Source organism: Ammodytes marinus (genome assembly GCF_949987685.1).
Source record: "Ammodytes marinus genome assembly, chromosome: 17".
Classification (NCBI taxonomy): domain Eukaryota; kingdom Metazoa; phylum Chordata; class Actinopteri; order Uranoscopiformes; family Ammodytidae; genus Ammodytes; species Ammodytes marinus.
In genome coordinates this window covers 21,212,702-21,501,059 of record NC_137221.1, presented here as the reverse complement: position 1 = coordinate 21,501,059, position 288,358 = coordinate 21,212,702, and the positions used below count along the sequence as shown (strand labels likewise).

General features: G+C 42.6%; 15 protein-coding genes and 1 pseudogene across 23 annotated transcripts; 7 read left to right on the top strand and 9 right to left on the bottom strand.

The window, feature by feature from the left end:
• Nucleotides 1–16,091: 16,091 nt before the first annotated feature.
• Nucleotides 16,092–19,757, bottom strand: LOC307264166 (ADP-ribosylation factor-like protein 4A). Its single transcript, XM_080045457.1, has 2 exons — nt 19,694–19,757; nt 16,092–18,468 (listed from the first exon to the last, which is right to left on the bottom strand). The coding sequence occupies exon 2, from the start codon at nt 18,396–18,398 to the stop codon at nt 17,781–17,783; it is 618 nt and encodes a 205-aa protein (XP_079901583.1). The 5' UTR covers nt 18,399–18,468; nt 19,694–19,757; the 3' UTR covers nt 16,092–17,780.
• A 30,499-nt stretch (nt 19,758–50,256) lies between these two features.
• Nucleotides 50,257–53,790, bottom strand: LOC307264271 (glutathione S-transferase A-like). Its single transcript, XM_080045637.1, has 6 exons — nt 53,556–53,790; nt 53,001–53,066; nt 52,685–52,790; nt 51,658–51,776; nt 50,702–50,787; nt 50,257–50,593 (listed from the first exon to the last, which is right to left on the bottom strand). Exons 1-6 carry the CDS (start codon nt 53,721–53,723, stop codon nt 50,461–50,463), a joined length of 678 nt encoding a protein of 225 aa, XP_079901763.1. The 5' UTR covers nt 53,724–53,790; the 3' UTR covers nt 50,257–50,460.
• A 2,297-nt stretch (nt 53,791–56,087) lies between these two features.
• Nucleotides 56,088–72,297, bottom strand: LOC307264270 (glutathione S-transferase A-like). Of its 2 annotated transcripts, XR_013845309.1 has the most exons (7): nt 72,094–72,297; nt 71,455–71,520; nt 71,219–71,324; nt 70,513–70,631; nt 70,340–70,428; nt 69,766–70,222; nt 56,088–56,195 (listed from the first exon to the last, which is right to left on the bottom strand). XR_013845309.1 is itself a non-coding variant. In XM_080045636.1 (6 exons), the coding sequence occupies exons 1-6, from the start codon at nt 72,259–72,261 to the stop codon at nt 70,090–70,092; spliced, it is 681 nt and encodes a 226-aa protein (XP_079901762.1). In that variant the 5' UTR covers nt 72,262–72,297; the 3' UTR covers nt 69,224–70,089. The 2 variants fall into 2 exon arrangements, 1 of the variants encoding a protein (XP_079901762.1); XM_080045636.1 differs by lacking the exon at nt 56,088–56,195 and having other exon boundaries at nt 69,224–70,222.
• Nucleotides 61,918–67,731, bottom strand: LOC307264272 (glutathione S-transferase A-like). Its single transcript, XM_080045638.1, has 6 exons — nt 67,510–67,731; nt 66,967–67,032; nt 65,460–65,565; nt 62,589–62,704; nt 62,176–62,261; nt 61,918–62,066 (listed from the first exon to the last, which is right to left on the bottom strand). The coding sequence occupies exons 1-6, from the start codon at nt 67,675–67,677 to the stop codon at nt 61,934–61,936; spliced, it is 675 nt and encodes a 224-aa protein (XP_079901764.1). The 5' UTR covers nt 67,678–67,731; the 3' UTR covers nt 61,918–61,933.
• Nucleotides 72,298–73,597: 1,300 nt separating the features above from the next.
• On the bottom strand, nt 73,598–130,303 carry fhod3a (formin homology 2 domain containing 3a). Its single transcript, XM_080046016.1, has 27 exons — nt 129,812–130,303; nt 124,164–124,273; nt 120,263–120,330; nt 103,063–103,130; nt 102,024–102,129; nt 98,632–98,726; nt 97,991–98,102; nt 97,728–97,822; nt 97,451–97,594; nt 97,000–97,223; nt 94,008–94,460; nt 92,701–92,760; nt 91,727–91,861; nt 90,926–90,976; nt 87,842–88,059; nt 85,988–86,356; nt 84,300–85,000; nt 83,210–83,350; nt 80,406–80,564; nt 80,100–80,282; nt 78,695–78,814; nt 78,210–78,371; nt 77,375–77,565; nt 76,720–76,924; nt 75,770–76,019; nt 75,088–75,249; nt 73,598–74,649 (listed from the first exon to the last, which is right to left on the bottom strand). The coding sequence occupies exons 1-27, from the start codon at nt 129,974–129,976 to the stop codon at nt 74,567–74,569; spliced, it is 4,830 nt and encodes a 1,609-aa protein (XP_079902142.1). The 5' UTR covers nt 129,977–130,303; the 3' UTR covers nt 73,598–74,566.
• Nucleotides 130,304–134,641: 4,338 nt separating this feature from the next.
• Nucleotides 134,642–140,381, top strand: LOC307264480 (sodium-dependent neutral amino acid transporter B(0)AT1-like; the record flags this gene model as incomplete). Its single annotated transcript, XM_080045892.1, has 12 exons — nt 134,642–134,840; nt 137,205–137,345; nt 137,461–137,592; nt 137,705–137,886; nt 138,041–138,155; nt 138,243–138,351; nt 138,645–138,773; nt 138,893–139,055; nt 139,148–139,349; nt 139,444–139,603; nt 139,921–140,083; nt 140,184–140,381. The coding sequence occupies 12 exons, from the start codon at nt 134,642–134,644 to the stop codon at nt 140,379–140,381; spliced, it is 1,893 nt and encodes a 630-aa protein (XP_079902018.1).
• Nucleotides 140,382–142,368: 1,987 nt separating this feature from the next.
• Nucleotides 142,369–147,238, top strand: LOC307264330 (sodium-dependent neutral amino acid transporter B(0)AT1-like; the record flags this gene model as incomplete). The annotated part of the gene is made up of 12 exons (XM_080045714.1): nt 142,369–142,567; nt 143,154–143,294; nt 143,903–144,040; nt 144,169–144,350; nt 144,462–144,572; nt 144,927–145,039; nt 145,125–145,253; nt 145,340–145,496; nt 145,603–145,807; nt 145,921–146,080; nt 146,740–146,902; nt 147,032–147,238. 12 exons carry the CDS (start codon nt 142,369–142,371, stop codon nt 147,236–147,238), a joined length of 1,905 nt encoding a protein of 634 aa, XP_079901840.1.
• A 1,893-nt stretch (nt 147,239–149,131) lies between these two features.
• On the top strand, nt 149,132–153,924 carry LOC307264479 (sodium-dependent neutral amino acid transporter B(0)AT1-like; the record flags this gene model as incomplete). The annotated part of the gene is made up of 12 exons (XM_080045891.1): nt 149,132–149,330; nt 150,397–150,537; nt 150,631–150,768; nt 150,868–151,049; nt 151,267–151,377; nt 151,461–151,573; nt 151,702–151,830; nt 152,367–152,523; nt 152,606–152,810; nt 152,932–153,091; nt 153,230–153,392; nt 153,775–153,924. 12 exons carry the CDS (start codon nt 149,132–149,134, stop codon nt 153,922–153,924), a joined length of 1,848 nt encoding a protein of 615 aa, XP_079902017.1.
• Nucleotides 153,925–157,552: 3,628 nt separating this feature from the next.
• On the top strand, nt 157,553–164,073 carry LOC307264478 (sodium-dependent neutral amino acid transporter B(0)AT1-like; annotated as a pseudogene). The gene is made up of 13 exons: nt 157,553–157,751; nt 158,962–159,102; nt 159,214–159,351; nt 159,430–159,634; nt 159,719–159,829; nt 159,921–160,033; nt 160,168–160,296; nt 160,487–160,643; nt 160,726–160,930; nt 161,045–161,204; nt 162,375–162,537; nt 162,727–162,821; nt 164,016–164,073. The product of its transcript is annotated as a sodium-dependent neutral amino acid transporter B(0)AT1-like (transcript).
• A 2,413-nt stretch (nt 164,074–166,486) lies between these two features.
• slc6a18 (solute carrier family 6 member 18) lies at nt 166,487–172,641 on the top strand (the record flags this gene model as incomplete). Its single annotated transcript, XM_080045715.1, has 12 exons — nt 166,487–166,628; nt 167,387–167,527; nt 167,609–167,746; nt 169,234–169,415; nt 169,562–169,672; nt 169,782–169,894; nt 170,297–170,425; nt 170,524–170,680; nt 171,446–171,650; nt 171,746–171,905; nt 172,015–172,177; nt 172,423–172,641. 12 exons carry the CDS (start codon nt 166,487–166,489, stop codon nt 172,639–172,641), a joined length of 1,860 nt encoding a protein of 619 aa, XP_079901841.1.
• Nucleotides 172,642–174,634: 1,993 nt separating this feature from the next.
• Nucleotides 174,635–186,241, bottom strand: tert (telomerase reverse transcriptase; the record flags this gene model as incomplete). Its single annotated transcript, XM_080045678.1, has 16 exons — nt 174,635–174,738; nt 176,332–176,469; nt 176,561–176,685; nt 177,074–177,135; nt 177,853–177,979; nt 178,569–178,757; nt 180,001–180,072; nt 180,476–180,592; nt 180,696–180,781; nt 180,877–180,978; nt 181,094–181,255; nt 181,746–181,913; nt 182,006–182,159; nt 182,330–182,519; nt 183,070–184,384; nt 186,026–186,241. The coding sequence occupies 16 exons, from the start codon at nt 186,239–186,241 to the stop codon at nt 174,635–174,637; spliced, it is 3,327 nt and encodes a 1,108-aa protein (XP_079901804.1).
• A 631-nt stretch (nt 186,242–186,872) lies between these two features.
• rbbp4 (retinoblastoma binding protein 4) lies at nt 186,873–193,905 on the top strand. Its single transcript, XM_080044864.1, has 12 exons — nt 186,873–187,009; nt 187,668–187,818; nt 187,929–188,074; nt 189,431–189,604; nt 189,787–189,902; nt 190,099–190,259; nt 190,378–190,504; nt 190,686–190,763; nt 191,065–191,141; nt 191,806–191,863; nt 191,965–192,075; nt 193,014–193,905. Exons 1-12 carry the CDS (start codon nt 186,994–186,996, stop codon nt 193,074–193,076), a joined length of 1,278 nt encoding a protein of 425 aa, XP_079900990.1. The 5' UTR covers nt 186,873–186,993; the 3' UTR covers nt 193,077–193,905.
• Nucleotides 193,906–208,901: 14,996 nt separating this feature from the next.
• Nucleotides 208,902–245,211, top strand: nhsl3 (NHS like 3). Of its 6 annotated transcripts, none has more exons than XM_080046086.1 (10): nt 208,902–208,995; nt 209,757–210,173; nt 237,844–238,002; nt 238,509–238,552; nt 238,649–238,787; nt 239,364–239,471; nt 239,557–239,723; nt 239,824–240,021; nt 240,120–243,483; nt 243,981–245,211. In XM_080046086.1, exons 2-10 carry the CDS (start codon nt 209,942–209,944, stop codon nt 244,019–244,021), a joined length of 4,452 nt encoding a protein of 1,483 aa, XP_079902212.1. In that variant the 5' UTR covers nt 208,902–208,995; nt 209,757–209,941; the 3' UTR covers nt 244,022–245,211. The 6 variants fall into 6 exon arrangements, with proteins under 6 accessions (XP_079902212.1, XP_079902210.1, XP_079902211.1 ...); XM_080046084.1 differs by having other exon boundaries at nt 239,821–240,021; XM_080046085.1 differs by lacking the exon at nt 208,902–208,995 and adding an exon at nt 209,372–209,462 and having other exon boundaries at nt 239,821–240,021.
• An 84-nt stretch (nt 245,212–245,295) lies between these two features.
• Nucleotides 245,296–250,682, bottom strand: yars1 (tyrosyl-tRNA synthetase 1). 2 transcript variants are annotated; one of them, XM_080046091.1, is made up of 13 exons: nt 250,572–250,682; nt 249,463–249,532; nt 249,170–249,316; nt 248,454–248,759; nt 248,091–248,171; nt 247,768–247,860; nt 247,555–247,690; nt 247,362–247,447; nt 247,124–247,259; nt 246,831–246,958; nt 246,500–246,693; nt 246,261–246,402; nt 245,296–246,055 (listed from the first exon to the last, which is right to left on the bottom strand). In XM_080046091.1, exons 2-13 carry the CDS (start codon nt 249,517–249,519, stop codon nt 245,945–245,947), a joined length of 1,617 nt encoding a protein of 538 aa, XP_079902217.1. In that variant the 5' UTR covers nt 249,520–249,532; nt 250,572–250,682; the 3' UTR covers nt 245,296–245,944. The 2 variants fall into 2 exon arrangements, with proteins under 2 accessions (XP_079902217.1, XP_079902218.1); XM_080046092.1 differs by having other exon boundaries at nt 250,592–250,616.
• A 680-nt stretch (nt 250,683–251,362) lies between these two features.
• Nucleotides 251,363–251,972, bottom strand: LOC307264207 (SOSS complex subunit C-like). The gene has a single exon (XM_080045515.1). It carries the CDS (start codon nt 251,841–251,843, stop codon nt 251,511–251,513), a length of 333 nt encoding a protein of 110 aa, XP_079901641.1. The 5' UTR covers nt 251,844–251,972; the 3' UTR covers nt 251,363–251,510.
• A 759-nt stretch (nt 251,973–252,731) lies between these two features.
• On the bottom strand, nt 252,732–268,390 carry mfsd2ab (MFSD2 lysolipid transporter A, lysophospholipid b). The gene is made up of 14 exons (XM_080046149.1): nt 268,174–268,390; nt 264,860–264,982; nt 263,574–263,698; nt 259,290–259,413; nt 259,045–259,123; nt 258,745–258,917; nt 258,554–258,644; nt 257,942–258,060; nt 257,621–257,704; nt 255,847–255,930; nt 255,569–255,681; nt 255,327–255,470; nt 254,704–254,880; nt 252,732–254,609 (listed from the first exon to the last, which is right to left on the bottom strand). The coding sequence occupies exons 1-14, from the start codon at nt 268,261–268,263 to the stop codon at nt 254,555–254,557; spliced, it is 1,581 nt and encodes a 526-aa protein (XP_079902275.1). The 5' UTR covers nt 268,264–268,390; the 3' UTR covers nt 252,732–254,554.
• Between the last annotated feature and the right edge of the window lie 19,968 nt (nt 268,391–288,358).

The following is a 288,358-nucleotide window of genomic DNA, read 5'->3' as shown; positions in this document are numbered from 1 at the left end:
GTCTGTACTGTGCGCTGCCCGGGCATCTCATCTCCACCTGTCCGTCACTGCCAAAAGACAGGGCTCGGCAGTGAGGCTCGGGGCCCTGCTGAGCCACGCCCCCTCCGTCCCCGATTCTCACTGTTCTCGCTCACTGCTGGATGCCACTCTCCTGTCCCTCGGGCATTCCTTTCCTGTGTCAGCCCTGGTGGATTCTGGAGCGGATGAGAACTTCATTGATGCGGGCTTCGCGTCTCAGGTTGGCATTAAATTGGAACAATTACCCTCTCCCTTAAATGCTAACGCCTTAGACGGCCGTCACCTGGCCCTTATTACCCACCGTACTAAGCCCCTTGAATTAATTGTTTCTGGCAATCACCACGAGATACTTCAGTTTCATGTCATCCTGTCTCCCCTCACTCCCCTGGTGCTGGGGTACCCCTGGCTCAAGCTTCACAATCCCCAATTTGACTGGTCTTCTGGCAAGGTGGTGAGTTGGAGCACGTTTTGTCATTCCACCTGCTTACAGTCTGCCCTGTCTCCGGCAGTGGGAGATGTTCTCTTGCCCAAGGAACCTCCCGACCTCTCCTTGGTTCCCCAAATTTATCATGACCTGGGAGAGGTATTTAGTAAGTGTCGTGCGCTCACCCTGCCTCCTCATCGCCCCTATGACTGTGCCATTGATCTCCTCCCCGGCGCCCCTTTGCCCAGTAGTCGCCTTTATAACTTGTCCCGTCCTGAGAGGGAGGCCATGGAGAAGTACATTAAGGATTCTCTTTCGGCTGGCCTCATGAGACCCTCCTCTTCTCCTGTTGGTGCAGGTTTCTTTTTTGTGGCCAAAAAGGACAAGTCACTTCGCCCATGCATTGATTTCAGGGGTCTCAATAACATTACTGTGAAGAACAAGTATGCGTTGCCCCTCATCAGTTCCGCATTCGAGCCACTGCAGGGCGCCACAGTCTTCTCCAAATTGGACCCACGTAATGCCTATCATCTGGTGCGCATCCGTGAAGGCGATGAGTGGAAGACGGCCTTTAACACCCCCCTCGGCCATTTTGAGTATCTCGTCATGCCTTTCGGCCTAACTAATGCCCCTGCTGTGTTCCAGAACCTGGTTAACGACGTCCTCCGGGACTTTCTCAACCGCTCAGTTTTTGTCTATTTAGACGACATCCTGATTTTTTCCCGCAATCAGAAGGAACACGTCCAGCATGTCCGGCAAGTTCTTCAACGGCTGTTGGAGAACAAGCTATATGTGAAGGCCGAGAAGTGTGAGTTCAGTGTCACCTCTGTATCCTTCCTGGGGTTCATCATTGAGAGCGGGCAAGTGAGGACCTGCCCCGAGAAGGTCATTGCAGTGACTGACTGGCCCATCCCCGATTCCCGCAAGAAACTGCAGCAGTTTCTGGGGTTTGCCAATTTTTACCGGAGGTTCATCCGTGACTACAGCAGGGTGGCAGCCCCTCTCACTCATCTCACCTCCCCTGCCCGCCCTTTTGCCTGGACGCCTGAAGCGGAGGCTGCCTTCTCTAGGCTTAAGGAGCTTTTTTCGTCTGCCCCCATTCTCATCCAACCGGATCCCTCCAGGCAGTTCATTGTGGAGGTTGATGCATCTGACACTGGGGTGGGGGCGGTCCTGTCCCAGCGCTCGGCCTCTGATGAGAAAATTCACCCCTGCGCTTTTTTCTCTCGCCGGCTGGTTCCTGCTGAGCGGAATTATGATGTGGGTAACAGAGAGCTGCTGGCTGTGAAACTGGCGTTGGAGGAATGGCGGCACTGGCTTGAGGGGTCAGAACAGCCGTTCGTGGTATGGACTGACCACAAGAATTTGTCTTACATCCAGACAGCCAAGCGATTGAATTCCCGCCAAGCCCGGTGGTCCCTGTTTTTTGGGCGTTTCAATTTCTCCCTCACCTACCGGCCCGGTTCCCGTAACGTCAAACCAGACGCCCTCTCCCGCCAGTTTGGCACTGTGGACACACCGGGTCCCCCTGACACCATCCTCTCTCCTTCCTGTCTCAGGGTGGCTGCGGTTACCTGGGAGATAGAGTCCCTCATCCGGGAGGCCCAAATCACTGAACCAGACCCGGGCAACGGCCCTCCTAACCGCCTTTTTGTCCCCAGTTCGGTGCGCTCCCAGGTTCTGGTGTGGGGTCACACATCGCGTTTTGCCTGTCACCCTGGCGTGGGTCGCACCCTGTCACTCCTTAAGAGGTACTTTTGGTGGCCAGCGATGGACGCTGACACCCGGGCTTTCGTGCTGGCCTGCACGGTTTGTGCTCGGGCCAAGTCCTCCCATCAACCCCCTGCTGGCCTGCTTCGCCCGCTTCCTGTTCCTGGTCGGCCCTGGTCTCACATTGGCCTGGATTTCGTCACTGGTCTTCCCCCCTCTAATGGCCATACAGTCATCCTCACAGTTGTGGATAGGTTCTCTAAGGCTGTTCATTTCATTGCCCTCCCAAAGCTCCCCTCTGCCACCGAGACTGCCCAGCTGCTCGTGCAGCATGTGTTCCGCCTCCACGGGATTCCCACGGACCTCGTCTCCGACCGCGGCCCGCAATTCATCTCCCAGGTGTGGAAAGCCTTCTGCCGTGCGCTGGGGGCCTCTGTCAGCCTGTCATCAGGGTACCAGCCGCAGACTAATGGGCAGGCGGAGAGAGCGAATCAGGATCTTGGAACCGCGCTGCGTTGTGTGGCTGCCCGCAACCCCTCTGCCTGGAGCGACCATCTCTCTTGGATCGAGTATGCCCACAACTCCATGTCCTGTGCAGCCACCGGCATGTCCCCGTTTGAATGTTCCCTGGGGTACCAACCGCCCTTGTTTCCGGCTCAGGAGGACGACATCTCCGTTCCCTCAGTACAGCACCATCTCCGCCGCTGCCGCAGGGTGTGGAAGGGCGCGCGCACCGCTCTGCTGCGCTCCGCTGAGCAGAACCGGCGCACGGCTGATCGCCACCGGGCTCCCGCTCCTGCCTATCGGGTGGGTCAGCAGGTGTGGTTGTCCTCCAAGGACCTTCCCTTACAGACTGGCTCTAAGAAGTTAACCCCTCGTTTTGTGGGGCCCTTCCCTATTGTCTCCGTCATCAACCCCTCTGCGGTCACACTCAAGCTGCCCCCAGCCATGCACGTCCACCCAACCTTCCATGTCTCTCGTCTAAAGCCAGTCTCCACCAGCCCTCTCTCCCCCCCGGCCGTTGCCCCCCCTCCTCCCCGGGTGATTGACAACCACCCAGCATACACCGTCCGGCGGTTGCTGGACATTCGGCGTCGGGGCAGAGGGCATCAGTACCTCGTGGATTGGGAGGGTTACGGTCCTGAGGAAAGGAGCTGGGTTTCGCGGGGTCTCATTCTCGACCCCTCCCTCATCCGGGATTTCCATCTGGCTCATCCAGAGAAGCTTAGGCCGCCTGGAGGCGTCCATTGAGGGGAGGGTACTGTTGTGGTCACAGCAGCCCGCTGTGTGTTCCTCGTCTGTATCTGCCACTCCCCCTGTCTGTCTCACTTCACACCTGGTCCTCATCTGCAATCACGCTCACCTGGTCTTCACCTCCAATCAACTCCCCTTCATAACCCGTGGATTCCTTGCTGTTGGCGCCGGATCGTCCTATGCGCTACCGTGGTAACTATAACGTACCTGGCTCCAGTTTACTGTCCCTCGCTCTCGCTTACTCGTCTCTCGTTTCTTGTTGCCTGTAGCTGTTGACCACAACCTAACTTTTGTTTTTCCTCTGCCTGCAGTATCCGGACCACTCTCTCCAGCTTCCCGGCTTTGGTCTCCCCCTGGCTCCCTCACCCACTACCTGCTTCCCCTCACCATATATATAATAAACCTTTTTTTATATAAATCCTACTTCGTCTCTGTCTGCTCTTGGGTCCAGCATCGTAACCATAACAAATACAAAACATAAAATATTCTACATCAATGTCAAAGTACTGGACACATTAAGATTTTGATCTGATGACATGTCAGGGTATCACCAAACTCATTGGGATTTATCTTGTAGAGTCTAGGGGCCACACATGTCTATCAAATATGTTGATGGCAATCCAGTCCTCTCATTCTTTATTTTACTTAACTGTGGGTTCGTACTAGACGACCAACATCACCACTCAATGCTGGTATGGCTGGAGTTCAGTAGCATCATGACAGAATGCTGTGCCCCATGACAAAAATAAAATGTGTGTTATGGAGCACCCTTATTAAACTGGCATAGATGATAGAGATCTGCACGGGGAGATCATTGTTTTCCAGACCACATTTTTATTACCATTTGACCTTAAAAAAGCTTCTAAATATTGATTTTGAATGAGTTATGCAGTACATTTTAGAGTTGTAAGGGTCCACGTGGACTATGGAAAGTATTAGCAAATGTCAATTTAAGCATGAAGCTAATTAGGGCTGGATGTGTCTTAGGGAGATGCAACTGAGATCAGATACTAGCCAAAAGACCTGATGAGATGTCTGTCACAGGCCAGAGGATTCAACTGCCATGCTGATGGCTCTCATTTCAGTCGCTATTAGACACTCACACGCATACTTTACACTCAGCACTAAGTGCAGAGGGCCAGGGAGTAAAAATAGCTCTGTTTTTGCACCTGGGAACATGTATTGGGACAATGTTTTCAGCTGATTATTTGAGAGCTTTTCTGTGCATTCTTAGAGTAACTTGTAAGAGGATGTACCACCCTGAAGCCGGGCTCTTGGTGCTGTATTGCCCAAGCAAGCACAGCTATGTGTGTGTAAAACAGTCTGTAATCTTCTGTACAGAGGCTTTTTCATCAAGACATCACTTCACTAACTATCAGCCAGTCAGGTAATACATGTTATCAAAAACACAAATCAAGAAAAAACAGCAGGTTTTATAGCAGAGGCTAGACATGGCAATTATGTCATTATCCAGTTTGTGTGGTAAGAGGTGTAGTTGTTTTAACACCCAAAGGTGATTCCAGTCAAGGATTAGAACACTTATGTGTAAAACTCTCCAATCCAGATTAACCCATAACTAAAACAACCAACTCAAGTCAACATGAGCTCCAGGCTGCTGAGTGCCTAAAAGTGACTTTGACTGGGCTTGTTGGAAATACACAGTTTTTATACATAGCAAGTAAAGGGTCAAAGCTTCATAAACATTGACTGAACTCGACTTCTGTGTTTTTCTCAAAGTAAACCAATATAAGGGACACAAATGTAAGCACTGTACAACACACTTATTCAACCAGTGAACTAGTTCTGATGTGGCCCAATCCAATTGAATTGGTTTCCCCTTGATGACTGCAGGCTTTAGTAGGGTCCACCTCTATGTTCCCACCGCCCGGTGGTCCCACAGCCCCATGTTCCAGAAATTGGCAATTTAACTGAATTGGTTCAGGCATCACAGCTGGGTGGTTAGGGTAAGGGTACATGGAGAGGTTAGGATAGGAGTGACACACACCCAATCACATACAGAGATACATATAGCTATTATAAAGTTAAATTACTTAGAAATGTGGGGACATAGACACTTGCTCCCCTTCAGTATAACCCAACTAAAATAACACAGAGAGCTAAAGGAGACATAGCTTCTCCTAAACTTATTTGAAAGGCATTTATCCAAATTAGTAGTAATATCTAAAGATATTGCAAGTAAGTGTACTGTATATCTGGCTGATTTCACATAATAACTTTGAATAGTAATCTTTGTGCAGCACAACCTACATGTATCAAATACATGTTTGACAATTGTCTAGTCCAATGGGAATAGTCTGGATATCCACTGTTGGCCTTCAAACATTCACATCAGTACATTTGCTACCTTTGATGTTGTCTCTTCTCTGATCCGTCTTGTTTACTGATAAAACTGTGCCGTGTGAGGAACACTGCTGTTCTTCTCTTCTGCACTTTAGGAATTCCTCCAGTAATTGTGATAATTAAAGCCCATGTTTTTCTATTTGAACATGAGAGCCGAGTTACATAACTCTGCACTTGATTAGACACTTCATATCATATACAGTCCCATCTCAATCTTCAAACTGAATGTGACAGGGGTTTGTATCAGTACAAGTTATTACACAATTTCATCTTTCAGGTATGTATAAGACATTTTTTCTCTCTCCATCGTCGTGAGAATTTGTGAAGTCCCCTGGTGGAAAAGATCTCAAACCACAGACATGGTGCAGACATGGGCACATAATGGAAGCAATATATAGATGAAAATTAGACACACACAAATGCTTTCGATATCTGGACACTTTCACCACACTTCTCTCTCTGCCACACTGACAACTTTTTTAACAATTTCTCAACTGCCTCACCGCAGAAAATTAAAACACTGAATCGAGTGAGGGATGCATACAGTAGCTCAAGTAAATAAATAATGGAGTAAAATACACTGATACACACCAATATTGTATCATTATTATATCATATTAATCAGCATATCATACACTACACATACGTATACCGTATAACTTTTCTTATCTGTCAGCTTTCAACAGAGGGGGAAATGTAAGTTGAAATGCCAATTCATATGGCTAAAATGGGCAGAAGAAAGACATTTTTTGGTCAAAGTTGTGTTGTTGTTTGAGTTAAACGCTAACCTCCTTATGTCCTCCTCCCTCTTCCCAAAAGGAAAACCCATCCCTGCCAGCCATTGTTCTCCTCACCCTGAGGTTATTAACATTAGCATAGTGCTCCTGCCAAGGGGGGAAAAGGGGGCTTCCTATGAAAGGCTGGGTACACAGTGTCTTAAGGGGGTTAGCATAATTCAGTCTGTCAACAACTTCACAGTATGGGGTTAATGGATTTCTTGACAAAAAACAATATTTGTGAATCGGAGGAAATGTTTTTCTATGGAAATTACTTTAAAACTTTTAGACCCCCATGGTACATACTGTAACTAAGATAAAACTATTACCACTGCTTGTTTCAAAGTCAGGTCAGCATTGATGAATTCATTTCCAAATACAACGAATATTTGTCCTCTGAACAAGTTATAATCAATACATTGATCAAAGTTAGTGTTTAATTAGTTAGTAGTTTCTGATTATATTTATTGAAAGCAGAGCTGATTTTGGAAAACAGCCTAATTATAAATTATATGTACGCCATGTATGTATGCTCATATATGATCTAATTGACGCTATACTGGCACCTAAAATTAGAAATAGCATAAAATGCCAAAGCTGCCGGTAGCCCAACACAAAGACAAGGAAGGGCTAAAGGAAAGCTCATTCCCAGTGTGTCCTTTCGAACTTGTAAAGCAAGCGTTTGGACAGTTCATTTTCATTTGTGGTTTTTATTCTTTGTAAATATTACTTTATCAACTGTCCACTTGTTTCATCACTTTATTTAGTAGATTTAGTTTTGTATTTGTTTTATTTCCTTTTTTTTCTGTATTTGTTCAAAATAAACACATTTTCAATTCAAATTTGAGTATGAGTGAGGAGGCTGCAGTGCCCACACCTACAGTGTGTGGTGTAAAAATGGTTGAAGGAGCTCCAAACAGGAGGCAGCTGTGCACCAGTCAGATAGGCCTGTGACTTGATCCAATGTGTTCTTGGCACCGATGGACCAGAACACACATCCTGGAGGATAAGAAGTTCTGGAAGCAATAATATTTTTTAGCTGGATGAGTAGGACGCTGTGTCTGAAGAAAAGGTGTTTCTGCCGGCAGCTGCAACAACACACCGCCCTTTAACTTCAAATGTATTACCTTATACATCCAGCTCTTATCGACATGTGAACAAATCAAATCAAACAATATACTGTTTATTATTGCACAGTCAAAACCAAGGAACTTTAAAACCAAAAGGTCTGAGCTTTCAAAGCTGATAATGAGGATAAGACTGAAATATGGTGTTTAAATACAAAGATATCAGCAGCCTGCATTACATGGTGAATCTAGTTTACAGTTGTGAAGCTGCACGTTGCTCGAGATTCAAGCAACTTGTTACCTTATCTACAGACTTTCCCACCGGTATTTCTGTTCATCTGGTCCTGACCAAAGCAAGAAAAAACATCTACTGTTGCATTTGTACGCCGCACTTCATGGACAGATAGAGAAATCAAAGTCTGTACTCAGTGAGAAATAATGGATATCATTTGCCCAGACTGCTAATTCTTATGTCTTGTGATGAACAGGTAAAGACAGGACAAAAGGGTTCTTACACCAAAGAAGAGTGTGATAGCTGCAGTATATCGATCTATCAATCAACATTTATTTGTTTAGCTTTTACAGCAACTAGCAGGTTTCCAAAGTAGGCTACTTAATGTAGACGGCGACATTCAGAAGTCGCACACACGCTCAACACAATGTTTTAAATTCGTTTTTGTACTTTCTCATTAATAAGGAAGGAACTCCTACTGATGTGGTTATCATGGACACCCGATGAGCTTTCTAAACATGACTTATTGGACATTTCAAGTGATCAGCAGATAGATTTAAAAGTGCTTCAGTTATCTCTGGAATTAGTGTTAAAGTCAGGTATCTACAATCACCACATCTTGTCGTTACTTTTCTTTGCTTTTAAACCACAAAATAACCAAAGATAGGTCTCAATCTGGTTTGGTTTGGTTTGGTTTGGTTTGACAGCTTTCACATCAGCTCTAACGAACCGCACCAAACAGACAAACACAGCAGAGTTGTTTAAGTCCAAACGGGTCAGGTTTAAAAGCAACATAGCATCTAGGCCTATGTGAGGCAAGGAAGAAAGGTTCTCTGACAAGTTGTAAGAGAAACTGAAATATGTTTTAGAAACAAATACGTCGGTAAGCTAATGGAAGCCGTGAACAGTTACAGGATGTAACTTCAGGGGGAGCTGAAGTCTGATTAATGTGATCAAGTGATGTCCTTTGAGTCAGTGTGGTTTAAGGGTTAAAGAGAAGTGAGTTTAGCAGGCTAACTCTAGACTGAATTGTGAATTGATCTATTTTTTCTGTCTTCTTTTTTTGAGTCAGACAATGTATAGGTGGGCTACTACTCCTGCGGCAGATAGGCAGATAAAAACGACACTTAGGCACTCGGAACAACATTTTTGTTTGGAGTGCCATGTGTTGTGTGCCAAATATTTATTCAAACCAGTGTATTTAAGCCTTACGTTTTTTTTCTAGCATACAGGCTACCTAGCAGCACATGAGCCCATCACTTGTGTGTGTGCTTGTGTGTCACCTCATTATAAACTAATACTGATCCCAATATATGGGGGTCGTCAGCACACACACAGGGCTCCCGACTCCAGTTGGGCCCCATGTTTGTTCATGTAGGAGGTGCCTTTTTTGTTGCATTTTTCACCCCTGCCCCTTAGAGATTCTGTGCATGCCACTAGTGTAGAATACTAAATAACTAGAGCAGTCTTTTTGATATGTCATACTCTTAGTAGCTTAACGAAACTGTCTGAGAGAAAGGTTTGCTTCTGCCTATAAACACACACAACATGCCTCGTTGACAGGTCCCGAGTGAGGCCACAAGTCACCGCCAATCACATCAAACAAACATTAACCAGGTGTCTAAGCTTCTCCAGTGGTGTTCTATTTGTCGAATCCTTTAAAGGAGGCCTGGGGGGGGGGGGGGACACATCACTCTGTTCAAACAGTGTTAAGCCACATCAAGGTGATTTTAGGTGCCTGCCCTCTCAGAATGTCAGACAGAGGTGCAAGTGGTAACACCCTGTTAGCCACTCCACCCCACCCCATCCATCCTGCTGTAGTCAACCAGGCTGTGCCAACAACAGCAGCAGTGTACAGCCATTCATCCTTAATACAGTTTATGAATCATATATCCACTCTGCTGCCTCCCGGGCTCCAGTGTGACAGGCAGTGAACTGTGTCGGACCCAGAGTGAACTAAAAAGCTTAACATCTACCTCCGATTACCAAGCTTCACTGTTGCCGAGCAGAGTACAGTCGGTGGTAGGCTACATGAGATGAGCTATTGGGATGAGGAAAAATTAAAACAGCACTTTATTAACTTTGAATAACCACTGCAAATATTTTATTTCACAATCATTACTGTCTGTGATTATCGCTACTGCTACTTTGATTTAATTTGACTAATTTTTCTTTTATTTGTATGCGTCTGTTGTCTCTTGTGGTTTCATGAATGTATTGTATCACTGTGTGCACCTTGTATTGTATCACGTTAAACCAAAACAAACAAAAAAGAACAGCACATGAAGCAGAGGGCCTTCTTCAACCTGTCCTTTTCTGCTGAAATATTCAGGCAGAGAGGAACGGGGCAGCCATTATGAAAGATTATGTAAGGTTTTGGTGTTAACACAGGAGGAGGATCTGTGTAGGACAAAGACAGGGACCAGATCCAGAACAACGGGCTGAGTTATGTAAGACTTGGAAAGCAATACAGATGCAAATGACAGCTGGAATGTTATTTGTGCTGCTTCTAAATACACTCTGTCACAGTAACAAGCAGAGCAAGGGAGAGGGTTGGGGGGGAACCAACCTGCACTGAGCATACAGTCCAAAGGAAAAAAAAAGTTGCACACTGTGTTTTTTCACCATGCATTTCTGAACTATCGGCTTGTGAATTGATTCATTGAGACTGTTTAGCCTGGACTGCAGTAGAGGAACCATGGATTTATCCAACCAAAAACAATTATTTAAAAGCAGTTATATTTTCCCTCTTGCTCTTTAAAAAGTAAATATATCTCAGACAGCATGTGCATGGTACGTTCTGCCGTTTCTGCCAGCTGTATCTCTTGTGTTTTCCTCACTGAAACATTTTTTTTCAAGCGGGCTAATTATATGGGTTTCAATACAGTGCCCCTTATGTATTTGTGCCTAAAAACATTATTTATAATTACTAATATTTCAGTATCTTAATGTTTCTTACATTTCTGTGACTAAAACTTAAATGTATAAAGATAAATACACCTGTCAATCAGACCACAGCAGAGTGGCACAATGCAAATTAAAATTATTCTTAGGTTAAAGACTGAATTGGGCCCATCAATGAAAGTTTGGTTTTGGTTTACTAGTCAAACAGTTGGTGTTCTGTTATGTCCCGCCTCTGCCCGTGCAGATAGCTAATGGGGGGGGGGGGGGGGGGCTTCCTCCACATGTATTACATCATACATTTGCCAAGTCCTTTTATTACAAACAAAGCTGATATGTAAGGATGCTATCTTTCCACAAAGGAAGACTTTAATGATGTCACATACCTTTCCAAATGAATTCATACAAAGACACACATATTATTATTCTTTGATTACATAAACATTTCCTGTGAGAGTGCCGGCAAGTTTGCAAGATAATGTACTTGTCAAATGAGAACAGACACTGTACAAGGATCAAACTGTACAAGGCATGCTGTATGTTAAACTCAGTTTGTACACAAAGATACTGCCCTCACATACACATTTTCATCATCAGCAAATGTTATGGATATCAAATCCTGACGTCATGTCATGACACCACCATGACTAAGAGAGATTTGCCCTACTTAGACTTTTCTCCCAGCAGCTTCTCTTATCTTAGTGATGGCACATCAAACACACCTTAACAATGTTTAATAATTGATTGAATATATTTGAAGGGTGAGCTTCACTGAGAAATACCAACTTCAATTCAGTAAATTTGATTTAGTGCGATTGCTAACAAATAGATCAAATGTGGTCTTTGTATTAAAGCACGGAACAAGGTGTTGTACTGACTGCAGCCACTGTCACACTTTTTCTCCCATGGCTGTCAATATTATGAACATTATCGAGACACCCTACTTCCTACAACACACAGCCAACAGACTGAAACAGGTACAATAAACAAGCAGGTCAGTTAGAGTTTTATAGAAGACTTCAAAGTCCCTTTGATTGCCTTTAAATAGAGTTGATGGCTGCTGCTTGTTTAAACAGAGAGATACGAGAGTGCTGGAGGAGGGGTTAACAGTGGGGTTAGGATTACGCAACCAGTTCCAGTACACTGCTCTGCTCTCTGCTGTTTGGAGCATTCCACATCACTTAATGACACAGCTGGTCAGCATATGAAGCTGTAAACATATTGGAATGAGTCATGCTCAAATTATGGTTGCAAACACCAATGACTCAGACCAGAAATGCAACATAGTAAAGTTGTAAAGAGATGCATTCAATAAGAAAAAAACACATTACGTATACATGTTTGTACAGTTGAGATTGAATGTAAAATGATAATGAGACTGAATTCACTTTTTATGCCTCCTCTCTAGCGATTATGTTTTTCGAGTTGTCTGTCCTTCAGTATCTACACCCGGGCCATTCTTGTGAGCACAATATCTCATGAACTCTTTGAGGTATTTCCTTCAAACTTTGCACAAATGTCCACTCTAATTCAAGGATGAACTGAAAATATTTTGGACGTCAAGGTCACTGTGATCTCATGAACACAATAGCTCAAGAACAATTTTTGGTCATTTTCGTCAAATTTGGCAAATCAAATCAACTCAGTTTTATTTGTATAGACCGATATCACAAGTAGATGACACCCTCTGCCCTTAGTACTGAGTAAAAAAGTAAAGGAGTCCCGTCTCCACTCTGTGCGTATAAGGGTGGGGTCAGGTCAGTGCTGGGGGTTGTGACGTTTCAGTGGCAGACAGCCAGGCTCTTCTCAGGAAACCCAGGCTAGGCCGGCAGGGAGTGGTCCCTCTTCTCCCCTTATCACTGCATCCTGTCCTCTCGCTGTGACGACCACACAGTTCACACCCTGCACTGCTCCCACTGAACAGGACATCAGATTAGCAAATTCACCCAGCCATCAATCAGCTCAAACAGTGGGCCCTCCTGCTGAATACACAGGACTTCAAGATGGATGCTTTCAGCTTTCAAAGTCCATTTCCTCACGTGTAAGAAAAGCCAGGGATCAAAGTGTGGTCAACCGAATGGGGAGTGAAATACACAAGCACACTGCTGGTACACATAGTAGTGAGTGAGAGAAGACACCTTATCTTGAAGCCAATATTGTAGCCATATTACCTTAAATTATTTTCTTATACAGACTAGTTTTAACTTTTTACTACCTTGACATGTTCTGTCTGTCTGCAAAAACATTTAAATGAATGCATCATGTATGACAAAATAACCTTTTTGGATTATTGTGGCTATATTGTGTAAAGAGTCAAAATCTTCTCCACATTAATTTATTGGAGTATTTTATGATTTTGATTTACAGTGGACAGGGGGGATGTTACAAGCACAGAAAGTTTTATTTTAAACACACTCTATAAAGCCTTCACTGGAAGGTTTTGTAATCTATCATAAAGGAACATTATTTCAATCATGTTATTTTCCTAAAAGAATTGTCTGTATTCTAGACAAAGACAAATGTATTAAGGCATTGTACTCTGCCCCCAGAACTGAATTTACTGATTACTTCAATCCTATAACTAGAAATACTGCTTGGATGTTATATTCCTCTGCAAAGCATACAGTAGCAGAACGGTGAAAGTACAGTGGTGGTAGGCAATGTTTTTAAGAAGATAGATCTCCTAAGAAGCTACAATATGGTACAAGTTCACTGAGACCTGACAATATGTAAGGTCGCAGTAACCGTTGAGTTCCCAAATCTATTCAGTTTATCCTCCGATGAAATTGTAAGTTTGTGCTAAATTTGATGAAAATCCCTCAAAGATTTTGTGAGATATTGCATTTGTGAGGCATGAGGATATTGCGCTTACAAAAATGTAGGACTCTTTTCTTTCATACAATAATACATTTCAATCACACCACTGGAGATCATATTCCTATAAAGAATTCATCTATTGCCAGATGAGAAGAAAGTGGTCACATTTTAGCCATGGCAAAAAAAGAATTCATTCCAAGTCCACCTCTTTTTAAATCAGTCAGTAACAGGGTCAACTTTGCCTTCAGGATTAGAAGGAGACGAGAGACAGAGTGTGATCATTCAAAGTGATTCTGTAGACAGGGCTGGACAAATGTAAATGTAAATTTGAATTGGCACACTTTTTAACCTTCCTTCATTTTGTGTCGAAATCTGATAAATGAAAGAACAAAGTTAAGAGCCTCCCATCTGTCTCACACATTAGAGGTGGGCAGTGTCTGTATACATTTGTCAAAATGTAAAGTTATAAATGAAAATGCATGTGTGTCCTTATGTGCAAGTTTAAGTTGAATATAGGGTCTGAATGAAAGTTTCGATTGCCCAGCCCTTAGATGTTTTGTGTTCAGTTCCTGCCCGGTGCCCCTATGCTCTCAAACTCAATCTGCTTGTAAATTACACTCCAGGATCAAAGTAGAAAAAGTCCTTACCCAGGACTAGTGTGCACTTCCAGGAAGTCAGGTGGTCTGATATGGATGTTTGGGAACAAGTGACCCCAGGAACCCCCTCTGCCACTGGGCTAAAGCTGATCGGTCATCCCCCGGCCAAGGGCCACGGGAAGAGGGAAGTAGGCTTAACCTGGCATGTGTGAGCTCTGTCTGTGCAATGGAAAATACACAGGGGCCAATGGGCAGGCAGCCATCTTTTTATGTGGAGGAAGGATGCTGCAGTCAACCCCTAATCCTTTCATTTTCCATCCAGCATTTCCACTGTCCCACAGGTATATTCAAAAAGCACCGTTATGAAAACATATATGAACGCAATAATATATTAATGCAAAAGATTTAATTTTTTTTCTCTTAAAGCAGTTTAGGCAGACCTTTTGCAAATGTTTCAAACATATTAAACTTGGTATAAATAACTTTCCATTTGAAACATTTGTTGAAGGTTGTTCTTGGAATCTGAGCTGAGCATGCTGGGAAGCCAGTCTGCCCACACAGTTTCTTATCTACATGAAAACAATTACAATATGTGCCAGTTTCGTTTCCATTATCCCTGACTGTTTGACCAGGAGGCAGTGTGTGTATCCAAGTGTGTGTGTGTGTGTGTGTGTGTGTGTGTGTATCCAAGTGTGTGTGTGTGTGTGTGTGTGTGTGTGTGTGTGTGTGTGTGTGTGTGTGTGTGTGTGTGTGTGTGTGTGTGTGTGTGTACTGTGTGTATCCAAGTGTGTGTGTGTGCCACATGATTCCAACTCCAGACCCACCAGAAAGCCAAACAGGATGTTAAGAACACACTGGACACACACACACACACACACACACACACACACACACACCAAAACTATCAGTCTACCAACGCAGTAACAGATAGGTTTTGTTCTGTCATTGAGAGAATCTTGAAATAATTCAAATCAAACTCTATATTAAATTCTCAGCAGTTTCAAATGGCCTTACTTTATGCTCAGCTTGGAAACTACACTCACGTCAGTTTGTCAATTTATTTTAAATACACACATATGTGTTTTATTCTTTGATAAGTCAGTTTCATATGTTTTCATTATGAATTAATAATACACTGGCTGCCTGTTGACTGTGTCACATTGGCTGTGTTGTTCCTCACTTTTCAATGTTAACATGTCATATGAAAATACATTACATTGTATAGATAATCAGAAAATAATTTAATTTTAGTTATGGTTTGGTTCATTTATTTATGTTTTTTTTTAATCCCTGTTCTACAAAATAGTTTGTCGTGAGGAGTGATAACTAGTCTCTGTAGACATTGCTGTAATATGGTCAAATAAGTGACATGTCAATGGTGTCTAAATGGTGTCTAGTGTCTAAATGTGACAAATAAATGAATAAAAGCATTACTTATCTTCTTGGGCATAATTGTGTTGATGTTTGCAATGCTATCTATACATATATAACAATAATGAGCATAACTAAAATGATTTCCCAGAAAGATGAGTGACTTCAACACAGAACACTCTAATAAACACAAACTAGACAAGATAAAAGGCTTGAATTGGAATTTGACACTTTCATTTATTTTAAAATGTTAACCCCAATACTAAGCAGGACTTGGACGGCCGGCCATTACAGCTAAAAAAAAGTGTACAGCCGTTATTTATAAGAGTATTTGTTGATACCACAGTCAGTGTATTGGTCCATTGTGATTGTAGTTTGACAGAAAGCGGCCCTGACTCAGCCTTTTATCACCTTCTGCTGTGAACACTTTGTCAACTTTCACATGAACCAACCAGCAGCTCCACTGATAAGATGAGAAAGACACAGGCGATGTCACTTGTCTTTTTTGTTGCTTTATTCCAAGTAAACAAAATGGATCAAACACATAAATATGATCACCCTTGACGAACATATTTTTATATTTACTTAAAACGCTTCTTTTTGAAGCAATATTTCACTTCCTTTTTAGTGTCACAATCATACAAAAAAAAATACTATCTGTGTCCTTTTTGGAAGTCAGGACCACTAAAGTGCATTCAGACGTCATTGTCAGAGTGTGGTCAGATGTAGGTGAACAGGCTGCTGCCCCCCCTCCCCGGGAATATTCTCACATGCTGATCAACTGGGCCTGTCAATCAACACACCATTACACAACACACATGGAGAGCAGCCAAAATAGTCTCACATTTTACAGCCACGGACAGATAACTGATAGCTCAAGGGCTCATTCACCAGTTTAAGTGATGTCACCATACTATTTTGGTGTATCCACTGCTCCTCCTCTACGCTAGCTGCAAGTATAGCCAGCTATGGAACCTTTTACCACAGTTTATAGTGCATTACATGTAAGACACTTTATGTACACAAGTCACTGAATAGTAACTAAGTAACAACTGAAGACAAATGTAAAAAACCCAATGTGTGTTTGAGGGATAAAATGCCACTGACACAGCTTTAACAGCTAAAACACAACTCGTAATGTAGACACACTGTGATTGAACTGACACAATAGCTGTGACTTGAAATTAATTCCAGTAACAACATGAGGTGATCCTCACCAAACAAACAAACCTCATATGATCGTTCTAAAAAGGAGCTGAATAATATCTTTGGTCATTTCTGTTTCTGACGTGGCTTGTTGCTTCAAAATACACTGACACTCATTTGGCTGTAATTAGCTAATAATGGGCCAGACAGATTCATTGGTCTAGCCCCCCCCCCCCCCCCCCAAAAAAAATAATAGTCTAAAAAATCCAATTCAATTTTACTGTCACCTTTAGAGTTGTTGGCAGTTTTGTAATGTTTACATGAAGAATGACAGTGTGTAGTAGAGCTAATGCATTACGTCAACAAAAGGTCCCAATGTGAAGGAGGAACAACCAGCCATTCCCTGTACTCAACAGTATTGCAATGCATTCTGGTCTTTTGAGGATACTGTAAGTTACCCCCATTCTGCTAGTGTCTGTCTGACTGACTTCCTGTCGGTATCAGGCGATCGCTCTAGAAAGAAGCCCTAAGCCTTTTTCCATTGGAACAGTGTTTACATGCGTTAGGGCCATTGTGCATCCTGCTCTTAGCGAATCATTACTCATCATGTAAACTTTGGGACCAAACTCTTGTTGTGCAAACGGGGTTTACAAAATACATGTCACTCTAATACTGACAACTCTTATCAGTTTGCTCTAATACGGTCTCGTCTGCAATCTCATCACAAGCTTTGGTAGCATAAAAATAGAAAGACTTGACTTTTTTTTTGGAACACATTAAAAAAGCAGCACATATTTCAACAAGTAACATAGAATAGACAAGTCCGAGCTCATTGTCCACCCTGAAGAGTTCGGTGTAAACTTCATAACAATAATTTGTTCACTGCTGACATGATTGTTGACATCCAAAGTCCACGGGGTACAAAATCAATCCCCACTGTCCACTCTGTGCTGTAGCCAAACTCTGGCTGACCTGAACAAACAGTTCCACTGGAGTAAGCCCAACTCCCACATCACAGGGGCCAGTGGAATGACAGTGGAGCAGCAGACTGTCTCCAGCTCCTCACAGCAGTATAGCTTTTAGATCCAGCTCACATATAGAGTCCAATCATCTCTTCTTCTTCTGTTGCCGTAGCGTCTTCCTCCTCTTGGCGATCATGGCGTGCAGCTTGTCCAGCCCTTCGTGCAGTCCCTCGCCGATGATGGCGCAGGCGGGCTGGAGGTGCCAGGGTGTAGCCGCGGGTAGCTCGGCCAGCGCTAGCATGCTCTCCATCTGGGCCAGGCTCAGCGAGTTCCTCAGGTCCTGCTTGTTGGCCACCACCAGCACCGGCACGCCCTGGTTCTCCGCCAGCCGCGTGATCTTGTGCAGCTCCGTCTTGGCCTCCTCCATGCGCTCCGAGTCCACAGAGTCCACCACGAAGACCAGGCCATCGGCGCAGCGCGTGTACGAGCGCCACAGCGGACGCAGCTTCTCCTGACCCCCGACGTCCCAGAAGTGGAAGGAGGCCGACCGCCGGCTCCCTCTCCCTCCTCCCAGGGGCACTTTGATCTTCTCTGTGTTGAAACCCCTGGTGGGCACGGTGTTCACAAACTCATTGAAACGCAGGCGGTACAGCACGGTGGTCTTGCCCGCACAGTCCAGCCCCAGAATGACAATGTGGAGCGCCTGGAAGGACGGCAGGCACGGGAACAGGGACTGGTGATGGTCTGATAATCCGTTCCCCATCTTGCCAGGGAAGACAGTCCTCCTCAACCAAAGACTGAGCTTCTTTTCCACAGGGCCTGCAGCAGTGAGCCTGGAGGGAAGGGGGCAACACAGTGGCACAATGAGTCAAAGCACACACACACACCATTGCTTTACAAAAGACCAAACAGCCAACAAGTGAATCTACTGTAGTGCATCCCCCTGTGCCTTTGGACTCCACATCCTCACATACATTATGCTGCTGGCACTGAAGCATGAATGAGAAATGAAACAGCAGGGTGGATAGCAGCCCATTTGCACATGTAGGCGGCCCTACTGTAGCCCCGCAGCGGCCAACAGGGGTTTCATACGCTAATTTCTATTCAGCGCTCGGATCAGTAAACAACGCAATGAAGCCTTTTAGATTTTCACCCAAATTCCATATTGAGGCCATCACCCAGTGTTCACATCAGAGGATGGATGATGTCTAAAAACCCACTGCATATTGACAACGGACATACAATTTCTTAAGAGGTGTTGCTTGGCAACATAGACATGACTTCTCTCTATGGCGAAAGGATAAGACGAATGTCAGTTTTAGAAATCTGCACTTTAACTAAGTTTTACTCATAGGCAAACACACGAAAGTCGATATGTATAAGTCAACCTATATAAACAATCAAAAATATGTTCTGTCTAATTCGGCATACACACGGTCCACATTGAGCCATCGAATAGCAATAATATCGCGACTTTTATCATTAGTTTGCAGCGACCGCTCCCGCCTTGCCCACTGTACTGGTGGAGAGACCGAGGAGACCGTTAACAGGTGAATTGTCACGAAAAGTGGACCCTTAATTGAAATTCACTACTCTTATGTGTTAGATTTGACCCGCAATAAATAGCGATGAATACAGAAATGTCTCTTCTAATATGAAATACGACAGGCAAAGCTGGCTTAATAGGTTACCTGAAGAGAGTCTAGTTGCGTTAATTAGCCAGATTTTCAACGGAGCCTGGCGTGTAGTTCTTTCCCGGTTCTATTCTAGTCCAGAGCAGGCTACTGTCGAAGCTATGATGCCAACAACAAGTGTTGAAAAACCATATCAATCCAACTAGTTGTTATTTCCAACCAGGCTTTTCCATTTCATATAACGGCAATGAAACTTAACGTTAGCCTACATGACAACACAGGCGAATGGCTTACAGTAGAGTTGTATAAAGATAGTCTACATTTTAGCTGGCTACAACTCTAAATGTTATTTTGACAGAAGTTAGAAGTGTGGTCTACGGGGAAAAGCACCATTCATAGTAGGCTACCGTAATAAACAACTTACCTTCGCAAAAATGTTAGTCCATTACAGATTGACAGTGTGGTCCATACGAGCTGTGCTCTGGTCGTCTCCTCAGACTCATTGAGGCTCCAGCTGGAAGGTCTCTCTGCTTTATGAGCGGCGTCAAGAGACACGCACTAAACAAGACCACATCCGCTTCATTTTTCAAAATAAACCACCTGCTGCGCCTCTAAACTAATTTTCAAATTTATTTCTTTAAATAAGCCTATTATTTTTTCATCAGTTTCAAAACCTCAGAAAGCGATGTAGCCATCCTTTGATCAACGGATAAAGATTGTAAACCATGTTTAACGCAGAGTGAGTAAATTCCATTCCTGAGGAAACTCGTGGAAAAGTTCAGAAAGTGCTCCTGAGTTCATCTAGCCTACAGCATGAAGTTTAATCCTCCGTTCATACCCTATCAAAATACATTGTTTAATCCAAATGTAAAAACAAACAAAAACTAAAAACACAATAAATGAATAAACAATTACTTAAAATTAAATAGAATAAAATATCAAAACACCATTTCAAAAAGACCATATTGGGTGTATCATAAAATGAAGCCTTATGAAAATACCAAACCTTTCAAATGAATAGGGAGTTTTCCTTAAATTAGGCCAATACCTAACTTCTCCATATGTCTCAATGAGGCATATGGAGAAGTTAGGTAAACACTTGTAAAACACTTGTAAAACCTCAATGGGGTAACACCTACAACTGTATGAAAACAGTAAGACAAATGTCTTCATTTGACCTCCTTCCAAAGCATCGATGTTAGACAGAGGGGCCTACTGTCCCCCTCACTAGTTTCTTTTTAGCTTTATCATCATCACCTGGCTGCCCCATCAAAAAGCCTTACAGTGGTGGGGCACACAATTTATTGACACTGCTTTCTTGCCAACAGATAGGCTTCACCCTTATTTTCTCTACTTAGCCTACTTATTGCTGTTTTAGAAAGTCTTTCAAAAGTTTTGATATTGTTGGTAAACCCTTTATGTTTAAAGACTTCCCCAACATTGTAACCAAGGTTCTTTATAGGCCTATAGGCTTAGATTTTCTGCTATTTTTGTCAGTTACAATATTTTTTCTGAAGAAGATTAAATTGCTGCACATTAAAAAGGTTATAGCCTACATGTAATTTCCCACTTTGCCTCACACCTGGACATGTTGGATATTCTAGGTGGAATCTAAAACTTTTATTGCGAAGTAGAAGTGATAATGATGTTTCCGGTATCATTATGCCTGACATTGGCTGACTTGACACAGCCACAAATAACGGTCTGTTTAGATGTGATACGCCTGCCTGCTGCGGTCACGCGCACACATGAAACGCTCACTAACACACGCTCACGCACGTCACCTGTTTCTGACAGTCAAACAGGGCCATCCTCCACATATGGTACTGGGTCAACTTTGTTAGATAGAATCTAGGCTACAGAGCAGTCACTTAAGAATCATTTGATAAAACACTAACTCAAAGGTCTTTAAACTTGCTTGCTCACAACCCCTTTTCACTCAAACGCAGCATTGTCGGTTGGTTGCCAAGCCAAACCTGTGTCATTTCTGAAAATATATGTGCGATGTAAATTGCCTACTGCTCAAACATGCCCCAATGTCTAAAATAACTGTGACATTTGATGGAATGAACACACATGACAATTGTATTGGAACTTCATATGATTGCAGAAACACACCCCCTCAGGGCAAGATGGCAGCTGGAAAGTTTGGTGTGCTTGTGGTGTTTTTAGCATCAAACCTTTTTAGACACTGGACCTAAAATCGGGGTGGAAGGGCATTTATAAAGCTTTTGTGCCCACCCAAACAAACTTTCACATATAAAACAGTTTGGTTATGGCAAGAAAATCCTCATGGACACTTTCCTCTACCCATGCTGGTATTCAACCAGCCGAAATAACAAACCTGGCAAGCGGCATGTTAATGGCGGACAATTCATCATTTGCATCTACCTGTTACTATCTGGGGATATACATCAATGCCCGGGTCCGATGCCGGAGTTTGGACGGAGAGATACGATCGCAAAAAGTCCCACGACAGGTGCAATGGTTTGCACTAGTCATCCAAACAATGGGAACCAACTTCTGTTTTCGCTGAATGAAGTGGGAGTGCATGTGGAGACGCCGGAAAACGCAGCAGAGATCCGACACTTGGAGATGCGATCCTCGGGCAGAGTGACACTCGGCACGCCAGATTGGATCTTCGGGCCCCCCTTGGGCAGTCACTCGTGGAGGAAATGGAGAGCGTCGGCAAAGAGAGGCCGAGTGTGGATTCTTCCCTGTCTGCGAGAGGACTACACCTGCTTCATCTCAACGTAAGAAGCCTTCAAATCACAGAGATCTGACAGCAAAAGTAGAAAGGTGGGAATCTTTTGTGTGACTGAAACATGGCTGGACGACTCCGTTGAGGATGCAGCAGTTGAATTAGAGAAATATTTGATAATTAGGAGAGATCGCAACCGCAAGGGCGGTGGGGTGTGCATTTATGTGAGAGCGTATTGGTTTTAATCACAGAACGGACTTGTATTGCGATCAGATTGAAGCGGTTTGGTTAGATATTTTGCTACCTAAGAGTAAGCCTATACTTATCGGTGCATGTTATAGACCGCCTGATCAAACCCATTTGTATGACCCCTTTGCTCAAAGAGTATTTATTTTGTTAAATCTGAAGTTATCATGATGGGAGATTTTAACACTGATATTCAGAAACGGGATGTTTCCGGGTATAAAGCATTGATGAACTTTTGTCGTTCTTTTTGTTTACATCAGCTGATTAATGAAGCACCACGTGTGTTCCATTACCCAAACCACGATTGACCTCGTTCTAGTTTCAGATAAGTCTAGAATAGTAGAGAGTGGGGTTATAAATTATGGACTGAGCGACCATTCTATTATTTTCTGTACTAGAAAGAACAAGAAAGCAGGCCTTATACGGTTGACCATTGCGTTTTATTGTATAAATTGAAAGCCATGGGTTTTAGTGACTTAGCACTGAAATGGGAGGGCTCCTATCTGGAGAATAGAACGCAAGTGGTGGACATTGGGGGTACAATGTCTCAACCACTAAGCATGGTCTGTGGGGTTCCTCAAGGGAGTGTTTTGGGGCCACTTGTCTTTCTTTTCTATATAAATGACCTAAAATCTGCTTGTTCTTGTATTCTTTTTTATATGCAGATGACTCTGCGCTGGTAGTTTCTCACAAAGATAAACATTTTATTGAAAGAACACTTTCTGCAGAACTTGTAACTGTTAGCAGGTGGATGTCTGACAACAAGTTATCACTTCACATGGGGAAAACTGAGTCCATATTGTTTGGATCAAAAATTTAACTGAAAAAAGCCTCGGATTTCAAGGTTTTAGCTGGAGATTCTGAAATTACATCCAAGGAATCAGTCAGTTACCTTGGCTGTGTTTTAGATTGTAACTGATCTGGTGTAGCTCAGGCTCATAAGGCAATCACCAAAATAAATCATAGAATCCGTTTTTTGGACAGAATTTCAAAGTTTCTGGATTAAAGAACAATTTTAATTTTAGCAGGAGCTTTAATTCAGCCTTATTATGATTATGCGTGTGGCTCATGGTACAATGGCGTCACAATGCATTTGAAACATAGGATTCAGACCTCGCAAAATAAGTTGGTTAGGCTTATTTTTGACCTCCCCATGAGAACTCATCTTGAATCTTCCCACTTTGAGAGGTTGGTTTGGTTAAAAGTAGATGATCGTGTATCTCAGATACAACTGTGTATGGTACATAGGATTGTAAATGGGGATGTTCCCAAATATTTTAGAAATGATTTTAATCGAGTAAGTGAAGTTCACAGGCATTCCACTAGGGGTAGCTCTACTGATTTTGTACCCCCCAGAGTCAGGTGACATGGTGTCAAATCTGGCAACACTGTTTGGCAGTCCTTTCCAGCCACAAATAGTGCAATACTTTTTCAGTCCATCTCAATATGATAAATGAGCCTATTTGCTTTTTTTTCTGTATGTTGTGAGAATATGGATATGTTTTCCATGTCTGCGTAATGAATCAGAAGTCTCCAGTCAGAGTCTGTTTCCAGTTTTAATGCTAAGGCTAACTAAGTCCCGACTCTAGCCCCACTTTACACACAGACATATATCACACAGATCTATATCTTTCTTTTAATCTCAAACTATAGTCGTGAGCCCACTGTGGTATGAACACTTTGGTGTAGTTTAAAACTACTCCTTTAATAATCAGATCAAACAAGTTCTAACCCGTGTACACTGAATTTAACTAGCCAATAAGGTATACACGTGTTTCACATATGTCTGTCACTCTATTACTTCTGAGGCGTAGTGTGCCAATACAAGAAACCATCTCTCCTCCATCACTCCCCAGTGTAGTGGCAATGCTCCACCAGCTCAGCAGGCTTGACCCATCTTCTCTAGTCATGCAGTAATTACCTTCATTACTAATGAAGCTGATTGTGTCCACTAGATGCAACTGTACCATGTAAGTATGTTTAAAAAGGTCTTTATTTATTTTTGGATACACATCACCAACCAATAAAGAATGTCACAATTTATATCAAAAGGAGCTGCATTTTTTAAAGCAAATCCAAAACCAGTAATTCCCAAACGTTTTCTGTCATTTCCCCATTCAGACAGCATACTTTTGCAGTTTGGGAATGACTGTGAAACACATACATGGGTAGATACAGTATTTCAGAATCAGAACTAAAAGAGAATTGAGCAAGGTTGTACCATGTCAACTTAAAGCTCCCATATTGTGCAAATGCAATTTTCCGATGTTTTTGAACATAATTATGGGTCTACGGTGTGCCTACAGACTGCCAAAGTATCAAAAAAAAGAAAGCTCTCTCCTTTTCTCACTCTCACCTTTTCTGAAACCCTCCACCTATCCCCCCAATATACTCCAGTCAGAATTCTACCCGTTTCTGACGTCAAAAACTGGAAAGCCAGAAGCTTCCACTGTGCAGTCCACCCCCCTATTTCTTATTGGTCCACGGCCCCGAGATCCTCTCGAAAAATATTACTTCACCCCCATGTTGTTTGCTTGTTGCTAAGCGACAAGATGCCTGTAGTACAGAAAAGCATGGTGAATGTTGCATAATCCACTCATTTATCTTAACCACAGCAGTCTATGCCTCGTTTTTAATAACACAACGGATAGGAAGCTACTTGTGCTTTTTTTCAAACAGTGAAACTGAAAGAAACGTTTTTATTGGTATTTTTGCCTGACTGGTGTATAGCTATTAGCTTTGGGACAAGCATTCTTTTTATGAGCTTTTGCTCATAAAAACATATTTCTATTCCCCACACCAGTCTGGAAATGCCTCGTTTTAACAGGACAAAGGAGTGGAAGTTAATAGTGTAGAAGTCAACTTTGAAGATCATTTTTTCACTGATTTTAGTGGTATTTTTAGCCGCTAGCTCCCGAGCTAGCTTCGCAGTAGCCACCATCTTTTGCAGCATTTTTATTGTGAACATGCCGTTTCCATTAGCTTGTGGCTGTCAGTGCATCTGTATGAACATAGTCTTTCATGTAGACAAGGATCGGTCAAGTCAAACTGTTCAAAGTGCGTTACTAGCACTAGACTTGGTTCTTCTCATGGGTAGGCTAACTGTGCTAACAGGCTCAGCAAATACGTCATCATTGTTTACAAACAGACAGAGGGCGAGGCGTATCTGGCTTCGCTTCTGGACAGGAGGCGGGGGGAGCTCAAAGATTGTATATTCACGAGGGGAGTTGCAGCTCCTTTTCAAAAATAGGCCATCGTGAGATTAGCTGAACATCAGCATAGTACAATAAATTATCTGAAAGTTTTTTTCAGCAAACAATTAAAGAAAAACGTATTAGGGACCACTAAGACCTTATAATATGGTGTATAATAGAACCGAAAAGTATATAATATGGGAGCTTTAAGGTTGTTCTTACATGTGATTTGGGCGCCACCGTGTGGGGAAAGACAAGCACAGGTCCAATTTCCAATATTAAATGCTACAGGAAACTTATTTATAAGGGACACCAAAATGCTTGGGTGTCCTGTCTTTGTATTTGTGCATATATGTCTTCCTCCATCTGGCCAGTTTATGAAGTATTTTTTTGGTTCTATCTTGGGGCTTTGCTTATGTAGCTTGCTCTGTATCCATCATTTAATTATAATAAGTACTTATAGTATTTAGTAAAGTATGTGGCCAATTATGTTATGACATACTTCAATTCATTATTACTACAGATAGTTACGAATTATGTGAAGGAGTTTACTGTCTTTTTAATACAACTTGATCTCTGTGGAAGAATACTTTGGAGTACAGATATGTTTCATTACCATTGTTCAACCCAGACATACTGTTTCTCTCTCTCAAAACCATTACTTGTACGAGTGGTGTTAAAAAAAATGTGAATACTGAAGTTGAACAAAGACTGATGTGAGATTGTTTCATTGCTTTTGTTTATGGACAAAAATAATCGTCTGCAGCTTCAATAGTGATCACCATATGTCAGGAACAACCACAAAGAACAAATTATATTTGTATGTGGGTTTTTCCTTCACTCTACACACATGCCCTCAAGGGGAATCCAGAAACGACATTGGCCAATTTGGTAACTTTAGGAGGAGCAGGCAGAGTGACGTCACGCTTGAGATAGCAGCGGCGCCTAGAACACAAAAAAACGGTATCTTCGATTAATAACCATGAATACGTAAGTGTCTGATTGATGACCAGTTTAAATGTAACTTGATTTAATGGCATTGCCTGAATTGCTGGAAAACATTTTAATTTAAATTTCACAGCATTTGCGTTCATGCCGGTTTGCATGTATACATAAAGAATACCGTACCGGAAGCTTCCTTCATTGACGTAGGTGTAGAACTGGCAGACGGGATCCTCAGTACAGGTCCTTTGACATGTGATTGCATCATCAAGCAGCACAAAGCGTATGTCAGAACCCCTGAAATCTACTCCTTCAAGAGCCTGCTCAACCCATTCTGTTGGAAGAGAGGGACAGGGTCAGAGTGCTACTGCTGCTGGCTAAACAACACCATTCAGACAATAAACCGTTGTTATTTTGTCATTGTTCCTCAAATGATTGAATGATAGTGTCATGCAGTCTAGCTACCTTTTAATATGTACAAAGAAGAAACACTTAATTTATTTTGATCAGTGTTACATACGGCTATCCGGCCCACAGAAGTGCGCTGGTATCCCAGATGTGACTCCCACTTTAGGTCTGGTCACCATTTCATCTACATTGTTCTTTAGGTGACATTTGAAGTCATTGCTGCGAAAGAAAGAAAGAAAGAAAGAAAGAAAGAAAGAAAGAAAGAAAGAAAGAAAGAAAGAAAGAAAGAAAGAAAGAAAGAAAGAAAGAAACAAAGAAAGAAACAAAGAAAGAAAGAAAGATGACAGGACCAAGGCAGTTAAGATAGTGTCAGGTAAGTTGCAGGAACAACAAAAAGGCCAATATAATGCAACACCTTCTAATTATCCATTGTATTGTTTGACAAACCGTGCATCGTCACACATACCTGTCAAAAGAGAAGTAGGTGCATCTTGGATGAGCACTGCACAGTGCAAGACAATGTTCAGGAGCGGCAGCAGTCAGTGTCTCAAAGTCTTTTCCTGGGATGTCAGTGTTTGGAAGGAGCTTGTTCTGACAAGCTGTACAACACACAAGTAATACAGAATTATTTATTATTTTGTAGTAAGATTTTGTTTTGCAAATATTCCGACATTTGCTGCGTCCATTTGTGTATGCCCACCTGTTTCAAAGAACGGACTCATACGTATTGTGTGGGAGAATCCAGATACTACACCAGCCACTCTTATCACTATAGGAGTCCTTGGTATGGTCCAGCTGAACTTGAGGTGGCACTTGTACCTGAAACAGAACAAGAAATAGCATACGGTAATGTAGATTGTATGCTCTATTGCTAGCTGGTGCCAGAGCAATATCTTCCTTCTCATTGGTTGAATGAATCAATAGATAATATCTAGTTAGAAGAAAACAAAAATTGTACGCCATTTATACACACAGACTTTATTTTTGTAAATGCAATCTTTATACCATTAGTGCCTCCTCATTTTGCCTTTGCGCTAGGACACCTCCACAGTGGTTCACCTCAACTGATGACATTACCTCTGCCTCAAATGCAACGTCACATTACGTGATTCAGTTTTACCTGATGTTCTCCTGTGCGAAGAGCGCATTGACAAAAGTGAAGAACTGACAGCCAGGGTCCCGTGTGCAGGCTCTCTGACACGCCTCATAGTCGGCAGTGAACAAGGTTTGGTAGTCTGCACCTGGGAAGTCAATGTTCTGGTACACCTGAGTCAGACAGGGCACTGGCAGACAGACAGAGAGATCAAAGGTGAGTGTGACCACGCATCATTGATTTATCTATTTGTTTTTAAATGGCTGTGTATGTACAATGTACCTGTGGCGGGGATGCAGGGTTTGAGAGAAAAGCCAGAGGTGACGCCTGGCACTGGAGTCCGAGTTGTGGGCTGTCCAGTGGGGGTGGACTTGATGTAGCAGTGGAAGTTCCTGCAGAGAGGGGCAGTGTCTTTCATTTGTTTAATGTCTGTATAGTTATCTATGTGTGTGTGCTAAAAATAACTGAAGAGAAAAATGGGACATTGCATTTGCAGCAATAACAAAAATGGTCGTAATGTAAATATGCATCCATGAAAATGATATAGCAATCAACGACAGCTTTTTAAAAAACTGATACGTTCATAATGCACGGCTGTGAAAGAATAAAACAAACTGTTTAAAGTGTTTGAGAAAAGTGAACAGCATACTTTTTATTTTATTTTTATTTCTTGTTTTCTGGTAAGGTGTAGCTCTGAATAACAATACTTTGAGTCGATGCATTTTCTGTGACAGTAGGTTGTAACTTGACTTTTGGTGCAGATTTCACTTTACATGGTTCCACATGTATTTACCCTTGTCTTGTTTTTTTTCTCAAGGAACATGTCACAATAAACGATTTCAATTTGTCTCCTGTTCATTTGGTACCTGTTATCTCTGGTCCAGTCAGCCGGAATAAAGGTGAAGAACGTGCAGGTGGGGTGATCCGTGCAAAGCTCTTGACAGTGTTGAGCATCGGGAGAGTAGAGAAATGTTATCTCTGTTCCTGGGAAATCCACATTCTCTACAAGCGCTTCATTACATTCTGAAGAAATGGAAATGGAAACACATTTAGGCAAGACGTAGTCATGGCCAGATCGCAGGCCATAACAAATGAAGAAGAATCTTGGTTTGTCAGCAAGAAATGAAATATCAAATTTAAAGCTGGTCACTTTATTGACTGCTCTGCCATAATAAATAATGTATTATGTAAAAATAATGTTTAAAAACAATTACAATCTTACATAGTACAGTTTTAACTAAAGCGACTAAAATGGCAACAAATTAAAGTGCATGTATTACCTTGACTGATGCAGAGGCTGCAGATAGAGAGCAGAACCAAAAAAATCAAGTTTGTTCCCATGTTGTCCATTTTCATGGATGGCAAAAATCTCTGGAAGCTTTTGACTGCAGTGAGACAGGAGGTTGTGTAGCAGCAGACTGGCCAACTGTTGGTTTTTACAAGCCCCAAAATCTGAACATCTGACCCATTTGTACAGCTGGTTGATGACAGAATCAATGACTGATTGCAACAACTACTGTGCACAAATCAAATACTCACAGTTCAGATTAACAACTACTGTGCAGAAGTCAAACATTCACAGACCAGATTAACATCAACATTTAGATGGACCCGTGTCACACCTCAAATGCATAGGCCTGCTGTTGTTTAGTGGCAAACTGGCAACTCTGTCACGGCTTCACTTTTTGTTTTGCTTGAGCGGCATGGTTTCACAAATTTCCTTTAGCCATTGTGTTGTACTGTGAGTGGGGATTAAAGGTGAAGTAAGCGATTTATTTATGTTAATATAAGTGTTAAATCGCTCTTTATTCATACAGTGATCATATACATAGTGTGCACGTTTCATAAAGCCGATCTCTCAGTCACCCGCTCTGCATGTAATTGGCAAATAAACTTTTCGGGGATCCCGAAACTGATATCCAATCAGAAGCGATAACGTTACAAACCGGCACCCGTCTCACTGCCGGTGCACGTGCAGAGCGACAGATGGGTGAATGTTTATGCGCCTACAATGACGGAGCAGGTAAAAATCCTTCCTTCCCAATGTCTTTTTTGAGGGTTTTTATCATGTTTTATCACAATTACTCATCTGAGATGATGCTAAATAACTCACTGCTTGAAGACTGCAGTGCATTAATGTGGTGACGAGGGAGGGGACTGCTAACTGCAGTCAGTGACAGGAAGTTAGCTAAACTGACCATTCCGCTACTGAACCTTTAAGGTGGAGTCAGCTTTTCTGGAGAATGTTTGTTGTTAAACTCACATTGTCAAAATCTAGAATCACTAACTGGAGTCAGGGTGGAATACCAGGTTCAAGAGTTGTGTTATCCCCATGTCCAGTTAATTCAAATGCCATGGCACAATTTTATCCGATCAACCACTAAAACCTGGAGGACATTTTACAACACCTGAAATCCTCCTTCTGTTGCCTTGATATTCTGCCCACAGGCTTCTTTAGAACCGTTTTTGACTGCATGGCCTCAGATGTCCTACAAATTGTCAACATGTTCCTTCGCTCAGGTGTATAACCACAGGCCCTGAAAACAGCAGTCATCAAGCCACTCCTAAAAAAGAACAATCTCGATCCGTCACTCATGAACAATTATAGGCCCATATCAAACCTTCCATTTCTAAGTAAAATCATTGAAAAGACTGTTTTTCAACAACTACATAACTACTTAGCATTAAACAACTGTTTCGACGTCTTCAAATCAAGATTCCGACAACACCACAGCGCTGAGACCGCTCTGGTTAAGGTCCTCAATGACATTCCACTTAAACACAGACAGTGGCAAAAGTTCTGTCTTAGAGTGAATCTCAATTCAGGGGTCGCAGCCTAGGAAGGCTGCATTTGAAGACCGATTGCGTCATAGCGGCGCGCAAAGGCTTGTTCCATTTGGAAGGCTCCTTCATATGCGGCCGATAAATGCAGCCTTCGTTTCACGGTTTTGAAGGGTCCAACAGATGTATCCTTCGCGGCCCAAGATTCATTGCGTTTTTTTCAGAGCTGGCATACAATGAAATAAAAAATAACAAAACAGCAACGTGTCTTCCTTTCTTTCTTTTTTTCTTGTCTTTTCTTTTATTTCTTCTTGTACTTTTTTTTGTTTTCGTCGCGTAAAGGACGCGGTCTCTGGAATGGGATATAGCTTTAGTTTTACTGGATCCCAGTGCTGCGTTCGACACAGTTGACCACAACTTATTACTAGACCTGTTACAGGTTGCGGGTGGCAGGCAGGCAGGTAGGACCCAATTGCAGACAGCTCAAGTAAACGACAATTTATTTAAGCTCCAAAATGATAAAAATACAAAATGGCAGGGAACACATAACTCACCACACTAAAAACCACAATGATACGACGAGGAACAAGGAAACACAAGGACTTAAGTACAAAAGACAGGGGAGACAACGAGGCACAGCTGAAACACATTAGGGAGGGAGCAGTAACTTGACCGGACATGGGGAAAAAACAAGACAGCGATACCAAAGTAAAACAGGAAACACAGGGAAACACACCAAAACAAGACAAGGAACAGACAGACCATGACAAGACCGACTTGCATACTGGGTGGGACTTTGCGGCATTGTACTAAACTGGTTTGAATCCTACTTAAAGGACAGAGACTACTATGTGTCTATAGGCAAATTCTCATCTGAGCAAACAAATATTATATGCGGGGTTCCCCAAGGTTCCATTTTGGGGCCACTTCTGTTTAACATGCTCCCGCTATCCCAAATTATGAAAACACATCTTATTCAGAACGCTGCTAGGAAAAACAATTGGATCACATCACCCCAGTTCTGAGGTCTTTACACTGGCTTCCTGTCACTCATAGAATTGATTTCAAAATATTAATGTTGATTTACAAGGCACTAAATGGTTCTCCAGTTGGAGTCTGTTTCCAGTTTTAATGCTTAGGCTAACTAAGTCCTGACTCTAGCTCTACTTTACACACAGACATATATCACACAGATCTATATCTTTCTTTTAATCTCAAACTATAGTCATGAGCCCACTGTGGTATGAACACTTTGGTGTAGTTTAAAACTACTCCTTTAGTAATCAGATCAAACAAGTTCTAACCCGTGTATTCTGAATTTAACTAGCCAATAAGGTATACACGTGTTTCACATATCTCTGTCACTCCATTACTTTTTAGTGTTGAAATCAGCATGCTATTTGGGCAATTCTGACCCATAATCCAGTGCGCAGCAGAATTGATATTGCATCGACGGAACCTAACTTTGAAAACAACCAGGGTTGCGACGGATATACAGTATAAGAAAGAGGCAAGAGAAATTTTATAATGAAATAAATAAGTAAAAATGTCCCAATTGTAGCATACTACTGTAGCGTACATGCTAACTAGATTATTATTATGATCAACTGTAGTATGTATGGATTAGAAGAAAAAAAGTATACGATTTGGAATGCAGCCTATAGAGTTGGACCAGAATAGCTTGCTCACAGCTATATCTACACTTTTTGACGTCTTTCAAAACTTTATGTGGATTGAATCCAACAAATAGAGCCTCTGACCTGCAAGTGTGCTGTTAAAATACACAGGCTCCTGATTGAAACATGTGGGATGTTAACCTTGTTGTGTAATGTGAATCATACAAGCAACCAGTGCGTTCTGCAGCAACTCCTGACTTAAATTGTGGCAATAAGCCACAACCACACAACTGGAAATCAAAGAGAGTTATGAGATGTGTAGTTATTAGGGCTGTCAAGCGATTAAAAAAATGTATCTAATTAATTACAGGCTCTGTGATTAATTAATCTAAATTAATCGCATACTTGTATGACACTTTTATGCCTGTTTATAAACAGCTGTATAGCCTACTACAGTTTGTTTCTCTCTCTCTCTCTCGCTCTCCGTCTCTCGTAACTTCTCTCTCCTCCCCTCAGCCAGGTTTCTACATGAAATAAAATTAGGAACTAGCGCCAAATTTTCTAAAAAAAAAAAACAAGCAGACTAAATGACGACTTTCCATCTCTCACAACAGACAGCGCTGCACTGCAGGTGCGAATAGCCTATGCCGATTAATTCACCATCGCCATACTCATAGGCAAACATATTGATACACACACACACACACACGGGGCGGGTGTTCGTTTATGCGAGAGCTATAGCAAACAAAATTGAGACACACGGAGGAAGATTGAGAGATACTGTTTTGAACCTACATTGTTGCACCCACTAAATCAATGATGCACAGACACTGCGGAGAATAAAGTAAGATGTCTTCCTACCTTCATGCTTATTTGCCCGAAGCTTCCCATAAACCGTCCATAGAGCATCTCGGCCCCTTTCCCCTGCTTCTCTCTTTACTTTTCTCCCTTTTACCCGTGCGGGCCGTGTCTGCAAGCTACAGGTGAAGCTGCGCAACACTTTTGCACCGGGTCAAAGGGCATTATAGAAATGCGATTAATCTGCGTCAGTTTTTTTAATCGCGTTAATTTTTCTGTGATTAATTAATCAAAATTAACGCGTTAATTTGACAGCCCTAGTAGTTATTTCACTTGCCCTGAAGATCCTCTAGTGGATGTAACCGGTACTGCAAGTGGATGTCTCATTCTTATCCTTATCCTACAATCCAGTGAATCAACCCCAGTGCCAAAGGTTGTTTGATATAAATATCTAACTGCTGACGTCTAATTCTAAAACTCTACAGGCTTAAGTAAGGTAGAACACCATGTATAGAACAGGGTCCATCTTTTCTTTATACATTGACTTTTTGGCTGGTTGCATCAAAAGTTGTGAAACTTCAAGTGGAGAAGAACTATGTAATTGTGTGCTATTTCCTGTTGTGTGGCAGCTCTGCTCAACTGCGAGTGACATCAGGCACAGACATTTGTGTCATTTAGTTATTTACTAACCTGCAATATTTTCTCATTCCCAGAAGATGTCCGTCCTTAAGCAATCCCCATACTACATTGTGTGGTTTAGTTTGACATTATCCCCAGAATTGTGGATCTGTATGTGATTATGACGCTGTTTAGAGGCTCCATTTTGAAAAAACATCAAGTCACTGTTCACTGTATGTAATAGATGCATTTAGTCATGCAGTAATTACCTTCATTACTAATGAAGCTGATTGTGTCCACTAGATGCAACTGTACCATGTACGTATGTTTTAAAAAAGTATTTATTTATGGATACAAATCACCAACCGATAAAAGTCCCATAACTTATATAAAAACAGCTGCATTCTTTTTTTTTATAAAGCAAATCCAAAACCAGTAATTCCCAAACGTTTTCTGTCATTTCCCCATTCAGACAGCATACTTTTACAGTTTGGGAATGACTGTGAAACACATACATGGGTAGATAGAGTATTTCAGAATCAGAACTAAAAGAGAATTGAGCAAGGTTGTACCATGTCAACTTAAGGTTGTGCTAACATGTGATTTGGGCCCCACCGTGTGGGGAAAGACAAGCACAGGTCCAATTTCCAATATTAATGCTACAGGAAACTTATTTATAAAGGGACACTTAAATGCTTGGGTGTCCTGTCTTTGTATTTGTGCATCTATGTTCTCCTCCATCTGGCCAGTTTATGAAGTTTTTTTTGGTTCTATCTTGCTTATGTAGCTTGCTCTGTATCCATCATTTAATTATGTGATTATAAGAAGTACTTACAGCATTTAGTAATGTGTGTGGCCAATTATGTTATGACATTTTGTATTACTAATTGTGTGAAGGAGTTTACTATATTTGGGATACAGATATATTTCATTACCATTGTTCAACCCATAAATACTGTTACCCTCTCAAAACCATTACTGCAATGAAAAGATGGGATTACTGAATTTTGAATCAATAGAACAGGTTGAACGCAAACTGATGTGAGACTGTTTTATTGCTTTTGTTTATGGACAAAAATAATCGTCTGCGGCTTCAATAGTGATCACCATATGTCAGGAACAACCGCCAGAACAGATTATAATGGTGTGGTTATTTTTGCATCACACCTCACACATGCCCTCAAGGGGAATCCAGAAACGACATTGGCCAATTTGGTAACTTTAGGAGGAGCAGGCAGAGTGACGACACGCTTGAGATTGCAGCGGCGCCTAGAACACAAAACAAAATGTAACTTGATTTAATGGCATTGGCTGAATTGCTGGAAAACATTTTAATTTATAATTCACAGTATTTGTGCTCATGCCGGTTTGCATGTATACATAAAGAATACCGTACCAGAAGCTTCTGTCAGAGAAGCTTTTATTGACGTAGGTGTAGAACTGACAGGCGGGATCCTCAGTACAGGTCCTTTGACATGTGATTGCATCATCAAGCAGCACAAAGCGTATGTCAGAACCCCTGAATTCTACTCCTTCAAGAGCCCGCGTAACCCATTCTGTTGGAAGAGAGGGACAGGGTCAGAGTGCTACTGCTGCTGGCTAAACTACACCATTCAGACAATAAACTGTTATTTTTGTCATTGTTCCTCAAATGATTGAATGATGGTGTCATGCAGTCTAGCTACCTTTTAATATGTACAAAGAAGAAACACAACAACCCCAGGATTGGTACAACATCGTCATTAAACAGGTTTATCTTAATCTTAATTTCAATTAATTAATGTTCTAGCACATTGCTGTAGTTGTTATATTGCGAAGTAATTGAGAATGAATAGCATTATAATGCAAGACAAAATTTGGAGTCTACTGCCACACTAAGTGAGCTACTAAAAGCACGCATCATGCATGAGGGGAATATGAATGTATGTTCTAAATTTCAATCCATTCCAAAGTTATTGATGCTTTTTCCTCAGCTCAAAAAGTCAGTGGATCGCTAAAGTCATGAGGGTAAGATACATTTTTGGGGACCCATAAATGTCTGTAGAAAAATAAAAATAAATTGGTGCCAATTCATCAAGTAGATCTTGAGGTATTTCACTGAACACCTGAACTAGTCACTGACTAAAGAAGAACTACAACTAAAATAGCTCAGATGGTCTGTGGTGCTCTAATGAAAGCATTTCATTTATTTTGATCAGTGTTACATACGGCTATCCGGCCCACAGAAGTGCGCTGGTATCCCAGATGTGACTCCCACTTTAGGTCTGGTCACCATTTCATTTGCATTGTTCTTTAGGTAACATTTGAAGTCATTGCTGCGAAAGAAAGAAAGAAAGAAAAAGAAAGAAAGAAAGAAAGAAAGAAAGAAAGAAAGAAAGAAAGAAAGAAAGAAAGAAAGAAAGAAAGAAAGAAAGAAAGAAAGAAAGAAAGAAAGTTGACATGACCAGGGCAGTTAAGATAGTGTCAGGTAAGTTGCAGGAACAACAAAAAGGCCAATATAATGCAACACCTTCTAATTATCCATTGTATGGTTTGACAAACCAAGCATCGTCATACATACCTGTCAAAAGAGAAGTAGGTGCATCTTGGATGAGCACTGCACAGTGCAAGACAATGTTCAGGAGCTGCAGCAGTCAGTGTCTCAAAGTCTTTTCCTGGGATGTCAGTGTTTGGAAGGAGCTTGTTCTGACAAGCTGTACAACACACGAGTAACACAGAATTATTTATTATTTTGTAGTAAGATTTTGTTTTGCAAATATTCCGACATTTGCTGCGTCCATTTGTGTATGCCCACCTGTTTCAAAGAACGGACTCATACGTATTGTGTGGGAGAATCCAGATACTACACCAGCCTTTCTTTCCACTATAGGAGTCCTTGGTATGGCCCAGCTGAATTTGAGGTGGCACTTGTACCTGAAACAGAACAAGAAATAGCATACGGTAATGTAGATTGTATGCTCTATTGCTAGCTGGTGCCAGAGCAATATCTTCCTTCTCATTGGTTGAATGAATTTTTTAAATGTGTGTAATAACCACTGGCAGAATAAAGCAAATGCAGTGTGGTGGCAGGGGGTCTAGATGGTTGCCAGTTCAGACTGACTGAACACATCAATATAGAATATCTAGTTAGAAGAAAGCTAAAATTGTACGCCATTCATACACAGACTTTATTTTTGCAAATGCAATCTTTATACCATTAGTGCCTCCTCATTTTGCCTTTGCGCTAGGACACCTCCACAGTGGTTCACCTCAACTGATGACATTACCTCTGCCTCAAATGCAACGTCACATTACGTGATCCAGTTTTACCTGATGTTCTCCCGTGCGAAGACCGCATTGGCAAAAGTAAAGAACTGACAGCCAGGGTCCCGTGTGCAGGCTCTCTGACACGCCTCATAGTCGGCAGTGAAAAAGGTTTGGTAGTCTGCACCTGGGAAGTCAATGTTCTGGTACACCTGAGTCAGACAGGGCACTGGCAGACAGACAGAGAGATCAAAGGTGAGTGTGACCACGCATCATTGATTTATCTATTTGTTTTTAAATGGCTGTGTATGTACAACGTACCTGTGGCGGGGATGCAGGATTTGAGAGAAAAGCCAGAAGTGACACCTGGCAGTGGAGTCCGAGTTTTGGGCTGGCCAGTGGGGGTGGACTTGATGTAGCAGTAGAAGTTCCTGCAGAGAGAGGCAGTGTCTTTCATTTGTTTAATGTTTGATTGTTTAGTTATCTACATGTGTGTGCAGTAGCAGCCTTAGCTATGTTTCAACCCATTCAATTGAATGGGGCCCCGCCCTCTGGGGGGCCCTAAGCGAGAGATACTGATAGTAACTTTGCATGTCGCAATGTCAAAGAACTCAGTCACTCATGTCAATAACAGGGTCCAAAAAGGAATAAGCCTTAGGCTGTGGTCGGAAAGCCATACTAACGTCCTACTGATACTAATTTTGACTTCAATTTGAGTATGTGACGGTTGGGTATGCGAGTTTGGGTATGCGAGAAATTCCCGGATGAGTACTAACTTCCGGTAAGATTTTGGGTATGGATCGATTGGATACTTTTCCTACTCAACCGCCCCACAATGCATCGCGTCTTTTCAAACGACAAGGAAGGTTTTTTTTTTAATTCTTTATTTACAATTCTGCATTTCCTGCACAACACAGGACTGTATGTAAAAATCTAGTTCTATATCTAACCTGCGGAGGGCGGCAATGCGCTAAACAGCGTCTAAACGGCTGGAATATTATAATAAGAAGAAATTCTTTATTGCTTGAGTGTGAATGTTTCGACGCACCTTGCATACACAATCGATCTTAGACAGTATGTAGTCTATAGATGTTGAGTATGTAGGACGCTAGTATGGCTTTCCGAACACAGCCTTAATATAAGGAAAGAAATCATCATGGGCTCCTCAACTAGTAGGGGAGAAATACAAAAGCATAAGAAAACAGCATTAGTAGCTCTGTCTAAAGGGCTTCATGATGAGCCTTTAGGGCCCCCACACACATACAGGAATAAGATTTATATGTGTAAATTCTATACTGTTCATAAAAAGTAGCTATCCACCCTGTATCTGTTGAAATTAGTCTCTCCATCATAGATCATGAGTCTGCAGACCAATCTACTGTTTTTACAGTTGCAGAGTAAAGAGTGCTGCCTGCTTAGGAAAAATCTAAAAAATAATGTCCCTTCTGCATCTCAGGATTTGATATAGCCTCTACATTTTCCCCTCAAAGCGCACCAGATTGATGCATTTTAATTCAAAAGGCACACATTTTCTTCCGGGGGGGGGGGGGAATCCCCCCGGACCCTCCAACAAGGATCAGGGTCCCTCCCACAGTATCCCTAAATCCTTTGAGAAACACTGACTTCCTTAATATGTTTTTACCATTAATTGTATATGTGCAGAAAAGTCAGTGTACCTGACTGGATAGGTAGGAGTGGGGGGGCCCTTTAAGAGTCTGCACCCAGTGGCCCATCATCTCATAAACCATCTAGGAACCAACTGGATTCTACAATCTGTTTTCTTTTTGCGGGCAGCATGCACAGCATTCACAAGAAATATGTAAAAAAGAAGAAAGAAACAAAGTGGGGGGCCCCACACTAGGTCTTGAAAGGGGCCCCCAGATTGTTAAGGCCACCCCTGTGTGTGTGCTAAAAAAACTGAAGAGAAAAATGCGACATTGCATTTGCAGCAATAACAAAAATGGTCGTAATGTAAATATGCACCCGTGAAAATGATATGACAATCAAATACAGCTTTTTTTTTTTTAAACTGATACGTTCATAATGCACGGCTGTGAAAGAATGTAGAAAACAAACTGTTTAAAGTGTTTGAGAAAGGGAACAGCATGCTTTTTTATTTCTGGTAAGGTGTAGCTCTGAATAACAATACTTTGATTCAATGTATTTTCTGAGACAGTAGGTTGTAACTTGACTTTTGGTGCAGATTTCACTTTACAGAGTTCCACATGTATTTACCCTGGTGTTTTCTTGTGACAAGAAACATGTCACAACAAACAATTTAAATGCATCTCCTGTTCATTTGGTAGCCTACCTGTTATCTCTGGTCCAGTCAGCCCGAATAAAGGTAAAGAACTTGCAGGTGGGGTGATCCGTGCAAAGCTGTTGACAGTGTTTCGCATCGGGAGAGTAGAGAAATTTTATGTCTGTTCCTGGGAAATCCACATTCTGTAGAAGCGCTTCATTACGTTCTGAAGAAATGGAACACATTTAGGCAAGATGTAGTCATGGCCATATCGCAGGCCATAACAAATGAAGAAGAATCTTCGTTTGTCAGCAAGAAATAAAATATCAAATTTAAAGCTGGTCTCTTTATTGACTGCTCTGCCATAATAAATAATGTATTATGTAAAAATAATGTTTAAAAAACAATTAAAATCTTACATAGTACAGTTTTAACTAAAGCGACTAAAATGGCAACAAATTAAAGTGCATGTATTACCTTGACTGATGCAGAGGCTACAGATAGAGAGCAGAACCAAAAAAATCAAGTTTGTTCCCATGTTGTAAATTTTCATGGATGGCAAAAATCTCTGGAAGCTTTTGACTGCAGTGAGACAGGAGGTTGTGCAGCAGCAGACTGGCCAGTTGTTGGTTTTTACAAGCCCCAAAATCTGAACATCTGACCCATTTGTACATCTGGTTGTTGACTGATTGCAACAACTACTGTACAGAAGTCAAATATTCACAGACCAGATTAACATCAACTTCTCGATGGACCTGTAATGCACCTCAAATGCATAGGCCTGCTGTTGTTTAGTGGCAAACTGGAAACCCTGTCACTGCTTCACATTTTGTTTTGCTTGAGCGGCATGGTTTCACAAATATCCTATAGCCATTGCATTGTACTGTGAGTGGGGATTAAGGTGGAGTCAGCTTTTCTGGAGAATGTTTGCTGTTAAACTCACATTTTGTCAAAATCTAGAATCACTAACGCAGAGTTACGTATGTAACTCCGGTTCTATGAATCCTGGATGACCGCCAGAGGCGGTGCATTAAGCACTGGATATATCCATCTTTAGGCCTTTCACACCGCCGCAAAATTGGCGCTAGTTCTGGGCTTGTCCGGAGTTAGAGCCAGTGTTTTGGTTTCACACCGCCAGAGAGCCTGCTCCGGGCCGTACAAACCGGGGGAACTCATACCCCAGGATTGAGCAGGGTTTGATAAGAACTGCTTGCGCGAACGGTTGGGGGAGGGATTATCCTGACCAACCAGAGCAACTCAAACCTCATGCCCGCCATATTTAAAAACACCGCTACTACGAGACGTAAACATAACATAATTACCGAACGTAGCGATCAAATTGACCGGCGAGAATACGCTGTATGGGTCCTGTTTGCTTAAGAAAGCAAAGCGAGAGCCAACAAGTGTAAAAATAAGACTTATTCGCCGCTGTTGTTGTGCTTAAAGCTAGCGGTAGCTTTAGCGTTAGCCACAAGAGCAGCGGCGTCGGGTGACGTTTACTGTGACGTCATGACGTTGCTCTCTTGCCGGCTCCATGGCTGTCTCCGGTCGATGTGAAACCAACCGGTTCATAACTGGGATAAGGCTGTAACCAGTTTTGAACTGACCCCAACACCAGCCTGGAACTGACTCTTGGTTCATTTTGGTGTGAAAGGCCTACTAGCGCATGCGCAGTTCGAGTACCAAGACCAAAAAAGTCACCTGTGACCCTCGTGACACTGGAAGGGCTATATAGCCCGGTGTCTACAGAGGATCTGTTCCCAGAATCTTCTCGCGAACCACGAGACTTCTGAGTGACCTGTTACTCTGGCGGTCATCCAGGATTCATAGAACCGGAGTAACATACGTAACGAAGAATCCAAACAATCAGCTCACTGGTTGGAGACAGCAGAGCTTGGCATAGGACCACCCCCATTGGATGGGGAATGGCGACGTTGAAAACCTGGAAAATGTGCTAGGCGATGCCTTGGCACAGATGGTCCTCAGGGGCAGCCCTCTCAGGGCAGCCCATGATGCTGAGACACTCCTAGTTGAATGGATGGCGGGGGGCGTCCACTGGTCCCATGGAGATGTGCAATGGTATGAACAATCCAGTGGGACAGCCCCTGCTTTGTTTAGAGCCTGACCCTTGTTAGGGCCACAATAGCAAACAAAGAGCTGCTCCAACTGACAAATACAGGTGGTAGCAGAAATATAAGCCCAAAGAGCCCGCATCGGGCACAGTAGCTCAGACCTGCCGTCCTCAGCTGGGGGGGGGGGGGGGGGGGGCAAGCGTGCCAGCTGGATGTGCTGGCTAAGGTGGCTGCGTGGAAGTGACTTGGCGGGAACGCAGCCTTCGGCCACAGGATGATACATGAGCCAGAGTTACACCTCTGGCATGTATCGTTCCCAGATAGGGCATGCAACTCCCCGACCCGCTTTGCAGGGGTTATGGTGAGTGAAATTGCATCCCTCATGGACAGCCACCTCGACTTCCTCTAGACCGAAGGTTTAGAGGGAGGTAACAAGGCCTCCAGGACCAGTGGGAGGTCCCGTGCCAGAGCCCTCTGGGCCCTAGGGGGACGCAGCCACTAAGCCCCTTAATGAAAGAGGGACCCTAACCTGTGGCATCCTACCATGGCACCATCAACCCCCTTGTGTAGGGGAGCAGATAACAGCCACTTCAACTCTCAAGGTGGAGTGAGAGCAGCTACTATCCAGGAGGGGCTGCAGAACTCCAGAACAGGGGACACAGCGCAGTGCACTGGGTCCACAGCTCTAGCTGCACACCAATTGGAGAACAGTTTCCACCTGTTCCCAAACTGCCTCCTGGTTGATGCTGCCCTGGCATTCAGGACAGTAACTCTGAGGGTGAAATTACTCAGCAGTGAGTCGGGCCCTGTAGTGGCCAAGCCCAGAGCTGAAGGCGACGTGGTTCAGGATGCCAGATCTAAGGCTGGGCGCCAGACCCCCTGGCGCCTGAAATGCCGACTGTAGCGCCGTAGCTGTTACGGTGCTGGTCAAAATGCGCTGAGAAGCGCTGGCCCATTGCTTGTCCACCTGAACGTGGCTGTACCGGTGAGGTTCTGAGACCCGAGGCTGCCCGGACGACAGGCGGGCGGGGGCAGGAAAGTTATCAGTAGGCTGCTGGGCGGGCCGCCGAGGAGTCCCTAGGCCTGCCAGGAGTGGACACACTCTTGCGAAGACCCGAAAGCTGCTGGCTGGTATGCCAAGCTTGGGCAGCCCGCTCCGGCGTCTCCAAGGCAGCTGATCTAAACAGCTCCCCCGGCGTCACAGGCCCAGCGGAGGGCCCTCCTGCACGTCTCCGTCAGAGGCGACTTAGCCAGCCAAACCTGGCGGCGAGTCTGGACAAGGGTGAACATAACGTGCCCTAAGTCCCTGGACATGAGGGCAAAGGCCTGCAGTGACGCATCGCTACGCCTCTGCAGAGATGGTTCAACTGCAGCTTGTTGCAGAGAGGTTAAGAGCGCCAGCATTAGGTGGGTGAGGGAGTCGCCTACCCAACCCATACGTGCCGCTGTATCGTAGGCCTTTAAAAGCAGGTCGTCCGTGACCCTGCACTGGGGCCGGGGACACCTGGCATCCAGCTTCATCGGGACCCAAAGGCAGGCTCAACGGGTGGCATGCCGCCTAGCCCAAACTGTGCTACATTCTGCATAGCAGCCAAGGTTCAGGCATCGGAAATAGAATGGGAGCTAGCCCTGGTGTCCCTCCAGCATGCATATAGCTCCCTCTCGTACTCCCCTAAGGGAGGAACAGAGAAAGGTGTCGGGCAGGGCTGTGCCTGAAGAAGGCACTAAGCTGAGCCAAGTCTGCCTGCGGAGCATCGAGCTACAGGCGAGGCAGGGCCAAACTTTATGTGAGTCATACACGCCAAGTGAAGTTCAAGCTGTGTCCCGGTGTCTAGGGCGGCCGGGCTGAGCTGGAGGAAGTGGTGCTATTAAGGGGAGATCGTCAGCAGTCAGACGCTCCATCTTTGCAAGCCTAGCCACCCTCTCCAAGAGGCCCTCCCTCCAATGCTCGAAGCCAAGGCCAGAGGCCCTCAAATGCTCTAAGCCGAGGCAAGAGGGGCAGCGGTCATGGCCATTGTCAGGAACATGGGAGACCACACAGGCGCTACACACGAGCCCTCAGCAGAAAACTGTGAGAGGGAGCGATAGCATTGCCTTCTCCAGTAAGCTACTAAAGCAAATAACACATGGCAGTGTTACCAGGAGAGGACGCGAAAGCGCTGTCTTCATCAGTAAGCTACTAACGCAACAAACACACAGCGGTGTTACCGGGAGAGGACACGAGAGCGCTGTCTTCACCAGTAAGTGACTGAACGGAAACATACAGCAGTGTTACCAGGAGAGGACACGAGAGTGCGGTCTTCACCAGTAAGCGACTGAACAAATTACTTTATTAGTCAATGGTTACATTGAAATTTGTCTCTCCGCATGTCCCCTCTCAAGTTACCACACTTCGAAGGGGGTCCGTGCAGGGTCAACCATAGTACAGCTCCCCTGGAGCAGTTTCGGGTTAAGTGTCTTGCTCAAGGACACAATGGTGGGCATCATAGATGTAATACCAGCCACTACTAGTGTTGAGTCAATAGTCAACTAAGCTAAAGTCAAAAGAAATCATGACACCCGGAGGACAAGTGGGGTAGTGTATTGACTCCCTAGTAAGGAGAGGAAAATCCCCAAAACCAACTCCAGCTGATTAGCTGACTGAGATCACCTGCCTGCAGCTTTTTCAGCAGGATCACTCACTCTGCACTCAGTGGGGATTCAGACAACAGAGGAGAAAGAACTATCCAGCTTGGGTCAAACCATGAAAGGCTACTGGTATGGATGAACCAAAATTATATTGTGTTGAAATGTTAAACTGGATAAATTGGAGGTACATGGTAATCATATATTGTAAAGATTTAAACACTTAAGTTAAAGTTAATAACAATTATGAATTGAATAATAGATTATGTTAAAATATGACTAAACCATTTAAGAGATTTGTTTGTTGAACGTAATGATGGTTGTGCATTTCTGTTTATGTTTGAAGGTTTTCAACCTAATAATTCCTGCCACAAGAAAATAAAAGTGAGAAAAGGAAAAGAGTTGTCCCATTGCTTTCTTTATGGTTAGCCAGGCCATTTGTCAAGTTTGGGCAGAAGCTGGACAAAGTAAACCCCATAATAACTTGACAACTAGATTAACTAAGCCATTCGCAGCTTCACTGCACCAGCTGTGTGTACTTAGACTTGCATGGCTTAATCTTTGAGACAACCATATGCTACTGGCAGGATCAACCAGTTCAAATTACCGGGAGAGGACGCGAGAGCGCTGCCTCCACCAGTAAGTGACTGAACAGAACACAGCAGTGTCCTGTTAACAAGTGTTAACCCTTAAGTTAAGTATTTCATAACTGTACACTTAAAGTTATAATATAATCAATACAAGGGGTGGGTTCTGAAAAACCACTCTGCAGTACTACCAGGAGAGGACGCGAGAGCACTGCCTTCACTGGAAAGTGACTGAAAAGAGATACACAGCAGTGTTACCAGGAGTGGACGCGAGAGCACAGCCTTCACCAGTAAGTGACTGAGCTCAAATATACAGCAGTGTTACCAGGAGAGGACGCGAGAGCGCAGTCTTCACCGGTAAGTGACTGAAAAGAGATACACAGCAGTGTTACCAGGAGCGGACGCGAGAACGCAGCCTTCACCAGTAAGTGACTGAAAAGAGATACAAAGCAGTGTTACCAGGAGTGAACGCGAGAGCGCTGCCTTGACTGGAAAGTGACTGAAAAGAGATACACGGCAGTGTTACCAGGAGCGGACGCGAGAGCGCAGTCTTCACCAGTAAGTGACTGAAAAGATTTTTAATTTTTTTTTCAAAACGAAAAAGTTTACCAGACAAAATTTGGCAATTCAGAAAACAGCCGAGCTGTCTCCATCAAGAAAATCAAAAGGGAAGACATATTTTAGCGGCTACACAGAAAGCCAATACGCTTGGGAAAGCCAATTAAGCTGACCCACCATCAAAGTAGCGGCGATAGCTCCTTCCACGCTTCACAGCTAAACAGCCCCTGGAGGACGAGCTCACCCGTTACTCCGACCTCTTTGGTCGCGAGGCTGCACATCGTCAGCACGATCCTTCCAAAAACACGAATAATTGTCTGCACGCAGTACTCTACTGCATCGCGAGAAGATGAAAGGAACAGATCCTCTGTAGACACCGGGCTATATAGCCCTTCCGGTGTCACGAGCGTCACAGGTGACTTTTTTGGTATAGGTACTCGAACTGCGCATGCGCTAGATGGATATATCCAGTGCTTAATGCACCGCCTCTGGCGGTCAGTAAGGATGAAATAGAACTGGAGTCGGGGTTGAATACCGGGTTCAAGAGTTGTTATCCCCATGTCCTCTTAAAGTTAATTCAAATGCCATGACACAATTTTATCCGATCAACCACTAAAACCTGGAGGACATTTTACGTCACCTGAACTCCTCCTTCTGTTGCCTTGACATTCTGCCCACAGGCTTCTTCAGAACCGTTTTTGACTACATGGCCTTACAGGGCTGTACAGTGCGACAGTTTTGATCGCATTTGCTACTGAAATTGATCACGTGCGATGATGAATAAAAATCCATTCGCACTCCTGCGACAGGTTGATAATGAGGAGAGGCTGTCTTTGAAACACAGAGGAGCGCTGCACAACACTGCTTAGAGGGCTCTACATTAACACTGCGGGTAAATGAGTCTTAGGCAAGTAAGTTATTGAGTCCACCCTTCACTTTGGCTGGTGAAAGATATGTGCTCTCGGGATCTGTGCTCGTGCAGCGATTCTAGGTAGGCTATAAAAACTTCACCAACGGCAATTACCGGAAGGAGACGGCACATTACCGCAGTTAAGTTAGCGCGTGTACAAACAGAACATTTCCTGTGCGCCTTCACATTAAAAGCCTGTTACTGGCCAAACGTGAGTTGACTTTTATTTTGAAGCCGGTAAGAGCAGGAAGTTAGCGCTTTTTTCTAGCTTGAAAGGCAACTCATTCAGCTGCAGCGAGCAGTCAACAGTAGCCTAGTCTATTTACAAAGTTTTAAATAACCCACTGAAAAGCTACTCCCAACACATTCACAACAACCTATTTAATTTATCCTAAATTGTACCAATATGTATACTTATTTATTTAATAGGCTATGTTTAATGTTTTAAAGTTTGGTTTTAATTAACAGAAGCAATTGGCAGGTTAGATTCTTTTTTCTAAATTGCAATCAGTGCACCCCTATTCATTTTTCCATAATTATTACTACACACACTAGGATATAATATGAGTTGAGAATCTCAAATGAGACCAAGATGACATGCTCAAAGGTAATTAGAGCGAAATGCAAGGGTTAAGGTTATGCAAGTTTTCGATCATACTTTGTGTGCTACCAAATTTATTTTTGTGCTACTGAATTTTTTTGCTTGCTAGCACCAGTGCTACCACCTAAAAAAATAAGCGTACAGCCCTGCCTTAGATGTTCTACAAATTGTCAGTATGTTCCTTCGCTCAGGTGTATAACCACAGGCCCTGAAAACAGCAGTCATCAAGCCACTCCTAAAAAAGAACTATCTAGATACGTCACTCATGAACAATTATAGGCCCATATCAAACCTTCCATTTCTAAGTAAAGTCATTGAAAAAAACAGTTTAAGAACTAAATAACTACTAAGCATTAAACAACTGTTTTCACGTCTTCAAATCAACTTGCATACTGTGTGGGACTTTGCGGCATTGTACTAAACTGGTTTGAATCCTACTTAAAAGGACAGAGACTACTGTTATAAACCTTGCCTCTGGGTTAGAGGAGATAGAGAGTACCTTAACAATTGTGTAAGGAAACAAAACGAGGAAGACTCTGCAGAATCACAATGAATTATCTTTATTTGACAACATTAGTTGGGAGACACCGGGACGGGAACACAGGTGAATGAATCTTTCGGTTAGACCCTCTTTTAGTGACACTTCTTCTCGGGCATTAAGGGCATCAATTAGCCAACCACACAACCCCCAGCAAAAGGGCACGGCACACAAATGCTGCTCTGCAGCCACACCAAACCCCTTAGGGCACTGTACATCAAACTTGCACTGCAACCAACTACACAGCAACCCGTGGCGTCAGAGCCCCCCTGTAGCGCACTGGACGAGCAGTCTTACCCCTACTACTTTCCCCACTCGGTCCCCTGTACTGCCGTGTCTAATTAAAATACAGTTCATAAAAAGCGCTGAGCTACAAACACACGATACAAAAATATATCTATCTAAAACTACTTAACTCTCCCAGGAGTTGAGACCCCCCCCTGAGCTTTGGCGCTGGTCCGGATTGGCTGACGTGCACGGCTCCGGTCCAACGCAGCGAGGCAGCTCCACAAACTGCAGGAGAGCCTCTTCACAGATTGGAGAGCGGCTTGAGCACTCCTAAATGATCCCCCTATCAGTAACTCACCCTCAATACTGGAACCTTTCCCTATTCTATTGCTATCTTCACCGCCGGCAACCCTAGCAGCATGCTAACGGCCCCACCCCCCAGGCCCGAGTGCATTTGGCTTTAGAATTGGTCTTAGTTGGGCCCAAGCCCTGTAACATTCAGTCCGCTCCCCAACAACCCTGATTGTCATCTGTCTGCCCTTTTTCTAACCTCCTTCTTCCCAAACCCACTCCCTTCAGCTGCATCGCATCATCCTAATTACCTAATTAACAACCACTCTGTGGCTCACTCTCTGATCACAGCCCATGGTTCACTACACTACTATGTGTCTATAGGCAATTTCTCATCTGAGCAAACAAATATTATATGCAGGGTTCCCCAAGGTTCCATGTTAGGGCCTCTTCTGTTTAACATCTACATGCTCCTGCTATCTCAGATTTTGAAAAAACAGCTTATTCAGAACGCTGCTGCTATGACAAAATTGGATCACATCACCCCAGTTCTGAGGTCTTTACACTGGCTTCCTGTCACTCATAGAATTGATCTCAAAATATTAATGTTGATTTACAAGGCACTAAATGGTTTGGGGCCAAAATATATTTATGATCTGCTGATACCGTATGAACCGGCCAGAGCTCTCAGCTCGTCTGGGACAGGTCTACTCTCGGTCCCCAGAGTTAGGACTAAAGGAGAAGCAGCTTTTAGTTTTTATGCACCAAATATCTGGAATAAACTCCCAGAGCCTTGAGGTCTACTCCAATCCTCAGCTCTTTTGAATCAAATCTGAAGACTTTTCTTTTGCCCTTTTAACAAAAAAGTGATTTCTAATGTCTTATCTTGATATATTGTTTTTCTGCCACTGTAAAGCACTTTGAATGAAACTTGCCTTGGGCTGGTAAGTCACCAGCAGTGATAATTGTTATCAAACAGCCCACATGGCTCTCTGTTGTCACAGGATAAAAAAAAGTTTTGAAACCCCAAAGTTCATGTTTTGTTTGCACAGTGTCCTGCAACCCATTGAGCAAACAGGGAATAACAGGTCCAAAGAGCAGAATGAGAACAGACCAAATCAAAGGGCGGTGGTTGGTTTATTTAAGTTTAGCAGCCTCTGCTGTGGAAACTGTAAGGTTCAGAAAGGACGTGCGAAGATGTGTTCTCAAACTGTTTTATAAAAACAAAAGCATCCAACCTTCAAAACTTGCTGCTCTAAAGAGCTTATTTGTTAAATAACCAGGGGCCTCATTTATAAAGCTTTCTACGCACAAAAACCTTGCGTTGACGGCAGAAATGTGCGGTGGCAAAACGGTGGTATTTATAAAAGAATTCTTTGCGGAGAAGTGTGCGTATTCCCACGCAAACTTTTGACCATGCGTAGAGCTCACGCAAGGTTTTGCTGACTCGGGGAATCAGCGACACTCAATGGCAACACCACGAAATAAAGCTCTGTCATCGGAAAAACACACACATCCTTGTGAAATGCATGGCACCCAATATATTTAATCAATTATATGTGCGTACCATATTGTTGCGAATATAGGCTACTGTTGTCTATGGCATGCAGTAATGACGTAGGTTGATTTACTTATCAAGTAGGTCTATACATGTTTTGGTTATATTTTTAAATTGAATCTTATAGTTCTACTCTATAATAATATCATATACGTCGGGAGGTGTGTCCGTGAGTGGCCAGCGGGAGAGCAAATAGTCTTTATTTTAGGCTGTGTGTAAAAAGTAGTTTTGTACAAAGTTAAGGGAGGCCAAACATATCAATTAAAACTATATGTTTCGTTAGATAAAATCATGTTATTAATTTAGCAAATTATTTTATGCATCTCTTTCCCATAACAATTCACCCTGGAAGTTTAAACTATAATCTGACGTTGTTGGAAATGTGTTGATCTCACGGAAGGGAAACGATGCTTTGGAATAGACTATTATTTCACTTCTCACAACACATTTTATATAGGCCTACATATAGTCCTACAGGTTAGCTAATACGTGATATTTCATACAGTACAAAGTTGGGCAAAACATCTTAACAAAGACTATAATGACTGTGCCAATCATGATATGTGAACAGCGCGCGTGTGTGTTTGTGTGGCAGTTACAGCCATAGACATAATAAAGGTCTATGTCTATGTCTATGGTTACAGCAACGCATGGCACGGGCTTTCTTCCTTCCCAGTCGCTTTCTTTGCGGCAGGTTGCCTCCCTTTTTTCCTCATGTCAGTCAAAGGTCCGTGCTTATTAAGAGCGTCATCATATTCTGGAGCTATTTAGCATTCGCCATGTATGGTAGATTGTGGGATGAAACTGGGAGGTGAAGTGGGAGGACACGGGGTGGAGATCGTCTGCGCACATTTCACCGCAGGTGGGTAATTATAAAGGGAAGATTGCGTGCAACTGTGCGCCACACAGTTTTATAAATCTCAACTTTTTTTTTGCGCAGCATATTCTTGGCTTTGTGCGAACGCAATGTTTTGGGAAGGTTTCTACGCACACCTTTATAAATGAGGCCCCTGGTGTAGAAACCTAGAGGTATATTTCAATGGAATTTTCACAAACCTCTGTGAAACATATTCCTACTTAAATGGGCTAAAAGAGCGCTATGTGAATACTGTGTGAAAGTTATAAACACAAAAAGCATGAAAGTAAATTTTTATTGCGTTTGTTTACAGGACAATAAGTATTTCTGTTGTTTAAGTCAACATTTTTATTTGTTATGCTGGAAAAGATCAATAACAGAAACAGTAATTGCGCAATTATGAAAAACGCTTCCAGCTACAATAGTGCAAAGTAATGGAGTGGTTACATAAGACCAAACTGGAACAGTTCCGGTGTGTCAACGTCTCAGAGGTCTTTCAGTGTGGCTTCTCCCTGTGGGGTCTCCAGCCAGGTAGGAGGCCAGGTCTTTTTGATGCTGGGTCTTTCCCTTAGACTGTTATAGTAAACTGCCAGTTTAGGCCAACGCTCCTCACATAACCTATCCAATGGAGAAAAGTTCGCATGAATCTCAAATTACAAACGTATCACATCTTGGTATACCATGAATTCATTCTGTCATGTGTTTTTAGCAATTCAAGCCACGTACCCAAAACGGAAGACGTAAGAGAGGCTTGGGAAAACAATCACATCGGCCAGTGAATAGCTCTTTCCTGCCAGGAAACCGCCTGATGTCTAGAAAAAAAGAACAGAAGAGTTAATGGCCTTACTCGTGTGCTGGTGGGAACATCTGACAACCAAGATACTCCCCATCTGCCGAACATAGCTGCATTTGTCATTTGCTTATACCGCTATTAACAAGTACAATTCACATATATGTTAGCTGATATGGACCGTCCGTTACACAGTAGCTAGGCTAACCAATATAATAACTAAGCTAAAAAATATTTTCTAGTTGCATGAGCCTTTGAAGAAACAGGCTTATCCGCTTTCTTGTACAGAGATAGAGGATGAGGGTGCTATCTCATAAAATGAAAATAAAGTCAGCAGCAAGGTAGCTTAGCTTTACAAAAAGACTACAAAACAGGGGAGAAACAGCTAGATGGGTCCGTCCAAAGCATGCCGAGTTCTGTTGGTAGCTTCGTATTTATGTTGTATACATGTTCACACTTAATTATCAGAGTTAGTCAGACAAACCCTGAGCAATTCAGTTAAAAGGTTGATTCTGGAGAGTGCTTGTTGTCCAAAATATTTTTTTGTCTCCTCATAATCTGTTTACTATATGTAATGTGTGATTACATTTCCATGGTTAATACACAACCTAGTCTCTGTAGACGGGCATGTTGCTAACTATGTAGCGCCCCCTTTCTTCACATATAGGTTTACAGAACCTACGCTGTATATATAAACACTGGCATTGATTTTCCATCGCACATACAGTACAGACAGGAAGCAAATATTCACTGATTCGAAAAAAAAAATTATTTTGACAACACGTAGTCTCCAGAATTACTGACTCCACCTTTAAAAGCCTTTCTCTGCAGCTCTGTATCTGTTGTCTTGATTTCCTTTGGGGGGGACAGTGTTTCACTCTTCATGGCTTACCTTCTGCAGGTATCCCTCCCACAGCTTGAGCTCTTCCTTCAGGGCCTCTCTGTTTCTCTTCACAGCCGAGTCGTGCCTCTCGCCCTCTGGGACCTTATAGTTGTAGTAGATGACTTCCGCTGAAAAATGTCAACACAGGAATTCAGTCGTGACGACTGCTCACGGACGGTTTGAGAGATATCATGCAAATCTAAACCCACATTCTGCATCACGCACTCCCACATTGCCCTTGGAGTGATTGCTTTCATTTCCCTTGCAGCTGAGGGTTGGGTTAGTCGGGACATTACACAACATCAGTATAAAACTGTAGGCAGAAGAAGTGGCTCAAATAGCTTAACAAATACTACACTCACATTCAGACCTTTGTTTCTGACAGAATGCAGCTCCATTCTTTACCACCCCTCCTATACACCGTCTCATGAGTGCTTGCGAGCTACTCAGATCATGTGACGCTTTGTGTGATTAACACATGACCCTTCAGCATCACCGCCTGTTTTAAGGGGTGCAGCGCAGAGACTTAATGCCCCAGTGCCAAGGCTTTAAGGTGGAGTCAGTGATTCTGGAGAACGCTTGTTGTCAAAAGCAACATGCCATTTACCCTTTGTTACGGACCAGTTTACAGAGCCTAGTCTGTGTATTAATACTTGATTTCTTTTTCAGCACACACACAATACGGACTGATTTTGACAAAGTTATTTAGACAACCAGCAATCTCCTGAATCTCTGACTCCACCTTTAATTATGTGAATGCAAAGCTCATTAGTGAATGGCGTGTGTTTTGAACAGGGCATGTCTCGTGGGGAAGTGCGGGCGGTTGATGTCTAGTTCCCTCTGAGGTTTAAAAGGTGCTGCCAAGAGCAACACAGTCCCAAAAGACCCACCGCCAAATGGCAACAACATCAACTGAGTCATCAAGTACTTTGTGAGAAACAGCTTTAAGAAGTAGATTTTAATAAATAAATTACTTTTTATCATTAATATGAAGGCTTAAATACTTCAAAGCCTTGCATGTTGGGGGTGAACATACCCATTTTCTGGTTGAGGGTGTTTCCCTCCATCATGCGCTGGTACATCAGGGCCTGCTCGGCGGGGCAGTCGGGGATCAGCTTGGTTCCCTGGGACTTGTACTGGTTCTGTTTGTCAGACACAGAATGTAAAGAACAACATAACACTGATCAACAGCTGCATGGATCTCCGGTTTCAGTGTAGGGTGTCTGTTAGTCTTGTGGGCATTGTTAAAACACACACTGCACTATGGAGATCTAATTATTAACTCCTCGTTGGTATACGGCGGCATACAATATTAACCAGGGCCGAGTTCATCAGCTGTGCCAAGTTCTTACCTCCAGGTACATGCAGGCAGCGTAGGACTCATTCAGGACACTGTTTCCAACTTTGAAGGCAGGCAGCTTTAAGAAAGGTAGAGTGGAATGAAAATGTATTCATTTGTATAACTTAAGGTTACTTCTGGGTGTGTCAGAGACGTGAAATTTCTCTCATGTTTATTCTTATATCAGGAAAAATTAAAAAACTTCTAACAGGAAAATAATTTTTCTGGAACGCTGTTTGAAGCTATCCGAAAAGTCAATGTTTCACTGTTGTTGTTCACAGCAGCAGGGTCCACAGTTTTGTTTAAGAACATATTCTAGTCTTACGTTTACTTCCGGATGCCTCAAAAGGATTTTGTTTTGATTTATGATGATAGAATTATTCAATACTAAAGGATTGCATCAAGAAAAGATATGTTATGTAAACTAACTGCAGGCTCTGCGAATGTTAACAACTGCATAGTGCACCTTTAAACAAACAATTTAAATATGTGCAAGAGAGGAAAAAGCAGGGGATTTGTATTCTCTCTAGGTAATGCATTCTTTAAAAAAAAGAAGGAGAAAACGTACCTGTCCCCTGGGATTCATGTCCATGACTTCCTTGGACTTGTGCTCCCCTTTCTCGAAGGCGAGCAGTTTTTGGTTGTAGCCTTGCAGGTTCTTCTCCTCCAGAGTGATCTGCACCCTCCAGCAGGGAGGAGAGCCGGAGCCCCACAGCAGAGTCATGTCCTTGGCCATGGTTTCAGAGTGAAAATACTACAACTGACTGCAGCTGAAGTTTGGTGGAATGCTTGGAAGAAGAAGGGAGGAGTGGAGCTGCAGATCCTCAGTTTCCTGATTATATAACAAAGTGCAGGCCCTTCAGGATTGGCTGAGCTAAGTCACAGCCCATTTTTGAGTTAACATACCAAGGATCTGCGACTGGAGGCAGTTGAGATAGATCACACCCTAATCTAGCATGTGACCCCCACTCCCCCTCTCTTCCTTTTGTTAACTGGAGGCAACATGGTGTCATATGAGAGTCTGCATATTTTAGTGACTGCATTTAACACTTTGTATGTGCTACAAGGCACTCGTGCAAAGTCAGATGTGCAAGGAAGGACTTCTCCTGCTTTGCATCAATACTCTTTGATCCAAGACAGAAAATTGTCAGAAGGGACATATGAATGCAACACTAAATTTACACTTCAATTGTGAGCACAGTTGGAAACCTACACTAATACCTATATATATATTTTTTTTTTTTACTTCTAGATGCTGAAATTGTAACTGATTATCCACCTATTCCCTGAAGTTAGACCCATTTATTAAATGGCAGTTTTATGGTGAAACATATAATAACCAAAGGACAATCACTCCTTAGGAAAAGAGTGGCCGATTCCTGTTGTTCCAGCAGTGACTATACGTGCATATTAGTGTATAGGGATCGTGTTGCTGCTTTAATTATTCATGTGTACTTTTATTGCCATAGCAATTCCAACAAACATTACAACTTATTACAATGAACTTACTATTTATTTGTGGAAATCTACTGGTTGTCAACATTATCATGGTCCATTGTTTAGCATCATAAACTGCTCCTGCAGTGATTTACGGTTTGTGACATTACAACACCCTTGCAGTTGAAAAGTCACAGTGACTCAGCACTTTTCTTGAACCCTGCACACAAAGAGGAAACAAGTTCCGGCACTATCATTCAAGTGATACAATCAAATATGCATTGAAGGAACTAGATGTAGAATGTGTCTTTCATCCCTACATTTGGGATTGACATTTTAAATGGCACTGAATAGAAAATAAATTCCAGCCACTATTTACATTGTTCACATGCAATATGCAGTTTATTTTGGCCTCTAAGTCTCAGTCTTTGAACTCCAGTGTTGTACATGCGAGTAGTTGCGTGCAGTGTGCAGTGTGCAGTAGTCTGTTTATCTGCTTCATTTTGCTGGGATAACATGTTGACAAAGCATATTGAGATGGATGAATTGCAATGGTATTTACAGTAGAACTGGTTTTTCTACAGAATCTTCTCATGGTGGCGCCTACACAGGTTCTGCCATGTGTGCATGACTTGCATGTTAACAAACATTTCACATTTCACATTCATACTATTGTTAATACATTCTCACTATATCTCAGTAACCTTCATTTGCCACTTTTTTAAGTCTTGCTTGTCTAATCTTTGAGTTTATTTGCCAAACAATTATCTTATATAATGGCATATTTTTTATTTCAAGTGATAAGAGAAACTAACCCCAGGTCGAAAAGAAGTACACTTAATTGCATAAAAAATGTACTGGAAACATTCCAGTACATTGGTATTTCTAAAGTACTTACTTGAAGTGCATTAAAGATACCCTTTCTTGCACTTTAACATACTAGTCAAAAGTATACTATGATTACCAGTGTATTACATATATGCTTAATTATGCTTCTATAAAATATACTAGAATGCAAGCATATTATTTTCAACATTTTAGTGTACTAACCCAAAATATATTTATTTCATGCTTACTTATAGTGCTATTTTATAGTGCTTTGTTTAAGTACATTTACAAATAATTCCACTTTAAGTGCAATGATGCACTGTGCCCAAGACAAATTTCCCCACGGGGACAATAAAGTTTAACCTAACCTAATCTAACTTATACCATGTTTTCTTTAATTGGTACCAAATTATATTTTAACTTATTATGTAATGACCATGTGTTTCAGTCTTCTTATCAGAAGTAGGATTTTGAAGCATATTTTCTTACATATTTTAAGTAACTCAAAATGCCATAAGTATGTCTGGGAAAAGATCAACTTAAGTATACTTCTTTTCGACCTGGGACAGAACACTCCAGCTGCTGTGAAAGTCTAAAAGAAGCCTTGCATTCTACATAAAAATGCAAAATCATGCTCATGTGCGATACAGGATATCTACTTAATGCAAAGTCATGATTAGACAGGGCCTTTCCCTTACCTTTGTGAAGAGCAAACCAGTTTTTGGCATGAACATTCAAAACAATTAAACCGCCGCCAGGTCACGTCCGTAAAGAAGCCTCGCCTCCCACCACTTATAATGAGACCACAGACTTTGTTTGACGACTTCAGCAGTGACATCGTTGTTTTAGTCGGCCTAACCAGGTTACATTGCAGTGTGTGTGGAGAGCCTACAGTCATGTTTGTGGCACTGATGGTAATTCAGTACAACAAATAGCTTGAAACCTACGAAACAAACAAAAAATCAGCTTGCATAACAAAACTCGAAAAATGCTGTTAAGTTATGCATCTACTAGTCATCGGAGATGGTTTGTTGGATATACATGTCACGTATCTGGGCAGTAAAACCTGTTGTGTCAATAGAACAAGGTGAAATGTTGCCTGCAAACATCACATGCTGCAACATAGCCTGTTTATATAGCCTTGTTTATTCATAGCATCAGCCTGTATTGATCAACTATTTATTTTGTCATATATTTGAAAGAAACAACACTTTCTTTCCTTTCAAATATCCGGAAACTATATTAAACAAGGACAAAACATGACATTGCAACTCAGATGTCTTTGAGTGTGTCTTGTCCCTTGGTGTTCTCCAGCCAGTGAGGAGGGTCAGGGTATGTACGCTACCTTCTGCAGGTTACCCTCCCAGAGCTGTAGTTCAGTGGTCAGAGTTTCCCTGTTTCTCTTCAAGGTGCGGACCAAGGGGTGTCTGAAAGTTATCCCCGTAGGGATAACCACTCAATCGCACAGGCGACTACAGGGGAGGGGGAGAAAACAAAAAGCACAAAGCTGTGAAGGGCCACACAGGCTACCTTTTAATAATACAAACTAAAGCACGAACAAAACCACCGCTACCAAGCAGCCAATCAGTGCACACACACCTGATTGCAGTGAGTGAATCAGTCACCCTTCTCACGGAGGCGACAGATTTCGTGCCCTCGCAGGGCTGAAATCTTCTGTGTCCTCACAAGATGATATAGGGTCTGGCCACGATCAATAGATCTTCCCAACTCAAGGGGAGGCACCTATCGTGCACGCAATTGGATAGCACTATAACCAAACAGAGCAATGAACAAGGTGACGTATTAAGCCCTGTTCGTTTAGCGAACAGCGGGTTTAACTGGTAAATTAAACTTTTGCCGTTGTTGGTCGGCAAAACAGAACATTCCTCTTTTTTGCTAATGAAAGATTTGAGTGCCGTCTTCAAAATCGTTAAGTGTTGAGTCCAAAGCTGTCTCAAACTCAAACAACATATCCGCAGCCACCACACTATCACAGCCTTGATGGCGCATGCACGGAGCACCATACATAGGGCTCTGGCCCGGCCATATCAGATAGAATGATCTGATTGGTAGCTCACAATATTCTGACATATTTAATGAGCTTCAATGGATCATGCCCAGACCAACAGGCGAAGCAAATCTAATTTGCCAGCGGCAGGTCTGGATTTCCAGGCAAACAGCTGGGCACTTTATAGTCAAAACAGGAGTATACACTGGCTGACTATTTTCAGCCGTGGAATAACACATTTGTTGGAGTGAGTATTTTCAGCAAAGGTACTGTGGGGGGAATCGAAATAATCCATGTCCCCATATTCTTTGTAACAAGGGAACATGTCCTGGTATTATTGGTGTAGGTCTTTTAGTGGGAATTTATAACAGTAAAACAATGCAGAATTTCACCAACCTTACCCTCTAAATCTATGTCTTTTATTTTTTACAGCTTGGAGGGCCTTTACATGAGGTCAAAGGGTGACCTGCATGCTTAAAAGACTTTAATTTGATCGTCTTACTGAGTTTTCGTAGAAGGTGAGACCCTCAAACATGCGTTGGTACATCAGCGCTTGTTCTGCAGGGTTGTCTGGGATCAGCTTAGTTTTTTTTTTTTTTTTTTAAGATATTTTTTTGGCATTTTTATGCTTTATTTTTTGATAGCGTAGAGACAGAGGTGAAATGGGGCAGAGAGGGGAGTGACATGCAGATAATGACCGCGGGCTGGAATCGAACCCGGGTCCGCTGCTGGCTGAGGCCCATGGGGGGGACGCCCTACCAACTGAGCTAAGGGCGCCCCCTGGGATCAACTTAGTTCCCTGGGACTTAAACTGGCTCTACCATAGGAAAATGAAACAAAACACGTTAAAAACAAGTCAAGTCACATTTTATAATGTTGTGTTTGATGTTGCGGTGTCTATGCAACTTGTGGGAGTGCAGAACCCAGCATAACACCTGTTCACTCACCTCCAGGTAAAAACAGGCTGCATAGGATTCATTCACTGCGACATCTCCATGTTTTAGGGTGGGAAGCTTAAAGAAGTTTTAATAACAACGATAATAATAATAATCAAAACACAATTTTGGCCCCATATGCCACACAAATTGTTTTTAGCAGGGGTCAAACCATTTTTGGTTCCAAATACCAGCGTATTCATCTCATTCAGGGCCCGGTTGCCAATTATAATCCTGAATTTTAATATGCAGCGGAGCATTTTGTACACATTTTCAAATTTATATTATGCAGTACATGTCAACAAAGGCAAACATATTTTACACTTTACTTGATTGCATTCAGCAACATAGAAAATATGGATAATTCCCAAACCAAAGGGGTGCCTCAGCACGCCTAAATTGTATCCTGGCATCCCTAAAAAAGAATTGTAAAAAGATGTTGACGAATGGATGAGGAACACTATTTTCTAAAAATGGTCTAGGTGTCTTGATTATAGGTCTAGAGCAGGGGTGTCAAACTCATTTTCACAAAGGGCCGAATTACGACATGATAATCACACGAAGGGCCAGACATGTCGCTTACTGACATGCCTTCTTTTTAATCCTAAAATCAAACAACATATCTAGGTATATAACCTGCGTACATACGAGGCATAGGCTAGATTTTGTTTACATATTTTGGGGGACAAATTATATGTGGGGGTTATGGGGGTGCTCCCCCAGAAATTTTTGTGCGACAAACACTTAATTTCCTGTATTCTGGTGGATTTTTCTGTTTTGGTTTTCTGTGCCTTTTCTGCATCAATTTATTGTGGAAATGTCTTTATTTTTGTAAAGGAAAAGACAACATTCAGGTTCCTGGTGAAACAATTATAAAGGACTATAATGCAGTAAGGCTCTCAGGCATCCTGGATTGAGCCACAATATGTTTTCTCTTGGATTTTTCAAAACTTTCTGCACATTCAAAACATATCACGTTTTTTTATTTTATTTTTTTATAGGAATCATGACCCAGCACCAGTGTTAACTATTTATGTCACTTTACATTGGTAATGAAATGCAAAGCCACCATTGGAAACAAAAGGGGTGGGCTATCAGCGGGTATCTAACGTTAGTTAGTGAGCTATATTGTAACTTCAGGCTAAAGTTAGAAACCAGATAATGTTAGCATTCATCCTTAGACAGTTGACACAATCAATCATCATATTAGCATGCTATTTAGCCCCATAGATTGGCCTATTTACAGCCATTAGAAAACTGACATCTTTTCTTCAATGCAAGTTCATCAATTCATGGCTTAAAATCCTGAGCTGTGGAACTTTCAGCAGACATTCCTAGTGGTAAGCTGTGCGAGTGTCCTAACGGTTGGGAGCGTGTGCGACGTGCCAATATGGCACAGGCTCCGCATGAGAAAAAAAAAAAAAAAAAAAAAAAATCATGATGATTTTTTTTTTTTTTTTTTTTTTTTGCGGGCCAAATTGAATGGAATTGCCGAATTGGTTCGCGGGCCAGATTAAATATTGAAACGGGCCAGATTTGGCCCGCGGGCCAGAGTTTGACACCCCTGGTCTAGAGTTTCATAAGGCTGTGACTGATAGTATGTCTCCTCAGCTCACAACAGATTAGCCCATAAGCTATAAATGGGGTGGTAGGATGGCCTAGACTAGAGGAAAGGGGACCGACCAGTAACCATGAGGTCGCTGGTTCGATCCCCGGCACCGGACAGGAGGGTGTTACGGTGTGGTTCAGAAACACTGCCTGAGAGGAAATCACTTCAACGGATCATAAAGACTGCAGAGAGAATCACTGGCTCCAACCTCCCCTCCATGGACACACTGTACACACAGCGCTGCAGGGGGAAACAGAGCATCCTCAAGACAGACAGCACCCAGCTCATGCCCTGTTCATGTAGAAGAACTTGGGCTATAAACTGCAAGATCACAGGCCAGGGAGCATCTCCACCCACAAGGCCCGCTACCACAACAGCTTTTACCCTGCTGCTGTGAGACTGGTAGCACAGGACATTAAGATGGGAAGGAACTACTTCACCCCACACCTCACAGACTAAATGGACAGTTGGTGACCTCACAGTGCAATACAAGTGTGCAATATTAATCAAAAGTATTGTGGATCTGTATGTGATCATGATGCTGTTTAGAGGCTCCATTTCGAAAAAACAAGCCACTGATCACTGTATGTAATAGATGCATTTAGTCATTTAGTAGTTACCTTCATTACTAATGAAGCTGATTGTGTCCACTAGATGCAACTGTACCATGTAAGTATGTTTAAAAAAAGTATTTATTCCAAATCCAAAACCAGTAATTCCCAAACTTTTTCTGTCATTTCCCCATTCAGACAGCAGGCTTTTACAGTTTGGGTATGACTGTGAAACACATACATGGGTAGATACAGTTTTTCAGAATCAGAACTAAAAGAGAATTAAGCAAGGTTGTACCATGCCAACTTAAGTTTGTGCTTACATGTGATTTGGGCCCCACCGTGTGGGGAAAGACAAGCATAGGTCCGATTTCCAATATTAATGCTACAGGAAACTTATTTATAAAAGGACACTAAAAGGCTCGGGACTCCTGTCTTTGCGTTTATGCATCTATGTCTTCCTCCATCTGGCCAGTTTAGAGAGCCAATAGAAGAACATGAACTTGTCTTTTTGGGTTTCTTAAGGCTAGGATGAACCAATTTCTAAAATGTTTGCACTTTTATACTACATAGGGTCTCAGAGTTCAATACTCCTTCATATTTCCACTGGTGAAGTAGTTAATTAAACTTAATAAATGGTTAACACTATGATAATGTATTCAGGTATTTTCTTCAATGTTAACAAAGTGTTTTAGCTATGATTGTATAACATTTTAATGCTTAAACATTCAGCTCACCTCACTGTGAACACTTCCGACTGTGAAGTCATCATGAGATATCAATTTGAGAGCATGTAGGATGACGCCATGGTGTGCAACATTGGAAAAGTCCTTTACTAAACAAGAAAATGTCCTATCAGGAACACTGTGGGCTTTGTCAGTGTGAACTTTTGACCCAACATCGGAGGTCAAGCAACTGTACTCACGAGAACGTATATGATCAATTAAGGAGGATAGGAAGGGGGGCTCTAGAGTTTAGCCTTTGCCTATTGTTATTACATCCTGTGAGATCATGTCATGGGTTTTTTTTTTTTTTTACACACCCAATAATGTTTACGCACACACATCTTGCTCCTATAAAGTTTCTGATATTCTGTTCATTCTGTGTGTCAACCATGCATCTCAACTGGAGATCTCAACCATGTAACACTTGTGATGCATGTTTGACCCCTTGCTCTGCTGTCGCAAGTAAAAATCTACCAGACTGTGAAGATGCCTGACTCGGATGTCTTTATTGAAACACTTGGGTTTTAATAACTATTGAATTGGGACAATCCTTACAACATTGTTAGAAAATTCCACTGTCATTCAACACCCCCCCCCCCCTGCCCCTGTATCTCAGTTAATGAGCTTGTATATAACTTCAACACCAAACTTTTAAACGTTATTGATGCTATTGCACCCACTAAGGTGAAGATAGTCTCTGGCAAGAACAAATCTTCATGGAGAAATGCCCCGCAAGTCAGAACAGAATAAAGAGAGTTCCGTAAAGCAGGACGCAGGTGGCGAAAATCAAATCTCCAGGTGTATTATGACATTGAGAAAGAGAGACTTTGCACAGTTCCGGTGTGTCAACGTCTCAGAGATCTTTCAGTGTGTCTGGTCCCTGTGGGGTCTCCAGCCAGGTAGGAGGCCAGGTCTTTTTGATGCTGGGTCTTTCCCTTAGACTGTTATAGTAAGCTGCCAGTTTAGGCCAACGCTCCTCACATAACCTATCCAATGGAGAAAAAGTTGACGTGAATCTCAAATTACAAACGTATCACATCTTGGTATACCATGAATTCATTCTGTCATGGGTTTTTAGCAATTCAAGCCACGTACCCAAAACGGAAGACGTAAGCGATGCTTGGGAAAACAGCCACATCGGCCAGTGAATAGCTCTTTCCTGCCAGGAAACCGCCTGATGTCTAGAAAAAAAAAAGAACAGAAGAGTTAATGGCCTTACTGATGTGCTGGAGGGAACATCTGACAACCAATGCTGACTTCTGTTGGTAGCTTCGTATTTATTGTCAGTGTGTGCTATCAATCTTCTTGTCTAACTCTGCTGCTAAGGTCTTCCAGAGGATTGTACATGTTCACAATTAATTATCAGTGTTAGTCAAACAAACCCTGAGCAATTCAGTTAAAGGTTGATTCACTTTAAAAAGCGTTTATCTGCAGCTCTGTATCTGTTGCCTTGATTTCCTTTGGGGGGGGGGAAACAGTGTTTCATAATCCTACTCTTCATGGTTTACCTTCTGCAGGTATCCCTCCCACAGCTTGAGCTCTTCTTTCAGGACTTCTCTGTTTCTCTTCACAACAGAGTCGTCCGTCTCGCGCTCCGGGTACCTAAAGTTGTAGTAGATCTCTTCTGTTGAAACACAGTCAACACAGGAATTCAGTCGTGACGACTGCTCACGAACGGTATGAGAGATATCATGCAAATCTATACCCACACTTTGCATCATGCACTAGGAGTAATTGCTTTCATTTCCCTTGCAGCTGAGAGTTGGGTTAGTCGGGACATCACACAACATCAGTATAAAACTGTAGGCTCAAATAGACGCTTAAAGAAATACTAGATTCACATTCATACCTTTGTTTCTGACTGAATGCAGCTCTATTCTAGCCTGGCACCGCCCGCCTACCTACTTCCGCTAAATTTTAATTTCCCTTGAGTAGTCAGCAGTGTTGGGAATAACACTGTTTAAAATAACGGCGTTAGGTAACGCCTACAGCTGTTTAGCGTGTCATCACGAGCCGAATATTGCTACTGTTATTTTCCTGGGATCTGTATGCTGCTGTGCATGTGAAAGAAGGAAATATACATAGGATAAATCCTTACTCCTCCTCTCATCGTCGACACCCCTGAAGTGAATCCAGTGATATTAGCAGATCAGCAGTTTCCTCTACTACTTTTGTTGAGAACAAAATACTAGGCTACTGGAAGTGCAGGATAAAAAAAATACTTGAAGTGCAGGATAAACCTCTTGCTGTCTGTTGATGTGCAATACATATTGAAGGTTATGTAGCCTACCCATTTCAACTGACTTGTGAAAACTGCTCCAAAAAATCAAATTTTTTGGACATATAGCAACAATTTTTTTACAGTAGGCTAACGCAAATAGTTACTTTCCCTGGTAACGAGTTACTTCTATTATAAAGTAATTCAGGTACTAACTCAGTTAGCCTACTTTTTGGAACAAGTAGTGAGTAACTATAACTAATTACTTTTTTAAAGTAACGTTCCCAACACTGGTAGTCAGTCTGGGTCCGCGGTATATTTGCGGGTGTTCTCCTTGGCAGATTTTTGGCTGTCCAAACAGCAAAGAGAGGGAGTGGCTGAGAACAATGATGTTGAGGTTGTGTGCCAGTTTCAGTTGAAGTCAGAACCCGGCGCATGTCATAGGTCACGACTAAACATTATGCGATTGGTTGGCAGATCCAGAGTGGCACTGGGCAGATCCAATAGTTTAAACGTCAACAGACACCCGCCTTCAAGTGAGTTTGCGTTTGTCAATTGAGCGATTCCAGACCTTCTGTACAAATGAAATGAAGTACGATGGTCTGGTAGGACCAGGCTAGCTCTATTCTTTACCACCCCTCCTATACACCATCTCATGAGTGCTTGCGAGCTACTCTGAGCATGTGATGCTTTGTGTGATTAAAGGCCAGGACACACCAGTCCGACTACCCGAAAATGGTGATTGCCGATTCAGGGAGCTCCAGTCTTCCCGTCGCGGCCGAAAAAGTGCAAAGAACACACCAAACCGACTGTTGCCTTTCCATACGCTCTGCGCTTGCGCGGGACGTAATGTCTCCATAACAGCAGGCGGCGCTAATCTGTATTGTGGCCCGAAAAAATACGGAAATTATGGGACGGCTCTCTAGACCATAAACATAGATAGAAATACGTATTTATATTTATGGACCATAAAGAGCACCATTTTTAGCAAAGAGTGTCGAGCATGGTGTCGAGCAGTCAACAAGTGTTGATGCATGCGAGTACTCGCTGAACGAAACAAACAAACACATGAAAACGATGGATAACTGTTGTTAGCTGTTTGTGCTACCCGCCTCACTTCCGGGCTTCACTGATTCGCTAGCCCTCCACAAATCAAATTGCTCAAACTGAAAGACTGTCCGCCAAAAGAAGCCCGACGACATCAACTACGACCTATTTCACGGCACACACCGAACAGATTCGTGTCTCCGTCCCCTCGAAACTCTACGACGGCGATTATCGGGCCGGTGTGTCCTGGCCTTAACACACATGACCCTTCAGCATCACCGCCTGTTTTAAGGGGTGCAGCGCATGGACTTAATGCCCCAGTGCCATGGCTTTAAAGGTGGAGTCAGTGATTCTGGAGAACGCTTGTTGTCAAGATACCTTTGTCAATAACTTTGTCAAAATCAGTTGATATCTCTTGACGATCGACTATCCGTCTGTACAGTGTATGAGCTAGGATCCTAGGCTGTAAACTGGCATGTTGTTAGCTTCAGTGGGCCCCTTTGTTTACATACCAGGTTACAGAGCCTAGGTTGTGTATTAATACTCGATTTATTTTCAGCATGCACACAATACGGACATGAAGAAGATCGAAAGAGATACCGACTGATTTTGACAACAAGCAATCTCCAGAATCTCTGACTCCACCTTTAAATTATGTGAATGCACAGCTCTTTAGTGAATGGCGTGTGTTTTGAACGAGTCATGTCTCGTGGGGAACTGCGGGCGGTTGATGTCTAGTTCCCTGTGAGGTTTAAAGGTGCTGCCAAGAGCAACACAGTCCCAAAAGACCCACCGCCAAATGGCAACAACATCAACTGAGTCATCAAGTTTGGCGAGCTCTGGGAGCCATGCATGACTTTTATGACGGATGAGAACATGGGATACATTTGCTTTTTTTGACATTTTTTATTCATTTCTGGTTTGTTTTCGTTTGATGCTTTGTATGTTGTGATGGTGCAGGTGTTCGTTCGTTTGTGTGTTGTGAAAAAAAATCAAGTGCTTTGTGAGAAACAGCTTTCAGAAGTAGATTTAAATAATTAAATCCATGTGACTGTGAATTATTAATATGAAGGCTTAAATACTTCAAAGCCTTCCACGTTGGGGGTGAACATACCTATTTTGTTGTTGAGGGTGAGACCCTCAAACATGCGCTGGTACATCAGGGCCTGCTCGGCGGGGCAGTCGGGGATCAGCTTGGTTCCCTGGGACTTGTACTGGTTCTGTTTGTCAAACACAGAATGTAAAGGACAACATAATACTGATCAACCGCTGCATGGATCTCTGCTTTCAGTGTCTGTTAGAGTTGTGGGCACTGACACACACACACACACTGTACATAACTTAACTTGTACTTAACTTGTTCTTTGCCCTTTGTACTGCGTTATTTTACCGTTTGTGTTCTGTGTTGTGTCTCCTGTATGTTTAGTTAGTCTGTAACTTTGTGTTGCTGCTGATGCCTACCTGAACAGGTCTCTCTTGTAAATGAGACCCTGGGTCTCAATGAGATTTTACCTGTATAAATAAAGGTTAATACAAAAATAAAATAAAAATGGATATATGTTATTTGTTTATTTTTATTTGTGAAATCATTTGAACATATTTTTTATTGTATTTTCATGCTTTTAAATTTTTTTACTTTTTTTGATATGCCTGAAATAAAATTGAATCAATCAATCTTATAACAGTTTTCCACAATTGCTTAAACACATTTCCCGATAGACTACCTCACTTTCACAAAACCCTAAACACAAATCTCACACACAAAATCCTACACTACCCTCAAAACAGTGTTAACTCATCACTAAATGGTATTTTCTTTTCAAATGATAAACACCATACGAGTAGACATTTCTAAGCACCCATTGAACACTGGTGTGCAGAATGGAAAACACTTGAGTATGAATGGAAAACACTATATTAATGCTTTATCAGTAGAATTATGCCTTTTCCATGTTCAGTGTTGCACTGTTTTTGCCGAATGCTTACACACATGTTGCAGAATTTGGCTCACTGTGTCAAAATAGGTAGGATTGCAGTTCAAGCAAATCAATGTGTCACTATAATCTCGGAAACAATTACAGTAAAATTAGGGAACAATGGTAAAAAATAAAAAATGGTTGCAAAAGTTAAAGGTTGTGATGCTTTGGTCTTAGCAATCACTTTTAGTGTTTACGCATTCGGCAAAAACTGTATTTGTACCCATAATGTGTAGTCTACTTTAAATCACAGCAAACAGGAGCTCATCTGTGACCCTTCTATAGCAAATTGCTGAATGCTAATTGCACGAAAGCCTTTGGGGTTTAGAAATGTGATTGGCAGTGTGTTCTGTGTGAGAGAGAATTCAGGAAGAGTGTGCAAGATATAGAGAATTGTGTGTAGTGGTGTGAAAAATGTTTGGTTTGGAATGGGAATATGAGTCTAAAGCAGAACATGTGCTTGGAGTTCAGCAGAATTGGTGTGGCAGTTGGTACATGCGTTTCAAGTTGTGCACATTGTGTCTGATGTTCCAGTGAATGTGTTTAAACAATTGTGAAAAACTATATTAACTCCTAGCTGGCATATGGCGGCATACAATATTAACCAGGACCAGGTTAGGTTCATCAGCTGTGCCAAGTTCTTACCTCCAGGTATATGCAGGCAGCGCAGGACTCATTCAGGACACTGTTTCCAACTTTGAAGGCAGGCAGCTGTAAGAGTGGAATGAAAATGTTGTCATTTTTATTACTTACGGTGTACAATGTTACTTTGGGTGTCAGAGACGTGAACATTTTCTCATTTTTATTCTAATATCAGGAAAAGATCACTTTTTCTGGAATTCTGTCTGAAGTTAGAAAGCTTCCAGAAAAGTGAATGTTTCACTGTTGTTCACAGCAGCAGCAGGGTCCACAGTTTTGTTTAAGAACATATTATAGTCTTACGTTTCCTTCCGGATGCCTCAAAATGATTTAGTTTTGGTTTATGATGATAGAATCATTCAATACTAAAGGATTGCATCAAGAAAAAATATGTTATGTAAACTAACTGCAGGCTCTGGTGAACAAATCCCCCTCCCCCTGAAACTGCACATTTAAAGAAACAATTACAATGTGTGCAAGACAGGAAAAAGCAGGGGCTATGTTCTCTCTCTAGGTAATGCATTCTTAAGAAAAACGGTAAAAACGTACCTGTCCCCTGGGATTCATGTCCATGACTTCCTTGGACTTGTGCTCCCCTTTATCGAAGTCAAACAGTTTTTGGTTGTAGCCTTGCAGGTTCTTCTCCTCCAGAATGATCTGCACCCTCCAGCAGGGAGGAGAGCCGGAGCCCCACAGCAGAGTCATGTCCTTGGCCATGGTTTCAGAGTGAAAATGCTACAACTGACTGCTGCTGAAGTTTGGTGGAATGCTTGGAAGAAGAAGGGAGGAGTATATATCGCGTATGATTATATATATAACGTATAGGCTATATAACAAAGTTCAGGCTCTTCAGGATTGGCTGAGTTAAGTCACAGCCCAATTTGTGATTTCACACTACCAGGGATCTGCGACTGGAGGCAGTTGAGATAGTTCACACTTGGGGTGTGCACGTATAGCCAGTTAGATAATCATGACCGTTTAGGAAAGATCAATCAAATAAAACCTATATATATTTTTTTATTTTATTAAAGTTTTGAAAGGGATTTCAATATGTTCTGGAGACACGCATTCGTTCATTTCATATCACAAATAACAGAAACTATTTGGGGATTATAAACTAGTCTTCAGAATCTGTGTGTGTGTGTGTGTGTTTGTTTGTGTCAGCAAGCACTGCTGTCACGCCACACGCGCGCACAAACAAACACACACACACACACACACGGGGAGATGCTGTCGGGTTCAAGTCACAGCCACGGAAGAAAGTAGCCTAGGTGCAGTTAAACTTTCATAAGTAAAAAGCCCAAATTTTACACCTGTTCAACCTGCATACACGTGGACGTGTAGAAAGCGACCGGCTATATTAATCAGGAAATTAAAGAAGACGATACTGATGGCGAACAAATGACGGGCGAACGAACGCTTGTGTGTGTACAGGCTAATGAACGCACGCGCGCACGCACGTAAATACCGGGGGCGAAATTCGGGGATCTTACAAAAGCATTTTTTGGCGTGTAACCAGGTTGTCCTGACTGCAGCTCCCAGATCGAGGAGGGGCTAAATGTGGTTTGGGCTAAACGTTTAACTCCGCGGGCGCCATCTGGTGGCGGAGATCCGGCAGAACATTTACAGTTTTGTAAATGTTCCCACCCCTAAGCATGTGAACTCGGTGACCTCCACCTCTCTACCTTCCTTTTTTAACCGGAGGCCACATATGAGAGATTGGCATATTTTAGTGATTGCCTTTAACACTTAGTACGTGCTACACAGGCACTCGTACAATGTTAGATGTGTAGGGCATGACTTCTCCTGCTTTGCATCAATCATTTTTGATCAAGTAAGACATTAATCTTGTGGAAAAGATGAAAACCTATAGGCCGCCTACTAATATACTGTATATTTTACATCTAGATGCTGCACTCGCAACTAATAATCCACCTATTCCCTTAAATTAGACCTATGTATTAAATGGCAGTAGCCTACAGGACAGGACAATCAATCATTATGAAAAGAGTGGCCGATTCCTGTTGTTCCAGCAGTGACTATACGTGCATATCAGTGTATAGGGATCGTGTTGCTGCTTTAATTATTCATGTGCACTTTTATTGCCAACAAAAGTTACAATTTATTATAATGAACTTACTACCTCTGTTTATCAATTTGTTTGATTAAATAAAACATTGAAATGGTAGTATGTCCGTGACTTTCATTTTGCCATACTTGTAACCGTTTTATAAAAGCAATAGCTCACTTCAGTCTGTGATCTAATAGATGTAGAAGGTGTCATTCATCCCTACATTTGGGATTGACATTTTAAATGGCACTGAATAGAATAAATGTACCAACCACTATTTACATTGTTCATATGCAATATGCAGTTTATTTTGGCCTCTAAACTCAGTCTTTGAACTCCAGGCGTTGTACATGAGAGTAGTTGCGTGCAGTGCGCGGTAGTATGTTTATCTGCTTCATTTTGCTGGGATAGCATGACAAACACATTCTCTCTGTTGACAAAGCATATTGAGATGGATGAATCGCAATGGTATTTACAGTAGAACTGTTGGCGCGTACACAGATTCATGCAAAGTCATGATTAGACAGGGCCTTTCCCTTACCTTTGTGAAGAGCAAACCAGTTTTTGGCATGAACATTCAAAACAATTAAACCGAGACCACAGACTTTGTTTGACTCTTCAGCAGTGACATCGTTGTTTTAGTCGGCCTAACCAGGTTACAATGCAGTGTGTGGAGAGCCTACAGTCATGTTTGCGGCACTGATGATAATTCAGTACAACAAATAGCTTGAAACCTACAAAACTAAAAATAATAATCAGCTTGCATAAGAAAAATGCTGTTAAGTTATGCATCTACTACTAGTCATCGGCGGTGGGTTGATATACATACCAAGTATCCGGGCAGTAAAACCAGCTTTGTCAATAATAATGTGACATTTTGCCTACAACCCTGCAAACATCACATGCTGCAACATAGCCTGTTTATAGCCTTGTTAATAGCATTAGCCTGTATTGAGCAACTATTTATTTTGTCATAGATTTGACAGAAACAACACTTTTTCTTTCCTTCCAAATATCCGGAAACTATATTAGACAAGGTACAAACATTACATCGCAACTCAGACGTCTTTGAGTGTGTCTTGTCCCTTGGTGTTCTCCAGCCAGTGAGGAGGCCAGCTGGCTTTGATGCTGGGCCGCTCCCTCAACAGAGCGTAGTACTCTCCCAGTTTAGGGTAGCGCTCAGCAGACAACCTGCACAGCAGAAAGGTGATAGACAATTTAAACTGCAGTGGTCAGCCATACACGTAGGGGGGGATCATCACTTGGATTTTCAGTGCGACTTCCAGAGCAAGCTTTTCTCCAACTTACCCAAATCTGAAGAGGGTAGCAACAGTCGGAAACACCATAACGTCTGCCAGGGAGAAGGACGCTCCTGCCATGTGAGAGTTTGAGCCCAACTTAAAAGAAAAGAGGTAGACATTACGACATGTCCCAACTTCCAATGCTGGGTGCTGTTGTTTTTTTAACTGTACAAATGCTACCTTCTGCAGGTAACCCTCCCAGAGCTGGAGTTCAGTGGTCAGAGTTTCCTTGTTTCTCTTCAGAGCAGAGTCATGCCTCTCTGCTTCAGGGACGAACCATTCATAGTAGATGACTGCATCTAAAAAAAAAAAAGTACTATGTGAAAGTAACGTAGAAATACATGGACATATTCACCTTCAGGCGTCTTATTTCCTTATCTCCTTCTTTGTTTCTTCACCCTGATGTGTTCCCAGAGATGTTTTTGTCCTTAGGGTCATGAATGCAGTGAAAGTTAAGGACACACAAGGGTTAAGGATAAAGCGATTCTGCATTTTTGATATTGTATAGACATCCTATGAAGCAACAATGAAGTTTGAAATGTAGTTCACATTTTTGAACATTTGGGCATTTTATGGTGAAAACGTTACTCAAACAGGAGTATACATTGGGGGACTATTTTCAGCCGTGGAGTAACACATTTGTTGGAGTGAGTATTTTCAGCAAAGGTACTGTGGGGGGTATCAAAATAATCCATGTCCCCATATTCTCTGTAACAAGGGAAGGGTTTAGGTCTTTTAGTGGGATTTTATAACAATAAAACAATGCAGAATTTCACCAACCTTACCCTCTAAATCTATGTATTTTATTTTTAACAGCTTGGAGGGCCTATACATGAGGTCAAAGGGTGACCTGCATGCTTAATAGACTTTAATTTGATCGTCTTACTGAGTTTTTCGTAGAAGGTGAGACCCTCAAACATGCGTTGGTACATCAGTGCTTGTTCTGCAGGGTTGTCTGGGATCAGCTTGGTTCCCTGGGACTTAAACTGGCTCTGCCATAAGAACATGAAACAAACCACGTTAAAAACAAGTCAAGTCACATTTTATAATGTTGTGTTAGATGTTGCGGTGTCTGTACAACTTGTGGGAGTGCAGAACCCAGCATAACACCTGTTCACTCACCTCCAGGTAAAAACAGGCTGCATAGGATTCATTCACTGCGACATCTCCATGTTTGAAGGTGGGAAGCTTAAAACATGTAAAAGAAGTTTGAATAACGTTAATAATAATAATAAAAACCCAATTTTGTCACCTTATGCCACACAAATGGTTTATAACAAGGGTTCCGACCCCTTTTTGTTCGAAGTCCGGCGTATTCATTAAAAGAAATACCCCTTCAGAGCGGCCCTGCCCATTTTTTGGGCTACATTGCTTTTTTGTGGAGCGCCCATGTAAAAGGAACCTCGAGTGAGCATTTCATATTTAAATTTGTTTTCCATTTGAAAAAGTGCTACTTGGTGGACGCAATATAAGCCGATTTGTAATGCACATAAATATGATTAGTTTTAAGTCTTGAATTATGTTTCAGCATATTTATTTTTTTGCCAGTAAGCTGGAAAACATGCATGGATAACGTTCTGAATGGAGTTTGGCGTGTATCAGGGGTAACATGGCGGGGTTTCACATTGCGTATGCAGTTAACACAAGCTGTTGCGGTTCTCCTGCACGTATCGTAGTTAGGGGAAGGGAAAGGAAAGGAAGGGTAGGGGGTTAGGGTTATATTTAGCAAGTCTACATAGTGGATTTAACATACTCCCATACCTGTCCTCTGGGGTTTATATCTAACACTTCTTGAGACTTGTGCTCCCCTTTCTCGAAGGAGAGCAGTTTTTGCTTGTAGCCCTGCAGCTTCTTCTCCTCCAGAGCGATCTGCACCCTCCAGCAGGGAGGAGAGCCGGAGCCCCACAGCAGAGTCATGTCCTGGGCCATGGTTTCAGAGTGAGCAGCCTGCACCTCCAAGTGTCACCGATGAGATAAGAGAATGGATTTATGTAACTCTCAGTTCATGGGGATCACAAGCTAGCGCATATTGCCACCTGGTGGCTAGGAGGAGGGAATACTATCAAATCATTTTATCCTAATGATAGCTTTACCTTTGTCACACTTTGATAACAGAGAAAGTGCATTAAAGCCACTGACACCAGTGCAGAGTCAGCCAGTTCTGTCAACATAGTGTGTTCACACGACTTTATGTTTGTGTGTGTGTGTAGGCCTATTAGTATGCTATGTACTGTATCTCCTGCATGTCACCCTCCCTGAGTTCAGAGCATTCAGAAGGCCAGGCAATCCCTGCTTCTCACTAGACTATATGAAAATATATGATGTAACAGTGTCTGATTATGTTCAGATTCCATTTTCTCCACCGGGCTCCGTCTTGGTTTTTGTCTGTATCTTATTTAGTTTGTGAGTGAGACTCTGCAGGAATCAACTTGTTGCCTCAAGACCTCAGCTATGATACAAGCAAATAAATACAAATCCTAAAGATCATGCTAATACCTCCTTATCAAAATACATCAAGGGAAATTCCATTTTTCATACACCTGCACAATGAAAGAATGTAATGTAAATCTTGTGTTTCTATGTTTGTGTAGTGCGGGCTTGGTTTTTAAATATGGTATAGTGATCTTCCTGCTTCATGCTGCAGTTCACCTACCTGCTTTCTCTGGGTAGTCCAGTCCCATTCATCTAAAGGTTGGTCAGCAGGGGCACATCCACCTGTTGTAGTATGTACTCAAAGGGGCTCAGAAGTGAAGGTATAGAAGAACCACATTCACACCCTTTATTTTTTCACTCATTTTATTTTTTGTTTTGTTTTATTGCAGGATGCGTATACACAGCATTTCAAGTGAGAGTGTATGTAGACAACGTGAATTCATGTTCAGCTCACTACACCTGGCATTTGTGCAATAATATTTCCCATTTTTTGTTGTTTGCGCTGTGAGAGGAGCAGATGGTTGAGCTGGGATTTACATTATCCACCACTGGTTCAAGTTCATACAAAGTACAATGTGACCACAGAGTTCAAAGCAAAAAAGTCCAAAGTACCGCTCCTTTGTCCGAAACACGGAGGAAGCACATCTTCCATTTTTCTTATTACAATTCACAGAATAGCCCTCTTTTTTTACCCTTTCTCTCTCTGACTATAATACAAGTTTCTACAGAAATTACAAAAATAATACACATCACATGGACCGCACTACACATGCACACTGTACTGTTAGTACGTCTCCTCCCCCCCGCCCCCCCCCCCCCTGTACCTGGCAGCTGAAAAGGGCATTTACACATTTCACGCAGAATGCTCTGCATGTCCGTCAAAATAGATTATTAAAATTTAAAAAAGAAGAAATGTCTTTATCTTTTTGTCTTTTTACACTTTACAAAAAGTTCCTCTGAGATTTAAACATCCGTTTGTCTGCGTTTTCAATCAGTCGTTCATCTCAGCGTGAGAAGCTGTTAATGTTGAAGTAAGGTGCGACGTGTCTGAGCTCTGCAAATAAATACCAAGAACAGATTTGCCAAAATACTCAAAGTGAATGCTAATCGACACTCGTTCTCGATTTAGCTAGGCCTGTGAATGTGACATGCAGGAGGTGTGTGAAAGAAGAGGGTCTGATGGCGTAAAGGTTCAGCGCTGTCCCTTTTTAAATGAAAGGCACACGGATGTAAACACCTTTCCCGTTCTTACTAAACACAACTAAACTCCTCCTCATCAAATGTGCAGCTGTAGAGGCAAACATTTGGCAAAGGATTCATTCTTAGAGAGCATCGTTGATTGTGGCGATCCCTGGGGATCGTTCCAAACCGGTTAAGAGAACAAATGAAACTTCCTCTTAAGCCTGTTAATCTTTACAACTGAAATTCACAGCTTAAATAAATGAAACATGGTGAAGTCACAGAAACTCACAAGCCCCCACCCCCCCAAAAAAAATCATCCCTTCTTACTAATGCAACATTTCAAACATATGCTTTTCTCCTGCCGAGTTCAACACACCAGTTCAACACATTCTGTTTCTCCACTTTGACTTTTTCCTTGTGTTGAAAAACACTATCAGGGCTGCAGCTTTGTCACTCAGACACCTCAGACAATATTAGCAGCTGGCTAAAGAAGCTAAAAGGGCTTGTGACTGGTTGTAAAAAACAACAACTCTGTAAAGTGTGGCGAAGGCAGGCGGCTGACAGGGGTTGATTGTGGCTGTGTGTCCACGGCAACGAGGACAGGCGGGAGGTGGGATTATCACATTTCGGGCTCCGGTGAATCGGTTAGTCCTAAAGCAAGAGCCTCTTCCAGGGTCAGACCGTTCTTTAGAGTCCGCCTCACTAAGAGAGAGAGGAGAGAAAAACAAGAGGAATTAATCAACATACATTTATTTTAATTTGAACAGGGAGTGATATATTGAATAATTGTGATGGGGGGTTTCAAAGGTCACCTATTATGCAAAATGCACTTTTTCATGTTTTTTTATCAACAATTACATGGGTCCCCATTGTGACTAGAGACTCAGAGCCAATCAGCGCAGACTGGGCTTTTTTGGAAGGCGGGTCTTAAAGAGACCGGCTCTAAAACGGATCATTTCAGACAGAGCTGAAAAGAGGAGATTCAGCAATGGCGCTGTGAGATATATAAAAGTTTTTTGAAGACACTACACCATGAAAACCATCTCTAGTACAAACCCTAATTACATATTTGAACCTGAAAATGCGCACAATATGTGACCTTTAAAGAACAATGGTAAGAGTGAAGCCTTCAGGTCCTACATGACTTGCGGTTGGCCCTGGACCTCCTCCTCTCTCTGGGCTGGGCTCTGGTTCCTGGACCCTGTGTGGCCGACCTCACTATACGCTCCATGATCTCGTCTGCGTCGTCGTCTCCACAGGTCTGAGTGGCTTCTACGGGAGGCGTGCACGCCTGCATGCGACCTGAACAAACCCAACACAATGACAAAGGCTATTGAAAAGCCTTGTAATGTAAACCCCCTGTAAACCAAAATCCACAACATATTTCTAACTATGTCATTTCATTTGGGGAGTCAGTTGTATGAAAGCATCTGAAAAGGCTTAGACATGTTTATCAATCCAATATTAAAGATATTGTCACATAAGTTTGATCAACTTTGCAGTAATTCTGTTTAGAGGAGGCAGGCGGGCTATGCACTGGTTCTTATGACGCGGTAAGTATAGTCAACCGTTCTACAAAAACAATGGCTGTTGCCGTGGAGACCTTTTGATACGGCCGAGCCCAAACAGTCCTGTCAAACGGTCCAGAAAGTTAAAAATAAAAAACATAATTATAAATTAAGTTTTATAATAATTATGAACAGGTTTTTGTAAAAGCTTATTAAGACGCCCAACTTTGATATCACATATCCATGTTTACTATCTTAGAGCAGGTTTCCAGAGGTCGAGTCATTTTGTGGAAGGAGCTTCCTGCAACGCTCACCTCCCCGTCCGGGCCGGGACCTTGTCCGTGTCCGGAGCCCTGGTACTCCGGTGATGACCTCTTTTTCAACGCTGTCTCCGCCTCTGTCCCCCCGGCTGCCTCGGCCACAGCCACCCAGGCTGGTTCTTAGCACTGCTTTCATGAACTCGTGCTCCGCAGCATCCTCAGCGTGGCCCAGACCCTGAGGCTGCTCGCTCTCCTGGCTGCCACTAGGGCCGCTGCTGTTGCTGCCGGAGCCGTACCGAGCACACTGAAAGGAGAGACACACACACAAATGAAAGAGAATGAGAATTTGACAAGTTTGCAATATTAAGTCATTTTGAGCTCTGACTCAAACATGCCAAATCTGAATCAATCATGGGAAACTGCAACCTGTAGAGATAACGGTGCCTAATCTACTTTGTTATACTTTATTGATGGTTTGCACTCAGATGTTAAAATCAGTGAAAAGAAAAACTTTGATGTAGAATGGTGAAGGCAAGGTGAGTGATTTCATGCACACAGAAACACACACAAAGACAGACACACACATGCAGAAAGCCAGCACACAAGTTGATACCTCACTCTCCTCTTCATCATCAGACTACAGGGGGAAGAAAGGGTGAAAGTCAAGGAATAGCTCAAAGAAAATGAAGAAAAAAAGCAATAGATATGGAAAGAGATGAACAGGAAAACCGTGGAAAGTCAGACCGTTTCTTAGTGTTATTGACCTCGAAGTAACCAGGTGGAGAACTGTTCATCTTAACACCAGTTTTGTAAAGTATAAAGTCTTGAGAGACAAATCTTTATTTAAATGTTTTATCTCCGTACACATGTTAACCCAAAGGCATATACAGTACATACAGTATGGACATGATGACTCATGTACTTACTGTATATATAGCATCAACAACGCGTGACTTTGTGTGTGTGTGTGTGTGTCTGTCTGTGTGTGTGTGTGTGATGCTCACAGGAGCGTTGACGTCCATGATCATCTTCCCTCGGGTCTTGTTGCGTTCGCGGTGGTCAGCTCTCTTCTGTTTCTGCTGCAGCACGCGGTCGCGCGTGGTCCGGTACTCCAGGGCAAACTCACTGAGGATCTTGCTGAACCTGTGGACGCTGACCTCTCTCACACTGTACGCCGGATGGCCCAGAAACAGCAGGAACGAATGGAACCTGGGAGAAGAATGAGAATACAGAATGGTCCCGTTGGTGCAGTGTGAGTGGGAGGTAAGCTGGCCCAGAGAATGTCAGTACCAAGATGTTCAGGTGTGTGTCTTGTGTGTGGAATGTGGAATGTGGACGAGGAGATATACCAGGGTGGTAGCGGACCAGTAACCATGAGGTTGCTGGTTCGATCCCCGGCACCGGACAGGAGGGAGTTAGTTGTAAAACTAGTAGTGGCTGGTATTACGTCTACGGTGCCCTACCATCTCTACCATTGTGTCCTTGAGCAAGACACTTAACCCCAAAACTGCTCCAGGGGTGCTGTACTATGGCTGACCCTGCGCTCTGACCCCCTCCAAACTGTGGTAACTTGAGAGGGGATATGCGGAATGACCAATTTCATTGTAACATTGACTAATAAAGTAACTTAACTTAATATCGTTGTGAGGAGGGAACTACCTGTTGATGATCCTGCGGTGAACAATCTTGAGGATGATGATCCTCTCGGCGCAGTCTTTGAGGAAGTCAGACATCTTCTGCTTGAGCTGGGGCTTCATCTCGTGCTTGGCGATCACCTTCAGGTGGTCCCATGATGCTTTGCAGCGCCGCTCCATCTGACACAGGTTCTCCTGCAGCTGGTCGAAATCCACCTGACGGAAGACATGTGTTGAGACGGATGAGGGAATGCATCTTTTAAAAAATTGCAGCTAAAGCATGATGAACAAAGACCTCTTAGTAACTATTGCATCTCTCTTTTACAATATTGGATCATTTAAGCTACACTGTAAAACAACACATGACTTAGGTGGAATCACCTTATCTTAATGTAAATTAGGTTATTAAATAATAAAATTCCAAGTTAATTCAACCATACATTTCTAGTTAAGGTCAGTTTTATTTTCAGACAATTCAGGAGCTGTTAACATGAAGATCGGAAGAAATATAGTTGCTGTGTTTCTTAAAAAAAAAATATATATATAAGGTTGTTTTCATCTATTAGTAAGGCAATGCTTATCACAATATAGGTAATTATCCACTAGAGTCCCTCCAGTAAACTTTGGATTTTGGAACAAATGAGCAATACACTCTTCAAACTGTCAAAATGTAAATCTAACCGAGCAGCAGTTGACTCAAAGAAATATCCCAACCTTAGTATCTGTAACACACCTTTTGAGGCGGCATTGACTAGTCTTTAGGTTGAACCAGCTTATAAATGTTTTACAGTGTAGGTATGAAAAGAAAAAACAATGAGTGTATGAGCTCTGTCTATTGGGAGCATGGGCCTACTGTATACCTTTGCAGACCGCGTGATGGCTCCGATCTCGGAGTAGAGGTCGGTGCCCTGGGGGAAGTTCTCCACCACCACGGAGCAGGCGTGATGCAGCAGGGACTGCTTATGAACTGTGTCCTTCACCTCCGGAACCTTCTCCAGATACGTCATCTCAAACCCTTTGGCCTGGATACCAGATCGAAACACACATTGGAATTACAGGAACACTTTATCACTTGTTTTTGGTGTTTCCTTTCATGCAAAAAAAATTAATAAAAAAAAATTAATAATTAACATCTGTTTGCGATCGATTTTTAGTTGCTAATGTGTGATGTCATTTTTTTGAATCTACAAATTACAGGGTTACGGAAAAATCTTCACTCCGCTCAAATCAGTGTCTGTGCTCTGTACCACTTACAACAAACTGCCGCCACACACAAAAGAGAAGCTTGTCATTATGTGCCAGTGTACGGTGGTGTGTGAGTCTGTGTGACAGAGTCGTGACTCACGTTGGTGCCGTTGAGGAAGTTCCCGATGGAGAGCAGCGTGGCCAGGATGTAGCGCAGGGTTTTATTCTTCTCCAGCTGTTCCATTCCCTCCTTCAGATCCTGCAGCGGCTCGGCTACTTCCTGGGAGGAGGACAACACACACACACGCACACACACACACACACACACACACACACACACAAATCATTAGTTGAGTCAACTAAGCCTCCCATAAACATTTGTTCCATGAGTCTACAGTTATGTAAGTGGAGAGAGAACAGGTGCACCTCTCTCGTCCCACCGCAAAGCATCTGCACTCCATTGAGGTCATGAGAGGTTGTATAAACTGCTAAACGTGCTTCTCATTACAAAAAGCTGTTGTTTGTGTGTGTGTGTGTGTGTGTGTGTGTGTGTGTGTGTGTGTGTGTGTGTGTGTGTGTGCCCCGCGTGGTATGTTGCCCTCCATTAAGCCTCCCACTACCAAACCGTCCCAATGCAGTTGAGACGGGGGGAACACCGCTCCACTGAAGACGTGCGGCTTAGGAATCAATGCCTTTCATGGTGAGATTAAAGACGAATGCATCATCCTGCGGAAAGCCGTAAAATAAGTTTACAAGAGCGAAACACAGGGGGGTGAGGGGGGGGGGGGGGCGGCATGTTTTTCATTCTTTCGTTCTTCAAAAGGCTTTGTCCTGGATGCATTCTTCACTTGGGTATAACATGGTGTACCAGGAGGACAGGACGAGGTGCAGCTAATAAGCGTGCATACTTTGTTATGACGTAGCTGTGTTTGCGGATGTCCTTTGTAGTGAAAGGGATGTTGATTCCGTGCATAGGAGAGACACACACATACACACACACACACATATGCTGTGCACATTTTACTCAAACCTTTATGTTGCAGAGCTCAGTTGGCTTTGTATGAGTATGGTCCGTTCCTTGCTTTTACTAAAACCACATATATGCCCCCCCCCCCACACCATCAGTCTAAGTTCTTGTGAAAAGTATCAACCTTTTTCCTTTTCATGCCCCCGCACCGGCGAACGCCAGAGGCATTATGTTTTCGGGTCCGTCCGTCCGGGGCCATTCTTGTGAAGGAGATATCTCATAAAGGTTTGGAGGGATTTTCTTCAAACTTCGCACAAATGTCCACTCGGACTATTTACAAGGGCATAGGTCAACGGTCGAGGTCACTGTGACCTTACATCTTGTGAGCACAAGATTTAAAGAATGCACAAAGTGACTTTGGAGGTCAAAGGTCAAATCTAACATTATGACATTGTACCATACTGTAGCTTCTTAGGAGCTTATCCTTCTTGAAATCATTGCCTTCCACCCTTGTACTTTCACCGTTTGGCAATTGTATGCCCTTTGCGGAGGCATAGTATAATAATATAGCTCTAGTTTGTCTCGTGGGTGTACAGACCTTCTCGGTTGCCTCGTAGTCCATCTTGAAGGCCCAGAGTTGCAGTCTGGCGGAGAGCTCGCTGATGGAGGACAGAGTGAGGAGGAACTGCTCTGCTGAGCCCAGGGGCACGTCGGGGTTAGCCAGCTGGGCCTCCTGGATCTTCTGCTTCTCCTCCTCCGTGGGGATCATCGTCAGGATTTTCTTAAAGGGGCGAGGACAGAGTGGGATAAGCAGCCGCGACAGACATAGTCATAAACGTTATGTGTAGATGAAGGACTCGAAGGGGGACGAGGTTGTGATTGTTTTTGGGCCCATATCTCTCACCTCTATGCCCTCCTTGTTGAGCGCGTACTCGTCCAGGTTCAGGATGGCCGTCTTGATGGTGCGGGGAGGAGGCAGCACCGTCAGGCCGATGTTGATGGCGTTGCTCCTCTTGGAATCCAAAACAATGATCTCCTGGCGCTTGCCGTCTGCCGCCGTTTTCTGGAACACACACACACACACACGAAAAAAATGGTTACAGGGTCAGTGCTGATTCTCCATCTTTCTCCGTTTGCCCCTTTCTCTGTCTGTCTCTCTCTCTCTCCCTTTCTCTCTCTCTCTCTCTCTCTCCCTTTTGTCTGTGTGGTCTGCTTTATAGGGCTTGTGAGGATTAGAGGGATCTTCACTCAGGTTACATTGAGCGCAGCTGTGGAAGCTATATGGTTAGAAAAAGAAGCAGGAAATGCCATTGCAAGTTAAGTGTATACAGTAAGTGTGTGTGTGTGTGTGTGTGTGTGTGTGTGTGTGTGTGTGTGTGTGTGTGTGTGTGTGTGTGTGTGTGTGTGTGTGTGTACATGGTTGCAAATAGAATAGAACAGAATGCCTTTATTGTCATTGTATCGTTAAAACATACAATGCAATTCTGTATGGTTCTCCTCTAAGGTGCCACTAGTCACAAACACATTCTACATATATTGATTAACACATTCATACTTTCCACATGATTAATAATAAACAATAAAAAATGCAGTATTTGTTTGGGAAAATTGCATGTTAAGAATATTGCACATTGAGGGTAATCGTTATCACCATATAGGAAACATTAGATATTTTTTTATATTTGAGATATATTGTTAATATATGTGAAAGTATGACCTTACAGCACTTTAAGCCATTATACACTATTAATGGACGGAGGTGGTAATATGCCACCACATAAAAGTGTAATAGAGTAGGTGCTAAAACCTGGTTACTCCTACCGGGGAAAGTGTAGCCTCCCAGCCCGATATGGAGCCGAGAACACTTATACTACAGTACAGCTCTGCAGCTATTGAGTTGTTACATGTTACGGTTTACGCTGTTGCATGCAAGACTAGACTAATAAAATATTTAAATGTAACTGCTATAGTAAGAATTTATATTCAAGTATCTCATGGAAGTACATCGGCATACATGTTTTAAGCTTGAGGCAAAAATGTAAGATTTAGTTGAAAAAATCCGTCTGGTTTTGTTTCTCTTTTGAACTATTGACTTAATAACGTCAGTCAGGGGGAACACTGGCGAGAGATGAAAAGGAATGCAGTTTAAAACGATCCTTTGTTGCCAAATTAAATCAACAACGTACAGTATATTGGTAGCTGAAAACATTTGTGAAACTGGTTTGAATCTAGCAATGTATAATCTTTAATATCTAAAACGACTATTTTCTAGTTAAGAAAAACCACATAACCCCGAGAAGGGAACAAAGGCGAGTCTGCCAAAACAACAACAAAGCCATGTGAGTAAAGTTTGCTGTGACCTCCGATGGCTTCAGTATTCTGGTGGTCCTCCTAATCTTGGATTCTCTCCCTAACTGGAGGCTTTGCTTGGGCTGTTTGGACTGCAGACCACCGGCACACTGTCACTGTTAATGTGTGGAATGCAGAAGCCTGAGCTCAGGTACAGTAAGTTAGCGGCTGGTTGGGCTCCAACAGACCTTCTGGTTTTTAAAGCAAGTGGCTCAGGAGTTCAAAGTGTGAGAGCGGCCCACCTTCTTAGCAGACCATACTCTTCCCATCTAGAGGCTTTGCGAGAATTATGAAGGATTCAAAACTCCCCCGTTTGATCGCTGTAGCAACACACGTGGCCTCGCGTAACCCTTAAAACATCAACTTCCAAGTGCTGGGGATAAGGGACACCAAACCCCGTAGGCTGGCAATGGAGAGATGTCTGTGATAAAGCAGCAGCCGCAGAAGTACATCAAATGTCACTAGTCCAGCCAAACGTCTGTAGTTTACACAAGGAGCGGAGACTTCTCCCCATATGTTACAAACATAACGTGCAGGATTAAGAATTTCCTTCACCGCATTCTCATTCAACCTGGTATCACGCCGAGGCGTGAGATACACACGCATGGACCGGCGTGTAACTCACGCGCCCTGCCTGACCAGGGCGTGTGAGTTACACGCGCACCTCCCGCCGTCAAAATGAATGGAGGAATAGTCTAAATGAACGGAGGAATAGCACCAACAGGGGCCGACATGTTGTCCCAGGAATAGCACCACATGTTCCCCCAGCATTTCAATACTATCTAGCTGCAGCCCCCTCGGTGGTTAGGGTTAGGGCAAGGGGACAGGGAGAGGTTATAATATAGACAAAAACAACCGCGGCCGCCATTTTGACTACGGGCGGCCGCGACAGCGGCCGCCATTTTGACTACGGAGGTGCGCGTGTAACTCACACGCCCTGGTCAGGCAGGGCGCGTGAGTTACACGCCGGTCCATGCGTGTGTATCTCACGCCTCGGCGTGAGATCGGGTTGTCTCATTAGCTGGTTACCAGAAACCATTGCGGTTCCATAATCGGTAGCAAGGCTTCCGATTTTTTATTTTGTAACGGTGGCATTATATTTGAGCCCCACCGACTCACAGACAAATCTAGAATGTAACGTCTAAGGTTTTTGTCAAAGCCCCAATTACTGGTCAGACCATCAGGTGTGGCGCAAAACAACAAACAAATAAATAGATGAACTAACTTACTTAACTTCCCTTAGACATTCTTGTGATGAATAGTTGGGTAAGTCAGAGCACACATTAAGTATCATACAGGTTGATTATAAAACGGTTTACCAAACCTGTCTAGGCCATGTTGGGTCGTTGGTTCGTTTACCTTTGTAACGGGCATTTCCTTTGACTTGGTCTCAAACAGGTGTTCCAGTTTGGCCGTGTCCAACTTGACTGGTTCCAGTTTGGACCAGAACGAGTCGCTGCTCCGCTTGTAGTCCCTGTACTGAGAGTCTGTGGGTCGCACCTGACCACAGGCAGAACAACAAAGCGATGCATTAGGTAGAGACATGTGTTAGGAAACAGTAGAGATACATGAGAGACCACAGGCGGGCCCGCACACAAAAATGGCTGGGCCCCTGAAAACCTCCAGTCGATGGGTGTGCGTGCGCTCATCCCTAAATAAACACATACGTACATGTATTTGTAGAGAGACTAACTATCTTATCAACCAGGGACGTGCAGCGAAAGTTAAGGGAGCAGGGGCTCCAGTGAGAAAAAGGGCACTCTCATTATCATTATTATTTATTTTTTTAAATAGTAACTCATTTCTGACTTAACAATTTATTGCCATAACCTTACACTCACGCAATTGTTTAATATAGTCACCCTTACACTCACGCAATTGTTAAATACTCAACAGTCTACAAAATAACATTGGTCTTCTGTAGAATTCACAAGGTTTATTACAGGAGCAGGCAACGAACAAAGGAAACTGTCACAGACATCGCCTATGCCACGGGCCGCCACTGAGGTGCAGTGAAAAGTGGTCAGACCCACTGATGGAGTGACACCTGGTTCTGATCTATACAGTGTGTTCAGCATGTGACATTCAGCTCATGGAACATGTATCATACTGTACCTGTCAACCTGAAGACATACAGTAACTTTTGACCTTATTGTCCACCGAAAGGAAGTTCTTTATTACAAAAGTGTACGTTATGGAAAGAGAGAATTTAATTTAAAATGTAAACCAGACTCAGGAAGGTGACAGAGTAATTAGCCTGTCCTCTTTATAAGAATGTAACATAACTACAACAGGTACCAACCTGTTTTCATTTTTACCTGAGGATAATTCATATATAATCCAGACAAAACGGTACAACAGTATATCAAAGAGCCAGATGTGTCACCATATGGCTCACAAACGGTTCAATTGTTGTGATGATGTTTCAATGCGCGTTATCTTGACTCACCTCGCTCCAGAAGAGCCTGATGGTTTTCTTCTTCTTGTTGAAGAGCGGCGGCTCCGGGGGAGGAAGCGCTGGGAGCGGGGGTCCCATCATGCCGCTGAGTGGAGGGGGCGGGGGGCAGCTGCCCAGCAGGGGCGGGGGGGGAGGGAAGCGGAAGGGGCAGGGCGGAGGAGGGGGCGGCGGGGGGAGGTCTCCACATCCTCCCATCAACACGGCGTCCAGAATGTCTTTGTCGTCGTCGTCCGTCAGGTCGGTGAAGTTGATGTCCCCGATGCGCAGCTCTCGCGGGCTGGCCAGCAGCTGGTCCCAGATGGTGTCAGACTCCTTCTTTGGCGGAGGGGGAGGGGGCGGAGGGGGCTCGTTGGCCGGCGGGGCCACGTCCTGGTGAGCCTGGGGCAAAACCAGATCCTTGATCAAGTTTCCGAACCGCTCGGCGAACGGTCGGATGGTCCCGCCTTTCTCTGATTTGTCTGTCCTGTTGTTGTCGCTCTCCTGGTCGCTGCCAGCTTGTCCCGCAGCTTCCTCCTGGACTTCTTTGTCCTCCACGTCTCCTTTCTCTTTCTCCTTCTCCTTCTCAGCATCCTCCTCTTCCTCCTCCTCCTCATCACTGGGCTTCTTGTTCTGGGAGTACAGCATGTCCAGCATGAAGAGCTTGCTGTTGAGGAGTTTGCTGGACGGCTCGGTCACCTCTGTCTCTTTAAAGCCTAGGCAGGATGTTGTTAAGAGGAGAGAGGGATATACAGTAAGATAGAGAGCACACTGCATGCTATTACCATTGTCAAGGACACTATAAATCCAAGTGCATTATGGTTTTAAGGATTAGACTTTATCTCAAAGCCACTACTGAGTTGTTCAAATCAACTAGACTTTGAAATGAACTTAAAGGAATACTTCACCCATACGGAACCGGCATTCTATTATTATAAAATCTATTATAATATAATGAATGAGGTTTTTCTTCCCCTCAGTCTTCCCTCAGTCTTCCCTCGGCCCAGCTGTCCTGTTAATCCTAACCCTACATTTTCACTAGTGGGATGTGTGGAAGAAGTTTTTTTATTGAAGAAAACTTCACTATAGTCTATATAGTTTAAAAAAGACAATACAGATGATTATGGTCAGCATTCATGCATGGAGAGAAGACCAGAGCATCCTACTCAGAGCAATGCCAGGGTCTTGTCTGAGTTGTATACACAAAATGAGCTGCTTTATACAGAATGGTTGACATGGTCAGATAGGTAGAATAACAATGGAACAATCAAGTTTGGTTCTTGATGACATCAATGCTAACCTGAATCTGGGAGCTTTCAGGATGGCCCACACCTCCTAGGGTGTCAGCCCAATCAGACTGATTTAATTACAATAGAAACTCAAGACAAGATACATCAGTAGTCAAGATGAGAGGAAAGACACTTCAAACAATGATCAAATAATGAATGTAGAGACAAGAGTAGAATTAAACTAATCAATATAAAATTGGCTTCCACAGATGTCACACTAGTAAAATGTAGGGTTTAGACAGTGAGACCATAAAACACTCTTTCTGCCTTTTCTCAGGCTAGGATGAACCGATTTCGAAAAAATGTTTGCTCATGTATACTACTACATAGGATCTCAGAGTTCAATACACCTTCATATTCCCACCGGTGAAGTAGGTCTTTAAGAACGCAAGCAAAGCAAAAGAGTCTACCCACCATTCTCGTTGGTGGCCCGCTCCTCTCTCTCCAGAGTGCTGCTGGCCGAGGAGATGCTGGAGGCCGAGCAGTTGTCCTTCTCGTTCACTTCTTCATTCTGTCGCTCCTTGTCGCTCAGGATGCCGCTGTCCTCCTCCTCTGCCTCCTCCTCTTCCTTCTCCTTCTCCGCTTCCTGCTCGCACTCCTCCACTCCCTCTTCCTCCTCCTTTTCCGCTGCTGCTTCCTCCCTCACTTTCTCCACCTCTTCTTCTTCTTCTTCTTCTTCTTCTTCTTTCTGTTCTTCCTCCTCCTCTTCAGCAGCAGCAGCAGCAGCGGCTTCCTCCTCCTTCTCCTCTGCCTCTACGCTGGCACTGGAGTCATCTGCATCTCCTGTCACCAATAGGATGGGTGATACTTTAATGTTTGCGATTCAGTATATTCACACATCCCTCAACAACATACTGTCAAGTGAACACTGTGAGATACATGTGACATGGCTGTCTATATGTATAAAGGTGACTCTGTTTGGCACACACACACACACACACCAACAAGAAAAACAAAAATAACGCACACCCACATGCTAGTGTAAACAATACGGGCAGGTACATAAAGCCGAGTTGTTGCAGGGATCAGGATATGAACAGGAAATGAAGAATTAAGTTCCTGTTGATGTCAAAACACACGCGGTGCAAACACTTTACTCAACAGCACAGTCCATGCAGTGATGCGGGGCGGGGTTAGAATAACACACGCAGAGCGCCGTGGGGCCACATACACACGCGCCTGTTTGAGCTCACGGCTGCACGTGCACTCAGCTTTCAAAACAAGAACGTTTTCTTACACGAGATGTTTTGGAAAATAGCACTTTTCAAAAAGGTCTTTCAAAAACACCCTTTGCGACCCTTTCACCTACGCATATCCTCTCTCTCTCTTTCTGTTATTTTTTTCTTTCTGCCCCCCAATGGTGTCCCCTCCTCTCCCTCAATATTTTCCACAATCCATCTCGCCCTCTATCGCTCACGCCTACGTGATCATTTAAATGGCACGCGGCAAACTGAAGCAATTTAAGGTTAAGAATGATTGCTGTGGGTTGCACTGTTGGGAATCGAACTGGCGACCCGCTGGTTTGAATTATAAGTCCCTAAAGTATTAGCCAGCGGAATACAAGGTCGTACAAGTGCTCTAAACTAAGAGACCTTCAGCAGTGAACCTTTAAGTTACATTCAGGAAGTCAAACTACCAATTTATGTCGGCATTATTCAGCCATTTTATATATTCAGTCATTTCCTTTCTACATAGAGAGCTGCGCTGGGTTCAGACTGCCTTCACACGCATGAGGGATGCACAGGAAACTATACATTGCTGTTTGAAATATAATGTCATGGATATTATCGCCAGATTGTTCACCAAAAACACTACTCTTTCATCTAAAAATTCATGGTCCTTTACTGCATTTGTTTTAGTAACGGAAGTAAAGGAACAAGAAGCTGTAGTCACAGAAAAGGCTGCCTCCAACTGTTGAGCAATATAACTAATTCTGTTTACCTTGCCTTAGTACTGTTGTGTAGTGTGTACTAAGGGCTACTGTCCACTACTGATCTTTGTTAATACATCAAGAGTAGGTTGGACTGCAATGTGAACAGACACAACGGTTCTGTTGTATTTTCAAACAAAGTAGCTACACAAGGAGTGTTATTTAGTGCTATCTTATAGAACGGACATTTCTGTTACCAATTTAACCAGGGAGGTTTCTCAACTCAGACCCCCCCCCCCCCCACACACAAACACTGTGCCATTAGTCAATTCTGGAAGCAGCAGTGGCTTGGCTTTATGTAACAGCCCCTCCATCAAACAGTATGGTGTTAGTCCTACCGGTGTCAGAGGGCGTGCAGGGGGTGTTGGGCGTGGCGGCTTCGAGGTCGGTCTCTGTGTCCTCGGCCGAGGCGTAGGAGGACGGGGTGCTGCTACGTGACGCCGAGGGCCAGGCCTCCGCGGGCTCAAAGCTCAGGTCCAGGTCCGGCCGAGTCCTCGACACCCGCACGTGGTCTCGCTCAAACTCCTCCGCCGCCACGCGCTCCACGTTCTTATACCTGGAAGTAAAAGAGTGGAGTTGAGATACTGTCATGGAACTGAAATATCAGCTAGTCTAGTTAAGGGTGAGAAGTTGGCAATTAAATACCAGATGACACAATGTTTAAGTACAAATAGACAGATGTTTAATGTTTGATGTGCCTTCTGTTATGCCTTAACTCTGAGGTACTGCTTTCAATGTTCTTCGTTGCTTTGATGTTACCAAAAATGGCTGATTTACTTTAAAGCTCTAGTGCGTAACTTTCTATCATATAAATGAATGCCGTTTTCAAGCCATCGCCAAACAAGTTTAAACAAAGTTGATGAAGAAGTCTGAACAACTCTGTCTGTATTTCTCAGTCCTACTGTTGCAAGAGCTCAGACAAATACCAAGAAGCGCCCAAGAAATGTTTCAACTGTTGATAAGAAAAAACCTGGATGCACATCAGAAGGAATAAAATCCATGTGCGAACACCGAAGGCTTAGCTGATGTAGATGCGCAGACAGTGCTGTTATTATTACTCAGAATTCCTCATGGGGGTGACAGAAGTTACACACTATAGCTTTAATTCATCACAAACTTACAACCTACTGAGTTTAACCTTTAAAGCCCCTCCGTTTCCTCTTTTACAGCTACCATACCACCTCTTCACATTATAAGCCCATCTACCTCACCCCATTAATCGTCCGTAAAGCGTTCAATGTATGTATCATTCAAATCCTGAAGTCAAGAGTTTCGCCTGCTGTCTATAGCCCAAAAAGCTCAGATATCACCAGCGGTCCAAATATCCTATTTAAAGAAGTTAAGAGAAGAAGAGAGTGCTTTAGGGAGGAGGGTGCACAGGAAAGGAAAACGACAGGAGAAAAGGATGGGGGAAATTAGAGAAAGTTTGGCGGCTGAAAGGCCAACCATCAGAAGTGAATCAGAACAAACCTGTTCAAGATGTGCCTCGATCGGTTCTCCTCTCTTGTCCTTTGCCTTTCCTCTCTCTTCCTACCCCCCTACCAAACTTGGCCACTTCAACCTGCCTTGCCAGAACACAGATTTAGGGCACTGAATCAACCCTCTCTCTCTCTCTCTCTCCCTCTCTCTCTTTCTTTCCTCTAACCCCTCCTCTTTCCCACCGTACCGTGGATGTGTGGAGCTTCTGTTCAAAGTTCATTAGCATCAGGCCACTTCAGAGGTCTGAAGAAACTGGATACCAATACAACCTGGTGTGTGTTTGTGTGCGTGTGTGTGAGCATGTGCATGGGAGCCAACCGCGCATTGTGTGCTTCAACTTTGACCGACACCGTCAATATGCTGTAGGCCTATGTCCTTTTCCCACCTGGACAAAAATGTGTTAACTGAAACCCTCTTATATACCACACTGCAAATATAAAAATCTTTCTCTGATAAGCTGTTTACTGTGCGCTTTACTCAACCGATACATTTGACTCAACATTGTAATGTTGGGAACACCCAGTCAGGAGTGATGTGAATAATACCATGCATTATATTGAAATAAGATGGTTGTGATGATTTATTTTCATCATTGGAAACAAGATCAGAAGTCTACAGCCATGCTAGCTGCTCTGTAATTATCTGTACGTAGGCCAATTTAGCTGTGAGCTAAATGCTAATAGCAAAAACATCCCCACGGGAACATGCTCACAAGGTGACCTCTGACCTGTATAGCAAGTAGTGTTACATTTGACCTGCTATTTGCTAACTAGCTTTTAACAACAAGCAGCTGAGCATTTAGCCACACGTGGTACAAATGAGAATGAAGCGAATGTCATCAGTTTTACAGCCATTTTACCATTAACCACAGTTCCAGGGGAGTCTTGGACTGAGTTGTCTCTCATTTTAACGTGATCATATTTCATTGAAATAGTTTTGTCCATGTGTTACAGTGCTTCCATCTTGTCAGACAAACAGGGAGGTGAGCCAGGTGTACAAACAGACCACCACACTAAATGCATCAACCTCTTCTGTGGATACATCTCCCACGTGCACACTCAAAATCTCCTCTTCCTCTCTAGCTCTCTGACCACCTCTGTCTGTCTCTTGCTTGTTTCCTCCATCTGTTCTCTCTCTCTCTCTCTCTCTCTCCCTCTACTTCTTTCACTTCTTTTTACACACTCTCTGTGACAGTGTGTAATTGTATCAATGCTGCTTTAAAGTGTGGGTGAAAGAGGTTTGAGCCTGTATACAGGAACGGCGACACCACTTGGCACAGTGCATAGTGACGATCAGCATGGATTTGGCTTTTATAGTACAGCTGTCATCATCAGTTCTAACTCAAATATGGCTGGATCACGCACGATAAGTCCTGAACTCATATTTTGACCTCACATGCCTTCTATAGTAAATATCTTGCTACCTGTGATTCTCATTTGCACACAAACATTCAATGTATTTGCCTCGTGGAAATTCTACTTGTGTGTGCGTGTGTGTTTTAAACCTAAACGTGCTTGAGTGAATAGTGTGTCTGCGTAGGGTTACGACGCGCACGTGCACTCAGTGTGAAGAAGCTCGACGAATCCTGGGATCTGATTTTCTCACAGCGCGCAGCCAAAAACGATCAAGGCCCTTTGGCAGAGCGCGGCGTTTAAAATGCAGCTCCTTAAGAAAAGGAGAAAACAGGCAGATGGAGCAAAGAAAATCGGTTAAGTATCCCCCCTACTCCCCCCCCCCCTTTCCCCTTTTGAGCAGCCTGTAGCAGCAAGGGGCATGTCTTTTTAACCTGAAAGCAATTACACTATTACCCAGCTTCCCAAACCACAGGCTGAAACACACTCCCCCTCCCCTCTCCCCCCCCCCCCCCCCCCCCCCGCGGGTTCAGCCGCTCTGTGTGAGTGTGTGCGTTGTTTTGATTTGATTTAGTGCACACACACACTTACCTCTCCTCCCGCGCATGCCTGGCCTCTTCCATTTTATCCACATAGTCGCGGCTGTGAGGAACACACAAACAGATCATTTTAAAAACTTAAATAATCATACGCTCCACTTGACTAGTCTTCTGTAGATCTGCAAGTGTGAATATGACACGTTTGCACATAATCGTGCACACAAGCTGTTAAGGTATCGCTTCTTGCAACCCATATGTTGTCCATTTCTTTATCATATGTTTCTCATATCTTTTATAGAGTAAAAATAAATGTTACAGTACATCTGAAATATTTCAAATCCAGATGGCTGGCAGATTTGTATTTATTCCAGCACACTCATTATTCTTTATTTGTTTATACATTCATTTGCACAGTCAGGCTTATTCTTTCCTTGTTATGTATAGTTGTTTGTCTTCTATTTAAAGGTGGAGTCAGAGATTCTTGAGAGCACTTGTTGTCAAAATCGCTTTTCTGGCAAAATCAGTGATTATCTCCTCATGATATGCTACCTGTCCGTACTTTGTATTTGCTCATGGTCACACACACACACACACACACACACACACACACACACACACACACACACACACACACACACACACACACACACACACACACACACACACACACACACACACACACACACACACACACACACACACACACACACACACACACACACACACACACACACACACAAACACACACGCACACACACACACACACACACACACACACACACACACACACACACACACACACACACACACACACACACACACACATTTAAAAATTAAAATTTGTGTGGCTCACCTGTGCTTGTTCCTCTCCTCTCTCTCGATCCTCTGCAGCCTCTCCTCTCTCTCCACACGGCGGCGCTCTCGCTCGGCCGCCAGAGACTCCTGGTGCTGTCTGTAGGACGAGGACAGGAGACCGCCCAGAGCAGGCCTAGAGGACAGAGAGACAGAGAGAGACAGAGAGAGAGAGAGAGAGATGGAGAGAGAGTGTGTGAGAGAGAGAGAGATGGAGAGAGAGAGTGTGTGTGTGTGTGAGAGAGAGAGAGAGAGAAGAAAAGAAAAGAAGAAACAAGTTTAATTACAGGGTCAGTGATGCTCCGATCCTCATCGAGTACCATTTGGGTTTGTCTGACACTCTATTACATCAGCAGAGTGCAATTACAGTAAACATGTCTTCCAGTTTATTTTTCTTTCTTTAAGTGTTTATCGATCATCTTGCCATGGACAAAAGGATTTAGTTGGTGTTCCATAATGGCTGCATCATTGTTTTCTTTTTTTTATCTGCTAGTTTCTGCTGCACTGTTTTGAACCTGCTGCACCACAGTGATGCAATGCGACAATATCAACAGCTTGATCTGTCCACCAACCCCTCGTGTATAAAGAGCTTCTAAGTATTTATGTAACACGCTATAAATGATGTTTTAATGACTTGTCTCCTCCATGGAGCCAGCGTGGTAACTAGGGAACCAGAGAGCCCAGATCACATTCACCTCAATATGTCATCAACATCAATGCACCTTGGGGGCTGCACACAGTCCATACCTTTGACACATGTGAGTGTGTGTGTGTGTGTGTGTGTGTGTGTGTGTGTGTGTGTGTGTGTGTGTGTGTGTGTGTGTGTGTGTGTGTGTGTGTGTGTGTGTGTGTGTGTGTGTCTGTGTGCTTGAACATGTGCTCATATGTTTACAGTACACCGAGTGAGTGTTTTTTCAGGGTGCCTTGGTGTACGTGTGCAGGCAGCATGTGGGCACCGACTCCCCCCCTCCTCACCTGGAGCTGCTGGGTGTGCCGGGGCTGCTGGGAGAAGAGTAGGACGAGACACCTCCGTTCCTGGGTGAGAGAAGGGGGGGTGAAAAAACGGGTGACTGAGGGACCTTCCCCCCCCCTGGGCCACCCAGTTACCAAACACCCATACGGACTTTAAACTCGTCAGCGCGAAACCGGAGGCAAGGGAACGCATGCGACACCTTGTTACATAAGAAGGAACGCTGCTGCCAGTGTGACACTACAGTGACCCTAAGAAGTAACTGCTGCAGCGTTTAATCCCTTGACTGCTCACTGTGAATCTAAAGTGGAAACATTTAGCCGGTGTTAACGGGCAAAAACTATCTTGTCTTCAAAGTCAAAGTGAAGGGCCAGTCATTTAAGCCTATGTGCATCTGATTCCTGTTAATTAAAGGTGACCACATTGGACTCAATTTGTGCTTGACTATGCACAAGAATTTGCTAACAAGGCTGTTCACTGTGGCATCTGAATAAAGGATTATCATAACAAATGTCGGTTCCCTAGTTACGAAGCTGGCTCCATGGAGGAGACAAGTCGTTAAAACATAATTTAAAGCGTGTTACATAAATACTTAAAAGCCCTTTATGTCGTGTGAATGTCGATAGTTTGCCTGCTATCGGTGTATGAATGTGTGTGTGAATGGTAACGTGTAAATGGGAACCGGTCTCCCTTGAAAAAGAGTCTCCGGTCTCAATGGGATTTACCTGTATAAATAAAGGTTAAAAAAAAACAAGCTATGCATAGGAGAGATTAAATATAGTCATGTCGAGCAATAGAAACATCAGCAATCAGCAAAAACAACAATAATATATCAAAGTGGGACAGTGAGATGAAAACGGAAGGCTGAGAAAAATGCAAAGATCAAGCTAACAAGCAAGAAGTGACATAAGAGAGATATAGAGGTGAAGAGTTGAAAAAAAGTGAAAATACCGGTGTGCTCAAGCTGTTCTTGACAAGAAGGGAGAAGGTGGGACGTGGCAGTGGAGGGGGGGAAGTGAGAGAAGTTCAAAGTGAAGTGTTGACAGAAGTGAGAAAAAGAAACGTGAAGGAACAATGGGTGACATCAGAGCATTGACAGACTGGAGGTGTGAAGCCGTGAAGTCAAAGAAAGTGAGAAGAGCCTGTGTGAAGAGGGAGGTGACGGACAGCATACAGCAAGTGATGCAAAAAGAGAGATCCGAGCAGGTGTCGGGATGAATGCCACAAGCAGGAGTTGTGAACAGAAAAGTGCAACGTCGAAGAGATAAAAGGAAACAACTTCTTTGAACTCATGGCAGATTAGAGCTTGTACCGTCTGTCTGACCCGGGCGACGTGGTCTTGGGCGACTCCTCACTGGGTATGGGTATGGACGTGGGCATGGGCGTGGCCGTAGCCGGGGGCGACGGCTCTTCGTCCAGGTCGTAGGAGAAGAGGTGGAAGGGCGAGTGGGGCAGGTAGGGCATGCGGTCGGAGGAGGCCCGAGAGCTGCCACGCATCGGAGGGCTTACGTCTTTGGAGGCGGGCACAGTGACCACGGACCTTTTCCTGGCCAATAGAGAGGCCAGGATGGAGGGCTGTGCTGGGGGGCTGAGAGGGGAGGAGATGGGAGGAGAGATGGGGGAAGAGGGGGAGTGGAGGGCGGTCGCTGGAGGTGGTTGGGTCCGACTCCTCTGCTCCTCCGCTTTGACTTTCTCCTTTCTGGAAGTGATGGTGATGGACTGGAGGGTCGTTCGGTGAACTATGGGTGGAGCATGTCTAGCCGTGCTAGGAACAGAGGAACGGATTGAGAGGGATAAATGGGTGGAATCATACCTAGGCAAAAGAGATGTAGTACCGTGTGTACCCCCCATTGTAGCCCTTTAATCAGGGTTAGTATTGCATGGATACTGCACTGTAACAATGAAAGAGTTAGTGAAGCTCATCATTTTTATGCAACTGATTTTTGAGTCTTGAGGCCAACTGAAACTAAAAGTTATTTAGGAAAACTGAATTGAGCCAATTCATTATCTTATGTTGGGATTACATATCATTCATATGTAATGAAAATGTATCTTCAAATTTTGAGTTCTACATACTAACAATATCAAACAATAACAGTTGTGCCAACTAGTTCTCTGTCATAAAGATAACAAACAAAACCAAGTCGGTCAAAACAAAAAATAATAAGTTGGCACAACTTTAACATTTGGGAAGTCTTATTATGTATAACTAAATAGTAAAGTTAAATTACATATAAATGATTAGTTATCTCAACAAAATATAACTAGTTGGCTCAAATGAAGGCAGTTTCAGTTGCCTTGAAAATGTGAGTTTCCCTAACTTTTTTCCTTCTTACAGTGTAACAACTACCAAGGCCCCAGGAGATCACCAAACCAAAAATACATCAGAAAACAGTGACAAAAAAGTAATGGCATTGTGTCTTTATATACAAACCCTTTTAATATATGAGGAGACCACATGAAATTATTTAGTTTCCATGTTACCACCATGTCCTAAAATACCTGGGGGTGGTCTGTTTAGACAATGTGTCAGCCCCCTCCTGCTCATCCGATTCAGACTCAGTCACTGGAGTCTCCTCTTCCTCTTTCTCTATTACATCCTCAAATTCCTCCTCTCTGTAGAGGCAGGGGTTTGGGAAGGGAGGGGGGGGGGGGAGAATGGATGGATGGAACATTGAAGGGAAGGATGGAGGGAGAGATGATGCGATAAATAAGAAAGGCATGCAGATAGAAGTCCAGAAGAAATAGAGAGATGGAACAGAGAGGGAGAGATGGAGGGGTTAGATGAGATGAATGTGTGGAGAAAATGTTTACAGCTGCACCACCGAACAACACAAACCCAAACAAGGACATGACATTTATCAGATAGAGATAAAGCCGTAGAAAAACAAAAAAGGATTGAGACAAGAAGAAACACAGAAACAAAGTAGGAAAAAAAGGGGGGGGGGGGGGGGCGGGGTTTGTATTCGAACACAATGAACAAACTCCATGACTCCAGTAAGGTAAGTTAGTTTTATATGCATGAGAAGACAACATAAGATGACAAGGAAGAGGGAAAAGGAATGCCAAGGGGGAGAACATGCCAACTGACTTGAGATCAGTGTCACCGAGCTGTTTTGTCTAGTGAAACCAGATGAGCCTTGTTGCAGTCGTGCCAGGTGTTGTTCCACAACAACCAGAGCCATGTGTTTGTGTGTTTGTGTGTGTGTGTGTGTGTGTGTGTCGAATGGGACGACCCATAAAAGCTGTGTTTGTTTTTCTGTTCTGTGCTTGCATAAATACGGAGGCAGTACGCAAATGGCTGTCTCACACAATTGTGCACATTTTTTTAAAGATGAAAGGGGGTTCCCAGGTGCGCACAATCTCACACCTCAACCACCGCGTCAACACCAGATTAAGTATTGGTCACTTTACACACTGACAGGGTGAAGAGTTGAGGCGTGGAGGCACCTAAAGATAGTGAAATTAACAACAATGGATGAAGGGACACAGAGTGGACAGATTTACCTAAAGTAAACAGATACAGCCGGCTCCAAACTCCCCTGTTTGTGCATGTGCACACACCACTGAAATCAGCCTGTGCTGGTTTACTATTGTGTAAGCCTGTATTAGAAGAGCTATAGGCACAACTTGAAGACTTGAGTGACTGCAGGGAACTTGTTTTTGTGTTTAAAGGTGCACTATGCAGTTTTAGGAGATGGGTAACTTGTTTACATTTGCAGAGCCTGAGGTTAGTTTACAAAACCTATTTTCTGTACATGTTATTCTTAGTATTGTATAAATCTATCATCATAAACCAAACATAAGACTAGAATATATTGGGGCCTGATGCTGAATCAATAACAGTGAAACAGTAACTTTTAAGGTAACTTTTTAACTTCAGACAGTGTTCCAGTGATCCAAATTTCCAGTGGGGAAAGTTTTTTTATTCAGTTATGAGGATATACCTTAGAAAATGTTCACTTCTGTGAATCAACCAAAGTTACAGAGTGCACCTTTAAGTGGAGCACAAGTGTGCACCAGTGCTTAGAACCCACTCTGTGCTTTATGTGACGTGAGACACACAGGTAAACTTAGGCATAGGGGAAAACATAGCCGGAGGGCCACATAGGTCAGCGTCAGACCTTGTTTGGAGTGACCTTTGAACTTACATGGATGGAAGGAAACCTGACAGTGTTCTGGGGCACAAAGCGTGGGTACAAGACAGTCAGAACTTTCCTCCTGAGCTAAGGGAACCAACCCCTTTCACCTCCACAGCTCTGCTCTGACGTATCTGTTATGCTTAGTGACAGTCTCTCCCTCACCTTTCACTCTGGTCTTCAGCTCTGTGTCCAGTGAAAGGCTTGAGGCCGGCTCTCTGTGGTGAGGCAGGGCTGCAGCCTGACCGGCCCAGTGAGGCCCTGCGGCTGCGCCTCCTGACCAGGCCCGGCCTCTTGTCCCCGGCCCCCAGGCTGGTGCGACGCCGCTCCCTACGGCCTGTTGGTGGAGGCTGGCTGTCATCGTCCCCGTCTTCATGCCGTAGGGTCGTCTAGGAGGGGGGAAGGAGGGAGAGTTTATTGGGTGTGAAGTGGGCAGTGGTAACAGGTGCTTCACACTGAGGATTTTTGGATTAAGCAAATGTGCTATAAATACTGTCCGGAGTCGTGTTCATTGGACGTGAGAAGCACTTACTAGTTGAAATCTGAGCCCCTAATACAATAAATATCAGCTTGAATTACTAGTCCTGGTGATCTAATGACTTTATGTGTGTAATACCTCATAGAGGTTGAGCTGCTCCACCAAATCCAGATCAGTGCCTTTCCTCCCCAGGTGTCTCTGGGACACGGTCTCCATGCCTTGTTCCTCCAGACCATCCACCATGTCATAGAAGGAATCCTGGTCAGGGAGGGCTGCAAGTGTCTGCAGAAAATAAATATTGCAAAGTGAGTGATTTCATTTTAGTTGGAAATTCCCTGGAAATTAAAATTGTATTCTTATTATTTATTTGACTACTACTGAATGTTCAGTATATTGACACTACAGACATGGTTACCTTATTGATGAGGGTCATGGCATAGACCAGCAGCTCCGTGTCCACTCCATCCTTCTCGTGCAAGATCTCCATAGTATGGGACCATGGCTTGGAGCCTGCAAATCAGTCCGTAACAACATTAAACCATGAATCACTTTGTCATTCTCTGACCCAAGCACCCCGTCCCTACACATCAAGCTAGGAGAGACACCATACAGTTACAAGCAATTGCATAAACTAACAGAAGAATGAATGAGAACCACGTTGGGGAAAGTTATTTCTACCTGTCTTTGTGTCAACAGAGGTGATGGCTTCTATCAGCAGCGGGGTGTTGGACGCAGAATACTCCACAAACACCAGCAACAGCTTCAGAGCTGTTTTCACCACCAGTCGGAACTACAGAACGAGAGGTACAAGGTTACTGACTCATACAAGAAACCATACAGACAATAGATACACTATCTTGTGTTGTACTATGGTGTTCGGTGTGCTTTTGCTTAAATGTCTAGAGGTCTAAATAGTAAGGGAGAGGGTGAAGTGTTTTTGTTTTGTTAGTGGTATGACCAGTCCTTAATGAAAAAAATTCAAATTGAAGACATTTTTAGAGGAAAACATAACCAATGCAATGTTTTTCTTTACGCACTGGAATTAAGATTCTTTCATTGAACAGACGAAGTGTACCTTTTAAAACAAATGAAAATACCACACAAACCAGCAAAAAAAGACCCACCAACCCCTCAAGGTCTGGACACAGAATGAGCAGCAGATGTGTTTGTTTCTGTGTTTGAGTCTTCTGGGTATTAAAATCTAAAAATAACGCTCATCAAACTACAAATGTCTGGCTATAGCTCAGAACCTGCCTGCAGTCAGTGTGTGTATGTTGAGGAGGTGGGTTGGTTTTTGTACGTATGCTTAGGCTTTTTACCTTTGAGCCTACGAGGGTATACAGCCACCGGATAGTGTCGGCGTGCCCAATGACCCCGTTCATGCCGTCTACATACAGCATGATCTGTCCCAGAGCTGGAGATTAAAAAAAAGAGAGAGAGAGAGAGAGAGATTGTGGAATGGATGAAAAAAAATAAACGTTAGAGAGATAAATATAGAGCGATGATTGGACAGTTACTGTAAACACACCCAGCACACACCAAATGACAACTGTGCCAGCTCAAGAGTTCATCTACAGTGGCTATAAATAACAGGGAAAAAGCCAAAGGAGATGAATGGTTTCCTTCTCTATACCTTGGGAACATGGAGATTATTTAAAACCTGAGTGGTATCACCCCGATTTATGTTTAAGTAAACTATAGACAGTTTTATGTTATCTGTAATAGAAAATTATATACAATTTTGTATAACTTTATTTAACAATTCCATCTTATGCTGTACTTTAAAAGTCTACTTAGCTACACAAGTTGTTCCACCTCAACCTTCTGATATGTGAATATACGACATACAAGTAATAATAAACGTATCATATTATAAAAGTACTTCTGTACTTTTTACTCGAACACAAAAAAATTAAAACCTTGCACTTGCATTTTCACAGTGTGATATTGTTACTTTAACTTAAGTAAAGGATCTGAATATTGCCATCAGTAGGTTTCTGATAGTAGGGAAGCACTCGGTGCCAAAGAGCTTGTTACTTGCACGTTGCTTTACATGCTCCCCTTTCCAAGTTATATTTAAACCACAGTCAGTAAAGCAACACAGCAGTCCCTGTTGTAGCGGTCATCTGTCGCTGCACGTCAAAGCAAAGTGCAGATAGCATTACACCAAAACTAAGAGTCAATGTGAAAGTCGAGTTAAGTTTCTGTGACAGAACACACACATGCAGGCACGTACGCACGCACGCACGCACACAAGCACGCACACAAACACACACACACACACACGCACACACACACACACACACACACACACACACACACACACACACACACACACACACACACACACACACACACACACACACACACACACACACACACACACACACAATATGAGCAAGAGAAGCAGAGAATACCTTTTCCTCCTATCCTGTTCAATTATGCATTTGGAATCAAATTTGAACATTGAAGCTGTAGTAAAAGAGCAGATAGACTTTCCATTGAGGAATTTCACCACAACATATTGTCGCATAACAAAGGGTTATGTGAATGACGGGCTAATTGGGGTTTAACATGATAGAATCCCAATTTCCAATCCTGCCTGATGAAACAGGACCACCCCACCCTGTATTGACATGTCTGTTTGATGTGAGTCTGCTTGTGTGGTGGAAGACGGTATTGCACTTCTGCTGAAAATAAATGACCCTACAAACCGCTTGATAAGTGGTATTGTATTCTACTGTATATTTTCTTTCTTCACAGAAAGAGGCAGGCTATTAGTTTCATAAATCTGAACACCACTTATTCCGTTTGAACAAGTTTCCTGTCATTTACAATTAAACAGAATACAAATGAATCCACATGGTCCAAAGTGAAAGTGAAAGTGAAAGTGGAGCATCTTGTCACATGTTCACTGAGGTGTTTTAGAAAAGAGTTGACTTGGTGCGAAGGCAGAGACAAAGAAGTCAACTCCTCCGCCATTAATGATGGATCTCCACTCAAATTTTAGTGGACAAACGGTACAACTTTATGACCACGGGAAACGATGGTATAAGAATGTCATGAAGGAATTTTTCATTCGCGAGAGGGACTTTTTCCACCCAAAGTACAACTGCGACTTCACTCATTTCTCCCAATCCACCGAGTGCATGAGAGGTGACCGGCTTTATGAGCGCCCCAAAGGTTGGTACCGCATGGCCCTAAGGGTCAAGGGTAAGTACCCGGACGGAGACACCTGGTTGGGCACCGATGGCTGGAGGAGTCACTCTGTACCTGGAGAATGGGCCGTATCCTACCACGGCACGAGCCTAAAGGGAGCCAGAGGCATCATCAGGAGTCACTACAAAGCAGGGAACGGAGATCTACTGGGAAGAGGTATCTACTCGACACCAGACATACGCGTGGCCGAGAGAGACGACTACGCCAAGCCCTTCGTATCCAAGACGACGGGGAAGAGTTACAAAGTGATCCTGCAAAACCGGATCAATCTGGAAAGCGACGCTCACGAAAAAAAATGGGAGCGATCACGCTACTGGATTGTGCCCATCGACAGGAGAGCGAGCGCAAAGAAGGAGAAACGCGTGTCGGAGGCCTCCATTCGACCGTACGCCATTCTGATTAAGGAGTTATAAAAAACAATGATCAAGCTAAAGACCTGACTAAAGAAGTTATCTGTTCTCCAGAGACCTGGTTGTTCAAGTAAGTATCTCTGTTAGGGCTTTCTTAAAACTTTTACTTTGTCCAGGTTTTTTTTTTTTTTTTTAAATCGTTGCTGGGTGTTTCATCTCTGTGCCGTTCCAATTTCAGTTACATCCAGGTTTGTGGAATACCAGCTGCTGCCTAGTGCACACACATTTTTTTTTAATTTTTTTAAGATATTTTTTGGGGGCATTTTTACTTTATTAGACATACTTGTAATGGGGCAAAGAGGGGAAGACATACAGAGAACTGACCCGGGCGGGATTGGAACCCGGGTCTGCTGCAGGGCCTGGGCCCGGGGGGTGAGGGGGCTCTTACCCACTGCGCCACGACCCACGAGCGCCCCCCACACACAAACATTTTAACAAGTTCATGCATATTTGATTGCGTCATGCCCCGCTTTTTGACGCTTGTTACACCCGACAAACAAGATAGTGAAATGTTCAGCCGTGTTATTGTTACATAAATAAAGAGCTGTAAATGCCCTGCGCTACAGTGTTGTCACAAGGGGTGTAGCAAAGCAAGTTTTGTTCTTGGATGATAGATTCTTTGACAGCTGCTGCCCTCTGTAAGATGTATCGCGTGGCTGCAAATAGCTGAGGCAATTAATAGAAACAAAAACACCCCATAATTAGCCTAGCAGTGAAACGATTATCCATGACACATGTTTGGTGTGGGGATTTTTTTGTTTGTTGAAAAAGCCTGGAAAGAAATGGCCCTGTGTGCATGTTTGAGTGTGAACAAGAGACATCAAGGACCTCTCTCAGGACCCACGTCTGCTCAAGTGTGTTTTCATGTTCATAATACGTCATTGGTTCAGCTTTTATTTTGTAAAAAATGTATAATAAAATAATAATAAGAAAAAATGATATCAGCTTTACTTGGAGAAGTAAGTGTTAATATCGTGCTAGGGTAAACTATGTAATAATGTAACAATATCCTATACCTATATTTCATATTATTGTCAGTATTCTACCTGGTTATTGTCCGGAGTGAAGGAGAGAAACTATACCTCTTAATATGTAGTTCTGGTAGTTCTGGTCTGCCTCTGCTCCCACCTTGATGAGACATGTCAGACCCTCGGCTATCACAAACTCGTGGACCAGGTCTTTGTCATCCTAAAGTAAATCAAAGAGAAAGCATTTAAAACGGTAATACTAATATACTGTACAGTGGCTTTGCATTCAGCTTGCATTGTCCTTTGTTACCACATGGTGTCAGTAATGTGCCAGATTAGGGCTTAAAGATGACAGCACATAAACCTTCACCTCCAGCACTATTTCAGGCCAGCTGATACTCACACTCCACATGTCAACAACCAGGTGTGTTTTTCGCAATGTGTTGCAGTTTTGACACATCAACTCGTATTGCACGTACACAACCAAAAGGATGATGACACACTTGATGATGGACACAATGTCATCTTGACATTTACAATATAAAACATTGGCAGTCATTTCACGATCAAAAATGGATGTTTTGTTGGCTAAACTATGTGTCACGGTTTTGTAGTATTCTTGTGTGGTTGTGTGTGTGCACGTGCCTCTGTGTGTGTGTGTGTGTGTGTGTGTGTGTGTGTGTGTGTGTGTGTGTGTGTGTGTGTGTGTGTGTGTGAGTGTGTGTAAGAGAGAGAAAAAAATATATATATAGAGAGAGAGAGAGAGAGAGAGAGAGAGAAAGTGTGGGTTAGTGTGTGTGTGTGTATGTGTGTGTTTTTGTGTGTGCGCGGGTCTGCCTGTGTGTGTGTGTGTGCCCCTGAAAAAGCCCTTGGTATTTTCGGTCGATGACTCCTCTCAACTCAAAATAAACACATAAACACAAATGAAAACACTCCCACACACACATACACACACAAACACACACACATACACACACACACACACACACAAAGACACACACACACAGATACACACACATACACACGGGGAAAGAAGTGCCACGTTGATGGGGATCCCTGTCATCATGGAAGCGCACAGTGGCCACAATAACCGACTGCACACAACAACAAACTAACAATACAGTAATTGCAATATCAAATGTGTGATTGTTACCTGGAAGATTTGCTTAAGAGAGAACAGTGCCCTTCTCAAGTCACGTCCATTGCAGTTATACAGTCTTTCTGGAGAGAGAGACACAGAGAGGGAGAGAGAGAGAGAAAGGGGGGAGACAAGAGAGACAAAAAATAGGTTATTTTGTCTAAATGTTTATGTCTATGATTGGACAAAGAGTAACAGGACTAAGCGGGGTGACCCATTTCAAAGTGGGCTAGGGTTAGGCGTTAGGGTTGCTACACAAAAAATGTTCCCCCATGACTTGACGCAAGCTCCTTTGTGTGTGTGTGTGTGTGTGTGTGTGTGTGTGTGTGTGTGTGTGTCTGTGTGTCTGTGTGTCTGTGTGTGTGTGTGTTGTTTATTCCCATGTGCACCTTTAATGTTTCACCATTTTAATGACTAGATCAATAAAAACCTGCGAGTAACAAATGGGTCTCAGATGGTGCAGACTGAGGGTTGCACCAATGTGTGAGATTGGAATGGGAGAGGAACTCTGGGAGACAGACAGACGAATGAACCAATCGCTCCACCGGACTCTGATCACCTGAGGCGGGCACTTCATCACACACTTTGGCCACGGAGCAACACGTGCATGATATTTCTCTCTCTTCAGACACACACACACACACACACACACACACACACACACACACACGCACACACACACACACGCACACACACACGCACACACACACACACACACACAAGCTAGAGTGCTGATTAGAGCTGTATCGGAATGTTAATGAGCTGCTGGCCAGGTTTCAATAGTGAGGTATTCAGGTCACGACACGGAAAGCACTCAGAATGAGGGGCTACAAGCGGCCGTACCATCACATTAATATTTAGCACCTTTATTTCCTATTATCCTCGAACGCAACAAGATCCTTCCTGTACTTCAATGGTATGACACGTCCTTCAAACGCTTGTTGTTGTGAGCCAGTGAACTAAACTTAGTATTCCTTATCTCCTACAGTAACATTTCAATAATTCCTCCTTGAAGCTGCAGTCTATTATGTTTTTCAGGGCACTCAGTGACCCTTAGCACTATTCCAATCATTATAGTTCTAGTATATTCACCTAGTTATGGTTATATATTAATATTGATGTTTTATCTGAAATGTGAATTCTGTAAAAAAATTTAAAAAATGTATTCATTAACAATTTTTGGCAAGACAAAGGATAAAGTTGTTAACTCTATAAAATAAAAATGTATCATACTTTCCATCATTCCTCAAAATGTTCCACTCCTGTATAGTCAAGTATATGTACATACTATACACTACAGTACTTGCATTTGCACGTACATACCACTATAACAATCAGACAACACTAAGCTCAAATTCTGCTTAGCTTAGTGTCCGTATTGTCATGTGTGCATATGAGCATTCAACAGTGTTTCAGCGGGGGGTTTGGGAACCTGCTTGTGTGAATCCTTAGTTTGCTGGTTGATGACAAATCTTTCAGTCCATCAGGAGGAGGGGGGCTGGCGGTGGGTGGGAGGGGGCTTTGCTTGGCTGGTTGAAAGCATACAGAGGTGAAGGCCTGACGTCTGGAGCTCAGTGTTAACCGTGGCAAAGCTATAGACGAAGCTAACCCAAGGCCAGGGTCAAAATCATTATCATTCCGCACACAGACAAAGAATTACAGGCCTGTCTGTCTGTCTGTCTGTCTGTCTGTCTGTCTGTCTGTCTGTCTGTCTGTCTGTCTGTCTGTCTGTCTGTCTCTCCATCTCTCTGTGAGATCAGCTGGGGCGGCATTCATGGAATACATTTGTGATAGTCCACACTACATCAGAGATAATCAAATCATCCGAATCATTAGTGCCAAGAGGCAACTGGCACTGTGTGAGTGTGTGGGAAAAAATGAATCCGAACTCATAAAAAAGAACAGATGAATATGGTAGGAGGAGAAGAGAGAAAAAGAACACAACACATAGAGGAAAGGAAAGGAAAAGAGAGTGAAGGAAAGGAAGAGAGAGGAAGTGGGGTGACCACTGACTACAGGCTTGCGTCTGATTTGAGGAAAGAAGGCCAATTGCTTCTGGGTAATCAAGGCCAATGGGAGACCAATGGGAGAGCTGAAGACCTGGAATTCCCCTTCCAAAAATACACAAACGGCACACACGTCTCTGCCATGTCATTTGAGTAAAAAGGTTGAGGTTTGTGACCTTTTCTGAGCCGACTCATCTGATCGAAAAAGATGTTTGGAAAAAAACTGGTACGTAAACAAAGGGTGTGGAAACAGAGGGGGCCCACCATAGTTAGCAAGCATAGTTTACAGAGCCTAGGCTGAGTATTAACACTGGATTTACGTATTTGCAGCGCGCACACGCAGTACGGACAGGTATAGCGGGATCTAGAAGGAGATATTCACCGTTTTTTTTTTGGACAAAACACCTACGTCTCATCCGACCAAATCACAGCAGACTCCAAACTGTGGCCCAGCTATATTTCCCATGAGCCTCTTTGGTCTGATTTCCTTTGTTTTCGTTTTTTCGAGGTTTTCCCTGGAAGTCAAGTGGCCTCCTATAATGATGCGGGGAACACTCTGTCTGGCCCCCTCGATGTGTCTGTAACGTTCACGTTCCATATCAGAGTGTTTGCTGTCACTGTAACCTTTACCACAAGGTCTGCTGTCCATCAGGAGCATGTCAGCAGCAGTGATAAGACTCGACCTTGGCTCCATTCATTCTGCTGGACCGTTGGTGATGCGGTCAGGTGTGAAAAAGGTGGGGCACAGTGTGTTTTAATTATAGCTACTAGTTTAGTAGCACAAGGAGAACAACCAGAGATGTGAATCAAAGAACACTGAAATAAATGTTCCAAAAATACATATTTGAAATTTTGCATTTCTACCGTTTTTTGGGCTTAATTTATGCATTTGATATTCAAATTGTTCTACTTTTTTTCTTACACATCTCTGCAACATACTCTTTATACGTTCAATCTTGTAACACTCTCCAGACATCTTCTGATCTACATTTTTTTTAAACTTAAAATAGACTGATGTTAGTATAAGAAGCTTCACATTCTGGCAGCTACTGTCCTTGTTTAACAAAATAAAATAGTTTAAAGCACAATTTAGGCGGGTGTGGTAACTGCCTTGTAAACACACAAGCTTTATTTCTATGTCATGAGCTCTTGACTCAAAAGTAATAGGACCTATCAGAGGTAAATCTGTTACAAAAAGATGAAGATGCTTCTTGACTTGCGGTGTGTGGTTGAACTGCCAACATCAATGTTGTCATGGCAATTACAATAGGAATCACTTGATGGTTGCTGACAAAGTCTTGTCAACATAATTACTCCGTACCCTACTGCAGAGTAAACAGAGTTTTGACACGCTAAATAATCAACGGGCCATTTTCCCCCCATTGGCACCAAAGGGCTCCAGCTGTCTTAACATTACTGACTGTCTGGAGTGATGGTGCAATCAAGCTGGAAATCATTTCTGCAAATCACTCTCACCTTTAACCTCTGGGCCAAACAGCTTGGCGTAACAATGCTGCTTCAGTGCTAGCATGTCTCTTGAGGGAGACTGAAATAACAGCAATCACACAAACTAGGAAGATAACGCGTCTTAATTACGAGTTGTCTACCTGACTAAGAGGTAGAGCGAGTGGACTTGGGGATGAGTGGAGAGGAAAATAGCAAAAAAAGGATGGTTTCTGAACGGAGGATTGGCCCGTCCACGTGTCTGCTGCTGGTCACTCTCCTTTTTTTCCTGGCCCAAGCTTTTATTATTGTCACAAGAAAAGCTGAAGCACTCACTGGGATGTGTCATCGTGGCTTGTGTAGAATGTGTGTGTGTGTGCAATGGTGTGCAGGCACCCATAGACGTGTGAGCCAACGCCGTGTGTGTGTGTGTGTTTGCTGAGTGCAGACAGACATATGAAGGAAAGACAGGGGAGGGACATTTCTTTATAGGTTCGCTTTGAGTTTTACTGTTTTGTTTTGGAAGAATGGCCGTTCTCGTCCACACTGTTTCGCCATGACCTCACATGCACTGCGAGATGTCTTCCTTAACAACAAGTCATTCAGCCCCATATTCCGTCTTAAAGTTGTAATTTTCCACCACCAATGTTGTGTTAATGTGTATGTTTATATTGTTTATTTGTAGAATAACTTTTCAAAATGAATCAACAGATGTTAAAAAGAAAGTTTGAATTTTCTTAACGCAAGGGAGGGAAATCTTTTTTTTAGTTCGACTTTAATACGATTTAAAACCATCTCTTTGATTATACCCCTAAACTGCCCACAAGTGTCAACACTCCATAACTGAAGTGTCTCTCCTAGGATGTAGGGATATTTCTCTATATTTACAGCTTTATCAAAGGAGTGACATGGACACTGTAGTCATCCTAAACACCACCCATCAGTTATGACAAGGGGTCATCGTTCAGTTGTGCTCTTCATTTATCATTCTTTTAAATAATATCATTTCATGGCTAAAACTGGTTAAAAATGCTGTGTAGGCAACTATTACCTTATGCATTTGTTTCAGACCATATTAGAAAAACCTGAGCTCAGTCAAACATGGACGCCCCCAAAGTGCTGACGCTTTCCGCTAAATCGTTCAGGAGTGGTCAGATGCCTCCTTCCCCTCCCGTCATAATGAGATTAGTGGGTTGACCCTTCAGCTTCGACTAATCCCTCAACATTTACTGCACCATCTACACATCTCCAAACAGAAAAACACACGGGCCAGCTCGGGCTACAGGCGGCCTAATCCACAGCAATTATACTCAAAGCTACACTGTATTTTTTTTTCTTTTTTTCTTTGCTGCTACGCATCAAATGCAAAACCAGAGAGTCCCCAGTTGAATGAAGTATACATCTGTTTGGTTGGCATAAGCAGAAGGCAGCTACAATCTACGTAATACTATTCTACTACAGTAGTACTATGCTTAGTCCACAGACTCAACCATAGGCAGCCAGCTCAGCATATGTGTCTTACTGTAAAGAAACAGTGGTGTGAAGGTGAAAAGAATAAATAAAGACAAACCAAGAGAACCATAAGAATGTTGTTGGCATGTAGCATAATGTGCATCTCAAAGGCGCACTAAAGGTCAGCTATTCTGGACAACCCTTGTTGTCACAATCAGTGAATATCTCCACGATCTGCTACCTGTGTCCATATACTGTGTGTGTGCTGAAACAACATCCAGCATTGTAAACTGGTATGTAAACTAAGGGGGCCCGTCATAGATATCAACAGGCCTGTTTATAGAGCCTAGGCTGTGTATAAACACTGGGATTTTTTTTTATAGCACACACAATGCACAGGTTGCGGATTATGAAGAGATACTTACGACTATTCGACAGCATTGTACATTGGTGACTCTTATGTATTATTTCACGGTTGTGTTTTTTTTCCGGCCAACAACTTAACTAATTTGGTTCACCCTCACCACTCTGACAGTGTCCTTTTAGGCCACAGCAGAAACAAATCTATCAAACCAACTGTACTCTACCTACACAACAACTACAAGTAAACAGACAAAAGTTAGCATCTACGGTAGACTGTACAAACAGGGCTAAAAGGGACAGAATATTGGACTTAAATGAATCGTGTTGCCATAAACATTACTCCGTGTAAATGCTAATAATGTTGTTCCGTATCTGCTGATGGAGAAACTAAGCAACTGTTTGTTCTCCATGCCAACTTGAGGGCTGATGTGATGTCAACGTTGCTTTTATAGCTTGTTTCCACTGCCCACAAAAGGTCAAAAAATGAGATACTGCATGTTTGAATAAACACGTGACAGACACACAAAGAAATATGATGAGATTACTCCCCAATACATAGTTAAACGTCGGCCTTGTGCAAACAAAATAACTTCATTTTTCCTGAGAGAGTTTCGGTATCAGTGGTTAGGTCAAAATAACACATTGTTTTCTCCCTGCGGTGATTTACCAGTAAGTACCAGAATGCTGGGTTTTACTGCTTGATCTACCCACACCAACTCCACCTGCTGTAGGATAACCAAATGTGGATTTTGTGGCTTCAAAACACAAAAAAGGGCACTGAAGGTAAACCCAAAAAATATTACCAAAAAGTGATGTAACAGATGTTATCCTACACTCTTTGGAAGTAATTGTGAGAGATCCAATAGAAGTGTTTGCTTCACCATTTCTTTTTTCCCAATCCTTTTCAGAGCCATAGCTTAAATGTAGAGCATGATCATTGAGGAGTCCATATGGTTAACCCCAACAATGAACATCCTCTCCACCATGTGTCTACATGTGAACCTATAGGCTTACTGTCTGTGCTTTGATTAGGGGGGGAGAGTTGTTTGGACCATGTGACATATCTTCATTGGGTCCCAGGATATTTACAGATCACCGTGCACCGAGGTCAGTCCAGGGTAATATTTTGGTACAACTGTCTCTGGGTTCAGATGAGAGAGAGAGGGGGGGGGGGGGCCTGGTCACAGCTGGGGGTCCTGCATTTAAGCCCAGTAAGAACCGCTGACTCGTGTTTCTGGAGGATTTCATTGCCCCCCCCCCCCCACCACTCTAAAATAAATCTCTACACAGCTGTCTTGGCCAATCAGCACCTTGGGCTTAGAAAAGAGGCCGTCGGTGGGATCTAAAATAAGGAAGTGAGAGGACCGTGAGGTGTGATGGCACGCCGGCTGGAGAGCTTGATTTTAATCCCAGGAAGTCTTTCCCTCTCTGTGCTATGCTAAATATAGCCTGGGTATGGTATCAGACATACATGTTAGCAAAGCCTAGATAGTGGGTTCCATCTTTGTCTGGGTCGAGGCAGTGCGCTGTAGCCCAACAATCCGTCAAGACAACTTGATTCGTCCAATGCAGTTTCACACCACTGGCAGATTTGGTTTTCACTTGTATCAGCACGACTCAGTGCAAAAGTAAATGACGCCTTAATAATGACCTTTGAACATTTTCTCAGTGAGATGGGGGGTCTACTTTTCATATCGGTGCCCATATGCAAAAGGTGCTGCTGGGTGGTATTTCCCTCTCGTGTGCACATGTGTGGAGCGGCGCGTCCATAAATCTGTAGTCAAAAGAATAAATACTCCATCAATCTGTCGTACTGGAGTATGGCTGGGACAATAAGGCATGAATTCAGTCTCATGTTGAGTGAAGGGAAAAGGAGAAGTTGGCTGGCAGCTAAAGCCTGGCTGTAGAAGACAACTTGGTTATTTTGCGGCCGTCTATTTTCTGTCTGTTGGTCTTGGCCCACGGTGTGAGCACTGGAGGCCGCTGATGGTACAGACGACGAAGGAGGCCTCATGAACTGTGTGTGTGTGTGTGTGTGTGTGTGTGTGTGTGTGTGTGTGTGTGTGTGTGTGTGTGTGTGTGTGTGTGTGTGTGTGTGTGTGTGTGTGTGTGTGTGTGTGTGTGTGTGTGTGTGTGTGTGTGTGTGTGTGTGTGTGTGTGTGTGTGTGTGTGTGAGAGAGAGAGAGAGAGAGGGAGACATAGGGAGGAAAAGAAAGAAAGAAAGAAAGGGAGAGTGAGCCCTTCAAGGTTTCACTGTGCGATTCGCAAGATTTAAAGAATGGCGACGGACCTAGACAGATATTACACTAGGCCCAGTGGTACCACACACACTTACCCACCGAGGCATGTACGCATATACCCACGCAGAGAGAGTACAACAACAGAGGCTGAGATGCAAACGTACTGTGAATGGAAACACTGGGGAGTAAATGAAAACAAACTTGTTATATGAATGCCATAAATCCACCCCTGTGGAAAGAAATGGCTGCAATATATTCAAGCACACACACACACACACACACACACACACACACACACACACACACACACACACACACACACAGAGACAAGACACACACACACACACACACACACACACACAAAGTTTAACATCTCCCGACGGTAACCCTAAACCCTGATGAAGGACATCAGCTGAGAAAGAAGCTCAGAAGCAGATGTCTTGAGGAAGGAAACTCACTGCCACATAAACACATACAAACATGCTCACACTTACAGTATGTCCATTCCAAGACCAGAACGTCCCATGTGCCCTTCACATAACCCCGGCTGCCGGCAACTCCGAATTAGTCCACAAACACACACACACACACACACACACACACACACACACACACACACAGGAATAGGTACCCACAACACAAACACAAATATACCCAGGTTTTCTTACAGACACCTTGTGTAACCACAGTGATGACAGGCTACAGTACTGCACTTTTTTCATACACACACACACACACACACACACACACACACACACACACACACACACTACAACTCATATATCCACATTATATTTCAAGAGACTGTTTATTATTATACAGTTCAAGTTAAAACATGACTTGTATGCAGCTCTTGTGCATTTGTTTGTCTTCATGTATACTTTCTGACAGACTGACCTCATGTCACGTGGAGCTTCTGTATACTTTCATGTTAATCTGTGATAGTGCATCGGGTGCATCGTTAAAAAGTTTGACCTGGTTTTCTGCAGCACGCATGCGGAAACAAAAGCCGATTGTGGGATTGTGTTCAATTCCTCATACAAGTGTGCACGTGTGAAACAAGCGTCCAGTGTTTTCCCTGGCTCTCCCCTTCACCCTTTGTCACTTCTGTCTCTCTCTCGTCCTCTCTCACTCCTCACGCTTGATGTGCCATGTCATGGATTGCCCTCCACACTGGGCATGTGCAAAGACGGACAAGCAGACAGTTCCAATGGCACCAGTTTACAATACACGTTCTCAATTGTGGAAGTGTTGGGCACTGATTTTCAAGGAAATGCTACGTAGCCAATGCAGACAACCCTAATGTTTAAACTGCTCTTTCATTGGAGTTTTTTTTTTTTTGGTAGACAGCCATCAAAATAACTTGGCTGGATTGGAGTAAACAGGAAAAGAGAGGGGGCCTGGCAAATAATAAGAACAAGAGAGAGAGAGAGAGAGAGAGGTAGCCAGACTTTAAAGAGAGATGCAGAGAGAGAGAGAGTAAGGTTAGGCGAACACAGTAGAAATGGGGCCAGAGTGTAAGTAACAGTGGCCTGAGTGAGTAAACAGAGAGGATATTGGGAGTTATGTGCCGCTTGCTGAGTGGATTAGCCCAGTGAAAACTTGCCATGACTCATTCCACACTTGCCTGTTATTATACTTCTCCCTGGCGTGTGTGTTTGTGTCCAGCTTATTTCTGTGAGTGACCCTAATACAGCAGACATGATGACATAATATGACCAAAGCTACTGTATAAGGGAGAACGGATCGGTTCCACCTTTTTTTGGACACTTTAATCCGTCAATTTGGTCTTGGTTTACAGTACTGTGTAAATGGTACGATAGAGGGCCCGTGACCTGTGTGTGTGTGTGTGTGTGTGTGTGTGTGTGTGTGTGTGTGTGTGTGTGTGTGTGTGTGTGTGTGTGTGTGTGTGTGTGTGTGTGTGTGTGTGTGTGTGTGTGTGTGAAGGAAAGGGAAGGGAAGGGAGAGAGAGGAGCACGACATAGTATACCTCTGGATCAAATGGGAAATGAACTAATAATAATCTAAGCACAGACACCATACTGTACATACTGTATAACACTGCAGAAAGCATCTGTTTCTGTTGTTGGACTTACAGGGAATGGATTTTCACTGGTACTATCATAGAAAATGACTTTGATTCAAGCTAAGCTCTCCTTTCCATGAGACCATGGCCAAATTATTCTCTAAAATAATCTATCAAAGCAACAGTCCAGAATTTCAAGTCATTTAACCACAGACTCTATATAAAAGAGTTCGGACCACGAAAATATAAGCACGCTGTAGTATAGAAAAACCACAGTGTGTGTTAAACTTATTAGAACACATTAGAAGCTGTACCACCGCCACCTTTAGCAAAAACCATCTCTCTCTCTTTTTTTCTCTCTCCTCCTCACCTGTAAGTCAGCAGAGCTATGACATAACCTGTGGAGCGGCTGGCCAGCTCTGTCTGGCAGGTGCATTTCCTCCTCACATTGTTTTTCCCTTGTGTTCCCTTCTCTTAAGTGATTCACCATTTTCCCTGGAAATCCTCCCTCTCCCCATCTCTCTCTCTCTCTCTCCCTTTCCCCATCTCTCTCTCTCCCCCTCTCCCCAACTCTCTCTCGCTCTCTCTCTTTCCCCATCTCTCTCACTTTCTCCCTTTCTCTCTCTCTCTCTCCCCATCTCCCTCTCTCTCTCTCCCTTTCCCCATCTCTCTCTCTCTCTCTCTCTCCCTTTCCCCATCCCTCTCTCTCTTTCCCCATCTCTCTCTCTCTCTCTCTCTCTCTCTCTCTCTCTCCCTCTCCCTCTCTCTCTCTCTCTCTCCACACATCCCCTAAAGCCATCATCTCTGAAGAACCCCACGGCTGGAGGAGACGCCAAGCCCGCAGATTCTCCAGTGTGTGTTCTGGATGTTTAGCTTGTGGTAATTGTAATGTTTTATTGCATTATGTAATAGCTATACGCAAATGATTTAAACAGACCGGCCATCGGTTGCATCTATGAACAAGCCCAGACATAACAGTCATGCACACACATAGAGACACACACACACATAGACACACACACATAGACACACACACACACACACACACACACACGCGTAGTGATATATTTCTTCCAGTGAGCGCACAGAGGGCTGGGAAAACAAACCCCAAACAGCAGCAGCAGCAGCGTGTTGTGCCATAGCAGCAGCTCACGTTCGTCAGTGTAACTAGAGCAGAGGGAAAACCCTGCCACATCCACAGCAGCTCAGACTGGACCCACGCCACCACAGCAACCCATCATGGTAACAACACAGACGCACAGCTGCCACCAGAAAATGGATTACACAGCAATAACATCAAAACAGCATTTACAACATGGCTTACTCCAAACAGGGAGCAGAACTGTGTCCACACGTACACAGATATTTAAAAAAAATACACATTCCCCCCCTCTCTGTTTAGAATATCTCTCTGTAAACACGTCACCCAAAAAAAAAAAGGATTTCAAGCGTTGACGTAATAATGCAATGCTGCAAGGTGACGATAATTGTCAGCATAGAAAATAAAATAAAAATCTGTGCATTTAGCTTCTTGCTGAGCAAAGTAAACAACAAATTAAGGTCATGACACCAGTGTTTCCCAAAAACTCCGGTTTCCCTGTCCCCAAAGATAGAAATACGGGCAGCGTTCCAATACCCATACTTTCTGCTATTTAATATGAAAGAAAAAAAGATTGAGGATGTCCTAATTCTTGTGGTCAGATTTAGTATGCTTAAAAATACCCAGATGTATCTACTACATCCGGTCGAAATTTCTAGTGTTGAAAATAACATGGTTGTTGGGTGATTCTGACCCACAATCCAGTGCGCACTGGAAGTGACGTCACATCGACGGAGCCTCCGTATGAAAAAACAACCGGGGATGCAACGTATATAAAAGCAAGAGGCAAGATCCAGGCTGTTTGCATGTGGACAAAAGGCCAAACCCCACATAAAGAGATACCAATTGGAAACTACCCGTGTATATGTGGACATGGACCAATGTGATCTCCTAATAAATATTATTACCAATACCAAGGCAACACGTTATTTACAGAGACAATGTGTGCTACTACAGTACATGAAGAGCTGCAGGATGAATGCTTGTTTGGGGCTTTTCTTTTTGTACAGCAAGCTAACTGCTGCTAAGTTATCCCACCACTTCCACTGCTCATCACCACCACCACCGCCATCCCCAATGCCTCATCAGGCCATCTCTCCATCTCCCACAGCGCTAACCAAAGCATGACTCATGTGGGCACAACGTTCTCAGTCCCTCCTCAGGGTCTCCACTGCTGGTGAGGGTAGGGAGGGAGGGAGGGAGGGGGAGGGGGAAATTTAAATGATTTTCTCATTCCTTCTCTCTCCCTGTGAACCACACATGAATAGAGAGGAGGGCGTCCTGTATTCTGAATGCATAGTTGCTGATTTGTAATGGCGAGATTGGCGAAAAGAAGATATGGACACCTAAACATAAACACTGGGAGATATCACGGCCTACGCACGTTTACAGCAGATTGAGTGACGGGACTGAACCTGCCCCTAAACATGGCGGCACAAAATCCTTGTTGACACACACACACACACACACACACACACACACACACACACGCACACACATGCACACATACTGTATCATGAGGCAAAATTCCTTTGGCCAAAGCAACAGGTGTGTACAAGAACGAAGATACGGAGAGAATATTTATGTGAAGCTGGGCAGATTAAATATAGATTTAAAGAGAGAGCCAGGAGAAGAAAGACAGGCAGGGGTTACATTGGAGGGTGTATGATTGAAAGCAGCGAGGCGATGTGGAGGACACATAGGGGACAGATGGACAATGCAGAGCAAAGTAGAGGAATAGAGGACGGAGAGGAAATGCTGCCAGATCGAAAATCAGTCGGAGCACGTTGGCTAAATTTAGCACAGATATTGGAGGGCAAGCGTGTCAGCGAAACCATTTAATGTGTTTGGAATTTTACGACTGCACAGCCCCAGATGTCCTATACTGCTGCCCCCCCCATACACACACACACACACACACACACACACACACACACACACACACACACACACACACACACACACACACACACACACACACACACACACACACACACACACACACACACACACACACACACACACACACACTTTGCCCATGTTGAGCATTATCTCCCTGTCACACCATGCCATTAGCAGGCCTTATCTCCCACAGCGGGGGGGACAGCAACACAGTAAATCGCTGTTAGGACCAGCTGTAGTCATCTCTTCTCTGCTGCATCGTAAAAGGCCAGGCTGCAGTAACTCACTCAGAGGCCCATGGGTAAAGGCAGCAGTCAACAGTGAGCACTGCTTTATCACCATAGATCACCATGTCAGTAAGCTTGTATTTAAAGTGATTTATGAAACGCTCACTGTCACTGATGCCGGATCAAATCCTCGAAAATATCTCTTGAAAGTGTATAAATACAGTTACTATAAAAACCCCATCTTTTTTGTATCGCGGTGGCCTATTCCAATCAAAGTAGTGGGATAAAAATACACAACAAAAGTGGTTCGAGGACAGACGTATTTTGGGAATTTGGGAATCTCCGCGGCGTAAGGAAATGTTTGGGATAAATGAAGGGGAGGTAGAGACAGAGAAACAGATGCAACACAAATCTTCCACTGTGTTCTTGAACAGCTGCAAATGTGTTATGTAACAGCACTAAACAGGGAAAAATCAAATCCAGTCAGCCTTCACTCCACCTCAATCTCCAGCCCCCCCCCCCCCCTTCACCTCTCCTTCACTATACTGCGGGGGGTGATTAGAGACGGATAATTGGGGCGCAGAAATCCAACAGTATAAGAAGAAGATTTTTTTTTTAAAAGGGTAAATTCCAGAGCTTAGTGCCAAGGGATTGAACCCGCTCCAAAACACAAGCGAGGCCTTTTGTTCTGCACTCCCGACTCTTTTGTTTCACCTGCCGTAGCGCTCATTACAGGGGGCTTTACCTGTCAGGTAGCGTATCCTCACCATCTTTGATAACTGAATGTGTATTTTAATTACTGCATGTCCTTCCACTGCAGCAGAGGCTGGGAAAAATGGGGCCACGTCGGAAACAAACAAAAAAAAAAAGATTAGGGATTCTGGAAGTCTTTCTGGTGAGAAATGTGCAGTGGACACATGAGAAAATTGCAGTTTGTACTCAAGTCATTGCCGCTTTAAACGTGCTTTAAACATTGATCTTGAACCAACACTGATGCCTCTCCAGCAGCCACAGTAGACATCTTGTTAGGTTCTACATTATTCCTTCCAATTTTGCTCGAGCAACCCCCTCTTCGCCCCTCTTGCTTCCGTTTACCCTCACGTTTAGTAAACAATGGTTCAGCTCTGTTTCCGTGCTGTCAACGCTGTCTAAAGATAACACATCATGCACCCACCCCTGAGCCACCTCTAAGCACCCATCAACTATGTGGTCCACAACATCTCTGACATGGCTAAAATTAACCCTAAAACAAAGGACTTCTTCATTGGCACTCTGATGGGACAGGCAGACAACTTTGGATTGTGATATCGAGATATATATATATATAAAAAGAAAAGCAAACACAAGTATGAAAGTAGATGGAACAATGATGGACACTCAGGACATCTGCCCTGCATAAAAAAAGAAGAATTCCTGTAAAATTGACCCCGATCTCTCAGCAGGGGAGTCATGCGGTATAAGTGCAGAGGAGAGCTGGATCATTATAAGTGCCACAAAGGCCTCTCCAGTGCACACATTGTGCCTGCAGACTATAGTGCTGCTTACACCAGCAGTCAAAGTCACCATACTTTGCTGACTATGCCAATGTGTCTCTCTTTACATACGCAACAGAAAAACTCATTAAATCACACACATTCTCACACCTTCACCCTCACTCACACAAACACACACACAGACACAGACACACACACGCACGCACACACACACACACACACACACACACACACACACACGCATCACAGAGCATCCTTAATCCTGAGTTGGCGAGCCTGAATGCAATGTGATCTGTCTCTTAGCCGCGGTGCCAAGAAATGCCAAGGAGAGCTGTGTTTCTCATAGTTATATTCAATTTTGTTCAACCTTGTGGCCCAGATATAAGATCAGCGAGCGACTGAGGAGGGTTTGGAACCCCTGAGATCCCCCTATAACCTCTGACCTTAGTATCAAATCCCAATCCTGGTCAATCACAGTTGAAAGCTGATGAAGCCAGTAAGATTATCTTGTAAGGAATTGATCCTTTCCTTGCATTTCAATCACTTCAACCCAATAATTATCGTGCATGTGGCGCGGTCAGCATTGCAAACCGTGCGCTGAAAAATCCAAGCCCTTGACAAGCGATGCCACTGTACTGATCAAACTTAGTAGATGCGAGTCACAGAAATTTGGTGCAGCAAGAAATGTAGCATCCTTAATTGTGACAGACTTTTCATTTAGTGGATGGTATGCTGACCACTACTCGGGCGATTTGAAGATCATGGCCCTTGTAGGATTAGAGAGCAATAAACGGGCAGATGAGTTGAAAGCTGAAGCGACTTGAACGCTGAGAGGGGGTGGAAAATGCTCAGTAGATCCCTAAAGTGAATGGATTCCTCTGACTCTCTCACGCCATCTGATTATAGGTCTGTTTAATGTAGCACATATACACAGTGCCACTGACTGCAGTCAGATCACCAGATCTGGTTGCTGCTCGGCATCTGTGCCATGCTGAAAGCAATCTGGGTTGCGGGCATTAGAGAGACCAAACCCAGCCTTGGCACTGCATGGGCAAAATGCAAAAAAAAAAAAAATCACTCACGCCCTTTCAAAGGAAATGCATCTCATATGGCGATGAGGCAGCTTTTTCCCTAATAGAAAGCTGATTTTTTGTTTTTTTAAATGAAGCTGTAAGGGACAAGAAAAAATTGCGCGTGCACTGGCTTTCGTCAAACCAAGATGAGCCATGGCAAAGATCTCTCATAATGTTTGCATGTGTGTGTGGGTGTGGGAGGGTGTGTTTGTAGCACAAGCATGCGTGGAAGATTGACTTTGCACTCTATTCAGTCAGGATGTGTACGCACACACGCACACACACACACACACACACACACACTTAGTATTAAGATAATATACAGTTTATCATCATGTAGAGAAGATGGGAGCTATATGAACACAATCTACTTAAGGATTATTGACCAAGTCATGCCATCTAAGTTTGGATAAATGCAAAAAGCTATTGGCAGGCTGTCGATAAAATACCTCTTCAAGCCACACGTTTGAAATCAAGTGTTACCTTATCATAAACCCATGTCAAAGAAATATATCATAACTTGTAAATAATAAACTGATGCTTTCTTTCCTGTGTGCATGTTTTTTTTGGCAGCACACAGTCCTACTCCAGGTGACCTTTCGCCACATCACGTTCTCAACCAATCCGGCGCACTGATTCCAGGGATCCAGATTTAGCCCTGCTATCACTGGCATGGAGAATGTTGACCATGCAGACCAGTCGTGGAGGAAAAATAGTGAGGTGCACAGGCACAGAGGACACTACCCCTGCGTTCCGAATCACATTCTTTCTACTATTTAGTATGGTAGATTTTTTTTTTTGTGCGTCCCGACTCTTGTGGCCAGATTTAGGATGGTTAGAAAGACCCAGGTGTCTACTACATCCGGCCAAGATTTTAAGTGTTGAAAACAGCATCCTATTTGGGGCGATTCTGACCCATAATCCAGTGCGAACCTGAAGTGACGTCACATCAACAGAGCCTTCATATGAAAACAAACAGGGATGCAATGGATATAAAAGCAAGAGGCAAGATCAAGGCGCAGCTTTAAGGTTCAATTCTGAAGACTTTTGAAATGATAAGTGGGAAACCGTTCTAAAAACTGTAAAAAAGTCCACACTATGCATTACTGTGTATATTATATAACTAGATTAATAGTCTAAAACAGCTCCGTGAGAGACTTTACAAATCGCATTAGAAAACAGATCTGTTGTTGATCCAGCACAGTCAGATCAAGGTGCCATGATAAAAAATGTTTAAGAATTGTTGGCTGTGTATTGGCTTGACCGTGTGTTACCCTCTCCACTCCACTCCTCCCTCCATTGTAAATCTCTAAATCTCTCATTTCTACACACTATTATCATGAAATGTTTCTCTTTCCTGCTGCTATTTTCTTTCTTCATTTGCCCATCCAACTTTCAATGATACTCACACCTCCCTCCCTTTTTGTTTCCTCCTTTTCACCACTACAAACTGTGGAAGAGTCACGGGAATCACGCAGAGACAACTTCACCAGAGCCAGGAGTATAGAGGTAAAAAAGCTGAGCTGCACAGTGCTACTGTGATAACACTTACACAGCCAGCCGCATACACACAAAACAGCTTCCATTCACTCTCCCCTCTCTGGACCATGTAACATACATATTAAATGACTAACAGGACCACAATACTGCATTGAATTCTGGAGACATTTCACATAGCAGTCAAGCCTGCGTCTGAGTGGGAGGTCTCAGGTCTGACCACATGTAAACCCCTGGGCAGCCATCTAAACGTAGAGTACAATGTGTTCTTATGCTTGCTGATGTGCCTAGCTGTGTGTGTGTGTGTGTGTGTGTGTGTGTGTGTGTGTGTGTGTGTGTGTCCAGGGGGAAACTCATGTTAAACACATATATAAAGACATCGCACAGCACTCACCGATGCAGGCATGTACACGGACTGTCAGCTGGGTCCGCAGAACAACACTGTGCTTCTTCCCTCTGGACCTGTCAAAGAAAAAGGCAAAACACAACTATTATTGGTGGAGAAGTATCTGTATGAAAGCGAAGGGAGTACGTTGTCTATAGTTGCAGCGTTTGGTAGTCCAATTTTCTCACCCAACTGGCAACCACATTCCCTTTTTTGTTGTTGCTTGTTGTTGTCAAGAAGATTTCGAATTTCCAAACATAAAATGAGGCGAGGACTTCTTGTGATGGATATTATTTTTTCATAATAGAGAATTAAATAAAAGAGGAAGCAAGGGAAATGTGCGGACAGTGGCTTGCACTGGAGTTGTGCCCCCATACTGATACACATCTGAGCCTTGAGGACAGACGGCAGAACTGCAGGAGCAGACACAACACACACACACACACACACACACACACACACACACACACCTCCACATACCATCCTGAGCACACCATCACACGCAGCATATTTCCAGTTGGAAAACAAATGAGCACACAAAAATGTTAAGGCCGGAGTATGATGGTATTTTGAGAGGGACTCAAACTCTACTCCTAACCTTAGCCTTTATCGGTCAATCTGTGGGAGCTAATCACTGACTTTCATCGCTAACATGCTGATATCATCCAATCCAAGCGGAGAGAGCACTGCTCTTAACACACACACACACACACACACACAGACCGCTGCAATACGCCCGTCGTACATTACACGCAGCAAGGCTAACACACACCCAGACAGGAGACCAGCTGGCCTCTTATCCTGCTGTTAAGCTGCGTTATCAGCTTCGCTTGGAAATAGAGCAAAATGTTAACACGATCTGTTAAGACGCTGATAGAAGTGTGTTTTTCTTTTAAATTCATTTTTCTTACTGTGCCGGTCTGATGATGTATTGTGTTGTGTCATCAGAGACTCGTGGGGGGAGTGAGGCCGTTTCAGAGAAGAGTGGAGGGGCAATTAGATTCAAGATGCAACCACCGGAGTAAGAAATAAGATTAGATCATTTGTGATATGTTAAGATGAAAAATGGGATGTTTTGGTTGAAATACTGCTAGTGAAAAGTCATTAGTTTCAAATAAGAATTGTGGTGTACCCATCTACACTACAAATACCTTTTTAATAACTTTATATTTGAGTTGTTCAGTATTTAAATAAGAATTTCAATTTGTTTAGAGTAATACAGTTCATATGGCTTGGAGGGAACTCTGCACTCTCATCCACAGAAGTTTCCTCAGCCATGTTTGCTTTCCTTTCTTTTTAATGTAAGCACACGATGAGCTGTCCTCGTCAACAGAGGACCTTGTTTACTGACAACTGTGGTTAGCACTGCCCTTCTGCAGTTGGAAAACTAACACATTTCTGATGCGTGGGAAAATGTGAATTCTAGGTGAAGAGGACTTCACAACAATTTTACTCTTTATGACAGTCTGAGAATTTTCCAGCTATGGGTTTTTCAGTAAAAATTAAGAACTCTAAGCATTACTTCTACACTTGCTGACAATATATATGTCCCCCATATCATAATTCACAACCACTGTGCCTTTTAAATGCTACAACAGCTGCTGAAACTGCCTGACTTTACAGCACAAGTGAAATACGTGGTGAAATATGGAGAAATATAGAGTGCGATTAGTTCATTTTTCAACAGTATATAAATAGTGTTCTTCTGACAAGAGGGAGGACAGGGCAGGCTCAGTCGGAAGCATCCATCTTCAACGTTTGTGATGTTTTGCCAAGAGACGGTCAAACGCAAAACCGATGCGTGATTAATTTCCTCTCTCGGTGTCAGTACAGCCTGACCTTGGTAAAGGCCAGGTTCGATGGGATGACAGACAGGCCTGTCCCATCCGACCAGTTCCCCAAGATGTCAGACACTCACACACACACACACACACACACACACACACACACACACACACACACACCTTCATTCACCTGTCCATCATCTGTCGCACGAGTCAATGGGTGCATGACCAAGACACAAACAGACACAAACAGATAAACGTACACATGGAAACAAGCACAAACAAACACAGAAAGAGAACTAACGTTGGCTCTGTGGGTCTGCCATCACTTGTAATCACCTCTGTTTCCAAACAGATCAACATACCACAACTCTGTCACACACTTTCCATATGCAGCCCGTTAGCAGCTGCTCTGAGCTCTCATGACAATGCTTTGTCACCCAGGTTCGGAGGCAACAGCTGAGAACAAAGTGCATTTCAAAATGTGTTACTCAACTCAACCTTTTCCACAGCACCACTGAACCCAATCTATTGTTTCGATCATGGGAACTAGCTTACTCACCACCGATAATGTTACTGTGTGGGCCTAATTCAGCTGAATGTAAAAAAAATTCAGACTACCTGTTCGCTGCATAACTACTTAACAAAATTAACAACACTTGGTCAGCTGGGTCATTGTTAAACAGGTAGTTAGCAAAGTTAGCTATAGTAGCCTAGACTTGGCCTACTTGTTGTCAGCCAATTATGCGGTATACTTATTTAAATGGCTTTCCGGTTGGTTAGTGACGTTACATAGCCTACAGAGATAAAAAAAAAAAAAAAAAACATTTAGGGCTATCTTCATGCTAACTTGATACAATTGGTGTTGCTAGCCATAGCCATAATAACGAAATAAATTGTACTTTACAGTTACAACAACATTCATTCTGACACAAATGCAGGCTACGTTATTTGGCAGTTTATTTGCTGAAACCAACTGCTAAAAATTATATTTTCAAATGGTTCCCTAGTTGAAAAAACATATAGCTAACATGTTAGCTTCAGGTTTCTTTGTGTTTTTTATAGGCTATAGCAGAGGCAACCTTGCCTGGTATGAAAAACACTTCCACTAACAATATTGAAAATATAAAGGCTACAGTTTTCTGAAATAGAACCCTTACAGTGTTACAGTGCTGCCTGTGAGTAAAAATCAAATGTGTTTGGGTTATTATTTTGTAAAGCAGATCCAGTTTCAGTTTGCTGTAGGACTAATAGCCTTCACTGACATATGTTGACATATGATAAATAATAGGTCTTGGAATATGGATCATTTCACTATATGGAAAAATATGTGAAACATGGTAAAATTATTAATATAAAGAATTGCAAATTGTACAAATTATCACAGAATGTCATAATTATCAACACGAAGGCCACTTGTTATGTGGCTAATGCTTGGGCCATAATCTATAAACTAAATCACAAAACACAATTTGTCAGGATCTACATGGCTTATCCCCAGCCCTAGTAGCAGGTTTTCCTTATGCACTTCTCTTGTTGACCCAAAGAGAGACACCCGCATGGCTACTGGGAAATTTGAGAGACTGAAAACACTTTGCGACAGTGCTGTTACAAAGTGATCATGCTGTTTCTTGTGGAGCTTGACAGGTTTGTGAACTGTGAAAATGTGTCACACAGAAGATCGGAATATAGATTTTTTTTTGTCAAAACACAGCGAGAGACGAGCTGTGGCTGTGAAAGGCAAAGGGAGGGAGGCCACATCTGTCCCGATTTCCAGAGCGCTTCATACTTTCCGTGAACTTGTGCTTCCAAGAAATCCCCATCCAGCAGCTTGTGAATCTTCCCATTTTATAAGAATGAAGAAACTCAGAAAATATGTGCGTGTGTGTGTGTGTGTGTGTGGGGTGTGTGTGTGTGTGTGTGTGTGTGTGTGTGTGTGTGAGAGAGAGAGAGAGAGAGAGAGAGAGAGAGAGAGAGAGAGAGAGAGAGAGAGAGAGAGAGAGAGAGAGAGAGAGAGAGAGAGAGAGAGCGAGAGAGTGAGAGAGCGAGAGAGGTCAAGGGGGATTGTCACTTTGTCCAAATGGTTAAAGATCGTTTGACAGTGTGTAAATGTGAATCCGTCTCACCCTGTCTCTTCCTGCTGAAAGCCCTCCAGCTCGTCCCTCTGCTCAGCCAGAGAGGACTCCATATCCAGATAGGTTCCATTGTGGGACAGCTGCAGTGTACAGTCATCGAGCTATGGAAGAGAATGAGAACATTTTCAGAATACAAAAAGTGTCCATGAATAAAATACGAATAAGACACTGGATTTCATTGAACATAAGTGAAATGAAAGCTCCTAAAGCAAAAGTGGTTACCAGCCTAAAATGGCATTTATACCTTAATTTGGCATGGAAAATATGATGAGTGACGCATGGGAAGAATTTCCCCCAGCCAGGCTGTGATGTACGTACATGAAAGTAGGAATGACATTGGTCTCTGGGCCCACTTTTTTATTTCTTAAGACTCCCTCAGTCCCTCGCTACCTCTCGGCATGGGTTTCACACCCCTTTTTACAACATTTTTGAGTGTTAAAATAAAGCCAGTTTACGGGGCAAGGAACTGAACACGAGCGTGTACAGTGATCCATGAAAAGTGGGAGAGCCATACGCAGCATGCATGGCTCGGGTATTACAAAGCTGTAAAGGGAATTAACTAGCAGAGACTTAGCTATAAAGGCTGCGGAACATGAAACCAAAACCAGAGGGAAACACGGAGGGAGACAGAGAGATTTCAGTGCATTTGAATACCAGCTGTGGGATATATGATACGTAAAGATTGTTTCAATTGTGTACAATGTGAAGCTATGGCACATTTCAGTCTATGTATGTTCTGGGAGGGAGCACTCATTCCTACTTAAATCATTAACATTATGCCCATGAGAAATTGTACTTCCGTTTTTCCACTTCTCAGGAACAGACCAATCTTGTGCCCATGCCATCTGCGATTGCATGATCTAAGGTAGCACTGCAGTGCAGAAGGCCTGCATCCTAATTGTCCCACAATGCTTTGTAATGAGAAACCCTGCCGAGTTGGAGACCAGGTGCACAGTCAGTATCTATCTGCAAACCAATGGCACTGGATGTTTATGAGTGCAGTCACAAGTCGATAGCAGGTGCAAGCAGCCACCCGGCCACAACTCATGAAAAGTAACATACATCATTGAGTTATGCTTACAATAAGCTATGAGCTTTGCAACTTATTGTCAAAGCCGCTCATGTACAGTATGAATAAGTAAATGAGATCAGAGTCCTGAGTAGAGCTATAGCATTTAGCACCTTGATGGTATTGGTAGGCCTAACCTATCCTGGCCTCTGGTGTGCTGCCAAACGCACCCCCTGGATGTCTAGTCGAGCTGCATGGCGACACTATCCGACCGTCAGACCAGACCGCAGATCACAAGACCTGCTCCCTGTCTGTCCCTCCTTCTCACACGGACAAGAGAGACGGACTGTCGGATGGACTCACAGCATAAATATAACCTTGCTATATTTACTCTGCTGTGAGGCAGCATGCACACAGGAGCTCAAGGGGTGGGCGGGTCCGCAACGGCTGGGAGTTAGAGGGAGGGGGGGGGGGGGGGGCACTGCCCTCAAAGACAGAGGAGAAACTGACTGTCATCCATGTTGCAATAAACTTTGCAGTACTATGCTAACCGGATCATAAATTCTTGGAGATATCTCAAGCTCAGAGAACGGAATCATGCCCCCAAAGCAAACGAGTTATAGGCCAAATTTGGGTTCTGCTCCAGTTTCCCCTCACCCCCTCACAATAACATTAATCCATCTGGGCCAAAGAGCTAATCCGCAAAGCTAAACACACTGTCATCAGTCACATCCCTGGTAGAAATTTTAGTCAGTTTGGCCGATTCAAATACTGCCATAGCCATACTTTCCCATAGCCCGGCATCCATTGACCTATAAAGAAACTGGCACCGCACGCCTACCTACTTCCGCTCACTTTTATTTCCCTTCAGTAGTCAAAAACTCAAACAGACTTCAACAGACACCCGCCCTCAAGTGAGTTTACGTTTGTCAATTGAGCAGTTCCAGACCTTCTGTACAAATGAAATGAAGTACGATGGTCTGGTAGGACCAGGCTAACTTTCCCAGGTAGACCACAGCGATACAGTCTGGTGTATCTATTAACCAAAGTATTGAACAAATAATGATGCTGATTAAATATGAATGAATTACCAAAATTGTTTCTTCTTAGGAGGAGGACATGAATGGTCTGGGGGCATAGTGGCTAAATTCGGCCTTGCCATAGATCTTAAGACAGGACCCTGGGAACAACCAAGAGACTGCTACGAGTGGACCTAAGGGATCTGTTTATATAAAAACTATGTCAGACATGTAGTTGGGCACAAGACCATGTGTCCATCTGTAGACCAATTAATGTATCTAGCCAAAGGAAAGGGGTTCATCATGTGGAAGCCATGAAGGTCGATCCTAAATGTGCCAATCCATCCACTAGTCGAGATATTTCAGCCTGGACCAAAATGTTGGACAGACTAAATGGCAAACGAACCATTGCTATTCCTAGAGCCCACTTGCCTGCCAGCATGGCTAAAAATATGAAATCTTATCTACAAGAAAAAAAAAGCACAAGCATTCTAGTGCAACTATTTAAAGGGATATCATTGTAGTCTAGCCACAATTTCACCAGCTATTGAAAGCTAGTGCATCACCATTGTCAGACACCCTTTATGTGCCAATGCGGCATGTGGAATTTGGCAAATCTCATTTAGAGGTTTGCCTAACTAGATAGAGGGGTGGGGGGTGGAGACAGTTGGGGGTTAATCACGCACTGCCCCACTGCCCCAGTTTTTTCCATGTAGTAATAATACAAAGGCATTTGTTGTGCCTAACCCGCTAAGGTCATCCATCAGCATTTTACCATTATTCCATTTATTCTAAACAATACATCTAGTCCTTGGGAGTGCAGCTTTCTTCATGTCTTTGAGAATGCCCCATTCTGACTTACCCATATCCTACACAGGGCCCCACCACCACCACCACCACCACCACCTCCACCCTGCTTTCTTTTTCTTGCTGCTCCGCTTTATCTACACACATTACTCAATCATACAAATACTGCTTGGACAGCGAGAAGTGAGCCCCCGGACCACTCTGTAACACAGTACGTTAACAGCTCTCCCCTCCAAAGGGTGTCTCTTTCCTAAAACACTTGGTTTGGGTAATAGTAGTAATAACATAACAAAACACATCACGCTGGAGCCGGGATGGAGGGAGGGAGGGAGGGAGGGAGGCTCCAGAAGAGAAACCACAAGCTCCTCACAGTCAAGGCTCCAGGATGGGCCAGGGAAACACTTAACGGCTAGTATACTTTACACTCATCTAATCAAATTCTCCAAGAAGAGCGAAACAGAAAAAAAAGAAAAGAAAAAAGAAGTGGGGCTAGGAGAGTAATTACTTCCACGTTAAAACAACACCGGGCCTGCAGGCAATCATGGTGGGTCGACAGTTAACGGTGCCCCTTACGTAAGTCAGACGATGAGTTTTTAAGAACTCCTTTTGTGTCAAAAAATCAGAACCACAGAGGATCGGGCTCTTTGAAGAGGGAGGCGGAGGGTGTGTTCTACACGGCCATTAAATCTCCCAGTGTTGCTTTAATGGGAACCCTTTGGTAATGAAATAGATGTTGAGGTTGTGAAGTTCTAGGCTTTGTTGTTTTTAAAAGGAAAGGGGGAGTTTTTTTCCCCTTGCAAAACTGTAGCTTGTTTGACTGATGGCAACGCTTCTGGTCATCTACTGTATGTATCACTTTATTGGGAGCGAGGGGGTCTTAGATCCCCATTTGTCTTGAACATCCAAAGGTTCCACTTTGAGTACATTGTGTCAAGCCTTATTTATCGCATTTGGTGTCTTCTTCTTTCTTTGAACCCAGAAGAGAAAAAGTGAGGACTCAAAAGGAAGCTGCTTTGTTTGGCAGTTTGGAAAAAAAGTTGCACATCATCACATCAGCACAGTGAAAGCAGCGATACACTGATTTAGCCCTGGCAACTGTCAGGAGAGCCCAACCTCATGCGCTGAGAGAGAGAGAGAGAGAGAGAGAGAGAGAAAGAGAGAGAGAGAAAGAGAGAGTGTACAAACTGGTCCACTGGTCAGAGAGGTGGGAGAGGAGGAGGTGGAGGAAGAGGTCAGGGCAAACCACGGCACCCAAAGTGAGGAGAACAAAGTGTCGCAGGGATCCAGGGCCCCGGCCACAGGAATTCTGGGAAAAGTGACCTATACTTTACAGTCAGCCCAGCCAGCCGTATACACACAGGAGCGCTGCCATCACAACATAATAATACAGTAGGCCTTTTTCTCAGAGATGAACACTGAAGGTTAAGACAAAAAAAAGAGTGAGAGAAAGGCTGCTTTAACATAGTGAGAAATATCTCAGGAAAATGATCTTCTATAGCTCTCTGACATTTCCCAATGATAAAATAACACCAACTTTTAGATTGGGGACAGTCTGACGGGCACATTTACAACCGTTCACCCCTATAATCTAAGGGCAATATTCAGCTGCCACTGTAAGCACGGGTCTTCCAAACTGTGATGTGAACAAAATTGCTAACGCAGGCCCAGCCATCTGTCCCTGTGTGTGTGTGTGTAGGTTGTAATCATAAGCTTTTCTGTGCTGCGGGCCATTTTTCATTTGTTTTGTGGCTTTTAAAGACGGGGCGGCAGAAGATCTCCCCGGTCTGGAAAAGCACTCTGCTGTTGAAGGCTGGTGTGTGTGTGTGTGTGTGTGTGTGCCGTCAGGGTTGTGTGCCAAGAAGTGTGATTCTGTCTTCCTCTCCATGTCTGACTTTTCATTTCAATTCATTTCAATTCAATTCAATGTATATTATTTTCCCTTTGTATCACAAGGAAAGGCTCATCTGCTCGGCATGTAAAGGCCTATAGCCTCTGTGGAAGTCAACCTTGTCAGTAAAGAAAGCTGTTGCTGTTTATTTTTCTGAGGATGGGTTCTTTCCACGTTGAAATTCACTTAGGATGATACATACACAGACACTCTCTCTTGTCAGTTGTCACACACCCCTTGTAATCCGACACACACACACTCAATTTGAATCATCTGTGATTCATGCTCTTCGCATGGGCACAGGAGCTGTGTGTGACTGTCACTTGCAAATGAATGAGGCAACCCAGGATGTATGTATCTAGTTGCACTGATGCCTTTGCACACCTGTCGCAGGCTAAGAAGAGCACATATCTATATTAAGCAATAGGAAATGATTATTCATAGACTCCTATTATTGATAGTGTGGTTGTGATTCAGCAAATACACTATATCAGAGAAAAAGCACGATAACCTTGAGTCTAAAAAAAAGTCCATGATTAATGTTTCTGCTGTGGGCTTTCAGGAGACAAACATTTGCAACCTGCAGTCCTGGAGAGCTGGAGAGCCAGTCAGTTGTGCTGGCATGTGTTCTCAAAATAGCCTCTGAATGGTGGTGGGTATAGCTATGGAAGTTTATTTGCAGTGGGCTAGAAGTGGAAAAACAGCAGACTTAAAGGTGTCAAAACTAACCCTGATTGAAACCAAGGAAGGGATCTAAAGATGAAAAACTAGATGTTTATTGTCCTTAAAAAAAGTTTGCTTTGTGGAGGAACATAACCCTATAAAAGTTCCTTTTTTTGCCCGATTCCACATATTTCCACAACGCTGCATTCGTAAGTTCTGGAATGAGTTGTTGGTGGTAGTTGCCTAATCCTACCTTGTGTGGAGCTTTGAGGATCCGGTGGATGCCCGCTAACTGGTTGATGAGCGGGATATCCTCTCTGAAGGTGAACAGCGGCGGTCGGGTCGGCTCTGGGAAATTGGTGCTGTTGAACGGATCGGTGTCGTCTAAGAACTGAACCCTGCAGACAAGTGTGGCCATGGTGCATCCATGCAAGTGGCTCCTCTGAAGCGGGGCAGCCCGGTGAGTCGCTTTCACGAGAGCCCGAACCAGCTATGAATCCGTATCGTGAGCGCTCCTCTCTCCTGGTAACGACAACAAACCCAGGGTCGCCAAGTGCGCCCTAGTGCTCAGCAACGTCCTCCCGCAGGACAGGACAGGACAGGGGGTGGAGGGGGTTTGCTGGAAGCCCGGAAAGATGGCACAAGAAGCCCAGGCAGTGTCTTGTATCGTCTCCCTTGCTCTGGAGTCAGTGGTGCTCGCCCTGAGCGCTTCTGATGCCGCTGTGTTATTCTCGGAGGGGCAGGTGGCCGGCAGTGGTAGAGGGGAGGCGGCAGGCAGGACTTCAGCTCGCTTGCTTCAGCCGGAGAGTGAAGGATCAGCGCAGCTTGGGACAGCCGGTCTGCTGTCTGTCTGAGTCCCAGTAAATCCCCCCCCTCCCCTCTCAATATCTATTTTCCCCTCTGCCTCATCCCCCCCTCCCCTCCTCCTCCCCCTTCAGATGACTGTCCCCGGCTTAGTCCACTTAAATATGAACTAAACTGATCTAAAAATAAAAATAAACTCATAAAATGTTATACTTATTAAAATAATATGAACATATAGGCCTAAATAGTGAAGTTGGAACACCACCGAATAAGCTGTGTTATAAGCGCAAAATCACTAGACAATAATACATAAGGTAATAAGCTATAGTCTACAAGAAAAGACAGATAAATACTTTATGGATTGTTATTTCGCTATAAATTAATCGCCTACCAAAACAAGAAAATAGTCTGGTCAAAAATGATCTTGAAAAAAAAACACATTTGGTGGAACAAGCACACTACAGCGTGTGGCAGGCAAACACACCTCCAAGACCGAATAATGGTAGCCTGATGTTAGCCTGTAGGACAAATAGTTGCTGTTAAGAACTGTGCAGCAAGTTAATGTGCCATCTTGACCAATGCCGACCTCTTGTGGCAGAAGCGCTCAAATACATGTGTAGTACAGTATTTACTGTAAAGGGAAAGTACAATATTTTTGAGGTGGGGTTGTATGAGTTACTTAGGCATAGTAAGTGTGTTACCTTATGGAGCCGGCGGTCAGTGCAATCAATTTAAGGAGTTTAGGGAAGATGTCGCTGCAGCAGAAGTCAGCATTGTACGGTTGCAGAGGGGGCCAGAAGAAAAGCCATTTATTTTTGTTTTCTTGTGTCTCTTGAATAATCTGCAGTAGCTCTGAGTCAAGCAGCTGATTGGGCGGTGTGATTTACAAAAATAAACGTCACTTAGGCAGCAAACTAAAGCTGTGGAAAAAATCTCAGTTTAGCGTACAATTGAACGGATATTGAGGTTTTTGGGTGTATTCACACATGCCGTGTTTAGTTCGGTTGAAACGAACTCAGATGCACTTCTGCCTTCGGTGCGCATCTTTCAGGCAAGTGTGAATACAGCAATCGCACTCGGGGGCGGACCAAACAAACGCTCCGAGACCCAGCTGAAGAGGTAGTCTCGGTGCGTTTCCAAACGCACTCTGCTGCAGTTCGTTTGTGGTGTGAATTTGTCCGGACTCGATCCGACCCAAATGCAGGAGGCACTGTGCCTTTTCTTTCTTTTCTTTTTTAATAAATAGCCGTCAGCTTCACATTATGGGAAAGTGTTGTTGTCGCCATTGTTAGGACGATAAGTTGTGGTTTGACCGGGAGCCCAGAACAATATATTACATTTGATCGAGAGGACGCGTAAACATGCTGAATGTGTTCAGCGACCAGATGAAGGAGAGGGGAGCGTCTCTCGCACAGTGCCAACAGGTTCACGCTGCGCAAGAAGTGTGTGTTTTTATTTTGCTTCCCATGTACGGGACCGTCAATACTATCCCCGTGTCAGTTTGGAGCTGAACTGCGCCGACCCAGCTGATACACAGCTTAATCAGCTGAGTGCTAGCTTGAGCCTATTCTTCTCGTGTGACGCGCGTCCAGCACTAACAATACAGTAAAAATGATGTTTCACATTGTAGGCTACAAGCCACATAACGTGGCATTGACATAGGGCTACATATTATAACCATATGAAACAACAATAATTTGATGTTTTTCCTCTTTATTTATAGGTTAGATGTAGGCCATTTTATTATTTTTAACCCCATATTATATCAATGATATATATTTCGCAGTTTTAACTTCGTGCTTCCTGTTTCTCTCCACCCCAGAATGTCTGTCCAATGAATTAATGACCTCAGATCACGTGTGGTTTTGCTTCGTAATGCTGGTTCACTTGCAAAAGGGGCAATATGAAAGTGGACCACACCAAACAAAAAAAATCAAAACTCTATTTGGTCTGGACCAAAGCAAGTGAACTAGCGGACTTTCCCAGTGTGAATACACCCTTAGATAAACATTTATATGTGGATAAACCACTTTTTTCTTCTGGCCCCCACTGCAACAGTACAATGTTGTCTTCTGCTACAGCAACGTCTCCCCCAAACTCCTTAAATGACTGCACTGACCACCAGCTCCATAAGGTAACACACTAACCATGCCTCAGTACCCTATACAACCCCACCTCAAAAATACTGAACTATCCCTCTACTAATCCCACTTTTTCTACAGCATATCAAACTATATGTGGAGTACTGCAGGGGCAATATCAGTTCCTTTGTAGGAATAAGGCTATACTGTGATATTGAGTCATCACCATTCAATAAACTAACTGCCACAGTCATCAACTATCAACTTGTGTTGGACTATTAGTAATGTCTGTCTGCGTATTTGTTATAAGGTCAGATGAGGTTCTGAGCTGCCTATACAACCCAACAATTAATTATACACAAGACTCCGTAGTTGTAGAGCATGCAGTCTCCACACTGTAACACCCTTGTTTATCTATGGAATTGATCCCCAGCTTGCCCCCTCACCCCCCCCCCCCCCCCGGCCACATGTTGATGTCTTTTTGAGCATGACGTAAAAGGCAAACTGATAAACACAGTCCATTTACTACATGAGACAGGTAGACAAGCCAACAGAAAATGGGTGGAGAACACCTGTCCCTAACAACTGTGAGGGCTGACAACCACTAAACACCGGTAAACATTCATGCGTAACACATGCATCCTAATGTAATGACTGGTGGTAAAGCAAGGAATAAAGTACAAAGATGTCCTCACACGCCCTGATAACAACACACTGTAGCTTCTCACATCTCCCACTCTATAGCATTCTCCAGCATGGTGTTACAAGCCTATTTTCATCCATATGGCTGGTAACATTAACTACAGATGTGCTTTAAATCGTCCGACAAGTGATATCTATGATGTGGTAGAGTTAATACATGAAATAATTCCAAAAACCTCCTTCCTTCATGCCAGCGGTTCTGGTGTTTAATGAGTGATGGCCGCATTTGTTGACTTTTTGCTGATGGTTAAACAGTGAACTGTAAGAGCTCATTTGGTGTTAAAATGTTCCATTGATGGGGTCATTCAGTAGCTCTGAAGTGAAAACAAATATTTGCATCGAACAAAATCAGAAAAGCAGACAAGACAAATGGACCAAACTACTGCACAGAAGCAAAACAGAAAAGTCAGGATATTTACTTTCCATGCATTCACTGCTTCATTCTGTATTCTGTATGCATCTCATAATGTCAATCTCAGACAACTAGATTAGGTGCCCTCTTTTTTTTTGTTGTTTTGTGAGCCATTTTGTGTGATCACAGTGCCTTATGTTCCTATGTACTTAATCCTGAATCTTTCTCCAGATCAGCTGTGTCAAGGTGGTAAGAGGGTGTGTTAGTTTTGAGATTTTAACAATGGGAGACAATTTATCTCCGGAGGGCGCGCCGCGGAGTACACACGACTTAATCCTAGTTTAAACTCCCTGTGACACTGTGGACATACAGTCTTTTCTGGTCTGTGATGAAGTTGTGTTATTGTTTTCCCGGTATATTGTGTTTCTGTGAAATGTTGTCTTTCTGTGTCGTTGTTTTTACACCTTTCTTTTTAATGCTGTCATGGTTCACACATTGCAAAATAAATCCCCGACCAAGATCATCAATACTGTGGTACAATGAGAGCCTTTACCTTTGCAGACCCAAATAATTCCTAAAGTAGTATTTTTTGTGAGAGCAAATAAGTCTACTTCTATTACTATATTACTACTATTATTAAATTACTGTATTACCACTATGACCATTTACTGTTCGCAGTCACACATTTACAGTAGTATTTCATTTATTAACAATCCCACATTCAGTCCAACAGCAAAATCCTTTGTTTTGAATAAGAACGTCACCATTATAGCAATACTTGCTTAAAATACTTGACCACATGAGGTCTGAATTGGTAACTTTTAACTATAAATCTACAACCAGGACTTGGCATTGCATGAATGACTTGTTAGTTGTTGGATGAACATTGCACCTGAGTGAGTGTGTCCGACACACGCAATTATCCAGACGCGCTCTTTATTGGCAGGGATATTTTATGACACTTGACAATCCATGTCCCCTCACCCACGTGTCTTTAAGATGGGAGATGTGACAGTACCGATACAAAATAAAAAAGAGAACATTTTCAGGTAGCAAGCAGAACTGTGAACCTCCTAACTGACTTCCACTGAGGAGACCAGCCTGATAGTTTGCATCTGCAGACTGGATTAACTCTACAGACATCATGAGACTGGTTCTTCCCAACCCCGGGCTCGATGACAGGATCCCAACTCATGCGGACCTGGAGAGGATGGAGACGGAGGAGGCCGGGGACAGGCCCAAATGGGACAACAAAGCCCAGTATCTGCTCACCTGTGTGGGCTTCTGTGTGGGGCTTGGCAACGTCTGGAGGTTCCCATACCTGTGCCAAAGCCATGGAGGAGGTAGGCTGTCTTATCTGGAGAATACAATAAGCAATGAATGCACATAAACCACTGACCACAGTGAAAACTGAAAATAATTTAGAACTTTGGAAATTAATTTCCAGGAAATGCAATGAAAAAGGGTTCATTTTGGTTCATTCCTATTGGACTTCATGTATTGTGTTTGCAAAAAAGACATTACACTAGAAGTTTAAAGACACAAAGTATTATTCTGCATAAAATGAAATGCAGTGATTATAAACAGTTTGCATTTTGCACTGTAACTTGTGCAAGTGTTGAGTGCCCTAAATTGTAAATAAAACGGCAAAAGTTTCGTCGTTAGCATATTTGTTCATAAATCCTCATAACTTATTTGGTTGTTATGTATTTTGTTGTTTCTATTGAACTACAAAACCTTTAAAAACATTAAAATACATATTGAGATAGCCTAACACACTCCATTATCCAAAGTGGGACCGTAAAACCATGATGCATTATTTTGAAACTAATGTCTGCACTTAAGGTGATTAAGGTTAAATATTAACTCATGTAGGTGACTGGACTGTGCTGTATAAGGCTAAACTGTATTTTTTAACAGCAAAACACCAGTGATGTGTTAAAGCACTGTATGCCTACATGGCAATTTTTGGTTTTATTCGTGTTTTTGTGCTTTCCATTAAGCTCCTTCAGAGGTGTGGTTCAAATTTGCACTGTTTGACAAGGTTCTAGAAAGGAGGTCATATGAACATAAATGTGGCCTTGTACTGAGGTGTTGCCTGAGAGGTGATCAGATAACACCAGCACTTATCGGACAGAGCAGCATAACAAGATACGCAAACAAGCTAACACTCACAATGTATCAGTCTGGGCAGCAAGTGGTCCTATAGTTCTGTACACAAAGAAATAATATTGTATTCTCTTGCTAAATTTAATCAAACGGAATCCCCTTCCATCAACTAATTTAGAAAAAGACTAAGAGCATATAGCCATGCTAGCAGCTCTGTGCGGCTATTTGGGCGCAGCTGTAGGCTACTTTGACCTTAACGCTATTGAGGATGTTAATAATATTTAACTGCTCGCTAACATTAGCTAATTAGCAAGGTGCAGGAATTTGGTCACAAACTACAAGTTGTGACCTGATGATGGCGCTACATGACCAGTATAAGAGTTTCTTTCAAGTAATTATGTGAAAGCGTCAAGGTGCGCCAGAAGACACTTTGTGATGGGTTACGCTACTAGTAAGACCAGTTTTTAATGTAGAAATAAGATAAACTTGGCAAAACAGCAAAGGATAATAATAATAATTGATAGGTTTTATATAGCGCTTTATTGCCTAGGCACTCAAAGACGCTTTACAGGGTCCCTGGTTCAATTCGTTCACACAGTCATACCGGTGGTGGTAAACTACGAGAGTAGCCACAGCTGCCCTGGGGCAGACTGACGGAAGCGTGGCTGCCATTCAGCGCCAACGGCCCCTCCGACCACCATCTCAAACATACAGCAATCATACACATTCACACAAGGCAAGGTGGGTGAAGTGTCTTGCCCAAGGACACAACAACCATGACACAGGTGGCCGGGCGGGGATCGAACCGCCAACCCTTGGATCGTTGGCCAACTCGCTTAACCACCTGAGCCACATTCGCATACTGTATACTTTGCCAGTTGAGGAAATAAAGAGACCCTTTTTATCTTTCTACCTTTACCCCTAACCTACAATTTCCCAACTTTCTGTGTCACTGCTGTCAAGGTAAAGCACGAGCTGCCATACAGAAGAGTGTGTTTATTAATCTCATGTGGTTAACGTTTAGCCTGTTTTTACGACTGGGGAGATTCAGTTGCATAACAAACGATATGCAACAGAATTTTATTGTCCCCTTCCAGTACAGGCCCCCACATGTCAAAATGACTCAACTCTAACTTTAGAATTGAAAATTATTATTCATACCCATCATAGATAATAGATCATAGATGTCATCTGCTGCTGCTGATAGCAGGGTGAACTTTCAGCCCTGAGCCTCCTCCTTTCTGCATCACCGTTAATGATTAGGATAATAAGACAATAACAGTTCCTATTACTGCCATTTGTTTGTTGCCGTTATATTGTGTGTTTTAACTGTTTCTGCAAAAGGTTTCATGTGACTTTAGTTTTGAAAGACCAATAGCCGTGTAGAATGAATTGGTAGGACAATTAGTACAGTATATTATGATATTACCGTATATTTAAAGGAACTGCCCTGGCAAACATTTAATGTCGTGACAGAGGTTATAGGCTATTCCGTTCCGAAGATGATTTGATGTGGCTACAGTAAACAAGGCTTTTCTGAACATACAAATCTATTCTGCCTGCCCAGCTATCTAAGCTTTCCTGTGGTGTCTCCATAGGGGCTTTCATGATCCCTTTTCTCATCCTGCTCGTCCTGGAGGGTATCCCACTGCTGTACCTTGAGTTTGCCATCGGCCAACGCCTGAGAAAGGGCAGTGTAGGGGTTTGGACTGCAATTAACCCCTACTTGAGGGGAGTCGGTGAGTGCATGCATGAGTGAGTTCAGGTCCAATATGAAAGTCTGGCGACAGTTACGATTAGATTAATTGAATCTCCTGTAAAAAGCACGAGAAATGTCATGGCTTTCCCTTACAGGTGTTGCGTCGATGAGCGTCTCCTTCTTAGTGGGCATGTACTACAACACCATTATCGCCTGGGTGATGTGGTACTTCTTCCACTCTTTCCAGAGCCCGCTGCCATGGAGCCAGTGTCCTCTCAATGACAATCGTACAGGCATGTCACCAATTCTGAAACATTTCTTTCATTTCAGTCGAGAATATTACGACCCAATCTAAAACAATTCCATGTTCCCTCCCCCACCCCCCCACCATTCCTGCAGGTTTTGTGTCAGAGTGCGAACGCAGCTCTCCTGTTGACTACTTCTGGTACCGAGAGACATTGAACACCTCAGAGAATATAGAAGACAGTGGTGGTCTGCAGTGGGAGATGGTGCTTTGTTTGTTTGCCGCTTGGAGTCTGCTCTATATTTGCTGCATTAGGGGGATAGAGACCACTGGCAAGGTAAGACATGGCATTGTCGGGCCCAATGTGGTAGCACAGATTTCTTATGCATCTATCAGCAATGCATCTGACCAAACATATGATCTACAGCAACCACCAGTTGGTTGAAAATAATATGATATCAATTTAAAGATTTGTCTTTACTTTCTCTCAGGCAGTCTACATCACCTCCACTCTGCCATACCTGGTCCTCACTATCTTCCTGATCAGAGGCCTGACTCTGAAAGGATCTGTGGACGGTATTAAGTTCCTCTTCACACCAGATGTTAGTACAGCCATCCTTGAGTTACATTCTCCCTGTGACAAGGATAGTATACACACAACTCTGCTGATGATACTATTGTTTTTCTAGCTAGATGAGTTGATGAACCCGTCAACATGGTTGGATGCAGGAGCCCAAGTCTTCTACTCCTTCTCCCTGGCCTTTGGAGGTCTCATCTCATTCTCCAGCTACAACTCTGTTCAGTAAGTGGATGACTGCACATGTGGAGTCCAAATGGCATCCAATAATATCAGTCTAGATAAACAGAATAAAGCATCACAAGGTACTGTATATAAAGCGTTACAGCATAGTGTGTAACTTCTGTCGCTCCCATGAGTAATTCTGAGTAATACCAACAACACTGTCGGTGCATCTACCTTACAACTCGAATATAAGCAACCTCCACTTATGATAAAAAGTTACACAATATAGCTTTAAAATTACTTTCTTTCCAAAACCTTTTAACAAAACCTTAATTTTCGTTTTTCCCTTCCAGCAATAATTGTGAACAAGATGCTGTCATCATCTCCATCATCAACGGCTGTACTTCTGTCTTTGCTGCCACAGTAATCTACTCCATTATTGGCTTCCGGGCAACCGAGCAGTTTGACGCCTGCCTGAATGGGTATGTACATGGGGTGTCACATTGATTTTTTTCAGTTAATCAGGAGACTACTAAATAAACTACTGGCTAGGTTTTCTCACATTGATAACATTACAGTGTTCCTCAATGTCCTCTTTCAGAAACATCCTGATGCTGTTGAATGCATTCGACCTAGCTGAGGGGAACATCACTGAGATTAACTATGATGAAAGGCTGCTAAGCCTCAATAGTACGGCCTCAGGGTTCGAGGTCATTCAGGGGCTGAGCCTCAGCACCTGCAACCTCAGGTCCTTTCTCAGTGATGTGAGAGGATTTTAATTCCTTGTCCTAATGACTTTGTTTTCCTTTCTGAGTGAACAAGTCCATCGAGTGTTGCGTTACTGTGTTTTTTCCAGGGAGTGGAGGGAACCGGCCTGGCCTTTATTGTGTTCACAGAGGCCATCACCAAGATGCCTGTGTCGCCGCTCTGGTCTGTACTCTTCTTCATCATGCTCTTCTGTCTGGGACTCTCCACCATGTTTGGAAGTATCGAGGGAGTGGTGGTTCCCCTGCAGGACCTGAAGATCTTTCCAAATTGGCCCAAAGAGGTGCTCACAGGTAAAACCCAACGTTCTGACGGTACATACAGTACAATTCTACAGTAGAATATGGTTGTAATTGAGTAATTTTTTTGTTTTCTTTGGGATTTTAGGAATTGTATGCCTCACCTCATTCCTGATTGGGCTCATCTTTGCTCAGTGCTCCGGTAGTTACTGGTTAGCTCTCTTCGACAGCTATGCAGGCTCCATCCCTCTGCTCATTATCGCCTTCTGCGAGATGACTGGCATAGTCTACCTGTATGGAATAGATAGGTGAGTTGTTAAAGGTGGAGTCAGCGATTCTTGAAAATGCTTATTGTCAAAATTACTTTTTGTCAAAATCAAGAATTGTGAATATCTCCTCACAATCCGCCACGTTGTCAAGAATTGCTGACTCAACCTTCAAGACAATTTGACCAAGAAATTGCCTGGTTTTCTATAAGGAATCCCCGGAATCTACTTTCTGTTTATGCATGACGTACACACTATGAATGTGCCATGTTGATTATAGCTTTTTAAAATCCTAACTAAATACAAAAACATACAGTAACTAAAGAATTCTGAGTCAGATCTACTTTTTCCTCTGACAGATTTAACAAAGATATTGAGTTCATGATTGGACACAAACCCAACATCTTCTGGCAGGCCACATGGAGAGTGATCAGCCCTCTGATCGTCTTGGTCATCTTTGTGTTTTACCTAGTCACCGAAATCAGCTCCGAACTAACGTACATCACTTGGAATCCGAGTTCGGTAGGTTCCATAATTATCTTCTTTTTTTCCACATTTTTATTCTAAAACTTGTTTTCATGTTTTTCCTTATCTTTGAATATTTGCTTGGTCATGCTTACAGGCAAACTTCCCAGTGATGGACAAAGTAACCTATCCCAGCTGGATCTATGCTGTTATCCTCGCCCTGGCAGGAATTCCCAGTCTTTTCATTCCGGGATTTGCTTTGTTCAGACTGTTCCAAAAGTGCTGCTGTAAAAAGTCTATCGAGAAACACAAGCTCATCACGGTCTCTTCCCACATTTACGACACTCCCACATAGTCATAAAATGAAAACAGAATTACACGGGAGTGTGCTGCTTGACAGATCACGTTCCTCTCTTTTAAAAGGTGTCAAAAAAAAGTACATGCCAAACTGTTTTCGGGCTTTAGCGATGTGCACTTGAAAGCTAAACATTGGCATTTACTTTCTTTAAAGCAAGAGGCCAGTGCAATAAGGATTATTTATGGGATAGAGGGCTTGATTTGACTTAAAATTCAGTTTTGTTGATGTGATTTGATTCAGATATTATCATATTGTTTTTTTTCTGTGTAATGTATTAACAAAAGAAGATATTGTACAGGAAATATTGTCAATGTTTATATTGAGCATATTTGTATGTTAATGTATCTTGAATCATTTTGAAATGTGAAAATTTAATTGTGAATTATTATTGTATCTGTGGAGAAAAGCTCAATAAACTGTTGCTGCTAAAACACTTGATTTCCTTTTGACTCGAACATGCCGAGATAAATATTTTACCATTCAGAAAAAGTTAACATATTCACCCTACCGGAAAACAATCATTTTTAAAGACAATTTTAGGGGCATATTTGTGCTGCACTATGTTTTAGAATATCTAATACCTAGTTTTACCAAAATTAATTTCATTAACTGCCATTATATAAAATGCAGAAAAACTATATTTTATAATGTAGGATATACGGTACAGTATGTTCATATTCATGTAAAAAAAACACTTTCTTGAATAATATGATTCTATAAATTCACTAATTCACTGTGTCACTTCACTTCAATTCACTGCTTGTTGATGGTTGAACCAACTGTATCTTTACGAGTTTGGAAGTATTTTGGTCCAACTACAGTGAAACACATACTGTTCATTCACACGGACAGCTTAACGCAAATCCTTAAAATAATCTTAGATATCACTGCTAGATATGCACTACAATAGACACCAGTCTGTCAATTATAAAGACACACATCTTTGTTCTTCGGTTAATAATTGTAATAGAAAAGAACACTGATAAGTTTTATATGTGGTCTGATTGGCTCAGCAATTACACTGCAAGAAAAAAATCATGATAAAACAATAAAACTTTAATCTGTCACGTTTTGATGAGTACTCTGAATAATCATTACCTCGACCAAAAGGATGTGTTCAGCATTTCAATTTCAAGTGTGAAAGAACATTGATCAAATGTGCCTGTGCAGAGTACAGACTGAAGGGATATGTGTGTACATCCCTATGCAATAAAACAATCAGATTTCTCAAGGATTGGAAGGGCGTGGCCTGATGGATTTGATAAGCTACGCTGCAGAACATGTTGTGAGTGACTGTTAAAAACACAGAGCCTAGTCTGTGTATGAACACCACTTTTTTTAACACACAGTATAGACAGGTAGCGGATTGTGAGGAGATATTAACTGATTTTGATGGAAATTGATTTTGACAACAAGCATTCTCCAGAATTGCTGAACCCACCTTTGATGCTTTAGATATCATTGTTGGGCATTAGTAGAAGTTGGAGTGTAACAGCAGTGAGAACGTTATTAAGCAACCGCCGCAACTTTCCACACATCTTTTCTGTGTATATGTTTTTAAATGATTTTACTGTCGAAAACTTATTTGTTTACATCACATCAATTGGCTCCATTTCCCCCACAAACTCATCAATAACAAACTCTCTTTTAAGGACAAAGTGTTGAGGATGGCACCTTGTGTGGTGTATTAACCATTATCAAGAAGGTTGCAACCTTTTCCGCTCAAACTTGCTGACGACACATAATGCAACACCGACTTTAATGAGCTACTGATAAGTGCCTCTGAGGTGCCATAGGTCACAGTCAAATCCCCATCGCCCCTTCCCAGGACACACAGTCGCAGTAAAGGACTGCGAGAGAGACAGTCCACAGAGGAGATTGTAGGACACGGAACCATCAAAGTTCACTGGAGAATTACCAAAGGGAGACTCAACGGCTACATTGTACAATTTCTTCAGTCCAGTGAAGTTTACAAGAAGCCAGGATGAAGCTGAAGTTACCAAACCCAGGACTGGACGACAGGATCCCGTCTCATGCGGACCTGGAGAGGATGGAGACGGAGGAGGCCGGGGACAGGCCCAAATGGGACAACAAAGCCCAGTATCTGCTCACCTGTGTGGGCTTCTGTGTGGGGCTTGGCAACGTCTGGAGGTTCCCATACCTGTGTCAAAGCCATGGAGGAGGTAGGCTGGGTTGAAACTGGGTTGCCAGTGTTGCCAGAAAATCAGCACTGTGAAAGTGAGTTATATAAGGTTGCTTAGGTGGACCTGTAACTGAAATGTTTCAGTTGATCAGCACTTTAAGTAAGAATTTAACCTTATACAGTACATGACACCCCTTAGAATAAGATTTTAGCGTTACTGTCTTAGCACCAGTTTTCTCTTGAGGTCAATTTAAGCTTAAAAAACTAATTTGTCAGAACTTAAAAGTTTAAAATCAATATGCCTCCCTAAAAATAGTCTACAAACTTGGACAGTTTTAATAATATCAACTGTTTGAAACTGCTAAAATTGCTCACTATTGCTTTATTTCCTCAAACGTAGACTCTTTAAGTGAGTATTAGTCCTGGTTTTAACACCCCTTGGAGAATGTCAAAAAACATAGTTTTTATTTTTTTATTTAAAAGATTTGTGAATTAAGTTGTCGGATGAAAATTAAGTTGTCGGATGAAAATGAAGTCACCTCTGTTGAAGTGATGATTAAAGTGATAGAGTGATTCACACACCACATTGCTAACTCATTATAATAATATGAATGTTATACCTCTAGGAGCGTTTATGATACCGTTCCTTATCCTGCTGGTCCTGGAGGGAATCCCACTGCTGCACCTGGAGTTTGCCATTGGTCAGCGCCTGAGGAAAGGCAGCGTAGGAGTGTGGAGATCTATCAATCCATACCTGACGGGAGTTGGTGAGAATAAAAAAGCATTGCACATTAGGTTGTTTCGTTGTATTGTTTCATGTTAGTGGCACAGCTCCAGAAAAGCATTAATGTCCAAAGGTCTATCGTTTGGTCCAACATGTTGGTCCCGACTGAAATATATAAACAACTATTTGACAGATAAACAAGAAAAATTGTTCAGTCAAAAATGGTCTCTAAATGGCGATATGTTCCGACCTCTCCTCTGTCGCAATAAAGTTCATCTTAGTGGTTTAATGTGAAATGACTCAACAACTAGGTGGATAATTGCAGTGAACTTCGGAACATTCATATTCTCCTCAGTATGAATTGGAATAAGGCTTATTACTTTGGATGATCAGTTAACTGTTCATTTGTTTTCAAGTCAAAACTAATGGCATTCCCATCAGCCTCAGCTTTACTTTATGTTTAATGCTAATTAGCAAACATGGGCATGCTAACATGCTAAGATGTTGAACATGGTAAACATTATAAATGCTTAGCATTAACTCCTTAGCATTGCCTAGTGGGCTCATTACCATCTCACTCTAAGCACAGCGTTAAGAGCGGCAAGCATGTCTGAAAAGCATTTCAAGACTAATTGATTGATTTTGTTACAGGTGTCGCTTCCTTGCTTGTCTCATTTTTGGTGGGCATGTACTACAACACCATCATGGCCTGGATCATGTGGTATCTTTTCAACTCCTTTCAGAGTCCCCTGCCTTGGAGCCAATGTCCTCTCAATGCTAACAAAACAGGTAGGCCTTCACATGAGAGGAAAACGGTCAGGGGGAACCCAAGAAACCCACATCTATTGTAGAGTCCATGGTAACATTTCTTTCTAAGGTTGACATCCTGGTCCAAACTTAATCCATGTCCCTTGCAGGTGTTGTGGAGGAGTGTGCTCGGAGCACTTCTGTGGACTACTTCTGGTACCGAGAGACTCTGAACACTTCTGAAGCTATCGATGACGCTGAAGGTTTGCAGTGGTGGATGGTGCTAGTGCTGCTATCCGCATGGACTCTGCTCTATGTTTGCTGCATCCGTGGTATCGAGACCACTGGAAAGGTATGTCACATTACATAAGAGTAATGTAGGAATGGTGGTCGGTTTTGGAGCAGTTTGTTCAAATATACAGGTACATCTCAGGGTCATTTTGTCATCTTCTTGTTTTCGCAGGCTGTCTACGTCACCTCCACTCTGCCATACCTGGTCCTCACTATCTTCCTGATCAGAGGCCTGACTCTGAAAGGATCTTTAGATGGAGTAAAGTTCCTCTTCACACCAGATGTAAGCATGTAGTCAGAATAAGAAACCATAACCACGATGTTTGATGACAAAATTAAGACATTTGGATTGAAATGTATTGTGTCTGAGATGGATTTTCATCAATCGGCGGTTACAAATTGCTAATAAAAGCTCAAACGCACACTGACAACAAATTAAGAATGAAAACTTCAATGCATTTTTTTTTGTTGCATTAACCATGTACATTCGAAATTGATTCTTCAACACTTACTTTGAAAAAGATATAATTTTATTTCTCCTGGTTTTTACTGTTTTTCCTCAGAACATAAAACAGGATAGGAGCCTCATCACCTCTGTTTTGTTGTTTTCAAATCCTAACTTTATAAACTCTTTCAGGTGGATGAGTTGATGAATCCATCGACCTGGTTGGATGCAGGCGCTCAGGTTTTCTACTCCTTCTCCTTGGCTTTTGGAGGCCTCATCTCCTTCTCCAGTTACAACTCTGTTCAGTGAGTTACAGTTAAACTGCACAGTCATCGAGTCATCCTTTCTCTTTTGAACGGTTCTGCTCACACCATCTTAATTCCCACCTAGCAACAACTGTGAGCAGGATGCTGTTCTCATCTCCATCATCAATGGCGCCACCTCTGTGTATTCCGCAACGGTTATCTACTCCATCATCGGCTTCAGGGCCACGCAAAAATTTGACACCTGCGTGGCAGAGTGAGTTTAGAATTGGAAAAAAAAGAAAGAAACCCAAAGCAACATTGATTTCAAACTGGACTCATTTTGCCTTTTTCTTTTTGCAGGAACATCTTGCAGCTGACGAATGCCTTCAATTATCCTGAAATGAGCATCACACCAAGCACCTACGACGAAGTTCTGACCCACCTCAACCAGACAGATCCATCCGTCATTCAGGGATTGCCACTACAGACCTGTGACTTGCAGAGTTTCCTCAGTCAGGTCAGTCTATTGCAATGATGTTAATCCATCAATTATTAAGAAACACACTTTAGTCTTGTTGACAATAGGGTGAACGCTTGAAGTATTTGCTGTATAACCCTTTTAGGGCGTGGAGGGAACAGGCCTGGCCTTCATCGTGTTCACAGAAGCCATCATCAACATGCCTGTTTCTCCTCTCTGGGCTGTCCTCTTTTTCGTCATGCTCTTCTGCCTCGGCCTGTCCACTATGTTTGGTAACATTGAGGGAGTGGTGGTTCCTTTGCAGGACCTTAACATTCTTCCCAAATCTTGGCCCAAAGAAATTTTCACTGGTTAGTTCCTAAATTTCCTTTGTAATATGAAATCATTTTCCAAGACGAGATCAGTATCCTACGTTTGATAAGATATGAGTCTAACCCCTTTTCTTGTATTGTATTTTTTTCAGGTCTGACTTGCTTCATCTCTTTTGCCTTTGGGCTCATATTTACCACGCGTTCTGGAAACTACTGGCTAGCTCTTTTTGACAACTTTGCTGGCTCTATTCCTCTTCTGGTCATTGGATTCTGTGAAATGTTCTCTGTTATCTACATCTATGGCGTAGATAGGTGAGTATATCCACAAATAGATTATTGATAAGAGTGTCAAGGGTAACTTCATTTCGGCTCACGCAAGCGGCTTTGTTTTTAGTGCCTATATTTGCATTGTTAGCATTTAGCTCAAAGCCCCACTTCACCCAAATGTGGCATCACATAGAGCCACTAGGATGGCTGTAAACTATTTGTCTTGTTAGACAGTTGCTGGACAGGCCAATGAGTGGGTCTGATACTCGGTGCGGCTAGCCTTCAAACAAAGCAGGGCATTGTAATCTCACCTTGGAACATAGATAATATGTCTGTACTCATAGGAGATATATAGATACTGAATAGATACTGAGTCTATCTTGTGGTGTAGCAGGACAGGAATGAAGGAAAACAATACATTTTTGAGTTTTAGTAAGTTCTCCAAATATGCAAAATATGCCATTATGAAAGCTGTTATGTTATATTATTACTGTATATGAAATCTGCCTCTCCCTGTCTAAAGTGTTTATGTTGTGTACGAATACAAGGTTAGCTTTTATTTCCTTGAAGTCTTGTGTAGATCACACACAAAGCCAATACAGGGTTTATTTACTGTATCTATTAAAAGTTCAAGATTATATTTTATGGATGTTTTCATACACACCCAGTTGACATGGCATCTCCCTCTTATTGCTTCCAAACAGGTTTAACGAGGACATTGAGTTTATGATCGGTCACAAGCCCAATATTTTCTGGCAGGTGACATGGAGGGTGATAAGTCCACTCATCATGGTCTTCATCTTGATTTTCTACTTTGTAACCCAACTATCCAAGAGTCTCACCTATTTGGTTTGGGACCAGGAGGCGGTAAGTGTGCTCAACGTAGTAGTTTTAGCCTTTTTGTAATGGTGTTTCTATCACTATTCTATTTTAAACGTTGGCGTGTGTTTTCTGCATTGCTCTAAATTGCAACATTTTCTTTGACTCTTGCTATAGGAGGAATTCCCCACCCTCGAACCACGTCCATATCCTTCCTGGATATACGCCATCATCTTTGTCCTTGCCGGAATTCCCTGTTTATCAATCCCGGGGATCGCCCTCTTCAAATTTATTCAGAAGAGATGCTGCAAGAAAGAAGACTACAGTGATGGCACAATCGACACTATCGCTGCTAAAATACAAATGAACGAAAAAAAGTTTTAGATAGTTTTCCCTTTGAATATTAAATAATGGTAATAATGAATGTTTATAATAACTTGCGTTATTGTTGTCTGTATGTTATGCTAATGCATTTTGCCTTCCTCATGCCCTGTACAACATTGAGAGGTTTGTTAAAAATAAATTTGGAGGTATTTTCTCTAAAATAATGTAAAAGATTGCTTTCCGTACTATTGCAATATAAGTTTCCTGTTATGCCTTGGTTTACATGTAGCCCAAGTGCATGTTGCACATTAAAGGAATAGTTCAACATTTTGGAAAATGCAAAATTGACCTTCTTGACGAGAGTTAGAGGAGAGCAACTGTGCGCTAAACATGAAAAACCCGCAGCTGGTTAGCTTAGCTTAGCATAGAGACGGGAAACGATCAATACAGTGTGCCGGCCTTCAAAGGGAACAAAACCCTCTGATTGACACCTTGTTTATTGACACATTTTTATCTCCTACGTGAAATCTTTCAAAAAGCTAAAATTGTGTCTGATTCAAGCTAGCTGTTTCCTAGTTTGTCCATTCTTTATCTCAAGCTAAGCTAAACGGCTGTTGCATGTATTTCCATTGGGCACACAGATATGAGTGGTATCTTTGCCATTCCACTCCAAATGTATAACTATTATTTGAATATTCTACATTTAATGTATGTTAATAATATTTTATAATAACATTTTGTAAATAATTATCAATGGAGAAGCTAATTCTTATTGAAAGGTTTCACATACTTTGAGCATTTGTTTAAACAAGATAATATACAGTATGGCATATTGTTGAGGGAAAATGTAAAGTGTTGATGTTTGGTGTATATTACATTATTACACTCACACTGCTATAAACTGTCGGGTTATGATCAACCATCCCCCTCATTCGATCAGACTTAAAGCAAACTGAATGTGTGAATAGAAATGTATGCTATTAAAAGAAACCATGTGGAATATAATGAGGTCGTTGATACTTTTATGACATACAATCATTTTGAATAAACCGTTTAAAATAAAAACTATTTATTTACCAAATCACCACCGCAATGAGTCTGATCCCTTTTCCCATCTGTGTGATGAAGGAGGCTAACAGTGAATAAGCTTAACTATATATTGTCCTTAAGAGTTTTAAAGGTCACATATTATGCTAAATGCACTTTTTAAATGTGTTCTAACATATCCATGGGTCCACGGTGTGCCTAGAGACTGCCAAAATATTTTAAAAAATAACAATCTCTCCTGTTCTCACTCTCCCCCTTTCTGAAACCCCCACCCCTCCCCCCCAATATACTCCAGTCAGAATGTTCCCCTTTTCTGACCTCACAAACTGGAAAGCCAGAAGCTTCCACTGTGCAGCCCACACCCCTATTTCTTATTGGTCCACGGCCCTGACAGACAGAGGGCGAGGCGTATCTGGCTTCGCTTCCGGACAGGGGGCGGGGGCAGCTCAAAGATTGTACATTTACGAGGGGAGCTGCAGCTCTTTTTAAAAAATAGGCCATTGTGAGATTAGCTGAACATCAGCATAGTACAATAAATTATCTGAAAGTTTTTTCAGCAAACAATTAAAGAAAAACGTATTAGGGACCACTAAGACCATATAATATGGTGTATAATAGTACCGAAAAGTGTATAATATGGGAGCTTTAAATCTTTTTGTAGACCGGTCATGATTTATTTTGTACATTTGATGTTTAATAATTAATGAAATGACTGAATCAGTAGGCCTATATATAAAAATGTACAGAGTGTGCACTCACTAATCTGTGGCCTGCAGCAGATAAAGTAAAAGACCATAAACTTGTTTCAACATTGCCGAGTGCTTTTATGTGGACATACGCATGCACAAAACGTAATGATTCAACTGGAGTAGACACAGCCTCTGCTTCAGTGCATATGTGGTCGCCATGAGACTCGTACTTCCCAACCCAGGGCTGGATCTGCGGATCCCTAACTATGAGGATCTGGAGAGGATGGGCAAGGAGGAAGCCGGGGACAGGCCCAAGTGGGACAACAAAGCCCAGTACATCCTAACGTGTGTGGGCTTCTGCATTGGACTTGGTAACGTGTGGCGATTCCCATACTTATGTCAAAGTCATGGAGGAGGTAAGCCAATCATTTTTTTTTCAAATAATTTTATGTTGTCTGTTATTTTCTCTGAGGGATTTTCTGCAGTTCAAAATGAGTATGGGTCTCTGAAGGGGTTGCTATATTTCAACTGTGAACATTTTACTTGAAATAAAATCACTTGTCCTTTGCACTTTGGCTAAAAGTAGTGTTAAATAATATATCACTCATTCATGACTACTAGAGAGTGGCTGTGAAAAAACCATGAAGTTGTATCAATAATTCTCTAGAGTATGTGGTCCTCTGAAGCAATAGTTAACCAAAGTGACATATACAGTATATATCCTGGGGGTCAGCTGTATATTAATTCATTTGGAATGTAATGCTAAGCATGCTTTGCATTCATTCTGCTATACTGTGTGTGCGGTTTTGTGTGTGCATATGTCGTTGGCAATTGTTACACAGATCGAGGCATGACTATTTTAAAGGTATGATTTGTTGTTTGTCTGTGACTTGTTAACTAGAGGGTTCAAACCAGAACAGTTCAAACCCTGTCCATGTTATCAGCCACTGAGACTTGACAAAACAGTTGGATACAATTAACAACAATGTTACAGTTTTGTGTTTTGAAATGACATTGTATCTTTTGTGTATGAGTTAAAACCTGATTAAATTATATAAAAAACATCTGTGAATAACCCAAGTTGTAAACTTTGATCACAGCATAATATAACAACAATCTATGTAATAACTAACTAATATTAGTTACTTTTATCAGCAACATGTAAATTACCATATATCAAGCATGACAGCACGGGCTGATGGGAATTTGGCAGCAATTGGTCATTAACTAAAGTGCAACACAAAAAAATACCTGTCCATGGTGACTGACGATAACATTACATAACCAATGAATACTTCTTTATGTCAAGGCACTTATTATGCAGGATTCTGACATGTTTATTTCCCAGAATTCTCAGAGAAAGGCTAGTGGGTCACTGTCACATTTTAATAATGTCCTACATTATATGTTTATAGACCATGTGTTGAATTAGAAAAAATCCCAATACTCAACCACTTCTCACATAAATTTTCATCACATCAGGTGCCTTTTTGATCCCTTACCTTATCCTGCTGGTGCTGGAAGGAATGCCTCTCCTGCTGCTGGAGTTTGCCATCGGCCAGCGTCTGAGGAAAGGCAGCGTGGGGGTGTGGAGGGCCATCAGCCCTTATTTGACTGGTATTGGTAAGTACAGGCTCTGGTTATACTGTACGTTGCTGGTGAGTGTCTCGCTTCCTGTGTGTGTGCGATGTTACAGTTAATGATGCTGTCCAACAGGTGTAGCCTCCATGCTGGTGTCCTTTTTGGTTGGGCTGTACTACAACACCTTGATAGCCTGGATCTTGTGGTATCTCTTCAATTCCTTCCAAGACCCGCTGCCTTGGACACAGTGTCCTCTCAATGACAATGGGACAGGTATTTAAAAATACACACACATATTCAGCCCACACATTCACATCCACACTAAAGCTACCTAACGTCATCATTCTTTATGTATATTTGTTGCCTCTTAAGGATTTCTCCCAGAGTGTCAACGGAGCTCCACAGTGGATTACTTCTTTTACCGAGTGACTCTGAATAGTTCAGCCTCTATAGCGGACTCTGGAGGAATCCATTGGCCCATTGTGGTCTGCCTGCTAGCTGCCTGGTCAATCGTCGCAATCTGCTGCATAAGGGGCATCAGCACTGCAGGCAAGGTTTGTTGGACCTTCTTTCTGCATTCCTGAAAGTAATCTTTTGATGTATATACAGAGAAAAGAATGGATGGTTGAAGTAATTGACAACTCCCGAAAGGATGAGACAGATGACCATTTTGTCATGTGCAGACTTCAGGAGTTGGCAATTGTGATAAACTAATGATATGAGAATGAAGTCCATTATCAGTTATTGAAGCTTTTCTTGTCATGACCTCAGGCCGTGTACGTCACAGCCATCTTGCCTTACATAGTGCTGTTCATCTTCCTGGTGCGAGGACTGACTCTTAAAGGAGCCCTGAGCGGAATAGCGTTCCTCTTCACACCAGACGTATGTTTCACATCTTGAAAAGAAAAAAGTCATGTTATTGGATATCAAAGCAACATCTTAATGTACTTGCTTGGCTCTTGTAGTTGGAGGAGTTGATTAAACCAACGACTTGGCTGGATGCAGGTGCCCAGGTCTTCTATTCATTTGGTTTGGCATGGGGAGGCCTCATCTCCTTTTCAAGCTACAACCCTGTTCAGTAAGAAACACTTAGAGACATTAGACCTCAAACTCACAGTTTGCTCACTTTGATTGAAGAAAAGATAGTAGTCTTTCTCAAACCCAAAGTTAACGTGTCTTGGTTATTTTTGCTTGTTTCCTTCCAAGCAACAACTGCTTGCAGGATGCTGTGATCCTGTCTGTGGTAACGGGCCTCACCTCAGTCTATGCTGCTTCAGTCACCTACTCCATCATTGGCTTCAGGGCCACAGAGAAATATGACAACTGTCTTAGCGAGTGAGTACAAGACTATTTGGACGGTACAAAAATAATGGCCTTTGTATTTTCTTCACGCATATCTTGGTACATTACCTACAAGCCCTTAGCCCAAGTTGAATATGTATGTTATTGGTTGCTGTGATCAATCTTACTGAGAGGTATTTACCATTCCGTCATTTAGCCACAACTTTGGTCCTGAATAAAATATCTCAGCGGCTATGGATCGTCCCAAAAAATGTATACAGATTTCCATGGTCCCCAAATGGTGATTCAAAATGACTTTAGTTGATCCCCTGACTTTCCTCTCACATCGGCCAGACATTTGACACATTTTTTAAATGTCTTGATGGATTTTGGAATAAACTATATTAAACTTTGGAATGCACTTTCTATTAAAGGAAAGTTACACCAGGAAAGGGCAGCTTTACAGCAAATATGGACTGTATTGATAACAGCAATCAATAGCTTGTTTAGTAGTACAGACCTATTCAATGTGATGCTCTCTTCATGTCAACTTTTCCTATTTACTAACCAGTGCAATATTTTGTCCCTAGTAACATCTTGACATTATTAAATACATTTGATCTTCCTGAGGACGGCATCACTACGAGCACCTATGAGGACGCCTATAATCACCTCAATAGCTCCTATCCCAATATTGTTCCTGGATTGGACATCAAAACCTGTGACCTGCAGACACTTCTCAGTGAGGTGACTATTGATGAATATGTTTCACATTCCCAAGGTTTTTTCTGCTTATCTGTTAATGTGACCAACATGTGTGTTCGTCCAGGGAGTGGAGGGAACAGGTCTGGCCTTCATTGTGTTTACAGAAGCCATCACCAAGATGCCTGGTTCTCCAATCTGGTCTGTCCTCTTTTTCATCATGCTTCTCTGCTTGGGACTCTCTACCCTTTTTGGCAACATCGAGGGTGTGGTGGTCCCACTGAAAGACCTGAATGTATTCCCTAAAAGTTGGCCCCATGAAGCACTAACGGGTAACTTGGTTTTAAATAATCAAACCATGCTTTGGATTTCCCAATGGAACACCGTTAGCGTTTGTCTCAGAATTTTTGTCTGTAACACAAGTCGCCTTTTCCTCTTGCTTGTGCGTTTCAGGAGTAACTTGTTTTGTCTCCTTCATCATCTGCCTGCTGTTTGCGCAGTATTCAGGGATTTATTGGGTTACTCTCTTCGACAACTTTGCTGGTTCGGTTCCACTACTGACCATAGGATTGGCTGAAATGATAGCTGTTGTTTACATCTACGGCATAGACAGGTTAGTGTTCATTTCGACACATTTCAGCCTCATGCCGTGCTAGTTATTGAGCAAAATGTCAGGTAGAGGGAAGACCTATTTGAGTCCCGTGTAAAAGGGACACTAAAGCTAATTGAATCCCTCTTGTGTGGCATGCAGGTTCAACAAGGACTTGGAGTTCATGATCGGACATAAGCCGAACATCTTCTGGCAGGTTTCATGGAGGTTCACCAGTCCACTGATCGTTCTGGTTATTTTAGTGTTCTACATGGTGACACAAGTCCAAGAAGAGCTCACCTATTTGGTCTGGGATCCCACCTCTGTAAGCACACTATAGCTCTGTGACCAGATAATACAACCTTCTGAACATCATTATTTTGCTTGAAAAAAAAATTCACTTATTACAAAATATACACACAGTTTTGGCATGGTAATTGATTTAAGGTAGATTAATCTCCTTCTCACTCGTCTTATCTCCTCCAGACACTCATCTCTTATGCATGCCTTACACTATCAATACCACTGATACTCACACTCTACGCCTTGTTAATGCTTGGTTATGTATTCAATTCTAAACAATTTGCTTGATGTCATCCATATTAGCCATGGCCCAAGAGCCCATGTATTTAACATTTCATCAGCAAGGTACTGGCAGCCATTGCAGATCACACACACACTTATCATAATATTTTTGTGGTTTACAGAAGGAGTTCCCGTCTCTGGCATCAGTGCCGTACCCTTCATGGATCAACGTGATCATCTTTCTATTGGCAGGAGTCCCTAGTCTGGCAATGCCTGTGTATGCATTATGTAGGCTGTGTTATGTTTGCTGCAGAGCCAAAATGGACAAATAAAAAGGTCCTTGAATGTTTAAATGTCATACATTTTAATTTACGTGTAAGTTCCATCAAACCATCCATCATCTTCTTCTGCTTATCTGCGGGCGGGTCATGGGGGGAAAACAACTCCAGCAAGAGACCTCAAACTTCCCTTTGTATTTACGTGCACATAAATACATAAATATTTTTGGGTTTTTTCCTCGGTTGTATAAGATTTTTCCTTTGTGTGTGTGGATTGCAATTACCATTATTGGACTAGCAATGGTTTGTTTGTTTATTTGCCCATATACGTAAAGAACCGTATTGATGTTTTATGATGCACTTTAGTAAAGTGCTCAAATGTTATGCAAATTCATTGATGCTGTATCTATATATATCTGTTTATTCTTGTCTCTGTGAAATATGAATGTCCCTATACTGTATAACTTAACAACACACAACTAATAAAAAAAAGCATAATACAATTGACATGCATGTATTGGGACATCCTAAATCTTTTTCTGACATAATTAATAGTAGATAAGTAATGTATGGGTATTTGAACGCAGGGTTGATTAAAGACCTACTTCACTGGTTGGAATATGAAGGTGTGTTGAACTCGGAGATCCTATGTAGTAAAAATGTGCAAAAAAAATTGAAATTGGATCATCCTAGCCTGAGAAAAGGCAGAAAGAGTGTTTTATGGTCTCACTGTCTAACCCTACATTTTCCTTCTTGTGACATCACAGTAAGGGTCAGGATTAACAGGACAGCTGGGCCAAGGGAAGACTGAGGAAAGAAAAACCTAATTCATTATATTATAATAGTGATTTTATAATGATAGAACGCTGGTTCCGTATGGGTGAAGTATTCCTTTAATGTCTAAACATGCAGAAGATGTAGAGCCACACTTTGGCCAAAAGAGGGAGACTTAAAGGTCACATATTATGCTAATGCACTTTTTAAATGTGTTCTAACATATCCATGGGTCCACGGTGTGCCTAGAGACTGCCAAAATATTTTAAAAAATAACAATATCTCCTTTTCTCACTCTCCCCCTTTCTGAAACCCCCACCCCTCCCCCCCAATATACTCCAGTCAGAATTCTCCTCGATTCTGACCTCAAAAACTGGAAAGCCAGAAGCTTCCACTGTGCAGCCCACACCCCTATTTCTTATTGGTCCACGGCCCTGACAGACAGAGGGCGAGGCGTATCTGGCTTCGCTTCCGGACAGGGGGCGGGGGGAGCTCAAAGATTGTATATTTACGAGGGGAGCTGCAGCTCCTTTTAAAAAATGGGCCATTGTGAGATTAGCTGAACATCAGCATAGTACAATAAATTATCTGAAAGTTTTTTTCAGCAAACAATTAAAGAAAAACGTACTAGGGACCACTAAGACCATATAATATGGTGTATAATAGAACCGAAAAGTGTATAATATGGGAGCTTTAATACTGACAGATCCCAAAGCGTTAGTGAGGCCAGGTGAACCAGACAGGAGCAGACAAGAATCCCCCCCACACCATAGAGACAGTAGAGTGATTGACAACAAGGTTCAAGATGCATTATTTGTTAGGTACTAGAAATAGTATGATTTTATCCAACCACAATTGCTAGAATAAAGTGATCTATTGAATCATTATAATATCGCTACTGTACTTTTACTCATTCAATCTTCTTTTACCATTTAGTTAATAAACTAATAAAAGCTGATATATGGATTGATCTACAGTCTGTCGTGTTAATACAGTATGCAATAAATGATTTAATAAGATAATATGTTCCGGCTGACCTGAACTTTGCCTCTTTATTATGTGTTGCAAATGATCAACTTCCAGACTTCTAGCCTTTGGTGATTCCCAGAAATAAAGATGAACGCATGGGGAAAGCTACACATGACACCCTTCTCCATGTGCAGATGTTTCCCTGTTGACACTTATCAGCTTTGTGTTTTAGTGCTGGATCCCAAACATGGCTGAAAATACATTAGAAAAACCTGTTGATATACAGTAAGGCTGGAACTTTCGCAGGCCTCTGGAGTTCTGGAGCTGTTGCCCACTTTGCCTTGCTAGAGATCATTGGCATATCCTTATTTATAAAACTATCCTCGGTGTTCTTCCTACATACCTGCAGAAGTATGTCATTCGGAAAAGCACAGGAAATGATCAGCTCCGCTCTGAGGACTTATTTTTACTGACTGTGCCTAGAGTCCGTACTGAACTGGGGAAAAGGGCATTTAGTTATGCTGCTCCTTTTTCATGGAACCAGCTGCAAAATGCGCTAAAACTTAAAGGCCTACTTCACCGGTTTGAATATGAAGGTGTATCGAATTCTGAGATCCTATGTAGTATAAATGTGCGAAAAAAATTGAAATCGGTTCATCCTAGCCTGAGAAAAGGCAGAAAGAGTGTTTTTTTTTTAACCCTATATTTCTCTTTCTCGTGACATCACAGAAAGAGAAATATAGGGTTAAAAAAAAACGTACTTTGTAAATATTACTGTGATGTCACAGTAAAAGACATCACAGTAATATTTACAAAGTAAGTTTTTTTGAACCCTATATTTCTCTTTCTGTGATGTCACGAGAAAGAGAAATATAGGGTTAAAAAAACACTCTTTCTGCCTTTTCTCAGGCTAGGATGAACCGATTTAAAAAAAAATTGCACATTTATACTACATAGGATCTCAGAATTCAATACACCTTCATATTCAAACCGGTGAAGTAGGCCTTTAAGGAGCTGGTTTATCTAAGATGTTTAAGTCCTTACCTTACTTAATGATGTTGAAGCTGGCTCTTCTGTCTGTACACACTTTGTTTGATGATGTTCTGACTGTGACTCTATTTCTATGTTCTCTGTTGTTTTTAAATGATTGTCTGTAACTGTGGAACTGTGCTGCTGCCTGTCTTGACCAGGACTCTCTTGTAAAAGAGATTTTTTATCTCAATGAGACTTTTTCCATGGTTAAATAAAGGTTAAATAAAAATGTTAAAAAAAGTATGATCCAGACTTTTGTATGGGAACTATAATTTTAAATAAATAAATGAATGAATGAATGAATGAATGAATTAATTAATAAATAAAGGCTATTCCAGTATAATGACAAAGTACATTTGTATTGGTAGCATGTGCATTATGTACATTATTTCCCCGTGGAATCATACCTTCTATTCACTCTGAGCTGCACAGTCACAGACACTTTGGTTAACCTTGTGTTCAACACTTTTCCTTCATAAACCATCTTCATAATATTCTTGGAGCAAAAATATTCAATTAATCAATCATTAATGACTGCACCTCAGTGTTATCAGCATCAGAGCCACACAACTATGACCTTATGTGGGCGGGAGTGAGTTTCAAACTAGGTAAGAGGTAGACTACTGGTTACATAAGTGGATTCAAACCAATGATCTTCTTGCTGTGAGTGGAAAGTGTTAACTACAGTGCCACTGTTTTATGTGTTTGTGTATGATAGATTACAGTGATGGAAAAGGAGGTATAAAAAAACAGAAGTGCAGGGTCATTGCGCACAGGCTAATCTTCGGATGGAATAAGATAATGCAAAAGATCATAAACTTCTTTGAACCTTGCCGTTGGATATACCTCAACCTCACTTTGACTTGCGTTGACCATAGTATAACATCTCTGCTTCACTGGGGTCACCATGAGGCTGGTTCTTCCTAACCCAGGACTGGATGACAGGATCCCTAGCTATGAGGATCTGGAGAGAATGGAAAAGGAGGAGGCTGGAGACAGACCAAAGTGGGACAACAAAACACAGTACATCCTTACCATTGTGGGCTTCTGCGTCGGTATTGGCAATGTGTGGCGATTCCCATACTTGTGTCAAAGTCATGGAGGAGGTAAGATCGGATGAAAATGGTAAAGTAAAATCTCTTGATTAAGCTGCCTATAGACTGTCAATTCTTGAATGATTGGTTGACCAATTCAAATTTGGTTAAGATATGCTGGACTACCCTATACCTATTTGGTACTATTCTATCTTTCAAATATAATTCTCCTGGAGAGAGTAATCATGTCATAAGAACTGAAGACAGTTTGCAAGACAAGATTGCAAAGATGGCTTTTTGGGGGTTAAACATATTGCACAAGATACAATGTGCTATTATTAAGCCCCAAGACAGATATCAGAACATTCAGAAATATAATGTTAAAGTCTTGGATGAACTTGGATGTTAACACAAACGCTGTTTACAAATGGGGAACTGTTATTACAGCAACGACAAAAAAAAATATATTGTATGGTCATCGCCTAAGAACTACAATTGTCACTGTCTGGCTACTAAAACAAGAGGGCCTTCAAGCTAGTTACCAGTAACTTGCACTACCTACACAAGAAGTTTTAAGGCAGTGTTTTTTCCTGATTGCCTATATAGCAATGGAGCTCACTAAGTGTTTGATTGACCCTGCCAGTTGTCATTATATTCTGGAAAATAAACAATATACAGTACATTTGAAATTTGGAGAACAGAATTACTACATTATAAAAACAAATTAATCAGTTGTACAAATTGAATGAAAGGGAAACTCTAAGGCACTTAAGGTCCCAACATAGATGTGCATGCAAACTACCCATCCACCTGCATGCAGAAAACACAGTAAAGCAAGAAAGGTATAGGTGGGAAGGCAGAGTGGGACGGCTCTTCACATGGGTTATCCAATTTGGATTCTAAACCTATCATCACCAAATGCCACGTGTATACAAACTGAGCAAAAAGCCTCAGCTTTTTCAAGTCAAGTTGTTTGACCAACTGTCCAATCATCACAAAACGTGGTACCTTTCTTCAGAACGTGTATCTCAAGGGTAACCAAAACTTTCTGAGCCCTGCGTTTAGGGCTTTCTCAGGAATTTTATAGTCATTATTAATATGCATTGTTTACAGTCAGGGACCTGTGGGGTGTGGGATTGCTTTACAGCCCGGACTGAACATTGTGTTTGTAACATCCAAGCTTGAATTGCTTGATAAAGACATTTTTCAATAGGAATGTGAAGATGACCTATTGATTGTCACAAATGTATGTTTAATTGTGTTACTGATTATACATTTTCAGGTGCCTTTTTGATCCCCTACCTTATCCTGCTGGTGCTGGAAGGAATGCCTCTCCTGCTGCTGGAGTTTGCCATCGGCCAGCGTCTGAGGAAAGGCAGTGTGGGTGTTTGGAGGGCCATCAGCCCTTATTTGACTGGTATTGGTAAGTACAGGGTCTAGTAAGCAGAGGGTAAATATATTCCACCACAGCAACACAACACTGTTCATCCTTACCTTGCACCTTGATGTCACAGTTACTGTTGTTTCCCCAAAGGTGTAGCATCCATGCTGGTTTCCGCGCTAATTGGGCTGTACTACAACACCTTAATAGCCTGGATCTTGTGGTATCTCTTCAATTCTTTTCAAGACCCGCTGCCTTGGACCCAGTGTCCTCTCAATGACAATGGGACAGGTATTTAAGAACACATACATATATACTGTAGAAGCATATTAGGAACCCAAACTGTACCAATGATTAAAACATTTGCAGACCGCTGCTTCTTGCCCCCTTAGGCTTTGTACCAGATTGTCAAAGGAGCTCCACAGTGGATTACTTCTTTTACCGAGTGACTCTGAATAGTTCAACCTCTATAGCGGACTCTGGAGGAATACATTGGCCCATTGTGGTCTGCCTGCTAGCTGCCTGGTCAGTCGTCTGTATCTGCTACATACGGGGGATCAGCACCTCAGGCAAGGTTCGTCAAACCTTTCGTCAACCAATCTGTATGACTGAATCACCAAAATGATTTCATCTTTTGCTTTTCTTGTCATGACCTCAGGCCGTGTACGTCACAGCCATCCTGCCTTACATAGTGCTGTTCATCTTCCTGGTGCGAGGACTGACTCTTAAAGGAGCCCTGAGCGGAATAGAGTTCCTCTTCACACCAGACGTATGTTTTGAATCAAATCTATCCTAAAAGCCCCAAAAAAAGCAAATTATGTATTTTAAGCAACATCACAATGTACGCCTTCCTCTTGCAGCTTGAGGAGTTGATAAACCCATCAACGTGGCTGGATGCAGGTGCCCAGGTCTTCTACGCCTTCAGCTTAGCATGGGGAGGCCTCATATCCTTCTCAAGCTACAACCCTGTTCAGTAAGAATAACTTACGGAGCCCCGGTTGTGTTTTGTAACCACACAACTGTTCAATTCCTATTCAGAACACCTAAATGAAAACAGGAGCCATCCTCACACATAGTGTGTGCTGATTTTTCTCTTCTTCTTCCAAGCAACAACTGCATGCAGGATGCTGTGATCCTGACTGTTGTTACTGGACTCACTTCAATCTATGCTGCAGCAGTCACCTACACTATCATTGGCTTCAGGGCCACTGAGAAATATGAAGAATGTATCGGCAAGTAAGTAGACACAGGATGTGGGTTTGACTACAAGTAAATTCTACTTTACTCTTAAAGAGCATTTTAAAGGTGCAATATGCAGTGAAATGAAAAAGGTAGGTCCCTCTACGGGTTCCGATATGTAGTGGATTTGTAATGATGAACCCAGTAATGTAGAGTATTACTAACTAGTGCCATATTTTGTCCCTAGTAACATCTTGACATTATTGAATGCATTTGATCTTCCTGAGGGCGGCATCACTACGAGCACCTATGAGGACGCCTATAATCACCTCAATAGCTCCTATCCCAATATTGTTCCTGGATTGGACATCAAAACCTGTGACATGCAGACACTTCTCAGTGAGGTGACTATTGATGAATATGTTTCACATTCCCAAGGTTTTTTCTGCTTATCTGTTATTGTGACCAACATGTGTGTTCGTCCAGGGAGTGGAGGGAACAGGTCTGGCCTTCATTGTGTTTACAGAAGCCATCACCAAGATGCCTGGTTCTCCAGTCTGGTCTGTCCTCTTTTTCATCATGCTTCTCTGCTTGGGAATCTCAAGCTTGTTTGGCAACATCGAGGGTGTGGTGGTCCCACTGAGAGACCTCAATATCTTTCCGAAAAATTGGCCCCAAGAAACTCTTACTGGTATTCAGTTTTTGCATTGAAACAATTAACACATTGACTTTGCAACCCCAGATGAAAGGGTTCTATGCATTTTGTTTCTAACACAAGTTGCCTTGTCTTGCATGTGCGTTTCAGGAGCAACATGTTTTGTAGCTTTCCTCATCAGCCTGCTGTTTGCACAGCAGTCAGGGATTTATTGGGTTACTCTCTTTGACACTTTTGCTGGATCTGTTCCACTTCTGGTCATTGGATTGGCTGAAATGATAGCTGTTGTTTACATCTACGGCATAGACAGGTTAGTGTTTATTCTATCAATTAAACTACTGTATTATAACAACACATTCTCAATTTGTGTTTGCTTCACATCTTGATATTATGAGCACAATCACCATTCATCATTCGTTTTAGCCATGGTTCACATATACGGCATAGACAGTATAGCGCAATATGTAATTGCAAAGCCGGAATTTTTAAGCAAGCAGTCTTTAAGCGGGGTTCCTTTAATAAAAAAAAATAAAAAATGTAAGATATTTTTTGGGGCATTTTTATGCTTTATTTGAGAGGTGAAATGGGGCAGAGAGGGGAGTGACATGCAGAGAACGACCGCGGGCGGGAATCGAACCCGGGTCTGCTGCTGGGCCCGGCCCGGGGGGGGGGGGGGGGGGGGGGGGGGGGAGGGACGCCCTACCAACTGAGCTAAGGGCGCCCCTGTTCCTTTAATTTTTGATGAATTAAGTTAAAGTTTCACCAATCAATATATTTGTATTAACAACAGAAAACATGTTAAAAGGTGTTGCTCCTTGTGACGAACCCAATGATAAATTCACCTGCATTGGAGGTCCCCTAATTATTTAGATTTGACCAGAACATTACTGTTAATTGATTACTCTCTTTACATTGTATCCATTTTGTCTTGTGCTGCTGCTATCTGCTGGAACCATGTTAAATAGATTGTTACTCTTAGCAAGGTATTTGCTATTATACTATTGCTATTATACTATATTAATTCAACAGTTAGTTCCGACCGAATAATTTGATTGGACAGAGACATTCGAGTGCTGAGAGTGCAACAACACTGACTGTTAACTACATAAATCCCTCCTCTTAACAGATGTTCTAATCACTGCTATTTAAAGTTATTTAACGGTCCTTATCTTGGATTTTAAGAAACACAGCTATGTCTTTACTCCCGGTCAAGTCTTGTATGCGTAGCTTGGCAACAGTCCGGTCTCACTCCCGTTTTGGAACTATTTGTGTGGGTGGAAGTGATTAATTATTAAATAAACAAACATATTGTTGTTGTTGTCTAAAAGCAATATCACACTCGAGGTCGTGATGTTGTACTTTTTATCAGCGTGTCTGATTGTCTACAACCGAACCACAGCTGTGTTGATATAGAGTACATCAAAACCTGGAGTGTGATATCGCTTGAATATTACATTTTGCAAACCCTCTTGTGTGGCAGGTTCAACAAGGACTTGGAGTTCATGATCGGACATAAGCCGAACATCTTCTGGCAGGTTACATTGAGGTTCATCAGTCCTGTCATCATTCTGGTTATTTTAGTGTTCTACTTGGTGACAGAAGTCCAGGAGGAGCTCACCTACTTAGTTTGGGATCCCACCTCTGTAAGCACACAAGGGCATGAAAGTAATATGTGTTCATTTATATTTGTCTGTATGAGTTGTGATCTGAGCGTCAACATCCAACCTTTAGTTGCCTGTGTTTTCTAAGTCATGGTGTATGAAACATTTACATGGTGTAAATATAGTACAGCATATAGTGGTAACAAATCATACTGTTTTTGTGATTCACAGCTGGAGTTTCCAACGCTGGCATCAGTGCCGTACCCTTCATGGATCTACGTGGTTGTTTTTCTTTTGGCAGGAGTCCCTAGTCTTTCAGTGCCTGTGTATGCGTTATGTAGGCTGGTCTTTGTTACATGCAAGAAACAAAGTAAATTAGGTCAAAAGCAAGATGTATTCAATTGATAAGACATTTCACAATCAGGGCCGCCTTTATGCATGGGCTTACCTGGGCTGAAGCCCCAGGGCCTACGAAGATCAGGGGCCTCTCAAAAAATATGGCTCTCAATATAGGCCCCTGATCTAAGAAGGCCCCGAACATTGTCATTTAAAACAATAAATGATTGACTGGCTCATGACAGGCCCCTAATCTTCGTAGGAGGTGGGGGTTGGGGGGGAATTCAAAGAGAGAAGTAGCTTTGGGATAAGGGATTATTTAAAAAAAAATGGAATGCTGGACTGGATTTTTTAAACCTGTAACCTTTTGTTTCTGCTTTTTGGTATTTCTGTGTCTCCAAATGATTCCAGAAAATAGCTCACATAGGACACACTTGATTTAGCCTTAGTTTTCTTCTCAAAGTGCACCAGATTGATGCATTTTACTTTAAACGTTCAAATTTTTCTTCCGGGGGGGCATGCCCCCGGACCCCCCTAGAAGGTCCTGGGTCCCCACCGCAGTCTCCTCAATAACTTGGAAAAACACTGTGACCAACCATGTGTGTTTGGTTATTAAAAGTCATTAGACCAGGAGGGGGTTACTGTACATGTTACCCTAACTGATTATTTATTTCATCAATAGAGATATTGTGGTGTAGACAAACATGGCTTTAACGCATCTGTATTGTAAGACCGCCGCCCGGGGGGGCCTACGAAACCTCTCAGCCCTAGTGGCAGGGAAAGGCAGCCCTGTTCACAATACAATAAAATGCAGGATTACTGACTTGTTTTACTAGCTTTAAAAAATATCCTATTATTTAAATCATGACTGCAATCAGTGACATGCCTGTTTATATCCATGCATAAGTTATTAAGGTACAATATTGCATCTTTATAGATGCGTGTAAATTGCTCATAATTCTGTTCATGTTTTGTGCACTTTCATGGCGACCCTGCATTAGTATATATTCTGTATGGATTGTTTCTTTCTTTACTAGAGACAAAGACAGAATATACTTTTTATATTCTTCACCTGTGTCAAGCAACAAATACTGCTTTATGTTAATAAAGCTTGCTTTGAGTTTTGCTAATAAAATATGTTTGTCGTATAAAATGTTACCTTTTTTCAACTTAATTTTTCACAGCGTTTTTCCTGCACTGCATCGCACTGACAAATCACAGAAAGGCAGTAAGCGCAGGTGAACCAGATTCAAAACAACACAACATATAGAGCAAACGAGATACTCGAGATTTGTATGGATGAAACAAACAAACAAAAGTTGTTTCCCCGGGTTCCAGTGTTAATGCTAATAACAAGCTAAGCTAGCTTGCATAATACATGCAGCTAGCTCTAGCTTCATATTTGATGTGCAGACATGAGAGTTTTATAGATCATTTAAAACATCATCATTCCAAACAAAAATATTTTTAATTTAACTGGCCTTTCCAAAATAATGGCTTGTCCCAGTCTGGCCTGTGATTTAACCATACCATACCTGCAGCTGGGGCAGGCAAATACAGTCACAAATCATAACCCTTCGTACAGGTTCTTCTCTTTGCTCGGTAAACTGGCCAGATGGGGGAAGACATAGATGCACGAACACAAAGACAATAACCTGAAGCATAGACAGCTTCCCACATACCGGTTTTCTCTTGTTACCTTATTGCATTTAATATTTAGCCTGTACTGTAACATGAAAGTGCTTTAAAGAATATATGTGGAATTTAGATAAGTTTGCTGTATATAAGATCTACAGTAATAATATGTTCAAACAGAAACATTCACACTGATGTTAATTCGGGACTTTGCAGTAGCATTTTTACACCAGTAGGTGGCAGAAACCGACAACGGTGTGAAATTGTATCAGTACACTGATAATAACAGAATAATAAATCATATTTCTAAAATACATTTTTTTTATTAAATTGATAAATTATAAGTATATGACAGTTTGTTTATGCATTATTTGTAACACACTCACTCTTGCACTGTTTGATTTGATCTCGTAAACTTAAAAAAAATAAATTGAAATTCACTTTCAACCTAGTGATGGGGAACACACTTCTCAGTTTTCCTTTTGTGCAAAATGTTATTTAAAAGTTTATCACCATCCAATATGATGCTTTAGGAATCTGACTCAATCAAATACATTCGGAATCTCCCAAAGAAAAAAATTCACACTTTGTTCTTCAACAGACAGTGTTCATCAATCTAATGGGTCGGATTGCCTGACTGCTCATATTGGGAGACAGACAACTCATAGTTATATGGATGAATTAGAAAACTGATGTGACCTGCATTTCTTTGGACTGGAGCCCCGAAGGGAGAACCACACAGACCAAGGAAAGAGGAATCTCTGGTTATTTTGACTGAAATAAAGGAAATGGGGAAAAAAGTCATCCCCTGCGATGCTATACAGTAGATTGAGCCAGAATCTTGACAATGTTGGGATATGATGCAGTAACTGTATAAAGCAAAATAGGCCTACTTCCATTATTTTTTGTTGAGCGGTGTTTAGAGTTATTTTTTATACAATAAGTTACCATTAAAAAATATTGTATTGTTTAAAAAAAAACAGTGATGATACTACCACATGGGATCATAATTGGCAAGTCGAATTTTATTTGACTTTTTATCATTATTGTGTCTCTACACAAAGTTACTTCAGAAAGACCTCAAATAAATCAACATATAGAGTAGATGACATCAACCGTCATTGAACTAAACCAGTACTAAACAAGGCCTGTAGGGAGAATGGAGTAAATCTGAACTCAGAGTCACAGGCAATGAAAGCAGAAATGATTCAAGCTTCATTATTACTGACTGATTGCTGCAGAGACGAAAAATAACTAAAATCATGTTCTGCCACAAAGTCGGTGCTTCTTTCCTCCCCTTGAGATCAAAATAGGTCTTTTTTGCTGATCTCAGGTCTGCTAAATAGTTCAATAAACTGAGATCACTTGTCTTCAAAACAGGAGCAATGTAAAGGACAACTCCCTGGTTCTATCATCTACTTTAATCGAGAACATATTTTCAGATTCTAAAATCTTTATTGAACTCTTGTGTTTAGAGATGGTGACTTTAGGTCTACATTGCATTTATCACTTGTGTGCTTTCACTCTTGGTGCAAACTCTCGCTGGTTAAATTCCATGTACAAACTTTTCACCTGGATTAAAGTTTGATGAACTGAACAGAGATATGGCTTGAAATGATTCCCTTAAGGGCAGTGTCACAGAAAAGACACCATGACCTGGTTATCCATTATTCGAGGCTTGGTACACTCACCCATTTTAAACGAGCCAGAGAGAGGTTTACCCACAAAATCATCACGCTTGTGTTTTCACTCCCTTCCAAGTGTTTTCATAGAAACCAATACCTGGCTCAAAGCTGCTCCTGATAGGCCATTGATTGAGGGACAGCCCACTAAGGAGAGTAAGACTGTGGGTGAGAGGAGGAGGAGAACTAGGCATCAATTAAAAACACAGCACTCGAGACATTGTATTTATCTTGACCCACAAAGAGCTAAGGTCAGGTGGAGAATTGTGGACTACATATACTAACTGAACGGATTCCTTGTAACATAACTGGAATTGTGCCTTTTTATCAACTGAAGAATGGGCAAAACATCAGACTCTGGGGTGGAGGAGAGACCCCAATGGGACAATAAGGTTCAGTACATGCTAACATCTATCGGCTTTGCAGTTGGACTTGGAAACGTCTGGCGCTTTCCCTATCTATGCCAAATCTATGGAGGAGGTGAGATGCTATTATATGACCTGCACTGGTACTTACACCACACCATAGTTTATTTGTGATTATTAGTATTTTATATTCTTACCCAATCAAGGATCTTCAAAATGATTTTCTTTCTGTCTCATCATGAGAAGCCTTTAACAAATGGACTCTGGGCCACTCACTGTCTCGGTGCTGAAGCTTATCTGTATTTGATGGATCAGGGCAAACAACATGGAGTGTTCTCATTCAACTGGCCCAATTCCTGTATTAAACTTCCTCATAGTTCCCAGTGAAATATCTCGAGTCCCAAACCCACAGAATCCTATTAAAAGGACCCGCGTTCAGGGTTAAGTTGAGTAAACAGCCGATCCAGTTAATTCCAGTGCTATCAACTTCACATATTGATTCTGAGATTCCTGAATAGCAATGTCAGTCTCCACACTCAGCTGGCTTAGCGATTATTTAGACATCCTTTTTCTTGGTGAGTGGTAGTTTTAATAAAGTTTGATGTACACATGAATTAATATCAGCCCGATTCTACTCGTGTAGCGATCGTATTTGGCAAGAAAGATTCCAGCGAACACCTGGTGTCTTTAAATGTGTGACAGATAAGAACATAAGATAATAAAAAGTAGCTGTCATTTGTTTCACAGAGATGGTCCAAACAGCAGATCATAAACCTTACTGTAAAATGTATCAGCAGCACAGTATGTGGATGATGGCACTCTCATCTGGCTGGTGTCCAATGGCTATGGTTAATGTTCACTTCATGTCTTCAGGTGCATTCCTCATCCCCTACTTCATAGCATTGGTCTTTGAGGGCCTTCCCCTGCTCTACCTGGAGCTGGCAGTAGGACAGAGGTTCCGCAAGGGCAGCATTGGTGTCTGGAACTCCATCTCACCTCTGTTGGGTGGAGTAGGTGGGTGCATGGCATCGAATCATTACAAAAAAAATTATTTAAAAATTGTTGTTTTGCTTATCATCTATTTCCTGTGTGTAGGAGTTGCCTCCATGTGTGTTTCCTTCCTGATTTGCCTTTTCTACAACACCATCCTGGCCTGGGTCCTCTGGTACTTATTTCACTCTTTCCAGGACCCCTTACCCTGGACCCAGTGTCCACTCAATGAAAACCGCACAGGTGAGAAGAAAACACCTGAATATACATATTTATTGTCACAAGCCTTGATGACTGCCATCACAGTGACAGTAACAACAGAGGTTCGAGTGTGCCAAAAGAGGAGTGGTTTACTGTTAGTGGCGACATGGCTTTCAGGTCTGATTTAATAGGTAAACTACTGGATGATTTTATGGCGCAAACAGATACTGCACCAACACATAAAATAAAATAAAAACATAACTGTTTTTATCTCAGGGTAAGTTTTTGGAGTTTCGATAGTGGAGTACACGCAAAGAGCACACATCCCGTTTACAGTGATCATAACAAGACCTATTTCATGGTGATTCAGTGTTTCACCTACCATTATACAGGCCTGGCGGGGCCGCCAGGCCAACGGGACCCCCCGCCAGGCCAACAGCTGCCCGAAAAAAAAAATAATAAAATGTAAAAATATATATATATATATATTTTTTTTTTGTCTCCGCACCGCGATGCGCGTGTGCATTCGGAGCTTACATGTCACACAGGGAAACTGACGAGAAAGAACCTTTCTTTATAGGTCCATGGCATACACTGGAGATATTTAGGACTTAGTAACAGGGAGTTGAACAGGAAAAAGTGCTGAGCAAAACTTAGAAAGTTAAAGTCGCTATGTCGCTGTGGCAACCAATCTGTATCAACAGCTGAGACAGCGCAGCAAGTTATCTTGAAAACAGCAGGCTATTGTAGCCCTACAAGCTTAATTTTTTTTTTGAGAATTAGGCTACATGAAATATAATGGTCGGAATACGACATTTGGCTTATTTTGCACACATTTTGATTGATAGGCTAATCATGATGTGTAGCCTAGGGTAATTCATTTATTTAAAATTAATATTTGATCAATTAAAGAAAATGTTTCATGATCCAGATTATTCCAGAAATTAATACTAGACAGGACATACCTGTCTATATTAGGTCTTAGTGTTTATTGTATTTTATTTTCATATCCATGTGTTTTTCTTCAATAGTTTATATGGCCTGTGTCTCCAAATTATTCCAGAAAATTGTTTTAGGCAGGACATATATGACAGCTGTTTACAGAGCAAAACAATACAATCTGATTTAGCTTCTCAAAGTGCACCAGATTGATGCATTTAACTTTAAAAAGGTAAAGGTTTTCTTCCGCAGAAAAGACCCCACTAGAAGGTCCATTCTCCCCCAGCAGTCTCAAAAAATCCTGAGGGAAACACAAAATGTACAAACGTACCGAATGTGAAGGCATAACCCTATGCCTTAATTTGTAGCGGGCTGTCAAAAGAAGCTCATCCATAATACGGTTAGTTTTGGTCAATTTCTACTAGAAATTTGGTACGCACACCGCGCGCATACTCTTTATCAGCTTTTACCACCGGGCATAAAAAAAATTCTAGGGGAAACACTGATCTGATTCTTACACTGACATACCTTTTTTATATAGATCTCATGTCGTCTTGTCATGCCTTTCCCTTGTGTATTCATCCATGTAGGCTATAGTGTGGAGTGTGAGAAGAGCACCCCAGTCAATTACTTCTGGTACCGCGAGACCTTGAACATATCACTTGACATCGAGACCAGCGGTTCCATGCAATGGTCGATGGTTGTCTGTCTGGCCAGCGCCTGGTGTATTGTCTACATCTGCTTCATCAAAGGCATCAACTCTGTGGGAAAGGTTGGTTCACCTGGTGAAAAAAAAAACATACAGTATAAAGTCCAATCTCAAAAATCCAAACCTAGTAGACATCCCTATTGGCAATTACAGTCAGAAGTAGAAATAAAGAAAGCGTGGTTAATGGTGGCCTATGTGATGTGTTACAGGCTGTGTACGTGACAGCCACATTCCCTTACCTGGTGCTCACCATTTTCATCGTGCGTGCCCTCACTCTGCCCGGCGCTACAGATGGACTGCTGTACCTCTTCACTCCTGATGTGAGTTTGCTCACTTGTTGCCACTACAGGTGATGTAAGTCCATATCTTGTAAGTTGTTTGTATCCTGAACACCGTGACCTGATGTGTCATTCTTTGCTCTGGATGCAGTTTGAGATCCTGAAGAACCCTCAGGTGTGGCTGGACGCTGCCACCCAGATCTTCTTCTCGCTCTCTGTGGCCTTTGGGGGTCTCATAGCTTTCTCCAGCTATAACGCAGAGAGGTAAGGGCCTACAGCAACTTAAAGGTGTAATCAGCGATTCTGGAAAAATATTGTTGACAAAATCTCTTTGTCAAAATCAGTGAATATTTCCTCACGATGCGCTACCTGCCAGTGATGCGACCTTTTGTTGTTTTGTTGTTGCTATGGTGTCCGACTCACCGTTGCTAGCAGTATTTGTTTAAATACCCATTTACAGAGCCTATGGCTGTGTATTAATTTTTCAGGACACACACAAGTACAGACAGGTAGCAAATCGTGAAGATATATTCACTGATTTTGAGTTTGATTCAAAAACTTTCTCCAGAATGAATCACTAAGTGCACCTTTTAACTCCTTCTGTGAAATTGGAATGGCATAAGGGATGACTTACACAGCTTGTTTTTTCTCCTCTGTGTTTGTCAGAAACAACTGCGAGAGGGACGCTATTCTGGTAGGAATAATAAATAGCGCCACATCCCTCTACGCCTCCATTCCCATCTTCTCCATCCTGGGATTTAAAGCCACCAGCTCTTTCAACGCTTGTGTACAGGGGTTCGTATGCGCACACATGCTTTGAGTTATTTCTTATAAAAGCTGATTTTTGTCCTGCTCATACCAATGAGGCAGATTTGTTTGTGTCCCATTTGCAGAAACATCTTGGAACTGACCAACCACTTTGAGCTTTCAGACCAGAACATCACACTTGAGAACTATGATCAGTGGATTGAGTATCTCAATCGAACATCTCCAGGCGAGTTCTCCAGCGTTCCCTTGAGCGTCTGTGACCTGGAAACATTCCTTGAGCAGGTACTGTAACTTTAGAGAACACATCCAGTCTTGTACATGGCATCCTTTTCGTCCTAGTCTCATTTTTCTGATTGTCCTCCTCCCTTAAATCCTGCATGTTCTCTGGCCTAGCTTCCCCTTATCTTATTCCCGGCAGTGCAGTACATTATGTGCCGGGTCAAACAGGTACAGTCAGCTCATGCTTCCCCCATTAAATTCCTTGCCTCTCTGTTACTAAACTTTTCTAATTTCAATATAAGTTTGAAATAATGCACAAAGAGTCAGAAGTCAGATTTCATCATCCGCAGAGACTTTAGTTGAAACTTGCAAGTGAGTCAGTTATCATGTACACACACACATAGCATGACAGAGGAGTGACTGAAGGGATGTTACAGTTCTTATACACATACTGACACGTGTTTGCTTGACCAGGTGCATGACTCTGGACATTCAGTTCCTAGCATGAGTTTTAATTGTGCAGATGAGTTATTCTTCATACAAGTCTAAGAAAGAAGGGAGTCTTTCTCTCCTTCCAAGGATGTAATAAATCATTGCAATTAAAAGAACCGATAGAGAGAGTTCTTCCTCCATGAACTTTTAACATGCATACATCTGTGTAGAGCCATAACTCTTAGTAGGCAGATTTATTCTTCAAGGCTAAGAGTAAAAACAGTGTTGACCACCAGATATCTATGTGAGGTGAATAGAATGTTTAGCATTACAATCTTATACAATCATAGGAAATAGATTTTGTCAACACTCTCTCTTTCATCTCCCTCCTCCCAGAGTGCATCAGGTACCGGCCTGGCTTTCATTGTGTTCACCGAGGCAGTGAAAGAGATGCCAGGCTCGCAGGTATGGGCCATTTTGTTCTTCGTCATGCTATTTAGCTTGGGCCTCTCCTCCATGTTTGGCAACGTCGAGGGAGTCCTCACGCCCATCGACGACCTCAAAATACTGCCCAAGTGGATCCCTAAAGGAGTCATAACAGGTACCTGCACACGAGCTGTTAGGTGGTTCAAAAGCTAGTACACTAGACTACTTTGAATTCCCTCTCTGAAAAAACTATTTCTTACTTTCCTTTAGCGGGCGTCTGCTTGATAGCCTTCTCGGTGGCTCTCATCTTCACCCTGCGTTCCGGGAACTACTGGGTGGAGGTCTTTAACGCCTACGTGGGCTCTGTGCCGCTGCTCATCATTGCCTTCTTTGAGCTTATTGGAGTCATTTACGTCCACGGCATGGAAAAGTAACCCTCTTCTTAAAATACAGCGTAACTGTGTAGTCGTTTGAGATTCGTATTACAAATTTTAACCTTTATTTTTAATTTTTTCTCTGGCCTCTTTATCTTCCGACAGTTTCAGTGAGGACATCTATTTCATGACCGGGTCGAGGCCCAACCTCTACTGGAAGGCGTGCTGGATGGTGATCAGTCCTTTATTGCTGCTGGCGGTGTTTGTGGCCTACGTGGTCCTCCAGGCACAGAAACACCCCTCCTATTTTACATGGAACCCAGATTATGTAAGCAAGGCAATACCAACGAGGAAATGTTAATGAAGTACAGAATCCAAGCTTTAATAGCACATATAATATGTATGTGTATAAATGTTTGCCATGACACTTTAAAAAAAAATGCTAATGTCATTTTAAAAAATATATTATATTTAAAATGTCTCAACTGTTTTGTTTTCATTTATTTTATGTTAAAACAAGATGTTACAATAATTCATACAGTATACCTTATACTTCTTCCTCTCTTTCCACAGGAACTATTCCCGAGAACTGAAGAGAAGCTCTACCCTGACTGGGTGTTTGCCATAATCATCCTCCTCTGTGTCCTTCCTGTGATTTCGATCCCTCTGGTGGCTCTCTACAGACTGATCTGCTGTGGATTAAAGAAGTCCTCTGCTCGCGCTGAGCTCAGCCCCTACGCCAATGACGCCTTTGAGATTGAAACACCGGCAAACCACAAGCAGCGAGCTTGAGAAACGCTACGTTTAGAGTAACGGGAAATCCTGTTGGACTTCGCAGCTGTCACGCAGAATTGTAATATAGACGTTTTGTATTGATTTTTGATGTTTACATTTATCCAAGACCCCACCTGACCTGACATAAGACAACTCACATGCATTTCAATAACACAACTGGATTTATTTAACAGTGAAATTATTTTGCAAATATTTGATTCCATTCACAAAACCTTACATTTGAACATGAATGCACTAACTTTTAAGTGTTACAAAACATCATTGCACGAGAGGTAAAGCTTACTGCTGGTCAAGAATTGTGACTTCTGATGTTGCTATCAAATATTAACAGAGTGTACTGGATTGAACTGAACGGCCTCATACGTGAAAGTAAACCCTCTTGCACAAAGATCGTTTGACATCATGTGTGTGAACTTCTTTACATATGTAAATTATTTTCCAAACGACGTCATGTTTTTTCTCTGTGGAAAACTACCACCATTGTAAATCAAAGTCCAGAGAAACAAACAGTTCCGGGATGAGACGGGGACTAGCACAGCGGGATGGTTTCAGTCATCCATCTTTATTGATCCTGTAAATGATGTTTAATAGAGTGTGTGTATGATGGAGGTTTATAACTAAAGTGCTTTATATCAGATGACTAAGACCCTGTTTCCACCTGGGATTAACATCTGACTTTTTGAATCTGGTTACAAGTGGCCAGCTCTCAGTCCGTGTGTTCCCACTTGTATTTTCAAATGTGACTTCTCTGTCTACTTGTGATCCGATTCCATTTACCCGCGCTGTATTTAAATCAACACGTACATAATTTCCGTTTGCATTGCTGTTTTTAACCGGTGGGGTTCAAACAAGTAAACATACAGGGCTGTACAGTGCCACAGTTTTAATCGCATTTGCTATTAAAATGCATTAAGCCTACATGCGAAGATAATTAACAGTCTAGGTTGACGAGATAGGCTACTGTCTCATTCAGACAAGGAGGAGCGATGCACTACGCTGCTAAGAGGGCTCTACATTAACACTCGCCAAATGTGGGAAATATCATAGATAGTATATAAATGTTAAAACTCTTAGGCGAGTAAGTTATTACGCCTCTTTGGTTGGTGAAAGATGTGTGTTTGCCGGGCGGCTTTTCTAACGTCTGCTACACTCTTGTCACCACCACCAGTAGCCTACACGGCTTTCTATATGCAGTTAAGATACTGCACATGCGAACAGAATATTTCCTGTGTGCCTTCACATTAAAAGCCTGTTACTAGCCAAACGCGAGTTGACTTTTATTCTTAAGCAGATAAGAACAGGAAGTCGTTGCCTTGCAGATCTCCAGTCAATAGCAGCGATTTCCGTGTTTTACGCAGTGAAATGAAAACAGAGGACAGAAAGCTTGTCATTTACAATACTGGCGGATGCAACTAATGTTCATGAGGCTTCTATAAAAGCTGCATGAACGCCAGTGATGCATTTTCAACGTATTTCCGCTCAGGCAGGGGGCAGCAGTTGAGTAGGCGGTCCCTAATGTGGCCAAAAACCACATAGGTGTTCCCACTACAAAATGAATGTGGATACAAGCGACACAACCGACGTAAACCACCTCCGAATGTGGTTTTTGTGATCCGATCTCAATGCGTCTTGAGAGTGTTTTCACCTGTAGTTAGAGCTGTATTCATGTGATCCGATTACAAAAGTCAGATGTTAATGCCAAGTGGAAACGGGGTCTAAGGAGGAGTGATTTTCTTTTCCTCTGAAGCCAACTGCACAATTGAAACGTGATTAATTTTTTTTTGGTACTTGTCACACAAATAAACCCCAGTTACCAATGGCACTCCCTCGAAATTGGAGGAAAAGTCACGTCTTCATTTCAAAAAGCTGTGTCTTTCTCTTTGTACGTCTTTAATAGATGTTGGAGAAAAAAAGACCTATCCACACCTTTTTAAGCTGCAGCAGAGTTTCATGATAGTGTTGGATGCTGTAACTGGGGCTAGCTGGCAGTCTAGGTCTGGATGGTCAAGAAGTCGAGTGGGGTCCTGGGGTTGGTGGCCTGTCGGACCCTGGCCAGCCTCAGGTCCCCCAGACACCGCTCCAGACTGCGCTTCCCTGTCAACAGCAGAACATAGGGAGGTGAAGCAGCTTTCAGTTTTTATGCTCCATTGATTTATGCTCTATTGATTTCAAAATACTGATGTTGGTTTATAAAGCACTAAATGGTTTAGCGCCATAATACATTACTGATCTGCTGATACGTTATGAACCGTCCAGAGTTAGGACTAAACGAGGAGAAGCAGCTTTTAGTTTTTATGCACCAAATATCTGGAACAAACTCCCAGAAAACTTGAGGTCTGCTGCAACCCTCAGTTCTTTTAAATCGAGTCTGAAGACTTTTCTGTTTCCATTTTAACCTGTACTTTTTATTTTATTTAAATGTTTTACTTCTTTTCATTCGCTTTTAAATGTCTTCTAATGTGTTTTATGTATTTTAATCTTGCCCCTGTAAAGCACTTTGAGTGGCCTTGTGTTTGAATTGTGCTATATAAATAAACTTGCCTTGCCTTGCCTTGCCTCCACATACCTGGAACAAACTCCCAGAAAACTTGAGGTCTGCTGCAACTCTCAGCTCTTTTCAATCAAATCTGAAGACTTTTCTGGTTCCCTTTTAACCTGCAATTTTTATCTAATTTAAATGTTTTATTTCTATTCATATTTTACATTCGCTTTTCTAATGTGTATTCTTTACTTGATGTATTTTAATCTTGATGTATTTCATGCCCCAGTAAAAGCATTTTGAATGGCCTTGTGTCTTAATTGTGCTTTATAAATAAACTTGCCTTGCCTTGCCTTTGGTGGTGATCTGTAAAATGATCCACTCTCTTATCCAAATTCCGAAAGATGATTCAAACATGGCAATAAAATGACTTGTACCTTGCAATTTTTGTCTTAGGTGTGTCTCGCATAAAGTCCACAATCAAAGGGATTGGAATTCTTGGCAAGTAACAATAATGAGGTTTACATATTATGAGTGTTTTTCCCCCAAGCAGCCCGAGGGCTCTATTTCTTGGTATCAAACAAACAAGTTCAGGGGTGCGGTGTTGATGCCCATGCAGTGCAATGTTGGTGCTCATTTGGGCTTGACAACCATCATTTTGCAACAGTAAAGTAAGGTTGAGAGTTCAACATTTTAGTTCTTCAGGAACTGTCTACAGACATCTATACCCAGTGAGCTGTAGAATGTTCGACCTTTCCCGTGTACATGAAACACATGTAGCCATCACACAGCAGCAACAATATGATTTGAAATAGAGGAGATGGCCATTGTATGCATGAATGGCAGCGGCAACGTCATTCATTACTAAAACCTGCTTGGACATTCCTTTTATTTCATGAGACAACTGTAACCCTGGCTTTTTAATTCTGATACAGGCAGATACCTTCATAATCCATTTTTAACTAAATACATCTCGACATTGTTTTTTCCCATCAAAATGAGGGGAAACTCACAAACAACATTTTATTGACCCAATAATGGGAAAAATTATTGCATCTGTCTTTTTGTGTTGTATGATTCAGGCTTAGGCTAGCACATTGTTTTGGATCTTTTTGTATACAAAATCTTGCCTTTATTGTCATGACAATAGTGCTTCCATCCTGTGTTATATTGTTGTGCATGTGTGAGTGTTCCCCGGGGGTACATACGTTTGTGCAGGTGTGGGAGCATGCCCTTATAGAGAGGACGGCGTGGTGACAGCACCAGCAAGAAAGAAAGGCAGAAGAGCAGCTCCACCGCCTCGTACTGCACAATGCCGCTCTGGGCTTTACTGCCTAAAACCAGTCCTGGAGAAAGGGCAAGAGGCAAAAGATGTGAAGTTTTCAATTTGATATGTCTTAAATGATTTTTTTTAGGTGTATAAGGTTGACATGTTGCCTTTGTTGCTGAGCCTGATGAGCTGATTGGTGTACTCGGCCATATCCCATATCATCTGCAGGAAGTAGACGGGGTTCTTAGCAACCGTCTGACCAAAGGGCAAACTCTGGGCGCACACATGGAACCTGGAGAGAAAAACAAAAGAAAAATTATAGAGACTTAAGAGAATAAATAGCCGAGCCCTACCCATTCAGATATGTACATTCTGAGATAAAAGGCAGTAAATCAGATCTCAGTCAGAGCGGATATTGATTGACTGCCAATGCCTGCGGCGATTTTTAATAACAGTATTAAAATCACAGGGCTGTTAAATAGGTCACAGCCAGTGAGCACATATGAGAGGGGGAGATAATAGTGCGTTTAGTTTCTGTGTTCATCACAGCCGTTTTTCAATACTTCAGCTGGGTAATGGAAAAACGAAATATTTGCAGCGCCCGTTTATTTGATTGAACAATGATATTTACATAATTATAATTGCACTTTAAAATAGTCTCAAGTAAGGCCCCTGACTACCTGCATGCATGAAGCAGCACCAGCTTGTAGATGTTCTGGTAGACCGCCTCGAGAGAATTGGTCTGAGGAGGAAAAGGTCACCATTATTATATTCAGCAAAATGGAGGCAACATTTCTTTTTAATATTTGTACATGACAAAATGAATGTTTACTATCCAGTTTTTATTTCATCCATTGTGCTCAAGTGAAACATCACCACTCATAAAAAAGCACTTATCATGGAACTTGACGAATTTACAGCTCTTATTTATTATTATCATACTGTTTGAGGGTCATCTCCAGCTGGACGCCATGGATATTTTGACTTTGCATGTTGATAATTTCTTAAAGCGGGTGAAGGTTCAGGCTTCTATCTATTAAGGCTATGAGCTTCAAAAGGAAACCACTCCTTGACTGGGACAAATATGTTAATGCATGTCTTGCAGCTGATTGAAAAGGTGCTTGACCTAAATCTTTTGCAGTGGACGCACCAAAGCGTTGTTAGCTAAAACAACGGTATATATTATGCTAGAGTATCTTTATTAAGAGGGATTAATATCTGACCTATTTTAATGTAAACTCAAACTCACTTCCAGTATAAGTCAAATCCAAACTAGTCATTCCAAGGTGTAGTTGAATTTAAATTCTTAGATTCTTGTTAGATGCAGCTTGATTTCCTGTAGAATTATGTATTTTTATCGTTTGAATGCAAAATCTCTCACTGGATAAGGGAAATTATGTTAATGCTGAGCATAAGCACGATTGTGAAAAAACTTTTCAAGCCATCACTTCCCCCGAACCTTCAGGTCCAAGAACAAGGCGTGACACTTGAGTCTGAGGATAGCCATCAGTTTCCTCCTCATCTGCTGTCCGGCAGAGCGGAAAGAGCCCAACGTAAGGCTGTAGCGCAAGGACAGGCCGGCATAGCTGGGAGAGGGGGACAGTAAGAAGCAAACACAGAAGAAAAAGTCACTATAACAAGGAGAATTTTCCATGAACAAAATATTGTATAATAGAATATTATATACAGCTCTGGAAAAAATAAAGAGATCAGTCTGGATTTTTCTTAAATCTTCATCTCTACATAACTTATTGAAAATGCTCTTAATGACAAAACATGTATTGGAATTTGGTAGAAATTGTCAGTAGTTTATATAGTATAAAACCAAAATGTTCATTCTACTCAAACATGTGCCTATAAATAGTAAAACGAGAGACACTGATCATTTGGAGTGGTCTCTTCATTTTCTCCAGAGCTGTGTATTGCAAATGGAGTTATCATGTTTACTGTGTCCTTCTGTGCAATAATATGAATCACCCACGCTAGAGTGGGAATTGTTACCAAGAATGTTTATGAGCAGGTACAAAGTACAGGGGTGGGGTAGGGTTTGTGCTTTATTTTTATTTTGAAATCAGTTTACAAAAAACCATAAAGACTGCCAAAACAAGGTCAATAACTTATCATGCAGGAAGCACACTTCTAGAAGTATGATTGCAATCCACTAGGATACGTCACCTAGAATAGTCTTTGGAGACATCCAGCGAGTGTGTGTCCAGCAGCAGTCCACACCAGGGGAACAGGCAGTGGGGGGGCAGCACACGAATGCCGGGACAAGTTGCAACACTTCCAGACACCTGAAAGTTGACCATCACCTTCTGCGGGTTGAGCACCAGGCCGTACTGTGGCACCCCGGCCAGCAAGATCCTACACACAACATGCAAGTAATTGGAATCCAATTACTGGCTACAGATACCTGTACTACTCCTCCTTCCCATGCCATTTACTGGAAAATAAAGCAACCCTAACTGAAAATGTAACAGATAATGTTGGTGTCTCTCTGATAAGGTTTTGTTTCCCGTAGAAGCAGATATTCCAGATATGAAGGGATGCTGATACTGTTTACACACGAGATATGGATTTAGGGAAGGTCATTTAACAAGAAAATTCCTTAGATATTTCCTAGAAATGTTGGCGTTTAAGGGTAGTTTATTCAAATCTTATCTTAGAATATTTACTGTAAGTTTTGAGCAGCATATATCAAAGCTTGTAAAAAAATATTGACACACTTCTTTCTTCTCCCACCATGATTACAGTAAGAACGTCTTCACTAGAACTCTATTAAGAGACTACAGACTGTAAACAACCTGGCTGCCAGGCTTTTGACAAATCTATGTTTCAACCTTGATAAGCCGGCAGCTTCCAAGGAAAATTATTTGTCCAAGTCATTAGCAACTCTTCAATATTTTACTGGAAAGCTTACTCAAGTTTATTTATCTATTTTTAACTTGAACTCTCTCTTTATTTCATTCACTGGAATTGGTTTACCCAACTGACTGAGCAAGAGACAAACAGAATGCAAATGAGAGCGGAATAAATATTTTATTTCTTATATTAATAACCCTAACCCTATAAACCCTGCATACTTTTAATTGCAGTAAATTTGTAATAGGTTTCTGTTTGTTTTTGCCATTGCCTCTTTTTGTTTTTACTCTGTAAAGCACTTACAATTGCATCTGTGTATGAATTGTGCTATACAAATAAATGTCCTTGCCTTGCCTTGAGAGAAACTTAACTTTAGACGCATCTGTGTCATTAACTGCATATCATTAAGCAGCCTTTACTGAAATAACATGTTAATGGTTTACGGTACAAATTTTACTGCCAAGAAAAAAAGGCTGCCAATTATACTCAAGTTACATCAAATGAATGTGTTCCCATTTGCCTATGACTTTTCCTACAGTCAGGACGGACTGACTGCTGGTTCTTAAGGCTGGTTTCTAAAGTAGTTAATAACTAGAACTATAATCTAAAGTGGCAAACTAAGGCTGATGTATGAAAAAATGCACTTGTAACGATGACCCAGCTTTGTCAAAATAAATGCTGTTTGAGAGCCCTTGTGTCACATGTCCTGTGTGTGTGTGAAAAAAACACTTGGTGTGTGTCATACTTGAGAAAGGTTTGCGCTTCGTGCAAGTCTGGGGTGATCAGAAGGAAGTCATCCACCAGCCTCATCAAACATCTACAGGACGCACACGGAGGGAAATAACACAACCGGTAAATAGAAAAAAGAGCAACAATGAATAAATGACTTCCTTATTGCTACTGCACAATGTGTTATCCCGTTTGAAGACGTTAGTACAGGAGTGTTATGATCAGCAGAGTGTGACTGACTCCACCTGCAGGCGGATAACACACTTCCACATTAGTCTGCAATGCTATTGCACTATTTTTCATTGTACATTTTTTTCCGTTAATGTTTTTTGACTTTGCAGTACTTATTTTTCCACTTTCTCACCTTCTCCCTGCTTTTCAAATGCACCAACATACCAAAGCAAATTCCTTATATGTGATACATAGATATGCTAAACAAAACTTATTCTGAATACATTTATGGAAAAATTACTCATAGGCATAGGCTGTACCCTCTCTTTCCAGTAATGTCTTTGAACAGGGTGTTCTCCATGTGACCGTAGCATAGACAGCACAGCAGACTGGACACGACGGAGCCCTGAGGAATCCCCCGGCACTGACGGTACGTTCTGAAACACAGAGGGACAAAATCAAAGTGTTACGTATGGACTTGATTATGCACCACCATGCTCTTTTTAATGTCAAGCTTCATTTAACGCTGGTAATGCTCACTTCTTCCCAAACTGAACGACACTGCCAGTCAGCATTTGGGTGAAGAACTTCAACGCCTCTCTGCCGCAAACATCTGAGCAGAAATGCTGAAATGTAGGGGAAGAAAAATTCAATGCTAGCGTTTAAAGAAGGGGTAAACATTCCCGACCCCCAAAAATATGTGCGGGTGTCACTCTCTCACCTGCTCTACCAGTATGGAGTGATGAACTTTGCCTCTTTTCTGCAGTGACATCACAAACCCTTTCATGTTGGTGGACCCCATGTTATCCTCCAGGAAGTCAGCCTGTAGTAACAAACATGTGAAACTCTCCAATCAAATTGTGTGTGTGTGTGTGTGTGTGTGTGTGTGTGTGTGTGTGTGTGTGTGTGTGTGTGTGTGTGTGTGTATATGACATCACCTGTCTAACGAAGGACTTTTTCAGGCCCTCGTGGGAATCAGCCCAGATCTTGGCATAGCGGCGGACGGTGAGAAGCTCATCCTGGACAGGAGTCAGTGCCTGTCCAATCACCTCTATCAGTTTGTCGTGAGGCAGACTCTCATAGGCTCCACTAACGTCCACCTTAAAAGCAGAGAAAAGATAAGAATAAATAAGGATTTAACACAAAGCTGAAACATTCTTTCTAAGTTTTAAAGTGTGATAGAACTACAGTATAAAGCTTTTTGTGGCAGCATCATCACAACAACATATAAATAGGACGGCATAAATAAACCTTACTATGTCAGGTCTGTCAGGACAATTAAAGGAGGAGTCAGCGATTCTGGGGAACGCTTGTTGTCTAAATAATTTTTTGTCTATATCAGTGAATTTCTCCTCAAGATCTGCTACCTGTCCGTACTGTGTGTGCGCCCTAAAAAAAAAGAATCTGGTGCTTGTACACAGCCTATGCTCCGTAAACGGGTATGTCAACAAAGGGTATGTAAAGGGTTCCCAACATAACTAGCAACATGCCTGTTTACAGAGCCTAGGCTGAGTATAAACACCACATTTCTTCACAGGCATTCATAGGAATCGCTGACCCCACCTTTATAAGGACAAAAAAAAAACAGACCTTGACAAAGTAGAGTGGTCGTGGCTTGTCCTTCTGGGCCGGTGCTATAGAGCTTAACACCCTGTGGATATCTGTCATCCCCCACACTGTGGAGCCCAGCAGGGATGGAGTGGAGCGCACACACGCCCGCAGCATGTCCAGCAGGTCACGCACATGCCCTCTGTGGGCCTGCAGGGGGAGAAAGAAATGATGTGCACATGCTTACAACACGTAATAACTCATATGCAAGTCAGAACTTCTATGTATTTTTAAAAATGTACCCTCGTTTTGGCATCTGCTCCTATGACTCGTGTGATGGGCCTCATGCCGTCAGTCTTGGGAATGAAGCGAAGGCTGGAGATGGCCGTGGTTCTAGGAAGGGATGCCACCTGAGCTGGAGTCAACTCCTCCATCTGACCCTTGGACAGGTGACCTCTGAAATGTATAGGCCTCAAGCTTTTGCCCCTTTGCGTGCATGTAAGTGTCTGTGCGTATACGTATGTGTCTGTTTGAGTGAGTGAGTGAGTGAGTGAATGAGTGTGAGTGTGAGTGTGAGTGTGAGTGTGAGTGTGAGTGTGAGTGTGAGTGTGTGTGTGTGTGAGTACCTGAAGGCCAAGTCCTGCAGCTTGGCCCAGACTTCCTGCCTGTAGAAGCGGAGGGCGTTCTTATGGGCCACGCTCTCAGTGACGTAGAAAGAAGCTCGAACCAGGCCCACAACATAGCCGTCTAGAAGCCAGGCCAGGAACTGACCCAGGATCTGTGTCCTGTATGAGAGCTCGCTGGGCGGGAACCTGCCTGCAGATGAGAGTCGTTCGGTTAAAGGTGCTGTGAGCAATGAAGGTGTATTTTGGCTTGATCCAGTGGTGAAAAATATAGATTGCAATACTCCGGGTCTACCTCGGACCTGTGTCAGAATTTACAGAAGCTATGGAAACCTTCAAGGACAAGAAGCTAGTTACTAAAGATGGCATCATACACCACTGCCTCAAGTCCCTCAAATATCAAGTGATGAGGTGAAGATGTATTTAGTTATTTATTCTAGTACTTCGGGAGGACACCCACTGTATATAAAAATGCGTAAAGCTGCTAAGTTTGTCCGTTCTGTGCTACTGTAGAAAGATGGCCACTGCTCGTATGTAGATACAAAATGCTCATTCAAAGGTAATAAAACAAACCCGAACTTTTAATTCTAAACAATTATACACTAATTAAAACATACTTATGAATACCATATTCCATTTCTACCAAGTCTGGGAATTGGCTGAAAAAACCTAATTCCACACTGCACCTTAAAGTCAGTTAAAATACATTTAGGAGAAAAAAGAACCACACATGACAATCATACCTGTTTTACTGATCTTCAACCAATCACAGTCATTCACCTTCATCTTCCACATCAGCTCGGCCAATGAGAGCCTCTCAAACTTGCCGCTGCGCAGGAAGCCCCTGACCCTGGAGAGGAAGTGCAGTCGGTTGTGGTCTGAGCCCCACATCTCCAGAGGGATGACGGTGGAGAGGCACTCCTTGACGAACAGGTAGACCCGGTGAGGTGCACAGTGTCTGGGCAAGAGGGAGCTCAACTCCCCCTGTCCCGCATCTCTGTCCTCCACCAGCGGGCACATCCTCTGCAGTGTTCTGCTGTAGGGACATCGTCTGTGGTGACGCAACAGCCGACTGAACAGGGGCACCATGTTAAAAAAGCGCCGCGGGAGTTTCTTTGGCCTTCTCTCCTGCCCGTTCAGATACGCCAGTCCCTCGAAGAAGACCGTTCGTACCAAATCTTGGCCCTGTAGCCTTCTGGATCCGTCTGCACTCTTCTTCTTCCTATTGAGGAGGAAGCCACGCATGCCCCTTCCCCCATACAGGAATCCAAGAGTGCGGATGAAACACTGCGAGGGAGGCAAAGGAGGGTAAATCCCAGATCTCCAACTGGGTCCACCCTCCACGGGAAGTGCGTTTTTTTGCATTTCGACAGGCTGTTTGGAACCAGTAGTGCCATTCTCCAAATGCTTCGTAGAAGTTGTTGGTTCTACAGACATGAGCGGCACTTCCTCCACTGTTTCAGAGCAGAGCTGTTGGATTTCCTGTGCGGGCTCTAGCTGCTCCACCCGTCTCCTCTTTCCCGAACAAGTCAAAATCTCCATCTCATCCTTCTGGTCAGGTTCTCGCTTTCTTTTTCCCATTTTCACTCTCAACCCCCTTCTGTTCCTTTTCCTGCTCTTAGTAGGATTCTCAACTTCCTGTCTACTTTTCAAGAGCGCCGCGCGTCGATTCCTCCAAAATCGAGCACCGGTGTGCGCCTTGGACCGGGGCTGGAGAGAAAAGCCAGTGGAGGCAGTAGTGATGGATACCCTGTCGTAGATAGGAATGCCGCAGACCTGGAAAACACATGAAGGAGGGACGGCCACATACACTGAGCAGCTCTCCAACAGGTACCGCGTGATGTCCGTGCCGAGACGTACTGACAGTTTCTTCCACAGGTCGCTGCCGTGGATGTAGGCTGCGCTTTGAGTCACCTCGCCTTGGAATTTGAAGTGGTCTGCATCCCGCTCCTCCTGAGCCACGGACAGAAAATTGTAGCCGTGTGCCAAGGTGTTTCTCTTCCTTTTTCTTTTGAGGCTGTTTAGGACAAAAGCCAGCAGCTCGGGCAAAGTGCATATCTGTGGAAAGCATAAAACACACCACGATCAACACAGGAAGTGAGCGACTACCATTGGAGTTATATTATTAACCCATTGATGACTATGGCAATCTAGGATGCATGTCCTTAAAAAACGTACTTTGTAAATATTACTGTGATGTCTTTTACTGTGACATCACAGTAATATTTACAAAGTAAAGAGTTTTTTTTTAACCCTATATTTCTCTTTCTGTGATGTCACGAGAAAGAGAAATATAGGGTTAAAAAAACACTCTTTCTGCCTTTTCTCAGGCTAGGATGAACCGATTTCAATTATTTTTGCACATTTATACTACATAGGATCTCAGAATTCAATACACCTTCATATTCAAACCGGTGAAGTAGGCCTTTAATGCCTGAGGGTTTTCTGAAAAAATAGTACGAATTGTCAAGTCTACCAAAACCTTAATATCTAAGCCTGTGTAGCACATAGAAACATGAAATAAAATACATTTAAAAGTTAAGGTTCACAGGTTTTATTTAAACATGCTCCCTTAGCGCTTACACACCAACACATTTTTCTAAAAATCGTCAAATTTAGATGGGGGAGAAAAAAATGAATAAATAATATAAAATATTTAGTGTGATTTTCGTCAGTAGCCTATAGTGAACCTTGATTCTGCGCACCAAACGCCACTAACTGTTCTGTAATACACTATCGCTGACACAGCCGGCTTATTTTTTTTTATTATTTTGTTTTATTTTTTATTTTTTTGATTGATGTGATTTTCGGCAAACCACACAACTTTTGGGTGGTCACGTGGTCTTAAAAAATCAACAAAACCCACCTCATGTGTATTTGAACCAATGACAGTGCATTCTATGCTGCGCATTTATGCTGCACGATGCAGCATCAGGCAGGAGAGGCAATGTGGCATCGCGCAGCAGCCGTCATCAATGGGTTAAATCATTACTAGTTCCTTTCGATTTTGTATCAAGGAAACATCAAGTTTGGCCTCATAAAGCTGACAGCGTAAACTTACAATAAAATGATGTTACTTTGAAGTAAACTGTTGTTTAATTAAACTGTGTTGTTTAAAGTCACTCAGGCACTCAATGAAAGTTTAAAGGTGGACTCATCACTTTGTCAAAATCAGTGCACATCTCCCCACGATCAACTACCTGTCTGTACTGAGAGAAAAAAAATTGTTGTTAATACATAACATAGACTCTGTAAACTGGTATGTAAACAACTGGTATGTGAACAAGGGAGCCCACCATAGCTATCAAAAAAGCCTGAAGGCTGTGTATTAATAATACTGGACTTTTATTCCTCACTGCAAACACATTATACTGGTAGCTAAAAATGAGGACCATTAATTTATTTTGACAAAAAGTGATTGTGACAATAACTGCATGCTCCAGGCAGAATGGCTGACTCCACCTTTAATGTGAACTGCAACTAAAAATTACTGACTCAACCTTTCTTTATATGTCCATGGACTCAACACATACAGTACCTTTGTTCCAACTCGTTCACAACCAAATTGTTATAGTGTATTCATATAGAACAATTCTTCACAGTACCATAACATTACAAGCATGCTAACAGACAGTAGAATGACAGCTAACGTTAGCTTAGCTACTGTATTTCAGAAGAACCTGTCAAGGCTGAAGTTACCTGGCTGCAGCTTGGCACTTGCTGTAGTTCCTTGTCAAAGCACACGAAAACACCCCGGACGAAGGATTTGAAGCGGTTTGTGTCGGCCTCTTCAATAAGCACTGCTCGCTGTCCCTCTCTGAAAACGATACCGTCTGCAAACTCCTCCAGTGTCTGCGTGTACTGATACACCGACCGGAGTATGTCGAGCGTGTGGGACATATCAGCCGCAGACATACTGACAGCATGAACTCGCCGTGTTATTATTCACGATAGACCCATGCGATAGACACGTGGACGGTGTTTGCGTTTAGCTTGTTATGGGTTTTGCTGTTGAATGCCCCGCGCCCTGCTCAGCCAATAAAATATCACTGTAACGTAAGTGTCCAATCAGATAGCCTCAAACTTCAGCAGGAAGTCACAGTTGACCAATGGAAAGGAATGTTGACAAAAAAGTCTATTCTCAGATAGTGTAAGTTAAAACAGTCGTCTGTATGAGTCTTATTAGTACGGAAAAGTACACATATTGTTCCGACCTGGAAGTAATGGTCAAATTAAGAGGCTATTTATTTGATACACAATTAATCAATATAGGCTACATGCATCACAACAGTTATCGTTTAGAAAATCCGACAGAAAGCCTATGTTTTCGTGAAAAGATTAAATAAACATTTTATGATAATGTTGTTTTCTGTTGTTGTTTTTTCCCCACATACACTCGCTGACTGTGACAGTCTTTGGTCTTCTCTGACTGATGTGAAAGCAGCATCTATTACAGCCTCGTGTCTGTCGTCCTCTGCTGGAACGCACGAGCTGCATTCTGATTGGCTAAAGAACGCCCCTCTCACTTGTACTGAGCGCGCGAATGCCCCTACGTCGCTCTCAGTCGGCTACTCTGTTAGCTGTTAGCTTAGCGTCGTTCGCGCTGTGCTTTAAACCGAGCACACCAGAGGAGGACCCGAGACAAGGCTCTTTTTTATTTACCTGCAATGGCTGACAAGGAAGGTAAATGGACAACTTGTATGGCTTTGTGCGACACATAACTCAGTTTGTTATCAGTCTAGTCTTAGCTAACTACCTGGCTAACTGGGGTAGCAGCTAGCTGCCGTAGTGCTTGAGCTGGCCTTTATCGGCTATAACAAAAGCCTGGGACTTTTTCTTTGCGTGAGCTGTAACACTCTTGGTTTCAGTTTAGAAATGTTGTTTTTCACAACATGTATGCCTTCAGTTACCACTACCTTTTAACGTTACTTGCCGTATTTGGCAAAAAGGCCGCAGCGCGACATTAAAGAAGTGTGTGAGCATTGGCAGGAGGATAACTATGATAGCATGGTAAGCTAACGGTGCTATGTTTCTGAAAACATGCGTCCACACTGCAATAATGTACACTTCTGTACACTAGTCAAGCCGAGATTCATTCATGTGACATTATGTCGTCTGCAAACACAATCTTAAACAGCTGTTAATAAAGTGTTCCTGCAATAATTGACAGCTATGCCTTGACTGTGGCAGAGATAGCAGTTTTCCTAACATTGAACTGTCACCCTCAATCAATGAAAACTATAACTTGCACACATGTTGCTATTTTTTTTTATTAAAAGTTAAACCGGTTGTTTTTTAACAATCCTTAATCACTGGTCCTGTCGTCTCCGTCTTCTTTCAGCAGGTGCATTTGATGATGCGGTTGAGGAGAGGGTGATAAATGAGGAGTACAAGATCTGGAAGAAGAACACCCCTTTCCTGTATGACCTGGTTATGACCCATGCTTTAGAGTGGCCAAGCCTTACCGCTCAGTGGCTGCCCGACGTCTCCAGGTACACACATTTAAACATTGGAGCCAGTTGTTATTGTGTACTTTACCAGCGGGCCTGTTCTCTTTTAGTAAGTGTGAATGACATTAACCATATTTTTCTCCCTTTACCAGGCCAGAAGGGAAGGATTACAGTGTGCACCGGCTGGTGTTGGGCACCCACACATCTGATGAGCAGAATCACCTGGTCATTGCCAGTGTCCAGCTACCCAATGATGACGCCCAGTTTGATGCCTCACATTATGACAGTGAAAAAGGAGGTGGGACACTTTTACAGCCCCATTATAAAGTCAGGCACGCATACTTTCTATGTACCTTAAAATGTTTCAGGTCAATATGTTTTTCAAGAGACGGATAACGTGCACATTATTATTTTTGATGTAACCCCACAAAGGAGATAACAACACAGTAGTTTTAGAGTGGAAAGCCATTTATTGAAATAAATGACATTCCTGGTTATAAGGGACTGTAACTAAAGCATTATACTGTTGTTTGCAATTGTTGCGTGTAACATAATTGCTGTTTGTATCTATCTGCAGAGTAGAGGTCAATTAAAGGCACTACGAGTAAGATGGCACGTTGGCGTCCCCTTTGGACAAAAGCGGTAGTATTTTTACGACGCCCGCTGTCGCAAATGCTCGTGCCAGGCGCGTGAGCGTGGACTGAGAAGGGCGCAATATAGTGCATGTTCGTGTGTTGAAAGTGTGAGGACTCTTTTCGGCTCCGTGAGAGTGGTTTTGACACTGCATCAACTAATGCCAGTCAGTACACACACCTGCTTGCAATGAGTTGATTCAGCAGCGTCACCTAACTACTCTCTCTCTCTCACGGAGCTGTGTCCTCACAGAAAGCGAATGAATGAGAGACGGCAGTTAGTAGACTATGGATCACGATGAGGTAATGTGTTTGTGTTGTTGATGTAAATAATGACTATTTCAGATAATGGTTATCTGATGATGGTGAAGCAAAGCAAACTTTGTGTTAGTACCAACCGCTCATTCATTTAGCAGTCTAGTTTCGCTCTCGTGAAATTGTATACACGTTGCTTGGCAACGTCCTCCCGCCCGCCTATCACTCACTCTCCCTTTTCGCTTTTCTTCATTGCATTCTCTTTTTTTTCTTTGATGGTTCAGCCCCGTTATCAGTCATTTATGACGACAAATAACTGTCTCAAACAAGGCTCCCGCTCCCCTTCCCTCACCTGGAGGGATAGGCTTCTCAAATCGCGTTGCAGCGCCACACTGAAATCTGCAACCAATACGGATATGTGACCATAGAGCCTGCACGAGCGAACCGAAAATCGGACTGGGTGTGCGACCAGACCAAAAGCAGTAATACAAACTATATAAAAACGTCTTTCTTTGCACTGATGGTCTCGTTTGCTGTTAAAGGTAATTTATGATTATCAGAGGAAACATGAGGTTGTTTAAAAGATATTTAAATGTTACTCGTATCCGCTTTAAGTGGAGTTGAGTCAACTGTTATTATTTGATTGATTTTAGACAAATCAAAATTAAGTCCATAAATCAATTGCCCTTAGCCAGAAAAAACATGTATTGTAATGTCTACATATTGTGTCTGATAACTACAAACTATTTCCTTGTATTCCCCTGCAGAGTTTGGAGGCTTTGGCTCAGTAAGCGGCAAGATCGAGATAGAAATCAAGATAAGCCATGAAGGAGAGGTGAACCGTGCCCGCTATATGCCCCAGAACCCCTGCATCATCGCCACCAAGACCCCCACCTCAGATGTGCTGGTGTTTGACTACACCAAGCACCCCTCCAAGCCAGGTACATAGTTCACGCAGAGTAAATGACGCTGCTGAAGGTGGCTTGTTGATTGAACACTTCTTGAAAGTAAAGTGGGCTTATTGGTACCTTTTTGACCCACTGAAAAGTATTTTGTTTAACCCACCTTCATCTGCTTTTGTTTTTGCTCTGAAAGATGGTTTGCATAATATCATTGTCCACAGATGTTGCTGGAGAGTGTCGCCCAGATCTGCGCCTCAGAGGCCACCAGAAAGAAGGCTATGGTCTCTCCTGGAATCCAAATCTGTCCGGCTCTCTGCTTAGTGCTTCAGATGACCATGTAAGAGAACATTCAGTTTGCTGCTTTATTCGAGTATTATCTAACGTCTTCCCGTAGTTGGGTAGTTTTATTTGGTTGCCAATATTAGTGGCAAATGTTCCTAGTAATGTCATTAACGCATAAATTAAATGAACAAGTATTCAAGCATGAGATCTAAAATATCAATGGGTTTCTATTTTATATTCCTAATCTGTAGACAGTCTGTCTGTGGGACATAAGTGCTGTGCCAAAGGAGGGGAAGATAGTGGATGCAAAAACAATATTCACCGGTCACACTGCCGTGGTGGAAGACGTCTCCTGGCACTTGCTTCATGAGTCTCTATTTGGATCTGTTGCAGATGACCAGAAACTCATGATGTAAGTAGCTTGATCATCAAATCTGACAGCCAGCTGAAGCAGTTGATCAGAGAAAGTTACCGGTATGTGATTGTGCGCACACAGTCTATTAATTGATATCTGTCATTTTTCACTTTAGTTGGGACACTCGTTCAAATAACACCTCCAAACCCAGCCATGCTGTAGACGCACACACAGCCGAGGTCAATTGTTTGTCATTCAACCCCTACAGCGAGTTCATCCTTGCCTCTGGCTCTGCAGACAAGGTAATGCCAATATTCCACCAACTATTTGTTATAAAGTTTAATTACAGAATGTGGTTTAACTCTGTTAAATCAATTGTATTTTATGCCTCTTGACAAAATAAGTATTGATATTGTTTATCTTTTACTCAGAGTTATTAGAGATTAAGTAAACCAATGTGTGTCATATCTCTCCTGCTCACAGACAGTGGCTCTGTGGGACTTGAGAAATTTGAAACTGAAGTTGCATTCCTTTGAGTCACACAAGGATGAGATTTTCCAGGTAAGACATTTATCACTCGTGACATGTGTCTTTAAATAAGGAAAGTGGAATATTTTATGTTAATATTTGTAAAGTCTATTATTAAATACATTGAATCACAATGATGCATTTATAAATTGTAATCTCTGGTTGTTAGAGATGTGAAGAATTTCTGATTAAGAGTCAAAACCTTATCAGAAATCCAAGGCTTTAACACTTCCTGAGGAAAAAAAAAATTTTTTTGCGGCAAGATTTTTTCCATTTTATGTTTGTGATGCAATTCAGGGTGACATTATTTGAGTTCTATGGCTTGCCGTTTCAGGTTCAGTGGTCACCTCATAATGAGACCATACTGGCATCCAGTGGAACAGACCGTCGCCTTAACGTCTGGGACCTCAGGTAAAGAAATCTCTCCCATGTGGCCACCGAATGTGGATGTGTTGTGTCCTGTCTCCATTACAGCTGTCGGAGATAATCCCCTGCTGTTCTAGCTAGTGTGGTTAAAGGAGTAGTTCAAAATTTTTAGTTGTTTGCCTCACTCTCCAGCTCAATAAAAGGCTGTTCCTGTAACTGTGCATTTTTTATTAAGAAATGGGCAAAGGTCTCTCATCCATGTTAGTTTAGTTCAAACACTGGTAATCAAGGGGAACATTTCAAAAGATCAATTCACAACATCACTAAACGCTCCTGTGTGCTTGTTGGGACTGTTTTTTTATTACCACGTTATGTTACGCTCTATGTTTGACATGCTATGTCATTTTAAAATCAAATGCATACTGGAAAGAAACCAGGAATTGCCTGTAATGACTAGTTTCCTTCCAGTATGTATTCGATTATAAAATTAGCTAAAAATGGTGAACTATTCCTTAAGTCCACCATTTTTAACCTGTTAACTCAATATCTCAACCATGTTTCTATTGCGATTCTTCGTGCTATGGTGTTTCCCTCTGCTAATGAACCCTATACAGGAAATATAAATTCAATTTAAAGATGAGACATGGACGTGGGGTTAGTCATACAGTTACATTCATTTGTACCAACTTATATCGGATTTTTTTTATAGTAAAATTGGAGAGGAGCAATCACCAGAAGATGCAGAGGATGGCCCACCTGAGCTCCTGGTCAGTCATTGATGCCTGCTCAACTTCTTTACTATCGGTATCATCATCATTCATCATGTACCTTTAATAATGAAAATGGTGACCTTTCTTCTCTCTACTAGTTTATTCACGGCGGCCACACAGCCAAGATCTCTGACTTCTCCTGGAACCCCAACGAGCCCTGGGTCATCTGCTCGGTGTCTGAAGACAATATTATGCAAGTCTGGCAAATGGTAAGACGGCTGAGACCACATCTTACCAAATCATTTTAGCTATTGACAGGCAGAGAAAGGGAAGTCTTCTCTGTATGATACTGTTTTGAAGGGAATTTTTTCCTCCAAGCCAATGAAGAAGACAACATATTTTGCAGCAACATGTTGAAGACACACAGCAAGAAACTTAAAATAACTACGAGGAACCTTATGTTTCTGTTGATATAAGCGGCACCTTTGGATAAAAGCGGTAGTGTTTGACAACACCAGCGCGTGCCAGCGGCGCATGTATTCGTTTAGGAAGCAAGTGAACATATCCATGAACAGAGACAGCAGATGCGTCGTGATGAGGTAATGTATTCATATGTGACTTTGTAAGATTTATAATGGTTATACGACGATGGTGAAGCGGATACAACTTTGATTTACTACCCTTTTATAACCGCAGGCTGTTCTGGTCTGGCAGCTGTAAATCATTCCCGGGAAAAACCAGGGCCGTCCAAATGCATTAATAATTATATAAAAATAGCATGGTTTTCGCTGATGGTCTCGTTTGCTGTTACAGGTCACTTATGGTTACAGGTTTTTTTCCTAGTGAAACTAATACAAGTGAATCCGAGCAGGCAGTATTGATTAGCAGAGGAAAGTCTTGTCAGGATTGGTACATTTTCAGTTAACAAGAGAAAAGACACGTTCTCAGACAAAATCGATTTTTGATATAAAGATTCCTGAACTTAGTAATTATTTTTATTCTACTAAATGTTCTATCTGTTTTGTAACACTTTATGGTAATATATGAATGGTAAAAGATATGTGAAAAAAGATCAGTTAAGGAAGTGGTAGTCTTTTCTTGGTAAAACTTAGCTATTTTAAAGCTTTTAACCTTTTCGGTAAGTTTTCCTGACTTACCAACCTGACCATATGGTGCTGAGTGACTGACACACCGATTCTCCTTTTAGGCTGAGAACATCTACAACGATGAAGATCCCGAGGGCTCGACAGACCCTGAAGCCACAGCATAATGCCTCTGCCTGCTGTGTGTCTTAACTTACAACCTCATCACAGACTGCCAAACTGCCACCTTGGTTTTATGCAGCTACTTTTTCCCATTCTTCGCTATTTTACTGGTGGGACACTGTATGCCATAAAACACTGTAAATACAAAAAAAAGGTTATAATCATGTGTAGCCGTGTCCCTTTTTGGAATACTTAAAATGAAGAAATTTCCTTTTTAACTGAGTAATTTATTGCTTGGGGAATCTTACCCATGTTTTTCACAGTGCATATAAGATATATTTTTGTAAACAAATTGACTTTCCCCTCCACACTGATATGTTTTAGCTGATGCAATTTCAACAGAAAATAAATACAATGCCTTTCTAGAGCCTTAAGTGTTCATCATACTGACAACCAACAATATGTGGTATTTTACAATAACCGGCCGTTACATGCAACTGTAACGGCACATGTTGGAAATGTTACAGAAAAAGAACATTATAAGTAAATTGCAGAATGGATTTTCTACATTTTGCAGCACAGGGACATTTAATGTTTCTTTGATAGAGGTTGTTTGCAGGCTAGCTTATGGTCCTAAAATGTCGCACATTTGCATTGCAATCGTCTGGTTTATCACTTGACTGTTTTGGACAATGATTACCGCACCAGCTGGTTCTGAATGAAATTATTTTGGAGTGAATTTGCATTTGAAATGTCCATTTGTGGTCCCACCTCCCCTTACCTTCGTCATACAATAATCATTTAAATGTTTTTGTGCTATAGATTTAATTAGTTGTTGGACTTTTTCTATGGTCAATATTTGTACAGTGAGTGCATTCCTAATAAAAATGTGTTTCATTAGTCTTTGGGTCCACATGATATGTTGTCAACATTTGTCAATGTGAATGTGTTACTTTAATGTTTTAGTAATAGGATCAGCGTCTTGCTAAGCTTGGAAGTATTTTTAAACAACCCTAAATCCTTTTAGTGTAACGGTTGGTTATGTATAAAGACACGTTGATCAGACCTTTTAGTGTTTCTGGCGTGACGTGTTAGTGCAGACCTTACACTCACTCTATTACTCTGTCCCACTGTTTAGTTATGCGGGCATGTTGCCCATATAAGTACACAAACCCCTCTCCTCTCTTCATGCGAAAACATAAACTCATAATTTGCACTCAGGTTAAAACCAGCACAAAGCCTTTATTCATAACAAACCGGCTACAATCTAGTTCATCTTTACAGCCTTTTATAAAAGAAAACATTTAGTCTTTTCTTTTCATGTATAAAGTGCATTCATAAGTTCACTGTTGCAGAATCTAAAACTAATAATTGAATCACAGAACTTTATTTTTTGGAACATACAATCATGTTTTCTTCTCGTCGTCACACTTATTATGGTCCTCAATGGCAGCCCTGTAAGGAAAATGTTTTTAGTCTAGAGCTATTGCTGAAATTTTTAACTATCACACACAATAGTTATCACACACAATATATGTATCTTACCTGTAAATGAGAAGTTGTTTGGTAAGGCTCTCTCTCAACTCCTTAATCTCTTTGGTTTTTCTCTTCTGAATCTCTAACTCAGTCTTTAGCGCTCTGCTGCTCTCCTCCAACCAGTACACTGTCTCCTGTAAGAATAGAATAGCTTTGTTGCTTTGTGTATCAGGTAACCCTGTCTTCTAACCGATACTGATACACATCAAAAACAGTTTGTCTACCTCATAAGCTCCCCTATCTCCTACCTTCTGCCTTAAGTTTGGCATCTTTATTTACATGTTTCTTGCCCATTTAAAACATCCTGCATACCTGTCATCTTAATTACCTTGTACTGCCCCACATCCTCTCTCTTATGTATGTGAATCAGCTTGAGTTTCTCTTCCAAACACGCCCTCTGGAGCTGCAGCTTTTGGATCTCTTCCTTTAGGGGTCTCAGCTGGGCCCTCAGCTCCTGGGCATGCTCTTTGGCTTTCACCAGTGCTTCGGCTGTTACGTCCCTCCTCTTCAGCAATGTAAGCAAAAGTGGTTCATACCTGGCCAAGACAACCAATGAAAACAAAATGAGAAAACCTACATTTTATCAGCCACTTCGGGTCAGTGTTTAAAGGTGGAATCAGCAATTCTGGAAAATTATTCTGGTAAATATCACTTGGTCAAAATCAGGGAATATCCCATCACAATCCGCTTCCTGTCTGTACTGTGTGTATGCTGAAAATGAAATCCAGTGAACAGGCATGCTACTAGCTATGCTAGGCGGACTGCTTTGTTTACGTACCAGTTTACAGAGCCTAGGCTTTGTAGAAATGGCACGCAAAAAAACTGATCACGCACACACAGTATGGACAGGTAGACGATTTTGAGGAGATATTCAGTGATTTTGACAAACAATTATTTTAAGTAAGAAAAAAAATGTATCATGCAAATGAGTCAGGTAAACGGTAACATCACCTGTCCTCCAGTGCTTTCAGCCCACCCTGCAGGTACTGCTGGATGTCCCCACAAGAGTGCCTTCTATACTCTGTCAGGTCGTCCTGGGTGTTGGAGGTCAGGCTGGAGCTCTGAGCATGTTGCTTTGCTTCTAGAGCTGAGAGCTGTTGTTGGTGGGCTAACCTAATCTGGGAGCCTTCTTCTGTCAGCTGGAGTACCAGTGACTGCAGCTTCTCCTGGGAGATGGGAAAAAATAATTTTTAAGTGGGAGGTTACCTTAGAATTGTGACAAACAAATTGAGATTGTTCTTAAGGATTTTTCTTACCTCTTCACTCCTCAGCATATCCACTTCACGGTGCTGGTTTTTCAAGGCGACCTGGTTTTGCGCACACTCCCTTGCCACGGTGAACAGCCTCCTCTTCAGTTTCCTGAGATCGTCCTGCATCCCCTGTCTCTCCACGTTCAATTTCCACATCCTCCTCTCCTCCTCTGCTCTCTCCTCCCTCAGGCTCCTCAGCTCCCTCTTCCTCTCCTCTCTTCTCCCGGCTTCCTCCTTATTCAGTGCGTCCATCAGCTCTGCCACTTTGCTATCAATTTGCTGTTCTGTCTCCTCTTTCTCTTCGTTGCCCCTCTCTGCCACTTCTTTGTATTTATTCCCTCTCAGCTCCAGCACCTCCGCCAGAAGTTCCTTCCTCCTCACTTGTAACTGCTGTACCTCAGCTATGCACTCCTCCATCTTAGGCCCCAGTGCGCTTAGTTCATTCACGCCAGATCCCAAGTCAATGGTTTCCATCTGTCTCTGTTCAGCTGGCAATTCAGTGTTGTCTACTTCAATCCCAGGTGTGTTTCCCTTGGTATTTGTACCTTCATTATTAGATAATGATCCTGTCTTTGTTGGGTAATTTTCTGTACATTCTAATGGCATTAATGGCTCTGAAAACCTGAACTGAGGATAAAAAAATCCTTGCTCTGTTTTCAAACTTCCTTGGCTTTTTAGCTTCTCCATCGAGGAGCCACCCATGTAGTCACAGCTAAGATCGGGATTCTGCTGACTACCATTTGTTGCTGAACCCACTGATGCCTCATCTCTGATTTCCCTGGATATTCCATCCGTCCATTCACTGTGATCAGCCAAGGTTTCAAATTGCAACGACTGGCCATCCAACATCATTGGTGTTCCTTGCTGTATGGGCACCAGCGTTGTACCCCTACAGAGATTAAGATTCGTACTGATGTGAACATATTCTTGACTCGCATCTGTGGCCCAGTCTTGGGGCTCAAAGTCCATCCCAGCCTCTTCCATAGAGCTCTCCAACATGGCCAACATCCCCAACAGCTGGCCCTCATACTCCACCATGGTTTCACTCAGCTTCGTACCCGCCGAAGTGAGAGGCATTTCTGTTTGGCGAGCTATGCCTGTGGTCGTTCCACACCTGTTGATGATGGTGCACTGGCTTTGTGACTGGCCTTGTGCTGGGTGGTCTTCTGTCGCAGCCCCATCCATGTGAGTATCAATGTAGCTTGGGGAAAGATAAGCTTGGGGAGTTGTGCTTGTCTCTCCGTAGCTCTCCATTGCGTCTTCCTCATTGCTGTGGCGATGAATCGATTCAGTCAGGCTTGTTTCATCGTAACTTGCCGAGAAGTGAGATCCCAATGGGATACCAGTGAGCTCCTCACAGCTCTTCAGCAGTTCATCCATCTCTTGTAAGTATGGCTTCATCAAAGCCGTTTTTTTCATCTGTGTTCCTGTGAAGGTCAGTCCAGATTGTACCGTATTGTGCTCTCTTTGTTCCATGAGGGTGCCATCTGGATCCATATCTTCTTCTTTAATGAAGAGAGGTTGGAACCCGGTAGATGAAATGTTATCGTCTAGGTTCTCCATGGATTTCATCAATTTTTGTGGCCACTTTGGATGAAGAAGTCTCCTTTACAACCGTCTCATCCCTTGACAAAAGCAGAAGAAAACTTTAGACAGCCTAACTGATGCAAGCATGATAACTGTTGTTCACAGTCATGCTACATTTCAGAAAATGCTAGACCTGGCCCACACTGGTGACATGTTCAGACTTTGTCCAGACTGCTTTGTAAGTTATACTGATGTCATTAGCACATACAGGCATGTAGAGCTGGGCAAGAAGGCCGGTACCAGCAGCTGTCTCGCTAGTTTGAAAGCCCCAGGGACCAACTGACTACTTGGCAATGATCAGGCGCACTCCTCAAACAAGCCTGCTCGTGCATTCACATGAACACCGCAACACTAACAATGGCGACACATACAAATGTCTTTCTGCTGATGCTCCAACAAGTGGCATTACACAGATTAAATTAAGAGAGCAGAATATCATAACACGTCTTGGTGCCGATAGATGGGCATTTACATTCTCCCCTGGCGAATAATGGAGCTGTAATTTCACCCTCTGAAGTGTTTGCAAAGACTGGCTTGATACTCCCAGAGAGTAAATCGATCAAATTGACCCAGTGCTGTTATTAGCAGAGATTAGTAATGTAGAAAGGGCATGGAAGATAAGTGTGACATTCATTCGATAGCTGCTGTTTTTTTTGGCAAAAGTTCTCTGACAAAAAATCAAGACAGAGCTCTAGTGTTTGTATTAAATGCAGTCAGTTATACCAAGACATCTTGAGTAATAACATATACAGCACCTACAACTCTATTCTTTCTTTGAGTGGGTCTTTTGTTTTTCTTCATTTTCCCCAGTGCCCGAGGACTGGACAGTAGGTTGTTCTATGGCCTGACCTAAGCCCTGCGGATGCCATGACAGTCACCAGCTGTCTTGCTGCAGGACAGGCGTTATACAAGTCAAATTCTTTTAGACCCCACAACACAAAGAAAGCAATGTTGACTAAAACTGCTGAGCATTTAAAACACCTACTTTTCTTCTTGTGCTCAACAAAAATAGGCAACTAATTCATCTCCATGCGATACATGTTTCCTTTCTTCAGCAGCTATAGTTCACAGAGTGAGTCATTTGAAATTTTACTTGGTGATTGGATATTCACCGGGGGTTCCTGGTCAAATGTCATCAATATCAGTTACACTTACCGCCATATGTTAAGATGAAAAGTAGTCGTACTTACTTCTGTGAAGCTTCTTTCTGCTGCCTTTATGCTGTATCCTCAGGAGGAACCCGTTAGGACTGAGTTGTGGTTCAAACAACAAGGCAAAGTGCGCAGCAGTGAGAGTGAGCGGGAGTAGTGTGTGAGAGAGGAGGGGGTAAAGACAGTTGACCCAGCCCCTCTCTCAGTCAGTGTGCTGCTATGTGTGGCCATGACTACCACGAATATGTTTAGGTTTATTAATAAACACTGTAGAATAATGAGCCACAGCAGGTTGTTCCAATCCAAGGATTTGCTAACACGGACCTCTAAGAATTAGACTGGTATACTGGATAATCACCTTAGTTTGTTTAATTTTGTATTTCAAGGAAGACTTTACCAAAGCCTCTTTGTAAGGTTCATTTTCCATGTCTTGAAATACATGGAGCAATCAGCCTTCTCTCAAAATAGCATAGTTATATCAGATTAAATTGAAGGTTAAACAAAATATAATAATTCACAGGCTGAATGTTCTTTTAGTTTTGAGAAACGTTTGGTAGTATCATCATGTTTTGCTTCAGTAGAACTTGTAGGACACAGACACCCCTAGTTTTTACACATACAGTACATTCATGTACTTTAATGCCATATTGACGGGTGGAGTTACAGTTGATGCATATTTTCTGGCCTTGGGTGTGAGCGGAGGGTTTATGGTGTGCGTGTGTTTATGATGAAAGAACATGGCTCTAGAATTCCACTCGTGCCTCCACATTATCGAGAAGTACTCAAATAGCTCCCTGTACTCTTCTGGCTGCTTGCCCCACGGGAGGATTGGTTTTCATCTAAACTCCTGACCCTGACAATGGTGCACAGGTGGTCTGCTGTACTCTGAGGAGAGGGCAAAGAGGATGAGAGTGGACTGTGCAGGGCATATCGCTGGAAAATAAGTTGTGTTGTGATTATTATCTTGAACTGTGAGACTACATGTATCAAATGTTCTCCCTAAACTATAATATAGATTTTATAGACTCAATTTCTTTATGTAATATCAATTATTTTGCCACACGTTTATTGTTTGTTTTCATCCTTCTTTCTTTCCTTTCATTACACACTGCTGTTTGAATATTTCTCAATATATGGGAACACATATACCAGTCAACCACTAGATGGCCTCACAGTTTAATTTGAACTAACGTAATCCTATTGGTAACATACAAGGAAGAATCTGAAATTGAACAACCAGTTCATTTCAGGAACAGTTTCAGCCTCTCAACTCATTCTCTCTGTAGGCTTTTCTGTGAATACTATTGATTGAATGCTATTGATTTAATAGTCATTAAACTGTAAGTACAGAATAGAAGCACTACAGTATGAAAGTTCAGGTAAGCCTCTTGGTGCTGAAAAATAAACAAAACTTTCCGAATTAATTTCACTGCACTTCCCACTTGACAGTATTTGGATTACCCTTTTCGCTAAATATACTTTAATTTGAAGTTACCCTATTAAATGGTAATGGTAATTAATTTGCTAAATGTTTCCACAACAAGATTATGTAGCTCATGCTCAAGAAATGACCTAATGTTTATATAATTTATCGTTTTGAAACTCTTTTTGGCAAGTCTAGGTTCTTGGAGAGAGACGTTAATTTACATTAGGTGTCCAGAGATTGGTGTGTACACACCCACAGAACCACTGGGACTTTAGAGAGACTTTGAGAGTCTCCCTCATTTGCTTGTCATGAAGACCATTACTTTTTCAGCTCTTCTTTGTCTTTGATCTACCACTTGCTTTTTAAAGGATGGAGGGATTGTCAGTGTGTGTGCGTGGGTGTAGAGTAGAACAAGGGGGAAAACCCAATATTTAAGGGGGCGTTGTGGTTGAGGACTGAATGTCCCGCTGAGATAGGCCATATGCTGGATGCTCAGTTGGAGTGGTCTGTTACTGTCTGCTCCAGTATGCAGTACTGTCCAAAGAACAGAACACCAGATCGTCCTCTTCCTCCTGTTTCTCTTCTCTTTCCATCCTTTTATCTGTATGACAAACAGCAGTTAAGCACCATCTTCCAGAGAAAGCTGAATTTATATTATTATTATACTTCTATTTATTTTTTGTTGCAGGTTTCTGAAGTTCATTGATCACATTTCCAAACCTTTTCTGACATTTGCGGATTTCAGTTCAGTATTTCTTGTGTCGAAATTGTGCTTTGGTGCTAAAACAACTTAACAGAACAGTGCAAAGTATAGTATGTGCTAAACTCTGTGCTTTGATCAGTTTATCTTCCTGGTCATCACTTGTTTTCATATTGTTTCTGACACTTGTGTCATGTGTTGACGTGTAGACACTGTCACATCATGATTCCCATCCCGTTTTAAACAAAATGTGAATATTGTTGTCTCCCTTTTTTGCGCTGAACACATTCACCAAGAATAGGTTGTTTCAACTGAAAGCGTCACTTATTCCATTTGTTTCATTATGGGTGTATTTATGTTGTCCAATTTTGGTGGCCTCGCCGCGTTTTGCCTCCAGGGATTCTAGATTTTTCCTTTGGGATTTTGGATAGGGCATTGCTGCGGAACAGCAGCAAAAATAAGTAGTAAATAATTAGTGGAAATTTAATGGAATACTGAAAATTTTAAAAGACAATACAATGGTACGTTTTGAGTAAAAAAACATGTGTTGCCAAAGTAGTGGTAGACGCTGTTGTTTTCACATGGTTTCTTATGGATGCCTTATGATTGTACATAGTGATCTTTACTTATGGAAAAACAAGCACTTAGAATAGCACTTCTACACAATGCCAGAAAGAAAAGTATCTTGACTTAAACAGCCAATAAATGTGCTGTTCATAAGTTGGGGATATGAACTGATAACAAACCCTTACATCTGTTCTCTCACATTGTTGTTGTTCCCTGCCGTCTGTCCTGTGTGGATATCACTCAGCATCGTCTCACTCTGGCTAAGTGTGTTTTAATGATGGTGACATTATCGGGTGTTTATTTTAAAGAGAGTGCCTCTGCTTCATAATTGTCATCCGCCATCTTCCTACTGTCATCGGTCACCCTTTGTTTGTACCAGTTGGCTTTTCATGGTCTTACGGGATTACTTAATATAATGAAGTAAGGGGCCCCATGTCCTTTTTCACTGTGTTTCTCCACTAGACATGTTTCCACTATTTAAAGATGATGGACTCAGAGCAGTCTCGTCTTTTCTCGACCAAAACTCTTTAAAATGACAATGCAGTCTTTGTAGGGACGATTCACACAATCCAACCATTTTGAATTGTTTTGATATTGCCCTCATTTAAAACGTGTTGGGAAAGAGTATAGATTTCTTATTATTGCATCAACCTGTCAAGCAAGTGTATCATCTACGGTCACAGTTATGACCAGCTCCCATGACGGCACAGTGAAGATGAAAACAGCTGATAGGGAAGAGTAAAGCTGACACAGATGAGATCTAATGCTCATTCAGTGAGAAGCATAGCATGGCCTCAGTCGTGGGGCCTGGACTTCAACTATAGAGAAAACAAAGACACCACTGGGATGTATCTAGTGTTGATCTGTAAATCTTAAACCAAAGTCTATGAATTTTGGATTCAAATGAAAACTCGGTTTGCTCATAACTTTGTTATTTATGCAAGCTTAAACGTAAAGGTTTGGATTTGCAATTGTAACAATAGCATCATTTTCCTCTCAATTCATGTGATGAGTTTTTGAGAAAATCTTTTTATCAGGCATACTATAATTTATTCGAATATAAAGAAACATTGTACATTATGGATGCAGTAACAGCTTTACTGAGCAGAAACCTAGAATATAGATACAATTTTACTATAACAATTAAATAAACAATAATATATATATTTTTTTAAGTGTTAGCAGCAGTTACACCAAGAAGTTCTAGTTGTGGTGGGTGGATTCAGTAAATACAGAGTCAGTTTCGTAAGAGCAAGATGTTTTCCTTCACTTGTTTTGTAATTTGTACCCACGCTGGAGAGTGTTGGTCCGGCTGTCGGTAGGTCAGGCGATCAATGAAGTGGTGGGTGGGTTCCACCATTCGGCCCAGACTGGAAAGAACTCAACATCTAGTGGATGGATAAAGTTACTTATTTAAAAAAAAAAATTACAACCCTGACATTAGCGATAAGTGGTTTTTACATTACTAGCTTCATGACATTGAGACTTTCTGTGTTTTTCTTCTTGAAAACTATTCCATTGATCGCTATGATATTTGGTACAGATCTCCATGGTGCATGGTGAGGACGAATCCTATTGACTATTGGTTATCCCCTTTCCTCTCCTGTACCTCTACCATACCAGGTTAAAGTTTTCACTTGAATCATTCGTAGTACTTTTTTTGCCAATTACTGTCCCAGAGGTTAGCATGTTAGCAACCAAGATGTGTTGGCTTTAAGCTCAAAGCAGCACAGTGCCTCATAGCCTCACTGTGCACCTAGCACGGCTGTAGACTAATCGTCTTGTTTTAACATTAGCATACGCTCTCACTTGGGACAGAAAGTACAACAACATATTATCCATCACACTAGTCTGTCACACTGTCTAATTTGTAGCATTCCCCTGATCTTACTCATGGTTCTCCAGCACAGGCTCACCCAGCTTTTACTGGTACAACCTTTAGCACAACCATGTATCATACAGTCTCCAGGAGGACACTCTGTCCACCTGAAACCTGCTCTAACCCAAACATATGGAGCTTAGATATGAAGTTGTATTGTTACTGCTATGAGTCAGTGTGAGTGTGTGTGCATGAATGTGCATTCTTTAAATGAGCTGCACAGTTAATGGTGTGTGGCGTATATGTTACTTTGAGGCACTTCCGTAAATATTAAGAAGTTACTACTTACAATAAAATGCGACTTTTCAAAAGTTAACAAATATGTTCTTGGACACTCCCAAAAGACTCAGACTGCACACACATGTTCCTAATCACGGTTGTTTTCGTGAAAGGTTTCACCAGAAAAAAGGCTGTTTTCAGCTTCAACCTTAATTAGATGTTGTGCCAGCGCCAATCCTGCTATTTTAATAAAGATTCGACAGAGGTCACCTCAGGTTTCCTGCCCGTGACGTCAGTGCCTCATTTACACGACTCCCCCCGGAGAGAGGGAAAACAGGCAGAGTGTTCCTCTGCTAGTGGAGGGAGAGAGAGAGACAAAGAAAGAAAGAATAGGAAAAGAGATGGTTGGATGGATGGATGGAAACTTGTGGCCTGTTTTTGTCCAGTCCCAAACAAGCCAGCAGCTACCACACCCATTCAGGAATTCCTGCTGCAAAAATGTTTCATGTCATGTTTTTAAAGGAGCAGTCCACTGTGACCATAACGTTACCATAATGTTCCTTTATAAATTTAAAAGCCTCCATGCTAAAACGTATGTATACAGTATGCAAGGGATCATATATATTGCTGAATGTGCATGTTAATTGCAGATCGGTTATATAAATAGTGATTTATGAAAACAAATATTTTACACAAGAAAAAATGTTATGTGAGCATTGCAATGTTATTCATAACATTGGGTTACCAACCCTAACTAATCCAATTACTGTAGGGTTGGTCAGATAAAGTAAACTAAAACCATTGCAGACAGACAAAAACACAAGGTTTTTATCAAAAAAATCTTGCATTTTAACCAACCATATTTCTGCATGGTTTTTCATTTGAGTATAATGTGTGTATATGGCTGTGTGTGTCGTCATGTGTGTATGAATTGCCGGCCAGATGGCTCTTTACACAGCCAGTGTGTTTTGGCTCTGAACACTTCTAGATTCTGGGAACTACTTTACCATCCACTGTGCGGACAGTTGGTGCTTTGTGTGTTTTTTGTGCGATTGTGTTTTATTATTTCATCTTTTCGTAAAAACACAAGTTCCAGTTTAGCTGGTCATGGATGGTAACATTCACTGCTCCCATTTATTTAATTTATGTCTGTGTATGTATATCCAGAACCGGTCCTGTCTACTTAAAGAAAGCAACCATCAACGGGCCAGCCTCAACTTGTCCAGGCAGTGGCAAACACTCAAATGGCTAATAAAGTTTGATTGACGGCCTTAGGATCGCAAAGTCGGTCTATGACGGGGTCACGCACTTGTGTAGATCCCGCCCACCTCCTCTTCTGGAGATAGCAAAAAATCAAGCACTGAACTAGGGTTGACAGAACAATACAATTTCCCACGGTTTCTCCATTGCATCACAGCTTTTAAGTTCAATAACACCAAAGCCAATTAAAAGCAGCCGCTGTTCAAGAAAAAGTTATCAGTGACCGCAGTGAAAATCGTGTACAATATGGCAATGTATACTGCATTATTTTTGTGATTATAAGTTGTGACATTTGTTTGCATGAATCGACTGACGTCACTTTAGGGTCACACACCACACTGTTTCAAGGATATTTCTTTTTTCTAGCATAGAACTAACTATCTAGAGAGAAAGTGACCCTCCTTTAGCATTTTTGTGTCTGGCTCTTGGACACACTTGTTCCTCCCCAGAGGCACCATAAAAAAAAGATAACAGCAAACTCTTACAGCTTCGTTTTCTGCATGTACAGCCCATATTTTCTCTTTCCCTGCTCCTATCAGCTCACTCAACCCACTCAGCAGTGGCATGACTCAACAATATTTTCTCTTCTTTCTCCCCTCTTGCGCTCCCACTAACTTTATAGTCTGGTCTTTTTGTGCCACTGTCAAAGGCAGGTCAGAGGAATGTGGTACTGACAGTGAGTCCAGGCTGTCCCTATAGTCACCAAGGGCAACAACATGCCTGGGCTGTGCTGGGGTCTTTTTTCGTTGCACTTTTTTTCACTCTTGAACTACTTTTGCTCATTCCTCTTCCCATATCCCGATTTCAATCCAGAGCTCACCGCCAACAGAGGCTGTAAAATCTATTCTGGTCGAAGGCTTGTGAGACAAAGCTGCCTCTGTTGGAATCCCCTCTGTGTGCTTCACAGCTGAGTATCAACCTGCAACCTCTCCCTCTTCTCTCTCAAACTATTATTACATGGCATGACTCTCTCTCTTTCTGTCTTTCCTCCCTTTGCACTCCTCCCATCCTGTCACTCAGTTGATATCATGCAGTAGTAAATTGAAAATTCAGAGTTGTATATGCTTTGGTTGGAGAAATGAATGACGGAGAGAAGCAGTCGGTGCAGAAAGAATGCGTCTGCCGCAGCACAAAGGCAGGTCGGGAATGATAATGCTGGTCGGAGAGAGCTGGGCTTATCCCAACCGGCAGTATGGATTTCCTGCCTGCCGCCTCCTTTCAGTCACATCCAACGCACACACATACACAAAGGTCATTGACAGAAAGTTTGTGTTGATGTTGGATGTGTATCTGATTATGCTTCTCTGAGTGCAGAGATTCTCAATTGCCTAAGCTGTCATTGAGCGAGGTGTTGGCCCCCAATTGAACTTAAGTAAATGTTGTCTTTATACACATTATACACTGTATATGGTTGCGTTAGATTCTGTGATCAACGATACAAATCTATGATTACAGCATTAGTACTTAGTTTTGTACTAATGTGATGAAGTACATGTATGCTGTTTTTTTTTAATCCATGCCAGCAGCTCTTGTGTTGGCAAAGTTGGATGATCTGTCCATTGCTTTGGAACACACTGAAATATCAACAACTGTTAACTGAGGGATTAATTGTCAACAAATGTTGACAGACATTCATAGAGATAAGTTTTCATCAGGATGGGGGATAATTATTTCAGCGCTTAGCTTAACACCCCCTACCGAGCATAGCTTACCTTTCAACACCATGGACCCCATGAACTCAGCATTTTCATTGCCGGTTACTTTAGGAAGGAAGGAGCCTTCTTGAGCTCTTTAGAAAAGACAAACTTTCTCTTTGGCATGACAGCTAACCTTTAGCATACTGACTTCTAACCTTTAGCATGCAACACATTTTCTGCAATTTTTATTATTTTTACACCACAAGGTCCTTCGTATCTCTATAATCATGTGTTCATGAAATTAAAATAATCGCTACATGTCTGTATTCCTCTTCTTATAGAATAATGTTTGTTGAAACTCCAGTTCTATAGATTCCTAAACTTGCTTAGTAGGCCCTTTGCCTTATGTACAGTGTATCTTACCTTATCCATCTTAAGTTGTTTGAATGACCATTTGCCTTCAAAACAAAAGCCTTAACAGTATTGCATCTTTTGTCTAGCAGGAGGAGGGCCTAGAACAGGGTAAGGACGTGCGCGTCAACATGTTTATTTGCAACAGTTGAGCTAGAAAAGTAGAAATTACGAAAGACCGATGCAGAGGGAAACAGTAGGGGAGGATCGCTTATACTGTGCATTCCCCAGCAGCAGGCTCATAGTGTTCTGGTGGTAAATGATTTTGTACCTTTTTTTTTATCTTCACGGAGACTGTACAGCTCCCCTCGCAGACCTACAGAGGGGTGGCTGTTTTCCATTGTGTCCCCATGGAAACGTTAAAACATTTCAATCTGTTAGGCATGAGCGAACTGAACTATGACTCATTTGAGCCCCTCCCAACACACCAGGAGGAGACACACAAATCCAGTATGGATTCCCCCAACCACATGCACACGCAGTAAAAAGCAAAACCTCATTATCGCACATGGAGAAAGTCATGAATCACCGCTTACTCATAAATGTGCAACTGGGGAAATAAGCATGAACTTTTGATGATTTTTCAGGGAAACAATAATTTAACCAATAAATATTTAGTGTGTAAAAGACACTCCATATGTATGAAACCACTCTTAGCAGATTATGATGCTCACAATTGTTTGTTCATGATATAACCAATCAAGGGGCTGCCGACTAGCACTACAGGTATAATGGGCTTGGAGACACATAGGCCGTAACAGTTGCAGCAAATGAGTACCATACTGACAGTGATACCCTCAGGTCGTGTGCCAGAATAAGCCCAGGAATCCCAGCAGACAGGTAAGTCAGCTGCCTTCTTCTTACAGGAACTAAATGAAGACAGTGACCCACAGCTCGCTGACAATACACTGAACAGACCTGTGAATATAACAGTGCAAGATCTTTATCACATGGCATGTCACACAATTGCACCCGCCGTTTGTCTTTGATGTCAACTGAGTTGCAAATGTTTTTTTTTTTTTTTTCAAACCATCGATAATCAGAAGTAGACAATGGCCTTAGTTTAAATGGATGGAAAAGCAAATATCTGAACCAGCTGGAAAAAACGATATGAGTGTACTCCCTGAACAATTATTGACAGGCATTGTTAAGCCGGGTGCTTTGTAAGGTTTTAATTGCTCTTTATTGTAGCTATAAAGGTTAAAACCCCAGCATTTAAGAAACAAGCAGCCTTTTTTATACCTCTATTTGCTCTCAGTTTTTTTCCCTAAGGCTGCTTCACCTCCTCCACCTTCTGTCTTTCTGCCTTCCCTCCTTTACTTCATTGGGTCCTCCACATTTAAACCAGATGAGCCAGTCCCACAACACACACATACACACTCCACCCACTTCTGACAAGTGTCGCCCACCACCCATCCCATCCACCCACTCACCCACATATACGAACAGTAATGTCAGCTTGACATTGACACGTCTCAACTAAAGTGCAATTCGAAACTCACTTCAGAGTTAAGTGGTAGAGCTTGTGTATTTAAATGAGGTACCACAGGACAAGGCTTCTACCTGAGGTTGACTGACCCCTTGTGAGTACCTGTGTGTGTGTGTGTGTGTGTGTGTGTGTGTGTGTGAGTGTATGTCTTGCTAAACAAGGGGCTTCAGGTTTCCACCTGGCTGCACAGTGACAGGAAAGAGACACTCCTTCTTCTCGTCTCTGCAGGACCAGCGCTCAGCTGAGCCTCTTCACTTTTGCCAGGTCACCTGTCCAACACTGAAGCTTCCCAGAGAACTTAGTCATCAGATTTCATTTCACTAACTTCTTTTTTTCTTTACTTCAAGGGAAAAAAACTAAATCTCCTGTCCCCTCTGATAGCTTCACAAGAGACACGCCAGGCTATTCTGTCTTGTCTTTCGGCTTAATGATGGATACACTGGTCCAAGGGGTGTATTTTTCCTCTGCCGTGATGCTTGGTGACCCAGGGGTTCCCCTCCTCAGGGACACAGGGATGGTTGCACCTGATCCCCGGAAAGGAGGAGGGAAGAAAAGGCAAAACATGACGAGACGCCACAAATGACTGATGCAGCTCAAGTGGAGGACACTTTACTGAAGCTAAAATGCTACAGGCCAGCTGTTTGGAATGTGAGGACAAGCAACTAGCGCCGGAATGGTGCGGCTAACCCCTAACAACACTGTGAGAGGTGGGAGGAGAGGCTGGCGCTCATACAGAGGGAGGGACTCAGAGAGCATGGAGCTTCATTCACTCTGCTGAACACACACACACATGATCCACAAAGCTGTTCTCAGGCTAAGAGAGAAAAGAGGGGAGCAGAGGAGAGGCGAGGATAGGACAGCACGCTTTCAAAGTAAGTCATATGCAGTTTTTTCCTCTTTGACCATTTTACAGCATTTTGCATTTGCATGTATTCGAAGTGCATGTTTACAGCTGTGAGCTTTAAGTGTGTCTTAATGAAGTGAAAAGTATGCATTCAAAGTATGTTTCCACTGCTATACTTTTATTGAATCAAGCCTCTTTCTCTTCTCTAACTCACCCATACGCACGTTTCTGCTGATGTGAACCACATGTCACACATGCGTGCACACACTCATACACATACACACACACAGACACACACACGTATACACACACACACACACACACACACACACACACACACACACACACACATAGACGCTGCAGTGGTCCAGCTCTCCTCCCTGGGGCTTCTCCTCTATATACACAAAAATTAGAAAAGGGGGGAGTGGGGGACGGACAATTTGAGGGAAAACTTTTGCAGGACAATGTGGGAACGCTTTTGGTGTATTGTTAACAGTAAGGCTGGTGTATTTCCCTCATTTATTATTTCGTAATTCTTTCTATTTTGTAATAGTCCTAGGTGAGTTGGATTTATTCCAGTTAATCTATTCTAATGGAGCTGCTCTGGTTCATGGTCTTGTTCTTGTGTTCTCATGTCACTCTGCTCTGTCCTCCCTCACTCTGCTGCCTTTCATTTTAACCCTATTTTACTGTATTTCCATCCCGCCCTATCTCTCTCTCTCTCACACACACACACACACTCTCTCTCACTCTCTCTCTCTCATCCTGCTGATCTCATTGTTGTCCCAGGTGGTGACAGACAGGAATAACAGAGACACTGAGCCAGGCCAAAAGAGGGATCGAGGCAGGGGGGTTCATCAAACTGGAGAGTAAGGGAGGTTTCAGAGCAGCACCCTGTGGTTTGTTCCCCCCACACACTGGGTCACCCTGGTGGAGGCGGCCGGGGCCTTTAGTTCCCAGGACCAACCTCCAAGATGTCCCGGAGGAGGTCTACAGGCGAGCTGGTGCCCAGGGACGTCACTGAGATCTTAGCCCGAGAGGCCAAGGCTCAGCGTGGGCAGAAGAAGCCGGGCAGCTCCCTGGGACAGGCCTTCAGCTGGTTGAAGGGGGGCAGGAGGAAGAAGAGCATCGGCAACGGGCTGAACCGCACCGCTGTCGGTGTGACGGACGCCAAAGTGGGACTTCTCAACCATGAACCTGCAAAAAGTGAGTAGGTCAAGATGTTCTACTGAACTGTGTTTAGTTTGAAAGGTGTTGAGCTGATGCTTCTAGACAGAGTGTATCAATATGATTTTTTGGCCCACAACTTATTTGTTTGGTTCACTCTCTCCGCTCTCATGAACCTCATTTTTTGGCTGCAGCAGGCACTTGGTCTCAGCAAAATAACAAAATTCAGATTAACCCATGACGAGTTATCCAGAACCAAACAGCAGACACACAAAGTTAAGCCAGCTGGGGAACATAGAGGAGCCCTTAGCGGCTAAAGAGCTATACTCTATATACTCTATATACTGTATATAGATATAGAATGTAGATATATTTCCCTCTGGACTTTGTGGAGACAAAGAGAGAGCTTAAACAAGGGGATGGGAGCTCAAATGTCCCAGATGGTCAGAAACACAGCTCTACATAAACGCTTTAGTGTTGCCTTGGCTGTGTTCGAAAAGCCATAATAACGTCCTACTCCTACTCATTTTGACGTCAATTTGAGTATGTTGTGGTTGTGTATGCCAGTTTGTGTAGGCGAGAAATACCCAGGTGAGTACTTACTTCCGGGAAGACTTTGTGTATGGATCGATAGGTAATCTTTCCTACTCAACTGCCCCACAATGCGTAGCGTCTTTTCAAACGACACGGAAGGTGTTTTTTTTTATTCTTTATTGCTTCTGTATACTTCAGTGTAAATGGTCCGACGATCCTCGCACACACAATCGATCTTTGACTAGACAGTATGCAGTATATACATGTCGAGTATGTAGGAGGGAGGACGTTAGTATGGCTTTTCGAGCACAGCCCCTGTGTCTGCTGGACATTCTTGCTTGTATGTCAGTGTTGTGTTTACAGTTTGCTGTGCTGCCTCAAAATGGCCATAAAATCAATGGAAGCAAGTTTAGGATGAAGAACTGTTCAGTTTTAATGTAAACTTTCAGATATTATTTCTTAATAGTGCTAGCTATCAAACCAGAATACGTACTTTGTGCTCATTTGTGGAATTTCCAAAGGAGGTTGTTTCTCTGTCAACGTAGTCACTCTCAAAATGGATCGAGGATAAACCATCTAAAGAAGAGTTTCTGTCTCTAGGAAAGATGTAATGGAAGTTGTTTCACGATGGATATTTTCACGTTCGGTTTAGTTGCGAGTGGTTTTCTTGTTTGGCAAACCAACTATATAATCCTGTCTTGTTTTGTCTGTAATGATCACAGACTGTACTGCCGCAATGGTTCTGAGAAAAGTGTTGACTTTTGGATTAAGGTGATGGGTGTTTTGTAATCGTCAGGACATCAGTCTGCACATTTAGAACTTGGCAAAAGTCACACACACACACAAACCAACTGACACATGGTCTAATCCCTCTTTCGGTTTACTGATGCGTTTGCTTGGTCGGCAGCACAGAGATTACCCAAAGTCCCCATTTCCTGTTTTTGTTCCACCTCCGAAGCCATCCCTTTCTCTTCTGTCGTGTGTGTGTGTGTGTGTGTGTGTGTGTGTGTGTGTGTGTGTGTGTGTGTGTGTGTGTGTGTGTGTGTGTGTGTGTGTGTGTGTGTGTGTGTGTGTGTGTGTGTGTGTGTGTGTGTGTGTGTGTGTGTGTGTGTGTGTGTGTGTGTGTGTGTGTGTTTGTTTTTGTGAGTTACTGTAGTAACTATCCAACAACTCTTGAAACTCCAGATTCCCAGTCCTTCAGAGCTTTCTTTGGTCTTTTGTGGTTTTTGTGCTCGGTCCGCCTGGAGAACGACAAATACTGGACGGGCAACGGACAGTGACTCCATTTCAAACCAAAGATTAACTAGTAGTAGGGCTAATGATTCCCCAGCAGTGGATGTGGTCAAAGGCTGACAATAAAAATGTGTGGGAAACATGTTTTTTGGCATTTATTTGCACATTTTAAGACCAATCATGTCTGAGAATCAGATCGCAGATCATGATAAACATAATGACTGTGGTTTTAAGCTCGCTCAGTGTATTTCCTCATTGTTTCACAGCCTAAGGTTGTGTTTCTGATTGACCAATTGGGATAGACCAATAGTAACTGTGTGTGTGTAACTGTAGACGTGTGTGCTATGGGAAGTGTTATTCAGGGGATGAAATCAGAAAAGTTTAAGGTGCGGAAATGACAGGCCTCAATATTCCAGAAGTGAAGCTGTGAGTGGTTGACTGGTTCTAGGTTGTTAACCTGCTGTCAACAGTAGGCTGAGGAGTCCCATCTTCTTCTAACAAAAGAAACAATCATGCCTGTTTGACAGGACCACCTTCTTTCACCGTGCACAAACAGCTGGTTCTTTCTGTCTGCATATCTGTCTGCATATCTGTGTGTGTGTGTGTGTGTGTGTGTGTGTGTGTGTGTGTGTGTGTGTGTGTGTGTGTGTGTGTGTGTGTGTGTGTGTGTGTGTGTGTGCGCGTGCGTGCGTGGTGTGTGTGTGTGTGTGTGTGTGTGTGTGTGCACGTGCGTGTGTATGTGTGTGTGTGTGTGTGAATGCTTGCATGCAGGTGGTGTGTTAGAACAAACTTGTTGGTTTGTCTAGTTTCCTTTGGCAAAGTGAGGAAGGCCTTTTTCCCTTAGACAAGTTAGACATTGTTATTTTGTTGATGTTAAATAGTTTTTGTGTTTTTAAATATTTCCCCACTTTCTGCTGTCTTTTCTTCCTTACCTCGCTGGGTGACTTAATCCACCTGAGCTGACGAGAGGAAGCCTACATCTGTGCAAAGAAAACATACAGATGTGGATTATAGTGAATGCACAATGAGGAAAATCATTTCAGGCCAAGCAATCATTTTGTTCATAGTCAAGGTTGATGAAAAGCATATTTGTTGTCTCGTGCAGGCATTTAACAATGAATTCCTGCCAGTGAAATGCCCCCATCCAACATCCCCGCAAAGAGTTATTCTTACTACAATGTTCATATGTGGGAGATATAGGTATACATTGGTTTACATTACATTACATTACATATTTGGTTCTGTGCTGCTCATCTGTGATCCACAGCTCTGCAGACCAACACTGACTCCTGGCTAGATTTCACACAGATTTCGCTCCTATTAAAAAAATACTCTTTGATGTGCTGAATTCCTGGGAGCTGTTCATCAGAGCGGTTTGTCTGTGTGTGTCTTTGCGTGCGTGCTTGTGTGTGTGTGTGTGTGCGTGTGTGTGTGTGTGTGTGTGTGTGTGTCTGTGAGTGTGTGTGTGTGTGTGTGTGTGTGTGTGTGTGTGTGTGTGTGTGTGTGTGTGTGTGTGTGTCTGTGTGTGTGTGTGTGTCTGTGTCTGTAAGCGTGCATGTGTGAGAGCGTGGCAACCTGGATTCCAGAATTGGGCCTTGAGTTATGTGATGGAGAGGAGAGATTACAACGAATCACAAAGCCCCATTCAGCCTTGAGAGGACTCTTAGGGAACATTCTCTCAATGCTTTTTTAATTAGAGCGACTTCTCAGCACACACACACAACCACACACACACAAAACACAAACACAGACCTATCTCTGCCTTTCAAATTGTTCTTCCTCTTTTATAACTACACATTACTTTTTTGATATGCTTCTCAGATTGCTTAATACCCTCTATTCAGCGAGGCTGTGGGTGCGTTTGTCTTCCCTGCTTATTATTGTGTAATCGCCGTGTCTTTAGAGTTGTGTGTGGATGTCTGCAGTGCGTGTGTGTGTGTGTGACCGAGTGCTACCCCGTATCTGAGGGAATCTTTGTGTTTGTGTGTCAGCAGCATATTGCTAAGCTTAGGGCGGCGCCAAGTCAGCCCCAGCACTCATCATTACATCACCTCTTAACCCGCACGCACACACACACACACACACACACACACAAGGGCGCATAGAGCCCCCGCAACTACCTGCTTTGTCCAGCGCAGCCCATCTTCAGCTGCTGGCTGTTTGAGCGGTGAGGTCATTTTGCGCAATCCCTGGGATTTCAACGCGTGCGTCCATGTGTGTAGTCATTGTTTTCTCCTCATGTGTGAAGTCTTTACACGGCTACATGAGAATCCTTTTTCTATTGTGTCACCAATGCTAACCTTGTTTTTAAACGGATCACACTCTTTGGCTGAGTTTCTCTATCTGCATGGGTGTGGTGGGTGTTAGTGGCGGCCACATCACAACACACAGGCGGGGTGTGTAGATTTACAAAGTATAATGGAGATTACAGAGCTAGCAGAGTACTTGAAGAGCCAGCGTCTCATTACATGAAGAACATTGTATACGGGCCCTTAGCTTTATTACAGGCCACAACTCAGGGCCACTGTAATACAGTTTGACAGGGGGAAGGCAGCGAGTGGAGGGCAAAGAAAGGCATGCTGTAGAGAGGGAGGGATGTGAAAGTTTAATGCAACTACACTATGTTCAGCACATACACACACACACACACACACACACACTTTGACAAGCGAGGTAATTGTACCTGGGTAAGCCTCTACGCCTCATCCATCACCGCAGACCTAAAGCCACACAGGTGAGGTAAACGTCTCCCAGGCAACGGCATTGTGAGGAGCAATACTGCCAGGCATTGCTGTAGTGTATGGCTGTGTAGTCTGACTTAAACTTTCAGCTCAGCCTTAATGTGCCAATATACAGTAGAGTGGAATGCAGAGATGTGTTGCAGCATAGTGGGAGAATGAGGAGCAGATGAAGATAACATAGAAGAGAAGCTGAATAAGAATGGAGGAAGCAACACGACCCCACCCTACCGTCATATGTCTGTGTTATGCCTACTACCATTTAATTTCACTCTCATGATGCTATGAACCATCCACACGCAGGCACTCATACACACACACACACACCAAAAAATCATTTTGTCCCCAGTTGCACAAGTCGTCCCCAATCAACTGTCTAGAGGTGTATGTCCCCGCGAGTCGCTTAAATCAGAAACCCCCACACACACACTCTCGCATAAAATGTTCAGTACTGTGTTTGTTTGTCATTATTGTCCTTTGTGATAAGGTGTTTTGTTACCCTTACTGAAGCCAATAGAGCATTACATTATATGTTATATTACTCTTTAGTATATTTTCACTATATTTGTTGTTTGGAGAAAATCATGCACACTGTCTTGGTGAAAACCCACGCAAATGACATAGATATGCTTACATGTACAGTACTTATGAGGGGAGTAACTAAAATAACTTGTGATCAACATCCAAAGCTTTGCTCCGGAGGTACTGTTTATGGAATAGGAGATAATGGGTTGTTTTATTGGACATGGAGTGTGTTTGATGTGGCATGCCCAAGCAGCTGGACGACATCAGCGTGGGGCTGAGGCAGTGGGAGTCTGTATACACGGGAATATACAACTGATTTACCCTCAAGACTGTCTGTGTGTGTCTGTGTCTGTGTGCGTGTGTGTGTGCGTGTGTGTGTGTGTGGCTGCTGTTACGTAACATGTTGTAATAGATACACCTGTTGAACAATGTTTACCTGATCCAGCTGTCTGTTTCCTCTTTCTGACTTTGAATCAGAAGGATAGAGCGGAGGATGACAAAGCAGCGTAGGAATTCAGTCGGTCTTGAACCAGTGTCACTTTGTCTTGACATGTTTGTTCCTAGTTAGGCCATGATTTATCATCTGACTCTTGGCCTCTTGGGGCCTCACAATATAAATATGTCTCTTATTTATATTTAGCAAGCTGCAGTTTGTCCTAACGAGCCATTCATTCATTTCAGTCAAGCTCTACACATGACTCTCCATGCCGAGAGTAAAAGCAGACACACATTTAAAAAAAAAAGAAGCAGCTATACTTATATATTTGAGCCCAAATTATATTTGTGTGGGACGGCCGGCCTACCTTCCACTTTCTTTTGACCAACATGGTAGACAGGGAAAGTGTAAACTGTTCCAAGTGTTCAGCAGAAAATATGCTGCACTTCACAGAAATCTTGCAAGCTTACACCTCACTTTCACTGAAATGGAAGCTGCAACTAAGGGCACAATCACGCTAGGCAATCGTACAATTCCCATGCATGATTGACGGCTAACGTCTTGTACTTTTGATGAGTGTGAGCACAACTTGACCGTGCCTAAATACAGCATGCTTCCTGGCCCTGACCCGGTCCAAAGAGGTGGGCTTCCGCACTGCACAGTTGAACAGAGCATAAAAGGCAGTCCTGTTCCAATCAATGGATTCTTTATTTTTTTAATGGCGCCCAAGGGTTTGTGTTGGTCTGTTGAAGGTGGAATGTTTACTGCATTTTTTGGTAGATGAAAATATTCAAAAACAAATGGAAATAACGAACAAAACCCCCCAAAAAAACCCAAAACAATGCATTGTGACGTTATTACGACATCTTGAAATATAAGCAAGAAGCAATCGTGCCTAAGCCCAGATCTTTTGGAGCAGTGTGACTGCTGGCCGGGCCTGGCTGGAGGGACAGGGGACAATTGGCTTAAGCACGGCACGGATCAACCAGGCCAAGTGTGAGTGCATCCTAAGAAAGAAAATGCAGTTGTGTAACACTTAATTACTTTCCACGCCTGTAGATGGCGCCTGCGGACATATCGTGACACATCTGCACCTGCTCTTCTTGACAGTAGGAGGCAGAGGACCATGTCTGATACGGCTGCTCTGGCAGGTCTGCAGCTCCTTGTTATTGACGGGACATGGTTTGGAGTGCTTTGCGATCAATGTCACTTCCCTTAAGGGTTGGTGATAGCAGTGCCTTGCCACAAGATGGGAGCGCTGGGCTGCTGTGGGCAGATTTATTGGATGTGGGAATTAAACTGTAAAGAATTGTTCAAAGGAGACAAGATGCTATCAACGACATATGGGTCAATCTTATAATGGAAGTTTTCATTTGAAAGTCCTTCTTTTTTGAACAAATATCAGTCTGAGACCTCGGGTACAAACCCAGTGGTAAAAACACACTGAGACATTTGGAAAGGCAGAGCTTGTCTTGAGGCCCTGATGATGGTCACCCTGACAACCACTGTCCCTGAAGAATATTCTCTGACAAAGGCATTCCTCTATACAAATGTCCTTTAATGTACGCATGTGTATGCACACACACACACACACACACACACACACACACACACACACACACACACACACACACACACACACACACACAGCTCCCCTATGAGTTCCCTTGTAGCTGTCAAAACCCAAAGTCTCTCACACATTCTTTGATCACACTCCTATTTAAATGTATCTGGGGCACATTGTGTTGCAGCTCGTAGGTGAAGGCAGGCTACAGAGCATTCGGCACACACACACACACACACACACACACACACACATTGCACTGCTCACAGCTCAGAGCTTGGAGGACTCTATATACCAGCACCACTGTACTGGGTGTGGTTCATGTGGGGCTGCATTAGGAGGGCAGCATCTCTCTCTGTGAACGCTTTTAAATGCAGATCATGTTACAGTCCACGCAGTGATATCATACACAGCTCCCATCTCTCATCTCTCCGTCTCTGATGCAGAGCCGTACGTGCACATGCACTGTAAGCATCCATATTAATACTGATACTTGCTCTTCAGACACTCAATCGATTCCGCTCCTAGGAAAAACAGGAGATTGTAAATTATTTGCTCTCCCCTTCCTTCAACCCCCCCACCACACACACCCACCCAGTCAGTAAATCTGCATTTTATTGAGGGTGCTTTAACTCCCAGCATCTCCCTCTATCTACACTTCAGAGGGGCGGTATGGGGGGTGGGAAGGGCCACCGCGAATGAGGAGCGTGCTGCGGTTTCACTTCCTCACTCTTCATCATCACACTCCATTCCTCTTCCTCCATCTTGGCCCCACAAGGGATCTCAGTTTCATGTGATAGCAGCGATAATGCTGATGGTGACCAAGGTGTTTGTGTCATTTTCTCTTCTTCCAAAGGTCTCTCTCTCTCTCTCTCTCTCTCTCTCTCTCTGACCTCATTTTGGATTACTGCTATGGAGCCCCACCAGCTCTGGGAGTGGTGTCACCGCCTGCATTTATTGTAGTGATGGGCGGCAAAGGTCATGACATCATCATTGTGGGACATATGCCCCAATGCCAAGTCATCATGATGTTCAGGCACTATATAAACAGAATGGGGAAGATACATGAAGAACATGTTACGGTCAAGTTTGAGGCTTGTAATGTTGCGTGACTCATGAGTGCATTTCTTTTCCTCATGTTTGCTGAACATATCTCAATTCTCTGGTACTCCCTAACGTCATCCATGCACCTTAACTCAGCTTCTGTATTTCCTCTAAGCATAGCTGGAACGTTCTAATCGCAAAAAAAAACAAGCTTTGATCTGTCCGACCTTATCTATGTTGCACAGTGTCCATGTGTATTTATAGGTGTGTGTGTGTTTTTTTAAAGATAATTTTTTTGCATTTTCAAGCTTTTATTGGATAGTACAGAGTTGAAATGGGGAGACAGAGAGAGGGGGGCATGACCTGCAGTAAAGGTCTACGGGTCGGACTTGAACCCGCGACCACTGCAACGAAGGCCGGAGCCAATATGGTACGCGCTTTATCCACTACGCCACCGGAGCGCCCATATGTGTGTGTTTTTGTATGTTGTAATGAAGTTCAGAAGAAGAGCTGGCTGCATCTGTGAGGAGGATGTCTTGAATAATCGAGTGTTCCTCTTCTGCTTTAAGTTTCCACTCTTGCCTTTATCTCAGTATTTACTCTTTTTTTTTTTTTACCCATTCCTACACGTAAACACCACTGATATACGGCTCTGTAACCATGATGTGTGTGTGTGTGTGTGTGTGTGTGTGTGTGTGTGTGTGTGTGTGTGTGTGTGTGTGTGACAGAGAGAGAGAGGAATCTGTGTTTTCTCCATCACCACATTGTGCTGACAGGACCTGTCAGCTGTGCTTTTATAATGATTTGCACTAAAGGCAACTGAACATCGCTTACTAAAAGAGGAAATTTAGGGGAAGTACAAAACCGGAATAGTGCCCATTAACCACGAGGGTGAATCATTCCATCTGTGATCTGTGTGATAGAGACGTGTGTGTGTGTGTGTGTGTGTGTGTGTGTGTGTGTGTGTGTGTGTGTGTGTGTGTGTGTGTGTGTGTGTGTGTGTGTGTGTGTGTGTGTGTGTGTGTGTGTGTGTGTGTGTGTGTGTGTGTGTGTGTGTGTGTGTGTGTGTGTGTGTGTGTGTGTGTGTGTGTGTGTGTGTGTGTGTGTGTGTGTGTGTGTGCGGGTGTGTGTGCGTGTGTCTATTTGTGTGTTCACCCCTCTCTCTGACGCTGAAAATCCTTGGCTGTGTGAGTGCTCGGCTTGGGAGCTCAGTGATCACACAGAGGCAGAGAGTGGGAGGGGCACTTCCACACACACAGTCTCACACACACACACCCACACTTGGTAGTGAGCTTGTCAGTGTTGGATGCTGCCGTTGCTTAAGCAGCTGGATGCTAAGGAGTAGAAGCGTGCCAGCCCGGAGAATAGGACCCGACTTGAGTGTTTGTGTTTTTGCTTCCTGGATCTGTATTTGTGTGTGTATGTGTGTGTTTGCTGGAGTGTGGTTTGCTTCATTGGAATGATGTCAGTGGGTCTTTAGCACACATACACTCTGCTGTGGTGTGTGTTTGTGCGTGTGTGTGTGTGTGTGTGTGTGTGTGTGTGTGTGTGTGTGTGTGTGTGTGTGTGTGTGTGTGTGTGTGTGTGTGTGTGTGTGTGTGTGTGTGTGTGTTTGTGTGTGTGTGTGTGTGTGTGTGCGTGTGTGTGTGTGTGTGTGTGGGTCAGCTACAGGACTGAATCAGCAGGAACTATTTGACCACGGGGATTACAGGTTATTGACTTTGACTCAGGGTGTGTTTTCATGCTGGAGAAGCAGGCACTGAGGGAAGGTGTTAATAAGGGAGATGATGAGCGACCTCCTTTAGGGGCTACCAGGACTTCCCCCGACATGGGGAACAGCGTCCAGAAGAGGAAGAGGAAGGTCCAGGCAGAGAGAAACTTCAGCGCGTCCCCTTCCCAAAGCCCTAACCGGTACAAACCTAAGGGCTCCTCCTCCTGGCTCTTTGGAAGTCACCACAAACTGAAAGCAGGTACAAAAAACAAAGAATGTGGGAGAAATCATTAATGCTTATTTTGTATTCAAAGTATCATTTTATTGGTATTTTGTACAATCGGGAATTTTGAGTGTAGTTTGAGAGGTGTTGATATTGCAAGCGACTTGTGTAGTTGTCTGTGTAGTATACGCCTGTGGGTGTGTGCGTGGTCAATTAGTTCCCACAGTAAGCCCTTTTAAGATGCCGAGTGACTATATTCCCATGCTGACTTTACCTTAGTCAGCTTCAAGGCTTCCCTGCTTATTATTGCACAAGTGTGCAGAAGAAGAGGGTTGTGTGGGCAAGAGGCGTGTTTTATTTAACTGTTTTTTTGTTGTTGTTGCGATGACTTGCTTCTCCTGCTGACACCTCAATGGCAGTGTGCATATGTGTGTTTTTGTGTGTGTGTGCGTGTGTGTGTGTGTGTGTGTGCGTGTGTGTTTGTGTGATCCTGTGGCTATTATTTTATTATTGTGTGAGTTGTTGTCATTTTTGCCAAGCCACTACACTTGCAGTAGAAAAGCAGAGCTCAGCATGTCCCACACTGATCACTGTCTCTGTTAACAGTCCCCGAAGCAACGAAAAAAAAAACCTCCAGACAAACAGGTTTAACGTAGGCTCACACAGACACAGTGTCTCTGCCCATGAGATTTGTCTTTCACACAGAAGACAGCTGTTGACACGTTCTCAGGTGTTGCTTGCTGTTTTCTCTTTCGTCTTTCTCTCTATCCACCTTTTATTCTTCCTGTCTTCCTCACATAATCCTACCAATAATATCTCTCTCTTTTGCCTCTTGGGTCATTAATGACAAATTGTAATAATCTTGAGTTTCTGGACACAAGATCACCAAATGTAGCCCTAAAAGCCATGACAAAAAAAAATCCATATTTTTATATTAATCCTGGAACCAATTATATATGTAATGTGAAGAGGTGTTGTGACAGAGAATTATCACTGGGTTCTGCGGTTCCCCTCAGCTTTGCAGAGCTTTGTAGCATCTCTTAGCTCATTGTTTTGGGGGATTTTGGACTTAACCATTTCGGTTCACTCTCCTCCCTCATACCATCCTTGTTTCAGCTTTATATGTCAGCGTTGGCTTTACAGCTTGTTCCACAGCCTCCAAATGACCACATTCATTATTGCTGCTTTAATAAAGGACGATTGAACATATAGTATGCACTTTGAAGTTTCATTTTTTTTTTTTTTGGCTGTGCTCTTATTTTCTCTTTTCTAGGTCGAGCTTGACTCCAAGCATTTTAAAGATACTGTTAACGGTGCTTCTTCCTCTTTCATTTTCACTGCTGTTTCGGCGACTTCTCCATAACATTGACTTCACTTTGACCTAAGTCTGACTGCAGCAGTACTTTAAGGCTAACACAATTGAATCAAATCCAAAATGTCAGTGTGGCAGGGCTTTAGAGAAATATGTTTCAAGCTGATTTTTTTAAACAAATATTTCATAAATAGCATGGGGAAGACTTTTAAATTGTCAAGAAATGCCGATGGATTGGTCCACCTAATGCCTCTTTCGTTAGACAGCTGTCGTTAATTGGACTTGACGCGTTAGATTATTAAGGAATGCATTAAGCTTGTGCCATTAGACGGCATGACATATGACAAACATTAACTGTTAGAGCGAGACTGATCCATTCTAGACAGACTTCCATTTTTCCTTGTGGGTTCAGCAGAGAGAGAGAGAGAGAGAAATGGATTATAATTGCCTCCCTATTTAAAGTTTCAGCGCATTATATTTTTCATTAATATGGCTAAAATTGCTCCCTTATGCCACTGGTTGGCATGGTGACAGCTGGCCCTACTGAACCCTGTGTGTTAGTGGAAAGGAGGTGTGTCAGTAAAACTAGACTGGACGCTTGAGGAACTTCTCTGATCAAAACACAAGGAGGATGGCGATTGTGTGTGTTGGTGTGTGTGTGTGTAGAGATAGACTACATTTGTTTCAGATAGTGAGTGTTTGTGCATTCACAAACACATCTTGATTGTATTTTCTCCATGGTGGTCGGTGTCTACTTGGGGCCGTGTGTGTGTGTGTGTGTGTGTGTGTGTGTGTGTGTGTGTGTGTGTGTGTGTGTGTGTGTGTGTGTGTGTGTGTGTGTGTGTGTGTGTTTCGATTGTCATCTTCTGTTCTCCTGTATCCACCGCCTCATTCATGGGCAGTTTATTCAGAAAGTCGGGGTGTGAATGCATTCCTACATTCCAGACACTTTTCCTTACGCATGGGCACCCACCCAGCACACAAACACGCACACACTTCAGAACACAGTGTTTCCTGTAATGAGGCTCAGTTCCTGTTTTTTCGGGGCAATTATTGCCACTTTTTGGCTACACGCAATAACACAAAGTGAAAATGGCTTAAGCAAGATGAAGAAGGAAACAGATGGATTTGATTTACACAGCATTGTCCATGCACGTGTTTATGTGCAGCTCTGTTGGTGGAATACTGCTCAGGGTTGTCGACTATATGCTAAACGTATATATGCCAGTAAACCAAAGCTAATGGATTGGAGCCACAGTAAAGGCAGCAGCCACACAGCACATCAGTGTCTGTGTGCTTTGAGATAATGAAACATGGAGGAGGGACCAGATCCTCACTCTGTGCTCCTGTAATATGTGTCATGTCTGTGGCTTTGGCCATGTTCCACAGCAGACACCCCGTCCTGTGTCCTTCACAACACCTGAGAGGTTGTTTATGTAAGGGAACACAACCCTTAGCAGACTGGGAAACCATTGGATGTCCCTTATGGAACGCTTGGAGTTTTCTGTGTTTCTGGTCAAGGTTAACCATGTGTTTTTTTTGCAAATTTGCTGACAAGCTCATTTTACTTCAGAAATGTGAATCTGTTTAAGCCTGGAATGCATTTGTGATGGATACTTGACTGATGATTTTTAATGTTAAAAAGATTTCTGAGCTTTTAGTCCTCAAATGGCGTGAGAATAACATGCATGGAGGTGACTTGCCGAGGTCAGAAATGCCGAGATCTATCATTGGGCAGTGTGTATCTTGGACACCCAGAGAAGCACTTAGAAAGAATTTAAAATATTTTTATAACAACTGTCCAAATTCCAAAAATCACATAAAATAGTAATGCAGTTTACAAGTGAGAAGCCGAATAGACAGAAATTAATAGATTATTAATATAGGAGCAGATGAATATTCTGTTGATCAACAACTTGATTTGCTTCAGCTCTAGTTATTGTATGAAGAAGAACTCTTTATTTATACTGGGAAACCTTTGTTTTCTTCACACAAACTGGTTGTGTTGAGATGCTGCCAGCTGAGCTCCAAAGTCACCCATTCATCTAAGACAGTAACTGCAGTGGATAAGATTAGCTCACTATGAACTCCCTTTACTGCATCCACAGGTGGGCAGAAACAGGCACGCACACACACACGCACGCACGCACACACACACACACACACACACACACACACACACACACACACACACACACACACACACACAGACAGACTCTCTTTGCCATGTCATCCTTTCATTCTGTTATAATCTCCTGCAGCTGATGGGACTCCAGATGCTTCATAATGGCGTCTCACAAGGGTCCACTCTGCAGGGAGAGCCTCAGCTGGATCCCATCACTGGACAGCCTGTCTCAGTGTGTGTCTGTGTGCTAAGAGGAGCAGTCAAGATGATCCATCCATTATGATCCTCTGTCACTGTGACCTGGGGCATATTTAGTTTAACTCACACACCTTCTCTCGCCTTTTCCTTTCATCTCATTCCTCCGCTCTACTCCCCTCTGCTTCCTCCCTTGTACGCTGTTATCATCTTGACCTTGGGCTGTCGGCTGCCTATTCATCTCCAGGCATTTCAAAAGGGAAGAGATGTGCATGTGTACGTGTTAAGATGTACACTGATGGACAAACATGGTGCCAAAATGTTACTTTAAAGGTGGAGTCAGCAATTCTGGAGAATTTTTGTCAAAATCAGTGATTATCTCTTTTCTATCCGCTACCTGTGTGTGCTAAAATACAATTCTGGTGTAAATACAGAGCCTAGGCTCTATAAGCTTTTATGTAAACAAAGGGGCCCACCGCAGCTAGCAAAATGCCCATTAACAGTACCTAGGCTGTGAATCAACACTCGATTTTTTTCAGTGCACACACAGTACAGAGGTAGCGGATCATGAGGAGATATTCACTGGTTTTGACATAAATTGTTTTCTGACAACCAGCGTTTTCCAGAATCACTGACTGCACCTTTAAACAGACAGTGAAGGATTGAGAGGTGGAGTAAAGTGAGAGCTGATGACATGAATTAAGGAGGCTAAACAGAGAGAAGGTGACACTAGAAAGGATTTTGGATAGAGAAGAAGAAGAAGAAGAAGAAGAAGAAGAGAGGAACACGCTTATGTAGGGCTGTGTCTAATTCGAGAACAAGGGTGTCAGGCAGATTTCTCCCCTCCATTTTCATTAGGACTTGTCTTGCGGCGGGGTGTTATGTTCCATATTCCATTATCCTGCTCTCCTATAAGCCTTGTGATATCTGTAAGCGGGGCTAAGACGCTCTCTACTTGGTCCTCCTTTGAAGATCCCATTTACTGTGTGCCGCTGAGTCCCCGCAGAGAGCTTAGCCAAAACACAGTGGAAACGAGGAGGAGAAGATGACTTTTACTGTGTTTGATAGCTACCCCTCCTACGCCTGACTCTGATCTTTCATGTCGGGGTTGCTTCTCCTCTGCTTCCCATACAAGCAGCCAGGCAATTTATTTTATGAGTTCTGTTTCTTCTCACTTTCCTAGTCTGTCTCCCTTTCTTTTCTCCGTCTACGACTTTTTAATTATCGTCTGTACAATGTATGCCCCTCCCTTTTTTCAGGTTAAAAGCCCCTCTGTTTAAAGGTCTGTCATTGGTCACCTCTCCTCCATTAGGCTCTCATGACCTTAATGGCAGTGTCATCGTTGTTGTTGTTTTTTCAAGCTGTGACATCATGTTCTAGCTTGTTTGCACCATACGTGTTCTTTGTTGCCTCCTTGACCCCATCCTGCCCTCTCATGCTCCGTAGCAGTAGGACACTTTGTTGTCTTCCTCATAATTTAAGGACATTTTTGGTAGTGTGCAATTGTGGTTTACTCTGCATACTCTGCTCCTAAATGTAGCATGAGACTTTTTTTTCTCAATGCCATTGGATGGCATGATTGACTGTAATTGATATACTGCTTAAACTTTCTTCTTATAAGCATATTTCCATTTTCAGTGATATAAAATATTTCTTTTAAACCCAATGTACAGCACCAAACCACAAACAGACACAGTTAGTGACTAGCTGGTAAACAAAGTAGAACATTTTGCTGCTTAACACAATGATATGTCCCTCTATATTTGGTAATAGTGAATAGTCAAATCTTCCCTTTTGAAATACCTGGAGAGGTTCAAAATTGTTATTTGGGTTTCTACTAGGAACTGTTTTCATGATTTAGTGTCCAAAAAACCCTTTATATTTATCACAGGGCCATTGCTGAATCTTCTCTTTTCAGCCTCTGTCTATAATGCTCCGTTTTTAGAGCCTGTCTCTTTAAGCCCTGCCTTCCAAAAAGCCCAGTCTGCCCTGATTGGCATAGAATCTAACTGCCTATCTAAATGTATCCAACAGGTAGTGCTCAGTTATATAATATTAGGTTGGTAAGGTGGGGGAGCATAGCACAGGTTGTGATCCAGTATTACGTTATGTTGCAGTAGCTTCAGTGTATCAGCGTGATCTCACTGTCTCCCGTATGAAAGGGCTCAGTGTTTGAATTGCTCTGTAATGGGGCTCAATGCAGTGGCTTCCTGCATCGCCCAACTCAATTGAATTAAAGCATCAGAAAATACCATTAAACAGAGGACACACACAAAACACACAGACCAACGTGTGACCTTTCCATTCAAGAGGTCAACATGTAAACTCAGGCCATGGCATGGATTTGGGTTGGATGTTTATAATTTTTACAACAGGAACGAAAATCATCTTTGATTTGGTTTATCTCGAGGCTTCATTTCACCATCATCACTGTGTCCAATCTGTAATTAGAAACCCATGGGCCATGACAGTCTTAGCCAAGCCTGCCGTGGCCCGCCGACGGAGGAGAAAGAGCTATCAAACCTTAGATTAGACCTCACGGAAATGAAGTTAGGCATCAATCAAAAGGGCTTTCACTGGTCGCCTCAAAGTGCCCATTCAGAGTGTCCCCCTCTGACGTTGATGAAGGAACAAATCTGATTTGCTGAGCTGCCATCATGACGTTGATCGAAAAACTAAGTTCTAATAAATGTTGGTTTGCTATAACCACAACCAGCAGTTATTAGACAAATATGTTAGTTTTATCAACATGAATTAGCCCCTACACTCAGCATTGAAGAGACCATGCTTTAATCCTGTTATTACAAAAGTTAAATCTTTGAAGTTGGAATCTCCTGTAGGTGGTGGTATTTATTGTAGCATTTATTTTAATTTCAAAAGCTGATGTTTTTGAGGACCATACCCATCCCACAGCAGCCTGGGCATAACTATCTCAGATATTTGAAAGAACATTAACATTAGGATTTGTAGTTGAACTGTATTAGAACATTTTGAGAAGAGTCCAAAATACAATTTGTAGAAGTTACATCAATCGTAAGATGCACGAAAACACATTCAAGTTAAAAGTACATATTTGTACAAACAAAAACAGGCCCAGGTGCACTGTGTGGCTTTTTGGACCACTATGGAGATAGCTATGGAGCCGTGAGCAATCTTTGTATCTGTAATACTTTGATGTCCCTAGATATAAATAACCTCAACAACTGAAGTTATGTCATCCTACTGGGGTCAGGAGACCTTGTCCTCATGTTGGCGAAAGAGGTTTCTCTTGGGAACTGAGCATTGGTGCCAACTTAGCAGATGGCGTCTGGCCATCTCTGCAACTTTTTCCTCTACAGCATTTGGCTGAAGTCGTCTTTTCACGGAGATTTACGAATGCTTTTCAAACGCTGATTCGTTCAAAATGCTTTGGGCTTGTTTACCAAAGGGAAGCTTAGTTCATTGGCCGTGCATAATGGGATTTCACCGAGGAAGAGTGAATGGGGTAGGACTCGGAGTTGTGTTTCTGTGACTTTACTGAACGGCTTGCAAATGGCAGAATTAGATGTTGACACACAACCCCATTGTCCTCTGCATAGCCTATCTCTCACTCACGTACACACATTGGTAGCACTAATGAACACGGTACATTCGCTGCCTGTGCGTTTCTCTGTGAGTGTGTAACTTGTGTGGTGTATTGGCGACAGAGTGTGTCTGTTCAAGCCTAATGTGTTCAGTGTGATCGGGATGACACATCTCCTCGCTGGTGCTCAGGACGTCAGCAGATGTGTTTTTTTTCTTTGGTCTTAACTTTCTCCCTCACGTCATCAACACATTCTATACTGATGAAAAGCGTCAACGTTTCCATGGCGACACGCCCGCAGTGCATGGATTTTATAATTTCCCATTGTTAAACGGCTGCTGTGTCCATCTCTCCCCGTGTTGCTGCAATTTGTGTCTAAATCACATGAGATCAATCCACTCAATCCACTATTATGGGGGCAGAGAGTCCATGTACAGAGACGAACAAGGCACCATTGTCTCACAGAAAAAGTCTGTGCCCTGGAAATCTTTACAATCTCTATAACTTCCAGAGAAGGATGAGAACAACCAATTGATGTAAATGACATTTTGGTAAAAAAATGCGGACGGACGGACAGACGTTTCATTCTGATTAGCTAGAATGAGACAGACTGTGAAGCAGACTGTGACATTTTGGATTTTGTGTCCGGTTTTTCCAGCTTAACAGACGTCTTTATCTCAGAAGTTTGTTTGGTGATAATCTCTAGGTCTGTGACGGTGGAGAGATACGCTATCTGTTGGTTCTTCGTCCGTCTTGAGTCTTGTGTCAGGGAGAAAGAAGATGTTTTGATAATAGGGTAGACAAGTTAACCAATGAAACCACTGTGCTTACTGCAGTAGGCCTAAGTATTCTCTATGATGGGCAAGAGTGACGTGAATGAACACACAGAAAGACAAAGTGTGGTGATGTACAACTGGTACAAATGGTTCACTTGACGGTTTTTTTCCCGGGGAAAATCTGGCAACACACCCGACACATTTACTCAGCAATTGGGTCTTAAAATTTGCATGAAGGCTGGAAGTTGTGGAGGACGTTACCCCTTTTGAGAGAAAGAAAACACAACATGTTGATTTTACACTTGATTTTTGTAGGAAGAGAACAGAACGAGATATGACTTGTTAATTAGCGCCAGGTTAGCTGTTTCTAGTCTTCGTGCTACAGTATAAACTAAATGAATCGTATCAAGCTGCTGGCTTAAGCTGCATATTTACGGATCATTTGTACATTCCCCGATTTTTCTCTTGCCATTTATTTATTTATTTATTTTTTGCTGAGTTGAGTCAGTTCAAAACCAGCCGATTGGGTCCTCAGACTTCACTTGAAGAGGTCTAGAGAATCAGACTGGATGGCGTTGGGGCTTGTCATGTCATGTCCTGTGGAAGCTCTGTGTCTCTCATTACCTCATCAATCACACACACTAAATGAAACCATCGACCATTAGGGAGAGACGTGACCTCAATAACCTGCAGCACCTGTGCCTTTCTTTTCTATTTCCAGCTGTTTCTCACGGACTTAACTTCTCTGTGTGGTACGTCCCTTGACAAGTCTTTGAAGAAAAATCCACCTTTTCAAATTATTTTATCTCATATCAGTTTTTAGAATTTGAAATTTTTTTATGTACCTACCAGTAAGGTACAGGTGATGTCATCTCACTGACTAATAATAAAGCAAGTTAATTAAGAAGTGGACTTTCAGGGTTTTCACATCTGTACAGTTTGCTTTTTGGCAAGTAATCTCAGTAACATTATCACATAAATTGCTTTCAGTTTCCTCTACACTTGAACTCTGTCTGTCTTCCCTCAGACTGGTTTTGTCTGGAGGCCTTTGCGTCTCTCTGGAAACCTCTCATTTTCCAGGGTCACCCAGAGGACTGCTTAGCTCTCTCCCACACTAAGTGGAAACACACAGATGTATTATTATCTTATTCTAAGACTCTAAGTGGACGTAGTGACACACAGTGAGTCATCTGCCACTTGGCTGTGAGACATCCGTATCCGTGTCTTGTGTGTTTGCAGAGTTGTCAGCCAGTGTGGTTCACGACAAGCTGGAATGACAAGGCGCAAGAAACAGCTCATCCTCCATGAGAAAAAATACTTATCTTAACAGTGAGAGAGCAAGAGGGGCGTAGCGTTTCAAAAAGAACGATAGGTACTTTTTTCAGTTCATCTGGATGACGAACCGAGCCGAATACAGAGCTGATCACTTATTGATTCCTTAGGCTCAGGAAAACATACAATACTGTGTAGTTTAACCGTCACATAAACCATGCTCGTTGATTTATAAGTGCAGTATGTGCTGAATGTAGTCATGATCAAAATAACAATGTCAGTTTAATCACGTTGAAACTTGTATAGTTATTGTCTAATGTCTCGTTTCAGTTTCACTCTCAGATTTATCCAAACAGTAATTGGTTAAACGTGTTGCCGCCTTGTGCTGACACCCAGCGCAAATAGATAAATAAACGAGAGGAATATTTGAAATGTTAGTCACACACATGAACATAGAAGACATGTGTATTCAAATGTTTGACTTAGGCAAAGAATGTTTCCACTGTGAGAGAATTTTATTTTAAATCATAATTAAAATCTCGCAATGACCTGGTTGTACGTACTAATCTAAACCAAAGTTTAAACTTCCCAAAGTAAAACCCAAACTTTAAAGGTCACATATTATTGATTTACAGGTTTCGAAATTGTAATTTTACTTAGAGTGACATGGTATGAAAAGCATAATATTCATACATGTGCCCACAGCGTAATCTGGGGTTCCGAATACATTTCACAACATTTGGAGTAGCATTTTGCTCACAATTCTCTTTTTTCTATTTTCCTTTGACCTCTCTTTGTTGCCCTAACCAACCGACTCCCCTCCCTTTCTTGTTCCCTCTTTATCTCACTTCCTCTGTGAGTCCCCCAGAGGAAATCAGAAATGCAGACGGTTCATGTGTAGCGACAGTTACTGTACTCTGTGATTTATGTGCTACCGTTGCCCTGCACCCTTTCCTCGGTCTCCTTCTGTTTCCTGTGCTCCTGCTGTCCTCTTCCCATCATCTCCACGGACTTGTAGTGCAACTTTTACATTATGTATACGTATTGTTTGTCGTGCTTCCACAAGCTATTTGCCCTCATCATCAGATAGACACAGTGAGGAACCAGAACTAACCTAGCCCAGTGTTTCATTCTGAATAGTGCCAGGGTATTATCATAATAAGATACACGAAAACATCAAATATTCCACTGGATATGTGCACGGAGGAGGTAGGCCTGCCTGGCTCTACCCCCCTGGTTAATACTACACCATGCAACCTAGGGGGGAGCTCATAACTCAAGTCCACCACAGCAGCCATAGAATACAAATCAGGGGAGCAGCAGCAACGAGCCGGATAACGACACCTGTGCGTGTTTGTGCGCGTGTTTGTGTTCGTATGTGTGTGTGTTTGTGTGTGTGCGCAAGTGTGTGTGAGGCGATCCGAGGTTTATTGCTGGTCACATTTTAACCCTCTCTTCCTGAACTCTGGCAGTTTCATTGCCTCTGCCAATGGGGATGGAAAGAGAAAAATGGAAGAGAAAGAAATTGCGGCCAATCAATTTGGTCGGTGCAGAAAGACACCAATGTAGGCCGCCTCATATCTACTGGTATCACTGAAGAGGCTGCGGAGTGGTATGAACCTCTTCTAATACGTATAATACATGGTGTGTAAAACCCATTCACCAGAGCATTAAATGTGTATTAATCCACAGCTGAAAATAGTCCCTAGCAAATGCATTTACTCTTGGTTAGCTCACACAGCTGGGCACTACAGTGCCCAGCTGTGTGTATTTATAACTTGTTTCTAAAGATAATTATCTCGGCGCTGAGTGCCACAGACAGGGTAGGGCAGTTTGGGTTGAACAAACACATTGGTGTTGTTGTTTTTGGTCTCGTCAATGGATTTGTTCATTGTTAGACAAATAGAGAAGAAGGCCATCCTCAACCGTTTACTCTCTGTCATGGATTTTGCTGAGGACAGTGTGCTCGTGTCATGGAATTTAATTGAAGCTATCCAGGCTCTGCAGGTGCGCCTGAGCCCTGGTGAAAAAAATAAAAAGAATAAAACACTGCTCCCACAAGGCAGGCACAATAACCAATACTCTCATTTATACCTGTGTCTTTTACAGCTCTGTCCCAGCCACCACATGTCCCCCCCCACCTGTCTTTCTAATGAACCCAGCATGTACCCACTGAACCAAACACACCCATTGATATGCACGCCGGCTGCTTTCAAGCCCATCCGGGCGTGAAGTGGAAACCCTGTTACTCCTCATGGCCCAGTGGCCTGCTGTATGTTCACCCGATACTGTAAGAACTGCTCTCACTTTTTATTCTCCTTCTTTTTCTGCTCCTCTGTTTACGCCCTTTCCCCCCACGTGTAGCCAGCTGGGAGGTTGAGCTGAGGACATGAGATGAGCTAATATTCACCATGTGGTCACAGCATTATTACATGATCTAATAAGTGCATGTGTGTGTGTGTGTGTGTGTGTGTGTGTGTGTGTGTGTGTGTGTCAGAGTTTGGGCTTGGTCAGTCCACTGGGAGTCATATTTTACACTCAGCTGTTTTCTGGTCAAAGCTCGGTACATACTGACCCTGACCCAAACAGTATCTTCGGTAGACGTCCTCATTAGTTGCCCTGCTGTTTTTGCAGTCTCATACTTGCCATCATGAGTTGACACAGCACTCTCTAGTGGAGCAAGAAATTATGGTTGTGTGTGTGTGTGTGTGTGTGTGTGTGTGTGTGTGTGTGTGTGTGTATACAAGAGCTGAGAGGTTAGTTGGTGTCAACAAACTCTTCAAAGAATAGAGGTGTGTCATGAAATCATCTCAGAAATATAGTGCATGCTTTTCTATCTAGCAGGCTAGCCTATTGTAACGAAAATAAATCGGTTGCAGTTGATTCAAAGCTCTTCTGCCCGAATGCAGAACAGGAGAAAAATCATGTCCCTTAATTTAAAGTCCTTACACCAGTTGCCAGTTTGGATATTTAATCGTTTTACTGGTCTTTGAAGCACTTCTTGCACAAGCCTACTGACTGTCTGACAAGCTTCCACTCTGTGAGCCAGGAGCGCCCCTCAGGTCCTCCGGGAATGAATCTTGTAGTTGTTCCAAAGTGCAGAACAAAAACTTTTGTTGAGACAGCTTTTTATTTTTACGCTCCAAGCTGTAGCTGAAGAGACCACTTCAAGCGCTGCTCTGTCTCTCCATGAAACCCCGGCTAATTAGAATGATTTATGGCCCTCATGTATTTTATTAAATCATTACATCGTTTTGTAGTAATGTTGTAAAGTGTTCTACTCCCTCTTATTTTTTGTGTCATAGTCAAGTAACACTAAAGATGGGAACCACACCATGAGATGTAAATCAGAAACAGAGAATGGCTTGTCAAATCACTGTCATTATTTTGAATGTGTCTCTCTTCCTAATGATTCGTATGTCGTTTTGGCCTTTTGACATTTTGAACAAGCTTGTTGTCTCCGCTGCCTGAACTCTGACTGTGCTCCAGCTGGCTGTCGGACCTGTTAACGAGGCCAACAGTCAGGCTCGTTGATATATGATGATCTTTAAGCGTTACGCAGAAACGTCTGTAAAACAACTTCTGAGGAGCCATTAAAATAGGTGAAGCACTTGATTTAATATCCGTTTTCAATCTTAGGGCTAAATATTTGCTGTTTCTCTGCAATCTCTTTTTGAAGTCAAAATTCAGAGAAAAGAAAATCCACGTTAGCATGAAGTTAGCATATGTTACCACCGTCATTGTAACACACTGCGTTGCTTTGCTTATGCAGTGGAATGGGTTGTTGTGTGCGCTTGATCAAAGGTATTTAAAGACCGTATCTCCCCTCTGCCCTCTCCCGCAGGACCAGATGGTGTCTCTTTAGGCCCTTAGATGAATATTGATATGGTTAACAACAGGAGGGTACCCAGGCTTGGCCAGAGACCCTCAGAATTGGCACTTAGTAAAGGTCTGCATTTAGGGGACTGGGTGTGGAAGGGATTTGTTTTCAAAGAAAGGGTCTGTTAGGAACTTATAAGGCCAACAACAAAGCATGTTTCATATGCAGATAAGCTCAGATCAGACTGTCTTGCATATATCAATATGAATTAGAGGTTTATGAGTATGAATCAGTTTGAGTCAGAATGATATCACCGTGATATCATCGTGAGTATACGTCAGGCTTTGGTGTAAGGTCAGTAAAACGGTAACATTTTAAAGGTGCACTCTGTAACTTTGGATGTGTCAGAGAAGTGAACATCTTCTAAGGTATATTTTGATATAACTGAATAAAAAAACTGTCCTCACAGGAAAAATTGGATCCCTGGAACACTGTTTGAAGTTAGAAAGCTACCGTCAAATCTATACTGTTTCACTGTTGTTGTTTACAGCAGCAAGGCCCACAGTCAGTTTTGTTTACAAACATATTGTAGTCTTACGTTTTGGATCCATGTGCCTCAAAATAATTGTGTTTTGATGTATGATGACGAAGAATTATTCAATATTAAGATTACATATTAACAAATGTAAAACAACTCAGTACCTCTCCCCTGAATCTGCATACTGCACCTTTAAGATGTAAATAAGTGTCAAGTTCAATGTGGCTCAGGTGAAGAGGTGGACGGCCAGTGACAGAGTTAATCCTCTGGCATGAATCCGACATCTAAAGCTGCTCTCCTGACGGCCTGCGAGCTTATTACTGCCCGGGGTTGAACCAGAGCCAAGAGATCTCTTCATAGGGGAAGAAGCTGCAGCGTCTCACGAGACCTGTGTTGGAGCGCTTGTGAGAAGGGATGGTGGGTGTATGGATGGAGGTAATTGTGTTAGTAGTACCCTCCGGGTCTATGGGGCCAGCTGTAGCCCCCTGCTGTGCCTACTTTACTGGGAATAAAACATCCATTTCAGAGGGCAAGTGGACCAGCAAGAGCTGCTTCTCTGGTCGTGGAGGGGGGGGGGGCTGAATGATGAAACACAGCACCAGTTGTTTGCTTGGCACAGAATCAGCCTTTTTAAGTTTGTTTCTTCTTACCCTTAGCTTGCATTGTATTGCATAGCCTCTGCAGTTTGTCAGGAAACATAAGAAGACGCATAGAAAGTCATCCACACACACCACACACACACACAAACACAATGCCATCAGAGCTGCGATGATGCACTGAGTCCCTGTCAGCTATTTATAACTCAAACTACACCTCTGTGGCAAAGGGGAAGACAGGATGAGAAAGGCAGAGAGAGGAGGAGAGATGTGAAGACGGAGGGATCGGCAGAGACGGTGGCATGAAGGAGTGCACTGGAGAGAGAGCGACACATGGGCTACAGGAGAGGGTGAGACCTTACAGGGCATATCAAAAAGGTTGATGTTTAACTGTGAGGACACACAACCTCTACTGTCACAGCCCCCCAAAGCCCTCAGATAATGAGACAAGAGTGCCAGACACATGAATGATGCTGAAGGGGGGGGAAAAGGACGGACACAATTAGAACCACATAACCCTAAACTATAGCATTGATTATGGTGTAGCTTTTATTAGAGCCACAATTGGAACAATAAATGCAGGGAGGAATGCCTCCAGTGCTGCACACATGCCTATAAAAAGCATTTTCATGGCAGGAGCTGGAGATTGCTATTCATTTCAAATACCAACTGCAATCCTTTTTTGTGCACATTATTGCTTTTATTTTCTTCTCTCTTTTACTTCAAACAAATTAGATATTTTTTTTGAGGAACTAGTTGTGAAGGCAGTTTACATCTATGCATGATCATTAGTCACAAGTAAAGAGACAGAAGGAAAAACTACTGCTGCAAATAGTTATTTTTATCTTTAGCTCTGACAAGTATTCAAGTCGGGGGTCACTCACTCTGCTTTGACTGGAGATCCTGTGTGTGTGTGTGTGTGTGTGTGTGTGTGTGTGTGTGTGTGTGTGTGTGTGTGTGTGTGTGTGTGTGTGTGTGTGTGTGTGCGTGTGCACAATCACACGTGCCGCCCTATATTGAAGGACGTGGGGGTGGACGCCTCCTGAAAGCCTAACTTTGACAGACGTTCAGCTGATGGGGGCGGTGGGTTATCCATTTGACAATAGAGACTGAATCGCAAAGCAGAGCAAAATAGAGCTGATAGATAGAGGGATAGAGAGAGAGAGAGAGAGCGCAAAGGGGGAAGGGAGGAGGGTATCAGACTCTCAGGGATAAGGCAGCTGGGACAGGCAGCCCTCCTGGAAGCTTGTCTTATTGTGTACTTGTTCCCAAGTCACTCAGACACTCGACAGAAGGAGGAGAGAGCTTCTCACTCTGACAACAAGCCTCAAACAGACGCTTTTTATCCCTTTTTTCTATCCTCAGACTTTATCTGAATCTTCTAATGTCAAACAATCTGATTTTGCTCACCACTGACAGGACTGATAGGACTTGTTGGACTTTGCTTTGGCACAAAGGTTTTGACTGTGTGTGTGCCATGGGGCTGGTGTAGACATGGTGGTCTTCTTGAGGAAGAGCATCCACTCTCTGCTGTCCGTCTTCAAGAAGAAGGGTGAGTGCTGAGTCGCGTGTAGGAATGTGGCAGGCTTTGACTTTAGGCTTCTGACAGTAAAACAATGAAATGCTGGTGTGTACTACAACAGTAAGACTCCTTGACTTTGCTTTGATGGAGGTTTCCGGATTCACGCTGCCAGTTTTTCCAGCGCTCAACATATACTCTTAAAAAAACGGTTTGTGTTGCACAGTTGAGGTTACAAGGTGCTGGATAAGGAACGTGTTTTCTGCTTTAGTGAAAAGATGTGATGGTGTATAAACTGCAGATTTAGTGAGCTGCGTCTATCCGTTTCCACACACCCAAACACAGACACACTGGTATGCAAGAATGACCATTTAAGGCACTTCGGGGGTCTTCTCTAATGAGATAAAGGGATTAACTGACTTGTTCAATGATCGTCTAAAATCAACCCAAAGCCCTAAAGCTCCTGCAGGGGTCTGGCGGAATCTGCGTGTTCCAAATAATAATAACTTGTAGTTTGAGACCATCACCGTAATTGTGAGTAATATGCACTCTGCTCGTACTGTTTTTGTAATGAAATGTGTCTCTGTGCATTGGATTGCATGAGACAGTCCTTGGTTCACAGTGACACAGAGATCTCCCATAGCCACACACAGGGGGGGGGGGCATTGTGTCTGGGCTGCCTCACCTGTGTGAATGTGGGACGATAGGGGTGGGAGTTTCTGTTACCTTACACACACAAACATGTACAGTATATGCACATCTACACTCAAACAGTGAGTCACTTAGCCAGGCAAGACTGAGAGACACAGTGTTAAAAGTGACAAAGGAGGGAAAGCGGACACCTCGCTCTGACCTTTGATTAGCTAATAACAGACAACATGCATCTTATAGGACTAGTGGACAGCCGAAAGCAAACCAACAAACACACATGCTTACAATAAGACAAACAACGTAAACATTTAGCTCTCCTTGCCTTAGCCTTCTAGAATAAAATAGTGCAAACCAAAAGTCATAAACATAAACTTCCATCAAAACTACATTTGTGTGCCAATAGTACAGCAGGAGTCAAGACAAATGGGCTTCGAAATAGTATGGCACTCAAGGTGATAGAATATGAAAATAGCCAAATCTAGGGAAATAACCTGAGGACAAAACAAATGCATCTGGTTTGCTCTTTACAATTCTGCAAAACTCAAAAAGATGTCCTGCCCGCTACCTGTGCTCCTGTATTGACTGCTGTCCAACTAGTACTTAGTTTTCTTTACAAGCTTTTCAGCTCAGTCTCCGCTGCTTTTGGCTCTTGGTCCCTTGACATTTAGAAAATCTGTCCGTAAGGGACAGTCCCGTACAGTTCCCACATAGGAGGTCCCCCAGCAGGGGGTCCAGTGGCATCCTAACATGCGGACAATCCCAATTAACTAATCCTCCATCTTCCATAGACTAGTGAGGAAGAGGGATGCTGCAAGAGATTAGCCTGGCAATAGTTTACTGTTGAGAGGTCAGGGTGGACATCTGCCCACCACACTGCTTGGCTGGGATTAGAAGAGTGGGCTCTGTCAAAGGTGCATGGATAAACGCACACTCAATGACAGGTGAAGGTGCAGGGGATTCCATGTAAAGCTGATTGACATGTGCTGTGTGTGTTTGTGAGTTCTGACCTTTGTGTCCGAAGAGGACAAGAGGTACCTGTGGAAAGAGTTCCACGGTTTAAATGGCTTGGACAAAGCTGATTTATTTCAGTGTGGTGTTTTTGGGGCAAAACTCTAAATACAAAGGAATTACAAGGGTAGTGTAATAAGCTGCTGTTGAATGACAAATAAATCAGTCTTAACCTGATTCACCATGACAGCCAATTTTCAGTCACATGACTATAGTTTTAATTACATGTCATACTGTAGGAAACAACTTCAAAAATCTTATTATCATATCATTCAATTACATTTGTCCTCTTTCCTGCTTTCTCTTCTTTTCCCACCATCCCAACAGCGGGCCCAAAGGGGAATGAGGACCATAAGAAGTTGAGCGTCCACTACAGGACTTCGCAGCACTACCAGGAGAATGTTTTCATTGAGGGCAGCAGGCCACAGTACCTGGAGGACCTGCACACTGAGGCCCAGGAAGGGCTCAAGATAACCCAGCAGGAAGGTCAGACCCATCACTATTATATTATGAACACATATTACTTCATACTGCAGACACTTAAAGGCCTACTTCACCGGTGGGAATATGAAGGTGTATTGAATTCTGAGATCCTATGTAGTATAAATGTGCAAAGAAAACTGTGACATCACAGTAAGAGAAATGTTGGGTTAGACAGTGAGACCATAAAACACTCTTTCTGCCTTTTCTCAGGCTAGGATGAACCAATTTCATTTTTTTTTTGCACATTTATACTACATAGGATCTCAGAATTCAATACACCTTCATATTCCCACCGGTGAAGTAGGCCTTTGACTGTCCCTAGTGCATTATACTGAGTATTATCAGACTGATTAATGGTTGATTCATTTGTTGGTTGAAAACATAACATATGGACGGTCACCTGCTGGAGCTTAATGATTACATCACTGATTGTAGATTCACATGAGTATCGATGGAGTTTGAGAGTATTCCAATTCTGTGTCTGACCGTTGTCATTTTGGTTCACACAGAACACAAGAATGGACTAAACTTTCCTGACGATGAGAGCATTGCTGTAAGTTGTCCCAAAAGCTCTGTGGATCATTTTTACTTCACCCCTAAAGAATCCCACCTAACTAAATACTGCTGTGTTTGTGTGTATCCTCTGCAGTCCACAGAGACTCTGCGTCCCAAGCAGGATATCAGCTCCAAGGACGGAGGTGGCTCTCCGGAGTCCAGATCCACCACTGGGAGTACTGATACCACAGTAACCTCTGCTGTGTCGACAAGGCCTGTGCTCACGCGCCAAGGTAAACGACCAGCCTTGTTGATGTGTGTGTGTTTAGAGGGAGACTTGGAGAGGAAGCATCCATATCTGGTTCATCTTAGGGAAATTGGAGCTCAGCTAATCACCTGTATGAGCAATTTTAGCTTTGTTCCTAGGTTCACTGCTTTATGGCACGTCAAAGGCATGTACTGTTTAAGCATTCACGCCTCATTCCCAGCTGCTTGGTGCCACTGCAGTTATGGTGTGAAATCAAAGGAAAAGGAATTTAAAGCACATACACACTCACACAGAGCTAAAGCTTTTTATGTGTGACTCAAAAGTTCTAAGCATCTGAAGACAGCACTGCGGCTGCCTCTGCATCACAGCTGGAAGGCAACGTTGTGTGTGTGTGTGTGTGTGTGTGTGTGTTCAATGTGGTTGTGTCTGTGCTGCACAAAGAGATCGTAATTGGTTTTCTGATCCATATTTCAAACATCTCTTTTTTTAAATCCTCTGGAGAAGCAAGTTCATAAATAAAATGCTCCTATTTATGCAACAAATGTCTTCTCTTGTGCTCAAAAATGAAATGACTTTAAAGAGACATTTTTCCTTCTTTCAGGTTCTACATTCAAACCTCTGAATCCAGTTAAAATATTAGATAAGAGCAGGAAGCGAAGCAGGAGGACCACCATTATGGGTATTCCCAACCAGGTCCAGAAAGAACTTGGTAGGTCCACACCACCATCCTTGCTTATCTAATAGACTTTATTGGTGGTAAACATTTTATTGACAATGAACTTCGGTATTCCCAGCATGTCACAGAAACTCAACTTTCCAGCAGCTTCTTTCAACCGAGCCCCTTAATCAAGACGGACAGGTCAGAAACAGCCAATCGGGTGTTGTTATCATTCCTACGGTTGATGGAGGGACTCCAACAGCAAATAAGGAAGGAGCAAGGGTGCATCTTTCAGACCTTGAGGTAAAGGGTCCTCTAGATAGAATTGATTCAGAATAATTAACATCTATTAGAGGTTTTGTGTTTTTCATCACATCAGTGTTCCCCTTTCCACTCAAAGCAGGAATCTAGAGAGGAACAGCTGCTGAGGAAGCACCTCCAGGAAATGTACGAAGATGAGCAGCCCTTCAACCATCAGGGTTTTGGCACCCATCTTCGCCCAACCTCAACGCCAAGACCCAAGTCCCTTGCTGTACCTGGCATGACCACTTCCTTCTCATACTCTCCATCAACAATGTCTAGCTTGCTGCATGAACCCCAGGTAGGGATGAAATCCAGTCTTAAGTATCTTACCTGATTCTGTCTTGATCATTCCTGACATTAAGCTGTGAATTTCCTATTTGCGTTGTTTTACCCTAGGGCCCAGTGATGTCCATATCTCCTCAGGCTACCTACTTATCTACAATCATCCCTAATGCAGTCTTGCCAGCCTCGATTGAAGTCATAGAGATCGACTGCAGCAGCTGCCGGACACGTGGCAGCAGCGTCAACCATGGCGGCAGTGTGCGTACTGTAAGCAAAAGCAGCCTGGCATCTGGGGACTCCTCAATCAGCCCTCTGTTGTCCAGAAGATCAGACAGTGATGGATCCCATACTGACAATTTCCACAACGACTCCACACTCATGCCCATAACAGCTTCACTGTCGAACTGGAGTGAGTCACAGTCTTCAAAAACCTCCCCTGTATCTTCTAAGGGTAGCAGATGCAGTAGTAACTCACAGAGAGTGGGTCTTAATGGTCAGCAAAGCCAGACAGAGCAGTTTAGTGGGGACCATGACCTTGTCAGTCTGCATAGCTCAGTTAGCAAGATAAGTGAAACACTTGTTATAGGATCTGAGTCCTGTGTTTCAGGCTCACAGGCTGCTGGGGAGGATGTGGCAACCAAGCGCAATTTCACTCGTAGTCTATCAGTTATGAAAACCAAGCAACCCCCGACACCTCCACGGAGAACAAACTCTCTGCATAGTAATAAGATCAGGAGTAACTCAAAGGTTCTGGTGGAGAGCAAGGATTTGAATGACTCTGTGTCTGGAGAGGTGGCAAGAGCCACAGAAAAAGAATCAGTGACTGCAGATACCAGTAAGATCCCCACCCCTGTATCATCAAACTACATTGAGTCCAGCTCTCTAGATTCTTCCTCCAATCCTTTGAGCCCTACACAGGCTCCTTCCAATGAAGCAGGAAGGGAACCAGAGGCTCAGCCAGAATCTAGCAGCTCCTCTCCACAGAAAACTTCCTCGGAAGGGGGAAAATTTGAACGAACAATGTCTCCTTCCAGTGGCTACTCCAGTCAGAGTGGCACTCCGACTCTTTCCCCAAAAGATATCACTCCAACCTCCCCTGACAAACAAAAGAACAAACCGGTCAAACCAGAGAGATCAGTGTCTCGGGCCTCATCCTCAGCAGCTTCTCCCTTCTCCTCTCTTACATCCCTATCATCTGGTACAACTGAGCCTCTCAACGTAGATGTTTCCGCATGTAGCCCCAGTCTGCCTCCACAGGGATCACCCACTGTTGCTGCAAAAGAACTCACTCCGGATAACAATTCTTCGACTTTGGCAGTTGAAATCAAAGCACTGTTGGACATCCCAGCACCTCCCAAAGTCAAAGCACCATGTCCCCCTCCTCCAGAGGCATGGGTTCACAACAGACGCTCCTTTGAGCTCCTGTGTGGACCTTGCCCCAATGTCATCAAAGTAACTGAGAAACCAGCACAGAAGCAAGATAACCCAGCTGAAGAAGTAGGAACCCTGACTGAAGTCAGCAAGACGATTGACATTTTAGTTGAAAAACAATCGACCAGAGATGTAACGGTCTTCGAACTATCCAAAAGCAACGAAAAGCCTGAAACATTGTTAGCGACAGGTCCTGAAGGTGTTCACAAGGAGATGGAGAATAGCGAATGTCAAGAAAGCAAACAACAAGAACAAGAGCATAGTAGTAGCGATGTAGTGAAGGACCCCACGAGTCCAGAGACAACTCCAAAGAAAGATCCCCCTCCAGTCAAGAAGAAACCCATTACAGTTCAAAACAAGATCTGTAGCAGTGCCACAATAGAAGCTCATTTACCTGTGGAAAACCATACAACTTCCTCTGAGAATGGGATTACAGTTCTAGTTGACAATTTTGAGGTGCCATCCGAACAGACACTTTCCGTAGAGGTCCCCAGAATAAGTAAGGCCTCGCCACCACCTACCCCTCCCCCAGGACACCACCCTACACCTCCTCAAATAAGAAAGACACCTCCTTCATCAGTATCTATGCCACCAGATGAATTACAGAGGGTACAGGAGGAGATCCATGTTGTGGAGTCTTGCTGGCCTCCTCCTCCTCCCCCTATGGAAGGGGACTCGGTCTTTGATGGAGATGAGGTCAACTTTCCTCCTCCTCCCCCGCCTATTGTGACAGACAGTGTGCCAAAAGTGATGGACAGTCGTATCAATGAGCTGGATGTTTCAAAAAGACCCAAAGAAGTAGTTGAAGAGACAGTTGAGGATTCAAGTGGAGTTGGGGCATTTTTACATGGACAAATTCCAGATTTGTCATCTGCTGTTTCACAAACAGTAACTGACATCACATCAGAGGTTGTTGTACAAGTTTCAAAAGCAAACACCAGTGATGAGATTTCTTGTAGACCAGTGCAGGATTTGTCATCAATTTCAGACAGTGTCACAAATCCACTAGTGGAGGCACTTTCTCTGCCATCTATTGCTATTGCAGAGGGTCCAGTATCAGTCTCTGCTTTTGTTCTTTCAAGCAGTTTCCTAAAGACAGACTCTCTGAAAAGTGAAGATCAGACTCTCTCCGAGCCCCCCATCAGTGCACAACCATCAATTAGTATCCTAGTAGCACCCCCTTTACCAGCAGAGAATGTAACCCATGGGGTTAATTTCAGAAGGCAGCCAAGTGTGGCAAATCGAGACACCAGGAGCAAGGAACTCCTTTCCCGCCACAAAGGTGCAGCCATTCCCAAAGAGGACGCTAACATACCTTTAGTCACCCCCTCTCTGCTTCAAATGGTTCGGCTCAGATCAGTCAGCATGGCTGAAGATCAGGTGATGGTGAAGGACAAGTCAACAAACCAAGTAGCTCCAGCTCAGGAGAATTGCCAAGTCTCAATCCCAGGACCTCAAAACATTCCACAGAAGCCCATCCGCAAGTCTCTGACACTAAAATCTCCCCCTCAGACAGTAAAAGCGTCTTCTGTGACACTAAACACCCCTTCCATGCGCTTACAGGAAGCCATTCGTATGAAAACTGCAGCCATGTCTTCAAGAGATGGCCTTCCATCCCGTCTGGGTGCGAGATCATCTGCTTACAGCCGTGTCGGTGACCAAGGGGCGTTGTCCCTGAAATCACCTGAAGTATGTGACATGCAGAAGTCCCCAGCCTCTACTGCCAGCTTTATTTTCTCCAGGAGCACAAAAAAAGTTGTCATAGAGACAGCAGCTGCCCCATCCCCTGAAGCTCAGGCAAGTCTGAAGCAAAATTTGGCTGCTGAGCTCATGCAGGTTTCTGACCAATCAAAGGCTGCTGCTTTCTCTAATGGTGGGGTGAAGTCTGACAAAGTTCCGCCACCAGTTGCTAAGAAACCAGCCCATGGGACCATCAGTCCTTCACAGAATCGTCCTGCTTGTTCAGCAAAGATGGCCGTCAGTGTTGAAGGAAACAAAGCAGTAGGAGCTCAACACACGGGTCGAATAACACCTCCTGAGACGACAAGTAAGAGCAACAATGTTTTTAACCATGACATTCCTTCTTTTCCTTAGTCATGAAGTATACTACGGCCCTCAGTATTGTGTTTAAGTGTTCTTCTGCAGAGTATGTAAACGTATGAAGGCTGATTCAGTACTAGCATAAATCAATGACTCATGTGCCATTCTCGTCATGAAACAGCAGCATGGTAATAATAGCATTACCATGATGTTGAAAAAGCACTTCAATGTTGACTTGAAGAGCATATTTTTGCTAGCAATACCAACAAAAGAAGGCAATCGACAATCCATTCTTTCACTTTAACACAGTACAAATGTTGTTGGCTTTGCTACAGCATTTTCCAGTCAAATGATCAAGCATGTGCCTAAATCACAGTTAACCTGAAGCTTATGATCATGTCTGAGACTGAATTGGATTAGGACAGAACACTCATTATGTGTGTTTATGTAACTGTATTACATTGATGCTGCAATGTTTAACCTCTTCTTTTCTTCCCCCTTTAGCTACAAGAGTGACAGCGGACACTATTGAAACACTGTTTTGAGAGAGCTAAGTTGCGGTTAGCTAAGGGCCATGGAATAAGCAAAGACTACAAGCAAGGAAGAGGACAACTCACAGCATGGACTGATACTTCTGAGAGACATATAATTCAACTGTCAGAGTGGTGTGTGTTAAGTCTTCTCCAAAAGCCTTAGCCTGTGATGGCCTTCCTACATATTTATGCAAAAAATGTGTGTCGCTCCCAATTTCCTATGATAGCTTTATTCTGGAGTATTTTTCTAAGCTATAGTTTATCTCTTATTAAGGCCCCTCAGGATGGAATGGTGTACATTGGCAGGACTGTAAATATGTGGCTTGTGTGAGATCGCCTCCCAGAGGTAGAATTAGGTAGTGGTCACTGCAGCTCAAGAAAAGGATTTGTCTAACAAAGAATTTCTGTAGAGTTTTACTGTCTGGTAAGTCTTTTTTCCCTGTTGTATTATAATACATAATTGTCTTGGGGATTTAAGCAGGACTAATCAGCATTGTATCACTTTCTTTGCTTAAAGATGAGAAAACGTGTCACCTGGACTAGTATTTTTATTTTTTTTAAAGGGATGCTGCATACTCACAATAATAAGAGGAAGCTATTTTGTGGCTTGGGAGAGAGACACCTTTGTAAATCTACAGATGATAAACCATTGAGACTTAATATAGAAACGCATCTGTTTAAATCAACTGCTCAAATGTCAATGAGATGCTTCTACACAATATTCTATTTGGGTTTAGAAAAGGTCAGCACAACACAACACATTCTGAGAAATCTTTTAGAGATTTAGTCATTCCAGTATCCTATTTATTTATGTGTGGTTGTTTCCACTAGTAGCACTGTCTAGTCACCTTTTTCTACCAAATCTGAAATATTTAAGAATCTATTTCATCTGCTAACCACTTTTAGGGCTACCGATGTGACTGATTGGCCCTGGATGATTGATACACTGGAGTAGATTTAGTGTGAGGTCAGTGTTTTTCTTAAATGTTGGCGTATCTGAAACTTTTAAGGCCCAAGCCTTTTTTGGTGGGATATCCCGGCCGCTCATCAATATTTGCACAAAAATGCTATCCCCCAGCAAAATCATTGGTGAGTCAATTATATGGACTCTTTGTAATGGGTCACATATCGACACCTTGATGATTATAAAAAAAATAATGTACATTTATTACTTCTATAAATAAATTTAAGTGTATTAAAAAGTGGTTTCCTGCTTTCTTTTCTTGCACAGACACCTCACTGTGGTTACTTTACCAAATTACTGCAGACCCCATAATTCAGAGTGTTTATTTCATATTAGAGCTGATGCAGTAATTGATTATACGACAGTTAATGACCAGATGTTGATTTCTGTACAACTCTACTCCTAATGCAACCGTCCTATGTCTTACAGTGGATGGCATCTGAATTTCCATAAAACCATTCCTATTCATTCGGTTTGGCAGATTGGCAACTGCCCTGACATTTACCTTGTATGCAATCAACACAATGCAATTTGAATGCAGGAAAAGTACTGAAACATTAAGTCCCTTTTAAACACCTGAGATTCCTTATCAGACACTTCCAGGAAATAGCAATCAGTATAGCGACACAATAATCTTTCAATATCTTAGAACCAGTATGTCTCTTTACTGAAGCTCTGTCATAGTCATTTCTAGAAAGAAAGATAGACAGTAATGAATGGTATATGATTAGTTACATAGTTTTTGTTGTGCTAGGCTCTTGTTTTCCAATGAAGTCCAAGCAACGTAACAGAATTTGTCAAAGCATTTGTCTAAAGCAACTGAGACTTTTGGCATCAATGTCCCATCATCCTCCAGGGTAAACGTCCAGATGAAGTTTGATTGTTGTCGTAGCGATGTGTTGATGAGGGTGTTCTTGTTGTGATGTGGCCGGCGGGGAGCAGCTTGAGTGGTGAATGTAACGTACTTGCATCTAACTGATGTTGCCTCCTTTGAGTGTCTTACATGTGATCTGTCCTAGTTTGGTCATCAGCTGGTTGTCTTTCCACTGCGCTACACACACATCTGATATCTTCAGGTCAACCTGCAAGAAAGAAAAATAAGCCAATCATTGTATTTTTGCCCCGACAGATGGCCTTCCAATATATTATCATTTCGTTCTAGAAAGATTATTTCCAGCTAAAACCCATTGGTTCATGCTTTAACATTTTGGATTTTTAAAGAAGAAAACGTAATGGCCTGTGTAAGTCTTTCTAAACAGAGTAGCAGTACATCTAATGGACACATACCTGTAGTTTCTCCCACACCTTCTTCTTTGGGTTGAGTCTTTCGTCTGGTTTGCCATTCTCATATCCCTCCACAAACACCCGTTCTCCTGGCGACGAGCCCTCGGGAGCATCAAGAGGTTCCACCCTCCTGGGATCCCCTTCACTGCAAAATCAACCAATCAGAGAGACGTCAGAGCCAGAGCTTTGAAAAGATTAAGCTGAGGTAATGGTGCCTGTTCAAAAACAGAAATAACACTCACATAGAAGCACACAGCAGCATGGCTTGAGACTCAATCCCTCGCATCTTCTGGGGTTTCAAATTGCACAGCACCAACACATTTCTGTCCTGCAAGTCCTCCTGGGATATGTAGGCCACCAGCCCGCTCACTACCGTCCTGGGCTCCGCTTCTCCTACGTCAATCTTCTCCAGGTACAGCGAATCAGCGTCTGGATGCTGGAAGTGAGACGGCAAAATAAAAAGTTTAAAAAAAATGTCTTTAATGCAGGGTTGATCATTTTGACACACATCCTCTGAACAAACGCTGTATTAACCAGCTGATTGGGCATCAGGTGGCCGTCTTGACTTCCTACCTTCTCCACACTGACGACCTTGCCCACCCTGATGTCCAGTTTGGAGGGGGACAGCTCATCATCCTCTGCCGCCCCTTTTCCACCTCCTCCTCCTCCTCCTCCTGCCTTGGCACCCTTTCCTGCTCCTTCTGATCACACACACACACATACACAAATGATATCAAGACTGAAAATGAAGCTAGTTGACATACCACTTCATGCAGGACTAGTCACAACACAATACTTGCATTGATAAGGATTTAAAGAATGTAAGAGACTGAAGACACAGTGAGTACAATTGGTAAAATACTGACTCGTCTTTACGGCACTGGGGTAGGCAGAGTTTGTAAGTTTGCGGAGCTCGGGAGTCTCAAACTTCTTTCGGATCGGGTCCAGCAGTTGGTTTAGTGCTACTTCCACTGAGGCCTTCAGGTCTCCTGGATGGACGACCTAACAAGGTGACAGAGATCACAGACGGTTAAACAAGAGCATGAGATGTGAAATGAAGCTGGAAAAGAAAAGGAAAAAAAACAGTGCATTTTTTTACTTTACCTCTTCAGCAAAGTCCTTCTCCACCTCTTCGAACCCGGTGTAGATTTTGTCTCCGCCCCACTTGGCGTCCCTTTTGACGCAGAACTCTGAAACACGATCATCCAAAACGTTTACTCATTTTGTACTCTTTATACGAGCGGAGGAAACGTCTGAAGTTGAAATAACAGGAGGAGTTTAAAGGCTGTTTTTCTACCTCCGCGTAGAGGGAAGAGGACATGTTTGACGAAGGAGAGGACTCCATTGCTCTCGATGTTGCCTGGCTCACAGAACGCCTTCTTCAGCTTCTTCTTCACATCTTCTTTGGAGTCCAGTAGATCAATCTTTGACTCCTGCAGACAAAGGGCTTAGAGTTATTACTGCCCACGAGCATTGGGAAAAAAAATAATAATAATTTAGTGTGACTTACTTCTTCTGAGGAGCTCATCTTTGCGCCGGTCAGTCCTGGTACCATTGGGTTCATCAGATGCGCTCGCTTTGCATAGCCGAGAGTGGGCAAGTACTGGAGACAAATGACAGGCTACAGTCAAACTTCACTCTTTATAAAGATATTATTCTCAAAACTGTTTTGTAGGATAATTGTGCCATGACACTCGTAGTTCATCATTTCTGTAAATGACCCTCGTGATTTATATTATTGTGTGTATAAAGACCTGGAAGAGGTTTAGTAATGTAGGGAAGAGACTAGAGGAAGGGTTGGAATTCATGAGCAAAGATAGAGGTAGATGCTACCTTCTCTGCCAGTATGAAAATCTTCCTCTGGTCAACTCCTCCAAACTGGGCGTCCACCTTGAGGTACTCCTCATCCAGAGCCTGAAGACAAAGAGAAATCACATTAAGTCAATCAATCATGAGAGGAAATACAATGTTACGAAGAAAAAAAAAGGAAAAGTAAGAGTATTGAGGTTGCACTGTTCTAGTTTAAAAAGAGTATTTATATCACTATTTGGGGGACATTCTGCCGTAATTACAGCAATAACTGTAGTTCATTGGATCACTGGGGTTATAAGAAGACATGTAGTGATCGTCTACCACTTCTCAGCAGTAGTGCAATGAGTCTGGCACTTGCTGCTCCATCTAGACCAGTGTTATTACCTGCAGTCCGGGGTAGAGCAGGCCACTGAGCAGGGGATGCTCCACCTGTTTGACCACCTCGGCCCCAGCCTTCTTAGCGTCATGCTCTGTCACCATGGAGGACAGGCGGTACACATCCAGCGTGTACTCTCTGCTCAGCTGGAAGTCAGTCCCTTTGACAAACTTGAGTTTATCCAGAGGCGTGCCGATGCTCTCCAACATGGCCTTGATGACCTGCTCGTAGTACTTCACCCTGAGCTCCAGCAGCTCCCAGGGGGCTTTCATGTTGTCCAGGTAGGCATGCAGGTCTGCAAACAGAATGGTCACCTGAAGGAAAAGAAGAAACAGCAAAACTACGCATGTTAGCTACAGTTGATCAGAGCTTGGGTTTGACAGAAAAAAAAATTATTTTAGATTAAAGGTGGAATCAGCTATTCTGGAAAAACGCTTGAACTCACTTGTTGTCAAAATCAATGAAAACCTCCTCACGGTCATTCACCTGTCCGTTACTGTGTGTTTGCGGAAATAACATCTGGTGTTAATACACAGCATAGGCTCTGTAAATTGGTATGCAAACAAAGGAGTTAACAAAGGGGCCCACCATAGCAATGGCTACATGCCCGATTACAGAGCCTATGCTGTGTATTAACACTGATTTTGACTAAAAGTGATTTTGACAAGTTAATCCGGAAACGCTGACTCCAGCTTTCAATCACATTCCCTTAGAGCAGACGAACCTCGCAGCCAGCCTTGAGGAAGTCTGCTATCTTAGACATGGGGACAAAGTAAGCCACGTGGGGTTTGCCAGTGGTCGCAGTGCCCCAGTACACCTTCAGCTCTCTCTCCTGGAGGACCTGCTTGATCTTCTCCTCTCCCAGGACCTCCTGCGACGCGCACACACACACACACACACACACACACACACACACACACAGACACACAAACACACACACAAGAGGTGATTAAGAGCAAGCAATGAGAGTTATTTTGCATGTTTGCTTGTTTGTTGGTAGGTTGGTTAGTGTCCCACCTGGAGGTTCCTGGAAATGAGGTGGAACTTCTCATCTGCACTCAGCTGGTCTGTCATGGTGGAGGGCTTTCTGCCAAGAGAGAATGTTATTGAATGATTGGCAGCGGTTCCGTTTTATTCCGTCTTAGCACGCACTTCAATCTCCATCCGTCACTTTCGGTTTGATGTTTCACAGACGAGGAAACAGCGTAGGAACAGATTTTTAGATCTGACTTGGCTGTTTCCCCAATAACCGTTATCTCCGTTCATCCAAAGGGTGTTGGCAAGCAGCAGGAATGCGCCCTCATTTTTACATGATGAAATGATATTGTCACTGAATTGTGTTCTTTTGTGATCGTTCTGTTGGTCAGTTCTGTACACACATCTATTACACATTTGTCCGTCCTGGGAGATAGATCCCTCCACTGTTGCCATCTCTGAGGTAACCTCCATTTTTACCTTGTTAAAAGGTTTTGTTTGGAAGTTTGGTACAAAGACTGTATATAAAAGAGTGGTTCCTCAGCCGAGTTGTGGGTCTAAGGACATAGGGTCTTGTATGGCTGTACATGTTGTAAAGCAAATTTCAAACTGTGACATTGGGCTCCATAAATACAACTGATTTGATTTGTGCTTTGACATTTTATGAAAAAAATCTAACACAGTTTGATTATTTCACATTTGCAGATTTTTTTCAAAATAACTTCACGGCTAAAATACGTATTGCTGTGTTGTAGCTAAGGCTGCTGAATAGATAAGCCATAGAGAAAAAAGTAACGTGACGTCAAACCTGAGACATCACGACCATCACGACTCAGGGAGCTACTGGCTGACGTAAGCTATGAGTTATTGTATGTAATAAATCCTCAATTTCACCCATACTTCGGAAATCGGCAATTGTATTGGATGATATGCTTACTGACCAGCTCACCTTTAACGCCACACTAACAATGAATGAACAAGCCGGGCTAGGGCTCTTTTTAGCCAGCTAGCAACACAACCATGTGCAGCTAACGTTGCCAAGCTCCGGGGCGGTGTTTCGGGTTCAAACCGAGACCAGTTCATGGACTACAATAACATTTTAACCGACTGAAATATGAGTTGACCATAAAGCGATACTGTACTTAACTCACCTCTATACCTGTGTTCTTACAATGAGTCGTGGGCGAGTGAAGAGAAGCCGGTTGGGTGGACCTGTCAGTGTATTGCGTCAGCGACAGCACCGACTCTGCTATCGACTCAAGTCAGACTCCAGGGGAGAGCAATGGAGTGCAGAGTCTAGACTGCAGAGGTAATGATTGAATGATTCATATCTATGCTACAGTAAAGTATTTTATAAGCAGTCTATGGAACAGAACACGTTTAATACTCGAGAAACAAGTAGCCTTTAGTATAGAGGGCCATGTCACGTTATCATTAGTTCACGTATGTATATTTTAATTAAGGTTAATAACAATTTAACTGCTTACATCTCCATTTTGACATTGTACCTCCTTAAAGATGGAGCAAGATGAGTAAGTAATAATGCACCTTAGTTGATATTATACTCTTATGTTTCAAATCCTAATTATATAGCCTATTAGTGCAGACTTCAGACTTTTGACTAAAATTATTTCCTCCCACAGACAGGTTTCCTAAAATGGTTTGATTTTCATAAATTGTCCATTTCTTGTCCTCCCCCTTTTGCATTTCCTACTGTTATGGAGCAAATGCAAATCCAGCAGGGAAGCTTTGACCATGAGCAATACATGTGCTATTAATGTGTTGTTACTGTAATGACAGCACATTAATCATGACTGGGGCAGTAGCTCCTGTTTGCTTGGGGACAGGTGAAAGTCATCATTAGTAAAGATAGAAGAAATTATGATGATAACAGAAGGGCTGACATCTGATAGAAATACACACCTTATCGATCAACACTGACTGCGTTTAAACATCTTTTATTATGTCAGTGAAGCAGGACAAGAACACAGAGAGACTGGGACATAGGATAATTAATATATTGCATTTCTTCGCATGAGAGTTGCTGTCAGTGTCCAAGACGTACGGGTCAGTGTCTATGAGTATGAGAGTCAAAGCTCGGGCTCTAGCCGGGGGAGCACCGGCAGGATGAGGTTCCCAAACGAGGAGTCCTGTGTGATGAAGAAGCCGGTGGAGTGGCCGTGAGCGTGCTGCAGGGCGGCCTTCTGCTGGCCGGCGATGTGCTGCTGCTCCGCGCTGTCCCGAACCTCTTTCAGGCTGCTTGGTCTGGAGGACGACAGGGCGACGTTAGCTCCGGGGCTCTGCAGCAGCCTCCGCTTCTCCTCGTCCAGCTCCGCCAGTATGGCCACCCGGGTTTTGTTCTGAAAGCCTGGTACTGGCGGGTTAGCGGCCATGTCAAGCTTACAAGAAAGTAAAGCGTTCATAAGTCCATGAAGCAGATATGTGAGAATGTTTTCAACGTCATGTGCGTCCCGAGCCGACGTCGTTACGGCTTCTGCTGCTTTTTACAATTAGGAGAGAATTTAGCTGATTAGGAGCATTACGCTAGCCGCTGTAAGCTAACGAAATGTAAACCTTTCCGGTGCCAGTGTTCGTCCTTCAAAATAAAAGCATTTCTTCCCATTTATTTTTTACAGTCTGATTTATTCATAGCAGATTTCACTGTATTTTTACACTAACAACACTAATGTCTTAAAATAAAATAAAAAAATACAAAGCACAGCCAAATAACTAAAATAACAGCCCAATAACTGAATAATGTGGTAATATGATCAAGCCTCAAACTCAATATGTCATGATTTAAAAATTAAACATGTTCTCTCTCTTTTTTCCCACAATTACTTTCTGTAATTGAATGTGTCTATCAGTGTAATTGACATAGCTGATATGAACCAGGAACAAAATGAATAGGTAGCAGTCACACATTTACTGTAACCTCAAGTTAATTGTTTTGACTATCAATATTCTATTTTATCGCCACTAGATGGCAGTAGCTTGCCAGGAATAATGCTCAGTGTGTAAATGGAAGGGACGTTACTGATAAGTCCAACTGAAGGGCATTTGTAATCTTTTTAATAATCAAAATAATAGACTAATCATTTCTCTACATCCCGTCAGGTTCGATTGGTACATTTTGTGATATAATTATTTATTAATAATTACAAAGCTACTGCGTGTTAGCTCATTTGTGTTTCAGGTGTTTGGAAGACAGGGTATATAATTACTGAAATATGCCATATTTATATATATCATGATCTCTTCAGTAGTTGTTGGGTGTGTAAAGTGTCAAGTAAAGATATGCTGACAACTCATTCACAGTACACGTATCAATTAGTATTTATTAACGGTATCTCTTTTTTTAATCCCAACATTTTCTTTTCTTAAATAACTACATTACAGTGTACATACGCTCATTTCACTTGCAGCCACAACTTTCAAAGATATTTACATGTTTACATTAAATATAATACATATTCACAGGAGGCATGTACAGAAGGCTTATGTGTGTCCTTGTGGTATTAAAGCTCACACATTTGGCTACAGCCTCAGGAGTCTTGAGGAAAGTTCACTCACAGATCGATAGACAAAACACTGACTGAAAAAAAAAATTAGATTTACAGGATGTACAATAGTTACAGGCGTATTGGGTGAAAATGGCACCGTGATGGCATTTACACTATCCTCTACTAGGGATATAATGAACCTCTAGGGAAAAAGAACATTTTAATTTCATTGTCACATGTCGAGGATGTAGTAACAGTATGTATAACATACAAGACTGTATGCATAAATGGATATGAAACATAAATCCACTATTCAATGACAGGGATGGAGATGATCCTACAGCATCCTTATTTTTCCTTCAATAAACACACACTGTTTTTACAAAGAAAAAGCATTCAAAATAAAAAAAAAAGCACACAAGGTAGACTGCAAAAAGTTCACTTCCCCAATATTCTATTTTTCCACAATTATGCGCTTCCCTTTTTGAATGCATCTGGAGCAAAGATAGTAGGGATGGCAACATGCATTAAAAACTATTTTAAAATTTGACTCCCACCCCGTTATCAAATTCAGCTGGAACCTTACAGGCCTTAAATAGATTTAAATACAGCAAGGTGTACAACTTTCCTGCAAACAATGATCTAAAAGAAAAACAGTCAAATCCAAACTAATAAATATTTAAATAATGATATCACTAGATTAGTACCGGCTGGCGTCACTGTTTTTGCTCAGTATTAATGGCATGCAAAAGGAAAGAAGCATTTTCCAGTCTTCAGTAGCTGTACTATAAATAAGTAAATGTAAGTCGTGTAATTGCTGGAGAAAAAGTGCAGTTATGTGTGCAAACTAACTGCTATTTCTATTGTAGTGGTTTCAGTATTATGGAGAGGAACTCAACGAATCCCTTAAGAGCATAGCCGTTACTATCCGGCCACTAGTTCCAACATCAAAATATCAAGGCTTTCTTTAAAAGAAGAAAAAGCCAGCGGGATGGGAATGAGATGGGAAACAAAACGTTCTGACTGGTTTAGGTAAACTATGGGAGGAGTCTTAGTAAAATGACAAAAAACACATGCTCAAAATACACACCAAGTCAATGGCTCGGGAGCAAGTCACACCCAGGTGTCAGTTTGTCGCCCCGAAACTGGGCATAATTTAAGGCATCATCATTGTTTAAGTTTAATGTTCAAAAACTATAAAGTTGTCTGAGTGCAGTGCTCGAGGTCATTAATGTTCGATGTGACATGTACAACGATGGAAACCGTTCAGCTCCAGCGAGTAGCACCAATGATGGCCGCACTGGCGAAACACTCTCCCATCACATTTCATGGTTTTGTGCAATTTCAACATCATATATATAAAAAAAAAAAGAACATTTTCCACCGTACTCAAAAGTTGTTTGTTACACAAAACACGAGGCTTTGGAGATGTGACTGAACTGAAGGGGAGAGAGAACTTCACGATGGGGAAATGTTTTTTTTTTCTCGTCAAGTTTTGTAGACGTTGAACAGCAGCAGTGTGATTGGACAAGGCGGTGTTCTGTACGATCCGACAGGCTCGAGGTCCATTGGTCCCGCCCAGTGCAAAATGGCAGTCGACCACCCGATTGGTCTGTGGGCTCTAAAATGTTCTAGATCATGAGGGCCATTTCTGTTGGTTCCGAATCAGAATCCGACTCGTTTTCCCTGCAAAACAAAATAAAGAGTGTCTTCAGTTGGTATTCTGCTTCACTGACACACACAAACACAAAGCGGTGCAGCATTTCAAACTAGGCCTTACCTCATTTCCTGGAGCAGTTTGCGGTTGCCTTGCCTCCTCTCCTCATTGATTGGATACCAATATAATATGGATACGCCGATTATTATAAGGATTATGGGGGCTATGGACACCAGAACTTTCAGGGTTAAATTCACTTCCTCTGGTTGAGAGCAGCCTCGACTGATGTAGCCAGCAAAACTGAAAAAGAAAAGAAACATAAGTTATTAAAATGCAAACAGAAGTACTTCACATCTTTATGCAATTAAGAGCATCAATGTTGAGGCAGACATCTACAGTACTACTGTAATCGGTTAGTTTAGGGAAGCCCAAATGTTGAAATGAAGGCAAAATTCCAACCAAAATGCTGATCAAAGACCAGCACATTGTTGTAAAGTCACTCATGTGATGTATATAGCGCGCACACACACACACACACACACCTTACTGTACTTAATCTAATAAAAGCAAAAGGAATTCCTTGCTTTGATGTGGGATTTGTGTACCGGGAGATTTGGCTTAGCCTCATTTAGACTTTGCCTGTGTGTGTGTGCATGAGTTCTCTGGATAAAAACCCAAATAAGGCACCTACAAAACGGTTTGAACGACTTACAAACAGGTTTTTGTGTGATTAAGTCAATGCTTACTCTAAACTCAGAGTGGAGATGCCAAGGGAGATTCCGGAGGCGAACTTGGTGAAGAAGACGTAGAAGGAATAGAACAGCGCTTCGTGGCCCGTGGAGTCGGGATTCTGCACTTGGAAATCGTCCACAACATCCGGCAGCATGGACCTGAAGAAGAGAAAAAAAACAGAGCCAAAATGTTGGGTTATATTTGAATATTCCTGATAAGAAAAAGAAATACATATTGAATTGAGCATGGGTCTTACCAGGGCAGCAAGAAGGCTGCAGCCACCCCGACCCCGGCAGCAAAGGAGACGAGGTAGGTGACGTACAGGTTACTCTTTATACACACCACCAGGATCATGAAGGGAACCACAGACTGGAAATAACGAGAGAAATTAGACATTCTTACTTTCCAAAACAAGTCTCTTAACGGCTTCAGAGCCGTATTCCTCACAACTCTGAGAATATCGTCTCATTGCTGTCAATCTCACAGGCTTCCTATGACTTGGAAGTTGTGTTTGGGCATAACTGTGGGCCTTACCAAGGTGCCAGTGCAAACCGCCGTCTTTTTTCCAAAGCGAGTCAAAAACCACTGCCAGAAGGGGATGGTCAGAGTAGCGGAGAGCTGTGGGTGGAAAAACAAAGTTTGGTTAGCAGGCCCTTTGCTTCGGTTTTGACTTCTCATACCTGCCAAACACAACACAGTCGGAATGGAAGACAAAACAGTTTCTACAGCTCTTCCCAAAACAAAATTTGAGCTCAATGTGACGCAGAGTTCCGTAGGGTTTGTCCTATGGCTCATCAGGGGGGCAGAGGGCTAGCTCAGATCACAATGGCCTCTGAACACTCCTTGTTTGACTAAGAACACAAAACTGTGGTGCAACAGTTGTTTTTCCACTTTCTCTTCTGTGAGTGAGAACCAAAGCTATGATACAAACCACCTACACAGTTATTGTTCAGAGGCTTTCACAGCCGTTTTATGTGGTTTCTCACTATGAGTAAACGTGCAGTTCACTTCCTTCCTTCTGCATAAAGGAAACCTTTTTTTATTTTGTGTTGTATCAGCAGCCTGTGTCCAAATGAACCAAATCGGAATTTTATCTTTCAAAAACCAGCAGCCCATGCAGCCACGGTCACTTCCGTTCTATGAGCCTTATCCACCTTTTCCTCAGGAATAAGCTTGAATTATCAGTTAAAACGACTCTGGAGAATGCTTGTTGTCAAAATCACTTTCTGACCAAATTAGTGTATATCTCCTCATGATCCGTACCCGTCCGCACTTTGTGTGCACTGGAAAAAAAGCCTAGTGTGGTATGTAAACAAAGGGGGCCCACAATAGCTAGCAACATGCCCCGTTTACAGAGCCTAGGCTGTGTATTAACAGTGGATTTTTTTTCAGTGATCCGTGATTTTGACAAGCATTCACCAGCATTGCTGAAAAGGACACATGGTACTTTGTTGCAACTATTGAACTCCCCTTTACTCACAATGTTTCATCACAATTTGACTTTTTGCATCCAAAAACTGACAACCACTTTCACTTGCAAGTCTTCTACAATGCCTGTTGGTTTGATTAGTTCAAACTGAGTTGTTTTACCCATCTTAGTTCTAATAAGGTCTGAGCTTTCAGGATTAGTCCGACATCTCATCAGATTACTGAAGGTAAGGATAATCTCTAAAGGATCATGGGTAAATTTATAAGGAGCCGTTTCTGCCAAAGCTCACACTATTAAAAAGTTACTTGACTACAGAAATGCACTTTAACAAAAATGGTCAGCGCCTTGGCTTCCTAATCCTCTCCATAAAGTTAGGGATCAAAGTATTTAATCTTTTTCACCTCACTAACCCTGTACAGTTTGGCCACAGAAGACACGGCTATGGATGAATTGGATTTAATAGCAGCCGGGATCTGAAGGGATTGTATGATAAGAGATATGCCTCTTCCAGTAGGGGTCAAGAGAGATAATCAAAAGGATCATTCTAAAAAGGTGGCTCCTTTACAGTGTGTGGGAATGGGATGACATTCAGGCAGAGCAGTGAGAATGGACTCACATCATGGTAATGGGCAGCCTGGAGACACTGCTTTCTAAGAAGTACAGAGCAGCCTTGTAATTCAAGACTATTTATGTGTTGGTCCTGGGAGGGAAGCTTTTGTCTGCTAAATGGCTCAACTTATTCCACACAAAAGGACTGCTGGAGGATTGATATGCCGAGGGAAAAGCCTTCATTGCGATGGCAACAGGTTGCCTACCTGTCTGACTGTAAATGCTGTGTGTGTGCGTGTGTGTGCGCGTGCGTGCGTGCGCAATGCTCACCATGATGACCAGCAGAATATTCTGGAAGTCGTTCCTGAAGCCCAGTGTGTAACTGCAGAACAGAGCAAAGTTTCCCTCCAGGAGCTGCAAAGGAACACAGACACTCACTTAGTCAAATTCTACAGACTTCACACACACACACACACAGAGATATACACACACCGCAGGTTGAGGTGATGTCTGACTGGGAGCACAAACAAACAAAGAATTTAAATATTGAACAATGGTTGTACTCTGTAACAGAAAAGACAAACAGTGACTGACGTACTGCAAATACACTAACCAAGCCCATAGCCAAAGTGTGTCTCTCCATATACGCACCATGAAAGCTAGCGAGGTGAAGAGGAAGGTTAGGACCAGTTTGGCGTACGGTCCATGACCCATCACCAGTTTAATCCCCTGGAAGAATGACAAGGGCACGGTCCTGGGCCGGGCCGACTCTGGAAAGTGAGGAAAAAAATGGAAAAGAATTAAAAAAGCTGCAAAATGACATCCACTAGAAAACTTTTTCAACCTTTATATTCCTACCAACATACTATTTTCAATTCATTTCTCACAAGGAGCTGAAGAAGCCACTGGATTTCTGTTAGCGGCCTCTAATTAGTGTGCCTTCACGTGGCCAGTCGGCCCACAGTCACACCATCACACACAGCTTTAACTAAGCATCCCCATTGGACAAGAGTAGAAACACAGAATAGACTGATTGTGCTTAGGATCAGAAAGTTGAAACCGAGCAAATTGTGTTTTCAGGGATGATTTTTGCTACCAAATGCCATGTACTTATGCTCATTTAATGAACGTGATTTAAAACAAAAAACTGTTAAAAATGCAAGTCTTTGATTGGCCTGTTACGTACAATACAATTTAAAAGAGCGGCAACGAGGAACTTTCAGTTTGTGTTAATTCTCTTCTCCCCTTTGGACTAAACCTTACCTTTTTTCTCTCTCACGCCGAAGAAAAGAACAATGGCACAGAGGACGTAGATTGCACAGATGATACCAGAAGCAATCATGTAGGCCGTTTTCTAAAAGAAAAAAAAAATGTCAGTAAATTTGTTTCCCATATTTACTTTACGTCAGAGTTTACTGTAAAACACATGACTGATGAGGAGTGTGTTTGTTTACCGTGTGCTCCAGGGTGATTGGCTCAGAGAGATTAAGTCCCACAGGGTGTGAGAAGTTGGACATGTTTGCACCGATGTCGTCTGGCCCTGGGACACAGGGAGCGTTGGCCATGCCCACTATCTGGCCCTGGATAGCTGTACCAAGCAGAGTGCCCATAACCTCCACAGTCATCCCTAAGGCAGGACACATAGGAGAGGTTTAGTCATTGAGGAGGGGACACCCTAGACGTGCCTTGTCAGTCAGGAGATTCATTCATATAGAATATAATAGTCATTTGAAATGCTTGATTGTGAAACTCACTGTATGCAGTGGCTGAGTCTCTCTCTTTCTGGTCCGTGCTGATGAACATGGTGAGGGCAGAGTATGGCACGTGGAAGCACTGGTTATCAAAGGACAAAAAGAAGCAACAAGGTGAGAACAATGTATGCAGAGATTGTGTCACGTAGAAAAAGGAAGAAAAAAACATTGTGGGAAAAGTTTAAATCCACTCATATAGTGTGGAGGAAAGGTGAGATGAGAAGGTTGATAACACACTGTCCACTTACGGTCTGGCATGTCTGGAAGACGCAGTAGAAGATGAGGTACCAGATGACTTTGCCGTCCTCAAAGGGAGGAACGTACCATATGAGGAAGTAGGAGAGCACCGCCAAAGGAGTGGAGAACAGGATCCTGTAGAGAGAAAAGAGACAACAACAACAACATTAGTGGATGAAAAACGTGATCCTTCTCGAGCGTGAACCACCCTCTCCATGTAAACAATTGGCCGTCTTTATGAAGAGAGGGGACACTCGTTGCGTAACAAATTGAAGCCATTTCAGCGTGGCCTTCATTCAGTTTGTGCCAGCTTTTCCTCAGCGCGGCACAGTTTGGGCTTTCAATTGAGTTAACGTAATCACACTGATTATCATTTAATAGAGAGAGTGTTACTGGCGTTCACATTGATGAAACACATTGAGATGCCTGTATGGCTGGATCTGAGGGTTAGGTGAGGAGACGACACTGTGGAATGCTTCCAGGACAATAAACACTTGATACTGTTTTTTCCTGTACTGGTTTAAATGCTACTGTTGCATGACTATGGTTCAGTTAGGCCAAATTCTAAATCAACAGAACATGTCATTTTGGTTTCATAAACACATGCGTATGCTCGGGCACTCCTCCTCTTACTTGACGTCACATTTTGTATTTCCCGTTAAGTCGTACCACCAAGTCATTTTTAAGAGGGAAAAAAAATCCAGCCGGAGCAGAATTCCTGCACTTCCTGCTCTCTTTTGGCCTTCTTCCTGTGGCCAGTTCCAAACTCTCCAATCAGATATGTGATTGTGAGCAAGGCCACACCTTTGGAAATAAAGAGGCCGGCTTTGTGCAAGAGGAAGCAGCCCCCAGCGGGCATCCTGCTTTTCCATTTATTCTCTAGTGGAACAGTTTATCTCTCTCCTCTACGGACAGGAAATTAGGTCATGAAATACATCACAGCGGACGACACGCAAGCAGCACGCCATTGTCATACTTATAAATAAAAATGACACAATTTCTGCACATTGCACGCGGACTAACATCCGATCGATACGCGACGCAAATGAGACGTTCTCAGTGGACGCGCTTGCTGATCAGCTCAAGCCCACAGCCTTAAGTCACAGAACACTGTGTGCTTTACAGAGAGAAATATCAGGAGGATCAGCATTCAGATGACTATGTGATGAAATGAATGCTACACTTGTGTTAGCACAGTGGGAGCGTGCAAGAGTGGTGTGCAAGTTAAAGCAGATGTTTCATTTAACTTGCAGATGACAGTACACCTAGGAATGCATTATATAAAAGCTTGCTCTCTCTCTCCGTGCCTAATGAGACCAACACCCAACAAACGTGGCATGGCACTTGATTCGATTGTGTGACTTGTGTTCTGAACAATAAAAACTTATTTTAATTGAGTTTTTTCTTGGCTTTACTCACACGTCCTACAACATGGATGAAACAAGCTTCTCAATCCCATTGCACTGTGCTTGCAGAACTGCAATAAGACAGTAGGCCATATAAGTACTGAGCCTTATGCAACTCCCGGAATCAAATTTAAAATGTCGTCTGAAATAGACATGCTGACTAAGGAGGGGTGGGTGAATTTATCTGAGCGAGTCACCGTAACAGGTGACAGCGTGTAGTCTGGCGCTTAGGAACTGTGAGAGCTTGTTGCATGAGCTGACAGCAAAATGTTAATTGTTTATTTTGGCGGCCACCATTGGGTTGGGCGGGTGACATAAATACATGTAATTAAAATATATAAACCAAGCCAAGATTGTGGTTTTGAGGCCTTGCCTTAAAGTTTCCAGGCTTGCACAATAACTTTAAATCTGGTTAAATTAAAAAATAATAATTGTGCTTTACATCAAGTCTGTGAAAAAAGGACCTGCGCAACAATTTAAATGCATATTAGATAAGACAAGCAGAGTTTGTATTATTACTTCAACAACCTGCCTAATAGTGTTCAACTAAATGAATCTAAAGTAATGTTTAGGAAACCTGCACACTCTCCCTTATGACGACACCACTTGCGCTGCAGCAATAGAGCAACTCATTCTACCCCAGCAGCTCCGCAACTTGAACTGTAGTAACCGCTCAAGATTCCTCAGGCACTCTTTAAAAAAATCCTACTGGGGCTCGAGCGGAGACGCCATTGGCTCAGGCGTGTGGTGTGTTGTGGGCTGGACCAATGACAAGCTAGCCTGACTCTCATCTACCCTCCCCCCACATTTCCCAAACACGGAGCCGGCTGCCCTTTTCTGTTGCATCCTCCCTGTGCTCAGGAACGGCACTCATTTCCTCAGAACTAACCGTAATGTGACTGAACGTGCCAGTCATTCCTTCAAACCCCAAACCTCAATCCACGCCCCGTCTCTGACAACAAATGGACGAGACGCAACTGGCTTTTCACACGCAGCACCAAGCATGACCCCCTTTCTGAGGTTCAAACGTCAGCATCTTGAAGAGGGCTGGAAGATTACAATAATGATATACCAACCTTGCCCCTCTCGCACATTAATTCAATTAAGCTTAATGAGCTGAGTTTTAGGGGTAAACATTAAGTCTATATTGCTCCTTTGTTGCAAAAGCTATTATTGTTAATTATGTTTGTGTGCTAGCAAATTATTTTACAGCACTGGGGCGGGATCACCATCATTTGTTTATAAAAGCTCCATCTTTACTTGAAGAGCAATGTGTTTTAATATATGCTGCACAGCTGTAACGGCCATAGCTTGATTCCATTACCAAAGAAGAAGATTACTGCCACTTCTGGGGAACTAGGAACAAACAGCTGAACAGGATGATACTTCTTATTCCTGTTTTCTAAATTGATTTGGCAGGTGTTCTCAGTCTGTGAACCCATACCAGTAGTAACACAGGAAACCGAGGAGGGGGCCACATGGGACCTTAATGACTGGGTTCATCTCCCGGTTGTGCCCCTCCTTACACAAAGGTACACAGATCATTTTCACCTAGGGAGATTTGATTTTTAATGAAGCAAATAAGAGTGCAGTGACACACCCAACCGTGCACCTCCCTGGGGTGCCCATTGTAAGAGCGGCCACCATCCTCTGAGAATTTGTGAAGACAATTACACCATGTCTTGTCAAGGTGTCTTTTTATTTCTTTGTCACCTGCTTGTTCCCACATACTGAAGGGGACAGTATGCCTAAAATATCTCCTGCACTGACAGGAGAGACCACTTCTATAACCAGCAGCTTCCACTGACACCCTACACTGCGCTTCACTCACGTAACAGTGTGAATTTCTTGGGACATCACATTCAAGCAGGGTCTGCACATTTGGGCATTTAAGGCTCCACCGTTTAACAGTCAGAATGTATTCATGAATGAATCAGACATATATGAGAGATAAAGCTATGTAGGCAGCTAGGGGGTCGAGAGGCAGAGATGAGGGGGAGGGGATATAGGAAGAAAAAAGGGCCTTGAAAAAGGCCTGAAGCAAAGCAGGCCGCAGCCTTCTTCAGCCTGGCTGGCCCACATAGACAGAGGTGATCATTAACTTGACTATGGCTATGTCCAAAGGGCATGGTCAAACTGAAAGCAAAACGAAAATAAGTATGTCGTTTTTTTTACTATTTTTTATTTAAGGAAATACATCAAGGGACTATTATAAAACGTATCAAAAAGCTGAAAACGATCTCTATCTGAATCCACTACGTGAAGTTCTCCTGTGAAATGTGGGTGTGTTTGCTCTAAATAACAGGAAGAAGTTATATTTGTCAATGCCATGCCAAAGGCCTTGCTGTGGGAAATGTGCAAGACGAGTGCCTGCAGTAACTGCTTTATTTGTATAGCAAAGAAAACATAGCTTAGTCTGTAGTGGCCAAGCCTTGTCCTTCCATCAGCTAAAGGCATTCTTCAGAAGATTATATTATGGCCTGAATGCATACCTTTAGTTGAGGGTGTGTGTGAAAAAAAAGGTTAAGTGAGCATGAATGGATACAACGCATGTGTGGGCAATGAGGAAGTGGTGAAGCAGTAATTGCATTAGCGTGACCTACAGTTACCCCTCTTGGGAGATAGGAGATTTCCAACATGCAAAGCCCCGCCCCCAAACAATGACACGTGTGTATTGATGGAGACTTTCCACTTGCAGATCTGACTCACCAAGGATGATGCCCCCCCCCCCCTCATTAAGCATTTCCAACAGCAAATATGTGAAAAGTTCACTTTAACACCACTGCTGGAGGGGGAGGAAATACCCCACATCTACTCAAACGCTCTAAAAAGGAAGATCTAGCCTTCATTGACAAAAGAAAAAAGAAAAAAAAATTGAGTTAGACCTACCAGGGCAGCATGCGTCCGAAACGCGTCCATCTGCTTCTGGAGACCAGAAAGCCGACCGTGGGGTCCGTAACGGCGTCCCATGCTCGGCCCACAAACAGGATGATGGAGGCATAGAAGGGATCCAGCTGACAAAGCAGAAGACACAAAGGTTAGTACAACAGTAAAGGTAAAAGTGTAATGGTCAATATACAAGTCAGTCATTTCTTGATGCTCCCAAAAACTGCATTTCCAGTACACATTCAATTCCTTTATTACCATAAAAAATGTACTACAAAGGGGGCGCCCTTAGCTCAGTTGATAGGGCGTCCCCCCCATGGGCCTCGGCCAGCAGCGGACCCGGGTTCGATTCCAGCCCGCGGTCGTTCTCTGCATGTCACTCCCCTCTCTGCCCCATTTCAACTTGTCTCTACACTATCAATAAAGCATAAAAATGCCAAAAAAAATATCTCTTAAAGAAAGAAAAAAAAATGTACTACAATGTCCTCGTTGGAATGACTTCATATCACGAGCAAGCTGACAAACTAAACATGATAACTTGTGGTTGTAGAGTTAAACATTTGAGCTGCTTGATGAAGAAGTCAGCAGTGTAGCTTTAAAATGTTTGCCAGAGAGGTGTTCAGTGTTATCAGCTTGTTTTAGGCCAATGGTCTAAAAGTTGAAACAGTAAAAGTGCCAGTGGGTGGATCAGCCTGCCTGCTGCTCCGTCAGTAATGTGCTGACACCAAGCCAAGCGGTGTGAATGTCCCTCTCTTGACTGTACAAGCTGCCCCACGCTGTGTCAGCCAACACTCCTAAACAACCGTCTTGGTAGCCCAACAAAGCGTAACCCCTGGGAAGCCGTTGACTTACACGCAATGTTGGCCTTGACCATCAGATTAGTGTCAAAGCCCATTAAAATGAGCCCCCCCCCCCCCCCCCCCCCCGACAGTCCTCCCCCTCCCCAAAAGGCTCATGTAAGCCTTTTGATACAGTGGAGCCCCATAATGAAGTCAATACTGGGAACAACAGAGACCATTTTTCCAAGATAACTGCCCCCTTTGTTAGCGAGCCTGGGTCAGTCACAATGTCCTGTGTGTGCTCTTATGAGGTGGTCTGGGGACTCAGGAATGATCATACTGTGGGTATAGGGGAAAGGACAGTAGTGGGTGTACAGTATGTTCCCTGTCTCAGTCAGGTGGCCCTTCAAGGGCAGCAGGGGGCTGGCTATATTTAGGTCAATGTAATGAAAGGGATGGAAAATTGTTGTGTGCAATCATGGCAGTTTTGAATGAATATCACCAACTCACCTGAGCTACATCCAGTAGATAGATCTGCAGGAAAAAGCCCAGGGCACATCCTGTGATCTGGTAGGGCGCTCCGCCGATGGCATAGCAGAGCTTGTTGCAGATGGACAACCTGTTGCTAGGCTCCTGCTTGGACAAAAAAAATGGAGGAGAGAGAACAGAAAAGAAAATACAGTTAAATCAATGTAAATTAGGTCTGACAGTAGAGCCAGTAAAAGAACATTTGACACAAGTGTAGACATGTCATTTGTCTATATACTGAAAAAGACAATGCCCAACAAATGACGATGACTGAATATTGCACATTCAACATTAACCTACTTTTGGAGAAAGTGTCCTAAAGGCAAAGTATTTGCAGCTGTCTGAAAGCCTGACAGGCTTTGGCAGGGCCCAGTCTGTGCAGTTATAGGGAGGGGCTGACGACATCAGCGCAATTGTTAACAGGGTTGATACACTACAGTGGCATACGGTTTCACTATATTTCCTGGCTTATAACTAGGTCATTTAACTATTTCATCTTCCACTGGTTGCTCCTCAAATTTGCAATGTTGCCCATTTCTTAAAGGTCCCATTAGGACAACACGTGTCAGCATCTGATAAGCAATGTGGTCTAATTTCTTCATCACCAGACGGTATCAAGAGCCAAGAGTTCAGCTGGCAAAAAGCTAACCACCATGGTGCGTGTTTGGCAGAAGTCAGGGACAGCCCCTGGGAAACAAGAAGCCATTGGTTTTCTAACAAGCACTTATTCTTCTCCACTGTAGATGAAGTAATTTCCTCAACAGACAGAGCCTAAATGACTCCTCTAACAGCAACACAAATCTCTGCAGATTAGTGCCAGGGCATGACAACACCATGATGTCACACAGACCAAAAGTCAAGGTGGCAGCACTTTGGCAGTGGCTCCATCTGCCTTATTCCAACGCCTGCTCCACTCCTGCCCACAAAAAGAGTGAAAACACACCCTCCTCCCCAGCCAATCAGATCACTGGTGTTGAAATAAATAAAGTTTTTTTCTTTTCTTTTTTATGTAAAAGGCTACCATTACAGCCTATGACAAACAATAGACTTTTTTTTCAAGGAAGCATCATCACCAGCTCATGAAAATGATCTTGGATTTCAGGCTAATTTCACTTTAGTGTTCCTGAAGTATTCGTCACACGTGTGCATGAGAAGGAAACAAACACTACCTCACATTAGATCAGCCCACAACACAAAACATGGCTGCGAGTACTACTGAATAAACTAGCCTTTGTCTTGTGTTGATACACCCATCCCAGTCGTTGTTTAGGTGACAAAAAAAACCCCACTGTGGCTGAAACAAGAAACCATCATCTTCAAAACAAACTGGTGACTGAACACATTACAATGGTTGGGCAGATCTTAAGTTGGACCACCTGGGGATTTAGGTGAGGTCTCGTCTCCATCATGGTGAATGTGGCGTCTCCAGGAGCAAACATGACCCCACCCACGCGATGCGTCTTGATCCTCAAACCAAACAATGCATCTAAACTGTAGTCTGGGACAATGGTCTAATAATAGGATAGGATACCAAATTTTTTTTAATTACAGAGCGCAACAGTGAAACTCCTTGATTCAACCTGTTCTACCTGTGCACATAAGAGCATCCACATTTTTGCCCATCCTTGTTTTACAATGAAATGGAAGTGATGATAGCCATTGTAATGGAACTAGCCTAACGTAGGAATGTGTGAGTTTCACTGAGTAAAAATCATGTATCTCTTAACAACCCACTTTAAGTTACTCCTCCTTGCATCTTGATAACATCAGTTACAGTAGTATGTTGATTTCTTCTTCAAAACATGAAAAGCTTGCTTTCCCACACAGGGCATTTACTGATAGTATAGCCCATATACTATTCCAGCCTCAAATGCTATACTGCTCGAGTTATCAGTGCTACTGTAGACTGTTAAGAGAGGCTGATGTCAAAGGCACATCTGGGAAAAGGTGTGTCAAGGATTAATGTTGTAATTAGAGAGGAAGAGTTAAAAATAAACAAATAAAAATATGTTGGATGAGACCATTTCTAGACGATGACTGTCCCCTCCATGTGTGACACGTCGCCTTGGTGGGTTCATCATGCTACATTCAATGCTGTCGGAAATATGGCTATAGCCCCCCACAAAAATACACCCAGACCAACAAAATAAGCGATTTTTTTTTTCTCTAACCACCGACGGTACATTTGAAAAGAGGAAGGTGAATAATTATGCTAATGCAAATGTTCTCTCTTTAAGGCAACTAAAATGCAAAACACTAGGCCTATGTGACATTTTTTCTGGGACAGAGAATCACGTAGCCTATCGGTTAAGGTTACATTCGTTTTGTTAAATCTTTTTTGTAATAATAATAATAATTATCACTTGTAGGAATATTATTAAAGCCTATTCTATGCAGCAATTGTTAGATCTCGAGTGCCTGCTATCAGATGGGGGTGATTCAGAGGAGCCCCTGAACGCAGCACTTAAACACACCTATTCTAATACCGAACAAACTGATATGAAGAGATGAAGCGTTGCATGTGCAGTTATTAAGAGATAGGCTATCATATTCCCAGTGAGGGTTTATATTCGTCTAATTAAATTACATTATATTAATTAGACAGGCCACTATGCAAAGATTCATTTGACGAGCTAATATAAAAGCCGATATGAATGAGAACATGAATATAGCAGGCTATTTAAACGGCGGCCGAAAGAAGAGTGTGCTAACCGTTGGCGGTTTCGGAATTTAAATTTAGCTCTTTGTGGCCGCGGTGCCGAGTGCACAGAAAAAAAATCTATCTTTACAGTCAAACAAAGATATTTTATGACTTAAACCTACTATATTTACCTGTGTTCAACCCCTTCCAAAGCCTCTGTTTATTTAATTTGAACAATTTAAAGAGTGTATTGATATTCAGAGCAGGAGTAGGCTAGCCTGGCAGAGGCTGAAAGGAGCTTGCAGACCAGTGACAACTGGAAGCTAGAGTATGCTAATTTGGGTTTATTCACTGAAATGAATTACGTTTGTTTAAGTTACTTTATTTTATAAAATGTTATAACATATTGAGGTACTAAGAAATACTTTAAGTCGACTGGAAAATGTGTATATCTAAGAGCAGCTGCGCGTGCCCAGCTAACGTTACATGAGTCACTCCCTTGAAATGTCAATTTACCGGCGTGCTCTTTTCATTCAATTGTTTGGGATACGCTGCTCTCAAAGAAGCTTCCCCTTTTCCTTGAGCTGTCTTCTGAGGCGATTTAGATAAGAAACCATCGCCAAAACCAGCACTTTTAATTGACGAAATAACTCACCTTCCTGGCGAGTATGATACCATCCGAGCTGTCCGGTTTATTCAATAAACTGGCGTTGGAGTATTGTTCACTACCCTCTCCTTTTGCCATGGCACAATAACTGGCAACTCGGTTGAACTTGACACAAAACAAATACACAGAAAATATCGAAAAACTCTGGCGCTAAGGCTTTGAATGAAACGTGTCCAAATGGTGTCGTCGTGGTCCACAATCTTGTTTGAAAGCTGAGAAGATGTGGAGGCAGTGACGGTGGATGTAGTAATTTTAAGAGCTGCCCGCCCCTTTCAACGTGCCATTCACCCCATGTTTTACCCCGCCCCTCGAAGGCGGGCCGCCGGGCCCTCGGGCTGCTCGTGCTTATCCCATGTCATCAAGAGAATACATCCGACTCTCACTTTCTGAACACACACATTCCTACTGTAAATACTGTATCATCGAAGTCAGTTTCCATCCTTGGCTTAATAAATAAGAAGAAGCAACTACCTACAGTCCAAATGACACACTTTGCGTCTTGCATAGGGTGTATCTCATATTATTAGAACCTCATGGAAAAGCTCATTTCCTTCCTGCAGCCTAATTTAACTCAAAAAGTGAAAGTTCCATATATTCTAGATTCATTAGACATAGGCCTACAGTGATATATTTTAGGCATTTTTGTTGTTGTTTAGATTTGCAGATTATGGTTTACACCTCATAAAAATCAAAAGTCCAGCATCTCAAAATATTAGAATATTCCTAATTCCATAAAAAAAAATGATAATACAGAAATGTCTCACTTTTGAAAATAATGTTCATTCATCCATTAAAAACTTGGTCTGGGATCTTATTTTGCATGAAATATTGCATCAACATGCAGCATGGCATGGAGACGATCAGTCTGTGGCACTGCTGAGGTCTGATAGTGGCCCTAAGCTCGTCTGTGTTGTTGGTCATTGTGTCTCATCTTCCTCTACAATGGCCCATAGATTCTCTATGTGGTTCAGGTCAGGAGAGTTGACTGGCCAATCCAGCACAGTAATACCATGGTCTGATGGTCAGCCAACCAGTAACTAGTGGTTTTGGCACTGTGGGCTGGTGCCAAGTTTTGCTGGAAAAGTGAAATGGTCATCTCCATAAAGCTTGTCAACAGACGGAATCAGGAAGTGCTCTAAAATCTCCTGGTAGACGGCTGAGTTGACTTTGGGCTTGATAAAACAGTGGGCCAACAGCAGCAGATGACATGGTACCTAAAATCATCACTGATCCAAATGAAATGTTGCGTTTCAAGGTCCCAGAGTGTGGAGGAAGAGTGAAGGGAACATTTTGAATTGAAATGGTGAGCCATTGAATTGAGACGCCTCAGGCCGACAAACAGACAGCTGGATACTATTATGATCTCGTGGGGAAGGATATGAATTCATATCCTGAATGAGCAAACAATGAATAAAAAAAAGGATGAAAAGCAAAACCAGAATAGGCCTACTTGTGTGCATTGTAAACACGCTCAGTGTCACTTCATGTACAAACACTTCTTTTGAAAAAACTGTTCATTTAAGCAAATCATTTGTTCCGCAATGTGTGTAGCTGGTCATTCAAGCTATTTCAAACCTGTATTTCAAACGTAACAAGTCCTGCAGACTGCTGTGAACTCAAAGTGACCACCTTCCTCTGCGCCAACCATCAGTGAAGATTCAGGGTTCAAAGCAACCGATTTAACATCTTTTGATTTGGACACACATATAGCCTGGCTGCTTAAAGGAAGCACACACAAGACTACTTCTGTGCGCACAAAAAAACAACACATTTTTTCTCATGTAGCTTGTCAGAGGTTGTCTGATCGGGTTTTTCAAATTTTCTGACTAGGTCTTTATTTGCCAAGCGTCTTCTGCTCTGGCATGTATATTTACCCATTTTAGCTAAGCACACATGCCATGAAGCATGCAGTACACATATGCAGCGTACAAACACCTCCACTCGTGGTTGGTTTAAATACTCATCTTTGTGTCCGGCAGGAACGGCTGGATTTAAGGCGACCTATAGATATTTGCAATGTTTACTTGTGGCCATGCGTGTACACAGTCTTTCCACACACACACACACACACACACACACACACACACACACACACACACACACACACACACACACTCACTCACTCACTCACTCACTCACACACACAAACACTCACTCACTCACTCACTCACTCACACACACACACACACACACACACACACACACACACACACACACACACTCTCTCTCTCTCTCTCTCTCTCTCTCTCCAGCTAGCTTCAGTACCCTGCCAGCCCACACACCTACTTGAACATTCATACATTTTAAATCTAGATTGATTTTATAATCCTACAATAATTGTTCGCACAACCAATACACACACTTTCAAGAGGGACTTTTCCTGCGGTATTATAACATTTCTGATTGGACCCTGCCCCTGAAAAGTGTACAGTCAAGTTCAGAACAGGGGACCACGTAGCGTGAAATGGTGTAATGATTCAGATCAATCCATGAGGGTCAACACATGGCAGATTAGATAAGAGCCAGTTGTGTTGGTAAATTCAGGTGACGTTACTACTGATACAGTCCAAAGTATGGAGTGATTCTGTCTGCTCACCTCTGAGCTCATTTCAATATAAGGAGGAGGATTTGATGTAATACTTCTGGAGCAATGCATTACTGGGCTGTTGCAAAAAGGGTTGTGCCATGTTGTAATATCAATCTGCCAATAGCAAAATATTTTAGTACATTTGTACATTTAGTACAGGAGGAAGGAGGAACATTTGAGAAGTTGGTGGTACAATTGACAGTGTTGCAGGGAATCAGAGTCACAGAATTAGTGAAGGTTTTTATTTTATGATTTTTTTTGTAAGCGAATGCAAATAATGAACTACTTTTACTAATGAAATATTGTATTAATTTGCTATAGCCTACTCGCAGGCATTTACCAGCCTACTTAGTTTGATATGACCAGCCGTGTATGGTGGTGTTAGCTATCATATTGGCTAGCGTAAAATAAATATTGCTGTGGGACACACTTTAATGAGTCAATTTGCTGACTTTATGACTCATTTACACCTGCGCTTCTGTTAAACTAGCATTAAAAGAATAAGTACTAAACTAAACTAAATAGCCTATCTACATTGGCATTACAGTTTTTGCCTAATGCTTACACACTGATAGTGGTTGCTATGCCCAAAGCATCACAACCTCTAACTTTGGTGACCAAGCCCTAAACACAAGCACCAACCCTACAAACACAAAATATGCTTTGCACTGTGTTTGAAATTCTCCAAAACACTTCTTGCAAAACACTACACACAGTTTTTTACACAAGACACATTGTTCAAAAATGAAATCTCCTGCAATCATTGGGAAAACACATCTATGTAAAATACAAAACACAACCAAACTTGGAAAAGCACACAGACTTACACACATGGAATGTACAAAATAAAGCTAATTGAATACCAATCAGTGTGTGCCTTAGCATTACAAATAGACTTCAGGTGAGCTCAGCTTCTTTGTGAGACAGTAAGAGTCAGGGGAAGAGGACAAGAGAGAGCGGTAGGAGGACGAGGACAAAGAAGGCAACAGACGGAGACAGGGTCACTATAGTGGACCATGTTATAGATCATGGCCTATCAATGTAGGAGCCTGGGCAGGGAGTCCAGCCCAACTACACAATAGCTCCATAATTAGGTCATTTAGACTGGATATCAGGAATATTTTTTGCTGTTGGTTCTCAAAGGATGACATCGCATGTGATGTCGATGAGGCGATGTGGCCAGACGCAAGCGTGAGGCGGTATCCAAAGGGTTCATAATCCTCCTGCCCCATTCCTTACAACACTTATTTTTTTAATTTTCTCGTATTTGTTTCAGAGTTTACAGTATAGTAGTGATACACTGAATTGCTTCTTGAACTGCATCCTACCTATTGGTTTTTTTGTTTGCCAAAACCATGACATCGCAAAATACACTTTTTTTTCCAGAAGCTTTTTTATTTTTATTTTCATATGTCTAGATGAGCTGTAGTGAATCAATCTTTCACGAAAAAAATCAGAATGACACTTCTAAAATCAAAAACCATCCAAAGTACTGAATACAGCTGTGTTTTGCATAAAGCACATCTGTGTGTTGTTGCTGCTAGGAAAGAGTAATTCAAAGGTGCATGTGTGTATTGTTTTGATGCTAAAACCAGTTTTGAGAGGGGATTGTTAGGTTTTGTTTCAAGAGATTCATTTTGCCGTATAAATTAGAAGATTATCTCCATGTGCTTTGTCTCATTCGGCCTGCGTGTTAAGTTTTGACACAGTGGGCCAAAGTCTGCAACATGTGTGTAAGCAATCGGCAAAAACTGTAAGCTAAGCAATTAGCCTACAGATACCCGGTCTAATATTAAAAGCAGTTTATAGCTAATGCTATCTGAAAATCAGATCATATAAATTTCCAAAGAAGAAATATTTCTCTAATAAGTGAAAAGCTGAATTCATTAGCAATGAAACACAGGCATTCAGCAGCCACAGCATCGTCAGCACAGCCGGTACCTTATGGTGCTAAATGTAATTTAATTTATTATATCCTACCCAGTTCACTGACTGTATTACTCTTCTCTCCTTGTATCAACTGTTACACTATATTTGAGCATCTATCAATATCGAGTTATTGGACCCCCATTTTCACACACTTAGAATTCAAGCATTTGTTTGAGCATCTTAGCCATTGACATGCACCCTATTGCTTGTAAGGAAATACACACAGTGTGCTAGCAGCAAATGGCTGTGCTGTTCATCTTCCCAGCTCTCATCTGAACCAAGAGGGACTTGTCCTAACTGTGTAGAAACCAAACTCCCATGCATTTTATTGCAACAAGATAAAGACTGCACTCTGTACTCCGCATCCCGAGAGGCTTAACCCAAATCCAACAAAGGTACTTTCCCTTGGATCATCTTACCTGTCCCATTTCTTTTAGCCCGCCTACTGGAAAAACACCAGAATTGGTTTTGATATAAATCCTGAGAGGAACTGCTGTAGGCCTGTATGTGACTTGGAAGAGATGTTAAAATAGGTTATGTAATGTCTTGGATTTGGCCAGAGGTGGCCACATCTAAGTGTTGAGCAACAGTTGCACTGGAAATGTTTGATCCCGGCACAGAAGAGCACAGCCCAAGTTTATTTGGAATTAGTTTGTGTACGCATGTGTGTGTCACTGTCATTGAAGTCACGCTAGGTGTTGACAGACATCACATTGGCACATGTGACAACTGTACTGTGTAAGTGGATACATTTGTTTGTGTGTGTATGTGTGTGTGTGTGTGTGTGTGTGTGTGTGTGTGTGTGTGTGTGTGTGTGTGTGTGTGTATGTATGTGTGTGTGTGTGTGTGTGTGTGTGTGTGTGTGTGTGTGTGTGTGTGTGTGTGTGTGTGTGTGTGTGTGAGAGAGCATGGCCTCATGCCTGTGTGTATTTGTTGCCAAACACAGTGTGTGTGAACATCTGAGAGAGCGCAGCAATGCAGCGTATGCAGCGTATGCAGAGGCCGTCCAATAGGTCCAGCTTTGTGTGCGTCATGTCAGCCAAACTGCCGGGTATACATAGCTACAGGTGGAACGGAAACTCAAGAGGGAGCAACACACACACACACACACACACACACACACACACACACACACACACACACACACACACACACACACACGCACGCACGCACACACACACACACACACACACACACACACACACAAAGAAACAAACACAATGTTGTGCGGGGGAAGTTGTCATGTGCCTTGTGTCAGGCATTTTCCCCATGAAGTGGGATTCAGGGAATACGTTAGATACATTAGATCAGCTGGGAAGCTGTTGTTCCTTCTCCGGGTCACATATTGAACCCGCTCACAATATTTGTGACCTCTTTTTAATTTCATAATGAAAGAGTACTTTTGTCCTTATGTGACTTACATCATTTAGCGTGGGAGCTCTGACTAGCGTTCTGTGATCACAGTTTATCCTCCAGGGCATTAAAGAGATCTTAGAATCTGGATGAGACTTCTCTTTCATTTGTTCCTACCTGTTGCGTCTTGCAATAATTGCTCCTTCCTGTCACTTGCTTTCACATTCACACATTCCTTCCCCTGGGCTGAATTAAGACTTCTATTGGTGGGGTAAATGCTAACAATGCATGCAGATTCCTTAACTCTTACTTGGGGTACATTGAAAGTACAGGTAACTGGCTGGATGAATGAAACACTTGTGTGCACAAAGTTTACTGATGGAAGGGGGAGGTGAGTAAGCACCTGTTCCCTCTGGCAAAGCATTTCTGTGTTGATTAAAGCTTACTGCATTAAGGCATTGAGCTACACACTTACCGGTTCAAAGTCCCTTTTACATTTATTTTTTAAAGTCATTTAATAGTTAGGAATTACTTTATATTTACATTGGCCTTCTCAATTTGTAAGCATATATACTGTACGTACATCCCCCCCAAAAAATATCTTCACTGCACTTGGACTGTTTGATCTCAACTTGTATGGATGCTTCTAACAGTGTGCTCATCTGCAGGGCAGGACAGATCTCAGATTGGTTTACAAATATTCACCAGATCAGAATGTGGTCTGTCCTGCCAAGTAGTCACTTAGTGGACATGTTTGAAGGTGCAGAGACTAAAGATGGAAAAGGAATAGGAGGGAAAATCATGGCCAGACATCGTTTGAAACTGCATAATGTGTTAATATGTGCTCAAAATATATGGTCCATCGAGTCTGGACTCTGGAGGAATAGTCTTCATATAATATCTCAGATGTGAACAACATATCGGGAGAAGATTTGAGCAGTGGTGTCATTTAGGTGCAGTTTGACTTTAGAAAGTTAGGAGTAATTGGTGGAAAACAGATTCAATGAGAACATTCATAAAGGACACAGTATCATACTGTGTAGTTGAGCGAGTGTGCTTGCTTTCAAAGCTATAAAGAAATGTCCCCTTGGTTGCTTCGTTGTTTAGCATTTTTAGTGGATGGCCACTTTAAAAAAAAAAGAGTACGTCCCATTGAGTGATTATTTCTCTGCTGACACAAAATATGCTGTGTTTTTTTAGTAAATGACACTTTTTCACGACTGTAGAATTCCCCCTCCTACTAGATAAACCCACTTCCATGTTGTTGTTGTCGTCAAACAGCATTATTGACATAGTGGGTGTACCAAAACAAACACTGAAATCCCAAATCAATATCTAATGATACAACAATATAAACAACATATGTCTCTGTCACAACTACGTAACTAGAACTACACACTAAAGGAAAGATGCAACCATGCACCTGAGGCGATTGTGTCAAAGTCCATGTGTGATGATAATTGTGGCTGGGAGCAACAGACCGACCGTTGACCCTTTATGTTATCAGGGTGAACTGAACTTAGCATCGAGACATTCCACCCAGACTGGTGATGTCACTGTGTTTACATTGGCTGTCTGCCTGCCTACACGTCTTCAGGGGGTTTACACACACACACACACCAATTAATGGGCTCAAACCACCTATTTCTCAGTTACCGGAAAACTCTAAAATGTAAAAAAAAAAACTAAATCATTCTTTCTGTGAGCTGCTTAGGAGTGGTGAATGAAGGGGAATATAAAAGATCTTAAGTACTGGGGAAGTGATGCTTTTCACTGTTGGGGGGGCTCCAAGTATTCCTAGATGTCGACGCTTTAAAGCTGAAGTGTGTAGCTTCTCAAATTACTAGCTGGACCTCCTAATATTTCTTTGCACATCCCGATTAACAAATAACATGAACATGGCACCTCCACACCAAGTCTTCAGTGATCACGCATAGATTTTATACCTTCTGTTGTAAGTCCAGGCTTTTTCTTAGCAGTAGAATCAATAACTGAAACTTTTCTTGGGTTCTTTGTGGAATTTTTCTAAACTCCTGCGCCAGTATCGTGGGGGCGACACCAGTTTGTAAACCCTGTTAGAAATACAGGGAGAGTTTTGTGGAGCTGATAGGCTTAATCTACTTTGTGTCAACTTGTTTGGCGTTGGCTTGAATGTAACCGACATTCTTTTATATGAAAGAGATACGCACAATAGCTTTGAATGCAGAATGTACATGGAAAATCTGAGTTCAAACGGGTTGAGAAAGGTGGGAAAATGTGAGCCTCACCCAACCACAGCAGGGAGCTGAGAACGGGGAGTTCATATATCTAGTGAGTTCTCTGCACGCCAAGGTGCATAGAGTAGATAGGAAAAGAAGAAGGGGTCCTGATGTAATAAAAGACAATAGAGTAATACAAAAACCTTCCACCATCTGTAACACAGGGTGTGTTTTTCATGTCAACATCGCTGGCCGTCTGCAGACTACATCCTGAGGAGATGAAGCCGACATCAGAGGAAACAATGGGAACAGGAGATTTGTGAGAAGGGAGTCACTGCCCACACACACACACACACACACACTGACATGCACAGACAACAACTAGATCATGAAAAAATGAGCGGCAGTTGGCTAAGAGACGATAACATTGAGGCCAACAAACGTAACGTTCCTAAGTAATGTCTGTCTCAATCCGGTTCAACAATCATTGTAATCACCTCACCAATTTAGTTTTATTATCGGTTTCAGCGCCCCACCCTTCCCTGCCTGATCCGACTTGAACTCAGGAGAAAACCAGTTTGTTAGGTTCAAAGCTGGAGGCCTAATGTCTCAATCTATGTTTTGTGATGATAGCAGTTTCCAGTCCTTGGATGAATTATTTTGTACGTGGGGAGGCTCCCTCAGACATGTATGTTATGATCTGCGTTCTGAGGCGGGCTAATGCATGAAATGACAAGTTGTAAAATGCAAGTTTGCATTTCAAATGGAGCATTTATTGTATATGAGTCAGTCACGGCCATTACCTTTGGACGGAGTAGGGCTAGCTATTACCAGTCCTAACCTGCTGCTTGCTGTAGCCTCATTATTTAAAGGAATACTTCACCCATATGGAACAGGCGTTCTATCATTATAAAATCACTATCACAATATAATGTATAAGGTTTTTCTTCCCTCAGTCTTCCCTAAGTCTTCCCTTGGCCCAGCTGTCCTGTTATTCCTAGCCCTTACTGTGATGTCACACTAAGGAAAATGTAGGGCTAGACAGTGAGACCATAAAACACTCTTTCTGCCTTTTCTCAGGCTAGGATGAACCAATTTAAAAAAAAATTGCACACTTATACTAAATAGGATCTCAGAATTCAATACACCTTCATATTCCCACCGGTGAAGTAGGTCTTTAAGTAGAAATATTCAAATGGTATCAATCTTCTTATTTATCTCTCGACTAACTGTTTTTCCCAAATGTCGGTCTGGTAGTCCTTTCAAGGAAGCGGTCTGACATTTGGGTTAAATCCACTTAATGCCCCCGAATCAACAGATCAGAGGAGGGGTATCAGTTTCAGCTCAGGCCAGGGTGTGTTTTGGTTCTTTAGCACTTAGCTTAAAGACTCTGGCAAACTGCTGGTCTTAATTTGACATTGGCACAAGCAACCGTTGAGGCTGGCCCTCTTACTGAAAGCTAATGTGTTACTTTCATGTTGACAATATCATGCCGAGGTAAAAGAGCAGCCGGATCAATAATGGACTGTATGTTCATGTTCCTACATGTGTGCTAACCACGTAGACAGCTGCAGGTTAAGTTGGCACATGAAGTAGAGTAAAGGGCAAACATGAAACACAACACACACACACACACACACACACACACACACACACACACACACACACACACACACACACAGATATATATATATATATATACGTTTTTCAGTGGCCACACATTTATTTATTTATAACTCAGCGTGACATATTTACACATAAACAATGCATTCACTTAGATGCACATGCGGACACTCTCGGATATGAAAACACACCCACATAGGCATGTGCCATCCTCCTAAAATTCGGTTCATACAGCGACACGTGTCAATTGATAATTGACCTTTTATTGCAGTCATCACAGGCAATACAATACCAATTACACCCACTTGTTGAACATGGCATAACACAGCATTGGCAGCTCCCATGCTCTTGACAGTATAAGCTCTCTATTATGTTTTGGCTGCAGTGGATCAGGAGCTCAGCTGACCGTGTAATGATTTATCCGGTGAGGTCATCTGAGGCTGCCAAAGGGTCATTTTGACTCAAGTACTGTTTGAGGTCTAACTATGGACATCAAGGTCAGGGCGGTCAGTATCCGTCAACACAGGAATTTTGAAAAGCATGCCATTCAAATACACAGATACACTCATTCATCATGTGACTGTAGACATCATGTAGACAAGAGCAGCTGGGGCGTCATAATAGACACCATGCCGCTAACTGTGTATGGCAATGCTCTCAGGAGGGCTTATTTATGTTTAGAATGGAAACTGTGACGCGTGCTTGTGAATTCTATGCAAGTGTGCATAAGTGTGTGTGTGTGTGTGTGTGTGTGTGTGTGTGTGTGTGTGTGTGTGTGTGTGTGTGTGTGTGTGTGTGTGTGTCCAGTCCCTTGGGGAGAAAACAGATAAGGAAGGTCACAGGAAATGGTGCAAGTTCACTGCCAGCCTGTTAACGTGTGAGTTCATAGCTGTGCCTGCTGTGTTTCAATTATTGTAAATATTATTATTATGTCAACACACATATTTCTCTTCACATAAAACAATATGTCAGTATTGACAGCAACATAAACCCTAACGGTAGTGCATTTTTATCTGTAGAAATAGGCCACAACTTGGTTTACATTGTGTTTAACAAGTGTTTTTTTCCAAAGCACAACCCATATTCAGACACTTTCCAATAAAGCAATAAAATCCCAATCTTGGGTTACTAATCAACAGGAGTAATTCATTATCAGGGATAATTGGCCAATTTTCTTTATCTGCTCTTCAGAGATATCCTCATGCTAAAGGGCAGCTTGATTACAGAGCGTTCAAGTCTGTAAAAGTGTGTAGTAAAAATAGCTGTTTATTTAGGTGTGCTTCATAAGTGTGGAGGGACTCTTGGGTCAATACAGTGGCAGCAAGAGTGATTTATATGAGTTTTTTTTAGACTTTGCAGATTTAAGCTTCCCATTGAAACAGGATGTACCTGACTGCAATAGCTCTAACTGCCTCTCTACTGTTTAAAATGAGTTTAATATTACAGAATAAAAATGTTAGGATTTTCTTTTTCTTTCTTAGAACTATATCCACTGTTATGGAGGAGACAATGAAGCTACTCTTCACAATAGACAGTTTTCTCTGACCTTACATGTGTGCAACTTTGCTGCCACCTACTGGAATAAATTCAGTCATTAATTATTATTATTTTTTTAATCTCTTTCCTACAAAAGGGTTGCATGAATTTATATATACTGCACATTGGCATTTTTAAAAACAGCCGTCCATGTGGGCTTGACTGTGGACTCATTTTCACTGCTTTGACCCGAGATGCACTTGATGGACCAGTTCCTTCAAACTAAGAAACGAACAAGAAAGAAAATATTTGTATTGAAAGAAGAAAAAAAACTATAGAAAAACAAAGAAGAATCCTTTCGACCACTCTCAATAATTCCTTATTGTTAGCTTAAGCAACTCTAATGACACCTCATTTAGACGTCAGCTGAGTGTGGACAATTGATCTTGTGTGTGCAGGAAAACAACATGCCCAGCAGGGAGCAGTAAAAGTCAATGTTCCTTCCATGGCGACTAGGCTCGGGGGTAAAAAAAAAAAAACCCACCGAAGAGCAATGCAGTTATCCCAGGAACTCTTTTTCCTTTTTCCAACACAAACTGTGAACGTTTCTTTGCACATGGGATATGTTCTGACGTGGACTGAACAGCTAATGGTATGAAAGGCAAACAGTGGCAGATCCAAGGTCACAGAGGCTCTGACCTTTACTGACAAACCTACTGTATATATACTACACACACAAGGCAATGACAGCACAAACAAAGAGCAGTGGGTGTTTTACGTATTGGTCTGTATTAGTGGTAGGATGGCCTATGGAAGAGTGGCCGACCAGTATCCATGAGGTCCCTGGTTCCCTCCCTGGCACCGGACAGGAGGGTGTCATTTGGAAGACTAGCTGTGGCTGGTATTACATCTCTACTAACTGTGCCCTTGAGCAAGACACTTAACCCCAAAACTGCTCCAGGGGCGCTGATATTTGGCTGACCCTGCGCTCTGACCACACTCAAAAGTGTGGTTACTTGAAAGGAGATATACGAAAAAAGACACATTTCAATAAAGATAACTTAACTTAATGCTCAACGTGTGGATTCCCAAAATGTTTTTTTTGGCTCCTGCTAAACAGTGTCCAGGGTCACATGATGAGAAAACTATTTATCTGGTCCTTGAAGTGAGGGCTGGAGAGTGAAAAGAACACACCAAGGTTGTGAAATACTGGCATGTAGCTCTTCTTGGTAAAGCATTACTCTGATACTTGTCATCACATCACTGAGCTGTTGTTGTTGTTTTTATTACTTTCCTGGCTATTAGCAGTTCTGAAACAAATGGGCAAACAAATGGAACAACGCATGACAGCCATTATCTCAATGTCCTAGTTTGTGGTATGAATCATCAGGCTCCTGTATTGGTAGACATATGGCCTTAAGACAATGATATGGATGTTAGTCATGCTTATTCTGTATATTTTAAGGCATTGGCGTCCACATACTCCCGCCCAAACAGCATAACGGATTATGAATATGTATGTTGTGTTGTGTAATATAGAGCAGCTTGACGTTTTATTTGTGTCAATATATGCAGCAATAATAGCGCCCTGGAAAAAATTAAAAAATACATGGAGCCGCAAACAAATGTTCTTTCATCAATGTGTTTTCATTTTTTTCTGGGGTTATTTAGTGAATAGCACGAGTCATCTAACCTTTATTTGTACTTGAGAGATCAATGGAGGGGTGAACCTCATTTGCAATGTCGAGTCAAACACATGCAAAGCGAAAAAAGAAAAAAAAAATACATACACAATATGCAATGCAAATACATCAAATATACAAAAACTGATAAAGAGAAAAAATTTAAACATTTACACAGAGATGTAGAATGGCTGCAATTAAAAATAACTGAGTGAAAGTACAATATAGCCTAATTAAAACAGTGACAGTTCACCAAAGGAAGAAAAAAACGCCACCTCTCGGTCTCCACAATAGCAGAGAAAGAGGGAGAGGAGAGCGATGTGCTTTGGTAAACTTCTAGGTTGGGAGTCAGGAATGTTTGAGCTGTCTACGGCAAAGGATAAGTAGCACAGCGACAATCTCCCATAGACATGAGACTTCACGGCACATCCACTATTGGCTCAGTATGTTTTTTTTTTTGGTTTTAGAGCAGTAAAATAATCAAAAACACATATATTTTTTTATATTTTTCGTCAATGCTGAAAATTGAGCAACAACCTTTCACACTTGATCAAATGTTATATAAACTTGTAAATGACATTTGATTACAATTACAAAGTATAAAAAAAAAGTTTTAGATATTTTTCTATTGATAGACACTGTCATTGGAATAAGTACATTGTTAGAGAGACACCCATCATCTCAGGCATCTATAATAATACTGAATATAAATCCTGTGTCACTATCAAATGTCCACACTACAAAGTGTGGATGAAATGTAATAATTTCTCATTCTAACCTATGTACTGCAACCTCAATTCACTGAAGTCCTACAAATGTCTCCATCCCATAAAAAGCCTCCAAGAGCCTGACCTCTGTCTGCTACTGCATGGATTTAACATGACTCTGCATAGGGGTGGTCGGTGGTCGGTGGTCGTGATGCCTACTTGAAACAACTATGAATATTCCGCTTGGTACAGCTGGAAGAAAAAAAAAGATTTATTGACAAATTATCTCCTCTTCGATTAGTCACACTCTAAAATCTCCAAGTAAATGCAAGGAGATGTACATATGATTACTTCAGGGACTGTTAGGGGACGCAGTGGGTGTGTCGACCGCCAACCCTCCGTCTGTGTCTCTCTCAAGGTGTGGTCGTGTGTGTGTGTGTGTGTGTGTGTCTGTGTGTATGTGTGGGGAGGGGAGGGGAGTATTGGGTGATGTGAGCGCTACCTGTCTGATTGACTGAGTGATGAATGACCAGGGGGCTGAGGGCTGGACAGAGGAGAGGGCGAGGGCGAGGGAGGGGGGGATCGCATTGGAATGAGAGAGAGAGAGGGAGGGGGGGCCGCAAGACTGATCAATCACAGCGATTGACGGTCCCAATCCCAGGATCAGCATTCCCGGGAGGATACTACATCACCAGCAGTCAGACACACACACACACACACACACACACACACACACACACACACACACACACACACACACGCACACGCACACACAGACACATGCATATATGCCCACGCCATGCACACAGAGACTCACACACACACAATATATATACAGTACATGTATATAAATGAATACACGCAAACACACCCAGACACCAAGCCCCACCACATCTGAGTCAGCAGCGGAGGGGGGGTGGGGCGGGGGAGAAATACACCCCCGGACAGAATACAGGTTGGACGATAGCCTAGCCTGGATATGGATGGATTTACTGCCATGATTGGGACACACTCACACACACACACACACACACACACACACACACACACACACACACACACACACACACACACACACACACACACACACACACACACACACACACCATCTATTCATGCCAGCGACACATTCTCATCATCATGGTCACAGGATCATGCGAGATGGGGGTGGGGGGGTGAGCAGATCCGGGGGACAGAGATATATAGTGTTGGATTTAATGCCGCCACATGCAGACATGAGCCTAGAGATTCTTAGAGGGGCAGTACACAGGAACGGAGAATAAAAGAGTCCTCCATCATCACATCTTTACAGGAAAGCAAAAGAACATAAAGAAAACTTAAAGGTGGAATCAGCGTCTTTTTGTCAAAATCAGTAAATATCTCCTCAAGATCCGCCACTGAGTGTTGTGCGCTAAAAAAAATGTATTTGATGTAACATAATTGCACAGCCCTAGGCTCTGTGAACTGGTGTGTAAAGAGGGTAAACAAAGGGAGCCAAATGTAGCTATATAGCAACATGCCCGTTTACAGAGCCTAGGCTGTCTATTTATTAACACATGATTTGTTGTCAGGGTTTCAAACAGCACACGTGGAGGTAGCAGTTTGTGCGGAGTTATTCACAGATTTTGACAAAGAAAAGTCATTCTTTTCAACAAGCAACCTCCGGAATCACTCCATCCATCCCCCTCTCATTTCTTACTTTTATGCCCCCCCCCACCCCCACCCCCACCCCCACCACCACCCCGGCCCCCTCCTCTGTTACAGTATCATCTGCTGATTCGTGGTGAATTACTGCTGTTTGAGAAAGAGAGAGAGAGACATCTGTCACTGGTGGGGGCTGACACATGGAATCCCACCCAGAGCCCCCCAGGCACGAGGCATGAAGCGACCACCTCAGGGACCACAGCAGCCCACCACCAGAGCCTCCCCCCTCCCCCCCCCCCACACACACACACACCCACGCACACAAAGACACACACACACACACGCACATTTGGTGTATTTGCTCTCCCCCCCACACTTTCTCAATCCCATACGTTTTCTCTTCTTCTTAAAATGTACAATGCATCCAGATTATAGAAACATTTGCATTTTCTTATCTTGAACCCCCCCTCCCACCTTTGATTTGCCACTTATCCCTTCCCCCCGAGGTAGTTAAGTAGCATTACAATAGGGCTTGTGTGTATCATACTTCAAAGTGTCCCCCCCCCCTCACCCATCTCCCACTCCCTAACCCCCCAAAGTAAAGATGTAACAAGATGCTCCTCATTGATATATTCTCCCGATTACATCTGGCTACTAGTCTGCTTTGTTGTGTGTGTGTGTGTGTGTGTGTGTGTGTGTGTGTGTGTGTGTGTGTGTGTGTGTGTGTGTGTGTGTGTGTGTGTGTGTGTGTGTGTGTGTGTGTGTGTGTGTGTGTGTGTGTAGTGGCATGCAAAAATTCACAGGTCGATCGATTCATATGACATTACACATACAGTTTGGTGAGCACGGTGTCGTGTGCTCTTTTGAGTGCAGTGCTGCAGACAAAATATTACTCTCTTTTCCATTCACTTTGAAAATATGGCTGAAGCATTTACATATGGTCAATGATAAAAGGGAAGAGAACAAAGGGGCCAACAATAAAGAACCAAAGGCAACATGTCAACGATGCTGCGTGCTTGATTAAACAAATATGAGCATGTGAGGGAAAGTTTTTATCTCTTCCTTTGCTGGGAAACCATAATGGTCCTGATTATCTAAATGACATGGGAGTGTCCTCCTCAGGCTTTCCCTTTTTATTTGCTTTTCCCAAAGTGACAATGCTACAAGGAATGTGTTTTTACAACCGACCCAATAAAAACACACCTTGGCCAGTAAAAGTCTATTAAAAACCGGGAACGCTTTACAATAAAGGGTACACTAGTTAACTGTTAGTTAATGCTTACTAAATGCATACTAAACATTAAATCATCATTAACTAACCATTAATAAATGCTTAGGAAATGCTTCATAAGCCTAAACTAAGCATAAACTAACCATTATGCTTAGTCAATGCTTAACTAAGCATAGGCAATGCCTAACCGAACATTAACAAACCATTATTAACTAAGCAATAACAGTTAGCTAAAGCTTATTGAGCATGAACTAACTGTTAATAGCATTATCTTAGCATTAATTAACAGTTCATGAATGTACCCTCATTGCAAAGTTTTACCTGAAAATCTAAGCGAAAGAGAGAAAAAAAGTATTATAAGGTGTCACTCGTGGAGACAAATTCACAGAGGGGTTCCCATCTGGCTATGGAGCATTTTTAGCTCTCATCATCAGTGGTGTTTCAAACTGTAGCAGCAGCAGCAGCAGCTGTTTCCAGACAGAAATACTCAAATGAACCCTCAGCGTATGCTACCTGCCCATCACCAAACCGACTGACAGACGAAGCACATAGCTGTGAACATGGTGGCGCATTGAGAGGCTAAAGAGAGCCAGATATTTCCCCTGTGAAGTCAAGTGAGGATCTGAAAGCAGCAGCAGAGTATTGACCAGAATCAAGAACTCCAAATGTTGCTCCGTAACTGCCGGCAGATGTTTATATAATAAGCAACCAATTAACGGGTTCATCGTAGCAAATTGAAAGGAGAAAACTTGCCGCTCTGCCTTAAATGACCCCCACCCCAAAAAATCATCAAATGGTAGAATAATGATAGTAAGGTAATTGAGCAAAAGTATTTACAGTAGTTACTTTCTACCACTTCATACAAAGGGTTCTATGTAAGTATATATAGTGTCAGTGCACAGAATGTCATTAGACTGTATAAGGCTGAGAAGTCTGTAATTATTAGGCTCAGAGGGGTGTATCAAACCAGAGGCAGCTCCTATTGAATGGACTGACCTCAATAAAATTATTGTTGCTAATTTGAACCGTTTAGTACCGTGGGTGTGTGGGAAGGCCTGTGGATGCCTTTGTTTGTGTGTGTGTGTGCGTGTGTGCGTGCCTGCATATTCAAGCATGAGTGCCCTTGTTATAACTAAGTTTGTTGAAGAGGACAGGAGACAAAAAAAAAAGATTCCCAGAATGACTTGAATTCCTTCAGCCAGTGACCTTCTGCCTGCCACGTCAGAAGGCCATATGTTACACACACACACACACACACACACACACACACACACACACACACACACACACACACACACACACACACACACACACACACACACAGTGGCTGCCTGGGTTTTCTTTTTTGGCTACATTTGAGGAGGAGCGGGAGGAGGTATTGTTAAAGTCAAGCATTGTGTCTTCCTCAACAGGGACGGTGAGAGACAATCGCTGGGTGTTCATGCGGTAGTGGATCGGGGGGCCGGGGGGGGGGTAAGGGGTATGTGAGGGGAGGAGGGAGAGAGACAGCCAGTCTTTGTAGCAAAGTGAGGATCCCAAAGAGACCAAATGAATACATGTTATCCATCAGCAGATTGAGTGTGTGTGGGGCGCGGAACGATCACAATGTGTCATTCGGAGGACACCTTATACGTCAAGCGCTGGACAATGATGAGAAAACTCCCACAATTCTTCTGGGCCTTCCCTGGTGGTTCAGTTGCTTCATATAAACGGGATGCAGCCACTTTTTAAGGGAAATTGCTATATGTTCAACACCACTTCTTATAACATCGCGATGTTCTCTCCCTCTGCACAACTTCTCGTACTGACTAATGCATTACGACACTCATAGAACTGTGATTTGGTCCGGGAGATGGAGAAGAAGTGTTCTCCTGTCTGCTATTACATTGGGGGAAAAAAACAATATATTACCATTTTTCTTATCTTAAAAATGGTAATTATTAGCTACTTGACTCGCAAATTTGAGTCTTCCAGGAGTTGCCACTTACAGGGAGAATAATAGTGCTTTGCAACAGACTGTGTGATTGTAGTATATTTTCTTCACTTCTGTCTGAATTGTGTCACGTTAAGAAAAAGTACACCGGTTAAGTCAGTGATCACTTCTAAACCATATACAATCTTTGTGACTGTGAAAGTAAAAGTAAATCACCTTAAAATGCTCAGCACAGACTTCAGAAAAATGACACATTATTTAACAGAAAGCCCGAGGTACAAACTGGGCTGTGGAATTTGCAATTACCCATTGTTGAATTGCATCATGGGAAATGTAGGACCCAGCTTATTTGGAGCTTGACCCATCCTCCGAATATATATAAACATCTATTACAGCAGCTATAAATGAATGATGATGGTTTTTTGCTTGTTCACATTGCCATGATTGGTTCGCTGAAGAAACCGTCACTGCTGAGATTAATGTGGCGGTGAACTGAAATAAACCAAGCCCTGTGTTATGAAACAATGCTAACTAGCGAGGCGATCCGTGTACACAGACTTGTTTTGTTTTGAATCATCCTTTCGAGTGGGAAAATCACACCCACAGGGCCTCTAGGACTTACCCCGGCTCTCCAAACAGGCAATTCATCTCAATTAGGAATAATTATGAGGCGAAGTTGGCTATACACTGGTTCTCCCCACTCATCCTCCTTCTCTGTTGTGTGGGCAACTATGTTTGGAGCGTGTACATTTCTGACAAAAGCTAATGGAGGAAGGCAACGAGACATTGTTTTTCCCATGTCGCCTGCGGTTGGTTAGTTCATTTAAATAAATAATAGCACGTCTCGCGGGCTTGAGTTCACACTAAGTTTAAACTGCAATTCAGCAGAGCCTACTTTATACTACCACTTACACTTCCCTTTGACAAAGGGGGGGGACAACAAACAAGCGCTCATGCTTTATTGTATGTCAGTGATGCGCTGCAGTTATGCAAAAACAAGCCCAGCCCTCCTTCCCCACTTTCTATCAATCCACATCCTTGTTTTGCATAGTGAATGTGATGACAGTGTGGAGGATAATATACAGATCTGTTTCTTCCTCTTCCTTGCTGGCACTTCCTCCGCTCTCCAAAACAACACAGATGCCTCCGTCCATCACTCTTCACTGCTGACAAGCCACAGCAGCCACACTCCCTCTTTTGATCTCTCTTCAGGGTCCTTTGTGTGCGTGCGTGCGTGCATGCGTGTGCGTGTGTGTGTGTGTGTGTGTGTGTGTGCGTGCGTGCGTGTGTGTGTGTGTGTGTGTGTGTGTGTGTGTGTGTGTGTGTGTCTTCTGGGTTCCCATCTGTGACTAGGCGCCCATCTGTAGGTTACCTCACATCATGCCTCTCCTGCCTCCAGGCTACACTACCAGCTCAGGGGCACAGGGCATTCTCCTGCACCGTGCTCACATATCTTCAAAGCTGCATGGGGGTGGTGAGCTTTTTTATATGTAAAAAGAAACACTAAATATCTCATGAACCTGATTTAAAAAATCCACTCATTGTAGGATTGAGAGGCCACATATTTGCTCTAATTGGTTTACGATGAAGGACTATTTTCTGTCGTTAGTTATGCACACATGCTGGAAATCCTGTACTTTGTCTCACACAACAAAGGGCTGAGACAGTTTCCCATCTGTCTTGTTTAGACTCAACTAATAACTTCAGCCACTTAGCTCCCCATGGAACCCCACACAGCTCTCACCATCTGGAAGGAGCCACAAATACATTTAAATGACTCTAAATAACTAACTTTCTGACTCCTTCTCTC

What these genes read in the sequence shown, in the direction of transcription:
- LOC307264270 (XM_080045636.1), bottom strand. Translation starts at nt 72,261, where the DNA reads ATGGCCCAGGACATGACTCTGCTGTGGGGCTCCGGCTCTCCTCCCTGC. An exon ending in ATATAAACCCCAGAGGACAG is followed by an intron (nt 71,521 to 72,093) that starts GTATGGGAGTAT and finishes ACATGTTTTAAG; the next exon opens with CTTCCCACCTTCAAACATGG. An exon ending in GGGAGGGTTACCTGCAGAAG is followed by an intron (nt 70,429 to 70,512) that starts GTAGCATTTGTA and finishes TTTTCTTTTAAG; the next exon opens with TTGGGCTCAAACTCTCACAT.
- fhod3a (XM_080046016.1), bottom strand. Translation starts at nt 129,976, where the DNA reads ATGGCCACACTTGTCTGCAGGGTTCAGTTCTTAGACGACACCGATCCG. An exon ending in CCGTGTACATGCCTGCATCG is followed by an intron (nt 103,131 to 120,262) that starts GTGAGTGCTGTG and finishes CTCTCTCTCCAG; the next exon opens with AAAGACTGTATAACTGCAAT. An exon ending in GTCCCGGCCCGGACGGGGAG is followed by an intron (nt 75,250 to 75,769) that starts GTGAGCGTTGCA and finishes GGGTTTGTTCAG; the next exon opens with GTCGCATGCAGGCGTGCACG.
- mfsd2ab (XM_080046149.1), bottom strand. Translation starts at nt 268,263, where the DNA reads ATGGCAAAAGGAGAGGGTAGTGAACAATACTCCAACGCCAGTTTATTG. An exon ending in ATATTCTGCTGGTCATCATG is followed by an intron (nt 255,931 to 257,620) that starts GTGAGCATTGCG and finishes TTCCACCCACAG; the next exon opens with CTCTCCGCTACTCTGACCAT. An exon ending in GCAGCCTTCTTGCTGCCCTG is followed by an intron (nt 255,471 to 255,568) that starts GTAAGACCCATG and finishes TCTCTTCTTCAG; the next exon opens with GTCCATGCTGCCGGATGTTG.
- rbbp4 (XM_080044864.1), top strand. An exon ending in ATGGCCCACCTGAGCTCCTG is followed by an intron (nt 191,864 to 191,964) that starts GTCAGTCATTGA and finishes TCTCTCTACTAG; the next exon opens with TTTATTCACGGCGGCCACAC. An exon ending in TTATGCAAGTCTGGCAAATG is followed by an intron (nt 192,076 to 193,013) that starts GTAAGACGGCTG and finishes TTCTCCTTTTAG; the next exon opens with GCTGAGAACATCTACAACGA.
- yars1 (XM_080046091.1), bottom strand. Translation starts at nt 249,519, where the DNA reads ATGACAGACCAGCTGAGTGCAGATGAGAAGTTCCACCTCATTTCCAGG. An exon ending in AGATGAGCTCCTCAGAAGAA is followed by an intron (nt 247,691 to 247,767) that starts GTAAGTCACACT and finishes CTTTGTCTGCAG; the next exon opens with GAGTCAAAGATTGATCTACT. An exon ending in CCCCAGTGCCGTAAAGACGA is followed by an intron (nt 246,959 to 247,123) that starts GTCAGTATTTTA and finishes GTGTGTGATCAG; the next exon opens with AAGGAGCAGGAAAGGGTGCC.
- LOC307264207 (XM_080045515.1), bottom strand. Translation starts at nt 251,843, where the DNA reads ATGAACGCTTTACTTTCTTGTAAGCTTGACATGGCCGCTAACCCGCCA.
- LOC307264271 (XM_080045637.1), bottom strand. Translation starts at nt 53,723, where the DNA reads ATGGCCAAGGACATGACTCTGCTGTGGGGCTCCGGCTCTCCTCCCTGC. An exon ending in CTGCCTGCATGTACCTGGAG is followed by an intron (nt 52,791 to 53,000) that starts GTAAGAACTTGG and finishes TCTGACAAACAG; the next exon opens with AACCAGTACAAGTCCCAGGG. An exon ending in TCTTACGTCTTCCGTTTTGG is followed by an intron (nt 50,594 to 50,701) that starts GTACGTGGCTTG and finishes TCCATTGGATAG; the next exon opens with GTTATGTGAGGAGCGTTGGC.
- nhsl3 (XM_080046084.1), top strand. Translation starts at nt 209,942, where the DNA reads ATGTCCCGGAGGAGGTCTACAGGCGAGCTGGTGCCCAGGGACGTCACT. An exon ending in TGCATCTTTCAGACCTTGAG is followed by an intron (nt 239,724 to 239,820) that starts GTAAAGGGTCCT and finishes TTCCACTCAAAG; the next exon opens with CAGGAATCTAGAGAGGAACA. An exon ending in AACACCTCCTGAGACGACAA is followed by an intron (nt 243,484 to 243,980) that starts GTAAGAGCAACA and finishes TTCCCCCTTTAG; the next exon opens with CTACAAGAGTGACAGCGGAC.
- LOC307264272 (XM_080045638.1), bottom strand. Translation starts at nt 67,677, where the DNA reads ATGGCCAAGGACATGACTCTGCTGTGGGGCTCCGGCTCTCCTCCCTGC. An exon ending in CACCCTCAACAACAAAATAG is followed by an intron (nt 62,705 to 65,459) that starts GTATGTTCACCC and finishes GTGTTTCAACAG; the next exon opens with AAGAGATCTACTACAACTTT. An exon ending in GGGAGGGATACCTGCAGAAG is followed by an intron (nt 62,262 to 62,588) that starts GTAAACCATGAA and finishes TTTTTTTTCTAG; the next exon opens with ACATCAGGCGGTTTCCTGGC.
- LOC307264166 (XM_080045457.1), bottom strand. Translation starts at nt 18,398, where the DNA reads ATGGGGAACGGATTATCAGACCATCACCAGTCCCTGTTCCCGTGCCTG.